The 258,684-nt window shown below is 40.4% G+C and overlaps 1 protein-coding gene, 1 long non-coding RNA gene and 3 other non-coding genes across 15 annotated transcripts; 1 reads left to right on the top strand and 4 right to left on the bottom strand.

Annotated features, from left to right (window-relative positions):
• Window positions 1–3,807: 3,807 nt before the first annotated feature.
• Window positions 3,808–3,880, bottom strand: TRNAA-AGC. Its single transcript has one exon. It is a non-coding gene; the product is annotated as a tRNA-Ala (tRNA).
• A 103-nt stretch (window positions 3,881–3,983) lies between these two features.
• Window positions 3,984–4,072, bottom strand: TRNAY-GUA. Its single transcript is given in 2 exon segments — window positions 3,984–4,019; window positions 4,036–4,072. It is a non-coding gene; the product is annotated as a tRNA-Tyr (tRNA).
• A 502-nt stretch (window positions 4,073–4,574) lies between these two features.
• Window positions 4,575–4,667, bottom strand: TRNAY-GUA. The gene is made up of 2 exons: window positions 4,631–4,667; window positions 4,575–4,610 (listed from the first exon to the last, which is right to left on the bottom strand). It is a non-coding gene; the product is annotated as a tRNA-Tyr (tRNA).
• A 12,890-nt stretch (window positions 4,668–17,557) lies between these two features.
• DNAJC5B (DnaJ heat shock protein family (Hsp40) member C5 beta) lies at window positions 17,558–137,094 on the bottom strand. 3 transcript variants are annotated; one of them, XM_030938004.1, is made up of 9 exons: window positions 137,035–137,094; window positions 126,092–126,266; window positions 117,501–117,702; window positions 115,628–115,733; window positions 78,054–78,177; window positions 69,900–70,035; window positions 41,510–41,723; window positions 37,526–37,697; window positions 17,558–18,135 (listed from the first exon to the last, which is right to left on the bottom strand). In XM_030938004.1, the coding sequence occupies exons 6-9, from the start codon at window positions 70,016–70,018 to the stop codon at window positions 18,035–18,037; spliced, it is 606 nt and encodes a 201-aa protein (XP_030793864.1). In that variant the 5' UTR covers window positions 70,019–70,035; window positions 78,054–78,177; window positions 115,628–115,733; window positions 117,501–117,702; window positions 126,092–126,266; window positions 137,035–137,094; the 3' UTR covers window positions 17,558–18,034. The 3 variants fall into 3 exon arrangements, with proteins under 3 accessions (XP_030793864.1, XP_030793866.1, XP_030793865.1); XM_030938006.1 differs by lacking the exons at window positions 115,628–115,733; window positions 117,501–117,702; XM_030938005.1 differs by lacking the exons at window positions 115,628–115,733; window positions 117,501–117,702; window positions 126,092–126,266; window positions 137,035–137,094 and adding an exon at window positions 122,036–122,131.
• On the top strand, window positions 98,225–130,574 carry LOC115899692. Of its 9 annotated transcripts, XR_004059324.1 has the most exons (7): window positions 98,282–98,316; window positions 102,953–103,037; window positions 105,780–105,875; window positions 107,725–107,800; window positions 107,989–108,018; window positions 122,049–122,185; window positions 130,456–130,574. It is a non-coding gene; the product is annotated as an uncharacterized LOC115899692 (long non-coding RNA). The 9 variants fall into 9 exon arrangements; XR_004059323.1 differs by lacking the exon at window positions 105,780–105,875 and having other exon boundaries at window positions 98,246–98,316; window positions 102,977–103,037; XR_004059320.1 differs by lacking the exon at window positions 107,989–108,018 and having other exon boundaries at window positions 98,246–98,316; window positions 102,977–103,037.
• Window positions 137,095–258,684: the final 121,590 nt, after the last annotated feature.

The following is a 258,684-nucleotide window of genomic DNA, read 5'->3' as shown; positions in this document are numbered from 1 at the left end:
TTCTTGGAAATAAGAAACACTCATTATATATGTGCCAGAAATAAGCAGCGACAGTCCCAACAAGTAGTGAATACTTTAGCCCAAGGTCTTCCCAATGGCCCATGTCTGAACTCTACATGTTGGCGCCACCCTCCCCACCCATATCCACCCCCACTTCTCCTCCACCTCAGCCTCCTAACTATTTCTCTGAATTCACTCTTGCCTTCTGCAATCCACTTCTCACAAGTCACCCCTTATTTAAACCCTATTAATGATCACATCACCTCTAGGATAAAGGTATTAATCCTCACTGTGGTCTCAACACCTGATGTGATCTGGCCCTTGCCTATCTCTCTGACTTGCACTGTCCAAAGAAATAAGATGTATGTGACAAATATGTGCCATATACATGATTTTAAATTTTGTAATAGCCACATTTAAAAAACCTAAAAATAAATAAAAATAATATTAGTTTACTTAACCCCAGAACATCTAAAATATCATTTCAACATGTAACCAATACTGTTTAAAAGTGAGATGTGCACAAATAGACAGTTTTTCCTCTTCCTTTCCTATATGGAGATCTTTTACTTCATTTCCTTTGCTTTATTGCCCTGGTGAGAGCTGAAAACACCCTTGCCTTGGTCATGGTCTTAGGAGGAAAGCACTGTTCTTTAATATTAAGCATAATGTAAGCTGCATGTGTTTCACTTATGTCCTTTATCAGGTTGAATAAGTTCCCTTCCCCTCTAAATTTGCTGACAGTTTTTAAAAGCAGGAATGGATGTTGAATTTGGTCAAATGCTTTTTCTGCATCTGCTCAGATGATCACATAATTTTTTTTCTTTAATCTGTTTAATGTTATGAATTTGAATGTTGAGCCAGTCTTGTATTCCTGGGATAAATCTCACTTAGTCATAATGTATTTTCCTTTTTATATGTTGTTGGATTTACTTGGCTAAAATTTTGTTGAGAATTTTTGCATCTATATTCATAAGCTATATTGGTCTGTAGTTTTCTTTTTCTGTAATGTCTTTGCCTAATTTTAGTATCAGAGACTTCATAGAATGAGTTGGAAAGTACTCCTTTTTCATCAATTTTTTTGGAAAAATTTGTATGTAATTGGTATTTTTTTTCTTCCTTAACTCTTTGGTAGAATTCAGTACTGAAGCCATTTGGGCCTGGTGTTCTCTTTATGAGAGAAATAAGTTACAACATGTAAAGTACCTAGAGCTGTGCTCGGCTTGTAGGAAGTGTTGGGTTGATGTTAGCTGTTAATTTTTTTAAAGTCATCCCTATTTCCAATTTAAAAGTATTGTTTATTTCAGAAAACTTAGAAAATAGTTTAAAATTTTAAGGAAAATATATCACAGTAATCATACTACCAAAGATCATTATTGTTGTTAACATTTTAATGCATGTCTCCAGTCTTTCTTTTTTTCTTTTTCTTCTTCCTTTTTTTTTTTTTTTTTTTTTTGAGACAGGGTATCCCTCTGTCGCCCAAGCTGGAGTGCAGTGGTGCAATCACTGCTTACTGCAGCCTCAACCTCTCAGGTTCAAGAGATCTTCCTACCTTACCCTCCCGAGCAGCTGGGATCACAGGTACATGCCACTGCATACAGCTAATTTTTGTATTTTTTTTTAGAGACAGGGTTTCACCATGTTGCCCAGGCTGGTCTCGAACTACTGAGTTCAAGGGATCTGTCTGCCTGGGCCTCTCAAAGTGTTGGGATTATAGGCATGAGCCACCATGCCGGCCTGTTTCTAGTCTTTTCTATAAATAACTTATGCTTGTTTATATTGCTTATTGTTTATATTGTGCTATACTTACTTTATTTCTAAGCATGATTATTAACATTTCCCATGTCAATGTAAGTTCTTAATAAATACAATTTTGAGGGCTATATATATTTCATTACAAAGCCACACCATAATATATTTAACCATCATATTGTATTTTTAGCATTGTTCTTCCTACTTTCCCTACACAGTAGATCCAAGCACCTCTTTCCAAGCACTTCCATATATATTTATAAAAACACATATACAAACCCTTAGACTAATTCCCCCAGGCCTTCACTGTATGATGCTATGCTTGCCAGGCCTCTAGGTGCTGAAATGTGTCAAATCTCTGCAGTTTGCCAGGGAAATGACACTTTATGTTTCTGTTTCTTCCTTCCTTGCACACTGATAACAGCTAATGTTTATTTTGTGTTTACTATGTGCCAGGCACTGTACTAAGGCTTTTACATGTTATATCTTAATTAAAAGTGGGTATCATTATTATATCCCCATTTGAGAAACAAAGACACTGAAGCACCGAAATGTCAAGCAACCTGCCTGTGGTCATGCAGTTAGAAGTAGCAAAGCCAAGAAAGGCCATCAGGTTTCACAGTCTGCCTGACTAACCACTATGCATTACTGCTTCCTGATTTATACCTTTGAGCTTTGTACGTGAATTCCATTCCCAGTTTGGGTTGCTGACTCTGAGATATCCTTTGAGTTCTGGCCCAGGTCACCTCCCCCAAACGTGTGTCCTCCACTGGGTTTTGGGTGCATTACTTGCTATTCCTTTGACTTATTACTTACTTCTTGCTCTTTCGGTCACTTAAAGTTTCACTGCCAGTTCCTCCCCTCAGCCAGCCAGAACGCTCATAATCCCAAACTAGAAACTGGGACATGTCATCTGATAAAAAAATTCTTTTTCTTACTTAGTGAATTTGTTTTTATGAACATCATGATGTTATATTTCAAGTAATTTACAATACATTCAATTAAAAGACTATTGAAAATAATAAAACAAGGTAAAAATGGAGAACACCCTAGAAAATGAAAGATAGCAATAAACCATAGCATGTTGTATACACTGGTAACAAAAGTATACAGGTTGCCTAGGACCCTAAAGAAATATCATTTATTTGCTGCACTCCTCACAAAGGATAATACTGTATTTCTGCTTTTGTGTGGAAGATTTGTGTTTTGTCTTGTAAGAACTGCAGGGTGGCTTCAACAGCTTTTTTTCTAGAAAATTAGGATAGGGAGATTTTATTACCAGAAAAGTCTTTGTGTTCTGTTTAATCTCTGAATCTTTCAGTGAGTGTGTGGATGTGTGTTTGAGTTTTACTCGTTTTGTTTTTGTCTTGTCTTTGCTTAACAAAATTACGCTCAAGGACTGCCCTAGATAAAATTTTTATCCAATTAATTCTCTCTCATCGCTGGTCTCTAGTTAATTCTCCACAGTTACTTCCACTGGAGGACAATGACATAAGAACCTCCTCCAACGGCAGCCCCTGTGTCCAGGGACTTTATGCACTCACCTCCCCAGGGCTACCTTTTGCCTTATCTATCCACCTCGGATCTGTCCTCTGTCCGGAGCCAGGCAGCCCGCCCGGGGCCGAACAGTTCCTGCTTCCTCGGCTGAGCAAATGTTCAAAGTAATCAGTGTCCGTTTCCAAGTTCTCTGTTTCTTGTTTTGTTTTCCCTGAGGGTCTCCCCGAACGATGGGCAGCTTAGCCTCAGATGAGTCCCTGGAAATGCAGACATCTTATCACAAATCATAAAGGATTTTGAGGGATAATATATGTGACGGCAATCTGTCTCTATTTTGAAGCAGAAATAATTGTATTTCGTGAATTTCCCCCAATTAAATGGGTCTAAAAATCTAAAGCTATAAGGATAAACTGCTAGCACCCATCACTCCTTGTCTGTGAAGTTTTAGAGTGGTAACCTGGAGCTCGCCCTACTCTTCACTTGCCTTCGTCTGACTTTTCAGCTCTAGTTTGGGCTGAGAGAATCGAAAGAAAAACCGTACGGAACAGGAACGAAAACTGGAGGATGCGGGCATCGATCCCGCTACCTCTCGCATGCTAAGCGAGCGCTCTACCATTTGAGCTAATCCCCCACGGCTGGGCACGGCTCGTTATCTGTTCCTCTAGAGAAGGGTCAGAACACTCAGCACTGCAGACAGATTTCTTTGGGCCAAAGCAGCAAAACAAAGGAGTTGCTCCTTCGAGCCGGAATCGAACCAGCGACCTAAGGATGGCCATGGACACGCGCCTACAGTCCTCCGCTCTACCAGCTGAGCTATCGAAGGGAGCGGGCAATAACGCCTGGGTGCTGCCTTGTCTCTGTAACATTTGGTATTGTGTTCTCTCTCTTTCTGATTCCCAGGTTCCGGGAGCACCAGATCCCTCTTACCGCGGACCTCCCACCTCCTCACGGCAGCCGTTGCGAGCCCTCGGGTCGCAGAAGCTGCCCGGGGCTCTGAGGAGAGGGCCCCGCCCGGCCCCCTGGAGCCCGAGCTGCCTCCGGTGTGACTCGGGGGCCCGGCAATGCCAAAGACGGGTTAGAAAGATGCAGAAGCCGTGACCCGGCAGTCGCTGGGCCGAGCGGAGACACACAGCTGCGCTGGGAACCTGCCCGGGCACGTCCCCGCTGGGGGATAGCTAAAAAAATTACCGCGCAGGCTGGGAGGCCCAAAATGGGGAGAACGCGCTAGACTTTCCAACTACTTGTTGGAATGCAATGTGTCATTGAAGGCACCGAAGAAAAGGGACATTAAGTCATCGGGAGCTGGAAAAAAAACCGCACTTGTCTCCTTCGAGCCGGAATCGAACCAGCGACCTAAGGATGTCTCCTGCTGAGGAAGTAGCTACAGTCCTCCGCTCTACCAGCTGAGCTATCGAAGGGACGCGTACACATATTGGCATCCCCTGAGATTCAGCACAGAAGAATCGGAGCGTCAGTCCAGGCAGCCGGAGATTGCCCTGAGCGCAGCGCCCGAGAGCCGGCCTGTGTGCTCTACGCGTGCGCAGAAAGACAGCGCGCTCTGGCTCGCTAGCCTGACTGACCCGGTAAAGGCCCTTAACCCAGGTGTCTGGGGCCCGCGGTGCCAAGACCCTACGACTCTACCGCCCCCCCCTTATCGTACTTTTCCTTTACCAGCCTGCGTTGCCCTTTAAAGTGGTTGCCGAGTGTGTTCTCAACACGCAGTAATTCAACGGCCAGTGGAGGAGTTGCGTGGTAGACCAGTGGCGCAATGGATAACGTGTCTGACCACGCATCAGAAGATTGTAGGTCCAGCTCCCGCCTGGCTCGGCATTTTTGTCACCTGAGGTTAACAAACCAGAAATCATTGCTTCCTCTAGCGTCCCCAGACTGCGAATGCCAGCAGTTTGGATTTCTGCAGTGTCCGTTGCACTTTGAGCCCGGGAGGCCTTACCAGCGCCGCCCGTCCAACTCCCGCGGGGTGAAGGGAAGGCCCCGAGGCTCTCGGGACGCCCCCGGCCGGCAAGCCGGGTTAGGAAGACGCCACTGAAGCCCGAGGTTCTGTAGACAGAGCTGGTTCCACCGCATCTACTTTAAGACATCAGAGTCACTAAGTTCCTAGAGAAAGTCCCCTCACCAACCCCCGGCTAAGCAAAGAGAGGGAAGAAGATTAAGATTACATAAAATGTCTTTTTGATCTGGTTCCTATTTTATGTTTAATTTTAACAAAGTTACTCAATCTCAAATAAGCCTATAATCCTGCTTTGTCGGCCTATTTTTGTAAGGTCATAGTCAGCGTTTATAAATTGTTAAAGGTTTGCCGCCATATTCCCACTCAGTTTTTAGCGTAGCATAAAAACCATCCAACGACCTGGATTTTGCCCTTAGGAATCTTTTAACCAAGAAGGCATCGTGTTGGTTTGGGCAAACTAAGTTTCTGTGTTAATGTTATTATAGTAATATTTGTGGAAGGGAGATTGGAATTTCTTAAATCTCCCCTATAAGATAGTAGTTCCCAAAAGTAAAAGCTTTAATAATACGTAAAATTAGGAAAGAGAAAATACGAAGTTAGAGGAAAGGAAAGGGCTAGATTTTTAAGTGGGAAAGCGGCTTCCTTAAGGCTGCACAAACATAAGGAGATTATTTTTGTTTCCTGGTGAACATTTTTCCATTTTTGCATGTAACAAGCTGACGTATCTTTAAAGTTACACAGCGTTTCTGAGAGTTTGAGAAAATGACCTCTGAGAGGTGGGGGAGGTGAGTTGTACCCCTCTGGCTCAAGTTCATGGACAGAACCATGTAAATTAGGCTAAGAGAAAAGAGCCCCCTTTTAGTCCTACTTTCTCCTTATTTTACAAGAGTGGCAAGCAGGGTGTTTATTAAATTATTTTTATCATTATTTTTTAGAAACAGAGTCTTGCTTTGTTACCCAGATTGGGGTACAGTGGTGCAATCATAGCTCACTGCAGCCTCAAACTTCTGAGCTCAAGTGATTCTCCTGCCTCAGCCTCCTGGGATTACAGGCATGCACCACCTCACCTGGCTGTAGCTTTGTTGCCCAGGCTGGTCTTGAACTCTTGACTTCAAGTGATCTTTGACTTCAAGTAATCTTCCAGCCTCGGCCTCCCAAAGTGCTGGGATTAAGGCTCAAGCTACTATACCTAGCCAAGCCCTTTTCCCCAACAGCCAACCTTACTTGAGTAACAGGTTTCAGGGAGGCCAAACATACATGATTTTTGGCCTTCTTACTTGTAAGTGACAGAAATTCACAAGAGCTAGTATAAGCAAGACATTTATTATAATGATACAAGGGTGTCCCCAAGAAACCAAGTATGAAATGTCACTAGGCATCCTTAAAGGTTTCTCTGTCAGTGCTTCTCAGCTCCTCTCTAGTGCACACGTTGGAAACATGGCACTGTCCCCCACCCTAAAAGTTCTGGAGCTTTATTCTTCACGGTCTATCACATGGAGAGTCACTTGTCTTTCTCAGGCCTGACTGCAAAACTCTCCATTATTCTTGACCTCACTTAGGTGCTCACCCACTGTGTCCAGGGATCAGGATTACATGTATGAAGGTTGGGCTCATACGACTACACCCCTTCCTCCCCAGGAGTACATTGAAAAGATGATAAAAATATATAAAAGAAAAGAAAATCTATTGCAACATGGAAAACTACAGTAGGTATAATTAACAAATAGACATTTTAAATAACTTCTGGAAGGTGAAAATCAAATGAGATTATAATGGAGAAAAGCACAGCTCCAAATGCACATTCTGAAAGCTAGCAGAGACAAAACCATTCTCCCCATGGAGCTCATGAGAGACTCCAGGCACAGAGAGAGCAGCACAGAGGTCAGCTGCCCACAACATTGTGCAGCTGCTGCTGAATTTTTTGCCAGGGAGATCCCACTGGAGAATGGCTTAAGCAGAGTAGATTTGCCAGTCTAGAGTCTGTAGAGTGGTATAGGGCTAGGGAGTAGGGCAGAGTAGAGCCTAACAGAGATGGAGGGAACAGGAAGGCCACCCCACCCAACTCTTAGAGGGAGTTCTTCCTTGACTTGTCAGGTTGGGGGATCGTAGGCCAGCATGGCTGTTCCCCACCCATGCACCATAAATGCAAAGCCTGATTGTCCTCAGGACACAGCCATTTTTACAGATATCAGTGTATTCATTCATATTGTGTTTACCAGACATTTGGGAGGAAATAACAACTTAAAAAAGAAAGTCCAAGATGAACAAGTTAAATAAACGACTGAGGGGAAAACAGAGATAATGCAAGGAATAGAACAGAACTATTTAACAAAAAAGTAGTTAGGGATATCCTCAGGGACATCCAAGAGAGTGTTAACAGCAATGAAAACCAGAATACAGTGATATTAACAGGAGCAATTAGGGAATAAGAGAGTTCCTGAATATAAAAGTATGATTGCTAAGGTGAAAAGTAACATATTGGTCATGGCTAAAGATCAGCTATGAAGATATAGAAGACAGAATGGAAAATATGTGGAAAGCAAAAAATAAAAACGTGACACTGGGTATGGTGGCTCACCTCTGTAATTCCAGTATTTTGGGAACCCGGAGCGGGAGAATTGCTTGAAGCCAAGAGTTTAAGCAAGCCTGGGCAACAACGCAAGACCCCCATCTCTACAAAAGATACGAAAATTAGCTGGACATAGTGGTGTGCACCTGTAGTCCCAGCTACTTGGGAGGCTGAGGCAGGAGGATCTCTTGAGCCCAGGAGTTCAAAGCTGCGGTGAGCTATGATTGATTGCACCATTGCACTCCCGCTCCTGGGACAGCGTGAGATCCTGTTTCATACATACACGCGTGCACACACACACACACACCCCAAAAAAAAGAAAAGAAAAAAAGGAAAAGAAAAGATAGATCCTGAAGACATAAAGAGTATCTAATATGAGCTCCAGAAAGAGAAAACAAAGACAATGCAGGGGAAAGAATAAAAGAAAGACATTGGTCCTCAGATGGAAAGGATCATGCAAGTTAGGATGAATGAAAAACAACTATGCCTGGACACAGCCTAGTGACATTCAAAAGCATTGAGGATAAAGATGAAACCCTATAACTTTCAAAGATGGAGGAAAACAAAACAAAACAAAATCTGAACAAGAACTAGGCTAGCTACAAAGGAATAAGAATTGGATTATGATCAGACTTCTCATCATCATTACTGGATGTTAGAAGAGAGTGGAGCATGGCCTTCAAAGTTCTGCAGAGAAATAATTTTAAGCCTAGAATTGTATACCGATCAAAGTAGTCATCACATATGAGGACAAATAGTTCATACTTGCAAGGTCTCAAAGTTTAAATATATGATTCCTTTCTGAAACAAATAAAAAGTAAGTAAACATTATTTGAGGATGTTATACTGGATGGGTTCTCCAGGAAGCTGAAGCTCAAACAGAATTAGAGCACATTTTACAGGGGAATAACATCTGTGAATGGAAAAGGGGAGGACACAGGATTGGGTAGAGGTAGTCATTAGACAGTGATGCAGACCTGACAAAGTTTCTGCCAACCCTCTTGGTGGCTCCAGAGCAAAGATTTCCTTTTAGAGGAGTCTCAAGTTGGGCAGAAATGGTGGGGCCTTAGCATCACCACCTTGCTCAGTCATTGGCCAGAAGCTTAGAACCTCGGCTAGAGGAGTTAACACCTGGTGGCTACTAGTTAACCATCCTCCTTGCAGCTGGGCAGTGAGTTCTTTCTTGAAAGGAAAGAACAGCATGTCTAGCAGCATGTCTCTGTATATGCCACGGATGTACTTCAGCAAAGCAAAGCAAGAATCCAAGAAGGAGGAGTACACAGGATTTAAGAATAAAGGAAACCAACCCAGGAGCCCAATGAAAATAAAATCTCAGGTTGACAGTGATGCAGCTGGCAAAGAAAGCAATCAGGACAAATTAAGGGGAGGGAAAAAAGAGGACTCTGGGAAGATTATTTTTCAAAAAGAAGCAGATTCTTTACAATAGTAGTGTGATTAAGGACCTGGGAGACCTTAGAGATGTGATAAAGGCACATGTCACTTTTCCCAAAAAGACAGAACAAAGATACTCAGGGATTTCTGAAAAAAAAAAAAAAAAAAAAGAAAAAAAAGTCTTTATAAAAAATATGTGGTTCAAATATAAAGCAAACTGAAATATGGCACAATTTTGAGAAATTGATGGCATGGGTGTTTTTGGGCTGACTTCCCTCCCCACCCCAATTTATTTGTTGAAGACCTAACACCTAGTACTTCAGAGTGTGACTGTATTTGGAGATAAGGCCTTTAAAGAGGTAATTAAGCAAAAACAAGGTCATTAGGGTAAGTCCTGATCCAATACAACTGGTGTCCTTACAAGACGAGGAGAACAGAACCCAGAGACAGCAGGCACTTGCACACACAGAGAGATGGCCACAATAAGATGCAGGGAGAAGATGGCCATCTACAAGCCATGGAGTCTGGGAAGAAACCAAACCTGCCAATACCTTGAGCTTAGACTTCTAGCCTCTAGAACTGTGAGAAAATAAATTTCTGTTTTTAAAAGCCACCCAGTCTGTGATATTTTGTTATGAGAGCCCTAACAAACTATATGGGGATGGTGAAGAAATTTGCTTTTGTACATTTTTGTTTAACCATATGTAAGTTATTTTTACATAACATGTATGGGTCAGAGTGTCCCATAATTGTCATCTAATTAAAGATATTCTCTAATAAAAATTGCTTAAGAATGAAGAAACTGAGGCCCAAAGATGTGAAATGACTTATCCAAGGTAACAGAGGGGAGAAGTGGCATGTGAGATCTCAGGCCTCCTGAGTCACAGCCAGGGCTCCTTTCTGTGGCACTGCTTGGTCTCTCTGTCCTCAGACGGACACTTGGGTTAGGGAGATTGGGCTGCTGGCTGCTACTCTGGGAGGAAGGAGGTTGAAAGGCAGGTTCTGATGCCAGTACAGTCAGAAAATGGACATTCTGGGAATAGCAAAGTGTTCCATCTGTTAAAGGGTATTCTCTTCTCACCTCTAAATCCAAAGTTCAAATCCCTTAAATTTGTTAACAGCAATGCTCCAAGAAGGTGTGTCAAGACTCCTTAAAAAAAAAAAAAAAAAGCCATTGTTTACTAGAAAAATTATTCCTTAGACATATGTGCACTAAAGAGCTTTCAAGTTTTTCCTTTCAGTCAAGGAAACCATTCTACAGATAAGGAAGCTCTACCCGGAAAGATTAAACAATGTCTTTAGAATGACCATCCAGATTAGGGGTGCAGGACTAGACTTAGGCTTATTGACTTATCCATGGTTTTCTCTAAATATGCACCATCTCCAAGAAGGATATTTGTGAGAAACCACAGAGATGATGTTTCTAGGTCAGAAAGGGAACTATTCTGGGGAATTCCAGGGAAGATACATTTGATTCTCATTATTCATGTAATTACATTGTGTAAAGTCATTTTGAACCCTGATTTAGTGAATGCTGAAACCATTGCTCCCAGGGGATATAAAGGGAACCTCTGGCCACAATGTTTTTGTCAACTGATCAATAGATAATCTTGTTTTATGTGTGTTTCTGTTGAAGGACACCTTATTTAATACAGTTGATCCTTGAAAAGCAAGAATTTAAACTGGATGGTCCATTCATATATAGATTTTTTTCAATCAATATATGGGAAAATTTTTGGGAGATCTGCAACAATTTGAAGAAACTTGAAATGAGCCAAATAGCCTAGAAATATCAAAAAATTAAGACAAAGGTATATCATAAATGCATAAAATATATGTAGATAGTACTCTATTTTGTCAGGTATTACCATAAAATTTTAAGAAGTTAAAATTTCTCAAAACTTACACAAACCCAAATTGTACATGGCGCCATGCACAGTTAAATGTGAACAGACATGAAGATGCAATATTAAATCATAGCTGCATAAAATTAACCATAGTACATACTACACTACTGTAATAATTTCATAGCCACCTCCCATTGCTACTCTGGTGACCTCAAGTGTTTCTAATATCTGCTTAAAATGCCATGTACGTGACTTTAATAATCTCCATATGAGCAGTTTGTCTCTCCAGCAAATTGCCTGTGGCAGTAAAAAGTGATCTCTTATGGTTCTCGAGGATTTTTTAACTGTATGTGGTGCAATACCACAAACGTTGAATAACACCACAGGACCCCATACGAAGTGCCACTCATGATGCTGGATATGCTCCCAAGAAGCAAAGTATTGATCCAAAAAGAAAAAGTTGATTTGCTTAATATGGACCACAGATTGAGGTCTACAGCTGTGGTTGCCAGATATTTCAAGGTAAATGAATCCAGTGTAAGCACCTTTGTGAAGCAGTCACTGCAGCTAGGCTAGCAGGCAAGAAACCCTTGCAATTTTTGCCAAAAACCTCTTTATCTTGTATTGAAAATGCAGCTTTTACGTAGGTGCAGAATTGCTATAAGAAAGACATAGCTATAGACTCTAATATAATTCCAGAAAAAAACAAAGTCATTATATGACAACTTAAAGCAAAAGGAAGGGGAAGGGTCTACAGCTGGAGAATTTAATGCCAGCAAAGAAAGTTTTGATAATTTTAGAAAGCAGTTTTGGCTTTAAAAATGTCAAGATAACAAGAGCAGCTTCCTGACCAGAGGCAGCAGGCGAGTTTCCAGATGTCACTAAGAAAATCATTGAGGAAAAAAGAGATCTGCCTGAATAGGTATTTAATGCAGATGACAAAGCCCTATTCTGGAAAATAAAAATGCCAAAAAGGACATGTATTAGTAGGGATGAGAAGTGAGCCCCAAGATTTAAGGCAGGAAGGGATAGGCTACCTCTACTATTTTGTGCAAATGCCATTGGGTTTATGAGCCAGACTGCCCTTATCTGTGAAGCTGCTAACAACCAAGCCTTGAAGGAAAAAGATAAAACACCAGCAGCCCGTCTTTTGGTTGCACAACAAGAAGGCCTGGACAATGAGAAACCTTTTTCTGGATTGCTTCCATCCATGCTTTATCCTTGAAGTCAGGAAGTACCTTGCCAGTAAGGTATTACCTTTTAAAAAGTTCTTTGATACTGAACAATGCTCCTGGCTACTCACAACCCCACAGTTTACTATACCCAGACCAAGCCCCTTTGTCTTGTCACATCCCTAATATTTATCACTCTTTGTTTAAAAAGGTACTTAAGCCTTTGTATCTAATGTCTTCTTTGGGGCTTCATTTTTCTTATAAAGACGTCCATGGATGTACAAATATTAAATAAGATGTGTATGCTTTTCTCCTGTTAATATGTTTTATGCTATTATAGTTTAATTCTTAGGCCCAGCCACAGAACCTAAGATGACGGAAGTATTTCATCCCCTACAGTTCGTGTAAAGAAAGTTTGTCCTCTTCTAGGTAGGTAACTCCGCAAATATGGAATGAAGATTGACTGCATTATTCATCTAAATGCAGTCCTGAATTATATGCCAAATCACTACATCAAAGGATATTTAATGACACCAAGCCCCAGCCTACCTCCCCTTTGAAGGGGGTTAACATTTGTACTAGAGGGAAATGGCAAGGCCAACCCATCCCATTCCCTGGGCTCCATAAGCCCTGCAAGCTCACTTGCAGTCTTCCACACTCAGGGAAGTGGGAGCATCATCTTGCTCATATGGCATCTTTCCCAAGGGTATGATTGGTGGTGGGCGGGGGTGTGGCCAGGAGGTTTTCTTTAGAGACGTACATTTATTCTTTTACCAAATATTTATTTAGTCCGTACTACATGCTAGGCATTGTTCTGGAGCCGAGGATAAAGATACAGCAGTATGCAAAGCAGACAGAAATCTCTATCTTGGTGGAGCACACATTCTGGAAGGACAAACAGACAATAAGAAGACAATAAATAATATATACAGCAGGCTCTACAGTAATGAATGCAAAGGGGAAAATAAAGCACAGTAGAGTAGAAGTGTGGCAGGTGTTGTGCTTCTCATAATGGCAAAATGACACAGATGACTGGAAGCTAAATAAATTGCTTATGGTATATAGACATGTATGTGTACATATACACACATGTATTCATACACATACACACAAATGTATTCATACACATGAACATACACACATGCTCTTTATTTTAAATGGCAACAAAGTTCTTTTTAAAAATTTGCAAATTGTATTTCCTTTGTATAATACTATGAAAAATAATACTATATGTATTAAAATGTATAATATATGTATAATATGTATAATACTATAAAATATGTATAATACTATAAAAATAAGGATTGCTAATTTAATAGTCTGGCAGAATCAATGGTATGTTTTTACTTCATGATTTGTATCATATTTTGTACAATGGAGAAATTGGGTAGAATTTCACTTTCATTATGAATAGCTAACATGAAAATATTTTACATCTAATTGTATAAGTGATATTAAGATGCCTTATTTTTATATATAGTAACAAATGTTTCCACCCCAATCTTATGGATTCAGAATAATAGAGCAAATTGTATTAACTTGGATTTATAAGCTTCTGACATTCACTTTTGGTGAGAGAGACAAATTAGAATGTACTCAATGTATACCCTATTTTGACATTAAATAAGCAGTTGTAAATCCAACTTTACAGAATTCAAATATGTCTTAGGGCACCAAGGTGGCATAGTAATTAAGCAGACAGACGCTACAACCAGACTACCTGAGTTCAAATGCTGTCTATCCCATTATTAACAGCCTGAGTTAATTAATGGCTCTCTGTTGCCCAATATTCCCATCTGTGAAATGGGCAATAGTAATCGTTACCCACCTCATAGAGTTGCTGTGTGGGTTACATGAGTTAACCTACACTAAGCAGCTAGAATGGTGTCTGGCACATAGTAAGCACAACATATGTTTGCTATTTTATCTTTAAAAGTTTTCTCAGCACTATCTAAACATCCTAGAAAATTATGGCAGGAAGTTTATGTATCAGAATTTTTAAAATCACAATTATTAGTACCAGCTACTCTAGAATCACTTTTAAATTTTTTAAAAAATCCAACTTTTCACTTGATTAGTGTTGCAGCTAAAGGTTAGTCAGATAAGAGAAGGGGGCAAAGACATAGCTGCCGAGACCACAGAGATCTCCCAAATAAGGAAGTGCTGGTGTGGCGGGGAGCGGGGAGAGGAAGAAAAAGGGGAAGGAGAAGGAGTGGGAGGGAAGTAAGAGATATAGGAAGACTTCAAATTTGCTCTTGAGGAAGTCACAGGGAATTAACAAGGAAGATTTTTTAGAGGAATCTCCTTGAGCTGCAAAGCGCAGTTGAAGAGAAAGGTAGATAATAAAGGGAGTGACAGAGTGAGTATATTCTCTTGAAAGTAAGAGAACTCTGGGAAAGAGTTGGATGGGGAGTGGGGAGGAGACTAGGATTCGTTTTCAAGAACAAATGTAGTTGGAAACACAAGGTCATCCTGGAGAGGCTATATAGTGCAGCTGTTAATATCGTGTCCTCAGGACCAGCCTGGTCTACTCCATAGGTAGGTGATCTTAGCCAAGTTACTTATCTTTTCCGTGTTCTAGTCACATAGTCTAAAAAACCACAGACGATGATGGTGACAGAACTTCTCTCATAGGTTGTTGTATTAAATGAATCAATATAAAGCTCTTAGGGCAGTGTCAGATACTAAGCACTACGACTCTTGGTTATTATTCTCTTAGAAATTTTATTTTTAATTTATGAAAGAATAAATCAGCTTTCTCAAATACAAGTAAATGCACCTGTGAGACTAAGGCCAACACTTTCAAATCCTCTATTTTGGGGGATGGGATGAGAAAGGAAGAGGTAAAAGAGAGAGCTAACAAATGCAGAATATGAATAGGAAAGTGACTCATTTTATTTTGTTAAAACTTTACCCTTTGACTCAGAATAACAGGTATCTTTCAAGTTTTGGTAGCTAAATATTTAATTTTCTAGTATGTTACACATTGATTAAAAAAAAAATTTCCATGCCAAATACAATAAAAATGTTTTCAAAATGAAGGCATTTTATATAAAACTATTATGCTAATAAATTAATCAATGTAGCTGGGCATGGTGGCTCACACCTGTAATCCCAACACTTTGGGAGACCAAGGCGGACAGATCACCTGAGGTCAGGAGTTCGAGATCAGCCTGGCCAACATGGTGAAACCCCGTCTCTACTAAAAATACAACGTAACCGGGCGTGGTGGTATGCGACTGTAGTCCCAGCTACTCGGGAGACTGAGGCACAAGAATTGCTTGAGCCCAGGAGGCAGAGATTGCAGTGAGACTCTGCCTCGAAAAAAAAAAAATTAATGTATAGACAGGTTTTTCATTCTAGATATAGAATGTCACTTATTCTAAAAGAATTGATATATATATGTGTGTGTGTGTGTTTGGGTAAAGAAAAATGCACATGTAAGTTTTTTATTATGTTCTAATGTAAGACAGCAAAAAAATAAATGGATGACTCATGGAACTTTTTAAGAAGTCTCCCATTCTAGTAGCCCAGTGCCCAGGATAGGTGGTGAGCTGTTGACACGGACCGTTCAATGAACTCTGTGTGTCCACCGATGAGGCTCACGCTCAGCATTTCTCTTCTTGCCTTGAAGCTTCCCTGCTAAGATGCTTGTGGGTTCAGAATGACTGCCATTGCTTCTGGATAGCCCTTCTGTTGACCCCCAAATATACTTCAGCAGCTCCTCCTCTAATGAAGAGTGGATTCTTGTATCTCTGTAGCTGAAGGAGCATTCTGCAGAATTCATTCCCTCATTCATAGGCATACAAGTGCTTGCATTTGTCACATATCATTGTAACCAGAAACTAGCCCTTTGTGAGGAACATTGGCCAGAGCCCCTCTAGCAATTTGATTCTACCATCTGATTCTGATTCTGATCCATGTCCTGTTCTCATCTTAACCGCTGTTGGACCAGCTTCCTGGGAGAACTAGGAGTGGAAGCAAAATATTCCATGTGAGAAAGGAAAATGAGGTTTGAGCAAGAAAGAGAAGGTGAGCTTTGTAATTTATAAGTTGCTTTTCAAAATAGACCTGACCGTTTTGCTTAAAAAGACCGCAGGAAGGAAATGGAATGGCTCAAATTATCCGCAGATTGGGCTATTTATCCTATTGTTTTCTCCAAATGGAAAATAGCATTTGTTTGTTGAGTACAGCTTTCCAAGCACTTGCTGGTTACTGGAGCTGTTAATACTGGGTGTCTCTATGGGTCTTGTTGGGTGAGAGAGTTTATATGCATCGAGTCACAGTACATTTGTCTGTGTGTGTCAACATATACAAATTCATTTAAAACCACCTTACATTTGCTGAACATTTGACTTTTCAGATTTCTTTCACTTTAGCCATTTTATCTGGTCATCCAGCAACTTGGAAGGTGGTCAGGGCAGATATGAAAACAGAGCCATAGAGAGATTAGCCATGTTATTTTCATCTCACTTGGTCACAAGGCTAGTTAATGAAAGCTTAGATTAGAACCAGGTTTCTTAACTTTCAAACCAAGGCTCTGTCTACTTGATTACATAGAAAAAAAAATTCAGTAACTAAAGAGTTAGAGCAGAAGTTTAATGATGTCAGAACTGTCAGAGCTATAACACTAATTCTCACTTACAATATATATTTAGCAGCAATTGACTATAATTTTGTGGGGAGGGGGATAAGAAACAAGAAAAAAGATGAAGGCATTTTATACAGTAATTATATAAAAACATAACATGATCTTGAAAATGCAATATTATATAAAGAAGTAAGAAAGACCTAGAAAAACAAACATTTTTTCTGCCATAGTATTTTAGAAATAGCACATGGTTTCTACCACATAATAAATATAAGAATCAAACAAGCAAATGCAGAGATGACCTCTGGGCTTAAATTGTGTAACATGCACAGAGCTGAGCAATTTCTGTCAAGGCAAATAATTTTAACAAAAATGAGGTGATATGCGTTTTGGTGTAAATTTAGGCTCTAGAGTTTAGAGTTCTACTCCTTCATGTGTTTTTTTTGTTTGTTTGTTTTCTTTCTTTTTGTTTTGTTTTGTTTCCCTTAGTTTGGCTAATCTGAGCCAGTTATACAAAAATTATTTTACTAGAAAATGATCAACGTGCTGAGGGGGCTGGTTCAGGCTCAGAATGATTTTCTGGTTCACTTGCAACATTTAACCAGGTTGAAGTTTTGTTTTGTTTTGTTTTTAAGCCAATCTAAAAGTATACACAAAACCTGTTTCTTCCTGGTTTTACTTACCAGTTTTCAGTAAATGCCAATTATTGATGTTCCAAAAATATACCTTAAAAATGTGATTTTTAAGAAATCTAATCATCCTTTCCTGGCTCTTGAAACATTTCTATAACTTTATTGAATATTGACATGGAAGAGGCTCCACACACAAAAACTCTTTATAGGTTCTCATATATTTTGATGATGATGTTTGTGGTAGATGAATATTGTGCTACATGGAAGGAAAGTGGCTTCTGTTCTGGAATATTACTTTGGTCAGTTAGGAATCAGATATGCCTCACATAAAGGGTTCATAAAGGCTGTACAATTCCACTGTCCTACATCAGGCAAGGAGCATAAAATAACTCTTCAGGCCTTTATTCACCCAAATTGAATGTGTTTCATAAGAAATTCTACTCAGAGAGAAAGTCTGCAAACTGAGAAAATTATATAGCAATCATGTTTTCCTAACCCAAAAATAAAATACCAAGATGGAAAAGTTCACAGCACTTTATGCCCTACACACTCCCCTACGACCATCTGGAAACAAGACTGAACTGAGAGGAGGGACTGTGGACTCTCAGAGGGCTCAATATGAAGAGTCTGTGCAATAACTTCGAGATCCTTCTTTGATTAGCTGTGTTTTCTCATTTGCATTTGTAGGCTGGAGAAAAACTGGAAAGTCCACATCTAAAAATAAACAAAGCAAAGCAATAAACACTTTCATCATGTTACAGTTCTTTTAATGAAGCAAGTGATAGGTATTTTTGTTGAAATCATGACTGGCAAATCAACTCAATTCATAAGATATCAATATATCCACCATTTTAAGGACTTCAAAAGGGAGGAGGCACTGTCTTTACTCTTTATTCAAGTTTTGTCAGTTATGGAATTATAAAACCAAAGCACCAAACCCAGCTGTCACCTGGAGGGTACTTGCTGAACCTGGTGAACTTGAACTTTAGTTTTCACCATCTTGTGGGGATACAGATAGAACCATCACATATAGTTGTGCAGATTGGAAACTGAACATTACCAAAGGGCACCTTTCATATAGACTACAATGTATATCTACAGGGAAGGTATAGTTTATATGAAAGATGCAACCTGGCATCAAGTAGTGTACAATTGGATGACTGGCCCTTCTTGGGACAGCAGTCAAAACTGGGAGTTTGCTTAGAGGGAGAGTCTAATAGAAATCTCCTCAGATAAAGCTAGTGCCCAAAATGGTTATGCTGTCTCTAAAATCACTAAATATACTCCTAAATCTACAGAGAGATTTGTTAGCCTTTAATTTGGGTGCTAAGTTGAGAAATCTGCCCTAAAAATGTTTAATGGCAAGCCAATGAATACACAAGTTGGCCGACCAAGTTTTCACAACCTCTGTGTTCTAAGAAACCTCAAGATGATAATTTAGTTTAAAGAGGTCCAGTGCAAGATGTGCTCTCAGGCACTTAGTAAAAGTGAATGACCTCACCTTCAACCTAGGCCTCAAAATATCATCAGAAAATTGCAAGAAACATGAGCTCATAGTAAAAACAATTAGAGGTAGAGAAATAGATGTGTGGGTGTGTCAAAGAGAGAGAGAGAATGAGAGAGAGACAGAGAGAGACAGAGAGAGAGCGATTACATATAGAAACAATGCATACTAAGATCCAATATAAACAGCAGAAGGCTGTTTATCAGACCCAGAAAGACTTCAAGAACTGCATTTATCAGACACAGAATACAAAATAATTAAATTAAATAAAATTTAAAAAGTAATTAATTTAATTACTTTAAAAAGTAATTAAATAAAATAAAATAATAGACCTTAAAATTTTAAAGAGAATTTCTGGAGATTAAAACATGGAAAAAACCTTCATGAATTGGCTTAACAGCTAAAGAAAGAATTAGTGAAGTAGAAAACAGGTTGCAAGAGATCATCCAAAATTTAACAGAGACAAAGAGAAAAATATAAAAGAGGTTAAAGGACATGATGGAAAGAATTGTAAGGTCTAACATATCTAACATAACTTTCAGAAAGAAATAAAAAAAAGGAGACACAATATTTGAAGATTTGATGGCAGAGACTATTCTAGAATTGATAAAATACACCAATCCATAGAACCAGCCAGGATAAATTAAAGAGCACAGTGATTCCCTGTTGTAATTCCAGCACTTTTGGAGGTTGAAGCAGATGGATCACGAGGTCAGAAGATGACCATCCTGGCTAACATGGTGAAACTCCGTCTGTACTAAAAATCCAAAAATTAGCTGAGTGTGATGGCGCACACCTGTAGTCCCAGCTACTCGGGAGGCTGAGGCACGGAGAATCACTTGAACTTGGGAGGTGGAGGTTGCAGTGAGCTGACATCGTGCCACTGCACTCCAGCCTGGTGACAGAGTGATACTCTGTCTAAAAAAAAAAAAAAAAAGAGAGAGAGAAACCCATCTTTAAAACATCTTAGTCACATTGAAGAACAAAAGACAAGGATTTTGGGCCAGGTGCGGTGGCTCACGCCTGCAATCCCAGCACTTGGGGAGGCCAAGGCAGGCAGATTACCTAAGGTCAGGACTTTGAAACCAGCCTGGACAATGTAGTGAAACCCCATCTCTACAAAAAATACAAAAAAACAAATTAGCCAGGCATGGCAGCAGGCGCCTGTAATCCCAGCTACTCGGGAGGCTGATGCAGGAGAATCACTTTAACCTGGGAGGCAGAAGTTGCAGTGAGTCAAGATTGTGCCACTACACTCTAGCCTGGGCAACAAGAGCAAAACTCCGTCTGAAAAAAAAAAAAAAAGACAAGGATTTTAAAAGCAATCTTACTTGTCAATAGCAAATATGGAAGCTAAAACTGTGGAACTAAAAAACTATGAAACTATGTCTCCAATATACTGAAAGAAGACATCAATCTATATTTATTGACAAACTCTCTTAATAAGTTACATTTCTTTTTTAAAAGAGCATGATAAAGATGTTTTCAGACAGTAAAAACAAATTTTTCTAACGGCAGACTCAATTTAAAAGATATAATTCAGGCAGAAACAGTTATCAGATGAAATAACTGAGGTGTAAAAAAAAATTTTTTTAAACAGTAAATATGTCAGTAAAACCAAATAATTATTGAATATAAAACAGTAATAAAAATGTGTGAGGCTTAAAATTGAGAAAAATCTAAAATATGAAAGTAATGTATAAGTCAGAAAGAGGTTGATCAGGGTTAAAGTGTTATAAAATTCTTGTATTGTTCAAGAGGAGAGTAAAGATAATAATTGGCTTTAAATTTTGACAAATTAAGTATGTTTGATAAATTTTCAGGGTAATTCCAAAAGAACAGAAAAGAGAATATAATTTCCAAATCAGAGGACAGAAGGAAATTAAATAAGAAAAGACACTCTGACAATTTAAAAGAAAATAAAAGAGAAATAGAAAAAAACATGTCAACTTAAAGTGATAAATAAAATGATAAAAAATTACCAAAAGTTAGGTATATGTATATATCTTATTATGTATCCAGCAGTGTTCTTAGCACTTTATGTATATTAACTCACTCAAAGTTATAATGATGCTATGAGGTAAGGTTGTTATTATAACCATTTTACAAATGAGAAAACGGGGGCACAGACTGTGTAACTAGGCCAGCGTTACATGGGTAGGAAGTAATAGAGCTGATATTCAAACCAAGGCAGTGTTTCTCAGATGTCTGTTCTCTTCAAGACTATTTCTATATTGCCTCTCACAAAAAGTAGGTTAATAGAAAAAGATAAAAATACATTATATTGATGGTAATAAATACCAATGGATATAATACTCTATTTAAAAGAAAAATATTGTCAGACCGAATTTTAAAAACCCAAGCTGCATTAAAAAATAAGGATAAAAGTAGAGAGTAAAATGATGAAAACATATTTACCACACAAACACTGGTGGGAAGAAAGCTAATGTAAGTATATTTTAACAGACAAAATAAAATATAAGGCAAAAGCATTTCTGGAGCTAGAAGTAACTCCATAATAATAAAATGTTTAGTTCACCAAGTAGCTGTAAATATTCTAAAGTTATATACACTAATAACATAACCTCAAAATCAAAATCATAAATCAAAAATCAAGAGAACTCTATAGAGGAACAGAAGACTTCATCATCACAATGGAAAATTTGACTGCTTTCAGCACCTAACTCATGAAATCAAGCAAGGAAATCTTATGTAGAATTTGAAAAGGACTACGTCGTGGACTGAATTGTGTCTCCCCCAAAATTCGTATGTTGAAGTCCTAATTCCTAGTACCTTACAGTATGATCATATTTGGAGATAGGGTCTTTAAAGAGGTAATTAAATTAGACGGAGGTCACCAGAGTGGGCCCTAATCCAATAGGACTGGTGTCCTTACAAGAAGAGATTTGGACACCGAGGAAACACCATGTGAAATCACAGGGAGATGAACAGCTACCAAACAAGAAGAGGGGTCTCAGAAGAAACCAACCCTGCTACCTTGATCTCTGACTTCTGACCTCCAGAACTGTGAGAGAATAAATTTCTGTTGTTTAAAGCCCCAGTCTGTAGTAGTTTGTTATGGCTGCCTTAGCAAACTAATATATACAATAAATTAGCTTTATGCAATAGACATATATGGAACAATGAACCTAACAAATGCAGAATGTGTTGTTTTGAAGCAATGTGGAACATTTATAAAAATTGGCTAAGTTCCAGGCTGTACAGCAAGTTCTAAGACATTTCAAAGCACTGGTATCATAGTGTTGACATTTTCTAATCACAGAGCAGTCAAGTTAGATACAAACAACAACTAACCTCGAAATCCCAAGATTGAAAATTAAGATATACACAGGCCTAGCTTATAGATTAAAGAAAAAAATCATAATAGAAATCAGAAAATATTTAGAACTCAGATGATGAGAACAATATAAGAACGTCTGTGTGTGTGTGTGTATGTGTATGTGTGTGTGTGTGAAGCTGAAGTATAACTTATAGGAAAATTTAAAATTTATAGTCGTAAATTTTTAATGTAAGAACAGAGGAAGGACTGAAAATTAAGAAGCATAAAAGGAAGTTTGAAAATGAACAAAATAAACTGAGAAGAAAGAAAGAAATTAAGTAGAACCAATCAACAAAACCAAAAGTTGTTTATTTGAGAAGACTGATAAGATTGTAAGACATCTGGTGAGAATGGCTAAAAAAAAAAACAGAGAGAAAGCAGAAATGACCAATGTAAAGAATAAAAAATAGAACAATCATGCAGATACTATAGATGTGTAAAAGGTAAGAGGAAATCTTGAAGAAATCATTTTTTCTTTTTGTAAATAAAAAAGAAGGGAAATCCAACTGGTCTATAAACATTAAATAAATTAAATCAATAGTTTAAAATTTGCACAGTTACACGCTAGCCCAGAAAGTTCTTCAAAATCCTGTAGAAAGAATCCTAGTATTACACAAACTCTCCAAGAGAAGTAAAAAACAAAGGAATACTTTGCAATTTATTTCATGAGGCATAATCTCGATACAAAATACAGTAGGGAAAGTTTGAGGAAGGGAAATTATAGACCACTCTCACTCATTAACATTGTCACAAACATCTCAAACAAAATATTAACAGCTCATTTCATCAAATAATAAAATAGTTAACACATGAAGACTACACTGAGTTTAATTATCTAAGGAGTAGAAGGTTGCTTTAATATTGGAAAACTAATTCATATAATTCATCACATTAACAGATCAAAGGAGAAAAATCAGGACCATCTCAACTGATGAAGAAAAAATATTTGATAAAATTTTAATCCACAATCAAATATGAAGTTCTAACAAAATATGAATAGAAGACAATTTTCTTAACCCGATCAAAAACCTATAGCAAACTTACTAATTATGATGCAATCCTGAAAGTACCTTCTTTTCAACATTTTACTAGTAGTCTTGGCAAACACAGAAAGGCAAGAGAAAAAACTGGGTTCACATACTTGGTGTGGTTTAAAAAATAAAGAAAAAATGATAAGAGATGGAAAGGAAGAATCAAAACTGTCAGTACTCACAGATGAGACAAACAGTTATGTAGAAACCCTAAAGAATCTACAGGTAAATAATTAAAATTAGCAAGAGAGTTTAGCTAGTTTCTTGGATTCAAAAATCAATGTTTTTAAAAGTACATTTCTATATGCCAAAAAGCAAGTAGAAAAATACATATATAATTGATTGATAGTAAGAAAAATGGTAAAGTATTCAAAAATAAATATAACTAAAGATACAGAAAATACATCCTTAGTGAAAGCCAATAAATGGTGAAGTATACCATGTCACATATTAAAAGACTCAAATTCTTAAAGGTGTCAATTGTACCTGTGGATCTGTAGATTCACTGCAATTCTAACCAAGATCCTAAAAAGTTTTGCTTAGGGAATTCTTGTTAAAGAACTTGACAAAAACCTGATTTTGAGATTTATATAAGAAAGCAAAATACTACGGATATATGACTCTCCTGAAGTACAAGGGAGGAGGACTTGCTTAAACAGATATTAGGGATTATTATAAATGGGCTTGGTATTGCATAAAATAAACAAAATCACCAATGGACTAGAACAGAAAGCCCAGAAACTGCTCCATATATCTATTGAAACTTAATGCTTATCAAAACCAAAATTAGAAATCAGTGTGCTGAAACAATTTGTTTTCTATCTGGAAAAAAAATGAAATTGGAGTCCCACATCATACCACATGTAAAAAATCAATTCCAGGTGATTAAACTCTTATATGTGTAAAGGCAAAACTATAAAACTTTGAAAATCTATATCGGAGAATATCTTTATATGTTTGAGTTAGTACAGGAATTCTTAATCAAAACACAAAAATCACTAAACATAAAGGCAAAGACTGAAAGCCTGTCAACATTAAAATCAAGAACTTTGATTCATCAAAAGATGCCATAAAGAGTAAAACACCAAGTCACAAACTGGGAGAATATGTTTTAAATAAACATAATCAATGAAGAATCAATATCCAGCATATATTAAAAATCAGTAAGGAAAAGGCAGATGATACAATCTTAAAACCTGCAAAAGATCTGAATGGGCATTTCATAGAAGGGGAAACCCCAATGAACCATGAACATATGAAAAGATGTTCAACTTTAATCAAGGAGATAAAAACTAGAACCGCAATGGCACACCGTTTACCACCTACAAGATTGTCACACATTTACCATCTGGGGATGTCAAATGTAGACAAGGGTGTGGGGCAACAGGGACTCTCGTTAACTGTTAGTGGGAATGTAAATTAGTGCAATGATTTTGCAGAACTGCTCAGTGTTACCTAATGAGTTATATAAGTGTGTATCCTTTGACTAAATAATTACATCCTCTGTATACATATACCTAGAAAAACTCTAGCATTCATGCACTAGAAAATACATGCAAGAACATTCATAGCAGCACCGTTTGTAATGGCAAATGTGGACGGTACTCAAATGTCCATTAGCAGTAGAATGGATAAGTAAATTATGGGATGGCCTCCCAAAATATTATACAACAGTGAAAATACATGAATGACAGCCACAATGTGAATGAATCTCAGAAGGACAACGCTGAATGGAGCACACATAGACATAAAATGGGAATAACAGACACTGTGGGCTGCTAGAGTGGGGAGGGGAGAAGGGGGCATGGGTTAAAAAACTAACTATTGGGTACTATGCTCACTACCTGGGTAACAGGATCTGTACCCCACACTTCAGCATCTCACAATATACCATGTAGCAACCCTGCACATGTACAGGGTTTAAAATAAAAGTTGAAACTATTTTTTAAAAAAAGAAATATTACACAGTAAAAATAAAGCAAGCTGAAGAAAGATAATTATTGCATATAAATCTATTCATTTGGAGTTCAAAAATAGGGAAAACCAAGCAGTATGCCATTAGGATTATAAATAAAGTTGTAATACTAAAAAGAATAGCAAGAACTGGTCACACATGATTTAAGATCATTACATCTGAGGAGGGAAGAGCAAACAAGGAGCTCTAAAGGTGATGGTAACATTCTTTTTCTGAGGTAGAAACCCAGGTCATATTTATTTGTATCTATTTAATATTTGAGAAAAACAACAGATAAAGGAGTTAGGTAAATTATCCCCAGAACCTCAACCAGTAACTTAGAGAGCTGAGGCCTGAGCCAGGATTGTCTGACTCCGCAGCCCTCTGTCCTAGTCCCTGGGGTAGACTGCCCTCAAGTTAGCTGGTGTAAAAGGCTGAGTCACCTTTTTGCTGTCCCTTTTCGGGAATTTTAATACCTTCCTTAGGCCTGTGATATCCTCCACTCGCTATGCTGCATGAATTTGCAGAGAACAAAGGACTCTCCTTTTCTGAAGGAAGGGTGTTCAGTTTCTTTCTCTAGTCAAATCTTGGCCTACCTTCTCCCCTACTATATATTTTTAAGATTGAAATGAGATTCACATAACTTAAAACCAACCACTTTAAAATGAACACTTCAGTGGCATTGAATACAAATACAGCTAATGTATGACTCACACTTTGTCTAATTGCAAAACATTTTTATCTCCCCAAAAGGAAACCCAGTCCCCATTAAACAGTTGCTCCCTATTTTTCCTGTGCCACAGGCCCTGGCAACCAGCAATCTACTTTCTGCCTCTTTGGATTTACCTATTCTGAATATTTAATATAAATCAAATCGTACAATGTCTGTCCTTCTGTGTTTGACTTCTTCCATCTAGCATGATCTTCCCAGGTTCATCCACATTGTAGCATCCACATGTATCACTACCTCATTGCTTTTTACGGCTGAATAATATTTCACCTCCCCTCTATATTTTTGCATTGTTCTCCATGGAGTCTCTCAAGTCCTTTTCCCCCTTTCCTAGGTAATCCTACCACTCTTGCACTTCTCTAGCAAACTGTTGGGGATTCCAGCTACTTCCACTTATCATGTTTCATTTTGATGGTTTGAACCTTTGTCTAAGCATATCTCAGTTTGGGTTTCTTTGCAAAAATAGTCATTGCACAACTTCTGCTTCATTCGATTACCTGATAAAACTATTCAATAGAACAGTGCAATATGACTCTACCTGCCTTGCCTGGCATGCAAAGCGCCATTCACCATCTTATCCACAAGAATATGGGGAGAGGCTGTGATAGTTCTTTGCTTGTACTAAGATTGGTCCCTTCTAGAGTGCACCATCCCCAGAGTCCCCTACCCCTCAACTCCTCCTCCTTCTTAAAGTCTTCTTTAAATGTCACTTCCTGGGAAAGTGTCCTCAACCTGCATGCAGGTGAGGCCCCAAGTGCTCACTTTCACAGCCCCTGTACTTCTCCTTTGGCAGGCTTATGTACCTGTAAATTAACTAGTTCTCTGTGTGATTATTTATTTAATATTTTTGTCCCCATCTCCCTTGCTAGTTTGTAAGGTCCAAAGTACCAGGAACTATGTCTTTACTTTCTCTAGCCCCTGGTATAGCATCAGGCAAATACTAAGTGATCAGTAAATGTTTGCTGTCCGAAGACTATCTCAATAAACCTGACCAGTCAGTTTGCTCACTGAAACTTGATGGCCAAAAATCAAAGAAATCTTGGGTTCACTTTGAGCTGCTTTTTTGGGGGAGCATTCAGAGCTGACAAACCTGTCCAACTGCTCTGCCCTAAGACCTTGATGGGACTTTCTTGCTGTTTCCGTATAAAGAAGAAGCACAGCATTCTTGACTAGTTGCAAGCATTGTTTTCCATACATTATTTCTAGAAATTGATTCCTTTTGATTGGGGGAAAGGGGTAGGAAGAAGCATGAAATGTGGGGAGTGGCAAAAAGGAGAAAGATGAATTTAATCTCTTCCTTGGTGCCTTTTTCCTGGGCAGTAAGATGTGATAAATACTAAATAGCAATGTAATAAATGTCGCAATATCTTGGCCAAGAGCGAGAGTCTAATTACAAGCCATATGGCCTCTTCATCTCAGTGGTTTTGTGGTTGTGAATGTATTTGGGTTTTATCCAGGTGAGTGGCAAGAACAGTTAAGCAGTCAACAGATTTTTCTATGAACTGAATCTCACATTTTTAGATCCAAGGTCAATAGTATAAAACTCTTTTTCTTTTATTCTCCCTCCTTTAAAAAAATTTGGGCAATCATGACTCAGTTTTTTGTTTTGTTTTGTTTAGGGTTTTTGTTTTGTTTTGTTTTGTTTTTTAGGGTTTAGCTGGAAATTTTGGTTGGAGGTCATTTTACTGCCTTCAGCTTGGAAAAATCAAACTGAATTTAGCTCTTACATTGTGGGTTTGTTTGCCAAGGTGTTCAGAGGTAACTGATTCCAATTTGGGCTCTTGCTCCATACCTTCTTTCTCTCTCTCTCTCTCTCTCTCTCTGTCACACACACACACACACACACACACACACACGCATGCATGCACGCACACATACTACATACACACACATTGTCCCACGAAATAAAGCTCTCTCTCAAGATGGTCTGTAAGGCCCTCATAGTAGAATTCTATTTCATTGTGGTCTTCAGCTGCTAGAGGAGTATAGGGTCTAGGTGAGCTTTTTTTAAACATACCACCCAAAATTTCACAAAGTAGAACTCCTAATTTGTGAGCATATGAAAGTAAGGGAAATAAGTTGGTACCTATTACCTTTTACCTTTAAGGTTTCAAATTTTCAAAGACAACAAAACTGGGGAAGTGTTCCCCCAAGACACTATCTATCTTCCATTTGATCTTGATTGATTCATAAGAACAATAGAATGCCTCTGTGTTCTTGGGATCCCATTGGGAGTATATTTCTATTTTAAGAAAGACATAGGAATCCACTTTTAAGTTCTGTAGTTGCCAGTGAATACTGAAGATGCCACTGTTTGAACTTTCCCCCATTTATTTCTTAAAGGTAGAAGCTGGATTATATTTTCTGATATGGTTTAAAGGGACATAAAAACCCAAACAAATCTATCCCCTTTGCTGCCAAATCCCACACTGTACCACCACTATTGAACAGAGTTTGGTACAATTTTATATCGTCAAAAGGTATCTTAGACTTCAACTAGAGTCAAGGACTAGGCATGTTTGAATATGCACACAATAACAAATACACAAGACAAAGTCTTAGATATATAATTAGAATTGTTAAAACTCTCTTAAAGCAGGTGAGAAATATTTCTAATAGTTTTTATAAGTCAACAATTAAGAAGGATTTTATATTTCAAATTTGGATTTTCATAAATTAAGAAATAGTTATAATGTCCTATAACATGTACTTAAAAGTGAAATTTGTGGTGTTTGGTCAAATCTCATTTTGAGTAGGAATCCCTATGTGTCGAGAGAGGTGACTGGATCATGGAGACGGTTTCCCCCAAGCTGTTCTCATGATAGTGAGTTCTTACAAGATCTGATTGGGTTAAAAGTGTGACACTTCCCTTTCACTCACTCCTCTCTCTCCTGTCACCTTGTGAAGAAGGTGTTTGCTTCTCCTTCACCTTCCTCCATGATTGTAAATTTCGTGAGGCCTCCCCAGCCATGCAGAACTGCGAGGTCCATTAAACCTCTTTTGTTTATAAATTACTCAGTCTCAGGTGGTATTTTTATAACAGAGTGGCATTTTCATAACAGACTAATACAGAAAATTGGTACAGGCAGAGTGGGGTACTGCTATAAAGACAACCTGAAAATATGGAAGTGACTTTGGGATTGGGTAACAGGCAGAGGTTGGAACAGTTTGGAGGGCTCAGAAGAAGACAGGAAGATGTGGGAAAGTTTGGAACTTTCTAGATACTTGTTGAATGGCTTTGACCAAAATGCTGATAGTGATATGGACAATGAAGTCCAGGCTGAGGTCATCTCAGACAGAGATGAGGAACTTGTTGGGAACTGAAGCAAAGGTCACTCATGCTATGCTTTAGCAAAGAGACTGACAGCATTTTGCCCCTGTCCTAGAGATCTGTGGAACTTTGAACTTGAGAGAGATGATTTAGGGTATCTGGTGGAAGAAATGTCTAAGCAGCAAAGCATTCAAGAGGTGATCTGGCTGATTCTGAAAGCCAGTTATACGTGTTCACAAAGAGATGGTTTGAAATTGGAATTTATGTTTAAAAGACAAGCAGAGCATAAGGTTTGGAAAATTTGTAGCCTGACTATATGATAGAAAAGAAAAATCCATTTTCTGGGGAGGAATTCAAGCCTGCTGCAGAAATTTACGTAAGTAACGAGAAACTGAATGTTAATAGCCAAGATCATGGGGAAACTGTCTCCAGGGCATGTACAGACCTTCACAGAAGGCCCTCCAATCACAAGCCTGGGGACCTAGGAGAAAAAAAATGGCTCCTTGGGCCAGGTCTAGGGCCCCACTGCTCTGTGCAGCTTCAAGACTTGGTGCCCTGCACCCAGCCACTCCAGCTCCAGATGAGGCTGAAAGGGGCCAAGGTACTCTTCAGAGAGTGCCTCAAACCTGGTGGCTTCTACATGGTATTGGGCCTGCTGGTGTGCAGAACACAGGAGTTGAACTTTGAGATCCTCTGCCTAGATTTCAGAGGATGTATGGAAATGCCTGGATGTCAAGGCAGAAGTCTGTTGCAGGGGTAAAACCCTCATGGAGAGCCTCTGCTAGGGCAATGCAGAAGGGAAATATGGGTTTGGAGCCCCCACACACAGTCCCCACTGGGGCACTGCTTAGTGGAGCTGTGAGAAGAAGGCCACCATCCTCCAGACCCCAGAAAGGTAGATCCATCAATAGCTTGCACCAAGAGCCTGGAAGAGTCACAGGCACTCAATGCCAGCTAGGAAAAGCAGCTGCAAGGGCTGTACCCTGCAGAACCCTGCAAAGCCACAGGGACAGAGCTGCCCAAGGCTGTGGGAGCCCACCTCTTGCATCACCCTGCCCTGGATATGAGACATAAAATCAAAGGAGATTTTGGAGCTTTAAGATTTAATGACTGCCCAGCCAGGTTTCAGACTTGTCTGGGGCCTGTGGTCCCTTTGTTTTGACCAGTTTCTCCCATTTGGATTGGGAACATTTACCCAATGCCTGTACCTCCATTGTATTTTGGAAGTAACTAACTTGCTTTTGCTTTTACAGGCTCATAGGTAGAAGAGACTTGTCTTGTCTCAGATGAGACTTTGGACTTGGACTTTTGAGTTAATGCTGGAATGAGTTAAGACTTTGGGGGACTGTTGGGAAGGCATGATTTGTTTTGAAATGTGAAAAGGACATGAGATTTGGGAGGGGGCAGGGGCAGAATGATATGTTTTGGCTCTGCGTCCCTATCAAATTTTATCTCAAATTTTAACTTTCATGTGTCAACGGAGGGACCTGGTGAGAGGTGACTGGATTATGGGGCTGGTGTCCCTTAACCTGTTCTCACGATAGTGAGTTCTCATGAGATCTGAAGGTTTAAAAGTATGGCACTTCCCCTTTGCTCACTCTCTTTCTCTCACCTGCTGCCCTGAAGAAGGTGCTTGCTTCTCCTTCACTTTCTGCCATGATTGTAAGTTTCCTGAGGCGGCCTCAGCCATGTAGAACTGTGAGTCAATTAAACTTCTTTTGCTTATAAATTACCCATTCTCTGGTTGTATCTTTATAACAGTGTGAAAACAGACTACTACAGTAACTGAATTCAAATCATACATGTATTTCCCTAGTTAACCCCTGTTCCTTTCTCTTATTTGTTCATACAGTAAGATATAAGAAGACAAAGTGTTAAGTAGCTATTACTTTTATTCTGGAGTAAAGATTGCCCCATAGTAGTTTTACTATACTTTGCATCTTGACATTTCTGGATAAAAGATGGGGAGAATAATAGAAGAAAGAACTGCTAACCATATTTCCTTAAAATCAGTGCTCATGTATGAAAAATTAATTTCCTGTGGTAATCTTCATATGCTGGTCAAATCTCCAAGTACAGTATAATAATCTGTAACATTGCATTTAGATGGGTAATTAATATAAAGCCCTGGTTCCACTTAGTCTTCCCCATCCCACCTTGTCTCATCTTAATTTGTTTTCTCCTTCCCTAAAACCAGAGTACTATGCTCTGGAGGCATTTTGTCTTTTTCCTTGCCAGTGAGGATTGGCTGCTCTGTTCTTTAAACATCCTTATATAATGTAGATTTTAAAATGTAAATGTAAAGTTAGCTAATAGTTCCTTCGAAGAAAAATTCTGTTGGCAAAAGTCATCAAACTTGAAATCCCGATTTATAGTCCACATGAGGAAATATCCTCAGTAGTGGCTATATAACTTGCCAAACCCAGTTCAAAATGAAAATGTGAGGTACCTTATTCAAAAATTAAGAATTTTAAGACAGTAACAGCACAGCAGCAAACAAAGTGCTAGAAATCTTAGTGCAACAAGGCAAGAAAAAGAAACAAATGGAATACGGATGTGAATGGAAGAAATAAAACTGTTTCTATTTGTAGATGATATAATTGTCTGCATAGAAAATCCCAAGGAATTTACACACTCACAAAAATCCAAACTGTTAAATGAGTTTAGCAAAGACATGGGATACAAAGGCAACACAGAAAGAAATTGTAAATACTTGCAATGAACAACTGCAAACAAAATTAAAACCAATGCCACTTACAATAGCTCTCTCCAAAATGAAATACTTAGGTACCCATTTAACAAGACATACCAGCTTTGTATGCTGAAAGCTACAAAATGTTCATGAAAGAAATCAAATGAGACCTGGGTAAGTAGAGATACATACTGTGTGATGGATTGGAATATTCAACATAGTAAAGATGTCAATTCTTTCCAAGCGGATCTACAAATTTAATGCAATTTCAATAAAAATCCCAGCAGGATTCTTCTGTAGATATAGACAACTTGATTCTAAAATTTATATGCAAAGCAAAGATACTAGAAGAGCCAAAATAATTTTGAAAAAAAAAATAAAGTTGGAAGAATCACACTATCTGATTTTAAGGCTTACTTTAAAGCTGCAAGACAGCAAGACAGTGTGGAATTGATGAGATCACATTTCTCTGTCTGATGAATGGCAACAGAGGAACTGTAGACATTTTGGGGATTTGATTAAGGGGATAAAGAGTTAGGGATAGGTTTCAGTTGAATTTAGTGGGATATGTTTTTGTGGTTTGCGGCAACTCTGTGTGTAGTTAATTATTGTTAGCCCTACAAGTGTAGAAATGACTTTAGGTAGATTCCTACACATCGATCAATGGGACGGACTAGAGAATACAGGAATAGGTCCATAGAAATATGACCAATTTTTTTTTTTTCTTTTTTGAGACAGAGTCTTGCTCTGTCGCCCAGGCTAGAGTGCAGTGGCACAATCTCTGCTCACTGCAACCTCTGCTTCCCAGGTTCAAGCAATTCTTGTGCCTCAGCCTCCTGATTAGCTGGGATTACAGGCACCTGCCACCATGCTCGGCTAATCATTGTATTTTTAGTAGAGACAGGGTTTCACTGTGTTGGTCAGACTGGTCTTGAACTCCTGGCCTCAAGCGATCCACCAGCCTCAGCCTCCCAAAGCTGGAATTACAGATGTGAGCCACCCTGCCTGACCCTGGCCAACTAATTTTTGGCAAAGAGGGAAAGACAATTCAATGAACAAAGGATACATAGTAGAAGCCGTGTAGAGGATACATAGACCATTTTCAGCAAATGGTCTTAGAACAATTAGATTCCATATTCAAGAAAAAAAAAGAGTCTGGACCTAAACCTCACACTTTATATGAAAATTAACTCAAAATGGGTCATAGATCTAAATGTTAAATATAAAACTCAAAAACTTTTAGAAAACATTGGAGAAAGTCTTTATGACATAAAGGTAGTCTGAGTTCTCAACATAACACCAAAATAAAGCACAATCAATTTAAAAAGAACTGATAAATATGATTTTATCAAAATTTTCCTCTGCAAAGAAGCAGGAAAAGGGCGTAATAATATGTGGATACCACACTTTTGTAAAACAAAAAAAAAAAATGTACACAAAAATTGTGTAAATGTAATTGTGTTTTGGTATCCTTGAGTGGTGCCTGAGGGTGGACTGTAGAGTTAATGTGGACTCTACGCCCTCCTTTGGTGGTTGAATTTTTATGGGCATCTCTTACTTATAAACAAAGTCCTAAACCTCCCCACCACAGGCAGCTTTCAAATGAGCAGCTGGCTGGAAAAGCCATGCAGAGGTGAGGGTTGATTCCTCAGATTCCTCCCAAGTCTAAAATCCTAAGATTTTATGATTAAATCCTACCTAAGAATGAAGGATTCCCCAAGTAAGAAAAAGTTTGCCATTTTTTAATTAAGTTTTAGAATCACTAAAATAAGATTCTTAAAGCCCTAATGTCATACTAGTGCCTTCTAATGGATTCAAACCTTGATGAATGCTGTTTATTCTTTGTCTTGCGTCACTTGATTTTTAAGTGGCTAGTAGACTCTTTCAAGTGTATTTTCTTAAAGAACCTTAAGTGGGTTCCCTTCTTTTGCAGAGCGGATGCAAGTGCAGTCCATTTAATGGACCACAGTCCAGAAAGCTTAGTCTTCAGATGAAGTCTGATTTTCATTCTTAACCATCCTGAACTCTGGGTTAGTGGAGTACAAACGTGAATCTAGCTAATACAACTAACTGCAAATAAGGCACAGTTCCTTAAAAGGAAAGGGTAGATCCAAGAACAGTGCTGGATTTACTGCACAGTTAATGAAACTTAAGCTCAAGGATCCTCACCTGTGCACAGCCTTCCAAGGGCCTATTGGGGCCCTAAAGATGTATTCATGTTTTTTGTAATTTGCAAAAGAAAGATATTTTGGCCACAATCAACAAAAACATCTCTTTCCACTTTGACTTCCCTTCCGTCACATTTCTCTGTCTGATGAATGGCAACAGAGGAACTGTAGACATTTTGGGGATTTGATTAAGGGGATAAAGAGTTAGGGTTAGGTTTCAGTTGAATTTAGTGGGATATGTTTTTGTGGTTTGCAGGAACTCTGTGTAGTTAATTATTGTTAGTCCTACGAGTGCAGAAATGTCTTTAGGTAGACTCCCACAGCTCACTGTGCCAATTCACTTGCTGAGGGGACATGAAAATCTAAACCAGAGGTGATGTTACACAATGTGAATGTGTCCATTGGGCTCTGATGCTGGGATTATTAGATGGAGTAAGGACAACAAGGTTTGAAATGTACAAAATCAAAGGTGTTCTGTGGAAATTTCCTCCAAATCTTACATCTTCTATATGAAATAAATTATATAGGTGTTTTCCTGAATTTGACAACAATCCCTAAAAATGTAGACAACATTATCAATAATGAGTCATAAAGCTAAAATAAACTTTTCTAATTTACCAGTAATAAAACTTTTTGATCAAACATGCTAGAGGAAAGGCAGATTTTTCTATTTTTTTCATAGAAAATATTACAAAATGGCCAGGTGTGGTGACTCACGCCTGTAATCCCAACACTTTGGGAGGCCAAGGCAGGAGGATCACGAGGTCAGGAGATCAAGACCACTCTGGCTAATACGGTGAAATCCCATCGCTACCAAAAACACAAAAAATTAGCCAGGTGTGATGGCACATGCCTGTAGTCCCATCTACTCAGGAGGCTGAGGCAGGAGAAATGCTTGAACCTGGGAGGCAGAGGTTACAGTGAGCCGAGATCTTCCACTGCACTCCAGCCTAGGCAACACAGAGACTTCATCTCAATAAAAAGAAAATAAAAAGAAAATACTAAAAAATTATTGCTATATTAATATGAAGAAGCAATCAATGGATATGTAGCCACAAAACCTCAGGGGAAGCGTATTGCAGAGGTGTACCAGAGAGTTAATTAAACAATTGCTATTTTTCTAGATTTTGTGACATTTATGGTATTCTTAAGTATTGAAGCCTTGCAATTTGTTGTGATTTCTTTTTCTCATTCTAAATATATATTCACTTTCAGATTTAATTTTGTGTTCTTTTTCTTAAAGAGGTTTGCCCAAATTGTGTAAATTTCAAGTCCCACAAAATCTGGATCCCTGCATATGAGCTGTTAAATATTTAGAAATAAGATAAAGCTTTTCCTTTTGGTTAAGTATTCTTAATAACATAGTCAAACAGGATCATGGTTTACTTCGTCCAAGATCTGACCTCTGTGATGGAATTGGTAGCTCTGGGGTGTCAGAGCTGAGCACAGTGAGAGACATGTAGATTCATCACCAATCACCCAGCAGGGAGGAAATCTGGGTAGAATCTGGCACCTAGTATGGATTTCTGTTCCAAAAAAGAAATCTTCCACAAAGAAGGTCTACTGAAATGACCTGGTGGAGTTTTTATCTAATTTTAAACAGGAAAGACTGTGGGGTTGTTCAGAGAAGTGTGAAACACTGGATTGGGGATATCTAAGTTCAATTCACCTAGGTTTGGTTTTCCCACTGCAAAGGAAAAGTTCAGTTAGGTTGACCCAGTGGAGGATGTTGAAGATACTCCCCTATCTTGCTGTCTCTTCTGGTCCTCTGTCAGTGACTGAGAACTGGGCTAGGTTGATGGATGTTATGGGAGATCCTGTGGTCTATGGGGCCAGCAATCCCTGACATAATCTTATAACAGTTTCTTTCCTTTACAAGAGCAGATGGGATTCAGACCCTAGGATTGTCATTCTTAGGCAAGCTGTGTCAACGTCATGGACATTTTCCTGAAGAAACAGATATTCCATGCATACATTACTCCTTAACCCATTTACTTGTAATCCTGCTTGCTTGGTCTTCTTGGTGTATACGCCCCCATTAAAAGATTAATTTGTCCTTTTATATCTCAAATAAAGGAAAGGAAAGTTATAATTCTGCTTCACCATGGGCCCACAATTTGGCTTCAAGGTCAGCAATAAAAAATGGTCAGAACACCACCTCTGTTTGCTGGACTGGCCACCTATAGGTCCCCACAGCAAGGGGTCCCAGGTTTCAAGAAAACCCCTTCTGTCCTCTCTGAGCTCCCAATCCTGAAAGAGTCTGGGAGTCTGCACAATTCACATGATTGAAGACCCCTTCCTCTGAGCTAGAGTCAGGGTGGGTAATACCTGGATATTACTTAGCACTGCATTTCATAGGGAATAAAACGTGTGTGGAAGCCTTTAACTGGTCTCTGATGTTTGATGACCTGGAATTTCCATTTCAGTGTGATCGAAAGAATCAGAGTACAACATAGTCCAGAAAAGTAAACTATTCCTAATCTTAGCAGTTCTGATAAAAATGGGCCACTGTCTGAATTATCAAGTAATTCTTTTATTTGGCTGTCTCGGTTTTTTTGAGGATTCAGTGATGAAGTCTGTACTCCAGGATAACTATGAGAGAGAACAATGGGAGAGAATGACAGGAGGATCTTGGCTGTAAGGTGGAGCAGGACAATGGCAGGTCTGACCCCAGCTTCTTTAAACAAAGGCATTGCCCAGAGGCCATGAAGTATTCCTGGTGCTGCGAATCCTGTGAGCTCTCATCTTTCTTTAAACTTTTAAATATTTTTCATTTCTGGATAGAATGAACTTGAATCAAGTACTACATCACAGTCATGCATACACATGGACATATGGAGGTGGGTTAGCAAAGCAAATAGTCCCATCCTTGATGCTGGTTTGGGGCTACTCCTGAAAGAAGCTACATTTCAGATAAAGAAGGACTTCTCTCTCCTAGTTCACCCAAATTCATAATGAAGTCATTAAAAAGAAGCAAAGTCAAGGGTTGGTGACTTTTTTTGATGCCCACTTCCTTCTATTTCAAAGAGGATCCTAAAGGAACTGGCTGAAATGCTTTTTCTGCAAAAAATTTCTACCTTGGTTCTCCTGCCCTGAGCATTTTCATCCAATCCTCCCTGAATCCAGTGCTCACTCTCTTGTAATGAGACCTGAATTGTATTTTCTTTGTTTCATCATCAGCATATTTCGTGATTTTCTTTCTAAAGGCATCAGGAACTGCTTTTCTCTATGCCTGGTAAAGGTATCTGTATTTTCATTCTCCCCAGAAGCTGTACCAAAGCTGACAGTCTGTGAGGTTCCAACCATTTGGTTGTGGGAGTTCTCCTACTACAGTGATAGCTGTCTCTGTGGGACCTGGTGCTTGCTCAGGCCTATGAATGGACACCCACTACCTCTGCTCTCATCGTACCCCACCTTTTTCCATGTCAGATTTGATCTGTGCCTCCAGATCCTCTGGGGACACATAGAAGTCCTCTTCTGGCACTGATGACTTGGGCCGGCAATGCCCACAGCAGCAGTTGCAGCAGCAGCACAGGCAGCAGCAAAAATAGCAGCCTGTCAAGAGGCCAACGATGACAAACAGGGCCTAGGGAAACAGAGGCAAAGCAAAATGAGGATGAGGGGTGACACGGTGAGGGGAGAACCCATGAAATCAAGTCTGCACCCAGTTACCCCCAGAGACCTGAAGACTTCACAGTTCACCCCACAGGCCACATCTTCACCCTCATCCTTACTCCACATAAGAACGATTTCACTTCCTTGAAAATCAATTTCCTGGTAAAGTTTCGCCTAATAAATTAGACCCAGAGGAAATGACTTGTAGCCAAAGTAATAAAGTGTGGAGTTTCTTTTTTTATTCTTAAGCTATATGGTAATCATTATTAAGAGCAGAGCAAAGCAAGACAAAAACCAAAAAACCAACCAACAAAATCTCTGCAGGTTAAACGAGTTAGCAAGCCCCCTGCCCAGAGGAACTGTATCATCCTCACCAGAATGATAAAGAATGAACTGTCCAATACCTCCCCCTCCTACACTCACATTCCTGCTGGTCACCAAGTCCTGGAGAGCTTCTCTCCTCAAGTCTCTTGTATCCTCCCTCATGCTTTTATCCTGGCCAGCAGGGCTTCAGAACAGACCTTCAGTATGTCTAGTCTGGACACTTCAGCAGCCTCCCAACTGGCCTCCCTGCCTCCCCTCTGGCCTCCCTCAAATCCCTGCTGCGCATTGCTGATAGAGTGAACTTTCTGAAACACATGTTATTTTGAACCCAGGCAATGGCGCTCCTGCCTCTGAGATACAGCCAAGTTCCTTATGATGGTGATCTGGCTCTGCCAATGCCTCCCTGCACCAGCACAGCCCTGTTCTTGCCTTTCCTTGCCTTATAGCTCTGCTCTCCCTGTGGATTCATCTGTTTGGACGTCCACCTCCCAGTTCCCCAGTCACCTAACAAAATATCCACCTGGTGTGTAAGACTCATCTTAAAGATCCCTTCTATGACATTTTTCGTGATCCTGCCCCAAACAATGACTCCCTCCTTTGTCCCCAATTGCATTTCATGCAGACTTCTACTTTGGTGCCTTTTTTAAGTGATATTTTTAGAACATTGATCAGTTTATAGGTCTGTCTCATTGGACTAGACCATGAGCTTCCTGCAAGCTGGCACTGTCAGCTAGTCATCTTTCAGTTCCTCCTACTGAAGGACTTAGTACCTCGTATGTGTTAGATGCTTATAAAATACCAGCTGAATTAATGATTGTATCAAGTAATAAACAGATAAATTATTTGTTCTGCCTGGTGAATGGCAGCAGGATTTCCCCCAAAACATAAAAGGTTTGCTCGCTGTTTGTTATAGCTAAAAATTAAAAGAAACTCTCAACTCCTCCAATGTGAAGTTATAAAAAGTCAGTTTTTGTGAATTGAGCAAAATCAATTTATGATTGTATCAAAAATATGCAATTTGAAATAGAAAGAAAGGGGTTTATACACCTTTAATTAAAGCACAGATTTTGGCCGGGCGCAGTGGCTCAAGCCTGTAATCCCAGCACTTTGGGAGGCCGAGACGGGCGGATCACAAGGTCAGGGGATCGAGACCATCCTGGTTAACCCAGTGAAACCCCGTCTCTACAAAAAAGAAAAAAAACTAGCCGGGCGAGGTGGCGGGTTCCTGTAGTCCCAGCTACTCGGGAGCCTGAGGCAGGAGAATGGCGTGAACCCAGGAGGCGGAGCTTGCAGTGAGCTGAGATCCGGCCACTGCACTCCAGCCTGGGCGACAGAGTGAGACTCCGTCTCAAAAACAACAAAACAAAACACAGATTTTATCTAATTAAGGGAGCAAGAGGGATAAAGAGGACTTGTGTGCCTGAGTACTTCTTCAACAACTTCAGGTAGAAATCTTTAATGCTGACAGCCCTCACCTGCCCCACTCCTGCTTCGTAGACCTGGGCTTCATCTCTGACTCTGGCCCCAGGTGTGAGGTGGAGCCTCTGGTGCCTTGGAGTAGGGGAGCTTCAGTCACATCCTCATATATATAATCTCTTCGCTATGGAGAATTTACATTTTCGTGGTCTTAGGTAAATCACTCTGAAAACAACTACAACACCCGCCACCTCACTGTCTCCACACCCTCCTGTGCAGTGTTCTTGGGCCATTGCCCCATGAAACTCCTCCCTTTTTAAAGTTATTTTTGTCTTTTTTGTTTCTACTATGCAATTCCCATATTGTTCTCTTCTCTGAACTTTTCTTTTCATTCATACACTGTTTTGTTCTTTATTCCAAATTGATTGTTTGCCTTCTGTGGAAATAACCTCGCTTTATCCCTTACAGTGCTTAGTACAGTACTAGGCACAAGTAGATGTCTAATATTTTTACAAATACGTATCTTTGTGGTACACTGATTCATTCATGTCATGCATATTTAACACATGATTGCTACATGCAGGGCCACTCTGATGGGTGCCGTGAAACAAGGAGAAGGTAAAGATGTTTTTTTGTGGTCTTATGTTTAAAGAACCACACCAGGAATTATGTTGTGTATCTCTCACACTACTGGGCAGATTCTGCTTGTTCGTATTAATTTTGATCAATTTTGTCAGCTTCCAGAGTAAGGAAACTTATTCTCATTTTTATGCAGGCAGGACCTGATGTGCCATCAGATGGATATGTGTAATTATCTGGACCTGCCTCTGCAGTATCTTCCCAAGGAGCAATGTCACGCCCAGAGGTTGGGTTCCCAAGCAAACCCACAAAAGCTTGTACGGTCCTATGAACATTCAATCTATTGTCATAAATGACATTGTCAGTGTGTACACTCTCATTCCAAATTCCAAATCTTCTCAACAGGAACTTGTCTCTCCCCTAAGTCTTCAACAATAGAGAAAGGGGTTTCAAATGGGAATCCCAGGTATCCCCGAGAAACAGAACTCTGAAGACTATAGTAACCAAATTAGGCTAGGTTGCAAGAATCCTTTTGCATGCTGATGTACAAAAACATATTCTCTCTCTTCCTGCATACATAAAACTCAATTTAGCAAGATTTAGTGGAAGAAAATAGCAATCAGATACTACTATTAAAACTGCCTTTTTAGATATTTAGTAACTATTATTATGTATTGGAACTTATATGAATGAGAACTGTCCACAAAATATGTTGATGGACTACATGTATGACCCATGTGTAAATATACTTTATCAGAAGATAAGGATATTAATATTCACAAACAAGTAAAAACCATCACCAAACATATATATGCTAGAGATTCCTAGGAAACCAAACAAAATTTACCTCACAAAAGTCAATTCTGATTGAACTAAGCCCTTAAAAATGTCGCCTTTTTCTTGAATAGGTATCCATTTTGCTTTCTGTCCCCCTGTCTCTGCCTCTCCAATTCCCTGTCCTCCACTAGTAAATTCTCACATTTTCCCCCTCATTTCTTTCTCCTCTACCTCACAGCAGGCTCCAAGTGAGTCTCTGACATAATTACCACTCATTCTCCCCAGTATTGTGTTTGCTGATGTAGCCTATGCTATAGATAGTAAAGGACATGGCTAAATTTGCCCTATAGTAATTTATTAAGCAGTTGTCACACTAATAAATTATTTTTGGTTTTGAGCAATGAGTCAGTCCTTAATTAGTCATTATAAAGAGTTAATCTGGAGCTCCAAATTCAAATACAATTAATGTCTAGAAGTATTTTAAATCATGTTGTATCTTACAATTATTTGTTGAGCTAAACCAGAAATGATCCTAAATAATAGCACTCAGTGGAAGCAGTATCTCCTTTCATTTACCAGAGTTTAATAGCAGGAAGGTCAGACTTCCTTTGAGATGGAATCTAAAAGAGTGATTAATATCATGGTGTTACAGGAGATTGTTTGTGAAGAAAGGAAATTCAGATTCACCTTTGCCCACCAGCTGGACAGCATGAAGTAGGTGTTAACATGTTCGTCTCCAAACTGCTCGGCTACGTAGAGTCCCAGCGATCCGTACTTGTCGTATATGCTTCTCTTTGAGATGTCGGTAAGTATTGCGTGGGCGTTGTTGATTTCTTTAAACTTCTCAGTAGCAGCTGGATCATCTGGATTCTTGTCTGGATGGTGTTTCAGGGCCAATTTTCTTTTAAAATAAAAGAAATTTGACAAGAATGAACGATGATGGCATTTTAGAAGGGCACTATTCATTTGTATATTCTTTATTAGTGCAAATACTGTGAAATAGTAAGTTTCAGACTAGCGGTGATTGACAAGTACATTTTCACTAAATGGTGTTCCTTGTTTCGAGTGCACAGGCAAAATAGTACTAATTCTCCCCTCACATTTCCAGAGGAATTCTGAGTATCTGCATGACTGTTGAGCCTGAGAGACATTTGTTGTTGGCAAATATGCGAAATTTCTTTTTACCAAGAAGCTATCAGTAGCCCACCCCTACAGACCTTTAAGAGTTTCAGCAACAGGATCAGTTTACACCAAATTTCCATTTAGAACCAGAAGAATTTTCCACAATTAACAGAATGTCACAACATATATTCTAAAAGTTCAACTCAGCTATCAAAAAAGTCTCTCTTGAACAAAATTAAGACCCCTTCATTAATCTTCCACAAGCCCTGACTATCTCTTGGTTTTCTGAACAAATACTGTGACTTCCTTTGCATTCAAATGCATATTTGGCCTCTTTCTAAATAGGTCTTTCCACTTAATAATCTATATAAATTTTCTTGTGGGCATAAGGCCTTCTCCTTTGTGGATCAGAAAGCAATTCCTGAGGGACTCTGCTGGAAATTCCACCTGACTCCTCTCCCTACTGTGCCTATCATACGTCTATGTAGGAACACACCTTAAGTTTTTGTTTATTGTATTAGTTTAGATCAAATTGTTTCATTTTAAAACAGTAATGTAAGTCCAGAAGTAAAGCAGAAAAGTAAAGTACACTTTATAAATCAATCTACATGATAAAGGGAACAAATCATATCTATTTTAAGAACTAAAGTATTATTGATTAGGAAGTAGATGAATATTTAAGGAGCTCAGCATCAGGATGCTTTAAATTACCAAAATATTTAAAAGCATAAATCATGATGGATAATCCATTCTAATCTTAAACTCAGAATAAATTTTTAAAAATCAAACAATGATGGCTCATCTTAAATTTATTTAACCAAAACTTTTTTTATCCTGTTTGAAAGATATCTGGGGTATTTATAAATTCTTATAGATAGGACCATTGGAGACATGTTTTCTTACATACAGAATTTATAATGAAATATTTGCTAATAGCATAAAATGCCTTTTGTCATTTTTTACTTTTATGTTTATTTCAGCACTATTGTAAGTATGTTAGAAGTATTAATTTATGAATCCTCACAACAACCCTATGATATGGATATTGTAATTATTTTACAGATGAGGAAATGTAGGCACTGAGAGGTTAAGTTAGTTGCCCAATAGCCACACAGCTATTGATGATAATTAATAGAAGGCTTTGAACACAGGCAAGTGGACCTTGACCACATGCTCTTAACTGCCACTATGCTGCTTCCTATATTTATATTTTTAAATTTAAAAAGCAAGACACATAGAATGTTGAGTAGACCGTTGTGAGGATGTTGGGTTTAGTCTGGGTCATGTGGCAAGTCATTGGAGTGTGTTGGGAAGAAGAGTGATATGAACAGACTTTAGCTTCAGAAGGATCACTCAGTCTTGGAGAGGACAAAGGCAAAAGTGGGGAGACTCTTTCAGGAGGTTCTTGTAGTGATCCAGGCAAAAGTTCATGGTGGTGTGGACTAGTGCAGAAGTGGAGGATACAGTGAGAAGTGGTTGGATTCTGGAAGTATTTTAAGGGCTAGCTAATGGATTGTATATATGGTGGCAGGGAAAAAGAAGAATCAGAATGGTACCAAAATTTTGACCTGAGCAATTTGAAGTTTGGAGTTACCATTTAATGAGATGCCAAGAGATTTCTTTGTCTTTCTTTCTTTTCTTTTCTTTCTTTCTTTCTCTTTCTTCTTCTTTCTTTCTTTCTTTCTTTCTTTCTTCTTTTCTTTCTTTCTTTCTTTCTTTCTTTCTTTCTTTCTTTCTTTTCTTTCTTTCTTTTCTTTCTTTCTTTCTTTTCTTTCTTTCTTTCTTTCTCTTTTCTCTTTCTTTTTCTTTCTTTCTTTCTTTTTTCTTTTCTCTTTTTTCTTTTTCTTCTTTCTTTTTCTTTTTCTTTCTTTCTCTTCTTTCTTTCTTTCTTTCTCTTTTTTTTTCTTTCTTTCTTTTCTTTTTTCTTCTTTCTTTCTCTCTCTTTCCTTTTTCTTTCTCTCTTTCTCTCTCTCTTTCTTTCTTCCTTTCTTTCTTTCTTTCTTTCTTTCTTTCTTTCTTTCTTTCTTTCTTTCTTTCTTTCTTTCTTTCTTTCTTTTTCTTTCTTTCTTTTTTGTAGTTGGGGAGTGGTTTGCTATGATTTGGAAGTTCTATTCTGGACACCTTTGAGATGCCTATTAGACTTTCAAGTGGCGGTAGAGAGAAATAAGTCTGAAGCTCAGGCAAGATGTACATGTGGGAGTTCTCAGCAGGTAGATGACGATATTTAGAACCAGGGAACCAAAAGAGATTCCCAAGACAGTGAGTCCAAGAAGTAGAATAACTGAGCTTTGGGAAAGGAAAATCAGCAAAGGACACTTAAAAACAAAGGTCAATGATACAGAAGGAAAAGCCCAGAGAGTGGGGGTTCTTGGGAACTAAGTGAAAAATATAGTTCAAGGAGGAGGGTGATCATAATGTGTCAAATGCTGCTCACAGGTCATGGCAGATGAAGACTAAGAATTGACCACTGGGCTGGGCATGGTGGTTCACACCTGTAATCCCAACACTTTGGGAGGCTGAGGCGGGTGGAACACCTGACATCAGGGATTGAAGACCAACATGGTGAAACCCCATCTCTACTAAAAATACAAAAATTAGCTGGGCGTGGTGATGGGTGCCTATAATCCCAGCTACTTAGGAGGCTGAGGCAGGTGAATCACTTGAACCTGGGACACAGAGGTTGCAGTGGGCCGAGATTGCATCATTGCACTCCAGCCTAGGCAACAAGAGCAAAACTGTCTCAAAAAAAAAAAAAAAAAAAGATTGACCACTGAATTTAGTAATGAAAATTATTTTTGGTGGCCTTCACACACAAACACACACACACACACCCATGCATGTGCACACACATGCACACAATTACATGTATGTCTTTATATAGGAAAAAAAAAAACAGAAAAGTAAGCAGAAAATGGAAGGTTATAACCAAAATTAGCAATGTATATAGTTGCACATTGGGAGTACAGATTCAGTTTTAGTTATTTTTGTTAAACTAAGACTTAGTTTTCGTTAGCTAAGTTTAAACTAAAACTGAAGCTGGATGTGGTAGTTTACACCTGTAATCCCAACACTTTGGAAGGGCAAGGTGGGAGGATCATTTGAGGCCAGGAGTTCAAGACCAGCCTGGGCAACATAGTGAAATCCTACCTCTACAAAAAATTTAAAAATTAACTGGATGTAATGACACATACCTGTAATTTCAGCTACTTGGGAGGCTGAGGTGGGAGGATTACTTGAACACAGGAGTTTAAGGCTGCAGTGAGCTATGACTTGTACCATTACACCCAGCCTGGGCGACAGAGCAGGCCCCATTTGTAAAAATAAATAAACTAAAAACAGGTTTTTGTGAAACTTTTCATTTTGTTTGTTATAAAAACTCTGCATATTACTTGTGTAACTTTTCCCCTGAACATTTTAAAGCTTTAGTCACAGATTTTGTTCTCTTTGAACAGTTGGAAGTTCAGAATTTGTTTCCTTGAATGACTCATTACCAAGGAAGGAAAATCTACAAAGGAAGATTTTTTTTAAAAAAGGAAGAAAGGAAGAAAAGTCCTCAAACTGCAACAATACTATGTTGGTCATCAAAAAGCCTTAAGTGGATATTTTAAGCATGTTAATTCTAATGGCTTAATATTCCTGGAATTCTCACTCTGGGCCCTGAAATACAAATTGCAGCATTTCCCCTCCATGGTTCCAAAGATATCATGTCTCGGCCAATCAAATGAAAGGGCTGTCACTTCTGCCTTGAAAGAAAGAAATCTCCAGGCGGGTAGATCACTTGAGGTCAGGAATTTGAGACCAGCCTCGTCAACATGCCCGTCTCTACTAATTAGCCAGGTGTGGTGGCACATGCCTGTAATCCCATCTACTTGGGAGGCTGAGGCAGGAGAATCGCTTGAACCTGGGAGGTGGAGGTTGCAGTGAGCCAAGACTGCATCACTGCACTCCAGCCTGGGCGACAGTGAGACTCCAAATCAAACAAACAAACAAACAGGAAGGAAGAAATCTCTGGAAAATGCCTCTTTACATACATTTTCTTGTTTCTAGGGTGGCTTCCTGTCATTTTTTAAGCCGCTTGGATCTTTGTCAGCCCACAAGGGCAGATGCACCCAATCCATTTATCACACTCCTAACAGTGGAGTTGGCAAATTAGGAGAGCTGGAACACCTCCACTTGTAACACGTCCAATTCCTGGTCATCAGCAACATTTTGATTCCTCTTGGCAGATACTCTTGGCTCTGAGGAATCCTCGGGAAATATGGTGAGCAGAGACAGCTGCCAAAATTCCACAACCGTCAAGGAGGTGGTCGTACGATGCCTCGCCCTCTTGCGTGTTATCCATAGAACAAGGAAACAACTATGGAATGTAGGGTTTAAGGAAGTGCTTGGAGTATTTTTAAATAGAATAGGCACCTATCCATTGTTAAAGGTATTTGTTGTCATTTCTACATCGATACTTAAAGTGACATAATATTCAACCAGAATGTGAGCCTTTAATTTTAAATGTCTCTACACTCTTGGTCACCTGTCAATGTGGCATGGCTGTAGCTAATATTAGAAACAGCATTCAATGCCTCTAATTTCCACTTCAGAATCTAATGACAGCTTTCAACTAAAATGCATAGTGAATTTAATTAGTGGCAGATAAGATAAACATGCGGTTTATAGTTGTAGTTATCTAAAGCCCTCAAGATCTTCCTATTTTGAGGCAGTGGCATAATTCTAAGAGTTACAATGTTTTGCTCCATTCTCTTCCTTGCCCCATCTAACACTTTAAGATGCAATCAAACTACTACCACCTACCACTCTCTACCAGTCTCTGAGTCACCTGAGGCCTGATTCTAACCATGATGTCCCAGCTCTTAAAATATTTTAATGTTTGTCAATCTCGTGGTTTATATACCATTTGGATATTCTCTAAGTGTATTTTAGTCCTTTACAAATTTTTACTTTGGTTTTTAAAATTAATTTGTGGTATTTTAAAAATGTGTATTCTAGATATGAATTCTTTGTCAGTTTTATGTATTGCATATATCTTCTCCCATTCTGGGGCTTTCTTGTTGTTTTACTTTACGGTATCTCTTGGTAATCAGAAATTCTTTATTTTAATTTACTGAATTAACCAATCTGTTCCTCAATTTAGGAAGATATTGTTCTATAAACTCTCTATAACTCTACAATCTTTATAGCTTTTCCTTTCATATGGAAGTCTATGGCCCATTTATACCTGACATTTTAATGTGCTGGAGGGTAGAATTCTAATCTCACTTATTTTATATAGATATTCCACTCTTGTAGCACTATTTATTAGAAAAGGAAATCCTTTCCATGGATTTCTGGGATCTCTATTCTGTTCCATTGGTCAATTTGGTTATTTCTGGGCCAGTAACAATCTTACATGTGATGCTTTAAAATATGTCTTCATATCTTAAAGAGCAAATTCTGCCATCCTGTTGTTCTTCAAGAGTTCTGTGGTTATTCTGGGTCCTGTACATTTCCACATGAATTTTAGAATTAGTTTGTCAATTTACACACACACACATACATATATACACACACATATGAACACAGGTACACACATTCACACAACCTATTGAGATTTTTATTGCAATTGCATTGACTCTATAGATTAATTTGGAGTTGACTTTTGTATAATATGTCCACCTATTTTGATCTTTTTAAAGAATTTTAAAGTTTTATCATTTTTACCTTTATGTCCTATGTATATTTTCTTGAATTTAGTCCTGGGAGCTTAATTTTTTTGTGGTTTTGACATTTAAAAATGTTCCTACTTATTCATTGTGGATAAAAATAATTTTTTTCTATTTTTATGCTTAGGTTTGAAATAATTGTTGTATGTTGATTTTTTTATCCTTCTAACTTCCCAAGCTCATGTCCAAATTTTATTAAATTATAAATTATTTTAAATTTTCTACATAGACAATTATATAAGCTTAAGTGATAATTGGAAAGGGAAAAAACTCTTCAAATCCTTATATCATTTACATTTTTTCCTTATCGTACTGCTCTGGCTAAGACCCCCCCAGTACGATGTCAAAAGTGGCTGTAATAGCTGTCCTTCTTCTGAATTCACTAAGAATGAATGGATGTTGAATTTTATCAAATGTTATTTCTGCACCTATGTAGAAGATATGTTGTTTCTCTTTTGGTCTGTTAATGTGATTGACTGAGTTTTTAAATGTTAGATGAAGCTTATGTGTCTGGGATGAATTCAATTTGGTCATTATGTATTTTTAAAATTTATTGCTGGGCTTGGTTTTCTAATACGTGCGTTAAACTCTATAAATTTTCCTGTAAGTGCTATTTTGACTGCATTTCACGTCTTAATACGTAGCATTGAATTATAGATATTTTATAATTTTAATTATGGTTTGTTATTTTTAGCCATAAGTTATTTTAAATTATACCTCCTAATTTTCGAACATATGGAAAATTTCCAGCTATTTAAAAATTTTGCTCTCTACCATAATTGCATTGTTGTCAGAGAACATATTTGATATGATTGAAATCTTTTAACATTTGAGACTTGCCTTATGTCTGATTATTTTTATAAATGTTCCATGTGTGTTTGAAAAGGATATGTATTCTATTCCTATTGGGTACTTTGTTTTTATAGTTTTTGATTTTGTTTGATAATTGTTTTGCTCAAATCTATATCCTTAGCCATTTTATTGATCAAGCCAGATGTGTTAAAACTTTCCACTATGACTGTAGGTTTGCAGATTTCTCCTTAAAGTTCTGTCAACTCTTTGTTTTGTATATTTTAGGCCATGTGTTTTAGAAGCCCATAAACTTATAACTATTATATATTCTTGGTGAATCATTTTTTTATTATACTTTAAGTTCTGGGGTACATGTGCAGAACATGCAGTTTTGTTACACAGGTACACACGTGCCATGATGGTTTGCTGCACCCATCAATCCATCACCTACATTAAGTATTTCTCCTAATGTTATCCCTCCCCTAGCCCCTCACTCCCCGACAGGCCCCAGTGTGTGACATTCCACTCCCTATGTCCATGTGCTCTCATTGTTCAACTCCCACTTATGAGTGAGAACATGTGGTGTTTGGTTTTCTGTTCTTGTGATAGTTTGCTGAGAATGATGGATTCCAGCTTCATCCATGTCCCTGCAAAGGACACAAACTCATTCTTTTTTATGGCTGCATAGTATTCCATGGTGTATATGTGCCACATTTTCTTTATCCAGTCTATTATTGATGAACATTTGGGTTGGTTCCAAGTCTTTTTATTGTGCATAGTGCTGCAATAAACATACGTGTGCATGTGTCTTTATAATAGAATGATTTATAATCCTTTGGGTATATACTCAGTAATGGGATGACTGGATCAAATGGTATTTCTAGTTCTAGATCCTGAGGAATCGCTGCACTATCTTTCACAAGATTGAATTAATTTACACTCCCACCAACAGTGTAAAAGCATCCCTATTTCTCCACATCCTCTCCAGCACCTGTCGTTTCCTGACTTTTTAATGATCACCATTCTAATTGGTGTGAGATGGTATCTCATTGTGGTTTTTACTTGCATTTCTCTAATGACCAGTGATGATGAGCATTTTTTCATGTGTCTGTTAGCTGCATAAATGTCTTCTTTTGAGAAGTGTCTGTTCACATCCTTTGCCCACTTTTTGATGGGGTTTTTTTTTCTTGTAAATTTGTTAAGTTCTTAGTAGAGTCTGGATATTAGCCCTTTGTCAGATGGATAGATTGCAAAAAGTTTCTCCCATTCTGTAGGTTGCCTGTTCACTCTGATGGTAGTTTCTTTTGCTGTGCAGAAGCTCTTTATTTAATTAGATCACATTTGTTAATTTTGGCTTTTGTTGCCACTGCTTTTGGTGTTTTAGACATGAAGTCTTTGCCCATGCTTATGCCCTGAATGGTATTGCCCAGGTTTTCTTCTAGGATTTTTATGGTCCTAGGTCTTACATGTAAGTCTGTGATCCATCTTAAGTTGATTTTTGTATAAGGTCTAAGGAAGGGGTCCAGTTTCAGTTTTCTGCATATGGTTAGTTAGTTTTCCCAACATGATTAATTAAATAGGGAATCTTTTCCCCATTGCTTGTTTGTGTCAGGTTTGTCAAAGATCAGATGATTGAAGGTGTGTGGTATTATTTCTGAGGCTTCTATTCTGTTCCATTGGTCTATATATCTGTTTTGGTAACAGTACCATGCTGTTTCAGTTACTGTAGCCTTGTAGTATAGTTTGAAGTCAGGTAGCATGATGCCTCCAGCTTTGTGCCTTTGGCTTAGCATTGTCTTGGCAATGCAGGCTCTTTTTTGGTTCCGTATGAAGTTTAAAATAATTTTTTCCAATTATGTGAAGAAAGTCAGTGGTAGCTTGATGGGAACAGCATTGAATCTATAAATTACTTCGGGCAGTATGGTCATTTTCACAATATTGATTCTTCCTATCCATGAGCATGGAATGTTTTTCCATTTGTTTGTGTCCTCTCTTATTTCCTTGAGCAGTGGTTTGTAATTTTCCTTGAAGAAGTCCTTCACATCCCTTGTAAGTTGTATTCCTAGGTATGTTATTCTCTTTTTAGCAATTGTGAATGGGAGTTCACTCATGATTTGGTGTATAGGAATGCTTGTGATTTTTGCAGATTGTATCCTGAGACTTTGCTGCAGTTGCTTATCAGCTTAAGGAGGTTTTGGGCTGAGACAATCGGGTTTTCTAAATATACAATCATGTCATCTGCAAACGGGGACAATTTGACTTCCTCTCTTCCTATTTGAATACCCTTTATTGCTTTCTCTTGCCTGATTGCCCTGGTCAGAACTTCCAATGCTATGTTGAATAGGAGTGGTGAGAGAGGGCATCCTTGTCTTGTGCTGGTTTTCAAAGGGAATGCTTCCAGTTTTTGCCCATTCAGTATGATACTGGCTGTAGGTCTGTCATAAATAGCTCTTATTATCTTGAGATACATTCCATCAATACCTCATTTATTGAGAGTTTTTAGCATGAAGGGCTGTTGATTTTTGTCAAAGACCTTTTCTGCATCTATTGAGATAATCATGTGGTTTCTGTCATTGGTTCGGTTTACATGACGGATTACGTTTATTGATTTGCATATGTTGAACCAGCCTTGCATCCCAGGGCTGACTTGATCTTGGTGGATAAGCTTTTTGATGTGCTGCTGGATTCGGTTTGCTAGTATTTTACTGAGGATTTTCGCATCCATGTTCATCAGGGATATTGGCCTGAAATTTTCTTTTTTTGTTGTGTCTCTGCCAGGTTTTGGTATCAGGATTACGCTGGTCTCATAAAATGAGTTAGGGAGGATTCCCTCTTTTTCTATTGTTTGGAATAGTTTCGGAAGGAATGGTACCAGCTGTCTTTGTACCTCTGCTAGAATTTGGCTGTGAATCCATCTGGTCCTGGACTTTCTTTGGTTAGTAGGCTATTAATTACTGCCTCAATTTCAGAGCTTGTTATTTGTTTATTCAGGGACTAGACTTCTTCCTGGTTTAGACTTTGGAGGGTGTCAAATTTTTATCATTACAAAGTATCCCTCTTTATCTGTAGTAACGCTTTCTGTCTTCATTTTAATTTTAATAAAGCTATACAGCTTTCTTTTGCTAAGCATCTGCATGGCATCTTTGCCCCTCCTTTTATTTTCAAATTTTCTGTATTCTTAAATATTAGATGTGTCTTTTGTAAAAACCATATGATGTTGGTTTTTTATTCAGAATGACTTTTTTTCTTTTAATTGAAGCATTTGGTCTATATTTTTAACATAATTACTGATATTTTTCAGGTTTAGTCACCATATTCTATTTGTTCCTTCTAAAATATACTCATATTTCTTTTCCCTTTCCTTTCTTGCCTTCTTGTTGGATTAATTTCTCATTACTCTACTTTTTTTCCCTGTTGGTTTGGAAATTATATATTCTTTTATCATTCTTTTCAGGGTCCTTTGAGATTTCAAAATCCCCGACTAATGTTAATGTACTTTTGTTTTCCTCCAAAATAATACAAAAATCTTAGAACATGGACACTGTTACTGTCTTCTTAACTTATGTGTTGTTGGTAGCATATACTTTAATTCTCTAAGTCTTTTAAGCACTGAATAATTACTCTTTCATGAAATTAGTATTTAAGGATATTTTATACAATTAGTATTTGTATGTATTCACTCATATATTTGCCATTGTTATTGCTATTAGTTCTTTCCTGCACCTCTGACCATTGATCTGAGATCATTTTCCTTCTGTCTATGAACATTCTTAGTACCTCCTTTAAGTGAAAAAATCTACTAGGGATTAATTCACAGTTTTCTTTTAAAAAAACTTAATATGTCTTTATTTCACCTCAATTTTGAAAATTTCCCTGGATGTATAATTGTAGGTTATCTGTTATCTTCTTTCATCGTATTCAAGTCTTTGGTCCACTGTCTTCTGGCTTTTGTTATCTTGGCTGAAAAATCAGCTGTAAGTCTAATTCTCGTGCTTTAAAAGTAATCTGTATTTTTTCCTCTGGTTGCTATAAAGCCTTTACATCTTGAGATTTTGGAAGGTTTCCTGTGATGTGCCTGGGTATAGGGTTCTTTGAATTTATTTTGCTTGCTTTTATTGAGTATATGTGGTTTAACATCTTTCATGAACCTGGAATATCGACATGTTGTTTTTTCAAATGGCTTTTCCCCATTCCCTTTCTGCTCTCCTTTTTAGACTCCACTTGCTTATATCTAACTTAGCACATCTTCTATGTTTTTTATCTTTTTCCATTTTTCATCCTTTTGTAATTCTTTCTTGTTAATGAAACTTCATTTTTATCTTGTTAATAAATCTTCTATTTTTAAGTCTTTTTTCGTTTTCCATCCTTTTGGTATTTTCTTCTGACCTATCTTCCAGTCAACTCCCTAACCTGGTAAAACCTACCTTTGGGTTTTTTACTTTGGTGATTGCATTTTCTGTTGTGGAGTTTCTGTTTCTTTTGCAAATCTGAAATATCCCTTTCCATAATTTTCAGGATTTTAAAAAAAAATCTCAACCTCATGTTTTATCTTCTTGGTCAGGATAATTATGTTAAGATCTGTATCTGATCATTCAAATGTCTAAAATTCTCATGGTTCTGTTTCTATTATTTCTGCCAAATCTTGTTCATATTGTCTTGATTTGTATGGGTATCTCTGTGGCAAACATTGCATTAAAACATATTTAAGAAATAATCTGAGGACTAAGAATATGTTTTCTTAAACCAGAAAGTGTTTTTATTTCCTATTTTCAGATTTCTGTGGTCTTCGCAAAACTAAGATCATCTTAATCCAACATTAAAGATCAAGGTTTCCTTGGCTGCACAGATGACTCAAAGTTCAGTTGCAGTCCATACAAGACTGGTGTTCCTATTATTTTTTTCTCTGTAACTAACTACAGTCAAGTTTAAAGTTTAGTAACTTAAAACAACAAGCATTTTATTTAATTGCTCAAATGTTGTCATTAGGCAGAACTTGGTGGGGACAATTTTCAGCTCTGCTTGGCATTGGCTGAGGAGTTGGAGCTGATGGATATGCTCCCAAGGTGGCTTCATATATATATATGCTGATAAGTTGGTGCTGGCTGTGGTTGGGAGCTCAGCTAGGGCTGCTGTCTGGGGGACTCTGTTCTCTTCCATGTGACTTTTCCTCATGGCTATGTGAGGCTTCCCACAACAAGATGGTCTGGGGATAGTTAAATTTCTTGAACGGTGGCTAGCTTAAAACAAAAGCAGAAACTGGTAGACCTCTTTAATATTTAGGCACAGCATCACTTCTGCCATATTCTATGGGTTAAATTGGGACAGAGAGCCATCCCAGATTCATGACTTACAACACAAGGACATGAAAACCAGTGGGCATGGTTGCTGGCGACCACCAAGGTAATTGTCAACCACAGATGATTTCCTTCTAGTTTACCCTTTCTCCTGGATTACAGCACTTCAGAATCTCAATAAAATTGCAGGACCTTCAACCTTGTTGGGCTAGTGTCCAAGTTTTCTCCTCTTTTCTAGCTGTAGGGCTGTTTTTTTAAAGTCCTGCTTAGTCTTTCAGCTTCTGTTCTCCGAGATCAGGGCCCAGTTAGCAGTAATTATTTACTCTCAAAGGCTTTTGAGATATGGGGGGTGGGGGGGGGTGGGGGGGGGGGTGGGGGACGGATGTGTTCTTTCAGTTTTTCTAGTTGCTGTCAGCAGGAGGAACAATTGGTACAAAGAACAATTGGTACAAATTACCTAGTCAGTGAGAACCAGGAAACTCCTGATGATCACTTACATCTTTGTTGTCTTCTTTCAACTATGTTAATCCCGCCAAAGGCCTTACATGCTATTACACAAATAAGCCAAAGACAGCCTCTGTGTATTGGCCCCTAGCTTTTTAAAAATTTCTTAACTGCAGGCTGAAACCCCGTAGCTCAAAAGCCTGCCAGCACCAAAGTCGGATTTTTATACATCTAATTGTTTATGTATTTATTCTGAAATATTTTTAAAATTTCAATAGCTTTTGGAGTACAGGTGGGTTTTGGTTACATGGATGAATTGTGTAGTGGTGAGGTCTCAGATTTTAGTGCATCCAACGCCTGAGTAGTACACATTGTATTTTTTTATCCCTCACCCCCTTCTACCCTCCCGCTTCTGAGTCTCCAAAGTCCCTTATATCACTCTGTATGCTTTTGTGTATCCATAGCTTAGCTTATAAGTGACAGCATACGGTGTTCTGTTTTCAATTCCTGAGTTACCTATTTAGAATAATGGCCTCCAGCTCCATCCAAGTTGCTGCAAAAAAACATTATTTTTCTCTTTTTTATGGCTGAGTAGTATTCCATGATATATATGTATCACATTTTCTTTAGCCACTCATTTGTTGATGGGCACTTAGTTGGTTCTGTATCTTTGCAATTGTGAATTGTGCTGCAATAAGTACATGCATGCACATGTCTTTTTGATATATTGATACATTGTGTTCAGTAGTGAGACTGCTGGATCAAATGGGTAGGTCTATTTTTAGATCTTTAAGAAATCTCAAAACTGTCTTCCATAGTGGTTGTGCTAATTTACATTCCCACCAGCAATGTATAAGCATTCCTTTTTCACCACACCTGTGCCAACATCTTTTGTTTTTTGACTTTTTAATAATTACCATTCTTGCAGGAGTAAGGTGGTATCTCATCGTGGTTTTAGTTTGCATTTCCCTTATGATTAGTGATGGTGAGCATTTTTTAATATGTTTGTTGGTCATTTGTATATCTGCTTTTGAGAAATGTCTATTTAACACATCCAGTTATCTAAAAAATAGCCCAACTATCAGATTTCTGGCCATGTAGAGCCAGTCTGCTTTACCTACCCTGCAAAACCTCATTCCACTTCTGCTGGCTATTGATAAGATAGAGCTTTTTGGTTATAGGATCTCAAGCTTTTATAGCTCTTTGGAGCTGTCTGACTCAGAGACCTGCCATGCCATTGCATGACATAACTAGACCCATAAGCCCCCGTTTTGACCCCCTCTTCCTTAGAAGTTCCCTCACCCTCATCTCCTGGATGGTGGCCCTTCACTGAAAACCCCTGGGCAGTCTTATGCTATGAGGGCCCTTCTCACGCAGCCATATCCAAGCACGCAAGCACCAACAAAGCTTATTATGTGTTACTGCCTCTTGTAGTCATATCTTTTCCCTTGATCAGCCCCCAAATCCTTTAAACTCCCTACAAACACTTCATGCACTTATACCTAGTACAACTGCCCTCCCACAAGAAGCTTGAGTACAGTATGTGGCTGAAAATGCTAGCGGGGCTTAGGGACTCAGGAGCCGTTGGGCCAGGATTAGTCTCTGTCCTTCATAAGGGACAGAATAGAAAGCTCAGGGCACCATTTGGTTTCAAATTGCAGATTGTGATGCCAGTGCTACCCCTGCTGTGTAATTATTTCTGAAACACCTGCTACCATAGTACATGATTCAAGTACTTTGACCAGCAAGGCCCCAATGAGGACACACTGAAGGCCACATTACACAATCCTATGATTTTCTCACATTTGCAGATGGAATATCTGAGCAACTCACCCCAGCCATTGTTTGAGTGTTCTCTCATTTTCTGGGATGCAGTCACCTTTGTGATTCAAGACAGATGGCATGAGATAACAACAGGAACCATAGATGATGATCTATTTCAGAGAATTGGTCTTTTCCCGCATACAGAACCATATGGAGAGTCAAGTGCTGACCTCTAGTGGTAGTGGAGATGGTGAAACCACTGTATCTCAATAATTGCTTGACAAGTATTGTCCCAAATTTTTACTAGAATGTGTATTAACTTGACTTTATGAGGCATTATACTTGATTTTTTAAATGTAAGGGTTAAAAACACAACAATACTTAATCTTTCTTTTAGGTAGCTTTCTGGTCATTACAATTTTTTCCTATGGCTGATTAAGAGTCAGGTCATTATCCTCCCTAATAAGGTAGAAAGAACTGGAATATTTGTGCAAACACAATAGATAAAATACATGTCCAACACCAATCATAAAGCACTCCTTTAGGGGATGAGGACCTGAACTTCTGACACCAGTGGGTCACTGACAGCTTTTAGCAAGCCACTAAGATTTCTGTGTACTGTATAATATAATCCTTTTCCCACAACCTACCAGCCCCACAGCTCACTCAGAATCCGTAGGCTGCATACAGCTCAAAACATCTGTATCTGGCTGAAGCTCCCAATAAAAGTTTCTGGGCACCTAACTTTACTATGTTTCCTGGGGGAAAATTTACATTTGTGGTTTTTCTTCAAGCCAGCAATCTCTACTGAACTAGAAGGTCAAGGGAGGATAAGACTGGAGTGTAGGAGAAGTGGCTGTATAGACTTCCTCCATCTGATATCTTGTCTCCTATTTTCAATAACAGCTCATACCACCGGTTCTAGTCAAAGCTCTCAGTAAGCACTTGCTCTCTGTAGGCCTTCCTCCTGCCAGCTCCTGGCTTAAGCTCCAGTGACAAAGCTCCAAACAGGTCCTGGTAGTTTTCAGAAGCAGTTCCTGCCAATAGCTCTTTTCAGGCTCTCAGTGTCTCCAGTCTTTTAGTTTTCTCAGTGCAAAAACAAACAGCATTATTCTCTGATCTTTATGTCAAGCTCTCACTTTCTTCTTCTTCCTAAACCCATTTTTCCCCAAACTCACTTTTTAAACCTAATAAGACCTATTTTTCTAGACTGGCAGTCTCACTGACAATTTCCTTAACCATACAGGCTGAATCTTGTGTTCATGCAGTTGAATGCTACTCAAACTATCTTACTCAATTCCTTAATCATTCTGATTTACTGTTTCAGTCCCAAGAAGATGACATTAGCCACTCACTAATTCCACTCCTGTTTCTGTGCTGACCAGCATTGCTGGAGAAGATTGCACAACCATGTAAACTGGAGCCAGTAAATTTAGAGTTTACTACATAGAGTAAAATTTAATAAGGTTGAAAAGGTATGTCTCAAAGACAAGCAAAACAAGGGAGAGTATAGTGAGTGGGATAGATGAACTTGAGCATAGGGTTCATATTAATGAATACAATGAATATATATATGTATATTCATCTCTCATAGTATAATATAAAGAATTATCCAACACTAAATAGATATTGAGTGAATGAGTAAAAAGATATGGATCGTAATGATTCCAGCACCCAGGAATGACTGAGGTTGGCACTGTTTGAAGAACTAAGAGGCCCGATCAAGTGAAAGACTTGACGAGGGAGAAGGGAGGTTATGCAGGCCACCGGAAGACAACTGTTCCAAGTGGGCTGTGAGTATGGCCTCACATACTCTTCTTTTCAGTGGAAGATTTTAGAACTCAGGAAACAAATTAGTGCTTGATAGAGATTAATGTCAATTAATCTTGTGAGCTTGAATCATCAATCTGCCTTGTAAATATTTACAATTCTTCTATTAACTATGCATTCCCCTGACATTTACACTTAATTCATAAGCAGCCTCTGTTTTCACCTGTAATTGCTAATAAAGATGGGCAAAAGCACCACAGATTGGGGTTGCCACAGATCATTATGGAAATAACACTCTTTTCCGCTTCTTTTGAAAACAGAATTTGCCTCACTTTGGACTACACTGAGGCAACTCATTTCTGCAGAATTGGAAGATAATTTCTAGAAAGTTCCATGTAAAGTCAAATGAAAAAGAAGAGTCAGCCGAGTCTTCTGCTGTCATGTGAATCAGAATACTTGGTACCTTGTCAACAAGGAGAAATTAAGCTTACCCATGAGGCACAGAGACCCAAGTGCTAATGTGCAAAGTAGTTCACTTTGATTTTTTTTTTTTTTTTTTTTTTTTTTTTTGTTAAGAGTCTGGGTCTCACTCTGCCGCATAGGCTGGAGTGCAGTGGTGCAATCATGGCTCACTGCAGCCTCAAACTCCTGGGCTCAAGAGATCCTCCCACCTCAGCCTCCCAAATAGCTAGGACCACAGGCACATGCCACCATGCCTGTCTATAAGTTGATCTCTAATTGGGGTTTTGTTTTGTTTAGAGAGAAGTCTTGCTCTGTCACCCAAGCTGGAGTGCAGTGGCATGATCATAGCTCACTACAGCCTCAAATTCCTGGGCTCAATTGATCTTCCCACTTCAGCCTGCTAAATTACCGGGATTACAGGCAAGAGCCACCACACCCAGCCTCACTCCAATTTTGTGGCTCTCTAAAAAGCCAGGGAAGAGCTAGATCTTCGTGTGTTTTCTTACGCAGCATTTTGTTAGCTCTTGCACCCAGCATGCCAGAGAAACCAGTCAGCCTCATTTTGGGGCATCTTAATCTTGTTTCTAGTCCACTTCAAAAATGTACGTATTGGTGTAAATAAAAACCAATGTTTATGTTACAAATGAGATTTTAAACACTGAAGGTACATTATCTAAATTGCAAACCTGGCTGTTTTTTACAGTTTTCCTTTTCTCATCCCCTAACTACTTTTCACTTGAAGGTCCCGGAATCATACAAAACTTCTCTGGCTCCCAAATGGAAACTAGTATCTTTCCTTGCTGATCCGCCCCTCCTCTGTTTACTGGGTCAGTAAATAACTCCCTGTTCAGCAAAGTGACCAAACTAATTATTTGAGAAATGGTCCTGAAGAAGCTGAGATTACCATCAGGGAGAAAACAGGCATTCTATATTGTCTAATTCCTTTTTGCATTCAGCAAATGCTAGCATGGTGCTAGGGCTGGAAGTACAATGAGAGACCAGGCACAGTGTCTGCCCTCAAGGAACTGATGGAGTGGGAGAGGCAGAAAAGCAGCAAGGGAATTACTGTCTGTGAGGCTGCAGTGCTCTGCTGGGACAGCACACGGGGCCAGGGAGCAAATGAAAGGCCCCAGGAAGGTGCTTGGCTGTGGCCCCGCAGGCCGCCACTCCCCGAAGCCACCTGAATGCCTCCTTGTCATCACTCTGGGTGGGATGTTTGGGTTTCTTTTGTCCTCCCCACCCACAGTTAAATTCTTTTTGCTTACACACCTCTTAAACTAATAATGAGAAATTGTGTCCCTTCAACATTTTTAACTTGGTATCTAAAATTCTTTATAAGATTAAACAGATGGAAAGAATGTAATTTTCAGCATATTATAAACATCAGCATGTTAAAATAAAACAGTTGTAACATTCTTTTAAATGTATTCAATGCAATCTAAATGTCACATAATCTAAATATCCTCTACATACACACACACACACACATTCTGTATCCATTCCTCTCATTCACATACTCACACTTCTTGGCACACCACCCTGCACCCATGCCCTAGCTGAGTTTGGAAACTGCCATTCTGTAGGGTTGGTTCTCAGACTCTTGTGTATCCTTTGTAGCACCCAGTACCCATGCGCCAGACTTTGGCTAAACATTTTGCATGCATCATCTCATGTAATCCTCCACAATCCTCTGAGATCGGATCATTATCTGCACTTTACTTATGAAGAGAATGAGGCTGAGAAAAGTGAGTTGAATTCAGGTCTTTCCGAATATCTTGCACTCTTTTTTAGATATGGGATCTTGCTGTGTTGCCCAGGCTGGAGTGCAGTTGCTATTCACAGGCTCAGTCATAGCATACTACAGCCTCAAACTCCTGGGCTCAAGAGACCCTCCCACCTCAGCCTCCTGAGTAGCTAGGACTATAGGCAAGTACCACCATACTCAGAAATATCCTGTGCTCTTAACTGCTACATTATATTTAGGATACATTTCAGTTGAGTGATTTTAGTGTTTATGTGAACATCTCAAAGAGAATGTGGAACTTCCAGCACACTCCTAACACTCCCTACCCTCTTCTGCTTTTCTTCACAGCATTTAGCAACATCTGATATGCTGTGTGTCTTACTTATTTGTTCATTATTAAGCCTCCCCCTTCCCCTGGCCCTATTTAGAACAGGTTTAAGGAAGCAGGAATTTGGTCTGTTTTGTTCACTGCTATTTTCTCAGTACCTAGGACAGTGGCCAACACCGAGGCAGTGCTCAATACATATTCGTTGAATAATGAACAAGACTTGCTGGTATAAAGCCATTGATAGTGTCAGAGACTGTAGATATACTGGTAGTTGCTACGTGCTCTGATCAGCCTTCTTGGCTTCTGCTATCGTTAGGTAGCAGTGTGGATTAACAATCTAACGACTTTGGAGTGAAGGTCCTTTATGTGCCAACAAGAAAACAGGAAATCTAATCATACACACACAGTACTTGCTAAGCAACAAACAGTAAGATGACACATTTTATTTACCTGTTTCAACACAGAATCAGGTGGCCTTGCTGCAGGAATATGGTAGGGCTGCTCTTTGAGTCATTATCGCCCATTGTTCACTGCTCGGGGTTAGGGCACATCAGGATGTGTTTGGAAAACTGGTAGCAGTGGCCTCCCAGAAGTTCCACAGAGCTGAAGAGGCTTCCAGAAAGGAATCCAAGCCATGACTGTGGCAGCCCCAGCTGGGTACATCTAAAGAACCAGTGGGACAGACTGACACAAACCTCTCTTAGGTTGAGGAGGGAACTGTAGAATCTCCTGGAAAAGAATGCCTCTTAGGAAAGAAAGAGCCAGGTGTGAAGACCTTGACACAGGAGCAGGGGGCACTGTTGGATAAGATTGAGAGTCTAAGCAGAACGATACTACTGCTAGTGTCTGGCTCACCCCCTGAGCATGTGTCTGGGTCTTAGAGAAAAAGAGAGCTACAAGGAAAACTGGAAGGAGCTTTTCTACCATGCTTTGAACTCACACGGGGCTCTAACAGATCATATCACAAAGAGGAGGGAGGGAGCCATCCCCTATGCCCAGCCTCATCCCTGCCAGAGGTACAGCCCAGCAGGCTTTGGTGCTCCCTCGGCTCTCAAGGTAAACAGCAGAAAAGGCTTCTGGGCCTGAAGGAGCGGTCAGAGGATTTGGGGACTGAGTAGCTGGCAAGGAGCACCAGCTGCGCCTACCATGCCTGGCAGGGAGGTGCAGCTAAGTGGCAGGGGAGCTGTAGCAGCAGAGTCTAGCACCCAGGGCTGTGTCTAGCAGTGACCGTGGGCATGCCAGCACAGCAAATGGCAAAGCAGCATCAGCTATAGGGTGGCAACATGGCTTGGTGGACAATGCCACTACATGGAGATGAACTGGCTCCCAGGCCCTGGAAGACTTCCTCAGAGGAGACTCCTAGAAGAAGGATGGCAGAGACTCTGCAGTGAACCCAAGTTCTCAAGTCACTTGAAAGGGTCTTGAGCCTGAGTATTGAGGTTATATAGAGAGCAGTCTTTGAGTTCCTTATTTCAGCAGTCTCCCATCTCCCCAATTGTTCAATCATCCCACCGTCCACTAGTGACTCCCCCTTCTCCTCACTTCCTTCACTAGCTTTCTAACTCAAAATTCCTGTTGGCTCTTGGAGCAATATCTAAATTAGGTGGAAAGGCAAAACATGTCAGTTTAAAGTTCAGGCAAATGTATGAATGATGGATAACCTCCATCATTCTAGGTCTATCTGAATTTTAAAAGATTAACTCAAATAAGTATCCTTCAGACAGCATGATAAGGGGGAGACTTAAGACTTTTAGGCAGTGGGAGAAGAGGGTAAAATATTTGCTTATCTCATGCAAATGCTGGTCAGATTAAGTGACATGATCTAGCAATGATAAAATTGGATTAAATGAGCCTTAGACTTCAATCCCTTTGGGATGATTATGATCTGCAATACTAAAGGCAGATTTATTCCATAATGAAGGCCCTGGATGACACCATACCATGAGTTTCACCCTGTGATATGTCACTTTTGACTTGGATCACAAATTCATCTCATGCTAGATAAATGGTTTTGGAACAGCAGCACCAAAGGGCAGGATAATTTTAGACTTGGATATTTATTCATTCACAATAGTACCTGGTATTTTCACTGTGCTTTGCCACAAAGAGCTTGGCATCCCTTGAAAAAAAAATGATCTCATTTCTCTTCACAAAATGTCAATAAGGCAAGAACTTCAATACCTGATGGATTGGCACAGTAAAAGCCTTCTTCTTGTCACCTTTCCCAGCTGTCCTTTGAGGTAGCCGGGGACTCCATTTTATCAGCTGACTAATGACATATGGTTGAGTTTCAGATGACATAGGAAAAAGTGCTTTATTCACAGGAAGACTCTATGATAAAGATCTACAAATAGACATGGAAGGGACTGAGACAGGTCTTTGAGGCTGCTGTTTATAGTTAATTCTGTAAAAGAATGAAGAACTGGAGATACTGATAATTTCTTTCCCAACTTTGTCCCCTTTATTTTAGAGAACACTGTCCCTTTCCCTTCCGGCAAAAGTTGGATCGCACTTCCTTGCTAAGTGATAGTGGGAAGTTGTGATTCCCTGAATCAGAGCTAGTTAGACATGAATGTGCATCTGATCTGGCTGGATCCATGAGATTCTTGCTCCAGGAATCTGGGATCAGGACATGCAAATACTGAAAAGGGATCAGGAACCAAGATTGTTTCCCTTTCCCCACTTCTATCTACCTTTCTGGACTATGGGGTTTCCCTCTCCTAGAAGTGAAAATTTGGTTTTAAAAAGACAGCCTTGATGGGAAACAACCTAAATATCTATCAATAGGAAACTAATTAAGCCATGGGACATCCATGTCATGGAATACTACATGGTAATATGAAAAGAATGAGAAATCCTTTCATGAACTGATCATTCCTTGGAATTATCTTTAAGATATATTGTTAAGAAAATACAAAGTACAAGCTAGGAGGGAGAACACACCACCATGTGTAGAAGAAAGGAAAATATAACATATATGCTTAGGCTGTTTACACAATATAATTATTATGTGAGGGTTTAAGGCTACAAGTTTTAGATAATGGGACTTGGACAATTGGGGAGATGGTAGGCTGTTGAAATAGATTTTAAATTTTCTGTTTGTTTCATTGTTTCTCATTTTTCTTGTTCTTTTTTCTTGTCTTCCTGTGGGTTATTTGAACATTTTTAGGATTCCACGTTGATTTATTTGTGGTGTATTGGAATGTGTCATTTTGTGTGGGTTTCCCAGTGACTGGGTATTATATATGTGTATGCGTGTGTGACATCACAATCTATTGATATCAGTTTGAGTGAAGGTGCAAACCTTACTCCCACTTTGGCTCCTTTATCCTCCCATTTTTAAATATCATTGTTTTGAGTGTCACATGGTATTATAAATTTTGTCCCAATCATCATACATGAAAACTCACTAGAAAAAGGATAGTCTTTTGTATTTATCCATATTTCTGCTTTCTCCCTTGTTCTTTCCTTCTTCCTGATCATCTAAGATTCCTTCCTTTATCATTTCCTTTCTTTTGAAGAACTTCCTTTAGCTATTCTTTAAGAGGAGATCTACTAGTGACAAATTCTTTTAGATTCCCTTTATGTGAGAATGTATTTCCCCTTCACTCCTGAAATATAGTTTCACCAGATACAGAATTTTCTGCTGACAGTTCTTCTCTTTCATCACTTGAAAAATGTTTTGTCACTTTCTTCAGGCTTCTGTTGCTTTAGTCGAGAAATACGCTGCCATTCAAATGGGTGTTTGGCCATGCATTGTTTCTCCCTGACTGCTTTCACATTTTTTTCTTTGTCTTTAGCTTTCAGAAGTTTAATTATAATGTTCTTGTCATGGATTGCTTTGGGTTTATCCTGTTGGAGTTCTCTCAGCCTCTTGAGTCTGTAGGTTTCTATCTTTTGCCAAATGTGGGCAATTTCCAGCCATTACTTCTCTGAGTACTCTTTTAGTCCCATTGTTTCACTCCTCTCCTTCTAGGACGGCAATGCTATAAATGTTGGGTCTTTGTTATTGCCCCACAGGTTTCTGAGACTCTGTTTTCAGTTTATTGCTTATCAGTTGTTCAGATCGGGCATATTCTATTGATCTGTCCTCAATTTCTATTCTCTGTCATCTCCACTGTACTATTAATCTTATCCAGTTAGTTTTATTATTTATGTTTTGTTTTGTTTTTTTTTTTTTTTTTTTGGTTCTGTAGTTTCCATTTGGTTCTTTTTTGTAACTCCTATTTCTTCACTAGGAATTTCCATTTTTTTACTTGCTTCAAGAGAATTTGTCATTACTTGTTGAATTATTTTATGATGGTTACTTTAAAATGCTTTTCAGATAGTTCCAACATCTGGTTCATCTCAGCACAGGAGTTAGCTGATTTTCTTTTCTTATTCAATTTATGATTTTCTCGCTTCGTTGTAGGATGGGTGATTTTGTTTGTATCTGTATATTTTGGCTATCATGTTGGGAGATTCTGGTTTCTATTTAAATTGTTTTACTTTAGCAGGCAGTCCCCTTCTTTAGGTTTAGCATGCAGGTGCTAGCCTACTTTTGTGAGTGGTTCCAATAACAATCTACTTTTCAGAGTCTTTATGGTGCTTCTTCGGTTTGTTTGGTTTGTCTCCTGCTTCTGAGGCTCCCAACACTCCTTGTTGGTAGTAGCTGAGGAACCAGGTGCCTTTAGTTGAAGGAAGGGAGTCTCCAGCCTGTGGGGACAAAAGCATTCCTGGGCTGGGTGCTTGTGGTGGAATCCCCCTTACTAATGTCCTCTGCCAAGTGGGGTCTCTAGGTGAGAGAGAGGAGTCCTAGACTGGTGGTGGGAAAAGAGAGCACTTCCCCGGCAAGACGTTGATGGAGGGCTCTCAGTTGGTGCCGCTTGCTGTTTCTGTGGGGCTTGTCTAATGTTGTTGGCAGGACTTCTGTTCAATTTGGAAGAAGAATAAGGCTAACTGGATGCCTTCTCTTGCTAGATTGGGTATTGGGAAAAGCTGGGCCTGGGTTATCTTTTGTTGGGTTGGGGTGGAGGGGATTATAAAATGCCCTGCTGCTATGACCTGGGATTTCTGACCAATTAACCTTCCTCTTTCTACCTTTCAGAGTTCTCTTTTGGTTGTCTCTTGTGTTATTTCCAAGGTTTTTAGTTGTGCTTAGCAGGGAGAGAAAAGTTTACACCATCTTGCTTAGACTGGAAGTTCTGTATATATACTTATTTATTTATTCCGAGACACAGTCTCACTCTGTCGCGCTTAGCAGGGAGAGAAAAGTTTACACCATCTTGCTTAGACTGGAAGTTCTGTATATATGCTTATTTATTTATTCCGAGACACAGTCTCACTCTGTTGCCCAGGCTGAAGTACAGCAGCATGATCTCGGCTCTCGGCTCACTGCAACCTCTGCCTCCCAGGTTCAAGTGATTCTCTTGCCTCAGCCTCCTGAGTAGCTGGGATTACAGGCATGCATCACCATGCCCAGCTAATTTTTATATTTTTAGTAGAGATGGGGTTTTGCCATGTTGGCCAGGCTGGTCTCAAACTCCTGACCTCAAGTGATCCACCTGCCTTGGCCTCTCAAAGTTCTGGGATTGCAGGTGTGAGCCACCGTGCCCGGCCTATATATGCTTATTCAGACATAAGATCTCTCTAGAAGGGTACACAAAGAATTGATAATATTGCTTCCCCGGGGAAGTGATTTGGGGAATATAAGGTAAGAGAAAGACTTTTTTATATACCTGTTTTCATTTTAATAAAATGAAAGATTATCTTTTTAAAAATAAAATGCAAAAGAAGAAAGAAGTCTTCTAACTCAGCCTTGTTTTCAAGAGCACAGCCAAATATTGTAACAGTGGCCAAGTTGTGTATGGATTCAACAGTTGGTAATTTTATTAAATTTCACTGATTTTAATTTCACTATATTGTGACTGCTTTGATCCAGATCCCACAATATAAGAATCATATTCTCAGTGGATTTCCAGCTTGCTCATACATTTTGAATAACTTGCAGAATACAAATATGTAATTTAGGGAGAAGTAGATGCTTTTGGCAGCATACTAGTACCCTAATCACCTGAAAAAATAATATTTGTATGACATTAAAACAAAATTAATAGCAAGACACTAATTGCATGAATAGACTTTATGTTGTAATTGTTAAATTTGCAAACAACTCAGCATAATTAATGCCTTAATTAACATATGACCTGAAATTTTAGCTTACAAAATTAATAAAGACAATTAAGAGTCACATTTTTAAAGTAAAGTGGATTTTAAAAATTACAAGGAAGTTGGATGTCACTTTTTTCCCTCCCCGTTTTGGGGAGCAGTTTTGTAGTTATTACAAAAATCAGTTAACTGACAATGCAATTATGGCATTCCCTCCCACCTCCCCTCACCCAGCACAATGTCCCAGCCTGAAGCCTTCAGTCAAATTCAGTGATCTTCAGCCAAGGACGTCCACCAACAGGTGTGGGCAGCTCCCAGGCACACTCCTTTGGATAGGTCTAGGGCAAAATGGAAATGCAAAGACTTTTCTCTCCCTAGCACCTTAAGGGAAATATAAACTAGAAGGTTGATATTCACTTTGATCAGACTCTACCATTTTCATGTAACTATTTGGTTCCAAATTACAGTTCGCACCATTGTCATTTCTTCTTCAAAACATGCTTCTCAAAGGCATTTCAGTCCTACAGTTTGCCAATGGTGAAGGTTCCAATCCAAACCCAGAGAATTTCCCATTAATAGATAAATATAGAGACTCAATAAGTATTAGTGGGCTAAGGATTTGGAAAAAAATTAGATCTGGAATTTGACCTCATTCCTTTTTCATATTTTAGCATATGAAATATGCCAAAATAAACCTCAATTGGATCAATATTTAGTGTCAAAGCAAAATCATAAATGTGCTAGAAGAAGATAAGGTGAATATTTTTATAGTGCTGTAATTGCAAGAGGTCTTTTAACCATAATTGGTAAAACAAAAGTCATAAAGGAAATGACTAACAAATTTGTCTAATTTTAAACTTCTGTACAGTAGGAAAAAGCACATAGGTTAAAAAAACCTAATTCAAGACTAAATCAAGAAGTAACTGATTAAAATCTGAAAATTTACTTATACTTTGATTCTTTTTTTCCCGTAAAGGCATAGCTTTTTACCTCATAAGAAAATAAGTAATTGAAAATATGCATTATAATATATGTACATTAAGTATAAGGAATAAGTAAAAGAACTTACATGTTCAATAACAACTTGCAATGTGACTAAATAAATTACAGAATAACTGTAGGCTAACGCCATTAAAAATCAGACTATTTAGTAACATCAAGATATTTTCATGATAAGACCTTGTTTAAAAAAAAAAAAAAAAAAAAAGTAGTAGTCCAGGTGCAGTGGCTCACGCCTGTAATCCCAGCACTTTGGGAGGCCAAGGTGGGAGGATCACCTGAGGTCGGGAGTTCGAGACCAGCCTGACCAACATGGAGAAAACCCATCTCTACTAAAAATACAAAATCAGCCAGGCATGGTGACAGGCACCTGTATTCCCAGCTATTCAGGAGGCTGAGGCAGGAGAATCACTTGAACCGGGGAGGTGGACGTTGTGGTGAGTCGAGATCGTGCCATTACACTCCAGCCTGGGCAACAAGAGTGAAACTCCATCTCAGAAAAAAACAAACAAACAAACAAAAAAACAAATAAAAAAGAGGTAGTTGAAGAATATAGACTAATACAACCTGATTTGTAAATGTCTTTTCTAGATAGAAAAAAAAAGACTGGAAAGAAACAAAATATTAATGATAATTATTACTAGAGGTAGGATTATGGATAAATGTTATTGCCTTCTTTTTTGGTAATTTGCAAATTCTCTACAATAAGCAAATTAGTTTTGTACTCAACTTTTTTTTTGCAAGTTGGAAAACAGTTTAATCATCAGTCACCAAAACCCACAGGTGTATCTTAAATGTTTACAAGCACAGATTATTCCACTATTTCTGTTATCACCATGTCCTTCACGGTAGAGTATCACAAGTCAAAAGTTTCTGGTTGTTTCATCTACTTAAAACTATATGTAAGAAAGAACATGAGTCTTAGCAAATTTAGGCTTCAATGTGAAACTGTCAAGGCTCTTCTGGCACTTTGGGAGGCCAAAGTGGGAGGATTACTTGAAGCCAGGGGTTCAAGACCAGCCTGGACAACAAAGCAAGATCCCATTTTTTAAAAAACGATTTAATTTCAAAAAATTAGCCAGGCCTGGTGGTCTTGATAGCCTGAGTAGCTAGCCTGAAGTCCTAGCTACTCAGGAGGCTGAGGTGGGAGGATTGCTTGAGCCCAGGGGTTCGAGGCTGCAGGGAGCTGTGATCAGACCACTGCACTCCAGCCTGGGTGACAAAATTGATGCCCTATCTCTAAACAAACAAGCAAACAAACAAACACTCTCCTGGAAAGATTTTCTCTCTCTGAAAGCAGCTGCCTTGTCCAGAAGGTGGTTAAAGTCCACACATCTTTCTTCCTCCAACTAGCCAAAAGACAGTTAAATACCTCAAAATGCCCTATGAGGTCCCAAAACATTGTCAAGACAAGTATCGGACAGGCTACATGCCTTACAGGTGGGACAAATATCAGAATTTTGAGAAATTCATTAAACTCATCATGGAATTCTTGGAGGACTGACATACTACAGCACCAGTGCAGAATATCTCCTGGAGTAGGAAGCCCTGAACCAGTGTTTCTTCTGTCACTGATAGGCCTTTCTAGACTTTGGTGTAGAAGCAGATGATTTTTGTGTGTTTTGAGTTGGGGATTTGTCCCTTCGACTTTAATTTTACAGCTTCCCTCATATGTTTGGGTTGTAGTAGTGGCATTTCTCCCTCAATACTTTTTTATTCCTTGGATACTTAAAAAGACATTTCAAAGTTTTCCAAAAATAACGAGCTTGGAACTAGACTATAAAAGCTCAAAAGTAAGGGCTTGAGAAATGTGGCTTATGAATACAGCATTCCACCAAACTCCTTTTATTAAAAAAATTCCTCTACCTGACTCAGTGATGCCATATCAGATGGGTTAAATGACAGTGGTTGGCAGGGCGTGGTGGCTCATGCCGGTAATCCCAGCACTTTGGGAGGCCGAGGTGGGCAAATCACCTGAGGTCAGGAGTTCAAGACCAGCCTGGCCAACATGGTGAAACCCCGTCTCTATAAAAAAAAAAAAAAATTAGCTGGGCATCGTAGCACGTGTCTGTAATCCCAGCTACCTGGGATGCTGAGGCAGATAATTGCTTGAACCCGAGAGGCGGAGGTTGGAGTAAGCCAAGATTGAGCCACTGCACTCCAGCCTGGGCGACAGAGTGAGACTGTCAAAGAAATTAAAAAAAAAATGAACTGATAGTGGTCGGTTCACTCATTTCTCTCTCTCTCTCTCTCTCTCTCACTGCAGGTCTAAGACATAGGCTGCCCTTTCCTAAGGCCCAGCACCATCAGTGAGTTCTTTCATAAAATCAATGCCATGCCTGTCCATTCCTCACTCCTATGTTGTAGAACAGGGAACATTAGATCTAAAATTTGGATTACCCGGTCTTAGCAAGAAGCTTATGTCTTTAATGGAGGCACCTACCAGTCACAAAATAACTATCACTAGTAGCACAAGAAAAGTCACCATTGAACTCTGTACCTGTAGGTTTTCTTAATTTCTTCATTTGATGCTCCCTTATGCAGACCAAGAATTTCGTATAGAGCTTCTCCTGTTGTTGACAGAGTCCGCTGTCTTTGGTTAGGTACGTTACATGCCATTTTCTAAGGCTGCAAAACTAAAGGAGAGAAAATAGCCATGAAGGTTATGCACACTACTTCCCACTCTCTAAAGGGGAAGACAGCTCATTTTTGACCTTTTGTAAAATGACAATCTGAAGAATAGTTGTGTGCCAACTGCAAAAAGAGGGGAGAAAAGGGTTAGGAGAGCCAAAAGCAGAGCTCTGAATCAGGGTGTTAAAGAATACAGGCAACCATGCAAATGGAACAGGGCTTTGTCCACACGGTTAAATAGAAGCAAAATGTCATCTAAACACCCAGTGAATTCAGAATTGTTGAGAATCAATCCTCACAGGCCAGGCAAATGTAGAGTTTTTTGGTCTTTTGTTTTTTCTGGAATTTGTTTAACTTCTTTTTCATATATTTTCCAAATTTAGCCAGCAACGGAAGTGGTGGATATGGGGCAAGCAGTGGCTGGGGGATGTTGTCCAAATTATGCTAAATTTCAGTTAAAAAGGAGGAATAAGTTCAAGAAATCTGTTGCACAACTTGATGACAATAGTCAATAACAATATATTATATATGTATGTGAAAATAGCTAGGAGAGTTGATTTTAAGTGTTCTCACCACACAACAAAAAGAGAAATGAGCTAATGTGTTTGCTAATTAGCTTATCTTAACCATTCCATCATGTATGTACACATAAGGCAAAACATCACACTGTACACCATAAATACACACAATTTTTGTTTGTCAAATAAATAAACAAATCAACATAATAATTCAAATCCTAGGACTACAGAATACAGAGTTAGAGGCCATCTAGGCCATCTTAACAAATGCCTTTTGGGGTGTTCTGGCCAGAGATCATAGTAGTAGATAATTTTCCTATTTGCCATTTAATTTTTCTTTTCCTGGGGAGTGCATAGGTTCCCCACTGCAACTTGTGCTTTTCCTGACACCTGCCTCAGTCTTACCCAATCTCCATTAGTCCACCAGGTGGAAGTACCTAACCCAAGTCAGACCAATTAGAATCCTTCCCTAACATTTTAAAAACATAGAACAATCTCTCAGATGGTGAAACCTATACAATTGAACATTTGAATATTGGTGGCTGGCCTGAATTAAGAGACGGTGAAAGAGAGTGAGAGCCTCAGTGGGGTTCAGTTCCTGGCTCCGGTTGTTCTCGGGTCCACCTGCAACTCTTACCCTACAACAGTTTGTCTATCAACCCTTCCTTGAATTGGGCCAATAAAATTCCTCTCCATGTACAAATGTACACACATATTTTTTTCTTGTTTTTTTCTTGTTTTCAAGTTGTGTTTCAGCTAGGTTTTGGTCACTATCAACCAGGACTCCTAAGTGCTGTTACACTCTCTCAATTAAATACCAGTGGCAGCTCCCTGAGCATCGCCAAGCCAGACTAACTATTGTGGAAGTTTCTTAAATCACTGCACCTACTCTGCCTTTAAGTTGAATGTGGCTTCTGGGTACTTGGGAAAGAATACTTTGGGAAAATAATAGTGATAAACTAAGATATTCAAACCCAACAGATTCAAATGTGTTGTGTTGACATTTCTAGTACAGATAAGAAGAGTTATGTCTGCTTTATCGATTTTTCTCTATATGCAACATCCAAAAGAAACCATTTTGATAGTTTCAATTTGAGGGGAAAATGTATTTCCTCTTCATCATCTATGTCATAAAATAAGAGAGATGTCATGACTCCCATAAATCAACAGATAGTTGTAAAATCAATTTTAACAAGGCACAGAGAAGCATAATTTTCATGCTTGTGAGCACCGTGCTCTATGACTCACTCACTTTGATTGCTTCCTACTTGGATCTTGCTGTCACTAATCCAGGAAAGAGATATGCAGTTTACTGAAGATAATCTACTACACGGATTATGATAACACCCACAGCCGACAATTCAATTATAGTCATGCACCGCTTGACAATGAGGCTATGTTCCAAGAAATGCATCCTTAGGGGATTTTGTCATCGTGTGAACATCACAGAGTGTATTTACACAAACCTAGATAGGAGCACCTACTACACACCAAGGCTATATGGTATAGCCTATTGCTCCTAGACTACAAACCTGTACAGTGTGTTACTGTACTGAATATTGTAGTCAACTTTTTAACACCTAAACACAGAAAAGGTACAGTAAAAATGTAGTATAAAAGATAAAAATTGGTACATCTGTATAGGGCATTTGCCATAAATGGAGCTCAAAGGACTGGAAGTTGTTCTGGATGAGTCAGTGAGTGCGGGATGAGTGAATGTGAAGGCCTAGGTCATGACTGTACACTTTTATATAACGGGCAATGCAGTAGGTTTGTTTACACCAGTACTGCCACAGACACGAGTCATGTGTCACACTACATTATGACAGCTACAATGTCACTAGGCAATAGTAATTCTTCAACTCCATTACAATCTTCCGGGACCACCATTGTATATGTAGTCTGACGTTGACCAAAATGTTGTTATTCAGATGACTGTATTTATTCAGAAGCCTAAAGTGTGGGTTAGGTCTTCAGAGAGGTTGCAGACTAATATGGGATCCAAATGTATAAGCCAAAAATGAAACTAGTGTTCAGAGTCAGAGAAGTTCCAAGTATAGAGATCAAACAGAGGAGGGATCTCCTAGAGGACAGGATTCTGCTTGGGAACCATGCCATTAGAGGCCTCGCTTTGTGCTTGGCACATATTAGGTATCAGGCAAATGTCCGTGGGGTGATTCAAGAGCAAGTGCTTAACTTGAGTGAGAGTGGGAGGGATGGCCTCGCAGAAATAGTGAAGCCTGAACTGAAAGCAATACTACCACTTGCTTCTGTAGAACTTGGTTCATATTTTTCTATTTCAGCCCTTCTATCTAAGTCTAACCTCAGATCCGTATGGCCTTGGTGGCCAGTGACTCTCTTGGTAATCTATTTGCATAAATCAACATGAAGTAGGACTTCTGGGTTTGGGGGCTGAAAGAGGAGGGAGGAAATTTTGACTGGGATCTAGCTCAGAGAGAAGATGAGGGGAGTCTAGACTAGATGATGCCCACTGGTCCCCTGCCCTACCCAAGAATGTGTTTTTGAGCTCCTCTTGGGGATAACTTAGAGACTGAAGAGATGTTTGCATGAGCACTCTGTAAAGACTAAAGGGAACAACGATTTGCAACTCTGAAACCATTTCATAGGGAGAGGCAGCACCCAGGCCAGGCTGGGCCAGCATTTTTCTACAAAGAAAGTAGCAACAGAGAACGTGGCAGAAAGTCAGGGGACACTGCTGCCTGCCCCTTCCCCCGCCCCTTCCTTCCTGCCCCTGCCCCTTCCTTCCCTCCTATCAGGCCTGATAGGAGAAGGGCTGGTCACAGAAGGCCAAGAGTCATTTCAGAAAGCATTTGCAATACCCGCTAGGGATACTCAGAAATATTTGGGGTGTTTGGAAGCTCCAGAATCACAATGTAGGAAAGACTCAGTACCAGCAAGGGGCAGGAAGAGTGAGGGTGGGCAGCTGGGTGGTGGGGTGTGGGGGGCCTTCCGGTTGCTTTGTATATACTTTAGCTGGGGTTAAGAAAGCATCATTGATTCAAATTTTAAAATGGGCATGGTGTGGACTAATGCTAAAGGAGAAAATGGGGATGAAGGGTGGACACTAATCTCCCTGAGCACTGGCACATCTTTGGGAGGATTTTGCAGGAGATGGGGCCCTGTATTTGTACAGGTGAGGTCTAGCAGCACAGCAAAATGAATAAATGAATACCAGGAAGGCCACATTTATTCCCACAGCCAATGGGCCTGGCAACAACAGGGTTTTTACGCTCAACAAAACATTATTCACTTAAATATCTCTGCACCACCATACTCTGAGCTCCTCAGGGGCTGGAATCCGATTTTCTATTAATCTTTGAAATGCAAGTGACATAGCACAGGGCTATGTTCCATAAAAGTCTTAAGAGCTGTCATATTGCATGAAAGGGAAGGAAAACAGGGAATTAGTCTTTACTGAGCCCCTCCTATGCACCAGAAAAACAACTTTCATATGTTGTATCATTTAATCCTGTTATCAGTACTTGGGGGCATCAGAGAGGCACCCCCAAAAGCTTAGGAATAAGATAAATAAAACTGTTTTCTAGAGTTAAAATGGGAGATCAGTGCATGCTGGATCAGGAAAAAAGCTGTCTTATAAAATCATCTTAAAGAGATAAATGGCTCATGGGCCTGCAAGACCTGATAGAACCTGATTAACTGCATAACTGTAACTGACAGTGTCAGGTTCTTCTTGTGTTGGTTATTCAGAAGGATGAGCAGACACGGACAGGCAGAGAAAAACAAATGTGGAGGCCAATGCTGGCTGGGCCATCCAAGCGCTATTGCAAGGAAGGCGGGAAGGGACTCAGGCCCCATTGGCCAGGCAGTTGCTCTTGAGAAAAGCCCATCCAGCAATTTCAGCCCTCGTTGTTAAACACTGGACTCATCTAACTCCATGCTGACAAGTCTCCTGGCTACTATCTGGCATCCTACACAAATCTTCCTCAAGGAAGAGAATGCACCGGTCACATGGATTCAGTTCTTCTCACTGGTCTCAGGGACACTTCTGTCTCCTGGTAAATGAATAAATTGGCATGTGATGATGATTTGTCTTGCCCTGAGATCCACCCACAAGGAGGACATGAATTGGTCACATTGACACAAGTGATCTTCTTCCAAGGATAACTGTTTCCCTTCATAAAATAATAGACATCCAGAGTTTGTGCGCCATCCGGAGAACATGGCTGCAGGGAGTGCGGTCTTCAGCAAGGGCCTGCTCTCTGGCTGCTGCCAACTCAGCTGGTTGAGCTTCAAAGGCTGAGAACCGGACAGCCTTTCGCTGTTTTGACCACGGTAAGATCATGATGTGGTGATGAATGCTGTCATATAAAGTCTCTTAGAAGACCAGCAGCCTGTAAGCCCCCGAGGGGCAGCAGGCATATACCTCTCTGCTTTGCAATCTCATTTTATGGATGAGGGAAGTGAGTCTCCCAGAAGTAAAGCAACTTGCCCAGGTTCACAGAGGTGAGTTTTGAATTTAGCTATCTGGTTCTAAAGCCCATGTTCTTACTAGAGTGTCATATTGAATAACACTTGACATGTCTAAGATGCTTTACAATTTACAATTTCCCCCAACTAGTATCTCATCTAATCCTCACAAGAACTCTGAATAGCAGTGACACTGAACCGAAGCAGCCTTGCACTGTGTCCAGCTACAGGTTGTGAGGGGCCCTGCAGCTCTGTCCAGGGTGAGGGGCCACATGGAGGCGCAGTGGGATGTAAGCGCTACTGCAGCAAGTGTTTTCCCTCTGCACAGCCACTGAGCCTGCACGTGGACTAAGAGGGAGATCCTAACGGAGCTAGTTAGGAAAGTAGAGTTAGCTGGAAGTAGAGGAATGTGTGGGTTATGCAAGAATTTCAGAACTTCTGCAGGGAGCCCAGTTTGTAAGCCACACAGGAAAGAAGATTCCTGGCCTCTGGGTCAAAACCTCCTGAGGATCTCCAGGAAGCCCTGTGGCTCAGGGCTACAGGAAACACATGAGCCACAGCCCTGAGTGTTTCTAGTCTTGTTAAACTTACTCCTACCACCTATGAAAAACCACTCTCTCCTCTCCATTCCCAAACTCCTGGTTCTTATTTTCCCTGCTGACTGGGTGGTGACAGGAGGGGGGCACGTTAGGTTTGGCATTGGGCAGCACTTTTACTGGGTACACCAATGTTTGTGAGCGAAGCAGCCTAACGTTAGCATTCATGCTTTTCACAGAGGAAGACTCCGAGGTTTCTGGAGTTGAGGGTGCCTGAATCCTGTCCAGTATCTTTTCCAGTGTAAGGAAAGCAGCCCTGGGGAGCCTGCAAAGCCCTCTGGTGCCCTTTGAGGATGGTTTTCTCCAAGGCTGCCTCCTTCAAAATTATCCCAGGTGTGGAAAAAGAGAGATGGGTTCAAGCGGGGGCTGCTCCCAGCCCCTTCCAAAGAACAGTCCTGGAAACAGCCTGGAGCCTGTCTTTCCCTGCCCCAGGCCTTTGCTTCTCTACCCTCCCTTTTCTAGTACGGGAAAAAAAAGGGCAGATTCCATTTCTCAAAGAGTTTCATACCTAGAAACTCATACCCGGGAAAACACAGTAGCTAGCTAATTCTTTGGTTTATGATATTTTTTCCAATCATCACTTCATTTAGAAATTGAATCACATTATAATCTATTCCCGCTAAATGAAATCCAGTAGTCAACTTGTTTTACAATATGGATTGATCAATATTCAGAATGGGTAGTATAGAGCGTATATTGTCTGTTTCGTCTTCTTTTGCCCTGTTCCCAAAGATTTCCTTTCAGACAGACATCTTTTAATGAAGAAACTTTTTTAGAAAGTCCATTTGTATTATGTTAAAATGCAAGCAAAAGATAGTTGTTCAATGTAGGAAGTAGTTGGCTGACCCCGCAGACTGAAACACAAAGGAACCAAAAGATCATAAGGCCGCTTTGTGCCTCAAGCAGCAGCAACACACTACCTTTTCTGCCTCCTTGTTAAGTTGGAAACCAGATTCTTCATATATTATTGATTTCTATGATATTTAGTTTCAGATTCAATAGAGCAATACATTGAAACCTTTAATGGGTGTAAAGATGTTATGTCCTGAGAACGTAATAACATGAAAACTCTTCCTTAAGTAACCTTAAATAGTGGGCCCAAAACCTTTTTAAATTCCTTACATAAAATACAACTTTTAAAACCCCTTTTTCTGTAACCTTTTGAATTATAATATTCTTATGCAAATTTCAAGTCTTTATTATTTATTCATAGTCCCTCATCTATCAGGCATCCAATGGGGAGAAAAATCTTGTCAAGCAAAGTCATTAAGTGATTTAATTTTGAACATCCAACACATGATACTTAATCTTCTGAACTTAAAATTACTTTCTAACTGCATGACAAAGCCATTAATATTACAAAAAGCATTGACCTCTTTAGAGTGACTACCAAACCAGGTACTGCTCACGTGCCTCTTGATAATGGATGTAATCGAAAGAAAGTACAGCCCCCCAATGACAATAGGCAATGACTCAAAATGAACAAAAATTTTAAAGATTTTAATTCCAGGGGTCCTAAGAGTGCGGTTCTAAATTTTTCGTGTTGAAATGAAATCTTCATTTCGAAGCAAAAGAAGTTTCACTTATATCTATTATGTGAATTTGAAAAAATAGAAAAAGTCAAACTATGCCTTTCTTGGCAGGGTCCCTTCACAACGGAGAAAATGAATGTGGGCAGAGGAGATTAGATCATTAAACACAGCAAACACTCTCTCCATGGCATTCCCTGGGGAAATCAACACGCTTTGCCATTTTGTCATTACTTCTATGATTCCTTTGTAGAAATTCGTTTAGTGGAGCAAAATTCCCATAAGATACATTTAAGACAATGTATCTTAAAGCTAACTGCACATCCAAAATGCAAACCTTATGTTTAAAAGTAATAATTCTCCCTAGAATGATTACTTATTTGCTATTTGAAAACAATGGTCTCAGCCAGGCATGGTGGCGCACACCTGTAATCCTACTTCTTTGGGAGGCCAAGGCGGGTGGATCACCTGAGGTCAGGCGTTCCAGACCAGCCTGGCCAACATGGTGAAACCCTGTCTCTACTAAAAATACAAAAATTAGCCATGGTAGTGGGTGCCTGTAATCCCAGTTACTCAGGGGGCTGAGGCAGGAGAATCACTTGAACCTGGGAGGTGGAGGTTGCAGTGATCCAAAGTGGTGCCACTGTACTCCAGCCTGGATGACAGAGAACCTGTCTCAAAACAAAAAAAAAAAAACAAAAAAACAAAACAAACAAAAAAAAAGGTCTTTTCTTTGCCCTAGTCCTTACATAAATGGCAACCTGAAGATGTGGCAAGTCAGAATGTTACTAGTAAACCACAGTACCTGTTCCTGGAATCCGGAACCCCAATTCTGTATCCACAAACAGGAACGACTTGCTGTTTTCAACTGGTCTGGAAATAATGTGCAAGGAAATAAAAGAAGGCAACAACAAAAGCTGCTGTTCCATACCTGTTCCACTGTTTCAAAGCAAACAGCTGCTCATTTCCATCCTTCCCCCCTGTGCAGGGTTAAGCGGGTCAATAGAGTCAGGTTACTTTTCATTTGTTACTTTGCCAGCCAATTGGTTATCTCTCTGGAAAACACAACAAAGAGAGAATGAAACATGCATGACCTAAAGCTTGCAATTACAAGGCATCCACTGATACCAAAATATATGCCACATCCCACTTTTGATCCTTTGTCAACTGGTGCTTGGTTCAACCAAACACCACTGAAGAACTGCCTCCAGTGTCTCCAGCAGGACTCTCCATTAAGGAAATAAGCTCATCTCCTGACATGTGAAGTGGGTTCCTTCAAACTTCATTTTCTTTTTGGTCTATGGCTAGTACTGATCAGTTGATTTAAAATTACTGGAAAGACCATGCAACATTAATAAGCAGGAAACTTTAATTGCTCACTATTTATTAACCCAATATTTTCAAATATGCATATTTAACCCTTGTCTAGTTAACAGGCATTGAGTCACAGTACTGACTGCGGTGGTTTTAAGAATTAAGGCATCTCGTGCTAATGCCCATACTCTCACAGACATTAAAAATTCTCGTGAGCCGGGCGCGGTGGCTCAAGCCTGTAATCCCAACACTTTGGGAGGCCGAGACGGGCGGATCACGAGGTCAGGAGATCGAGACCATCCTGGCTAACACGGTGAAACCCCATCTCTACTAAAAATACAAAAAAAAACTAGCCGGGCAAGGTGGTGGGCGCCTGTAGTCCCAGCTGCTCGGGAGGCTGAGGCAGGAGAATGGCGTAAACCCGAGAGGCGGAGCTTGCAGTGAGCTGAGATCTGGCCACTGCACTCCAGCCCGGGCGACAGAGCGAGACTCCGCCTCAAAAAAAAAAAATAAAATAAAATAAATAAATAAAAAAAATAAAAATTCTCGTGAGACAACAATTCTTATGATTTCGAGTAAGATCCTACAGACTAAAAATGTGTTACGTGAGACGGGTTTTATTCCTGAATTTGGCACAGTGGGGTCCTGAAGCCTGAAGGAGTAGTTTAAGTGTGCTGCTTACCAAGACAAGTAGCCCAGCTTCAGGCAATTTTGTGTGAATGATTTAGAGCACTCTCGCCTCTAGAGGGCATTGGTATTTTAGATACCTTCGGATTTCCAGCCAGAGTTTATGAAGCTGCCCATCATCACATAAGAAGAAGAAGGAGGAGGAGGAGGGAGGAGGAGGGAAGAGGAGGGAGGAAGTAGGAAGGAGGAAGGAGAAGAGAGGAGAAGAACAAGAAGAAGAAAAAGAAGGAAGAAGAAGAAGAAACTCAAATTTAGAACTTAATACCCAACTTCCAGCATCACCTCAATTTAAGGACAGTGTCCTTTGATGAAATAAAAATAGTTGCTATATATATATGGTAAGCTTTGCATGTTTATTGCAGCACTATTCACAATAGCAGAGACTTGGAATCAACCCAAATGTCCATCAGTGACAGACTGGATTAAGAAAATGTGGCACATATACACCATGGAATACTATGCAGCCATAAAAAAGGATGAGTTCGTGTCCTTTGCAGAGACATGGAGGCAGCTGGAAACCATCATTCTCAGCAAACTATCGCAAGAACAGAAAACCAAACACTGCATGTTCTCACTCATAGGTGGGAATTGAACAATGAGATCACTTGGACACAGGAAGGGGAACATCACCAGGGCCTATTGTGGGGAGGGGGGATGGGGGAGCGATAGCATTAGGAGATATACCTAAAGTAAATGACGAGTTAATGGGTGCAGCACACCAACATGGCATATGTATACATATGTAACAAACCTGCACATTGTGCACATGTACCATAGAACTTAAAATATAATAATAAATAAATAAATATGGTGAGCTTATGGGTAGCTTTTCAAAAATGTATGTTTTAGTTTATGTTTCAGATTTAGTCTAATAAGAAATACTTTTAGTAAGAGTCATTCTTTTTGCACAATTAATCACTCTCCTTAACCATTAATCTTTATTTTAAAGTATTACATAGAACATTAGTTTCAAAAAGTTAACTAACGCAGAACTCTTCAGCGAAGTGGAACTGTAGCTGAGTTTCAAAGAGAAAGTGCAGTATTCATTCAACAATTAGTCACCTATTGAATTCAAACACTGGACTAACTGCTAGAAATATACTGATAAACAAAAGTCAACACAGACCCTGGGTGTGTGAGTCAAAGAGTTACAGCCTTCTGAGAGAGGCAGTGAGCAATGAAATGGTCACCCAAAAAAGTGGAAAAGTGAGACTTTGGAGAGATACTACAAGAACATAATATCAGTGAACAGAGGAAGATTAGAGAAAGCTTCCCTGAACAAAAACATCTGGGCAGAGATCTGAAAAGAACCAGATAAAGGAGTTGCTGGTAGTAGCAAATATATTCCAAGCAGGTGGAAGAGCATGTTCAAAGGTCCTATGTGCTTAAGTCGGAGAAATTAAAAGGACATACTGATGCGTACTGTCATACATAAGACGTCATTACATGCCTGTAAGCATATGGCTTCCGATATCAAAAGATACGTCCAGAGATCAATGGGATCATATTCCACGTAACCAGGTGAGGCTTTCTAGAAGTGGTGAGTTTCAAATGATGTTTGCAAAAGGAAATAACTCATGGTAAGCACATTAAACAATTCTTTGATTCAAAATGCACTAATGTATTGTAAAAGCATTGCCAAGTGGATCATTTATATTTTGAAAAAGAGAACTTAGTAGATCTTCCAAGATTGAACCAAAGAGTCCTGTCTCTGAGGTGGGAAACTGAAGATAGAACCATGATGGGGAGGAGGGTTTTACATGCTAATCTTCCTTGTTTTCTCTATTTGTGGGGTCTTCACCATTCCTTTAGGGGCTTCTAGGGAACTTTTATACACCTCTTTCAATTGCCACGTATGGTTAGGGTTATTTTAAGAAATGACTGGTGCACCACCACAGAATCTGCAGCAGGTACCAGCTGAATTATTTGAATATTCCACCCGAACTATCTAACACATAAGCATTAGGGTTACATAGTCTTTCTTTTAAATTTCATATCTCAGCAAGCTCAAACACCACTTGTTTTGAACATGTGATGTGCAAGGACATGATGAACAAACATTATTATTACTAATATTGTTATTATTTTTACTACCTCTCTACATCATTTGTGTTATTAGTATTACAATATATGAAACTCAAGCCATCACTTTGTAAATTTCAAAGAGATAAATCATCTGGTCAAGATTCATTGCATTAACTTACTTGGGAAAGGGAAAAAAACAGGTGGTTGCTTTGATTGCATAAAATGAAAAAGCTGTCACTACTACTTCCGTGTCTAAGACGTCGCTACTGAACAATTCTGGCAATTCTTCTGTAAAATCAAGTGCCTATATGTTTCTTCAGAAGAACAAACTGGTTAATTCCTATTATGTTTTATCATTTTACAAAGTTAAAAAAGTCCCTTTTAAAGAGAAGTTACAAAAGGGAGAGAATTTTAATGTGCTGAAATCTATAAACATGTATAAAACATAGAATTACAGAAGGTGAAGCAGAGAGACCTAGATTATAACTCTCTCTAGAAGCACTTGGAAAGATTTTAAGAATTCTGACGCCTGGGGCCCACCCAGACTATCCCAAAGCAAAAATCTGGCTCAGTGGTGCTGGGCTTGTGTACTTTTTAAGGCTCATGGGGGTGGTTCTAGAGAGCTGCCTGGGTTGAGAGCCCCTGTTTACCCCCGTGTCAGAGAGATCTGACTGCCGACAGCTCTCCAGTCAAGCAATGTGGAAAACACCTGCTGACCAGCAGCTCTCCGGAGGAATTTCCCACTGCCTGGGTTTCCCAAGAAAACATTTACTGAAGATAATGGTATCCTTGTGAAAAAACACAAAATAAAATTCAGTTTGACTCAAGAAGGAGTATCCAAAAACATTCTTATTTCTTAAACATTGGGCAAGTCGCTTTTTTTTTTTTTTTTTTTTTTTTTTTGAAACGGAGTCTCGCTCTCTCGCCCAGGCTGGAGTGCAGTGGCCGGACCTCAGCTCACTGCAAGCTCCGCCTCCCGGGTTTACGCCATTCTCCTGCCTCAGCCACTTGAACAGCTGGGACTACAGGCGCCCGCCACCTCGCCCGGCTAGTTTTTTGTATTTTTTAGTAGAGACGGGGTTTCACTGTGTTAGCCAGGATGGTCTCGATCTCCTGACCTCGTGATCCACCCGTCTCGGCCTCCCAAAGTGCTGGGATTACAGGCTTGAGCCACCGCGCCCGGCCTCTTTTTTTTTTTTTTTTTTTTTTTGAGTCTCACTCTGTTGCCAGGCTGGAGTGCAGTGGCACCATCTTGGCTCACTGCAACCTCTACCTCCCGGGTTCAAGCGATTCTCCTGCCTCAGCCTCCCAAGTAGCTGGGACTATAGGCACATGCCCCTACTCTCGGCTAATTTTTTGTATTTTAGTAGAGACCGGGTTTCACCATGTTTGCCAGGATGGTCTCGATCTCCTGACCTAATGATCCGCCTGCCTCAGCCTCCCAAACACAGGTATGAGCCACCGTGTGTGGCCGCAAGTCACTTTCTTGAAGCCTATGTCACCCCTGAAAATCATCATAAAATATAAACCCATTTTACTTTTTGTCTCCTAGAATTTTTATTAAATGTCTACTATGATGTGCCAAGAATTATACTAAGAACACTTATATACATAGATTATTTTCTACGGTTGAAGTTTGGGAAAGTTTTAAGAAGGTACTCTCTCCCTGCCTCCCAAAATGGGAACACAGTACATTGGAAGAGCTTTAAGAATTTGAATGTGTAATCCTGATAGATTTCATTCCAAATTTAAAATGCATCAGTGGATGGAATGAGTTATACAACAAATGGAAATTGCTCCCCCTGTGTCACAGTGCAAGACACTATACTGGGTATTTTGGGAGACTAAGAGGCGGTGATGATGATGATGATGATGATGATAATGATGATGTTAGTGATAATAGCTAACACTAACTAGATTATCTCACTGAAGCCCTAAAAAGTATAAAGTGGACTGGGCGCAGTGGGTCACGCCTGTAATCCCAGCATTTTGGGAGGCCAAAGCTGGTGGATCACCTGAGGTCGGGAGTTTGAGACCAGCCTGGCCAACATGATGAAACCCCATCTCTACTAAAAATACAAAAACTTAGCCAGGCATGGTGGTGGGCACCTATAATCCCACCTACTCAGGAGACTGAGGCAGAAGAATCGCTTGAACCCAGGAGGCTGAGGTTGCAGTGAGCCAAGATCACACCACTGCACTCCAGCCTGGGCAACAAGAGTGAAATTCCATCTCAAAAAAAAAAAAAAAAAAAAGTATGAAGTGGGTGTTTTTATGCACTCATTTTCTAGAGGAGGAATTTAAGATTGAGGAGGTTGAGTGAATTGCCCAAGGTGACCAGCCAGTAAACAGTGGACTCTGGCTTTGAAATCAGGCTGGTTGATTCCATAGCTCAAGCTGTCACCCATTACAGAGCTTTGCTTCAGGAGCTTGTAATTCCAGGGGACTGCTGCCTACTATATTCCCTTGCTTATCAGTCTATGACTGTGCCAAGTGGTGCATGTTTTAAAGCTCAAGAAAAACATTGGGGTAATGGACTTAAACAAGGAACCACCAAGCGTGTTCACTAATAAAATCCAACTCACAGTTCTAGTGTCAAGGTTAAGAACTTACTTCCTTTGGTTAAGTACACTTTTGGTTAAGTAAAGCTCAGAACCTGAGAACTGTGCTACAAAAAAAAATATTGACTGAGTCTTGGTCCCTGCTAGGCAACATAATATGTATTCCACATGTGTGAAATTTAAACACCTTGTTGCTTACTTACAGTAAGCAATTGCTGTAATAAACCAAGGAGGCTTCAGGTCAAACAGATGCATTTGTTTGACAAAACGTAAATAGAACTTTGATCCCTGATTTTGCCAGTAGTTATTTTCTGTTCCCATTAGCCTAAGATGTCTCTAGTGTTAGCTTAAATAAAGGTAGAAAACAAAAACAAGGACGGTATTCCCTGCTCAGGACAAATGTCCTTTTTAGTGGGGTTTCTAATATGGAAGTTGCTCTGCAAATTGTTGTCTGAATGTGGCTAAGCAACCTACAAAGTCATGAGTACCCAGAACCCAAAATACTTTCTAATTCTATTTGTTTGGTGATGGTAACAGCATGGGCCTGAAGATATATCTTTATCTTAACTCTAAATAAACCTCTTTCACTCAGCCCAAGTAACAGACACATATTTGAAAGAGAAGGAAATGCTAAAGACTCCCTCCTGAGATTAATGACACCACTTACGTCACACTGGATCAATTCCTAAGTGCTTTCACAGGTCATATCGTATCCATTATTTGGTACTATTAACAGGTGCCCATTTTAAGAAAGGTAACCTGTTAGGTGTGATTGTGTGACTTCTGCCAAGCATGAGCATCAGTCATGAGGGTCACAAATCTGGAACTGGAATCCAAGTGGTCTGCTATCAAATTATGTCCTTCTTGATCCCAGTTAAATAAAAAGACTGAATGGAGCAAGCAAATTGTAAATGACAAAGGGAACCCCCTCATGGCCAGGTAGCCCCCGCAGTGGTCACTGGTCTTGGAAGCAGGGCAGTCCCTCTGCCTGCCTTCTGGGCCCACTGCACCAAGCAGATCATGGCCTTGCACGAGTTCCCATTATCCACAGTGGATCTTCTCGGTGGAATGTTTCAACTTGCTCGTGGAGGTCACAGCCATGCCCTCATACTCTCTTTTACAGATACACATTCTCCCCTCATTTTGCTGAAGTTTTCTCTTTCATACAAAAAGCCAAGGCTCACTAAATTGCCATCAAGTCATTAGTAGGGCTTCTGGTCTGCAAAGCCATCTGCTTTCCTGCAGAGCAAGTGCTCCTTTGCTATTTACAACATGCTGTTGCTAAGAACAGTCTTGCTCTCTGCTGAGTGTCATCAGAAGGTGCCCATAACCGTATGGCTAACATTGAGTGGCCTGTCCCAGAGGTGAGAATGGATAAAGCCCCTGTCTGAATGAGCTGTGTCATCTGCTACAGATTCTTCCACAAGTACACACTCCCCCTTGGGGCCCAGACACTCACGATTAGACAGGCGATGGTGCTGGTAGTATCTCCCTCTGCTGCCCACCTCTGGCAAGGCACCTCTCCCAGGTGGTCTCTCCTCCCAGGCCTCAGGTCACCCTGGAGATCAGCCCAGCCACCCCTTCACAGGGCCCCCAGCACCCACGAAGCCTCCCATGCCCTCAGTAGCTCTGCTCCTGCTCCTTCCAGAGCCTTTTAGGAGCCTTTAGAAAATTTTCTATATTTCTCCAGAACCATAAATGCTCTGCTGTCAGTGGGAAGCTACCAGAGGGCAGCTGTCAGTGGGAAGCTATCAGCAGGAAACTGTTCAAGACCCCAGACATACACACCGGTGAACTGGTCCCTGTTGCCGAAGCCCCACTGCTGTTGAGGCAACAACAGTGCAACCTCAGCAATCCCTCGACCTTCCCTGGGGAATCCTCCATTCTCCCAGGGCCAGGTCTCACCTCCAGATGCGAAGTGGAACAACTCACGGAACCAGTTTAAAAGGATGAGCCCAGGAAGTAATGAGCTGGGTCCCTGCAAGAAGTAGCTCTGACCTGGGACACAGTCCTAGCCCTGCTGTAGAACAGACCAGAGCTGGACAATCTCACGCCTGGGTGGGAGAGCAGGCAAGGAGTGCTGCCCCACAGGTCCTCCTGCCCCAGGCCCTGGGCGTGAACATCCAGCAAGTGGCCCCAAAAGCCTCCTCTGCAACTTTCTTAGAAGTCTGAGCAAAATATTCAAATGAATACATGTTCAATTCAGCACTTCTTAGTTCTTAAACTTAAAAAGAAAAAAAAAAAAGTTGGGTGCCAGGTTTGCAGTCCTAAAGCAGGACCGACCCACCATTCAGTATGACTGTGGTGCCCTCTGGTGTTCATAAAGAAAGAAACTGTAAACAGGAGTTACAACTTCAAAATGTTTCTCACCCCAAATCACCCTTGATTTTCCATGTGCCTGATGCCTGTCTCCCAGCCACCTAAGATGATGAGAACTGCCTAGAAAAACACTCCTGGAAACATCCGGGTGGGGCAGGTCATGTCTGGAGAGGACACTGCCCTCTTGGTGCATTCTTCTGAAACTAGAGTTTTGCAATAGCATCCCACAGCTCATCTGTTGGGGGATTTATAAACTACAAAAATCTGGGGTTTTTTTTGTAAGGCTTCTGTCTGAAGGGAGAAACATTGGAGCGACCGTGGAAATTCTGAGATCTCCACTCCATCCACTCTTCAGCTATGTCAAGACGAAAGACCCCTGAGAGATCCAGGTAGCAAATGACAACAAAAACCCGAGACAATCAGCCAGTTCACCAGCAGTGAATAAGTGCTGCTGGGGGCTGCTGGGGGAATGCCAAGGCTAAGAGATGTCCTTCACCTCTCAGAACAACAATACCTGGCACTTAGTGGGAAGGACCAGATCATGGTAAAGAAAACACGTGCTGGAAGAGGGAAGGTCCCCTAGGAACAGAGACAGGGAAAGGCAAAAGCCGACCTTCCCTTTGCTGTTCATGTGGAAGAACTTCCATGCCCTCCTGCCCAAACGTGAGGCTGTGACCGGGTTGTCAGCTTCCCCGCGCTGCCGTAAATGGCACAAACCGCGTAGCTTAAAACAACAGGAATGTCTTCTCCTACAGGTGTGGAGGCCAGAAGTCTGAAGTCAAGGTGTCTGCAGGGTTGGTTGTTTCTGGAGCTCCAAGGGGAGTCAGTTCCATGTCTTTCTCTTGGCCTCTTGTGCCGCCAGCAATCGTGGGTGTGTGTCACCGTGGTGTGCCTCCAATGTCACATGCTGTTCTGCCCTGGGTCTGCGTCTTCACATGGTTTTCCCCACTCTGTATCTATCTGTATCTCTTCTTCTTTTCTAAGGAGGACTCCAGTCACATGGGATTAAGGGCCCACCCTACTCCAGTAAGGCCTCATCTTAACTTAGATCTTAATTATATCTTCAAAGACCCTGCTTTGAAATAAGACCACATCCACAGGTACCAGAGATTAGGACATGTCTCTTTTAGAGGCACAACACATTCAATCCACAACAGGATTGTAAAATTGCACAGATTTGGAGATTTTATTTAGGCCTAGGCAGTGGTGCTGGGAAATATTTGATAAAGTAGATTTCCAGGGATGGGGGGGGCATTAGTGGAGGGAAGCCCTGGTTTGTAATGTTTGCTGATTTCGCTTCCAGGCCTATTTCAAGCTATCAGCATAACAACTGGCTTGCAAAACTCCTGAAAATTCAACAATGTGTGGCTCTCTTTCATTGGTAGTAACCATGCCCTTGGGCCTATTTTATGAAAAATGTCAATAGCTAAAAGGAGTTATTTATTACAGTTTTTAAATGCATATTTTGTATTATTGAGGACAAGATGTCCCAACAACTTTTGATTATCTATATGTAAAATGACCAATTTGTATGTAATTCATATCCAATTTCAAATCTGAGCGTGCGTCCAGGTAGATCTGTTTTCTGGGTCTCCATTATCCTAAAACAGCATCAGCCTTCTCCTCCCAGCCCCTCCAGACACCTGCCCCCACCTCTGATGTCCTCATCACTCACAGATTTCCCATCTCCCTAGGTGTGACAACTCCACCATATTCTTTGAGGTGACCCTGGCACTCAGCTTCTACTCTTTCTATCCCAACCTTGTCATTGGCCTGGGGACCTTCAGCACCACCGTGGCCCTCCCAGCCAGCAACCCCTCCCTTGTCAGATCTTGGATGCCCTCCACCTCTCAAATCTGAAACTCCAGCCTCGCCTCTCTGCCCACCACTGCCACCTTGCCAACAACTCCCTTATGTACATGATGCTTACATCTCGCTGATACCTCCGAGCTCCCCAAACCTATCTGCTGGGTCCCTTTCTTCAGCCCCTTCCCTGTTCAATGAAATCTCTGGGATCACCATTGTAACTGCTGCCTTGTCAATACACCTAACTCTATCCACCACCCCAGCCAACACTGGACCGCATGTCCATCTGCTGGTGGGGTGAATGCTGGAGCTGCAAACCCAGGGTCTCCAGTGCTAGGGTCCTGCAACCCTACCCAGCACCCTCTGTGTGTCCCAGTAAGACCTTTTACCATTCTCCACCACTCCTCAGCATTCGCATCTCACTTCCAGCAAAAGACATTCCCACCTACATCACACACACACACACACACACACACACACACACAAATAGAATCCTCCCTTGTTAACAAAGTGTGTTCATATAGGGTCATTTGACCCACACACCTGGGACAGGCAGGCACAGCAAGTGTTATTCCCACTTTGTAAATCAAACTGAGGCTCAGAGGGGTTTCATGTACACATCAGACAGTTATTAACAGAGCGAGGGTAGGAACATGGATCTCCCAATTCTGAGCATCCCAGGTCAAGCGGTGCGGTGATTTTACCAGTGGGACCTTGGTATCCAGAACGAGCTCCCACATCTCTGGACACCATCCAAATTCTCTGTCCACCTCTAGGGTGTGCTACCTTCTCAACTATGATTCAATTGCTCTCAAGGCACCTAAAGTTTATTTACCCTTCATGCTACCAAAAAGAAAAAAAAAAAAAAGCAGAATGATCTTGAAAGCAAGAAGCAGTTTTTTTTTTCCTTTCCTCTGAGAGTTGTTACCACCAATTGTGTTTCCTTGTGGAAGTGTTTGGCTGGTAGAGGATTCTCAGAGTCCTCGGCTGAAACAAGACAGTTCACCCTCTGCTCCTGTGGTCTGGTTCAGAGCTCGGGAGCTGACCAAGGGTCTGATCAGGAAACATCTTCCCATGGAAGCCAAATGCGCGTCTGGAGACCCATCAAGGTATCATGGATAAGAATCCGCTGGGTGGATCCAATGCTGTGGGCTTACATGGATGAGATGATTTTCTGTAAACACATAATACGAGCCAAATCCACTTCCTCTGGGAATGGGAGTCCTAAGTGAGTCATATTCTAGTCAATTAGGAATCTCAGCTCTTTCCCAGGCCTTCCAGCAAAGCATGCACACCGAGGGAATCTGTTTCTGTTAATATAAAAAGTACTTCCCTATCCCAGTTCCTCTTCCAGTACCTTTGTTTGTGTTGCACCCACATGGCTGTACATGGAGGCAAATATGCAAAACAGGTGCCGACCTCCCATGTGGCCCTGGGCCAGCCTGCGTGCCTTCCCGCAAGGCCACCCCCAGGATGTCCTGTTCTTTGATCTGCCTGCACTGGGTCAGTCCAGGGGGCTGACCCCATCCTACCCCATAAGAACTGATGTCTGTGGGATACACCAGAAGCACTGGACTGGGACACGGATGGCTTGGCTTCTAACTGTGTGAACTTGGGGAAGGCCCATGCCCTCCTGAGTCTCCGATTCCTCCTCTGCAAAATGAGAGTTTTGCTATGGGCGAATCTAACTGGGCAATGCCATGAGGACTGCTTATGTTTTCACGATGAAGGGGACTCCGTAGAGCAGAGAGTGCTGCAGGGAGTTGAGGACAAAGGAGTTGCTTTTATACAAGATTTATTTAGGGGCTCATAGTTATGTTTAGAATTGAACAATGTTTTTGCCAAGCTCTAGTGGAAATGGAAAACAAGGAACAGCAATGTATCAGGCAATGAGGAGCAAATAAAAAGAAGGGAAAGCCCAGGCCTGCTCGTGGGTGAATCAGCAGGCAGCACACACCTGCAGAGCCATTGATTCATGCACATTTTAAGTAGTTTTTATGGACAGATTTTGAGGAGAGATGGAACAGGATTGGACTGGGCCTTTGGGCCATTTAAGGCAATCTAGGGTGCTCTTGGTGGCTCTGAGGACAGCAGTTTAAAAGGATGCCTCCTAGTCCTTGCCCATGGCTGCCTCATGGGGAAGCTGTCACTGTCTCTCTCCCAAACAGGGTGGGGTGGTGGGAAGAACACAGAAATGTTGTGAACATTAAACAATAATATCCACACAAAATACAAGCACGTAGCTTTCAACAAATGCTAGCAACTCTTCGTGCTTCTGTGGGTCATCTCAAAGGCCAAGGAAAGAGGAGCCTTCTCCAGGCTCGCAGCTGCACTCAGGTCCCACATGTTCAGGCATGCCTGCCCCGCTGCTGCCCTGGGTTTTGGCCAGTGGCCAATGCCTTCACCTCTCCTCCATCCTAAGAAGGGAGTCCCAGGGCTTGTGGGGAGCACAGCACCAGTGCTGGGAGGCAGTGGTCATACTGGTTCAGAGCACCCAGCTGAGTCTTAAGACTTGTGTTGAAATCTTGGTCCTGCCATTTACTAGCTGTGCTGCCTTAGACAAGTGTTACTTCAATTCTCTGAGGCTCAGTTCTTCATCTCTAAAATGTGCAATCATTTGTTAAATAAACAGCTGTGGAGTAAATGGGAATAAGGCCACTTTCCACATGGGAGGTCTTTGTAGCAATTAAATGAGGTAATTACTAGGCCAACTGATGACATAGTAAGTGCAATGATTAATTTTATGTGTCAACTTGACTAGGCTGTAGGGTGCCCAGATATTTGGTCAAACATGATTCTGGGTGTGTCTGCCTGGGTGTTTTCGGTGAGATGAACATTTGAATCATTTGAATCAGTTGACTGAGTAAAGCAGGTTGCTGCTGCCCACCCCACCCCGACTGTGAGTGGCCCTCATCCAATCAGTTGAAGGCCTGAATGGAACAAAAAGACTGACCCTCCTGCCTCACTGCTTTGAGCTGGGACATTGGTTTTTTTTTCTACCTCCAAACTCAAACTGAAACATTGGCTCTTCCTGGGTCTCAGGCATGCTGAATGCAGATCCTGGGACTTGTCAGCCTCCATAACCATATGGGCCAACTCCTTATTTTATATATGTATATATATGAAATACATACATTACATACATATGTCCATCTCTCCTATTGGTGCTGTTTCTCTGAAGAACCATGACTAGTACAATAGGTGCTTAAGAAAAAATAATAGGTTGCTTTTAATTATTTCTATTTCTGTTATCTCAAAACTAAGCAAGAAATGACGTCTAAATTGTAAAGCTGACTGAAATTATGTTAAGGGATAGGAGGAAATGCCAATAATGACTTAAATAGCACTTATTATTTGTATGCTATTCAGATGGTATCTTTTATCTTCTAAAATGAGCGTTTATAATAACATGTGTATATCAATTGTGGCAATATCATTACCTTAAATTCTGGGAAATGCATTTTTAAATATATATTGATAACTACCTCCTTCTAGTTGTATAGTTCTTTAAAATTAAAGAATTATATTAATTGGACTATGATTTTACCATTCCCTAGTTATGATGAAATCACTGATATGCAAACCTGACGGTCTGCTAACGAGGGTGAAGAAAGTGCTCACTGATTGCTTCTGCAACTTATAGAGGTGGTGAGGGGCTCTCACGAACATGCGCCCAGGAGAAAGCCATCACTACGAGATTCCAGACACAAGGGAGGACTGTGAGCAGCCTCAAGATGTGAATAAGGAAAGACTCATGCCTGTAATTTCAGCATTTTGGGAGGATGAGGCAGGCAGATCACTTGAGGTCAGGAGTTCAAGACCAGCCTGGCCAACATGGTGAAACCCCTGTCTCTACGAAAAATACAAAAATTAGCAGGGAATGGTGGTGGGCACCTGTAATCTCAGCTACTGGGGAGGCTGAGGCACAAGAAACACTTGAACCTGGGAGGCGGAGGTTGCAGAGAGCTGAGATCATGCCACTGCAATCCAGCCTGGGTGACAGAACAAGACTCTGTCTCAAAAAATAAATAAATAAATAAATAAATAAAAAAGAAAAAAAAAAAAGAACATGCCACAACAGCACAGACTACAGGTGGAGGAGGAAAAGAAGACCTCACCACTCTGTCAAGTGGACTTACCAATAGAGGAAGGGGGCAGTGGTGGCAGGGGAGGAACAGAGCAAGTCGATCGTGACCCATGATTCTGGAGATGAACTACTTTCTGACAATATGACAATAAGAAAAGATGCAGTCAGAAGACATGGTATGTTTAGTTTCTTTAAGGTTCTAGGTAGGAATAAAGGATGTAAGGGGATTTTAATCTTTTGTTGTATAGGCCATGACTTTGAAGAGAAAGGAAGATGTAGGAAGGGGACTGTTGGCCCGGGATGGTGTCAAAAGACACAGTTGACTTTCTGGTGATGACTCTGAGCTACCAGATATTAAATAGCCATCAAGAAGCACCGTGAAGACCATGAAGGCTATCAAATAACCCAGCTGGCAGAAGACTTGCCTCCTAATGAAGACTTTCAACTGAAATCTGAGTTGGAGAGGAAGACAGGCTCCATTATATTTACACTATGAAGGGCAATAAAAGATAAAATGCCCAATATTTTTTAGAAAACATAGCAGGAAGACTACCAGGAACAGTATTTATAGGCACAGTTGTTTATTCACCAAGGTTTATTGAATAACTAGTTGCCCTGGAGACTGTAACAAATGAATGAGATCCAGGCCCCATATCAACTGGAAGTGTCTTCTCCGAAGCAAATGTCTGAGGAGCCGTCGACCACCCCCACTCTCACTGTCAAAAGTTTCATCTCTGAGAAGGGAGAGAGAAATCCAGTCTCTTTAGAGGGCATCAGCAGGAAGTGATGCTGTGCCATGGACAGTATCATTTCTAGGCCATGCCAGAAACCCAGGTGTCTCCCTTCTCTCACCCTCTCCATTTAAACCATGCTGATCAATTAACCAGGCCTAATCACGCCTCCTTTCTAAAGCTCTCTGAAGTCCACTCTCTTCCTGTTTCTTGAATAGAGGTAGTGAACTTGGTCACTACCCTTGACCAAGCTTATTATCTCCTGCCAGACTTCTAACTGACAGTCCTTTCTCCAGTCTTTCTCTGGTCCCCATATACTAATTCCTTTAAAATGCAAATATTATCCCATCACTGCCCTGCTGATAACTCTTCAAACTTGCCCGTTGATCTTTAGCTAAAAGTCCAGCTTCTTAGCAGGGCTAGTCCCTGGGACTTGCCCCTGCCTCCAGTGCCACTTCTTCCCAATGCCATCCTGTCCACTCAAACCCAGTTTCTACTAACTACTATGCACGTTTGGCTCCATGAACACACCATTCTGTCTGTCCTCTGAGTCTTTACACATGCTCTTCCCTGTCTCAAAACATTCTTCTGCTCCCTTCGCCCTGGTCTCCCAATCTCACCTGGCTCACTTCTTCACCACAAAGGGTTAAAATTTTTTAAATGTCAGGAAAGTGTCACAAATGATGGAGGTAGGAAGCAGTGGCCCCTGGGAAGTGGGAATCCCGGAGGAGGCTGCATTAGGAGTTCAACTATCAGAAAAGCTGAAGAAATTGCATGAGCAAGACCATGGAGGCAAGAAAAGTACTGGGCAAGCTGGAAAATTGAAGGCAGACAGATCTGCCTGGTGCATAAGAGGTGGGGAGGAATGGGTAAATGGGTGGCCAAGGGGAGAGGCTTGGTCCAGTGAAGCTAGAGAAGGTGAGAGGCCTTGAAAACCAAGCAAAGGAGTTTAGTCCTTGTTTTACAAACAATGGGAAAAGCTTGAAACTGGGGAGTGCTGATTTCTATTTTAGAAAGGTGTGGCCAACGAGTGCAGAGGAATGGGGCTGGAGAGATGAGTGACCTTAGAGGAAGATGAGGAGATGAGGGCCCAGACCAGGGTGGCAGCAGGAAGAACTGGCTGAGGCAATGGGTTCGGAAAAGATGTGGAGATCCAATCCCCTAAACTCAATGCTCAGTGACCGAATGCAGCAGTAGAGAGTGACTCATGAATCAGAGGGGACTTGAGATCCTTGCCAGAGAAACTGGGAATATGGTGAGGCCCATTGGCTGAGGTGGGAATCACAAAGGGGGAGCAGGTTTGGGGAAGATAATGAGTTAGTTTTGGAACATGTTGACTTCAGGGTGTAGGCTCTAGAAGCCCACGAGCATAATTAAAGTCAGACACAGCCCTGGTTTCAGCATGCAGGGCTGTTCACGGAAACCACCTGTTAGAGTTCATTTTGTCCTTCCTGGTGTCCTTCTGTTTCCATGACTCCTCTTTTTCATATCCCAATGAAGCAATGTGAATTGTTTGCTTTGCACGCCAAGAACGAGTCTTCAAAGCTCAGGGAGAGTGGACATGAGCGCCAGTGAGTGGGAGAAGAGTGGTTGTGCCAGGGCCAAAATTTTCACTAGGAAATTGTTTTCCTCCCTAAGTTTGTGTCAATCAGTCATACTCTGTTTCTCTTTCTTTCAAGATTCCTCCCAAGTCTCAGTGCTGACCTGCCCTCATGAGCAACCTGAACACTCCAGACAACACTGCTTCTTCGCTCTGAGCCCCTGGGGCACTTTGAAGTTCTCAGTGCGCACATTTTTCACATAGTTTTGTAGTTTCCTCTTTGCTTTTGAACTCTTTGCAGGTGTACATCTTGTCTCCTTAACTAAATTCTTAACTCTTAAAGAGCCCAACTTATGTCAAACATTTTATTTTGCTGTTGTCACAATGCCTAGTACAGTCCCAGGTGCATATCAAGTTTTTAAAAGTACAAACTGGATTGAAACTGACATTGAATTCATTTGGCATAGAAAGGAGACTGGAAAACAACCTCCTTGAAAGGACATGGTATGAGAGGAGATAAGATCGATGTAGGGAGGGAGATAGCGCCAGTTCCTACCATGCAGAGGAACATATCCTAACTTAAAAAAAAGCTTTCCCTCTCTTGTAGTAATAATGATTTTGCATTCTAAATATACTTGAAAGGACGAGAATACTGGTCCTCTAGATGCCAAGGAAGTTGTCTTCTCAACTGGCTAAAACGTCCATTTTCCTGAGACCACCTTTTGTGATCAACAATATTGGTAATATAAAAATGTGGAACTTGTCATTTATAGTGAATTACACACCGTAGTACTTGGCGCCACTCAAATGGCAAGACTGAGAGTGAATCTTTCACTTCCTATTGGTTACAGCTCCATTTGTGTGGCCATCATAACGGCCCATCATGTGTGTACCCATCATGTGTGGGTAACTTAAAAGGAGAGTATTCATGACTCAGCTCATGACATTTTCCCCAGGCAGAAGAGACGGAACAACCCCAAGTATTATGGTGGCCAGATTGTGTACTTGTCATATTGGAGGACGATGTCTATGGGAGAGGTGAGGAGAGGAGGCAGGAAGCTGGTTTTGTAAATCAATGAATCTCAAAGATTTCTGGGGCTGTCCTGCTACCAGTGCCTGGCACTCTACCATCCACATCACATATAATATGGATCCCTGCTCCCTGGACAGCAGGATGCCCTTTATCCTTACAGGACATTGGAATAATAGGACCACAACTTGTAGCTTTCAGTAGGAGACACAATTAAGAGGAGGAGGAAGTGTGGCTTGAAAGGAGGATGAGTAGGTCAGGCGGTGGGTATTCTAAAAGCCCAAACTTGACCACCACACAATCTATGCATTTTTAAAAATTGCACTTGTACCCCGTATATTTATACAAATACAATAAAAATTAAAGCACATCGGGTTCTACTCTCTGGAATAGCATGAAGCATGCCTCCGGAGGTCAGCAAAGATGATGGGAAAAGGCACTCACTAGAGTGCTTGCTTCACAGCTGTGCCAAGGACTTGACTCCCCATGCATTTTAGAGCATACCTTCCCCCTTCTGAGGTTCCCACGGGATAGCAGGGTAAACAGCAGGAGAGCTCCTTCTCAGCCCTGGTGGCACCAACGCCCCTTGGCTCTGGGTCACATTCCTCCACAGACTTCACGGGCCTCAGGTTACAAAGGCCCTATTGCACAATTCTTGGGAGAGTGGGCATGGGGGCTGGGCTGGGATGACAGGCAGTGTCCTGCGCGTGTCAGAGATCCAGCGTGGCCACTTGCCAAGGTGCCTCAGGGGATGGCAGCAAGAGGAGACTCTGCTGTCTCAGGATCTTCAGAGAGGTAGCTTCCTTTGCTTTTTTTCCTTCCAAGTCTCTTAAATAAAACTTGTCAAGGCTGCATCTTCTCCAGTAATTCAAGAGAAAACATTTCAAAAGTTTACTTGGCATACCTGTGTTTCATTTTACTGGAGAGATTTGATACTTCAAAACCACAATGAAGAATTCTGAAACTTAAACTTCTTTTATCCCTCTGTTTTTCACAACTAGTTTTCTCCTGTAGTTACATGGCATGGTGTGTGTAAAATTACTCAATGTATTACACAACTTTTAAAATTAATATGGAAGCTGAAAGCCATTACAACAACCGTTTAAAGCCTATGCCATGATGGAATGGTATTTCTTATGCTCCTTCTTGTTGGTAATTGCTTCTTAATTATCTTTTATTAAAGGCAATCTGCATATAAAACCAGAAACATATGGAAAATCCTTACAGGAAGTTCACATTTTAGTTGGCTAAAAAACAATCTAATGGCCTAGAAAATACTTCTCAGACTTCTCTAAGGCTAATGATGGCACTGATGACTATAAAAATTAGGTCTCTATTTATATTAAAACATTCTTCAGTTCATTTCATTTTCTTTCAGAATTTGGATCTTTGGACTGATATTAATATATTTGCAATGAATTTAATTGGAAAAACGCTGAGTACCTGCACCCAGGGACTGCCCCGGCTCAAACTTGCAGATTAATTATGGACGCAAGACATATATAGCATCATGTATGCCAAACCCTGGACAAGTCTAAGGAGGTTCCTCCTATACTATCATGTTAATTCCAAATAGAATATTAATTCATTGGATAAGTCAGATAAGTCTCATATAGAAGATATATTAGGTAAGTAAGGGTAGGTCAGTTACCACGGATGGATGTAATAGCCAGCCCCACACCTGCCAGATAAAGTGTTTACTCATCTGTACATTCAAGGGTGTACACACACATGCTCATAAACAAAGTATTGTCTACCTAAACTAGAAAAGACAAGGCCACAGGAAGACTATATATTTATTATAAAGTAAAAATCTGGTAAATTGTATAATTTTTTTGTAAGAAAAAAAAGATTACTTCTAATCAGCCCTCAATTTACAGTAGCTAGTCAGTTTCCCTGGATTTATTTTCACTGTTATCTCAGTCTTTTGAATGGGGTCTTTGGTGCTTTTTCTTGTCATTAACCAAAGCTTATTTTGTATGGAGCTGCAGAGGCTAGGAGAATACCTGCTTTTACCGATAACCACACCAAAGTGATCAACGAGATTTCCTCTTTTTAGAATATTCTAACTTAGAAAATCAAAGAGTTAGTTCAAATATGAACCAATACGTTCATTCATTGTGGGGCAGAGTGTATTGGAGAGGCCACCAGGCTGAGAGTGAGGGGGCTTAAACTTGAGTCCCCAGCACTAACTAGCTTGATACCCTTAGCCGAGACACTTCTCTGTCTGGTTTCTCCTTCTGGAAATGAAGCTGTGGAATGGATGATCTTCTAGTTCCCCTCCGACTCTAAAATTCTGCAGTATGTGACAGGCTGCAGCAGCATGTGACTAACACAAGGGTCAGGGAACGTTACAGTCCATAAATGCAAATGGAGATGAGTTAGGACTTTCTGTGTTTTGTGGGTATTATCTGAGGTTCAGCTTAAACGTAGTTTTCAATGGCTATCAAGGAAGGAAGCCTAAAAACTGGACCAATGAGATTTTAATGTCCAAGGTCTTAAGTGGTTATGATTAGATCATAACCCAATTGTGAAAATCACAGTGACTTCTGTACAGCAGTTGAATGTGTGCTATAAAGTTAATGTGCAAGTGTATTTTGTTTTTATCTGGATCTCTCAATTTTACATGCTGTGGGCACTATTACTACTTTCATAGAATGTGAGAGTATTGGCCTTACTGCTGTGACATATGTATTCGTGATGTGTTGGAGGTCAAGGAGAGTTAGAATTGTGTCCTGTGGATAGAGATTCCATCTCCTCCTCCTCTTGTTGATGGTTGTTGGGTCCCCTGTGGGTAACTGACCTACCTGTCAGAACATGGACTCCTGCTCCCACTGAGGGAGCATCGCCATCAACTCTGACCTTGCAGGCAGAGCTCAGCATGCCTGCCTGAGCTGTCCTGTGCTCCAACTCTGGGGTTGCAGTGTGCTAAGACCCAAGGGAGTCCACATGGGGATGAGTCACGGCCTGGCGCTGGCCCCGTGCTCCGCCCCACTGGTAAACAGAGCAGTTCTTTGCTGTCACTGAGAGGCTCTCGGGGCCCCAAGACTCCAGGAAGAAGCAAGTATTGTAGAAGCCAAAACCCCAAGGCAAGGTAAAGAAAACAGAACTGTCCGCATCCCCAGCAATGATTTCACTGGCGGGAGTTGCTGGGAGCTGGGTGGGGGGTCCTGTATATGGTTCCAGCAGAACTGTTTTACTTACTTCTCAACCAAAAGCCCCTTCTCTTTTACTGCTTATTGGGGTGGCCTTTTGCCTTGCAAGGTTTGAACTTTCAAAACTCGACCTTAGAGTCAGTCTTGCTTGCTAACCCATAATATAACTTTTCACCTTTATTACTTTTGTTTGTTTTTGTACTGGCTTCTATTAAAATACTTCCTTCAGTGAACTTATTTTTGTTTACTCTTCCCTGTCATTCTGGGGAGAAGCTACTGAAAGAAAAACACCTCTATATAGAAATATATCACCAGCAGCACAAGTGGACTACAGCCTCAGAAATGTCCTCACCATCCAGCTTCATGACAAGCAGACTGGCTGTTGGCAAGATGCACCCAGCTCTGCTTCTGCTCCTATGGAAACTTACATTACCCTAACACAGCTGGGGCACACGCTATCTGTGTTTATACTGTTCTTCCTAAGCTTGGAGACACACTTGCCTTGAGATCTCTCCTCTTTTTCCTTTAGACATTGGCAAGTCCTCTTCCGAGCTTAGCAATGTCACGTACCTGAACTGGAGGCATGGCTGGCTGATCCCTTCTAGCTCCCTCCAGCAGCGTCCCACCTTGGTTATATCAGTAACTGCACCTCCTGTTATTTCTCCTTCCCGGTTGTCAAGGTCAAACCTGGGCTGGATATTGTGATGTCACAGAGTGGAATCCTCATTCCCCCAGATGGTCCAGCTAAGGCCCTCCTGGACAGCACTTCCTTTCCTGCCCACGGCGGGAGGTTGGGAAGGACATTCCCCCATTTCCACTTGCTTTACCATTCAAAACCTTGTGAGGGCCCTAAGGGAAGGATCCCCTTGCAGGTTATAAACTGACCTGCAGAATTATGGGATCTTAACTGTGGGGAGAGACCTAGAAGACCAGCTCATGACCAGATTCTCATCTAACTCCTTTTTTTTTTTTTACTGATAAGGAACTGAGGCCCCACGTGGTGAAGTGACAGAGCTGATTCTAGAGCCCAGGTGCTCTCAGTGTCAGCCTCTGCCATTCTGACCACGGTGCACTCAGATCTTGCTCTACTCTCTGGAGTTTGTCTACATCACAGTTTTCTGGTATGCAGCTCATCAGACAATTTTACCTGAATCCACCCATGACAAGAGACCATTTGGGTAATGTACATTATGGGAAGAGAACAGAGTCTCAGCGAAGATCATTAGTTTCCCCAGCAACGTAGATGCCAGGAGTGGCTGGCTCTGGTCCTAGCCCAGACTCAGAAATCCTAAGCCACCAGACCAATTCTAGATTAACAAGTAAGGTGACTTCTGAGTAACTAATATTTTCATTGAGATTTGATGATAAGCAGCAAAACTCAAACAAAAGTCCAGAGTTAGTGTTGGCAGGGCGAGGTGGCTCATGCCTGTAATCCCAGCACTTTGGGAGGCTGAGGTGGGAGGATCACTTGAGCCCAGGAGTTTGAGACCAGCTGGGCAATATAGTGAGATCCCATCTCTACAAAAAATACAAAAATTAGCCGGGCGTAGTGGTGCATGCCTGTAGTTCTAACTACTCAGGAGGCTGACGGGGGAGGATCGCTTGAGCCCAAGAGGTCTAAGTTGCAATGAGTTGAGATTGCACCACTGCACTCCAGCCTGGACGGCGGAATGAGACCTTGTCTAAAACATACACACACCCGCGCACACACACACACAGTATTGACTACAGCGCTATACCAGGTTCTAGTGTTGTGTAGGGGACAGGGAGGAGCAATCTGTAAAGAAATAGCATCTCACTGGAACTTCGTTCTTCATTCTTTCATATCCTTCATTTTTTTCTAGACACTAACCCCATATGGTACTAAAAAATTATCTGAATTGCATAAGATGACGTATCTGTGAAGTCAGAGAATTATGCTTTAAGAATCTCTCAAGAGGAGAACATATATTGGGCTTTTATAATACTGATAACATTTTACATCATGCTTCATTTACAAGCTATTTTCACATATATCACTCTATTTAATCTTCACAACTTGGTGAGATAAACAGTATTATTTTTAGTATAATTTTATGGATGAGAAAATTACAGCTTAGAGAAGTTGTGTCTTGCACGATATCACAAAGCTAATTAAGTGGAAAGGTTACTTAACATTAACTACAAACCAGATCTTCCACCAAGCCTTTTCCCCACCACACGCCTTGGCTGGTTGGGGAGAAATTGCCATTTGGTCCCAGAACACACTTGAAGGCCACTGCCTTAAGCAACACTTTGAGTAACAAGGAAGAAAGTATTCCCATAGGTCATAAATGCTGCTTTACTGACTTCCTAAATGTCTTCATAAAAACTTAGGGAAATGGTTAATGGACACCAATTTTAAACTTTAAAATAATATAATTATTGCCCTTCCATTCAACTATTCCACATCTGTGAATTCTCCTAAGAGAACCATTATGGATATGAGAAATATTTAGCTACAAGAGGTTTTTCTGAAGCACTGTTTACAACAGAAAACAAATATAAAGCTCAACACTGGAAAAGTGTTAAAATGGATTGTGCTGAACTCATGAAAATAATGTGCATTTCCCACACTTTGATTATTCATGTGGCATCTTCAAAATATTGCCATCTGCACTAATATTTACTTAACATTTTTCCTTTAAATTAATTCACACATTTTACTGGAATAAAATTATTTAAAGTTTTTTTTATTATTAACATAAGTAGAAATACAGTATTAATTGTCTTAAATGTCAGATGACAATAAAAACAAATACAATGAAAACAAAGTAATGTTATGAATGCATTAATTTGGTCCCAATACCTTGAAGAAAACACATGACTGATTTAATAAAATCACAATTAATACCCTTTTTTGCCATCACAAACTTCACCTTTCTACATTAAAAAAAATCTCTTTTTTCGCCTCTGATCTATAAAAGGTTCAATGGAAAGAAGAAATGCAGTGTGTGTCTGATCCCAAATCACAGTTAGATATATTTATGCATACCTTACATTCTAAATCAGTAATTCTCAAAACTTGCTTGAAAGGTCACCTTGCTTAGAAGAGGGTATTTCCCTGGCAGGATATGCAGGGATCAAGGCCTCTTTGCTCTAACAGTCTTCCCCCAACTATCATCTCAGGGCAAATAAAGATGACATCTTTCCTTGTGTTTTGTCTTAGCCGAGCATACTCAATGCTGTACATTCTGTGGAGGTGTGGATTATGCTGCATCCCTTGAGCATACGTCCCTGTGATGAAACAGGTGCACACCTGTAGCAGAGTCAGGCAAAGCCTCACATCTGGAGCACACAGAGGCTCCAGGCCCCCACGGCAATGATGAGGGAAGCCTGCACACCTCTTCAGAAGCAGGCATTCTGCAGGCTGAGTGAAAGTTATAGATATTTGTAAGTCAGAGTTCAAAGGTTTTTGCTCAGTTATGGAGAAGGATTTTGTGGGGGGAAATGCTAATTTTGTCAACATTTAAATTCCACTTCAAGGCAGAATTTCTCAAATTGTGTTCTACAGAATATATATATATATATATATATATATATGCAGATTCCTACACAGCTTCCTGCATTTACTGCCTCCAAATCTCAGGGACTGAGTGAGAGACTCGTGTTAAGTCAAGCTCCTCCAGGAGCTTGTGGTGTAGGTGTACACAAATACTTGAGAACAATGCTCTAGGCCAGAAGTTCCCAAACTTTAGAGCAAACCAACGGAGTGCCTGGAGGACTTGTTTTGGGGTTTTTTTGTTGTTGTTTGTTTGTTTTGTTTTCTGAGATGGAGTCTCACTCTGTCGCCTATGCTGGAGTGCAGTGGCACAATGTCAGCTCACTGCCACCTCCATCTCCCGGGTTCAAGCAATTTTCTGCCTCAGCCTCCCTAGTAGCTGGGATTACAGGCACCTACCCCCTCCATTGCCACCATGCCCAGCTAATTTTTTGTAATTTTAGTAGAGACAGAGTTTCACCATTTTGGCCAGGCTGGTCTTGAACTCCTGACCTCGTGATCCACCTGCCTCAGCCTCCCAAAGTGCTGGGATTACAAGAGTGAGCCACCATGCCCAGCTGAGGACTTGTTAAAACACAAATTGCAGGCCTCACCCATCAAGTTTCTGGTTTTGGATATCTAGAGTGAGTCTCAAGCCTTGACATTTTTAGCAGGTTCTTAGGCCTGATGGTAGACACTAGACTTTGAGAGCTACTGCACTTGGACAAAGAAATTGAATGTACAGTATAGAGTGCTCTTGATAGTAGTACAGAATGTACAGTATTGAGTACACTCTAAAGGCATTTCCAAAGGCCTAGGAAATGGAGTTTGGACCTTGAGTCTTTACATATTCAGAAAAGAATTGGTATAGAAAGGAATTTTGTTCTTACTTTGCTTTTGGTTTTTGTTTTTTAGGATGTTTTCTACAAATAATTTTTATTTTTCCACTACAATGCTCGTAGTCTATGTCTATCCATTCAGGATTCTTCAAGGTTAAATAGAATCACTTTTCCTTATTTTGTACCTTTTAAAATAAGGAAAATGAAAATGAACACAATTGATGTCTGACTTTTCAGATGCCTGCATTAATTTGATTTCAGTGACCCACTGGAAACCAGTGTCAGCGTAACAACAGTTACCAGAGCTAAATCTACAAAGTAGGTAAGGAATATAAACAGACTAAGCACTAGAGATTTTAATTAAGCCTAGTGACTCTGAAGTTGGACTCTCTCTTAAAAGATGTTGAGAATTCAATGTAATCCTGAAAAAGTACATCTAAATTCAGGAATTTTTACCAACCAAATACTTATGCTTAATAGAAATGAAAGTGTGCCTATAGAATCAGAAAGATCTTTCTGTTGAATCAGAAACATACTGCTAATGTTTGTAGCTACGGGACCCAGCTCATGTACACACAAAATCATAACATTTTCTTAAAACAAAGGTAGTACTATATACCCCAACAGAATTCATTTTTAAGGAGTGTTAATGACATTATTAAAAGAAAATGTCAGCCAAACTGCAATAAAACATTTCCAGGCCAATAAAAGTAGTTTGAGTTGAATGCTCTAAAAGTATTGGCTTTGAAAGGTTAAAATAATAAGTGATCATAGATCCAAGAAATACAATGCTCAAGTAATTAGCAGAGGCATTTTATGCTGTATTGTAAGTAAAGTGTAAGGGATGTATTGGTTTAGATCCTATAAGGTGATCCCTTTAAGACCAGTGCCTGCCCTTTCTATGTGGCTCTTCTCTGAAGAACAGAAAGTTATATATAGGACCAAGAACCCACACATTTTAGAAACTAAAAAAAAAAAAAAAAAGTTATATTTGACTTTGTGATACATTTGTGTGATTCCATTCAGACATAACTGTCTGATATTTTGGAAGTGCTTTAAACCAAACATGAGACACACTGTGAAGACCTACATTCCCAAAGATTGCAGCTAATATTGGTTTAGCTTTCCCAGTGAGTCCCTGTCCAGAAAACTTTTCTACTTTCTCCACCTATGGTAGAAATCTGTCTCTTCTCCTTTTTCTTTACCCCCAAATAGTCACAATCGCAGAAACACATAATGCCATAAAGACCACGCCTAGTACAAGTGGTCTCTGCTGTGGTCTGAAAGTTCTACAAAATTCATATGTTGAAACTTAATCTTCATTGTGGTGGTATTGAGAGGTGGGTCCTTTTGCAGAGTGACTAAATCACTCATTGTATTAGTTCCTCCTCACGCTGCTCTGAAGAAATACCCGAGACTGGGTAATTTATAAAGAAAGAGGTTTAATTGATTCACGGTTCCGCATTGCTGGGGAGGCCTCAGGAAACTTACAGTTGCGGCAGAAGGCAAAGGAGAAGCAGGCACCTTCTTCCCAGTGTGGCAGAGTGGAGCGAGTGCAAGCAAGGGAAATGGAAATGCTGGACGCTTACAAAACCATCAGATCTCGTGAGACTCACTCATTATCACAAGAACAGCATGAGGGAAACCACCTCCATAATCCCATCACTTCCCACTGGATTCCTCCCACAACATGTGGGGATTATTAGGATTACAATTCAAGATGAAATTTGAGTGGGGACACAGCCAAACCGTATCACTCATGAATGGATTAGTGCCTTATAAAAGGGCTGGAGGAAACTAGCTGAGGCACTTTTACTCTTTTGCTTTTCTGTCATGTGAGGACACAGCATTTGACTCTTCCAGAGGATGTGGCTATAAGGCACTACCTTGGAAGCAGAAAGCAGTGTTCACCAAGGCCGGTGCCTTGGTCTTAGACTTCCCAGCCTCCAGCACTGTGAGAAACACAATCCTGTTATATATAAATGACCCAGCCTGTGGTCCTTTTCTATAGTAGCATAAATGGACCAAGACAGTCTCCAACCTCAATTATGCCCTCAGCACAGGGCAGTTCTCTCACTGTCCACTGCACAGTCATTGCAAACTCTCACCAATCTCTGGAAGCCTTTCATTTGTGTGCTTCTCATTCTTAGCAGTGAGCCTCATTTCCTCTGCGAAAAACTCGGAAACCATTAACTATTCCCATTTTCAATTCCAAACCTACCCTACTCTAAATACATCTACATCTATGCCCACTCTTAACACCTTCCTGCAGCTCAGTGGAAAGGAATTCTCTTTCAGACCAAGGCTAATACTTCTCTATGTGACCTGAGCCCCCATTTAATACTGCTACTTTTGAGAATTTGCTCCTTCAATTATTCCCTTTAACTAATTTCTACCACAGTGTCTCTCTCTCTCTCTCTCTCTCTCTCTCTCTCTCTCTCTTTTCTGGCTCTCCCTTCTCAGCATAAAAACATTCTCAAGTCTTTTCTATTCATAAAAACAAGAAACCTCCCTGAACCCCAAGCCCCTCTCCCCAACACAGCTACTTAAAGTTCTCTCTTCTCTTCCAAGCTAAGCTAATGGAAAAAATAATAATAATCTACTGCATTTCCTCTCAAGCCATAAGACTGATGTCTGAAACAAGACAAGGAGGAGATAAAAGAACACAGACTTGTTAATCATTTTATACTTAATCATTTCCCTTCACGGCGTCACTACCAAATTCTCCCAGGATTTCCTCAAGCTACAGCTAGAAGACAGACTACCCATGTCCTTGCCTCAAAGACTGTTTGCAGCATTTTAATGTGATCTCTCTCACTATAATGCTGTTGCCAGGATATCGGGGAATGGAGTATGTGTAGTTCAGGGTCAGATGGACTCAGAATCCCTCCAGTTACCCTCCAGCTGTGTTTCTGGCTTACCTTGATGTTGGAATCACAGGAAAGCAAGTGTTTGGAAGTGTCCTCTCCTCATGAGATCTTGGTGTCATCTGTATGTTCCCTTGAAACCACTGACTTTTCATTTTTACTAAGTCACCTCTGATCACCTTCCCTTTTATTTTCAGATGGATTATCCTCTGAATTCCCCCTGTGCTTAATACTCTTATAGCATTAAGAAACCTAAAGAAATCTACCTTGATCTTTTCTCTGAGCAGTTTAGGGTGAGTTCTACCCAGTTTATTTCCATAACTACTCCTTGATTCTAAGATTAAATTGGTTAGGAGATAACTAAGAGCTAATAACAGCTTTTTAGGAAAAGAAAATAAGAAGAGACTACCATGTAAATCAAGGCATCAATTGAACACATGTTCCAATTTAAGAGACGCTTAAATGTAGAAAAAGAGACTGCTGTTTGGACTATATGGAATACAGTATTGGCCAGACACCAGAGCCAGGCCTGTAATCCCAGCAGCTGTGGGTGGCCAAGGCCTGGAATTGGAGATCAGCCCAGACAACAGAGAGAGACTGCATCTTTACAAAAATTTTTAAAAATTACCTGAGCGTGGTGGCATGCACCTGTAGTCCTAGCTAGTCGGGAGACTGAGGTAAGGGGGATCACTTGAGCCCAGGAGTTTGAGGTTACAATGAGCTATGATTGCCCCACTGCACTCCAGCCTGAGCAACAGAGCCAAACACTGTCTCAAAATAAAAAAAAAAAAAGAAAAAGGAAAAGAAAGAAATACAGTATTTATTTTTGTTGACTACTTAGTATGCAAAACTCTCCCATGGGATAGAAAGGGTCACAGTAGTACCTGCTGGAAGAACTACCCCCCAGAGCAGGGAGACAAAAGTCACACACAACTCAGCTGCAAATCAAGTGTGAAAACAGCGTTGTTAAGACTACTATTTTTGCAGTTACAGCCTGAATTCCAATCCTTGCCCAATTTTTTCATCTATAAAGAGGAAAGAACGATACCTTCCTTGCAGGAGTGCTGCAAAGAAGAAAGGAGACACCGACTGTAGACTTTAGCATGGTTGAAGCATAGTGGAAGCTCTCAATGACAAAGCAGTGTCATTTTTTACTATTATTAGCTTTATTATAGAGAAAAAATAGATGCTCTGTGGATTTAAAGAAGGAAGAGGTCATCTTTTCTTGGTAAACACAAGTAAGACTTCATTTAGCATGTGGTCTTTGAGAAGAGCCTCGAAGGATTAGTGATACTTCTTTTTTTTTTTTTTTTTTTTTTTTTTTTTGAGACGGAGTCTCGCTCTGTCACCCAGGCTGAAGTGCTGTGGCCGGATCTCAGCTCACTGCAAGCTCCGCCTCCCGGGTTCACGCCATTCTCCTGCCTCAGCCTCCCAGGTAGCTGGGACTACAGGCGCTGCCACCTCGCCCGGCTAGTTTTTTGTAGTTTTTAGTAGAGACGGGGTTTCACGGTGTTAGCCAGGATGGTCTCGATCTCCTGACCTCGTGATCCGCCCGTCTCGGCCTCCCAAAGTGCTGGGATTACAGGCTTGAGCCACCGCGCCCGGCCTAGTGATAGTTCTTTAGGGCAAGGTGGAGAACCGCTTCTCCCAGCTCTCTGCAATCCTGACAAACACAATGAGCCTGCCAGCATGACCACCTTGAGAGTCATGGGCAGAGATGACACTTTGTACATGTTAAAATTTATAATACTTATTTATAATTGTACCTAGTGAACTTTTTAATTCAATAAATTCCTATTTATATCATTGCTTTGAAACAGGCAATACTTGTTGAGGGGCTATAATGTTCATAAAATAGTCAGAAAAGCAAATAAAGGATATTTTGAATAAGCGTTACTGTGAAATCATTTCAAAAGCATGTACTTGTTATTAATGACAGGCAGTGCGTTATGTGCCTCTGGCTTGGCATCCTGTCTCTGGAGTACATGTTGTAAAGGAAGAAAAGTGGGTAATTATATTTTACATGAACATCAAATTGAGTGTTCCTTCCTTGTAGTTTTGTAAAGTAAAATTGTGGCAAGATTGTCCCCAGTTAATGCCAGGAAAAAAAAAATAAATGTTATTTAAAAACATGTCTCTTAGAAACACAAGTGAAACTTGCTCACGTGGTTTGCAGTCACTGAACGTAGATCAGCTCCTGTGAAAACAAACTCCATGGGTAAGTCTGAATTATTTTGTTATGTTGGTATTTTGTTGCATCATATGTTGCTTAACGTGAAATTAAATATATAGTTTGTATCGGAGTGAAATAAATATCAATGTTATTATTGGTTAATCCATTATTGGCAGACTCTAATAACTCTGTTATGATAAGGATTTTAATTCTATCTATATTCATCTTAACAGGTGCAAACTTCTGGCTCAAAAAATGAACAAGTAACTTTTCAATCTTGCTCTATAAATATAAAAGTTAATTTTTGTCTCAGATGTCTGTTTTAACAATTATCTTCAAGGTATTTATAATAAAAACACAGTTGAAAATGTGCCCTTAATACTTGTGTATTCTGCATAAAAATGATCTTAGGTCATTCTAGAACATAAGATTCTAACATTTATTAGGATTCTATATCTCTAGCTGATTCCCAAGCTATTTCTTGCTTTTTTGTGTGTGTGGTTGTTGTTGTTGTTTTTTGTTTTGTTTTGTTTTGAGATGAAGTCTTGCACTGTCCCCCCAGGCTGGAGTGCAATGGTGTAATCTTGGCTCACTGAAACCTCTGCCTCCCAGGTTCAAGCTATTCTTCTGTCTCAACCTCCTGAGTAGCTAGGAATACAGGCACACACCACCACGCCGGGCTAATTTTTTGTATTTTTAGTAGAGATGGGGGTCTCACTATGTTGGCCAGGTTGGTCTTGAACTCCTGACCTTGTGATCCACCCGCCTGGGCCTCCCAAAGTGCTGGGATTACAGACATGAGCCGCCATGACTGGCCCAGTATTTATTTATTATAGAATCTTGTCTGGGACTATATTATTGCCTGGGTTTTTTTTCCTTCAACTTTTAAGTTCAGGGGTACACGTGCAAGATGTCCAGGTTTGCTACATAGGTAAACATGTGCTGTGGTGGTTTGCTGCACAGATCATCCCATCACCCAGGTATTAAGCCCAACATCCATTAGCTATTCTGCCTGATGCTTTCCCTCCCCCTCACCCCCCATCAACAGGCCCCAGTGTGTGTTGTTCCCTGCCATGTGTCCATGTGTTTTCATCATTCAGCTCCCACTTATAAATGAGAACATGCAGTGTTTAATTTTCTGTTCCTGTGTTACTTTGCTGAGGATAATGGCTTCCAACTCCATCCATGTGCCTGCAAAGGACATGATCTTGTTTCTTTTTATGGCTGCATAGTATTCCATGGTATATATGTACCACATTTTCTTTATCCAGACTATCACTGATGGGCATCTAGGTTGATTCCATGTCTTTGCTATTGTGAATAGTGCCACAATGAACATATGTATGCATATCTTTATAAAAGAATAACTTATGTTCCTTTGGGAAGATACCCAGTAATGGGATTGCTGGGTCAAATGGTATTTCTGCCTCTAGGTCTTTGAGGAATCACCACACTGTCATCCACAATGGTTGAACTATAATTTACATCCCCACCAACACTGTAAAAACATTCCTTTTTCTCTGTAACCATGCCAGCATCTATTGTTTCTTGAATTTTTAATAATCTCCATTGTGACTGTCATGAGATGGTATCTCATTGTGGGTTTGATCTGCATTTAATGATCAGAGATGTTGAGCTTTTTTTTCACATTTTTTTTTGGGCCATATGTATGTCTTCTTTTGAGAAGTGACTGTTCATGTCCTTTGCCCACTTTTTAATGGGGTTGTTTTTTCTTGTAAATTTGTTTAAGTTTCTTGTAGATCCTGGATATTAGATCTTTGTCAGATGGAAAGATTGCAAAAATTTTCTCCCACTCTGTGGGTTGTCTGTTCACTCTGATAGTTTCTTTTGCTGTGCAGAAGCTCTTTGGTTTAATCAGATCCGATTTGTCCATTTTTTCACCTTTGATGTAATTGCTTTTGGCATTTTCATCATAAAATCTTTGCCTGTGTCTATGTCCTGAATGGTATTGCCTAGATTTTCTTCTGTGTGTGTGTGTGTGTTTTTTTTTTTTTTTGTAGTTTTTAAGTTTTTAATCCATCTTGAGTTAATTTTTTATATAGTGTAAGGAAGGGGTCCAGATTCCATTTTCTGCATATCATTGCCTGAGTTTTAGTAGTATCACTAATTATTAAAGTTTGATACAAAATACTGCATAAAGAATACTTTATTGAACTCTAGTCATTTGGAAACATTTGTAGCATCTCTCAGGGGTGTGGTGTTTGGAATACTCTAATCTGATTTTGAATATAGAGTGCCTCCTTATCCAAAAAAGTCCTTCAACTTTCTTTCCTACCTACTTCCTCACTTTTAAATCCCAAATAGAACTATTCCTCCCTTCCTTGGGAAACTTTACCAGCAGAATTAATCAGCTTTTGTTGTGATAATGTTGTGTAACACAATTTCTGGGTTTAGCTGGGCGTGGGTGGCACATGCTTGTAGTCCCAGCTACTTGGAAGACTGAGGTGGGAGGATCGTTTGATCCCAGGTGGTCAAGGCTGCAGTGAGCTCTGATAGCACCATTGCAATACAGCCTGGGCAGCGCAGAGTGAGACCTCGTCTCAAAAAAAAAAAAAAAAAAAAAAAAAAAAAAAACTCAGTGGTTTGCAGTACCAAAACATTTACTTCTTGCCCACAGGTTGGCTGGTCAGCTACAGCAGCCCTGCTCTGTGCTTTGGGTGAGGCTCAGGTCTGTCCCATGAGTCTCTCATTTTGAGACCTACATTGGAGAAACAGCGGCTAACTGGGGCAAGCTCTTCTTACTGGTAGAGTAGGAAGGAACACAAAATACTGAGAAGTCAAGGCAAAGGGTGCAGACACATTCAAAGCCTCTGCTCACATTCATTGCCCAGAACAACTCCATGACCAGCCCCAACATCAATGGAGAGATTATGATACTCCTAATATAGGTGAGGAAAGGAGACAGAGTGAATATTTGCTGAACAGCACCCCCACTAAACATATAAGGGTGGAACAGAGATAGGTTAACAAAAATCAACATCCTGTGCCAAAAGGGGAAGCAGTTACTGTTCTGTGGTACTTGTGAAATCCCACTGAACAAACATTCTGCTGGATGGGTCACTGGGCAGCAGAGCAGGCCTGAAAGCCTAAATACCCTACAAGCTCATGTTCCAGCCCAGGCCAACACCATGTACTACCCACAACCTCCCCAAAAAGGGAAATGACCAAACACAGAAATGAATTAAACCGTCGTATCTGTGCCACAGATCATGAAACTGAAATCCTGCACCCACTTAAATCCTGTACCAAGAGACGCCTCTGTCTTCTGAAGTGTCAGGAAGTGAGTAAAGAAAAAAGAAAGTAAAGAAAGCAAAGTCAATGGAGCAGTAAAAAGAATCAATTAATCAATTGATCAATTCAGGAAACTTGAAATAATTTTCCTTTTCGGGATCGAGGAACTAGAAGACAAGAATTCCTGCCTGAGAAAGGAGTGGAAGACCTCATGAGATACCTTCTTCAGACTCGCTGGCAGCCTTCCTGGGATGTGGGAAACACTGACTGTTCATTATTCCTTCCATTTCATTTAGATGAAGAATTGACTACTTGCACAGTCATACAGTTGATGGCATTGTCAGGAATAATCTGTAAATAATCTGTAACACTCATGTTTACTCATAAACAGATCCCTCTTTCCTGGACCAAATTGCGGTTTCCTTTGGAAACTATTTTAATCAAGGCTTTTTTGTTTCAAAGTAACATCAACTCACATCAAACTAACTCAAGCCAGCCAAGTGGCTGGGGTAAGGATTCTGGGGAATCTCATAAAACTCGAGGTCAAGAGAGTGGCCTTGTGAGTGACTGGTATGAGCAATTGGCTGCACAGTAAAAACTAAGGCCAAATCTGAGCAGGATGTGTTGGAATTGATGTTTTCATGTAATTAGTAATGCCACTAGCTCAGGGAACCCAATGTTGGACTTGTCAAATGCCAGCTGTCTGTCATCCCTTTCACACTGAAGCTGAGCACCCCCATCATGTTCTACACACCGAACCATCATGGAACTGTCCCCAACACATGGCAGCCACTGGTGGAACCAGATGTGGGCATAGTGCCCAAAGGCAGCTTATGCACTGCTGGCCAGAAACCCATGAGATGGGCCTGTGCAAAGGTCTCGCCCAATGATAATTACAGTAGTTAACCAAGTCAGCTAGTTTTGGTTACTTTGGACTGGGAAATATGGAAGATGGGCCAGTGAGTAGCCAAGGCAAGTGGGTCCAATGTAGAGAGAGAGATATCAGCCACAATTAGGAGCCCATGCTGGCTCAGAGAGCTGGAGGCAGCAGCTGGCCTCTACAAGTGTCTCCCCCAGTTCTAGTCCATAGGTGGCTGGATGAATCTGCCTGGGCTGCGCCCCTGCCTCAAAAAAAAAAAAAAAAAGAAAGGTACTACAGACCAGGTGGCTTAAACAATAGAAGTTCACTTTTTCACAGTTCTGGAGGCTGGAAGTCTCAGATCAAGGGATCAGCAGGATTGATTTCTTCTAATGTCTCTGTCCTGGCTCACAGACAACCGCCTTCTTCCTGTTTTCACATGGTCTTCCCTCTGAACATGTCTGTGTCCAAATCAACTCTCCTTGTAAGGACACCAGTTATATTGAATTAGGACTCACCATAAGGCCTCATTTTAACTTACCCCTTTAAAGATCCTGTCTCCTAATACAGTCATATTCTAGTGTATTTGGGGTTAGGACTTCCACATATGAATTTTGGGGAGTACCCAATTCAGTCCATAACAATGCCCTCTCGCTTTAAAAAAATGTCTTGTATGAGTCTATGTGATTTCGATAGTCTAACAGACTCTATTAGGACTCTCCTGTAAGCAACAGAAAAACCAAACAGCTTAAGGAAAAGGGGCATTCACTGACTCGAGTAACTGAAAAGAGTCCAAGAGTGTCACTATCTTTAGGCATGTCTAGATCCAGAACACAAATGCTGGTGTTGTATCTGTTGGGGTTCTGGCAGGAAATAGATGGCTCTGTCCAATTGGGTTTTAAAAAGAAGACTGCTTACAAAGATGAGGGCAGGGCTTAGGAAATTCAAGGGATATTGAAGGACCAGATTAAGTAATAGTGGGACACTGTTGTAGCTAACCCTGAAGGAGCAAAGCAAGAGTGGCTGCTGGAACCTGAAGACCAAGAGCTGTGTGGAGACAGTCCCCTGACACAGCTGAAGCCTTCAGTAGTGAGACACAGCCAGCCCCAGGGGACCCCACAGAGAGGGAAATAAATAACCCAATTTTTCTGTCAGCACGCCCATTTGGAAGTCAAAGAAGAAGAGTTTATGTAGTCAGCCGAGAGAGAGGAGGAGAGGGTAGACCTGGGGCAAGTGGAAGATATGCAGCACCATCACAAAGTCATACTTGCTCTCCACCCTCTTCCTAACCAGGGTCTTACTAAACAGCCTCACAGTTTGCAAGATACAGGAGGAGAGCTTCTCTTGTCAAAGGTTTTTTGAGCAACATCTCCTGCCATTGAATTTAATCTTATTGACCTGGCTTATATAACCAAATCCATCTCTATTTCAATCTGTATTTTTGCCCATCTCTAAATCAATCACTGAGGCCAAAATATGACTGAGCAGGTCATGATGACCTAAAGACCCCTGGAGCTAGGAGGGTGAGTCGTATTGAGCACAGCATGTGGAATAAAGTAGAGTGGCTGCCCAAAGGAAAATTCAGGCATTGTTAACAGAAGAAGGGGGAATTCATAGAGGCTGATCAGGCAAAAACAGCATGTGTACATTACATTATCCATACTACTCATAGTACAATCCTTGGTAAATAAGTAATGACTGGTTGCATGGATTGAATGCAGTGTTTTGAGAACTATCCATTGCACGTAGCTGGTGCTCAATACATGTTTTCAGAAATTTGTTGGAATATAAATATTAATAATCATCAAATTAGAATTCTACGGACAGAATTATTTTGCAATTGGCTAGGAGACTTCTGAATCCAGAGGATATTTTTTCCACTTCCAGTCTTTAGAGTGATCCTTATGAATGTTGACTTATGATTATTAGCTGCTTGTTTGTAGAAATCTATATTTACATCCCAAACACTGTCTCTTTCAGTGTTCTGAATTATTTTGTAAACTCTATTTATTTGCTTTCATTAGACCACAGTCTTGAGAATTTCTGGCTTGTTTACACACATCACCAAGTTTTTTTTTTAAGACTCATTTAGCAAAATATCATCATGAAAGAGGCAACAAACTGAAGTAAGATTAGTGAACAATTTAAAGTTAATAAGCCTTCTTTGGTTTTGTCCATGAAGGATGACTATCAATGTTGCTAAGAGTTGTTTATTAAACTGATAAAAATAAATATTGTCTTTAAAAAGTCAGGCTGCTTTCATCTGATCACAAAGGTGAGCTTGTAAAATTAATCCTTCTGGTGTTTGCTTGTCATTCAAGCATAACTTTTCTTCTACCTACACCCACTGTTTTTCTGTTGTTGTTGTTGTTCAGCTCCAGCAAGTTTTTGGCTGTGGTTCTATCAATGGCTCTTTGAATAAGAAGTCCTGATGGTAGGATGTAAGCAATATTTTTTTTTAAGTGGGAGGAGGGAGTTAGATTGGGCTGACATTAAAAATCAAAGAATCTTCAAAGTGTAAGACTCACCATTATTAGGGTTTTAATGTCATTGAAAGTTTCAGTTAGGGAAACTTTCCCTTTGTGTCTCCCATAGTCTGGAGAGTGATTATACTTTCATTTATTTATTCCTTAAATATTTATTGAAGGCCTGCTTTGTGGAAGGCAAGATATATGCAGTAGACAAGAGAAACGTGAATTAGGACCCACCCACTTTAATGAAACTTATTCTACTACGGGGGTCCCCAAATGCACAAATGATGGGACTGTCAGGGCATCTGTAGATACATGTGTATAAATGTGTGTGATGTAGTGAAGTTACTGTGCATGCTCATCTTTGCACAGAGCAATGGTGGTTAATGAGGATGTCAGGGAGAATAGGAGAGAAAGCCTGAAATCTTGTTGCATTTGCTTCTTGATTCTTTGCCAGCAAAGGCAAGCAGTAATGTAAAGAGCTCCCAAAATCATACCCATTGGATTTTGAGATGTGTGATGCACAGGAAAAGTGGAAGATTTAACTTCCTTCTTACCTCTTCCATACACATTTCACCTATCTAAATTCCTGTCTCTTCTGCTAAGCTTTTCTGATTATTTCAGCCCAGAATGATCTCACTGCCTCCTTACTCTCAACTCTTATAGTGCTTAGACTTGATTACCTACTCCCTCACAGTAGGATCTGATTTTTGGAGGTCTCCCTGTGCTCCTTAAGGGTAGGGACCAGATTTAATGCTTTTTTAAATATATTGTATGGCCCATCATCTGGGGCAGAGTGGGAGCTCTAGAACCACTGACTAAATTGACATGAATGCTTTGCCCAAGTTAATATTAAACTCAGTTTGCATTTTCTTGGGCCATAAACCACCCAGTAGTTAGAGGGCCATTTATGAAGGAGGAGCTCTGAATGTACCAGTAATGGAACAAATCTTGTCTGGTGGCTGGAGGAAGTAGACATGGCCTAATAAAAATCTGATCAATTAGGTCAAAACTGACCCAGACAACATCAGAGCTGGAAGTTTATACAAAAATCATTTGGTACACAATCCCCTCACTTTACAGGAAGGAAGCCAGGGCCCATCGAGTTTGTAGCCCGCTCAAGATCACACTGAGTTTGTGGTAGGTCCCATTGAATTGGTGATAGAACTGGTAACTACAGCTATTGACCAAGTCTGTGCTGGGTAAAGCGTCAGGCTTGAGAGCCGACTAGATGTAGGCTTAACGCGGTGTTTGCCAAGTCCTCACAGTAATAACAACCATGTTTCAAACCTGTTTGAATGTTCCTGGCACCATGTCAAATGCTTCCCATCTGGTAATACCATGACTTCAATTAATCTTCACCACACATGAGGGAGGCACTGTATCAGAGTTCCACCTGAGAAACCAAACCAGCAAGAGATATTCAGAATTTTTATGTGTAGGTTTATGTGATTGTCCGGTTGGTTGGGGAAGTCCAAAATCCATAGGGCAGGCCATTGAGAAAGGCAGGCTGGAATTTGAGGCACTCAGGGAAGCTGGTCCACAGATGAACTTTCTTCTTCAGGGAAGCCTTAACTCTGCTTTCAAATCCTTTCAACTGATTGAATCAGGCCCACCCAGATTATCTAGAATAACCTTCCTTACTTAAGGGCAATTGATTATGGACTTTAACGACATCTACAAAACACGTTCTCTGATTGAGGACAGTGACGCCTGGAATAGCATCTGTGATTGAATAAACCGACCATCCTGGATACTACTTTTCACTGGTTTCCCAAGTCACAGGGCTGGTTAGTGGCAGAGCCAGATCCCAGGCCTGCTCTGCCTGTCTCCATGGTCCATGTCTGAGATGCACAGGATGGTCTGTGCATGTAAACTTGGGCAAGTTCTTACACTACTCTGAGCCCCAGATTCTTTCCCCTATGAAATGTAGGAAGTCATATTTATGGCACAATGTAATGTTAATCAAATGGGGAAAAGTGATTTGTTAGCACTTAGTAGGGGCTCAACAAATGTTAGCTATTTCCTTCCCCTTTGCACTACATCAGTGGCCCCCAACTTTTTGGTATCAGTGGCCAGTTTCATGGAAGACAATTTTTCCATGGACCAGGAGTGGGGGGTGGTTTTGGGACGATTCAAGCACATTGCATTTATTGTGCACTTTATGTCTATTATTATTACATTGTAATATATGATTAGGTAATTATACAACTCCCAATAATGTAGAATCAGTGGGAGCCCTGACTTGTTTTCTTCCAGCTAGACGGTTCTATCTGGGAGTGATGGGGGGCAGTGACACCTGAAGTGTTACTGAAGATTACTTCATAATCTCATTTTGGTTGCTGTCACTGCAGAAAGCCCTGCTTCATAAAGACAGGATGTTGGAAATGGCAGCAAGCTTTTTGATGCACTTGTAGCAATCTCAGGATATTCTGCCTTGACTTTAATCCAGAAGGTATGGTGATTTGAAGTTGTCTCAAACATACTTTTAAGGTCACTGTCATTTGTGATCTCAACCAGTTGACCCACCTGGCTTATTCAGAAATGGTTCACAGACCCATTCCTTCCCAGTTTGGGGGTCTTTTGGGTTGGAAGTAATGCTTAAACTCTTTTGAAAGCTAAGATAGGTGATCATGCAGCAGGCCCTGGCTTGGTCTCTTTCAAAATATTTGCTAATGCTTGAAACATGTCAGAAATTCCAATGTTCACTCGTCACTCACATAATTCCATTTTGGCTTTGAAGCAGCCACTTTATTTGCCTACTTGAGCACAGTTGTCATTCTCCCCTGAAGTGCCAGATTGAGTCTGTTGAGCAGGTTGAATATGTTGCACAAGTAAGCAAATTTTGTGACCCATTCTGTGTCACTGAAATGTGCTGCCAGAGGTGACTGTTTTTCTAAAAGAAATTCCTGGTGCAGCTCTAGTAACTCTAAAACTCTGGCCAGTGATCTACCTTTAGAAAGCTATCTCACTTCTGTGTATAAGAGAAGACATGTGTGTTCTGTGTCCATCTCCTCACAGAGCTGAGCAAACAGATGTGAGTTAAGGGCATATACTTTAATGTGGTTGATAATTTTAATCACATTCTGCAAAACGTTAAGTTCAGATAACATTTTTTGGCTAACCAGCATTTGTCTATAGATGATACACTCCACAGACTTACATTCAGAAGCTACCTCTTTGATCCAAGCAGTGAAACCCGAAAGCCATCCAGTCATGGTAGCAACTCTGTCCATGCACATATTGACACAAAATGACCAATTCAGTTTTTCTGATATGTGATCATTCAAAGGCTTGAATAGTTCTGTAGCTGTGGTGTTGGTTGTCAACAAAAGTGCACATAACACATTCTCATGCCCATCCTCCTGAAAAATACATCGCACAAAACAAGCATTGTTGCCTTATTGTCAGCATTGGTAGACTCGTCAACCTGGATTGTGAACCACAGTTACTCATTAATCCTCTCTAACAATTGTGCTTCAATATCCTCTGTTATTTCATCAATTTGCCTAGTTATGGTGCTAGCCAAAAGAGGAATATGTGCCACCTTTTGAACCGCAGCCTCTCCTAAAAGTTCACAACAAATGTCCTTAACTCCTTAGCAGCAGGCAGGATCAACTCTTCACCAATAGTAATGGGATTCTTAGGTTTAGAAATGTGGTTAGCCACTAAGAATGATGCTGTCAGTGCAGACACATTTGATGAAGTGTTGGCCTTCAATAATTGCTTCTATTCTTCGTGTTCACATTGTTTTTCTTTTGAAAAATCCAAAGGCAGGGTGCAGGTCTACACATGGCAAAGCAGTTTTGAAGGCTTCATGGCTTCATTGGATATCTGGTCACCACATACTATATAAGCGGGCTTGGAGAATGTGAATCACCTGTTGCAATGAACTCATAATTTAAGTAGGACTCAGTATTTTCTTTTAAATGAAGCTTTCTTTTTGTTGCAGTCTTAGAGTCTCCTTCTTTCTCATCATTGAGTCTTTCCCCCTTTCGAAGAGGCTCTCCAGTGGCATTTGGTTTTTTTTCTGATTTTGGCTAGCTTGTGGACTTACCAAAACTGTGACTGAGACAAGTGCTCAGTGCAGGAAAGAGGCACAGATGGAAGTGGCAAATAAAATAATAGACCACATGCAAACTAAAATAAGTGTCAGATTCGTACTTAAAGCCTGCCACCAGATGCAGTTTGTCACTTACCACCTACTGATAGGGTTTTGATATGAGTCTGCAAGCAATTGATTTATTATGGTCTCTGTTCAGTCAAACCTCTCTACTGATGTTAGTCTGAATAAGCAGCCACTCCCCAGTGCTAGCATCACTGCTTCAGCTCCACCTCTGATCATCAGGCATTAGCTTCTCATAAGGAGCACCCAACCAAGATCTGATGGCATCGCATGCACGGTTCACAATAGGGTTTGCGCTCCTGTGAGAATCTAATGCCACTGCTAATCTGACCGAAGGTGGAGCTCAGGTAGTAATGCAAGTGATGGTGAATGGCTGTAAATACAGATGAAACTTTGCTTGCTCACCTCCTGCTGTGCAGCCCAGTTCCTAACAGGCCTGCACTACATCACCCACTCACACTCACGTGGGAGCTGTGCTACCAGTTCAACTCAAAATCAATCCCACAAGAGAAACTCTTGCTCAGATGTGGGTTTCTGATATCTTACACAAACATCAATTTCAAGGAGTAGCATATCCACGACCATCTCCACATATCCTTGGACATTAGTTCCAATATTCCCCATATCCTTTTCCTGCTTTGACGCCTACCTGCAAGAGGATTGATTTACTTTCTCTACCAGGCAAAGAGGACAAACTGATTCATTCAGGCTCTTGTTCTCTTATTCTTGCTCTGCCTTATCTGAATTCAGATCTCTTTTCTAAGAAAAAGGTATTTCTGCTTTCACGCAATTGTTGTAATAAATGATCTCATGTGCTAGACACTTCTTGAGCATGTTCCCAAAATTTACTGTCCTATTACTTCCTTTGAAGGTTGTCCACAAAACCAAGATTGGATATGTTGGAAATTCTTTCGTCTCCCTTGACTTGGGTAGAGCAGGGAGGAAGTTAATTACTTCTGTTGTGTTCTCAGGATAAGGGCAGTCACAATCCCAGGTCCAATAACCAAGTAGCACCATCTGATATTTTGCTGTTTACCTTCCCAAACTTGAAATCAACAATTATATATTTTATTTTTATTTATTTATTTAGAGATGGGGGTCTTACTCTGTCATCCAGGTTGGAATGCAGTGGCACAATCATGGTTCGCTGTAACCACAAACTCCTGGGCTCAAGTGAGCCTCCCACCTGAGTAGTTACGACTACAGGCACATGCCATTACACCCAGCTAATTTTTTTATTTTTATTTTTCATAGAGATAGGGTCTCACTGTGTTGCCCAGGTTGGTTTTGAACTCCTGCGCTCAAGCAGTACTCCTGCCTTGGTCTCCTAAAGTGCTGGAATTACAGGCATGAGTCACTGTACTCAGCTTGAAATCAACAATTTTAGAAGACCTTCATATCCTTGATATTAATTTCATCAAATGGAAATATTTCTTCTCACTAGAAAGTCACAGTTGCATATTTTTGTACCACCAAGCTGCACTGCCTAGTGGGGAAGCAGATACTTACTGAACACCTCATCTACCTCCACCTGCCATCCCTGAGCACATCTCACATGAATATCACTGCACCTCATTCAGGTGCAGCAGGGGAAAAATGTATTATGAGTTTTAAACATACTTGGTGTCACAAACATGTGGTCCCACACATATGAGCCCTCTGTGCCATTTATTTTGTCCCCCTCTCCCACTCTCTACTGCCATTATTCCAAACCCCTATGTTCCCTGAGCCTGTCCTTGCCTCCTAATTTTGCTCTCAGAAGATGATCTTGCTAGCTTCCTTGCAGAGAACTTGGAGGTTGGAGGCTAACAGACAGACTCCCTCAACTTGCTGACTGATCACCTCCTGCTTTCTCACAAAACCTTCCTATGTACACCTTTCCCTTAGTCCCTTCCCTCCATCCTCAGAAGAACAGATATTCCTTTCCTCCTTCTCTCATTCAAGGTCAATGCCTCCATCTGTGCCATTTCCATTCTGGACTTTCAGACTCTTCATCACAAGATCCTACTTAACAGCCTTTAAAAAATGTGTATGTCACCGGGCGCGGTGGCTCACACCTGTAATCCCAACACTTTGGGAAGCCAAGGCAGGAGAATCACTTGAGGTCAGGGGTTTCAGACCAGCCTGGCCAACATGGCAAAATCCCATTTCTACTAAAAATTAGTACATTGCCTGGTCAACATGGCAAAACTTCATTTCTACAAGAAATTAGCCGGGTGTGGTGGCACGTGTCTGTAATCCCAGCTACTAGGGAGGCTGAGGCAGGAGAATTGCTTGAATCCGGGAGGTGGAGGTTGCAGTGAGTGGAGATCATGCCACTGCACTCCAGGCTGGGCAACAGAGCAAGACTCCATCTCATAAAAAAAAAAGTGTATGTCTTGCCAATTATGAATGGAGAGAGAAGGAAGAAAGGAAGAGAAAGAAGGAAGGAGACACAGAAAGAGGGAGGGAGGGAGGAAGGGAGGGGATAAACTCCACTAGCTATTGTCCTGTGCCACTCCTCAGACAGGCTGCTCAGGAGACTTGTCCTCATGTCTGGAGTCTGTCATCTTTCACTCTCAATGAGCAATCTACCTTTGCTCCCACCATTCCACTAAAGATGCTTTTGTTAAGGCTACCAGTAACTTCTCAATTGCCAAACCCAATGGATACTTTGCATTCCTTATCAAACTTGACCATTATGAAACATTCGATACTGTCTCTTTAAAAAATGCTTCCTAATTTCCAGGGCACCACACACTCATGGTCCTCGTCCACATCCCTGACAGTTTCTCATCAGAATCTTTCATTGACTCTTTTTTTCCACTTGCTCCCTAAGCGTGTGTCCTGACTCTTGTTTTCTTCTCACTCTATACCTTCTTCCAATGATGTCCAGGCCTCATTAGCACTTTAGCGGCTCCTTTCCTCTGTGCTAGAGACCACTAGAACTTGTACAAGCTGCTTCGGCTATTCTCTGCAGCTCAGCGAATGTCTCTGGGCAATACCTTTCACCCACTGATCAGAACCTTCTTTCGTTTGGCTGCCATCCACTTCCAGGTACAAGGGTCTTTGCTCTCTGCTAAACCTCTTTGCATGCATGACTTTAGAAGATCACCCCGGTTTTTTAGTCCACTGTGACAGGAACAAAAACATTAATGCGAGAACCCTTCCAACCTTTCCCCAACTCCTGGCCTCTAGAAGAATCCTGACTTTGCTGGCTTCATTTCTTCTCCTTTCTCACTCTTCAGAAAGCCTCTTCTTGCCTCACCAGACTGGAAATCTTCTTTTCAAACATTTCCAAAGATTTCTTCTTTGAAATCTTTGCAGATTGCAAGATATAGAATAAGGAGAAAGTGAGAAGGAGGTAGAGACAGGAGATGTAGGGGCTAGGACTAGAAGAAGGCTTTGCAAAACGTGTAGGAGTGTTGGAGGAGCAGTTTGTGATGAGAGAGAAGTAAACAGGAAAGAGATGGGGTTTTAAGGGTTTCTATGGTCTATATATTCATTCAAAATGTTAAAGAAACCCAAGCAAATATAAATAAATAAATAAATAAATAAATAAATAAATAAATAACTATTTTAACAGCACTTACTGGGTTTGGGCAGGTTTTCTTTGATGGCAGTTCTGCTCTAAAGATGGATAAGGAAGGAGGTTCCAAGATGGCCGAATAAGAACACCTCCAGTCTACAGTTCCCAGTGTGAGCGACGCAGAAGATGGGGGATTTCTGCATTTCCAACTGAGGTACTGGGTTCATCTCACTGGGGCTTGTCGGACAGTGGGTACAGGACAGTGGGTGCGGCCTATGGACCATGAGTCAAAGCAGGGCGAGATATCAAATCACCCGGGAAGCGCAAGGGGTCAGGGAATTCCTTTTCCTAGCCAAGGGAAGCCATGACAGATAGCAACCTGGAAAATCAGGTCACTCCCACCCTAATACTGTGCTTTTCCAATGGTCTTAACAAATGGCACACCAGGAGATTATATCCCACGCCTGGCTCGGAGGGTCCCACGCCCATGGAGCCTTGTTCACTGCTAGCATGGCAGTCTGAGATCGAACTGCAAGGTGGCAGTGAGACTGGGAGAGGGGCATCCGCCATTGCTGAGGCCTGAGTAGGTAAACAAAGTGGCCTGGAAGCCTCCTTTATCATTTTTTATTGCGTTTATTTGATTCTTCTCTCTTTTTTTCTTTATTAGTCTTGCTAGTGGTCTAGTCAATTTTGTTGATCTTTTCAAAACACCAGCTCCTGGATTCATTGATTTTTTTGGAGGATTTTTTGTGTCTCTATCTCCTTCAGTTCTGCTCTGATCTTAGCTATTTCTTGCCTTCTGCTACCTTTTGAATGTGTTTACTCTTGCTTCTCTAGTTCTTTTAATTGTGATGTTAGGGTGTCAATTTTAGATCGTTCCTGTTTTCTCTTGTGGGTATTTAGTGCTATAAATTTCCCTCTACACACTGCTTTAAATGTGTCCCAGCGATTCTGGTATGTTGTATCTTTGTTCTCATTGGTTTCAAAGAACATCTTTATTTCTGCCTTCATCTCGTTATGTACCCAGTAGTCATTCAGGAGTAGGTTGTTCAGTTTCCATGTAGTTGAGCGGTTTTTAGTGAGTTTCTTAATCCTGAGTTCTAGTTTGATTGCACTGTGGTCTGAGAGACAGTTTGTTATAATTTCTGTTCGTTTACATTTGCTGAGGAGTGCTTTACTTTCAATTATGTGGTCAATTTTGGAATAAGTACGATGTAGTGCTGAAAACAATGTATATTCTGTTGATTTGGGGTGGAGAGTTCTGTAGATGTCTATTAGGTCTGCTTGGTGCAGAGCTGAGTTCAATTCCTGGATATTCTTGTTAACTTTCTGTCTCATGGATCTGTCTAATGTTGACAGTGGGGTGTTAAAGTCTCCCATTGTTATTGTGTGGGAGTCTAAGTCTCTTTGTAGGTCTCTAAGGACTTGCTTTATGAATCTGTGTGCTCCTGTATTGGGTGCATATATATTTAGGATAGTTAGTTCTTCTTGTTGAATTGATCCCTTTACCATTATGTAATGGCCTTCTTTGTCTCTTCTGATGATCTTTGTTGGTTTAAAGTCTGTTTTATCAAAGAGACTAGGATTGCAACCCCTGCTTTTCTTTGTTTTCCATTTGTTTGGCAGATCTTCCTCTATCCCTTTATTTTGAGCCTATGTGTGTCTCTGCATGTGAGATGGGTCTCCTGAATACAGCACACTGACAGGTGTTGACTCTTTATCCAATTTGCCAGTGTCTTTTAATTGGAGCATTGAGCCCATTTACATTTAAGGTTAATATTGTTATGTGTGAATATGATCCTGTCATTATGATGTTAGCTGGTTATTTTGCTCATTCGTTGATGCAGTCTCTTCCTAGCATCGATAAAAAATGATAAAGGGGATATCACCACTGACCCCACAGAAATACAAACTACCATCAGAGAATACTATAAATACCTCTATACAAATAAACTAGAAAATCTAGAAGAAATGGATAAATTCCTGGACACATACACTCTCCCAAGACTAAACCAGGAAGAAGTTGAATCCCTGAATAGACCAATAACAGGCTTTGAAATTGAGGCAATAATTAAGAGCCTACCAACCAAAAAAAGTCCAGGACCAGAGAGATTCACAGCCGAATTCTACCAGAGGTACCAAGAGGAGCTGGTATCACTCCTTCTGAAACTATTCCAATCAATAGAAAAAGACGAAATCCTCCCTAATTCATTTTATGATGCCAGCATCATCTTGATACCAAAGCCTGGCAGAGACACAACAGAAGAAGAATTTTAGACCAATATCCCTGAAGAATATCAATGCAAAACAGAATCAAAGACAAAAACCACACGATTATCTCAATAGATGCAGAAAAGGCCTTTGACAAACTTCAACAGCCCTTCATGCTAAAACCTCTCAATGAATTAGGTATTGATGGGACATATCTCAAAATAATAAGTTATTTATGACAAACCCACAGCCAATATCATACTGAATGGGCAAAAACTGGAAGCATTCCCGTTGAAATCTGGCACAAGACAGGGATGCCCTCTCTCACCACGCCTATTCAACATAGTGTTGGAAGTTCTGGCCAGGGCAATCAGTCAGGAGAAAGAAATAAAGGGTATGCAATTAGGAAAAGAGGAAGTCAAATTGTCCCTGTTTGCAGATGATATGACTATATATTTAGAAAACCCCATCGTCTCAGCCCAAAATCTCCTTAAGCTGATAAGCAACTTCAGCAAAGTCTCAGGATACAAAATCGGTGTGCAAAAGTCACAAGCATTACTATACACCAGTAACAGACAAACAGAGAGCCAAATCATGAGTGAACTCCCATTCACAGTTGCTTCAAAGAGAATAAAATACCTAGGAATCCAACTTACAAGGGATGTGAAGGACCTCTTCAAGGAGAATTATGAACCACTGCTCAACAAAATAAAAGAGGACACAAACAAATGGAAGAACATTTCATGCTCATGGATAGGAAGAATCAATATCGTGAAAATAGCCATACTGCCCAAGGTAATTTATAGATTCAATGCCATCCCCATTAAGCTACCAATGACTTTCTTCACAGAATTGGAAAAAACTACTTTAAAGTTCATATGGAACCAAAAAAGACCCTGCATTGCCAAGATAATTCTAAGCCAAAAGAACAAAGCTGGAGGCATTGCACTACCTGACTTCAAACTATACTACAAGGCTACAGTAGCCAAAACAGTATGGCACTGGTACCAAAACAGAGATGTAGACGAATGGAACAGAACAGAACCCTCATAAATAATACCACACATCTCCAACCATCTGATCTTTGACAAACCTGACAAAAACAAGAAAAGGGGAAAGGATTCCCTATTTAATAAATGGTGCTGGGAAAACTGGCTAGCCATATGTAGAAAGCTAAAACTGGATCCCTTCCTTACACCTTACACAAAAATTAATTCAAGATGGATTAAAGACTTAAATGTCAGACCTAAAACCATAAAAACCCTAGAAGAAAACCTAGGCAATACCATCCAGGACATAGACATGGGCAAGGACTTCATGTCTAAAACACCAAAAGCAACAGCAACAAAAGCCAAAATTGAGAAGTGGGATCTAATTAAACTAAAGAGCTTCTGCACAGCAAAAGAAACTACCATCAGAGTGAACAGGCAACCTATAGAATGGAAGAAAATTTTTACAATCTACCCATCTGACAAAGGGCTAATATCCAGAATCTACAAAGAACTTAAATTTACAAGAAAAAAATCAAACAACCCCATCAAAAAGTGGGCAAATATATGAACAGACACTTCTCAAAAGAAGACATTTATGCAGCCAACAGACACATGAAAAAATGCTCATCATCACTGGCCATCAGAGAAATGCAAATCAAAACCATAATGAGATACCATCTTATACCAGTTAGAATGGTGATCATTAAAAAGTCAGGAAACAACAGGTGCTGGAGAGGATGTGGAGAAATAGGAACATAGGAGTTGGTCCTCCCCTGTTAGAGGACAGAGAGTAAGTGAATCAAATTCATCTTACTTGTTTTGCTTGGTCAGAATAACCTTTAAAAATTATTTCATCTGACAGAATACAAGGTAATATAAGGTTATTTTTAGTCATTTAAAAAAGTTGTACCACTTACCTAAGTAGTGAAGGATACTTGTATTATCCACAAGCAGAGTATGAGGACAGATGTGGCAATCACCACAGATCAAAATCATTAATGTCTTTTAAATTATGCATGGCCCCTTTCCTTCAAGGAGCTGAGTCTCCTTACAAAATCTTCATTGCCAAATAGACATGAATCTTTCCAAAACCTAAGGAGAAATGTGAAAGTATATATGCTTTTTCTTTTTTCATTTTTTTTTTTCTTTTTCTTTTTCTTTTTTGAGACAGAGTCTCACTCTTGTCGTCCAGGCTGGAGTGCAATGGTGCAATCTCGGCTCACTGCAACCTCCACCTCCCAGGGTTCAAGCTATTCTCCTGCCCCAGCCACCTAAGTAGCTGGGGTAACAGGAGCTCACAACGATGCCTGGCTACTTTTTTGTGTTTTTGGTAGAGACAGGGTTTCACCATGTTGGTCAAGTTGCTCTGGAACTCCTGACCTCAAGTGATCCACCTGCCTTAGCCTCCCAAAGTGCTGGAATTACAGGTGTGAGCCACCACACCCAGCCAAGTGTGTGCTTTTTAAACACAACTTAATTATTTGGGGGAAGTCATCACAGCTCACTTTCAGATGGAGGATGTAGGGAGGATGGAGATTCTTACTAATTTACTGCACCAACACTTACTAAGCACTTTCTATGCATCAGACACGGTGCTGTGTGTTAGGGACACAGAGATGAGAGAAATGAATACCATCTCTACTCTCAACAGACTTCCAGGAGAGTGAGAGGTCCTAGCAATTACACACTGACTGATGAGGGCCACAAGGCCACAGTACCAAGACCATGCACACCACAGGGGCACCTTGTGGAAGGGATGGGGATGAAGGGAGACTACACAGAGGTGGGTCTTGAGAACAAATAGAAGATAGGCCAAAAAGAATATTAAAGGCAGAAGCAGCAGCTCTGCCTACCATAAATAAAGAAGATGGCCAGGTGCAGTGGCTCAAGCCTGTAATCCCAGCATTTTGGGAGGCCAAGGAGGGCAGATCGCTTGGGCTCAGGAGTTAGAGACCAGCCTGGGCAACATGGCAAAACCACATCTCTACAAAAAATACAAAAACTTAGCCAGGCATGGAGGTGCGCACCTGTAATTCCAACTACTCAGGAGGCTGAGATGGGAAGATTGCTTGAGCCCGGGAGGTGGAGGTTGTAGTGAGATCATGCCATGCACTCCAGCCTGGATGACAGAGCAAGATCTTGTCTCTAAATAAATAAATAAATAAATAATAAATAAATAAATAAAGCCTTTTAGGAAACTGGAAGGATTTCAGCATGACTGAAGTAGAGACACGTGGAGGCAAGAAGTGGTAGTCCTGTGAAGGGTATGGCCAGGGGCAGAGAGCAGATAAGGTAAGACAAAGGCATGAGCAGGGAAAAGAGCAGAGAGAGGGCTCATGAAGCAGCCTCCCCAGCTCCCTGTCCAGCTATAATGGATCCAAACGCCTCTGGGGGACAGTCATTTGCCAGGTATGCCCTCTTCTTAGCAACAGCCCTGAGAGAGTTGCCTCTTCAGAGTTCACAAAGCCTGTTTTCCAGTGTCTCAGGGACTCTAAGAAGCAGGAAAACTAGTCTCTTCCCACGTCCCCTCTCTAGAAAAAATTTACCCAGGAACCTGTGGCTTCCAAATGGGAGCTGGCCTTCCGACTACTGTAGGCCTTTACTTTTTATCAAGGCCAGCCACCTTCAGCCACCCAAAAGCGATGTTGCCCCCCACTATGGAAATAACACCCTGCATTGCATCACTGTGGGAGTGTGCACCCATCGGGGGGACCAAACACACAGTCTCTGACCTGTATCTCCTAGCCCATTGCTTCTGAGAGTTGTTTAGTAAATCCTCACATACATTTTGACTCTCCTGAACTATTATTTAATGATAATGGATTGATGTTCAATAAATACTTACAAACAATCATTATCATTACAATCAGGCTCTACAGTGAGAGAAAAACAAAGGAAAGAGAAACGAAGCAGAGGGGAGTAAGGAAACAGGAAGAATGTGGAAGAAATAAAGATTAATATGAGCTTCTTGAGTACTTACTAAATCACAAATCCCAAGCTTATCACTTTATGTACTTTATCTTGTTTAATATTTTTGAGGGCTTCATTTGGTTTTGTTTTTTGGTTTCATTTTGAGACAGAGTGTCACTCTGTCACCCAGGCTGGAGTGCAGTGGCTCACTGCAGCCTTGACCTCCTGGGCTCAAGCAATCCTCCTGCTTCAGCCTCCTGAATAGCTGGAACCACAGACACACATCACCACGCCTGATTAATTTTTCATTTTTATTAGAGGTGTGATCTCTCTATGTTGCCCAGGCTGGTCTTGAACTCCTGAGCTCAAGCAATTCTCCCACCTCAGCCTCTCAAGTGTTGGGCTTACAGGCATGAGCCACCGCAGCAGGTTTCATTTAATATTTATGGCAACCTATGATATTTATTATTATTCTATTTAGCAAGTAAGGAAACCAAGGCTCAGAGAAGTTGAGTAACTCTCTTCCAGCCAAGGCAGTGGTTTTCTGACCACAGACCAGGGTTCTTATTTGTTACATTTAGCTTCTGGTAAGAGAGGGAGAGGTCTTAGGCTTCTCTGTAGAGCTTTAGTAACAGTTCTTCCTTGAGAAGAAACAGCAGGAGATTCTGCCTTATGTTTTCACAACTAAAGATAAAAGTTTTAATCTTGCTTGGGACACTAAAAATACTCTGTGGACCCAGCCCCTGTTCAGTGACCCATGCCATTTTCCCTGGGCATTCTAGATCATCATCACTTCCCAGACCTGACCCCTCACTACCCTTGCTCTGATTATCCTGATCTTTGTTTATAAACCTTTTATATCCATGGTGAACAGCGACCTCCCAGGAATGACAAGTGTGTTTATACTTTTCAGGGTTCTTTGGCTTAGCAGGGAAGTCAAAGACTAGAATCTGTTGTCTAACATATGATACCACGATAAATCCCCAAATTCGGTGTATGCTTTCCCATGGTGTAGGCTTGAAACTTCCCATTAGATTTGAAAAAAACAAGTTTCAATAGAACTCTCCATGAATGAGTAGTGAGCTGCTTTAAAAGCATTAACTCATAAATGCACTTTGGCTATTTGAGTGTCAAAAGCCCCACTAGGAGATGCATTTAAAGATTAAGCATGAGTGTGTATGAAGACCCCTGCTTTTGCTGCACATAACCTAAGTATGTAGTTTTATGATTCATTCTCTGTACCTAGGAGGCAGATGTTCTATCTTATTTAGCCCACAGATAAAATATTGTGGAGTAAGTAAGCAGTAACATATTTTAGAATAGGTTAATGAGGATCAAAAGGGTATATTAAAATGAGGAATATGTACCCCCATGTCACAATGTTTATAAACAGAAGGTCAGTTTGTATTTAAGTCCAATAAAATTAAATATACCAGGCTATTTTCTTTCAAAATTAAAAAAATATATATTTTTAGGAGATCAAGACCATCCTGGCTAACATGGTGAAACCCCGTCTCTACTAAAAAAAAATACAAAAAAATTAGCTGGCCATGGTGGCGGGCACCTGTAGTCCCAGCTACTCGGGAGACTGAGGCAGGAGAATGGCCTGAAGCTGCGAGGCAGAGCTTGTAGTGAGCTGAGATCCCACCACTGCACTCCAACCTGGGCGACAGAGCAAGACTGTGTCCCAAAAGAAAAAAAAAACAAAAACAAACAAATAAACGTTATTTTTATAGATTTGGGGATACAAGTGCAGTTTTGTGACATGGATATGCTGTGGAGTGGTGAAGTCTGGCCTTTTGGTGTAACCATCACCCAAATAGTGTACCTTGTACCCATTAAGTAATTTCTCATCCATCATCCTGCTTTCACCTTCCCACATTTCTGAGTCTCCAAAGTCTATTATTCCAGTCTCTGGGTCTATGTGCACACATTATTTACCTCCCACTTATAAGTGAGAACATGCAGTATTTTGACTTTCTGTTTCTGAGTTACTTAAGATAATGACCTCCAGTTCCATACATGTTGATGCAAAAGACATGATTTCACTCTTTTTGTGGCTGAATAGTATTCCATGGAATTTATATGTATATTCCACATTTTCTTTATCCAATCGTCTACTGGTGGACACTTAGGTTGATTTTATATCTTTTCTATGGTGAATAGTGCTGCAATAAACATATGAGTGTGGGTATCTCTTTTATATGCTGATTTCTTTTGAGTAGATACCCAGTAGTGGGATTGCTGGATAAAATGGTAGTTTTATTTTTAGTTCTTTGAGAAATCTCCACACTGTTTTCTTTTCCATAGTGGTGATATTAATTTACCTTCCCACCAACAGTGTATATGTGTTCTCTTTTCTTCGTTGCAGAATACAGGAGCTATGTGGAGAATTGATGGAAGGACATTCCAGACAGAGAGAACAGCAAACACAAAGGCCTCGAAGTGTGAGCCTGCTTGGCATATTTGAGGGAACTTGAGGATGAAATACTTGGGATTTAAATCTCAATCAACCATAAGTGTGGTTTTTCATTCTTTTTATTTTTCATAGTTTTTCATTCTTTTAATTTTCTCATTAAGCAGAAAAATGTTTTTGTTTCAATCTATGTTAAAAACCCAAGTTTCGGCCGGGCGCGGTGGCTCAAGCCTGTAATCCCAGCACTTTGGGAGGCCGAGACGGGTGGATCACGAGGTCAGGAGATCGAGACCATCCTGGCTAACCTGGTGAAACCCCGTCTCTACTAAAAAATGCAAAAAAAACTAGCCGGGCCAGGTGGCGGGTGCCTGTAGTCCCAGCTACTGGGGAGGCTGAGGCAGGAGAATGGCGTAAACCCGGGAGGCAGAGCTTGCAGTGAGCCACTGCACTCCAGCCTGGGTGACAGAGCGAGACTCCGTCTCAAAAACAAAACAAAACAAAACAAAAAAAACCCAAGTTTCCATCCAGGCACAGTGGCTTACATCTGTAATCCCTCCACTTTGGGAGGCTGAGGCAGGTGGATTGCTTGAGCTCAGGAGTTCAAGACCAGCCTGGGCAACATGGTGAAATCCAGTCTCTACAAAAAAAATACAAAAATTAGCTGGGCATGGTGAGCATGCCTCTGGTCCCAGCTACCCAGGAGGCTGAGGTGGGAGAATCACTTGAGCCTAGAAGGTCAAGGCTGCAGTGAGCTGTGATTGAGCCACTGCACTCCAGCCTGGGTGATAGGGTGAGACCTAGTCTCAAAAAAAAAAAAAAAAAAAAAAAAAAAATCCAAATTTCCTACTCTCTATAAATACTACATAACCAACTCACTTTAATTTTTCATTCTTTTGTTAGTGTTTCCTCCATGCCAGGCACATGTAGACACTGTTAGGGACTAGGCACATGTGGCGAACATTACAGACAGACACATTCCCACCTCCAAGGAATGTAGAGTGTTGAAGAATTTGCGATACCTCACAATCTTCATTTTCATAATTCAGCATGGGTAGATTTAGGAGTCAGGATTGAGAATTCAGTCAGAAAGAGAGATGGGAGAGCACTAGTGGAGGAGCAGGAGAGCCTCGTGGGCAGGTGGGCTCCAGCCTCAGAGGAGGGAGAGGAGGAGGCAGGGGAGCAGACAAGCAGACCAAGGGGTCCACAAACCACCAGGTTTGTGCCCTCGGAGGTGGGAATTCTAGCCAAGTACCTCAGGCATCTGCAAGGGGCCTATGTGAAAGGCAGCAGACAGCCATGACAAGAAAGGAGCTGAAACAGCCTGTGTCTTGGCCACTGCACTCAAGGTTTGGTGTGGAGAGTTTTCAAGCATTATTGTCAGGGCCAAAGGACAGCATCTCCATTTTTCTGTTGTGCTCAGGCCACAAGTTGAAAAGGCAAAGGCAGGACTGAACCGCATTGCTCACCACAGAATTTGGGTGATGCCTACTCGTTGAGTTGGATCGCCTGGTTCCTGACTCATTACCTGAATTGGACCCCATCTGCCTTCCAGCACTGTGCCCTCCTCACCTCCCAGGGGTCTCCTGGCACCATCGTTCTTGTCCGCACTGCCAGTTGCCGCTTTCATCTGCACCCTCTTTCCTCAGCCTTCTGCTGAGTACTGACAAGTACCCTCATTGTAGAAAGTGCCAGAGCACAAAGCAATGACATTTTCAGTAAATCTTTCAGATCAGGCGGACTTCGAATGTGTTTTTTTCTTGCAGGAGAGTGTCTAGAAAAATCCAAAACATTTGGTCTTCATTTTAATTCAAATGTGAATAATCAAGATTTTTCATGATTGTTGTTTGTTTTGGAGGATCTTTTTCCTTGAGTAGCTCTTTATCTATTGATGTTTTTAAAAGAGGCACACTTATACTTTCTTCCCTGTACATGGATACATAGGTCATACACCTTTTGTATGAGCAGTGAATCGTGTAACTCCATACATGAACATACCTAGTATACATTCGTAACCATCCTTGTCTGTGAAAGGACAGCAGTATTCAAAACGTAAGCCAAAGTAGAATGTGAATGCTGGGCTCGGGGCCTTATATATATTTTATAAAAGATAAAAGAAATCTGGTAGCTGGGCCAGGCACCGTGGCTCACATCTGTAATCCCAGCACTTTGAGAGGCTGAGGCGGGTGGATTACCTGAGGTCAGGAGTTTGAGACCAGCCTGGCCAACATGGTGAAACCCCGTCTCTACTAAAAATACAAGAAATTGGCTGGGTGTGGTGGCATGTGCCTGTAATCCCAGCTACTTGGGAGGCTGAGGCAGGAGAATCTCTTGAACCTGGGAGGTGGAAGTTGCAGTGAACCAGGATCACGCCACTGCACTCTGGTCTGGGCAACAGAGCCAGACCCCAAAAAAAAAAAAAAAAAGAAAGGAAGGGAGGGAGGGAGGGAGGGAGGAGAAGGAAAGGACGGCAAGGAAGGAAGAAGGAAGGGAAAGGAAAAAGGAAGGAAGGAAGGAAGAAAGAAGGAAGGAAGGAAGGAAGGAAGGAGAAGGAAGGAAGGAAGGAAGGAAGAAGGAATGAAGGAAGGATGGAAGGAAGGAAGAAGAAGGAAGGAAAAGGAAAAGGAGTAAGCAACTAGGAACCTTAATGACCCTTCCTCCTTCCTCCTTCCTTCTTCCAAGTTCCTTAGGGGTCCGAAGTCTTCCTCGTCCTTCTCCCTTTCCTTCTTCCTTTCTTCCGTTTCTTCCTCCCTTCCTCCTCCCTTCTTCCTTGCTTCCTGTCTTCCTCCCGTCCCTCTCAGCCTCCCGTCCCTCCCGCCCTCCCTCCCTCCCCGCCCCTCCTCCCCCCGCCCGTCCGTCCCTCCGCCCACCTCCCGCCGCCCAGAAACAAGAAAGAAAGACAGAAAAGAAGAGGAAGAAAGAAAGAGAGAGAGAAAGAAATCTGGTAGCTGGCATTCATATAATTAGTTCCAGTATTTGAAGCCTATTGCTTGTTTCTCAGCTGTCTGGGCAACCTGGTGTACAGATAAACTCTCTCTGAGGAGATGAAACCCTTGGAAAGAAGGCCAGATGCTCACACTGACTTAATAAAACTATACTATTACAAGGAGGATTGCATTCACCTTGTTCTATCCTCCTAACATTTTTTTTAGATTTAAGCATATTTTTATTTTGTGGGCTCAGAAAGTTTTTCTTGTTAATAACTTTTTTCAGTAATTGTGTGTTTTTGAATAAACGCATTATACTCCATGCAGAAAATGTGAGAAACATAGATATTCCCTTTACTTCTGAAAACCTTACCTTCTCAACCTCCAGCTGAATGATGACATGCATGGGATCAACCCTAGTGCAACACAAGCTTCACATAATTTATAGATAGGTTCCTTAACTTAGGGATGTGGCAAAGGATTTGTTGGGAATGACAGCTACATCTAGTTTATTAAACAAGTAACTTGGATGTAAATATGTAGGTGATTCTGGATATGCTGCTTCTTTCTCACTCAGAAGTTGGTGGCAACACCTGGCCAGGCGTGGTGGCTCACGCCTGTAATCCCAGCACTTTGGGAGGCCGAGGCAGGTGGATCATGAGGTCACAAGATCAAGACCATCCTGGCTAACACGGTGAAACCCTGTCTCTATTAAACATACAAAAAATTAACCAGGTGTGGTGGTGGGCGCCTATAGTCTCAGCTACTTGAGAGGCTGAGGCAGGAGAATGGCGTGAATCTGGGAGGCAGAGCTTGCAGTGAGCCGAGATGATGCCACTGTACTCCAGCCTGGGTGACAGAGCGAGACTCTGTCTCAAAAAAAGAGACAGTCGGTGGCAACACGTAGTGTGGTTGTGGGAATTGTATCAGCATTATCCAGCTTATATTCCCTTCTTCCTGGCTTGGGGGTATACTTCTGGGTGTTTTTATCCTTCCTGGCATGGAGTGTTAATTTCTTATTTTGGGGCACTAATATGCTTTGGATGTTTGTTACCTCCAAATCTCAATACAATCCCCAGTGATGGAGGTGGGGCCTGGTGGGAGGTGATGGATCATGGGGGTGGATTCTTCATGAATGGCTTAGTGCCATCCCCATGGTGATGAGTGAGTTCTCACTTGGTTAATTCATTCGAGATCTGGTTGTTTAAAAGAGTCTGGGACCTCCCCCTTCTCTCTCTTATTCCCACTCTGACCTCATGATACACCTGATACTGCTTCATCTTCTGCCATGATTGGAAGCTTCCTGAGGTCCCAACCAGAAGCAGATGCTGGCACCATGCTTCATGCACAACCTGCAGAACCATGAGCCAATTAAACCTCTTTTCTTTATAAATTTCTCAGCCTCAGGTACTTCTTCGTAGTGATGCAAAAAAATGACTAATACAGGGCCATTATTACCAATCCCCCAAAATTTTCAGGCCTCACTTTTGACAAGTACAGACCATAAATATATAATCATTTGGCTCTCTGAAACACTCTATACACCCTATTTTAAGAAAGACCATTGTACTTCCTATGCAAAACGTATCTTAGGGAGCAGCACCAGAAGCAGCATTATACTTTATGTCCAATATCTTGTAGGTTCCATTTTATCTGTTCCCGTAGGCCTCCACTGAACATACTGCTATCTCTACCTCAAACCCAACATCTAAACTTGAACTAAGCAACTGCTTCATAAAACTAGCTCCCCTGTTGATTTCCTACTTCGGTTACACATTCTCCAAATCATTAGGCTTAAACTTGCAAAACCATCTTCAATGCTCCTTCTTGGTCCTCTGTCAGGCAACATGTCCCAACCACTTTGAATGTCATCACATCTGTTGTACTGCTGCTCTATTTTGCTTCTAGAAAAATTATCACAATTAGTGTCAAAATGTGGATTCAATAATATGTCATTATGGGGGCTGAGTGCTAAAAGAGGAATAGTTTAGAGTTTCTGGTTTGCTCAACTGTATTAAAGATTCTTGTCTGGGAAACATTACACTTATTCTTGAAAAGTTGTTAAAATTTCCCTTGTTTGATTGTAGAAAATATTCAGGTTTTTTCCTTCCTTCTTTTCTTTCTCCTTCTTAGTTTGATAGAGAAAAGAAGAGGGAGGGGGAATTGCTTTTTAGATGTCCTGGAAGTGACAGAAAGGTTAACATTCTCTCTTTTACCTAGTTGGACAAACGAAGATGGTGGCTTTAATAATTAGAAGCTGCATTTTGGTTGATTACTAGGGCCTGGAACAGATGTACTATTAACTGGTCGTCATAAAACTCAGGGCTTGTTGTTTACCTGAATTTCAGCAGCTCTCTTCACAGAGATGTTATGTCTTTTACTTTGTTCCACAGTGTGCTTAGGGGGTTACCAAGTCAAATTGGCCAGCTCACAAACTGTTGAACTTTAGTCCACAAAGTAGTAGCTATAGAAACTGAAAGGGTCATTTAGAAAGGCCATGTTCAGTTAAAGACATCTGTGGTTAACACCAAAAAAGAAAGAAGGAAAGCCCGTTGACCCTCAATCCACTCTATGAACAGTTTTACTTCTGTTTCTGAACAGTGAAGTGGAAACCATTTTCAAAGCAAAATGTCTCCGAACAAAAGAAGTTATAATGCAACCACAGCTGCCAAGGTCAGGCTGAGCTCTCCCTTTGGATAGGCAAATGATGTTTGATCCTATATACCTTTGACTAATGTGGCTTAATAATCAACACTTTTCTAAAAGTTCTTACAAAAATGTCATTCCCTAAAAGATTTCAGTTCTGACATTTATGAGGAACATCAGTTTCTAAAAGGAAATACAGTCACATTTGCTTTACAACACTTGTCACATGTTTAACCAGGGTAGATTTACAAGCTCAATGTCTTAGGCACATGCTTTTAAAAGTCAAAGTTCAATCTTAAATCTATCCCAATGTGGATAAGAAAAGTGATCATATTTATAACCAACCACTGAAAAGCCAAGAGCAGACAGGAGGCATGGGAAGAAGGAGAAAGCTAGTGAGGGTATGTGAAGTGGGGGGAGGACACAAAATGAGAGTCAAGTCCTCATTCCTTCCCACAGCTCCCAAGATTCCTTCCATCAAAAACACACAAGCCCAGTGCCAAGCACAAGTGTGGGTGTGCATGTGGGCATGTAGGTTATGGCAGTGTGTCCAGGATATAGGAGACTTTCCCTTTAGGATCTTGCAGTTTCATGAGGGAGACTGATGTAGATCACTAGTTGTGATGAAAAGCTGGCCTTGACAGATGTGTAAACAGCTTTCTGATAAGTAGCAGAAGAGCAGGGGCAGAAAGTTTTCTTTCCCCTGGATGGAGCAGGGATGTTCTGATGGAGATGGTGAGACTTGAGCAGGGTCTCTAGTGATTAGTAGGATCAGGAAAGGTAGGAGATGAAAGAAAAGGAGTCAGCCAGACATGGTGACATATGCTGTTCCCAGAGAACAGCAAATGAATTGCACTCTTAGGACACAATTTGCATAGGGAGTGTATTAGTCCATTTTCACACTGCTGAAAAAGATACCTGAGACTGGGCAATTTACAAAGGAAAGAGGTTTAATTGGACTTACAGTTCCACATGGCTGGAGAAGCCTCACAATCATGATGGAAAGCAAAGAGGAGCAAGTCACATCATACGTGGATGGCAGCAGGCAAAGAGAGAATGAGGAAGTTGCAAAAGCAGAAACCCCTGATAAAACCATGAGATCTCGTGAGACTTATTCACTACCATGAGAACAGTATGGGGAAAACCGCCTCCATGATTCAATTATCTCCCACCAGGACCCTCCCACAACATGTGGGAATTATGGGAGTACAATTCAAGATGAGATTTGGGTGGGGACACAGAGCTAAACCATATCATTCCACCCTGGTTCCTGCCAAATCTCATGTCCTCACATTTCAAAACCAATCATGCCTTCCCAACAGTCCCCCAAAGTCTTAACTCATTTTGGCACTAACTCAAAAGTCCACAGTCCAAAGTCTCATCTGAGAAAGGCAAGTCCCTTCCGCCCATGAGCCTGTAAAATCAAAAGGAAGCTAGTTATTTCCTAGATACAAAGGGGATACAGACATTGGGTAAATAGAGCCATTCCAAATGGGAGAAATTGGCCAAAACAAAAGGGCTATAGGCCCCATGCAAATCTGAAATCCAGAGAGGCAGTCAAACCTTAGAGCTCCAAAGTTAACTCCTTTGACTCCATGTCACACATCCAGGTCACACTGATGAAAAGGTAGGTTCCCGTAGTCTTGGGCAGCTCTACCCCTGTGGCTTTGCAGGGTGCAGCCTCCCTCCCACTCACTCTCATGGACTGGTGTTGAAAGTCTGCGGCTTTTCCAAGTGCATGGTGCAAGCTGCCAGTGGATCTACCATTCACAGTCTGGGGGATGGGGGCCCTTTTCTCACAGCTCCACTAGGCAGTGCCCCAGTAGGGACTCTGTGTGGAGGCTCTGACCCCACATTTCCCTTCTGCACTGCCCTAGCAGAGGTTCTCCATGAGAGCCCCACCCCTGCAGCAAACTTCTGCCTGGGTATCCAGGCATTTCCATACATCTTCTGAAATCTAGGCAGAGGTTCCAAAACCTCAATTCTTGACTTCTGTGTACCCACAGGCTCAACACCACATGGAAGCTGCCAAGGCTTGGGGCTTGCACCATCTGAAGCCATGGCCTGAGCTCTATGTTGGCCCCTTTCAGCCATGGTTGGAGCAGCTGGAACGCAGGGCATCAAGTCCCTTGGCTGCACACAGCTCGGGGATGCCGGACCTCACCCATGAAACCACTTTTTCTTCCTATGCCTCCAGACCTGTGATGGGAGGAGCTGCCATGAAGACCTCTGACATGCCCTAGAAATATTTTCCCCATTGTCTTAGGGATTAACATTCTGTGCCTCCTGACTTATGTAAATTTCTGCCTCATTGTCAGGCTGCAAATTTTCTAAACTTTTATGCTCTGTTTCCCTTTTAATACTGAATGTTTTTAACAGCACCCAAGTCACATCTTGCATGCTTTGCTATTTAGAAATTTCTTCTGCCAGATATCCTAAATCATCTCTCTCAAGTTCAAAGTTCTACAAATCTCTAGGGCAGGGGCAAAATGCCACCAGTCTCTTTGCTAAAACATATCAAGAGTCACATTTGCTCTAGTTCCCAGTAAGTTCCTCATCTCCATCTGAGACCAACTCAGCCTGGATTTCATTGTCCATATCATTATCAGCATTTTCGTCAAAGCCATTCAACAAGTCTCTAGGGAGTTCCAAACTTTCCCACATTTTCTTGTCTTCTTCTGAGCCCTCCAAACTGTTCCAACCTCTGCCCCTTACCCAGTTCCAAAGTCGCTTCCAGATTTTGGGGTGTCTCTTCAGCAACAACCCACTTCACTGGTACAAATTTACTGTATTAGTCCATTTTCATGCTGCTGATAAAGACATACCTGAGACTGGGCAATTTACAAAAGAAGGGGTTTAACTGGACTTACAGTTCCACGTGGCTCAGGAAGCCTCACAATCATGGTGGAAGGCAAAGAGGAGCAAGTCAAATCTTATGTGGATAACAGCAGGCAAAGAGAGAATGAGGAAGATGCAAAAGCAGAAACCCTGATAAAACCATCAGATCTCATGAGACTTATTCACTATGATGAGAACAGTATGGGGGAAACCATCTCCATGATTTAATTATCTCCCACCAGGTCCCTCCCACAACATGTGGGAATTATGGGAGTACAATTCAAGATAAGATTTGGGGTGGGGATACAGCCAAACCATATCAGAGAGTGTTTGTCTCAGCCTGCGATATAATTTGTATATTTGCCCCCACCCAAATCTCATGTTGAATTGTAAACCCTAATGTTGGAGGTGGGTCCTGGTGGGAGGTGATTGAATCACAGGGGTAGATTTCTCATGAATGGATTAGCACCATCCCCTTGGTGCTATTCTTGTGATAGTGAGTGAGTTGTCACGAGATCTTGTCATTTAGAACTATGTGGGACCACCCTGCCAACTCTCTCTCTTGTTCCTGCTTTCACCATGTGAAATACATGCTCCTACTTTACTTACTGCCATGACTGTAAGCTTCCTAAGGCCTCAGCACAAGCTGAACAGACATCAGCACCATGCTTCTCATGAGGCCTGTAGAACTGTGAGGCAATTAAATCTCTTTTCTTTATAAATTACCCAGTCTCAGGTATTTCTTTATAGCAATGCAAGAATGGCCTAATATAGTATATTTATGCTGCTATAACAAAATGCCCGAGATGGGGTAATTTATAAAGAACATAAATTTATTTTCTCACAATTCTGGAGACTAGGAAGTCCAAAATCAAGGTGCTACTGGTTCAGTTGTCTGGTGAGGGCTGCTCTCTGCTTCCAGGATGGTGCATTGTTGTTGCATCCCCAGAAGGGAGAAACACTGTGTCCTCACATGGCAGAAGGTAGAAGGGCAAGAGAAGCAAACACTGTGTGAAACCTCTTTTTTTAAATTAATTAATTAATAATTATTATTATTTTTGAGATGGAGTCTCACTCTGTCTCCCAGGCTGGAGTACAGTGGTGCGATCTCAGCTCACTGCAACCTCCACCTCCTGGGTTCAAGCGAGATTCTCTGGCCTTAGCCTCCTGAGTAGCTGGGACAACAGGCATGTGCCACCACACCTGGCTAATTTTTGTACTTTTAGTAGAGACAGAGTTTTGCCATGTTAGCCAGGTGGTCTCAAACTCCTGACCTCAAGTGATCCACCTGCCTCAGCTTCCCAAAGTGCTGGGATTATAGGCGTGAGCCACCATGCCTGGCCAGAAGCCTCTTCCATAAGGGCCTTAGTCCCATTCATGAGAGGAAGCGCTCTCATGACCCTATCAGCTCTTAAAGGCCCTACCTCTTGACACTATCACATTGCCCTTAAGTTTCAACTCCTGAATTTTGGAAGAGACATATTCAAACCACAGCATTCCACTCTGGCTCCCCTAAATTCATGTCCCTCTCACGTGCAAAATACATTCATTCCATTCCTCAAAGTCTTAACTCATTCCAGCATCAACTCAAAAGTTTAAAGTCTAGAGTCTCATCTAAATCAGATATAGATAATACTCAAGGCACAATTCACCCTGAGACAAAGTTCCTTCCAGCTGTGAGCCTGCAAAACCAAACAGGTTATGTGCTTCCAAAATACAATTTGGACATTTCTATTCCAAAAAGGAGAAATTGGAAAGAATAAGGGGTAACAGATTCCAAGTAAGACCAAAACCCAACAAGGCAAACAACATTAAATCTTGAGGCTACAGAATAATCTTCTTAGACACCATTTCCTGGATTCTGGACACACTGGGACAGGGGTTAAACCTCCAAGTCTCTTGGCAGCCTTGTCTCCATGGCTTTGCTGGACACTACACACACTAAAGCGCTCACAGGTTAGAGTCAGGTGCCTGTGGCTCTCTTAGGCGGGTGTTGCACACTGGTGGCTCCACAGGTCTGGAGTCTTGGGGGCAGCCCTGTTCCCATGGCTCCACTGAGCCCTGCCCTAGAGGTAGCTTTCTACAGTGGCCCTCCCCTCTTAACTCCAATAAGCATCTCTCTAGTGGGGGCTCTCTTTGGCACCCCTGCTCCTGTGACAGTTCTCTGTCTAGGCTCCACAGGTCTCTGAGGCATCCTTTGAAATCTAACTGGAGGCAGCCATACCTTTATAGCACTTGCATTCTGCTAGCCTGCAGAATTAACACCACATGGATGCCACTAAGGTTTATGACCTGTACCTTACAGAGAGGTATTCCAACCCACATGTGCCTGGTTAAACCACAACTGGGGCAGGTGAGAAGGACTGCACAAGAATGCTGGGAGCAGAGACTTTTAAGATGGCCTAAGTGAACTCCTGTATTCCATGGGAATCCTGGGTTCTTTCCTGGAAACCATTCTGCCCTCAAGGCCCTGTCACTCTGGCTTGTAATGGGCTTGGTAGCCTCAAAGATCTCCAGAATGCCTTCAGGGTCATTCTCCCATTCATATTCTTGATGAATAGCACCTGGCTTCCTCCTGTCTATACTAATCTCCTCATCAAATGGTTGCTTGGCCACACCCTTGGTGTTCTCTCCTGAACACACTTACTTTCATTCTTTACATGGCAGGCTGAACATTTTTCAAATCTTTAACTTCTACTTCCCTTTTAATGATAAATTCTGTCTTTAAATCATTTCTCTCTTCTCACATTTTCTCATCTTCTCACATTTTTATAAGCAGTTAAAAGAAGCCGTGCACCGCCCTGAATATTTTGCTGCCTAGAAATTTCTTCTGCCGCATATCCTAGTTTATCACTCTTAAATTCTGACTTCCACAAAGGGTAGGACATGGATGTAATTCAGTTCTTGGCCATGTGGTAACAAGGATGGCCATTCCCCCAGTTCCAATACCTTGTTTTAATTTCTAAGAACTCATCAAAATAGCCTTTTCTGTCCATATTTCCACCAGCATTCTGATCAGAACCACTTAAATAATCACTAAGAAGATCAAGGATCTTTTTTCTTCTGAGTGTTCACCGGAATCACCCTTAGTGCTCTGTTCATGGCAATACAGCCTTTTTTTTTTTTTAGTATTTACTTTAAGACTGTTCCAGTCTCTACCCATAACCCAGTTTCAAAGCCACTTCCATATTTCCAGGTATTTATTATAGCACTCACCCCACTTCTCACTACCAATTTCTGCCTCAGTCTGTGCTGCGATAACCTAATATCTAAGACTGGGCAATTTATAAAGAACAGAAATTTATTTTTCATAGGTCTAGAGGCTGAGGAGGCCAAGATTGGAGCACCAGAAGATTCATGTCTCGTGAGGCCTTGCTCTCAGCTGCAATGTGATGACTTCTTGCTGCACCCTCACATGGTGGTAGGGCAATGGAGCTCCCTTCAACCTCTTATATAAGGTCACTGATTCCATCCATGAGAGCTCTGCCCTCATAACTGAATCACCTCCTAAAGACCCACCACTTAATGCTGTTGCACTGGAGATTAAGTTTCAGCATGAATTTTGGAGGAGGCACAAACATTCAAATCACAGCCTTTCACCCCTTGCTCACTAAAATTCAAGTCCTTCTCCCATATGAAATGCATTCATTCCATCCCAATAGCCCCCAAGTCTTAACTTGTTCCAGTATCAACTTAAAAGTCTAAAGAGTCTCCTCTAAATCAGATATGGGTGACACTCGAGGTATGATTCATCCTGAGTCAAATTCCCCCTCCTGCTGTGAGTCTGTGAAGTCAAAAAAATTTGCTTGCAAAACACAATGCTTAGACAGGCATAGAACAGACATTCCCATTCCAAAGGGAGAAATAGAAAACAAGAAAAAGTAACAGATGCCAACCAAACCCAAAATCCATCAGGACAAACATTAAATCTTAAGTGTCCAGAATAATCTTTAACTACACGCCCCACCTTCTGGACACACTGGGGGTACAGTTGGACCCCCAAAGTTCTGGTAAGCCCTACCCTTATGGCTTTGTTTGGTGCCACCCCTGCGGTAGCTCTCACACACTGGAGTCAGGTACCTGTGGCTTTTCCAGGCTGACCTGCATGATGGTAACACTAGAGTTCTGGGGTCTCAGGGGTGCCCCACTCCTACAACTCCGCTAGAGATTGCTGGTGGGAGCTCTCTGCAGTGGCTCCACACTTGCAGCAATTCTCTGCCTAGGCCCCAAGTATCTCCAGAACATCCTTTGAAATCTAGATGGAGGTAGCCATACCCCCAAGCTCTTGCACTCTTTGTGCCTGTAAGAGTTAGCACCACGTGGATGCTGCCAGGGTTTACCACTTGTGCCCTCTAGAGGTGTGGCCATAGCTGACCACCCTGCACATGGGCCTACTGGAGCCGCATGTGGGGCACCAGAGGAGCTCTACACTGGAACGTGCGGGACAGGAACTTAAGGTGGCCCTAGGCAGGAGTCTCGAGGTTACATGGGCACTTCCATCTGGGTTCTTCCACTGGAATCCATTCTGCCCTCAAGGCTCTGGCACTCTGGGCCTGTGATGGGAGTGGCAGCCCCAAAGATCTCCAAAATGCCTTCAGCATCATTCTTCCATTGTCTTGATGAATAGCACATGGCTTCCTTCATTCATGCTAATCTCCTCATCAAATGATCTTTTGGCCACACCCTTGGTTTTCTCTGCCAGGCATACTTTCTTATTCTTTACTACCTGGCCAGGATGAGAGTTTTCCAAATCGTTATGTTCTGTCTTCTTTGTGGTTAAAATTCTGTCTTTAATTTGCTTCTCTCTTCTCACATTTTACTATAAGCAGTTAAGAGAAGCCAAGCTGCATCCTCAACACTTTGCTTAGAGATTTCTTCCACCAAATATCCTAATTCATCACTCTTAAGTTCTGCTTACCACAAAACACTAGGACACAAATACAATTCAGCCAAGTCGTTTTTCGCTTTATAACAAGGATGGCTTTTACTCCATCTCCAGTATCATGTTTCTCATTTCCATCTAAGACTTCATCACAATGGCCCTTACTGTTCATATTTCTACCAACATTCTGTTAATTATTTCTTAATCACTAAGAAGATTGAAGAATTCTCTATTGCCCACCTCTTCTTCTGAGCCCTCACCAAAATCACCCTTAATATCCTGTTCATGACCATATAGTTTTTTTTCTAGTGTTCATTTCCAAACTTTTCCAGCCTCTACCTGTTACCCAGTTCCAAAGCTACATCCACATTTTCAGGTATTTATTGCAACATCCCATTTCTCACTACCAAATTCTGTTTTGGCCCTTTTGGGCTGCTATGACAAAATGCCTAAGACTGGGTAACTTATAAAGAACAGAAATTTATTTTTCACAGTTCTGGAGGCTGGGGAAGCCAAGATCAAGGTGCCAGCAGATTCAGTGACTGGTAAGGGCTAGTCCTCTGCTCCATAGATGGTGCCTTGTTGTTGTGTCCTCATATGGTGGAAGGGGCAGGGAGCTCCCTTTAACCTCTTCTATAAGGTCACTGAATCCATCCATGAGGACTCTGTCCTCATGACTTGATCACCTCCAAAGGGCCACACTATTTAACACTGCTGTATTGGAGGTTAGGCTTCAACGTGAATTTTGGAAGGACATAAACCTTCAAACCATAGCAACTTCCAATCAATTTCCTTTTTTATCTAAGTTAGTTTATGATAGGGTTCTGTCACTTGCAATTGGAAGGATCCTGGTTGCCTGTGCTGGTTATCTTCATTTACTTGGCTATTCCCTCCATCCACAGTCCTCATTTTGTTCTGCATCCCCGAAAGCTAACTGTGTGGATCACACCCATGGGTTCCCTTGCCCTCCTACTTCTAGCTGGGGTTCACCAGTGAGAGTCTTTAGCAGGAGATGGAGTAAGGGGAGAGTGAGGCTTAGGATTTATTGTCCTGACACTGCTCCATCCAGGCCCTGTGGATTTTGTGCAGGCCTCTCCTGAATGCACAGCTCCTGGCAGCAGCCTTGGAGACAGCAGCTGTCTCCCAGCCTTGATAACTTCTCCCTTCCTCTATCCCTTCCCACCAAGATGTGGAAATGGCTCCCTGCTGTGACTAGCCTAAAGTAGGGCGCAGCCTTTTGTTGTTCTTTTTAAATCCTGCCAACACATTTGCAAATAGTACTTTTACTAAAATCACCTTAATTACTCACCTTAATTACTCAGCTAGAGAGTGTCACCTCCTTTCTCCCAGGATCCTGACTGCTACAAGCCCTCAGCTGACTGGTGGGTTGGGGGTTGTAGGGATGAATCTTTCCTAGACTAGGACTCTTGGGATCTAAATTATAAACAAACTGCTAAACGTTCTGGATTATTCTGTTTTGAAACAATACCATCATCAACTGTTAGCCTATAGGTGACATGTTTAGCCCAGGATCTGCAAATCTGTAGCTGAGGTACCAGCATTTCCCATTCCCATGTATTTGTATGAATTCATTAATGAAATTACAAGTCTGTCTGCTGGGTCTTCAGCAGTTACCATCAGTTCACTGCTTGCCCTTCAAGTATTAACCCCAAAGTCCTGCACTTTTGTCCTGATATCTACCGTGCCCAAGACATGTCCTTGAAATACGGGGATGGCCAAGAATCCCAATGCTCCACTGGAGCCTCACTTCCAGCTGAGAATTCTAGAGCTAAGTCAGGGATCACTTGCCCTGGAAATGCCCAATCCTAACTTTTCTTGGGGCAATCTTTGGAGGCAGACTCCTTGCTCAGGCCCTTCATCACTGCCTGATTGCCTTGGTCACTCTGGCAATTTGTGCCATCTTAAACAGCCTTCCCAGGACTCAGATTACATGGGTAAGGCACTAGGACCCCAAAATTTCATAGCAACCACAGACTTCTGTACAGCTTTGAAGAAATCGTTATTTATTTATTTATTTTATTTTATTTTTGAGATGGAGTCTAGCTCTGTTGCCAAGGCTGGAGTGCAGTGGTATGATCTCAGCTCACTGCAACCTCCGCCTCCCAGGTTCAAGTGATTCTCCTGCCTCAGCCTCCTGAGTAGCTGGGATTACAGGCATGTGCCACTGTGCCCAGGTAATTTTTATATTTTTTAGTAGAGATGGGGTTTGGCCATGTTGGCCAGGCTGGTCTTGAACTCCTGACCTCAGGTGATCTGCCCACCTCAGCCTCCCAAAGTGCTGGGATTACAGGCATGAGCCACCGCACCTAGCCATATTCTCTTTAAAACCACACTTACCCAAACACAGTGCACTTCCATAGGTGTATTAGTTTCCTAGGACTGCCATAACCAGGTACCACAGACCAGGTGGCTTAAGAAAATAGAGTTGTATTGTCTCACAGTTCTGCAGGCTACAGGTTGAAATCAAGGCATCAGCAGAGCCATGCTCCCTCTGACACCTCTGAGGAGGATTATTCTTGCCTCTTTTCAGCTTCTGGTGGTCTCAGGCATTTCTTGGCTTGTGACAGTGCAACTCCAACCTCTGCTTCCATCTTCATATGGCTGTCTTCTTCTGTGTATTTCTGTCTTTTCACATGGCATTCTTTGTTATAATGACAAAAATTGTATTGGATTTAGGGCCCACACTACTCCAGCAGGACCTCAGCTTAACTCATCACGTCTACAATTACCCTATTTCCAAATAAGGTCACATTCTGAGGTACTGAGTGTGAGAACGTTGACATATCTTTTTTGAGCTATATAGTTCAACCCACAACAATAGGGGGATGCAAGCTTGGCCACAATTCTGCAAAATATTAACCAAAAGTCCAAAACTTTTTCTCTGATTCAAAAAGGCAATAGTGGCAAGCAAACAAAAGTTATGTTAGTATAAGAATAATCTTGAATCTGTTCTCATTTATTTCTAAAATATATCCTGGGTCTTACTAACTCGCAACTGACAAACACAATGGTTTGTGATAGAAAAAGGCACTACCCAGAAACTTGTTTTCAAGGCTGAATTTCCCCCTTACCAATAGTTGATATTTGAGGAAGATACTTGGTTCTTCAGTTTCTGTTTTCTCATATTTAAAAAGAAAGATTAATACCTAGTTCACTTATGTTACAGACCATTTGAGATGATAAATAAGATTAAAAAAATAAAAGCACTAGGTAAGCTGTAGCATAACACAGAGGCAAGTGGTTATCATCATTAACATTAACTGTGTATTGACTATAGTCAATTCATTAAAGATATTACTAAGTTAATACACAACAAATTCTGGTTTATAACTCTGGAAAGTATATGTGACCTAAATGGTATGCTCTAGGTTAGAAAGATAAATAGTATGATACAGATTTTTCTTTTTTATAAAAAAAGGCTAGGGTTAATTTATTGTCATCAAAGAACAAATGCTTGAATAGTAAAGTAATATATTAAGTTAAAACAATATTAAGTCTTTAAGTAACTTTTTTTCTTACCTTTGAGGAATTATTTCTCAGTGTAAACAATAAAGTTAACGAAAGAGACAAAAATCAGTCTCCAGGGGAAAAAAGCAAACAGGGTTTTAAAATATATTAATAATCATAAAAATTAAGCAAAGTCAGAATGGGATATTTGTTAATTATGATTTTTATTTTTTATTATTTATTTATTTATTTGATGGAGTGTTGCTGTGTTGCTAGACTGGAGTGCAGTGGCACAATCTCAGCTCACTGCAACCTCCGCCTCCCGAGTTCAAACTATTCCCCTGCCTCAGCCTCCCGAGTAGCTGGGACTATAGGCACACGCCTCCACACCCAGCTAATTTTTTTGTTTTGTTATGTATTTTAGTAGAGAGGAGGTTTCACCCTGTTGGCTAGGGTGGTCTCAATCTCCTGACCTTGTATCGGCCCACCTCAGCCTCCCCAAGTGCTGGGATTACAGGTGTGAGCCACCAAACCTGGGCTGTTAATTCTGATTTTTTAAATACTATCCAGTCATGGTATACTTATTTCCATACTTGTATCAAGGTTCTGAATTCAGTAAATACCACTTGAAACATTGGCTTTTTCTTTCAAAATTGATTTATGCTTTAGAAAGAACACACCAAGGGAAAGCTACAAACAGGCCATGCAGCTACTTACAATTTAACGAACTGGAGATTTTGGTAACTTGCCTAGATATTTAAATTGCTTTTAAATTTTAAAAATACTTTTTATAGGCCAGGCATGGTGGCTCACACCTGTAATCCCAGCACTTTGAAAGGCTGAGGTGGGCAGATCACCTGAGGTCAGGAGTTTGAGACCAGCCTGGCCGACATGGCAAAACCCCATTTCTACTAAAAACACAAAAATTAGCTGGGCGTGGTGGCGATCACCTGTAATCCCAGCTACTCTGGATGCTGAGGCAGGAGAATCGCTTGAACCTGGGAGGCAAAAGTTGCAGTAGCTGAGATCACGCCATTGCACTCCAGTCTTGGCAACAGAGCGAGACTCCATCTGAAAGAAAAAAAAAATTTATATATGTGTATATATATATATATACACACACACGTGTACATATATATACACACACACATATTGTATAAGGATTTTTAAAGTAAAGATTAATTTTTCTTCTTTTACATAAAGATATAGATTTAGTAAAGAAAATATAATTAACAATCTTTACTAAACAAAAATTAGTATTGTACTTAAAAGACAGCATGAAGGATTTAGATTTTTCAATTACGAATCCAAAGCTTATAAAAAGTATGAGTCGCTTGAATGTATTCTGATGGTCAGTCCTGTGGGTCAATGGGCTGAGCAACCAGTCAGGGCCTGAAAGGGGTCTTGTCCAAAAAGCCTGCACAAAACTACCTAGATTTACTCTTCTTCCGGATTAAGTTACCATGTGTCAGATGGTCCCTGTTAATACACAATAGACACCAGGAGAGTCACACCTTGTCTTTAATTCTGTAAGGTAGTATTCATTCTTGACACTTCTAGCAAATCTCCATGTCCTGTGGATTCTAACTTCTAGATAAATTCAGAACATACCCATTTGTTCCCATCTCCACTGTCTCTAACACTGTGGCCTCTCACTGGACCACTGTATTATCCTAGCAGGTCATGTCTCCACTCTTACCCTGGCCATGCATTCTCCATCATGAGCCAGAATGTCTAAGGTGTATGTCATTCTCCCTAAGATACATTTTTTCCAGTGAATGTCAAGCTTATAATTCAATCCAAACTCAGAAGCAAGGCCTTTCATAATCTGGTCCCGGCTGCCTCTCCAGCTCTCTCTTGGTATTTGGCCTCCCTCCTCCTCACCTACCTATTACCTTAGCCATACAAGAAATAACAAACCATCACTAATAATAATGGCCTCTAGAGAGGCAGTAAAATCGCTGTCTTGACCATTACTAGCTTGGGATTCTACGCCAGTCTGTCTGACTCTCATCCACCTCTTGACCATGTTACTGTATAGTCTCTCTGCTAGCTTCCATTATTATTCATTGTTATTAATAATAATGTTTATTATTTTTATTTTAAAAATACTCCCTTGTACAGAATTAAACTCATAGGTGATTAATAAAGTCTTTCTCAAGAATTTTGCCCTAAAACTTACATTAAGAGGAAAGAAGTTTTTCACTTACATCTCCAATAAAAAGAATAGGAAAAGCTATTCTATTTTTCTTCCCATAGGACTAGCCTTTTGAGTGCTTCAGCGAGAGATTTTATGCAGAATGGCAGCCAAGACAAAAAGACAATCTGAGAGCAGGCACATACATTTTAGAGGACAAAAGAATGAAATTTCTTTTTTAATCCCATCATTATATTTTTTTCATTTTTACTTGATTGTTTTGTTTTATGGTTTTTTGTTTTTTGATTTTTGTGGGTTTTTTTTTTTTTTTTTTTTTTTTGAGACAGTGTCTCTCTCTGCCATCCAGGCTGGAGTGTAGTGGCACGATCTCCACTCACTGCAACTTCTGCCTCGTTGGTTCAAGAGTTTCTTGTGCCTCAGCCTCTTGAGTAACTGGGGCCACAGGTGCGCACCACCATGCCTTGCTAATGTTTGTATTTTTTGTAGAGATGGTTTTGTCATGTTGGCCAGGCTGGTCTTGAACTCCTGGACTCAAGTAATCTGCCCACCTCAGCCTCCCAAAGTGCTAGGATTACAGGCCCATCATTATTTATTAGGGACTTAAAAAATCATAGGAAATAAAATACTCTGAGAGTTTTAAAAATCTTTTGGAGAAGCAAGAGCTTTAGAAAGACCCATATCTGCTTTTCTTTTGTGAGTCATTCTTTGAGGCCAAAATCTCACACCTGTCATAAAGAACCATTTTCCTGCTAAGAATGGGTGGCAACCCCATTAGCAGCATGCAGCCTGGCATGAGGTCTGCCTTCCCCTTTATAGGCAGTGCCTGGCTAATTGCTACTACAGTGAAAAAAAGGAAAAAAAAAGAAATTACTCCTGTAATCAGAGCACAGTGGTTCTTGATGTGATTTAATCCACACCTGGAAAGTGTGAATTAAATTAGAAGATTTTAAGTGTATCGAATAGCTTCCAATTTGGGCCAGCCTGACTCTCCCTTCAGTCCTTCCCAATGGATAAATTCTTACCACTGGGCCAGGTGAGGTGGCTCATGCTGGTAATCCTAGCACTTTGGGAGGCTGAGGTAGGCGGATCACATGAGGTCAGGAGTTCGAGACCAGACTGGCCAAAATGGTGAAACCCCATCTCTACCAAAAATACAAAAATTAGCTGGGTGTGCTGGTGCATACCTGTAATCCCAGCTACTCAGGAACCTGAAGCAGGAGAATCCCTTGAACCCAGGGGGCGGAGATTGCAGTGAACCGAGATCGCACCACTGCCCTCCAGCCTGGGTGACAGAGTGAGACTCTGTCTCAAAAAAACAAAGCAACTTCTTACCAATGGAACATTGTGCCATTCTGTGCTTTCCTTTGATATGATCTCTAGTGGCCATGGGGGTGATGTTGATGGCTTGTTTGCACTTGCCTTAGGGGCTAGGTGGAGGAAATTGGACACAATAATTAATTCATATTCAATGCCCAAGGGTGCATCAAGAAACCTGAACTTGAATCTCAGGTTGCAAAAATGCAATTCAAAGAGAACATGATATTCCTTCTCCCCTGGCATTTTGCTGATAGAATTATCAAGCTCAATGGAAGATTACCCCCTACTATATTACATTCACTTTAAACATCCTCCAATATAAGGAGCAACAAAACTACAAGTAAAATGATATTACCAATGTACTTCCTTGATTTAAAATACTACCAGCACAAATGCAACTTGAACATTTAAAATGATATTTGGGGAAAAAATGGATCCTACGTCTGTTGGTTACTCCTATAATAAAAACACTTTCTATGGTGCAACTGTGGGTGTTTTTTTTTTCTTACATGAGCAATTATATAATGGAAAAACACTGTGACCTTATGAAAAGTTGAAAAACACAGACACACTTTATGTTGAACATAAACAAAAAGATCTAACTACCAGGCTTATTTCCTGGCCAGTAAGCATTTGATGTGTTTATGAAGCCTTGTAAAGTATTTCAGCAGCTGTGACTGCATGGTAAGGCTCCTTGGGCAGGTTGGTGCATGACCTCCATCTTAGGTAGTGTTGTCATCAGCTCTTAGAGGGATACTGACTTTTTACAGTGGCCTGTAACATCATCCCTCCTCTCTTCTTTCTTTATATATATATTTAAGTTATAAAGATAATATATGTTCTCTTTTAATTTGGAAAAATAGAAACAATATTTTTAAAGTTTTTTTTTATTGATTCATTACTTCTCACATCCATTGTTAATATCCTGGTGTATAATCTCACTACTTATTTGTATGCATTGGTTAAGGTTGTGTAATCAGACAGGGCATAAAATTTTGGCTTCTACTTTTTTTTCGACATAGTATCATCACTTCTGTTTCATTTTATTTTTTATGACATTGTCTCACTCTGTTGCCTAGGCTGGAGTGCAGTGGCCCAGTCTCAGCTCAGTGCAGCCTCTGCCTCCAGGGTTCAAGTGATTCTCCTGCCCCAGCTTCCTGAGTAGCTGGGACTACAGGCATGCACCACCATGCCTGGGTAATTTTTTGTATTTTTAGTAGAGACAGGGTTTCACCATGTTGGCCAGGCTGGCCTTGAACTCCTGACTTTAGGTGATCCACCACCAGTGGCCTCCCAAAATTCTGGGATTACAGGCGTGAGCCACTGCACCCGGCCAATTTTTATTTTTTTATTTTTTCGTTTTTTAATTGAGAGAGGATCTTACTCTGTCACTCAAATTGGAGTCTAGTGGTGCAATCATGACTCACTGCAGCCTCGACCTCCTGGACTCAAGCAATCTTCCCATCTCAGCCCCCCAAGTAACTAGGTCTACAGACGCATGCTACCATGCTCAGCTACTTTTAAAATTTTTTGTAGAGATGAGGTCTCACTGTATTGCCCAGACTAGTCTCGAACTCCTGGGCTCAAATGATCCTATTGCTCCAGCCTTCCAAAATGTTGGGATTACAGGTATGTAATCCCTGTAATTGTAAGTGTAAGCCACTGTGCCCAGACACTTCTGTTCATTTTTAAGGCTCTTTTAATGACTGCATACCATTACATGAAGTGTTGGTAGCATAGCTTGCTTAACTACCAGCTATTTAGTTTCTGCCCCCTCTCTAACACAGACACTTTCTTCTGCCACTGTAAACAATATATTGTAAAGATCACTTTTGTGCAAGAATAATAGCAACTTCCAAAACTATAACAGGTCAAAATGTGTTAATATTTATGGCTCTTTGGTCAGCATACCAAATTACTTTCCCAAAGGGCTCTGTTACTTTGTTTGTACACTAGTTATGTGCAGAGTACCCAACTACTTTGCCACACCCTTCATTGCCACTGGATAGTGTGATATTTTTAATGATGTCTTTAATTTAATAGATTGCTATGATAGCTCAGGGTTATGATTTTTATCTGACTACAAGCAAAGTCATTTTTCCCATAATTTCATATTTCTTCTCTTATAAATGGTCTTGGTGTGCCCTTTCCTACTTTGTCTTAATTTTGTTTTAATCGATTTGTGTGACTTTTTAAAAATTTTTTTTGAGATGAAGTCTGGCTCTGTCACCCAAGCTGGAGTACAGTGGCACGATCTTGGCTCACCGCAAACTCACCGTCCTGTGTTCAAGTGATTCTCATGCCTCAGCCTCCTGAATAGCTGGGATTACAGGCACACACCACCACACCCAGCTAAAGTTTGTATTTTGAGTAGGGATGGGGTTTCACCATGTTGCTCACCCTGGTCTCAAACTCCTGACCTCAAGTGATCCACCCACCTTGGCCTCCCAAAGTGCTGGGATTATAAGCATGAGTCACTGCGAGGGGCTAATTTGTGTGAGTTCTTAATATTTGACGCTTTGGTCTCCTATTTGCTGTAAATGTTTATTTTCCTTTTAAACTCATACACACAGAATTTTAAAATTTTACTGTAATCAAATCCGTGTGTTTTCTTTTATTGACTTCTGTTGCTTCTATCCTTAAGAAACTCTTCCAATGCATAAAATGAATAAATTCAGTTCCACTTTCTTCTAGATTTTCTGTTTTAAAGTGTTTAACTTTGTAAATTCTCTGAAAATGATTTTCATAATGTTGTGTAGGTCTAAACTGTTTTTCCAATTGCTAGCCAATAATCTCATTCACTTGCCAAATATTTATAGTGTTATAGTGTTATATAGTATAGATGTAATTCTTTCATTTGAGGGTAAATCTGTTCTGTTTTATTGAGATATCTATTTAAGACTTATAGCTGAACTGATTGTGGCTTTTTAATATACAGGCACAGCCCCTACGTCTTTGTAGATAATTTTTTTTTTTTACTAGAATACTTCCTGGATTGTACTTGCCAACTTCATCAAACATACTTATTTTAGCACACTTTTTAAATCACTGCTTATATAGGAAAATTGTATAATTTTCCCTAAAATTCAATACCTTATTTTAAACAAAACTATGGATAAAATAAATCTTAATAAAGAATAAAAAGAATAAAGAATAGTCTTGAGTCAAACAAAATTAGTAGAATATCATACTCATATCATGTCATCATGTGTAGATCATTTTGAAAAGCACATCAAGTGACAGCAAGTGGGATTGTGGCTAAGATATTGCACACAAAGCAATAGTTTGTTAATAACCATATTAAGTATTTGGTGATCAGAGAGTTTTTTTTTTTTTTTTTTTTTTTTTTTTTTTTGAGACGGAGTCTCGCTCTGTGGCTCAGGCTGGAGTGCAGTGGCCGGATCTCAGCTCACTGCAAGCTCCGCCTCCCGGGTTTGCCATTCTCCTGCCTCAGCCTCCCGAGTAGCTGGGACTACAGGCGCCCGCCACCTCGCCCGGCTAGTTTTTTGTATTTTTTAGTAGAGATGGGGTTTCACCGGGTTAGCCAGGATGGTCTCTATCTCCTGACCTCGTGATCCGCCCGTCTCGGCCTCCCAAAGTGCTGGGATTACAGGCTTGAGCCACCGCGCCCGGCCGAGAGTGATGTTTTAAATGTTTTACATACTAGCTTGATGTTTTGATATATGGGCATTTGACTGTGTTTTGGTTCCAGGTTACAGACATTAATTAGGTGCTCTAGTTTGGTATGCCAAGCATATAATTGTTTTCATTTAAAATAATGGAGGGAGGCTGGGCACGGTAGCTCACGCCTGTAATCTCAGCACTCTGGGAAGCCAAGGCGGGTGGATCACCTGAGGTCAGGAGTTTGAGACCAGCTTGGACAATATGGTGAAATCTCATCTCCACTAAAAATATAAAAATTAGCTGGGCCTGGTGGCATGTGCCTGTAATCCTAGCTACTTGGGAGGCTGAGGCAAAAGAATCACTTGAACCTGGGAGGTGGAGGTTGCAGTGAGCCGAGATCGTGCCACTGCACTCCAGCCTGGGAGACAGAGTAAGACTCTGTCTCCAGTAAATAAATAAGTAAATAAATAAATAGGGAAAAATAATAAGAAATAGGCTCTCAAGGAGTATTTTTGGGGGGCAGTAAGTCTGATGATCAAACACAAATTACTGACTTAAGTGGGAGAAACCTGTTCTTTATTATCTTGTGGGATTAGAACTGCCATAATATTAATATTCTTTTCTGTCACTTGAACCCAGGAGATGGAGGTTGCAGTGAGCCTAGAAAGCGCCACTGCACTCCAACCTGGGTGACAGACTGAGACTCTGTCTCAAAACAAAACAATTCTTTTCTATAATATTCTTTTTCTTTTTAAACTTGTAAACTTAAACTAAACTATTGAAAATAAGTTATTTACATGAAGCTCCAAAACCTCTGAATACTTTCATGTATCAGTTTCTATAAACGAAGCCATTTCTACATAACCACAATACAACCACCAAAGTGGGTAAGTTAATGCTAGTGTACTCCTCTAAACAAACCATAAATGCCCACATTTTGCTCAGCGTTCTAATAATGCTCTTTCTAGTCGAAGGATCCAGACAGAATCACATGTTGAATTTTTGTCGTCACATCTCTTTAGTCTCCTTCAAACTGGAAGAATTTCTTAGTGTGTCCTTGTCCTTTGTGACCTTGACACTTTTGAAGAATGTCCCTCGGTTTGAGTTTATCTGATGTTTTCTTATAATTAGGTTCAGGTTTTCATTTTTGGCAGAAACACCACAGAAGTGTTGCTGTGTTCCTCATCATATTCTGTTACACAGAAATCCTAAAAGTTAATTGGTTTCATCCTCCAATGTGTAAAGAAATGAAAGTAAACAAATTCCCTAAAACTGGACAGCACAATCAATATTTCTCCACTTTGTTCTTGGTTGGCAGTAAATCAAATACAAGGCTGTTGTATCACTATTAAAGTTAGCTATCACTATTCAAGAAACCGCGTTAAAACTTACAGCTTAACAATAACCATTTTTCAGTTCATGGTTCTGTGGGTTGGCAATTTAGGCCGGGTCCAATGGGGCGGGTTCTTCTAGGCTGCTGAGCTCAGCTGACCTCAGCTGGGCTTGCTCATAAATTTGTGGTCAGCCAGGGAGGCAGCTGGGATAACTCATGTCTTCAGGCTCCAAAGCTTCCAAGAGAAAGAGCAGAAGGACACGAGCCTCCTGAGGCCCAGGCTCAAAATGGAGACATCACTTCTGCTGCATTCTATTGGCCAGAAGTCATGAGGTCAGACAAACTCCAATTTTGTATAACCAACAATTTTCGTGACAGGAAGAGCAAGTGCTTTTGATTAAATAGTGAATTCCAAGAAGTTGTTCTGGTCATCTGTGGCTGTATAATCAGCTACCCTAAACGTACTGGCTCAAAACTGCCTGTTTATTTTGCTCAGGGGTTTTATACATCGTGCATTCTGAGTTTCTTGCTAATCCATGAGGCATCAGCTAGGACTGGAGAATCCACTTCCAAGATGACTCATGCATGATACATGGATTCTCTATGGTTCTCTCTCTGCACGATGCCTCCTCCTCCGCGTGGCCGGGCATCTCATGGCATGGTAGTGTCAGTACAGTTATGCTTCTCAAGAGGTAGCTGGATCCCAAAACTGAGAGTTCGAAGGAACAGGAAGTAAAAGTTGCCAACTGCCTAAAACCTGGTTCAAGAAACTGGCACGACTTCACTTTGGCCATATTCAATTGATCAAAACAGCCACAGAATCTAACCAGATTTAAGCAGGGGAACATGAGCTTCCCACTTATCAATGGAAGAAATGTCAAAGAATTTGTGGCTATCTTTGATGTGCCACACTCTGCCCTGTAGTCACAAACAATACTCTCCCCACATGAAAATGTGCTAATCATCTTCTGCAGTCCCCAAAAGTCTCATCCCCTTATGTTATTAAGCTTAGGCTCAAGGTTCCAGATCTCAGGTCCAGGTACAAATAAATCTTGGGTTTTGTTCCTCAAGTGCATGTCCTCTCAATCTGAAATCCTAGAAATAGAGAAATAAATTATCTTGCCCCAACTCTCTCTCTCTCTCTCTCTCTCTCTCTCTCTCTCTCTCTCTCTCTGTCTCTCACTCACACACACACACGATACACACACACTCCAACATGCCATGATGGGTGGAAATGTGTAAACACGCCCTTTCTAAAAGGAGGAAAGCAAGAGGCTCAGGGTCGTCACTGCTCCAGAACAACACTGACATCCAGATAGTGGATGTTGCCAGCTCCTGGATGCGGCCCTGGTCCTGCACCTTTGGTATGATTCTCTGCCTCCTTTGGTTCTGACCTTTGGGGTCTTGGTTTGGTTCTATAAGTCAGTCCTCTTTTTCCTTAAGAAATAGCCTTTGTTTTATGCGGAATAAAGTTCTCATTCTGAATCCTGGCTGTATTAGTTCGGTATGGAGTCCAAGGGCTTTTTTTTTTATTTGATATTGATTCTGACTTTTTCAAGTCCAAGGTGATATAATTTCTTTTAAAACATCATGGGCTTCTTGTGTATCAAATTATAATCTGTTGTGTTATATAAAAGTCATGGCCACAAATCTTTTTGAGGTAGATTCTTCTCTGCCCTGGGCCCTCTGCAAAGCTGCTTAAAAATGGGACAATATCCTTAAGATTATTAGAATCTGTTGTTTAATACAGGGATCCCCAACCCCAAGGTCGCAGACCGGCACCATTCATGGCCTGTTAGGAACCAGGCCGCACAGCAGGAGGTGAGCAGCGGGTGAGCGCGCATTACCACCTGAGCTTCACCTCCTGTCAGATTAGTGGTGGCATTAGAATCTCATAGAAACACAAACCCTATTGTGAACTGTACATGCAAGGGATCTAGGTTATATGCTCCTTATGAGACTCTAACTAATGCTTGATGATCTGAAGTGAAACAGTTTCATCCAGAAAACATCCCCCCACCTCTAACCCCCTCCCGGCCCCAACCTCATCCTTGAAAATACTGTCTTCCATGAAACTGATCTCTGGTGCCAAAGAGGCTGGGAACTGCTAGTTTAACAGATAGGCCCGTAAGGCACACTCTTAAAATCCTAGAAAATCTTTTGTCTGGCCAGACGCAGTGACTCACACCTGTAATTCCAGCACTTTGGGAGGCCGAGGCAGGTGGATCACCTGAGTTTAGGAGTTAGAGACCAGCCTGGCCAACGTGGTGAAATCGTCTCTACTAAAAATGCAAAAATTACCTGGCTGTGGTGGCGGGCACCTGTAATCCCAGCTACTCAGGAGGCTGAGGTAGGAGAATTGCTTGAACTCAGGAGATGGAGGTTGCAGTGAGCCAAGATCGCACCACTGCACTCCAGTCTGGGTGACAAGAGCGAGACTCCATCTCAAAAACACAAAAAGAAAAAGAAAATCTTTTATCTAGCTGAAAGGGCCAACAAAGCATCAACTTAAATTTTTCGGAAGTCTTATCAAAGGGATTTACAGCTGCAGCTTCGATTTAACTTTTACCCTGCGTCTTTGTCTTATTGCCCTGGTTTTGATCTCTACCTGGAGGCTATTTCTGGCTTTAAAAATGTTTTCTTAGGCTGGGTGCAGTGGCTCACACCTGTAGTCCCATGTAATCCTAGCACTTTGGGATGTCAAACTCTGGGATTGGCCAGGAGTTTGAGGCTAGCCTCAGCAACACAGCGAGACACCATCAGGAAAACATGAGAAATAGTCCTATTTGAAGCCAACAAGTCCTGGCTGCTATATATTTTCTCTAAATTCTGCCAAAAAATTTGAATAACTATTTCTTATCTTATTTCCCCCATCCTTACTTTATCATGTACAGATAAAAGAACCAGGTGACACTTTTAACATTCTATGTGGAAATCTACTTAGCAAAACTCATCAGTTTATTAGGCCTACATTTTATTTTCTAGAATCTCTCAGATGACAGTTTTGCTAAACCTGCTGCCACTACACAATAAGTGTCATGTTCCTGCCGACCCACAGTAATGACCTTCTGTCCTCCAGGCTTCATTAACACTTTCCTTGAGGCTTTTTCAGTCTCTGCCCACTGTCCATTCCCAAAACCAATACTATATATTGGCCGGGCGTGGTGGCTCACACCTGTAATCCCAGGACTTTGGGAGGCCAAGGCAGGTGGATCACCTGAGGTCAGGAATTCAAGACAAGCCTGGCCAACATGGTGAAACCCCGTCTCTACAAAAAAATATAAAAACTACCCAGGCATGGTGGTGGGTGCCTGTAATCCCACCTACTTGGGAGGCTGAGGCAGGAGAATTACTTGAACCCAGGAGATGGAGGTAGCAGTGAGCCGACATGGTGTCACTGCACTCCAGACTTAGCAACAGAGTGAGACTCCATCTCAAAAAACAAACAAAAGAACAAAAAAAACCATACTATACATTTTACATTTTTGTGATGGCAGCACCCCTTTTCTAGTTGTCTATCTGTTCCTGTTATCTATTGCTGCAGTAACACACTATCCATCATTTAGTGTCCCCAAGCAACTATATTATTTACCTAAAATTTTGGATTGGGAATTCATGATGACTGCAGCTGGGCAGCTTGTTTCTGATTCACGTGTTGTCAGCCCGAGTCACTGGGGCTGGGTATGGACTTCTAAGAGGGCTCCTATGTCTCACTCCTCTGTCCAGCATCTCCGTCCTCTTTGGTCTCTCTCTTGCTCCACATGGTGTCTCCTCCTCCACGGACTCTTCACATGGCCTTGGCTTCTCACAACATGGTACTCTCAGGGTAGTCATCCTACTCACATAGAAGCTGCCTTTCAAGAGTTAGTGTTCCAGGTGATAGGAAGCAGAAGCTGTCAGTTTCTTTCTTTTTTTTTTTTTTTGGAGTCTTGCTCTGTCACCCGGGCTGGAGTGCAGTGGCCGGATCTCAGCTCACTGCAACCTCCGCCTCCCGGGTTTACGCCATTCTCCTGCCTCAGCCTTCGGAGTAGCTGGGACTACAGGTGCCCGCCACCTCGCCCGGCTAGTTTTTTTTTTTTGTATTTTTAGTAGAGACGGGGTTTCACCGTGTTAGCCAGGATGGTCTCGATCTCCTGACCTCGTGATCCGCCCGTCTCGGCCTCCCAAAGTGCTGGGATTACAGGCTTGAGCCACTGCGCCCGGCCGAAGCTGTCAGTTTCTTAAGGCCAGACACGCCCAGTGTCATTTCCACCAGATTCTATCCATCAGAGCAGTCGCAGAGCCCACCTGAGTTCAAATGGAGGAGACGTAGACTCCATTTCACAATAGGAAAAGTGTCAAAGATTTTGTGACCATCTTTACTCCATCATAGAGGTGAATCTATGGTTCTCTTTAACAGATCAGGAGATTTGGACTCAGAACTCTGCAGATGTAATTTGAAGCTCAAATCTAGCCTCTTTCACTGGGATATTTATTATCTTGGTGCCACTTTCCTTCTCTTATTCTGTCTTTCTGTCTGTAAATATAATGGGTCATATTTCATAATCTAAGATTTATGGCTACATTTATAGTAGAATCATCCTGTAGGTCAATGTCATAAAATAAACCTGTCATTTAGCCAAGGTATCCATTTAAATTATGTTTATTGTGAGGCTACTGTGCCTAGTTAACTTACCACCATCTATGTACAATTCATTTCTTTTCTTTTTGCAGGTTGGTTGCATTCTTTCTCATAGACACCTGAATTTTTCAAATAAGTCTCCCAAGTCTCACATCTCATAACTTCCAAACTTTCTCTTACCAAGCACAACAATCCTGGATTTTGTTAGTCAATCTTGGGTCAGATGATAATCTTTGTACCAGTCAGGTATGATTTGGAGCTGTCGAGTTTTATGATTGGTCCAAGTGGGTCCCTGTTTCCACTCATAAACCAATCCATTATGGGCAAAGTGTCATGTAAAGGAATAATAGGGCCCCAAAGTAGTCACAAGGAAGAGAGAATGCAAGTTTCAAGGGGAGAAGAAGGTATGATATGGTTTCCTGGGCAGATAGTTTCTCAAATTCCCAATAACCTTGGCATTTGATAAAAACTTCACAAATGTCTGCTTTTCACATCATGGTCCCAAAATACACTCTAAACATTATAGCTATGTCAAAGGCTGTTAAGGCCTTGGCCATGGTTGCCCAGTCATATAAGACATTATTGCAATTACTGCATAACTAACTCCCTCCACCACGAAAACTCTTGTGGCTTCTTACCTCTCTATCTTCAGTCAGGGAATGTCGGCAAGCTATGGTGAAAGATCAGGCATTTGAGATCCTTCTCTAATAAGCTGGCAAGGAAAAGCTGACTAGCTTATACCATCGGAGTTTTGGTGGCCTATCAGCAAAAAATGAGAGCTTCTAGAAATTATGATCCATTATTGGTACAGAAATACACTCACCATGCTGGGAAAAACTGTAAATTATAGTCAGATTCTACTATTTCAATAACAAACTTCTCACTTGCCACTTAGGAAACATTTATGAAACCTCTACTAACCTGATTCTCTCTCTCTTTTTTTTTTTTTTTTTTTGAGATGGAGTCTCGCTCTGTCGCCCGGGCTGGAGTGCAGTGGCCGGATCTCAGCTCACTGCAACCTCCGCCTCCCGGGTTTACGCCATTCTCATGCCTCAGCCTCCCCAGTAGCTGGGACTACAGGCACTGCCACCTCGCCCGGCTAGTTTTTTGTAGTTTTTAGTAGAGAAGGGGTTTCACCGTGTTAGCCACGATGGTCTCGATCTCCTGACCTCATGATCCGCCCAGTCTCGGCCTCCCAAAGTGCTGGGATTACAGGCTTGAGCCACCGCGCCCGGCCACTAACCTTACTCTCTAGGAAAAGTTTCCTCATCCATTCTTACCTGTGATCACTGGCTCTGTCTTCCAGAAACATTTCTTCAAGAAATGTTTATATAGAAATGTAAATATATATTCACACACACACAGATGTAAATATATGTATATACACAAATGTAAATATATATATATATATATATATATATATATATATATATTTTTTTTTTTTTTTTTTGATACAGGGTCTCGCTCTGTCACCCAAGCTGGAGTGTGGTGGTGCCATCTTGACTCACTGCAACCTCCTCCTGCTGAGCTCAAGCAATCCTCCCGCCTCAGCTCTCCAAGTAGCTGGGACTACAGGCTCGAGCCACCATCCTCAGCTAACTTTTGTATTTCTTGTAGAGATGGGGTTTCACTATGTTGGCCAGGCTGGTCTCGAACTCCTGAGCTTAAGCGATCCACCTGCCCTGGCCTCCCAAAGTGCTAGGATTACAGGCCTAAGCCACTGTGCCTGGCCCATAAATACATAATTTTAATGCAAAGTGATAACCTTAATGATAGATGTGTAAGGTCTTAGGGTGGGTCAAACAAGAACATCTAATAATTCTGACAGCCTGCACAGACTTCTTTGAGATGAGACTTGAATTAAGTTTTTAAACAATTAGTAGGAATTAGCCAGGCAAAAAAGAGGAAGAAGGGTATTCCAGGAAAGTTTGAATCAAGAGAAGTATCATGCATTGAGCAAAAAACTTAAAATATTCTGGTGTTCCTGAAGCATATGACAAAGGACATGAGCAGCAAGAAATGAGGCTGCAGAAGAAAACAGGAGCCACAGCATGAAGAGCCCTGTCTAGTGGGTTAAAGAGACTTAATTCCTATCATACATAGAATGGGGAGCCCTTGATGGATTTCAATGGAGAGCAGCACAGCCTGATTTACATCTGTGAAGATCAGCCTGGTTGATACACAGAGGAGAGATACGGTAGGTACTAATCATGACCAGTGCCAGGTTTCATTTATTTTACTGTAACTCACATAGTGCGGAGGCCCCAATGAGAGCAGTATCCATAAGAAGTTATGGTCTGAGAAAAAGCCCAGGGGCCAGTGTAGCTGAATGTAATTCCAACCTTTATTCTTTAAATAGTTTTAAAGGGAATCTAACTGCCTATCATAACTTCTCATTCCCTTTGTTCTCAGTATCTCTCCCATCCCTCAGTTTCCCCAGTGTTTTCTCCTCATGCCACAATATCATCTCCCAACTAAAAATTGGGAAAGCATGGTAGATACACAGCAGTCATTTACAATTCTAAAATCCCACTGAGCAAATGTCATAAGGCCTCCTACTTAGGGGTAGACATGTAACTTGATAACCTATTCCATTATCCTCCTTGATCACCTGAAGAGTTGGAGAATATTCCTTGGGGACTAGCTCGTTTCTTGGGAACCAGTCTCCTGCTCATCAAAAGTAGGGACCTGTGGTTCTTTTTAAGTATTGAAAGTCATGGATTTTTTTTTCTTTTTTTCTTCTTCTTTTTTTGGTGGTGGGTAGGGGAACTTAAATAACAGAAATTTATTTTCTCGTAGTTCTGGAGGCTATACATCTAAGGTCAAGGTATTAGCAGGTCTGGTTTCTCCTAAGACCTCTCTCCTTGACTTGCGCATGGCCACCTTCTTGCTGTGTCCTCATATGATCTTTCTCCTGTATGCACTTCCATGACGTCCGAACTTCCTCTTCTTATAAGGACACCAGTCAGATTGAACTAGGGTTCACCCATAAGACCTCACTTAATATTAATTACCTTTTACATGTTTCTATCTCGAAATACAGCCACATACTGAGATACAGCAGGTTAGGGCTTTAACATATGAATTTGGCAGGGCATTCAGCCCATGATACTCTGCCATTGGGCCCCCAAAATTCAAGTCTTCCTCACAAGCAAAATGCATTTACCCCCATCCCAGCAGCTCAAAATTCTTAATCCATTCCAGTATAAACTCTAAGTCTCAAATTTCATATAATTCAGATATGGGCAAGACTGCAGGTATGATTCATCCTAAGGCAAAACTCCATTCCAGCTGTGAACCTGTGAAACCAGACAAGTTATCTACTTCCAAATTACACTGGTGAGACAGGCAGAGGATAGACAGAGGCTAAGGATAAATTGGAAAGAAGAAAAGGGTCATGGATCCCAAGCAAGTCCAAAACCTAGCAGGAAATCTCATTAAAATTTAAGGCTCAAGAATAATCCTCTTTGGCTGAATGCTCTGTCCTTTGGGCCCACCAGGACACACCCCCATCCTGGCAGCCCTGGGCAATGAGGGCCTGCCCCATGGAAACTGAAGAGGAGATGATGTCTCCCCTAGATCGGTACCCTAGGACCTGGAGTGGGAGTGGCAGTCCTGATGATCTCTGAGTCACCTCAGTGTCATGCTTCCCTTTTCTTTAAGGATAATGGGTAATGCATTTTCCAAGCCAGATAGTTCCATTGTCCAGTCCTGCAGAATCCCAGAAGTACAACAGCCTTCCTTGACTTTGTCCCATTTCTGTCCCATTTAGTCCAAGCTGACAGTATTTCTGCTGGTGTGACCCCATATCTTTTCCTGGCTTCTGCTAAAATTGCTGATTGGATCCATGAATCATACCCCAAGTCTATGGAGCAATTGTTCAACCATACCTTTAGTGTTCTCTCCAAAATACACTTTTTCAAATCTTCGAGTTCTTCCTTATTACTTAAGAACTTTTTCTTCAAATTATTTCCTTCTTCTTGTGTATTACTATAAGTACGAAGGGTAAACAAGACTGCTCTTTCAACATTTTGCTTAGAAATCTTGTCAGCTAAATACTGAAGGTCATCATTTACAATTTCGAGTCTCCACAAAACACTAGAACACAAACCAAGATCTTTGCTACTTTATAACAAGGATCACTTTTCCTCCAGTTTCTAATAACATGTCTCTTATTCCCTCTGATGCCTTATCAGAACCACCTTTAGCATCAATATTTGTACCAACAAACTCTTCAAGGCAATGTAGGCTTTTTCTGGCATACACCTCAAACCTCTTCCAGTTTCCGTCCATTGTGCAACCCCAAAGCCCCTGCTACACTCTTAGGTATTTGATACAGCAGTACCCAACTTCTCAGTACCAAATCCATATTAGTTTGCTAGGGCTGCCATAATAAAATAACGCAGGCTGGGTGGTTTAAACAGCATAAATTTATTTTCCCATAGTTCTGAAGGCTGGAAGTCCAAGATCGAGGTGTCAGCAGGTCTGGTTTATTCTGAGGCCTCTCTCCTTGACTTGCAAATGGCTGTCTTCTTGCTGTGTCCTCATGAGACAGAAAGGCTGGGCTCCAGGCTAACCCCCTTAAGCCTGGAACTGCAGCCCTAAGTGAAAACAACCGACCCTATTTTTCTGCCCAAATGTTGCCTTTTTGGCCTGCCACATCCCTATGCTGTGCCCATGAAAAGACCAGCTGGCAGAACAACACAAGCAGTTGAGCGTTGGGGATACAAGCAGCTGAGTATCAGGGATACAAATGAGTGGCTGAATTTCAGAGACTACGGTTAGATGTGGCTAACTTCAGACAATGTGGTTTCAGAGAACGATCACCTTCTTCCCGCACCATCCCCTTTCCAACTCCCCATTCCACTGAGAACCACATCCATCACCCAATACAATCCTCAGCATACACTACTCTTCCATCCATTCATGTGACCTGACTCTTTCTGGAGAATGGACAAGAGCCCAGGTGCTGAGAGTGCGGGAGCTTGGACTCTGCTGCAAGGCCCACACAGAGACTGCTCCCGCCAGAGAGAAGTGACTGGCTGGTTCCAGCGTTCATTCGCTCCAGTTCCCACACTCACTTGCTCACGCACTCCTTCTTGTGAGGAGTGGCCAGAGGCAGGCTGAGTGAGACAAGCCACTCCAGTTCCCCTGCACAAAGGGGGTCAAGGTTAAGGGAAAAATCCCTTGTCACTCATATGGTCTTTCCTCTGTGCACACATTTGCCCAATATCTTTATGTTGCAAATTTTACTATCCAAAAAATAGTCAAATTTTGGGTAATAAAATTTATGTTCCAAATTTTTTCTTATAAGGACACCAGTCAGATTATGTTAGGACTCACTTATATGACTTTATTAATCTTAATTACTTCTTTAAAGGCCCTATCTCTGAATACAGTCATATTCTGAGATACTGGGGGTTAGGACATCAACATATGAATTTAGGAAGGATACAATTCAGTCCATAACATCATATAACCTCAGTTTGATAAGAACCGGGAAAAGGCTATAAATGAAGGAGACACTTTAAAAAATGGGATCCATGGGTTGGAGGCCATCTCCTTGTCAAGGAGTGTTTGGGTTCTAGAGGAAGCGTACTATTCCCTGGTGCTCAGAGTTTGAAATACTTGGAAATGAGATTATGGAGTGTTTACAGTTCTTGATAATGACATAGTCTAAGATATTTCTGGGGAAATGAGACAGAGAGAAAAACCATAACAGTGGGGGAAAGAGGTCAAAGGGACTGAGTGGCTAGAGTCACTAGAAAGACCACAGAGGTATATTTAAGAAGGAATCATGTAGAATATGGTGTGTGAGCAGTAAATAAAATCATTGAGAAATCAGGACTAACATCTTAGGGATATACATGTGACAGAAACAATGAAATGTATTCAGTGATCCAATTGGATGACATGAGATTCAAAACTGAAAGATTTTAGGGATAAAGAAGAAAGAATTGTATGAAAGAAGCAATGAGAATTAAGAAAGATACTTGCATACCTATGGACTTATGGAGGCCTGAGAGTTGTGAGAGAAATACACAGTTACTTCTGCAGAGAAATCAGTCCTCAAGGAAGAATTAGATTCTGTTTAGAACAAGAAGGTGTAGGGAATACTTGGGGAAGTGTATAATGATGTGCAACTTTAATACGCAGAGTTTAGGAGTTGGGGAGGGCGAAATGATAAGGCACAGTAGAGTTCTACTTGAAGTGTTTCAGAAACTGAAGAGGAGTTAAAGAGTTTCAGGGCTTGGGGATGGGTGGCTCAATGGGGGTGTAAATGCCATGGACTTCTGTGTGCAAAAGATGAGATTACTTGGTGTCTTAATCCATTCGGGCTGCTATTATAAAATACCATATACTGGGTAGCTTATAAACAACACAAACATATTTTGCACAGTGCTGGATGCTAGGAAGCCCACAATCAAGGTGCCAGCAGATTATGTCCGGTGAGGGCTGCTTCCTCATAGACAGCTGTCTTCTCACTCTAACCTCACAGGAAGAAGAGACAAGGGGTCTCTCTAGATCTTTTTCAGAAGGGAACTAATCTCATTCATGAGGGCTCCATTCCTATGATCTAATCACCTCCCAAAGGTCCTACCTCCTAATATCATCATCTTGAGGGTTAGAATTTCAACATATTAATTTGAGGGGAATATGAACAAACCATAGTACTTGAGTTTCTGGACTTTCCTATGATAACCAACACAAGCACATTAAAGAAACCCTTTAAATTAGCCTTAGTAGATTCAAGGTGGATTGTGGTGGCAAGGCTGGTGGTGTTGCAGGTTGAAGGGATGATTTCCATCACCCTTCCTAAACATTTGTTGATAGAGACAGAAATGTCTGAGAGAGGAAAGTCATAGATTTTTAAAGTCCTGGTTCATGGTTTTTCAGATAGTAAAATTTAAAATTTAGTAGGATATGTAGGTAAGGATATAATACAAACATAAAATTATGAATTCCTTGGGTCTAAGAAGGAGGGTTTTAGTATCTTTTCCTTAAGCTCTTTTATCCAATTTAAAGAGTTATTTAATCCATTCAGAGGTTTCCATGGTCAGGCCTTGATTTGATAATTTGTAGTAAGTAAACACAAATTTGATAATTTGTGTTTGAATCTGCTTTTAAGTAAATTTCCTAATTTTATTTTTTGCCATTTGTGGTTAATAAGCAATAAGTCTCTGCCACACAAATTGTACAATTTGGGGACAATCTCTATTATTTCCTTTCATTCTTACTTTCAAATCCAACAATTCTCTTTTCAGCTGATTTCTTTTCTTGTAATTCCTCCATAAATGCAGCCAATGGCAACTAACACATGCTACTAAATGTTGTCATCCAACCTCTTTCCCTAAAACTGCAAGTGCATTACATACAACCTTCTAAGTTTTCAAAAGTGATTTACCCAATGTTTTACCACTACTTAAAGGGAATTTCTATTCTTTTAGTTGATAAGAATTTCCTTGCTACCCATTGCTTGCTCCTGTAGCTAATAGCACCGCATATTTCAGCACATTGTTACATCAGTATCTAATACCCTATATCAACATCTCTATTAGTTACCTTATGTTGCAGCAACAGAGAACCCTAAAGTCTGAGTGACTGAAAACAACAGAGGCTTACTTCTCATTCCTGCCTGTGCATCCGCTGAAGATCAGCTGTGCCTATACCACTCTCCTTAGGGAGCCAGGTGAAGAGAAAGAAGCTCTATCTGTGCTTCCATGCTGACTGGGGCCTGTGCTGTCCAGCTGTCATTCACTAGGCATCTCTGGCTGTTGAATCCTTGAAAAGTGGCTATTCTGAACTGAGAGGTAATTGTAAAATACACACTAGATTTCAAAGACTTAATATGAATATAAAAGTGTAAAATGTCTCACAAATAATTTTTAATATCAATTGCCTGTTGAAATGATATTTTGGATATATTGAGTTAAATAAAATATATTATTAAAATTAATTTTACTTTTTTCTCTTAACCTTTTTAATGAGACTATTAAAACATTTAAGGTGACATATTTGCACTGTATTTCTGTCAGAGGATGCTGGCCTTGGCAGAGAAAAGGAAGTATGCCAAAGTCCATAATTGTTCTTAAAGTTTCCACTCCAAGGTAACACATATCACTTCTGCTAAAATTTATGTGTCTCAAACAACTCACACAGCCCTTCCTAACCTTTTCAGAGAGAAGAAGTATAATTGAACCATATGCACTCAGGGGACCCAGAATAATTTCATCTACAGTACTAGTGACAACCACACGTCCTTTCCTTAAAGAGTTTCACTAATCACACCCATGAAATAGATTTAATATTAAATGTCAGTAAAGGCTGGACCACCATCAGTTTGTCATTCCCCATCCTTGCCTTATTCTTTGCTGGCTGAACACAGGTCTCCCAAGCAGCTCTGAATGATGAATTAACATGAAGTAGGTATTTCTAGGTCAGGAAAAAGAAACACTTTTACTAATCAATAGTAACCATGCGGCTGGGCACAATGGCTCACACCTGTAGTCCCAGCACTTTGGGAGGCCAAGGCATGCGGATCACCTGAAATCAGGAGTTCGAGACCAGCCTGGCCAACATGGTGAAACCCTGTCTGCACTAAAAATACAAAAATTAGCTGGGTGTGGTGGCACATGCCTGTAATCCCACCTACTCGGGAGGCTGACGCAGGAGAATCACTTGAACCCCGGAGGTGGAGATTTCAGTGAGCCAAGATCATGCCATTGCACTCCAGCCTGGGCAACATGATAGTGAAACTCCATCTCAGAAAAAAAAAAAAATAGTTAACCCTGCTTAGGGGCAGTGATACACACAAATGCTGACCCCTAGGAAAAAGCTGCAGAAGGCAGACCCTTTCAGTAGGGAGCAGAGATGGAGTAGATTTGGGTGAGTCAAAATGTCATGAAATACATAAATAAGGAGGGGACAGAGACGCAACCACAGGATCACAGGATCCAGGTATTTTAAGCAGTCATGAAGCAAAAAGCAGTTTTTGCATGTGCACACTGTATGTCAGCAGAGGAACTGTGGGGGTGGTGGCTTAGTACAAAGATAGGCCACAAGCTGGAGCTAGGGGAACAAAGCACATGCGGAAGTTATGGGTCTGGGTTGCACAGCAGGTTTGCAAACCTGATGAGGAGCCGGGAGCCCAGATGCATGAACAAATTGAGCTTCAGGGCAAAGTTGTGAATCACACAACTTGTATGAGCAGCACACACAATGATTGGTCAAGGAAAATAGTGGGAAGATGAGAAATATGTGGCCTTAAGAACTACAGAGAAAGGCCAGAAAAGTGGCCTGATGCTGCACCGGAAGGAAAGGGGCAGGGCAAAATGAACTGAAGCAGAGGTGCAAAACACCAAAAGGAAACCTCAATGCTGTGGGTTATCTACAGCCTTAAAGAAGGCACTTCCTGTTTGCTTCTTTCTGGTACAGGAATTAGCTCCTGACATAGTTTGGGAGTGGTGGGAGGGAGCAGGTAAGAGGGGCAATCTGCCAGGAATGGGGAATATTCATACAGAGATAAGAGAAAATCCTGACCCTTTAACATAAAAGGAGTGGAGTAGCGGGCGCGGTGGCTCAAGCCTGTAATTCCAGCACTTTGGGAGGCCGAGACGGGCGGATCACTAGGTCAGGAATTTGAGACCATCCTGGCTAACATGGTGAAACCCCGTCTCTACTAAAAAATACAAAAAACTAGCCGGGCGAGGTGGCGGGCGCCTGTAGTCCCAGCTACTTGGGAGGCTGAGGCAGGAGAATGGCGTAAACCTGGGAGGTGGAGCTTGCAGTGAGCTGAGATCACGCCTCTGCACTTCAGCCTGGGCGACAGAGCCAGACTCCGTCTCAAAAAAAAAAAAAAAAAAAAAAAAGGAGTGGAGAATTACACAATGGGGTCTTTGAAACTCACACACCACACTGAAAAACATGTGGTGTCGTTACAGGTGCATATTGGCTTCGGGACTCATTTTCCCTTTGGGATTCATTGTCAGTGGAGCATATGCTTCATCAAAGAGTGATGCTGGTAAAATTCTCTTATTCCAGCCTTCCATGTGATCCAGGCTATATACACTGACAAACTAACTGCTAAGTCAAAAGAGAGCAGTCTGGAAACGTGATTCACCCCAAAGGCAAATCGTAGGACAGCAAATTATCTTCCAAGACTTGACCAGGAGGGTAATCTCTCTGAAAGCTCATGCTGTAGTTTTGCTTGTTGGTTTAGTTGCTTGGCTGGGTGATGATGGCAGTATTATTTAGGGTTTCTTCCTTCCTTCCTTTTGCAATGAAGATCATTTGGTGATCTTGAGGGTGGGTGGGGAGGGGGAAGGAATCTTATCTGAAAAGTGTAGAAGATAAAGGCATGGGGGCTGGGCTTTCTGAGAGTGTGACCACAGTTGGCCAACTTGCTGAGGGACCACCAGACTCCAAGTGAGAGGGCAGAAGTGAACTGTATCTTCTGCACATGAAGTCTAAAGAAGGAAGGACTAGGCCATATGGTAAGACTTGAGCGGAGGAACTGGGGTGTAGGGCCTTCTGCCCTCTGTTTTTTTTTTTTTTACCACATCCTCCTAGGGATCCTTATCCACGCCTGCAGCTCTAAAGGCCATCTGTATGCTGATGGTTCTCAAATCCCTGCTTCTAGGTTAGACCTATCTGCCCAGGTTTCAGGTGTGTATTCCAACTCCCCATTGGATGGCTCCATTTGGCTGTCTCACAAATATCTAAAACTCAGCTCCAAAATGAAATGGATTCCCACTCACCCCTACAAATATACTCACCTCTCAGATTTTCCCGGATTACTAACTGACGCCATCATGGATCAGTCTCTTAAGCCAGAAACCTAAGAGTCATGCTGATTCTTCTTTTTCTTACCCATCTTGTTGAACTCAACAGGAAGTCCTACTGATCAACCTCCAAAAGGATGGAGAAATCCTTCATTCCTCCCCGCAGCCGCCACACCCAGGGGCAGCCTCCTGACTAGCTCCCCTGCTTCCCCTTCTGCCATCTACAACCCATTCCCCATACATTTTACAGTAAGGGTGACCTTGGAATTTCAATTATTCCACATTATTCTCTCACCTCAATGCCTTCACTTCTCACATGGATTTATATATGAGCTCCCTAGGGTCCTACATTCTGCTGCTGACCATGACTCAATTCTTTTTTTTTTTTTAAGATGGGTTTTTTTTTTTTGTTCTGTTTTGTTTTGTTTTAACTAATCTTTTGTATTTCGGGTAGAGACAGGGTCTCACCATGCTGCCCAGGGTGGTATTGAACTCCTGAGCTCAAGTGATCTGCCTGCCTCAGCTTCTCAAAGTGCTGGGATTACAGGCATGAGCCACCATGCCTAGCCTATACCTCAATTCTTATCTTGTACCATTTCTCCCCCTGGCTCACTATGCTTCAGCTCCACTGATTTTCTTTCCATTCTTGTAAAATACCTACCTCAGGGAGTTTGTACAGACTGTTTTTTCTAGCTGTAGCACCCTTCCTTCAACTGTTTGCATTTATCTCATTCTTTTTGTTCTACTTTCTCATTTCTTTTGCTCTTACTTTTTGCTGTACCTCATGTCACCTCTTCAGAAAGGCCTTCCCTGAATAGACACTTTCCCCAATTATTCTGTCTCTGCCTCTTGCTTATTCAAAGTTCAAATATTCAAAGCATACTTCACAATTTATAATAATGTTTTCATTTAATGTTTCCTTGTTTAAACCACTAGCCCCTAGCCAGAGCATTGGGTATGAAAGATGTTTTACAATTATTGTGTGGTCCATGCATGTTACACCTGAATTCCACCATCAATATTGCCTGAAACTCAACTGGTTGTCCAGAGTATGTCTGTTCAGTAGACTGAGGGTATGGCTGCTGTGCAGGCCACCAAGTAAACTCCAGAAATTGTGCTGGACTAAAGGGGCTAAAGCGTCAGAGAAAATTGCCGCATTGCATGAGTGGGAATATTTTTCAGTCTGTGCTTTAAGACTTCACCATCAGCCACTCACTCATCTGCAAGCAGGATAGCCCCAAATGTGCTTCAGACTTTGCTCAATACACGTCTGATCACTGCATAAGGACACTTCTCTGAAAACACAGCAGGATAGACATAAATTCTAGAGGTCTGCTGGACACCTGGCAAGGTAGAGGATGAGTTTTTAAGTTGTCGTTGGTTCTAGCCTGGGACACAAGGGACACCATGATCTTGAGTCAGAAGAAACAGTAATTAGACTTTGCCAGTGGCCAGGTCCCGTTCATCAGGTTGGCATAGAACTGATAAGACCTGCCTTCCTAAAGGGGCAACTTAAAGGAAGGAGGAGAGTCTGAAGGGTCAAGGATGGGTGAGGAAACATTACCCAAGGCAGTTTGAGAGTGTGGGGAGCCCAGAAACAGATGTAAAACTGCATTATGAGGAGAGTTAGGAAAGACAGGAACATGAGTCAAGTAGTAGAAATGTTAAGCAGAAGCCAACCGTGGAAGGCATGGGGTGGTCTGACTGGAAAGTCTCTCTGAGAGCTGCCACCACCTCCTACAGCAAAAGACCTGCTCTTGAATCTCCCTGTTTGGTAGGGTGCCAGAAATTCCACCTGCTCTGTGCTGCTGAAGAACTGTATGCCTAAATGGCCATAAAATCTCCCTGCAGTATGAAGAATTTGAGAAGTTGCATCAGACTGTTGGCAAGGCACTCAGACAGAAACACATGTCAGGAGGGAAAGGGCAGAGTCAAGCCGAGACAGGCCAGGCGGCGCTGTGGAAGGAACAGCCACTTGTGCACCAGGTGGAGTGTGTGCCCTAAGGGCCGGTGTCCCAAGCCTTGACTCTGTGAAATGACTCACCGAAGCCCATCCCACAACCCTGCAGTGGAAAGATACGCAGATCACAAGGTGATAGCGAGCACTTCCACTGTATTACATTAGGTACTCCAGGCTTTTATATTAATGCTCAGGATTTATATAGAGAGAGAACCAATTAGTTTGTTCACCTTCTGTTGTAGATACAGAAAGCCAAATTGAGGATAGGAAATTTCAGGCATGAATTAATTCAGTGGCTGAAAACTCCCCGTCAAAGGCCAACCCCTTGCCCCACCTTGGGTCCGACTCTGTTCTCAGGTTCTCTCCACGTTCAGGCTCTCCTCCTTTGTCTTTCTAATAAGAGAAAGAACTTCTAAACCTCAGTAGTTCTGGCAAAGATCTCAAGAGAGGCTCCGTTTGGACTGATTTAGTCATGCCCCTGTCTCCAAACCAATCACTATGACTGGGTCTTGGAAATACACGGATTGGCCAGGACCTGGGTGGTGGGGGAGAAGGCTCAGTCCCACCTGAACCACATGGACCAAGGGGAAGAGAGTAGCAAATTCCCCAAGGAAACAGAAAAATATCATTAGCTGTAAGAAGGAGGAATGGAGGGTGGAAAAGCAAAAGCAAAGGAGACTGGGATAATCAAGGTGGGTGTGAGTATGTGGAATCAACATTGAGACATAATCAAGAAAGTTATGATACTGAGCCAAGTGGAATTGGAATGTGTGATGAATGAGAGGGGCAAGGAGTGGACCCAGAGTGCAATAAGCAGAAGGGTAACTGGGATTACTAAGGGCATGGATCTATGAGCAAGGCTTAGCCCGGGTGGCCCAGAAATCAGGGCCTGTGGCAAAACTTTAATTGCCGATGTTTTGTGGGGGAGTTGCAATCCCAGGGCAGCAAAAGTGAGGGAGAAAGGAAGTAAGGTTGGAAGGAATGGAGGCAAACACAAGTTGGGTCACTCCTTCGTAAAGAGACACTTTACAAAGTGTGTAAATAGCCTCATCTATAAAGGAACCATCTCCAGATGCACTCCCTGAGCACTATACCCCAGAACGGTCCATTGTTGGGAGGGATGGAGAAGAGATTGATGTGCCATCTTCATTCATCAGTTTGTCCCACAGAGTTAACTCCCGCAAACTTCCATGACGTCATCTGGCCCCTTCAGTATGTGAAGACAGATGTGTTTAACTTGTGCCATAGTGTTTCATCCAAGACTCTGGACATTGGCCTCAGGCTGTATAGTATGAGACTGGCAGGGAGCAGACTTCAGGCGAGACACAAGCAGTAAGGGCCCAGGAGGTGGCAAGGCCAAGTGGATCTGAGATGGCACATAGAATGTGTTCAACACAAGGTTCATGTTTTCAATTAGGACTTTTCAAAAACAAATATTAGGCTGGGCATGGTGGCTCACACCTGTAATCCCAACACTTTGGAAGGTCGAGGCAGAAGGATCACTTGAGGTCAGGAGTTTAAGACCAGCCTGGCCAACATGGTGAAACCCCATCTCCACTAAAAATACAAAAATTAGCCAAGTATGGTAGCATGTGCCTATAATCCCAGCTACTTGGGAAGCTGAGGCAGGAGAATCGCTTGAGCCCAGGAGGCAGATGCTGCAGTGAGCCAAGATTGTTCCACCACACTCCAGCCTGGGAAACAGAGCAAGACCTTGTCTCAAAAAATAAAAAATAAAAATAAAAACAACTATTAATACTAGCCCAGCACTTGGCACAGTGTAGGCCCTTGATGCACATTGGTTTGTGAATAAATGAATATGTGCAAGGCATCGTGCTAGGAACTTTGGATACAATAACAAGAAAAGCATAGATTTCAGACACATAGTCACTCAAAAGCTCTGGGGTCAGTTAGTTCATTTTGAGGGGAACTCAGCTATGCTGAGGGCAGACTGGACTTTGGAAACTTGCAGTCCTAATTTGGGTTCCATGGTATAATCACTTAAACATGTCCAGATAGTGGAATTTTGGGGGGTGCCTGAGGAGCAGAAAATTATTTGCAAGGCATTACATAATGAATATATGATATCTATATCTGTGGAGATACATATACGATATTGCAGATGGCATATCATTCACACCTTTTTGAGATTTTATTATTAAAATGTTAAACCACAACCACTCACTCTTACAACCACTGTAGTTACACAGCACTTATATGTCCCAAGCCCTGTTCTGAGTATTTTGCCCATGTTAACTCTTCATTTAATTGTCACAACACTTTTGAGATAGTGCATCACCCAACAGGTGGTCTTCTTAGACTCTACCAGATGTTCAGACTTACAAAGTGACCACAGACCACCAGCCTGGTGAGAAGGATGTAAGATAGGAAACACAGCTCACCCCAGGGCAACTCCAGACAGTTCCCTTCAATGGCAGTTTTGAAACCGTCCAACAGCTCAGGTTCAGCGAAAAAAGATCCACAGGGGGTAAGTGCAGGATTTACTCTGGCCTAGAAGCCTCATTCTCCACCAGACCAGAGCAGTTTCAGGTTTCAGAAAAAGTGAGTGGAAAGTACAGAAATTTCCCATATACCCCCAGCACACAGATTCCCCTGTTTTTATGTTAACGTCTTCCATTAGTGTGATATATTGCTTTACTTGATGAAACAATGTTAATAGATTATTATTAACTAAAAGTTCATGATTTACAATAGGATTCTGCGTGTTGTACATTCTACAGACTTTTGACAGATGTAACCAGTATTATAGTATACAGAAGAGTGTCACTGCCCTAAAAATTCCTTGTGCCACACCTATACATCCTTCTGATCCCCCTCCCTCAGCAACCACCGATCTTTTTGCTGTCTCTACAGTTTTGCATTTTCCAAAGTGTCATCTAGTTAGAATCATACAGCCTTTTCAGAATGGCTTCTCTCAGTTAGTGATATTCATTTAATACCACTGCATGTCTTTTCATGATGTGATAGCTCACTTCTTTTTAGTGCTGAATAATATTTTATTGTCGGGATGTACCATGGTTTATTTATCCACTCACCTATTACAGGACTCACCTATTATAGGACAGCTGCTGCCAAGTTTTGGCAACTATGAATAAAGCTGCTGTAAACATCTGTGTCCAGGTTTTTGTGTGGAGGTTTTGTGGAGTTTTCAACTCATTTGGGTAAATACAAGGGAGTATGATTGCTCGATTATACGTTAATCTCTCCTATAGAAATTGTTTCCTTTTCCTATTTCTATATTTAAAAAGTTTTAAAAGTATGAAATGAGACATATGAGACATATATATATATATATATATATATATATATATATATATATATATGAAAAACTTGTATAGGTACAGGTACAAGGATCCTGCAAAGCACAGGCCCAGTTACCAGGGTCACCATACTCATGGCAGCCCAAAGCAGGGTATCCCCATCACATACTTACAGTTCACTTCTAATTCCCCAAGTTCAGATGCAATTTACTGATTAGGGCTCATTCTTATAATAAACAGTGATGCTAGTGATATAGTTAACACTTCTACTTTTTCCAGGCTACCGAGACAGAACTGCATAGTCAACCAAAGTTCAAGTCTCCAGAGGAATAACAGGTTTTGTTAAACCCTTTGTTTACAAATAGGTGCTTTCATTATCCTTATTTTACCAATGAAGAAACTGATGCACAGACTGTCAGGTAACTTACCAAGATCACATAGTTCAAGATCACAGAACCAGACTCAGGCATTTGGCTCCAGGATCTATGCTCATAAGTGCCACATTGTACTGCCTCAAGCTTTATTTTCTTTTCTTACAACGGAGGTAGTGTTTATATAAATAGGTCCTGGATTAATACCCCTGGAATATTAAATGATAAACCTGTGGCCACTAAATTTGCTATAATGCTGATTTTATCTAAGGTCTTCTCTATTTCTGTGCCCTGGGGGAAATTTTTCAAAGCCCCTAATTTCCATGGGGTGGGGAAGTCCCCAGGATTTCTGGGAACTTATCCCCTCTCACCCAGTGCCCTGCACTAGAACTTACTGTCTCCACTTTCTTACAAAAATTCTGATGCAGAATTTGGCTGGTTTTTCATGAGATTTGATTTTCACGAGAAATGCAATCACCTCAAACTTTTTGTCAAATTTTTTGAATGTTCATGGGGTCATGGAGAGGAGTTACTCTGTGCAGTTATAATATTCCACTGAACATGGCATTTCTTCATGTCCCTTGTTCTCTCTTTCCTCTCTCTCCCTTCTCCCTCAGCCCCACTCTAGTTGCAAACACATTTCTCCGTGTCTTCCTTCCTTCCTCAGAAGACCTACAGAGATTTATTTCTCTTCATAGGCTTTTCAAGGCTTTACCCATAAGAAAGGTGAGCTCCCCCACCCCCACCCCAAGAAGAATCTACATACCATTTGCCATATAGCATTTTTCTTTCTCATTATACTGTGATAGAGTTAGCTGCTCAATAGTTAGCTCTAATAAGGCTCTTGTGGACTCTATCCGATACCAGCGATGTCATCGTCAGAAATGTGTTACTAAATACCTTTGTTTAGTGTCTATTACATTCTTATTTTCTACTTTTAATTTTCCTTTCAGTGCGGCCAACTAAATGGTAGAGAGAGCAGTAGCAATTTTGTAATTGTTATTTAGCTGGTATCACACTTTTCTTGTAAACCTCAAACTCTGCAGCCCAAGAATCATTTTATCCAGTTGCTCTACTCTGTGTCATCGAATGCTCATTAAGTCTGGACATAAAGGAGCTTCATTTACAATACCTGTCTTTGTTAGTATTTGGCTAAAGCTGCAGTTGGCAAATGAACAGACTGAAACATTCCTTCTCTCATTCTTTTACTAATATTTTCAAATTTCCCATGTTAGGTACTTTAGGTCAGAACTAAAATTTCCTGTAAGACCTTGTATTCACTAGGTTTTGGTTCAATTCAACTCTGCAAGCATTCTGAATGCCTTCTTTGCAAGGCACCACGCTAGGTAATGGGAGAAGTGCCAAGATGACTGTTGGTTTGTCATTGACCTGAAGAAAGCCTAGTAGGACAGGAAACATGAACCCAAATAACTATGACATAAGGTAGAGTGTAACCACTCTAAGAGAAAGGCGCAGATCTTGTGTTATGGGATTTTAACAGGAAAGAGTGATCACATCCAGTTGGAAAGATCAGGAGATAGCATTAGGTTTGTCTTTAACTACCAAGTAGAATCTTGGGAGACTGCAGTGATGAGGAGCATATTCAACAAAAGCAAGTGCCTAGAAGTGAGAAAATAAGGGATGCAGTGAGAGATCAGCAGGATGGGCTTGGTGTGATAAGTGGGAAAGATAGGGCATATTTGAAGGATGCTGTCTGTAACCACGTGCAGTGTGGAAAATCTGCCTTAAAATAGTGAAAATAGTTGAGGCTGGAAAACCTTCCAGCCTTAAAGTTACAAGCAGTCTCACCCTCTGGGGTGAAGGCTAGAATTTACCATTGGGACCAAACTGCTAAGTCAGTTTTTTACAAACATCGTTTCAATGGGCCTTTTAATTATGTAGGTGTAAGGGCAAGTACTCACTATTTTTCTTAAAGAAAGCTGAAATGCAGTGCAGTAACCCAAATGCAAATGCTCCGGACAGTCTATTTGGTAGTGTAAATTGGGAATGTCTTAAGCTCAATTATGTTCCTGCAGAGGTATAAATTTTTTCCCTCAATCTAGATTTAGAATTTATGTCTGAAAAATGCTGGTTGTTCTTGGGAGATGTGTTTATAGGTTCTTGTCCAGCATTTGTTTATAGGACATCAGGAATGAAAACAGGGCTACATTAGGGTTCATGTGAAAGACCATTCTGCACTTCACCGCATGCTGGAGAAAAGGCTGTAAAGGAATTGCATCTGGCTCGGGGCCGTGCTTCCAGGCTGCTTCTGGTTGTCCCACATTGCTGTTACGTAAGACCGTACAGTCTAACTTTAGTCAGTGTGGTCTGGGAGGACTAGACTTGCTGAGTCACAGAAGCCTAATTCTTCAGAGGTGGGTAATCAGGTAGAGGGAGAAGAGTCTTTAGAGTTAGTCTTCCCGGGAAGAAAATCCTTCCAAATCAGGAAACAAAGTGGTCACTGGCTGGGGTAGAGAATGATGTTTTCCCCTCTCCAGGCCTGGGGATCTGTTGGATCCGAATTGTCTAGCATGGACGTCGCGGGAGCACATGTGCTAGAGTGAGTCCACCCCTCTACATGGAGGCAGGCCAGTGTTAAGGCAGAAAACCCTCTATTTAAAGACTCTCAGATGGTGATTTAGGATGTGGGCTTGAAGAGTAGCAATGTTTAGCAGCAGTGTGACAGTATTCTTTGTATTACACTTGTGTTAACCTCAAGCCCTGAGGTTTTATGTAAAAGCCACAGCCTGGCCTGAGGTGTGCTGCGGGGAATGAAGAAGCATCCATCTAATGGTCATGGGGCTGCAGTGCACTTTCTCTGAGGCATGAGAGGATTGAGCAGAGATAGTTGGACTTTCTTTTGCAATGGAGGAGCACAGTGGCCACCACGTGGAAAGCAGGGACAGCGCCAGAGAGAAGAACCAGAGAGACCTGCTCCAGATAGCACATGAGGCAGTGTCCAGGAACTCCACGAAAAACTTGGCAAAATACCCAGCCAAACCCAGCTGAAGGACATTCTACAGACATGCTGGTACCCCTCAGGAATATCCATTTCATCAAAGGAACAGAGAGGGTGAGGACTATTCCAAGGACAAGGACATGAGAGGCATGACAACAAAATTGAAGAGTGTGATCCTGGACTGGTTCTTGGATCAAAAAAATAAACGCCCTAGAGGACATTTAATTATTGGGATAATTGGTGAAATTGTCGAATGAGGTGTATGTTGGGTAATAGAAATGTGTATTGCTGTTAAATTTCCTGAATTTGATTACTGAATTATGGTTATGTAAGAGAAAGTTATTGTCCTTAGGAGACATTTAGAAGTATGATCAGGTATTTAGGAGTGAAAGGTCGGGGTCATATTGTGTGAAAGTTATTTTCAAATGGTTTAGCCAGAAAGTTAATAATGGTTGTGTGTGTGCATGTGTGTGTGTGCATGTGTATGTGTGTGTGTGCATAGAAAGAGAGAGAGAGGCAAATGTGGCACTAAAGAACAATAATTTCATGAGTAATGACTCAATGCATGATAGTTTATTATCAAAAGTGTGACTTTAGTATAGAAAGTAGACTTTATTTACATGCATCAGATGGTACATCTTGGTAAGGCCTGCACCATACACATCATGTTTATAATCCTTAACATTCAGAGGCACTTTGATAATCAGGCATAGCATGTAATAATGCATCTCTTTTTCTCCATCTTGTAATGGTGATTTAGATGTAGAACTTTCTAATTGCTTGTTCTTATGTTATGATGGAAAATGGATGGTTTGTTTGGCATAATTGCTTCACTTGCTACCCTGAAAATAAATTGACTTCAATCATTTTTGGTATCCCTAACACCTAGCAATGTCTTCCCAATGGTGGTTAACAAACAAATATACTGCATGGATTGAATAGCTGTATAAATAGCATGTAAAGGGGGCAATGAAGTACCATCACGTTAAGAGATACACAGCATGGGCATCTCCTGATGAGGTCAGTGGACAGATGCCATCTAGAAACACCTTTCCATTTGTGTGCGGTAGTATCCTCTTTAATCCAGATTCACAGCTGACTTTAGACCTGGTTTCTCTATGACTTGGAGACACTCTAGTCTTATTCCTTCCTAGTAAGGGATCTCAGCAAATGACTCTCCTTCTGAGCACTCCTTTTTTTTGGCATTTGCTAAATCCATTAGTTCAGTTACAACCCTGGAGTAGGTGGAAATTTTGACCTTCACCATCCAGTTTATTCCCTAAATCAGACTATCAAGTTAGAGACCACATTGAGTCATATGTCAAGCCTATTACAAATTATTGACCAAAACACAGAATTCTTGGCTGGAAAGAGAAAACTATCAAACCTTCCTGGTTGGGAATGGACATGCTGTAGGCAGAATAGGCAGAGTAAGTATGGGTACATGTTAGCCAAAGCCAATAAAGAGTATCTGTCCATTTTAGGGACTATAGACATTTTTTTTGCTTTTCTTCCTTTTGAGGTTGCCACAAATATGCACATAATTCAAAATTCCTTAAGTATCAGGGAGTATTTTTTAACTTACTCTCCTCCCAGTATTCTTACATTATTAAAATTACATCTTAAATACGATTTAGGTTTTTTTTTAATTTTTAATTTTTTTAAATTTTTACAGTCACATAGTAGGTACATTTTTATGGGGTACATGAGATACTTTGATATAGGCATACAATGTGCAATAATCACATCAGAGCAAATGGGGTATCTATCTAACTATTTATTATTTCTTTGTGTTATAAGCATTCCAGTTACACTCTTTTAGTTATTTTAAAATGTACAATAAGTTATTGTTGACTGTAGTTATCTTGTTGAATGAAGATCAAACACTAGATCTTTATTCATCCTGTCTAACTATATTTTTTGTACCCATTAATTATTCCCATTTCCCTCTCCCTCCCAAAATGTGATTTGATTAATGAATAAACAAATGAGACTCTAGACCAAGAAGTGCTCAGTTCTAAGTGTGTTACTCCAATGTATTATTGATTTAAATATGACCATCCATTTCTGTAAAGGAAAACATTAAGGGCAATAAGCGTAGTAATTCATATTCAGAGATGAATAATATGGCAGGCATAAATTCATACCTGGCAGTTGGTAAAAAGTTAATGGCTAAAAAGAAAAAACAGTCATTTTCTATTTCACCTTGTGTTTTCTCCCTAGGTAGTGATTATCAGATTGTAAAAGCTAAAACAAAGGCTTTTGTTAAGCCTTGGATGAGAGAGAATTTTATGAGAACCCCTGGCTGCCAGAAACACTGACATTATTGAGCCACTATCTGAAATTGTTGTGAACAAGAAGATAAGTGTTGGCTGAGGGTGGGCAAATCGGAGATAGTGAGTAATAGGAAGACATTGTTAATACATTTATTCAACAAAAGCTTATTGAGATCTTTCCTATAAAGAGAAATTAGACACGGTTCCCAGAGAAGGGAGACACTCAACAGATAATATAGTAAAAATTTGGAAGGTGCAATGATACTGATTTGTATAGGACATTACCAGGCAACCAGAGCTGTTGTTATCAGCATGGGTTTACAAGTCAGACAGGTTAGAGGATGGTGCTGGCTCTGCCACTTACAAGCTATGTGGAGCTGGAAAAATAATTAAACTACTGTGGCCTTCATCCTCCATCTGGGAGTAAAATCAACTCCATAGGCTTGTGGTAGAAATTCAATGAGATAATATAAGTAAAGCACTTAACACAATGCCTAGCATAGAGGACACACTCAATAAAATAGTAAACTGGGAGTTATTATTATATCTATATAGTATGTATTGGTGATGTTAATCCTGGACAAAATTCAAAAACTGATTGTCAAATAGTGCTTTTGTTCAGCATCTAAAAAGAAAACATGTGACCACTGACAGCTATAATGGGTTCATTAATAAATCAGCTACAATTAACCTCATTTCTTTTTCAACATGGTTATCTCCACACCTACTTATTAGCAAGTCATATAAAAAGAGGTAAGTAAACAAAGTGCTAGTAGGTTTAGTAGGGCACACAGCAAAGTCTCATCAACTACTCCATGAAGTGCGTGGGAAACCCAGGGGCCAGTGATGAACAGCCACATGGATCTGCATGTGGTTGATTGTTCTCACCAAAGGGGGATGTAAACCTGGAGAGCAATGGATAGGACCCCTGTGCTACCATTCTAGTTCAAAAATTTCATGGACAAATTGGAAAAGAGCACTGATTTTGTTTGGTTCTGTGTCCCCACCCAAATCTTTTGTCAAATTATAATTCCCAATGTTGAAGAAAAGACCTGGTAGGAGGTGATTAAATCATGGGAGCAGATTTCCGCCTTGCTGTTCTCATGATAGAGTTCTCACGAGATCTGGTTGTTCGAAAGTGTGTAGTGCCTGCCCCTTTGCTTGCTCTCTCCCACTGGTCATGTGAAAATGTGCTTACTTCCCCTTTGCCTTCAGCCATGATTGTAAGTTTCCCGAGATCTCCGCAGCAATTCGTCCTTAAAGCCTGAAGAACCATGAACTATTTAAACCTCTTTTCCTTGTAAGTTACCCAATCTCAGGTAGTTCTTTGTAGCAATGTGAGAATGGGCTAATATAAACATTGATGGCAGTCCAACAAAATATGATTTCTCATTAGATAAAATAAGTCATCTGTCTCATGATGGATTGAGGACCCAAAAGGACCTCTCTCTAGAGACCAGAAAAATGGGTCTAGGCATTTGAATTTTTTTCTAAATTTAATTTTCAATATAGATGTGGCTATCATAGACTACATGGTCTGAATTCACAGAGAATACAATAAAGTGTAAGTGTTCTGCTACATACTAAAAGCAAGGAAATGTTAGACTACCCATCTAACCATATATGTAAGGATGTTTTCCTTCTATAGAAAGGGAGGACTTGGCACAGTGGCTCATCACTGTAATCCCAACACTTTGGGAGGCCGAGGCATTAGGATCACTTAAGGCCAGGAGTTCAAGATCAGCCTGGGCAACACGGCAAGGCCCCATCTCTACAAAAGATAAAAATAAAAAATTATCCAGGTGTGGTGGTATTTATCAAAATATGATCAAAAATGATAAAACTGATACCACCAAAAACTATAGGTGGTATGCACCTATAGTCGTATCTACTAAGGAGGCTGACGCAGGAGGACTGCTTGAGCCCAGCCCAGGAGTTCAAGGCTTCAGTGAGCTATGATCATGCCACTGCACTCCAGCTGGGGTGACAGAGCAAGACCCTATCAGAAAAGAAAAAAAGAAAGAAAGAAAGAGAGAGAAAAAAAGAAAAAATGAGAGAGGAGGAAGGAAGGAAAGAAAGAGTGAGAAAGAGAGAAAAGAAAGGAAGGAGGGAAAGAGGGAGGGAAGGAAGGAAAAAGAAAAAGAAAGGAAAAAAGGGAGGAAGGGAGGAAAGAAAGGAGGGAGGGAGAGAGAAAGAAAAAAGAAAGAAGGAAAGAAAAAAGAAAAAAGCAAACAAGTAAGCAAAAAAGAAGAGAGATATAGCATTGTAAATCATACAGCTTGTGACTGTGTAACACTAAATACGCATATGACATAATAAGAATTAAACTCAATTGCTTGATGTCTCAGTTTTATCATTTTTGATAAATAGCTGAAACTGACCTGTGGTGACAAAATATAAGCTTTCTCTGATTTTTCTGAAAAGCTTATATATTATATTACAAGCCTATATATATATATATATATAATAAGCTTATCAGATAATATATATATATTATAATTGATATATATTATATATATATATTATAATATATATATATTATAAGCTGATCAGATTATAAACAGATTTCGACCTCAAAATTAAAAGTATTTTCCTTTCCTAAAACAATATTCAAACTTTTTTTTAGCATTTTATAAAATTGATGTATGTGTTTGCATAGCATTATGCCTTAATAATACATATTTGACTTCTGCCTCCATGGAGTTCTTATAGGTTATGTTGAGTCAAAAATACAGTGTGTTGTCTCAATGGAGAATATAACATGTACTTAAATGAGCAAGTGCTTGTTGTAATCTTTCTACTCCTTGGAACTTCAATCACAGCCTTTCCAGATCTGAAAAAGCCAAGTGAATCTATATGATAATCTATGTGCAAGCCACCCAAGGGGGCATACTTCTGGAATACATTAGTCCCTCCTTGCATGGTGTTGACTTTGTAAGGGAAAATAATTGATTAGGCAGCAACCTGATGCCTCATAATTCAGAACCAGCAGTGATCAACTTTGTTGTGCTCACATGAAACTTGTACTGGGTAGAAGAGTAGTGTCCTCCCATCCCCCAAATTCATTTCTTTTCCAGAACCTTGGAATGTGACCTTACTTGGAAAAAGGGTCTTGTATTAGTACATACTCATGCTGCTATAAGAACTGCCTGAGACTGAGTAATTTAAAAAGGCAAGAGGTTTAATTGATTCGGAGTACCACAGGGCTTGGAAAGTCTCAGGAAACTTACAGTCATGGCAGAAGGTGAAGCAAACATGTCCTTCTTCACATGGCAGCAGAAAGGAGAAGTGCAGAGTGAAGAGGAGAAGACACCCTTAGAAGAACATCAGCTCTCATGAGAACTCACTTACTATCACAAGAACAGCAGGGGGAACCTCCTCCATGATTTAATCACCTTCTACGAGGTCCCTCCCCCAATATATGGGGATTATAATTCAGATTACAATTCAAGATGAAACTTTGGGTGGGGACACAGCCAAACCATATCATTCCACCTTCTGGCCCCTCCCAAATCTCATATCCTCACTTTTCAAAACACAATCATGCCTTTCCAACAGTCTCCCAAAGTCTGAACTCATTCCAGCATTAACCCAAAGTCCAAGTCCAAAGTCTCATGTGAGACACAGCAAGTCCTTTCTACCTATGAGCCTATAAAATCAAAAGTGAGTTAGTTACTTCCAAGATACAATGAGGGTACAGGCATCAGGTAAATATACCTGTTCCAGATGGGACAAATTGGCCAAAATAAAGAGGCTATAGGCCCCATGCAAGTCTGAAATCCAACAGGGCAGTCATTAAACCTTAAAGTTCCAAAATGTTCTCCTTTGACTCCATGTCTCACATCCAGGTCACGCTGATGCAAGATGTGGGCTACCATGGCCTTAGGCAGCTCTGCCCTTGTGGCTTTACAGGGTACAGCCCCACTCTGGACTGCTTTCATGAGCTGATGGTGAGCGTCTGTGCATTTTCCAGGTGCATGGTGCAAGCTGTTGGTGAATCTACCATTCTGGGGTCTGGAGGATGGTGACCCTCTTCTCACAGCTCCACTGGGCAGTGCCCCAGTAGGGACTCTTTGTGGAGTCTCCAACCCCACATTTCCCTTCTGCACTGCCCTAGCAGAGGTTCTCCATGAGGGCTCCGCCCCTGCAGCAAACTTCTGCCTGGACATCCAGGCATTTCCATACACCCTTTGAAATCTAGGCAGAGGTTCCCAAACCTTAATTCCTGACTTCTGTGCATCTGCAGGCTCAACACCATGTGGAAGCCACTAAGGCTTGGGGCTCATATGCTCTGAAGCAATGACCCAAGCTGTACCTTGGCCTCTTTTAGCCATGTCAGAATACAGTTCACCAAGTCCCAAGACTGTAGGAAACAGCAAGGCCCTGGGCCTGGCCCACAAAACCATTTTTTCCTCCTAGGCCTCTGGGCCTGTGATGGGAGGGGCTGCCTCAAAGGCCTCTGACATGCCCTGGAGACATTTTCCCTATTGTCTTGGCAATTAACATTTGGCTCCTTGTTACTTATGCAAATTCTGCAGCTGACTTAAATTTCTCCTCAGAAAATGAGTTGGATTTTTTTATTGCATTGTCAGGCTGCAAATTTTTGAAAGTTTGTGCTCTGTTTCCTTTTTAAACGTAAGTTCCAATTCCAAACCATATCTTTGGGAATAGATAAAATGAAATGATTTTTATGAGCACCCAAGTCACCTCTTGAATGCTTTGCTGCTTAGAAATTTCTTCTGCCAGATATGCTAAACCATCTATCTCAAGTTCAAAGTTCCGCAGATGTCTAGGCCAGGGGAAAAGTGCCATCAGTATCTTTGCTAAAGCATGTCAAGAGTCGTCTTTATTTCAGTTCTCAACAAGTTTCTCATCTCCACCTGTGACCATCTCAGCCTGGACTTCCTTGTCCATATTGCTATCAGCATTTTGGTCAAAGCCATTCAACAAGTTTCCAGGAAGTTGCAAACTTTCCGACATCTTCCTATCTTCTAAGCCCTCCAACTCTCTAGAAAGTTCCAAGCTTTCCCATATTGTTCTGTCTTTTTCTGAACCTCCAAACTGTTCCAACCTCTGCCTGTTACCTGATTCTAAAGTCACTTCCACATTTTCAGGTATCCTTATATTAGCACCCCACTCCCTTGGGACCAATTTACTGTATTAGTCCATTCTCACACTGCTATAAGGACATACCCATGAGTGGGTAATTTATAAAAGAAAGAGATTTGATTGACCCAAGCTACAGCTTGGGTCATTGCTTGGGTCACATTTATGCAGGGCTGGGGAGGCCTCAGGAAACATACAATCATGGTGAATGGGGAAGCAAACATGTCCTTCTTCACATAGCAGCAGGAAGGAGAAGTGCAGAGCAAAGCAGGAAAAGGCCCCTTATAAAAAACCATCAGATCTTGTCAGAACTCACTCACTATCATGAGAACAGCATTAGGGAATTGCCCCCATTATCCAATCACCTCCCACAAGGTCCTTCCCCCAACACATGGGGATTTTAATTTGGATTACAGTTCAAGATGAGCTTTTGGGTAGGGACACAGCCAAACCATATCAGGTCTTTACAGATATAACTACTTAAGTCAAAGTGAATTCATACTGGAGTAGGATGACCCCTAAATCCAATCTAACTGGCGTCCTCATAAGAAGAGGAGAAGAGACACAGACACATACAGAGGGATGATGATGTGAAAACACAGAAACACACAAGGAGAACGCCATTCAATGACACAGGCAGACATTGGTGTGATGGATTTACAAACCAAGGAACACCAAGAATTGCCAACAATCTAGAAGCTAAGAAAATGGCATGGAACAGATTCTTCCCTAGAGCACTAGAGAGGGCATGGCTCTGCCAGCACCTTGAGCCCTGCCTCCCTTTGGCTGGCTAGTCTTCAGATAGAGTTGCTCTTCCTGCCCCCTACACTTTGCTCTCCTTTTGATAGTCAAAGTGACCTTTCTAAAAATGTAAATATTATTTTGTCATTCCTCTGGGTAAAACACATCAATTGCTTCCCCAATGCCTTCAGGATAAATCCCTAACTTCCCAGTGTGGGATTTTCTGGTCTGTCCCCAGCTCACCTCACCTCGGGCCAATCTTCCCCCCATAACTTCTTGTACAGTCATGCTACATTTCCAGGTACTCCGGCTCATTCTCCCATAGGCCTTTGTGCCTTTATTCCCTTTGTCTGGAGCATTTTTCCTCCTCTCCCTCTCTAGTGCATCCCAACATTCCTTCTCCTGGCTAATGCTCTTCAGTCTTGGTTTAGACAACTCTTCCCAGGAGGCCTTCCCTGCCCCTCCTAAGTGCTCTCTGTGAACTTGATGCTTCGTCCAACATTGTTCATCATGCTGTGTTGCAATTGCTTGTTTATTTGTATAGCAAGCAGGAATTTTACTCTTCATTACTCAGGTGCAAACAAAATGTCACATTCCATTATTCCTAAAATTAAAACTAAATGTGCTCCTAATTCTCAGCCTCTTGACTCATAAGAATTTAATCTGTGGGCTCCCTCCCCACCCCACACCCTCATGAGATCACCCAAGAATTCTGAATTTATGCAACATGAGAAAACTGTTTCTCCACAGAAAATTGACGCTGCAGTTGCATGCTGGACTGGTTTAGTGGTTCTCTGGCAAACTCAGGGACCACTCCACCCCTACTCCAGCAATCCTCTCCACCAGTTACAGAAAGACCACAGGACCCTCGAAGCTGCTCAAAGCCCCAGCATGTATTGGCCAGTCTGGACTGACTTTCCACTCAGGCAGAGATTCACCCCACCTTACACACTCCACTCCTCAACACTCAGCAACCCCTCAAACTCCTTACCTTCCTTCTGTCCAGGGAAACCTCTACTTCTTCCCTTCTCCATGCATGCACACACAGCTAGGCACTCTTGTCTTTCCAATTTAAGTCCCTTTTCCAGGTCCTGAGTCAAATCATAATATTCCTCCTCACCCAATTAGAAGCAGAAAAGCGTTTACCACCACCTTAGATAGGTTGGGTATAAGACGAGTGAGCGCTATAGACACTATGTAGGGCTCTCCATCTGCTGGGAAATTGAAAAACATCTTGACCCTCATTACTCCACAGCCCCCATCCATCTACCTCCTATCCAACCACCTTGTGAATTAAAGCAGCAAAACAAAAGCAAAACAAATAACAAGACACCAGTTACATTTGTAAAATTGCTCAAATGATTACATTGTTTTTCTTCCTCACTAAAAGTAAAGTTTCCCGAAGTGAGAGAATGCTCTGTTGTATTGGCTATATAGTCAGTGTTTTAACCATTACTCTGTACTGGTAGACAACAAACTATCTTTAGAAAATGGACAAACTTGCTAATAATTAAATAGCATAGAGTAGAGGTAAAACAGCATAGAATTAGAGTTGGGTTTGAACACATCTCCTGATATGTATAAACCTGTGACTTTAATATACCTAGAATGTTTGACAACTAGAGAGCATCATTTTTAAAAACATCTTCTCCTCTATACAACAAAATTATTTTCTGTGCATTCAGGTCACAATTAGTAAATGATCATTATGTTCTTGACTAATGTTTATGTTTAAAATAATTAAGTATTTTATTTATTTATTTATTTAGAGACCAGCTCTTACTCTGTCACCCAGGCTAGAGTGCATGGCATAATCATAGTTCACTGCAGCCTCAAACTCCTGGGCTCAAGTGGTTTCCCTGCCTTGGCTTCCCAAAGTGCTGGGATTACAAGTATGAGCCACCATGCCCAGCCCAGTTAACCATTTTAAAAAGTAAATTTTAACTCTAAAGATATTGAAATTTAGTCTGACATTTCAGGAATTAATTAAAATTTGTGCATACTTAACAAAAAAATTGCACATCACAGTTGATAGCTGTCACTGCTTTGAATCTTAAAGAACAAAGCCTCCAAATTGTTCCCACAGAGTGATAAAATTAGAGTGACTCAAGTTCTGTTCTTTGTCTTTATAATCACACACTATCATTGTTTATTTTGAATCTAATGTTTAAACACAGGAATATGTAGTACCACAGGGGTTCAAGACATGAATTGCACCCAAAGTAAGCTCAGAAACTTTTAAACCATAATAAACTTATTCTCTAAATGAATAGTGGCTGACTCTGACTCCGTAACTGGGAGTTCTAGGCATTAACTTCCATGTAGAATCAAAAATTTATTAAAGGAAAAGTATATCTTAAAGTTTACTGTTTTTGAGGCATACAGTACATACTAAAATTCGACAGTACTCCCAATTGCTTAAAAATTAGCAACTTAGGCAAAAAAATTTTTTTGAGGGGGAGGAGTATTTTATCAATGACATTTAGAATGGCTAACACATTATGATTTAAACACACGCAACACACACTCATAGCACACTACTCGCCACAGTCAAAGGGAGGAAGCAACCCATGAATCCACTGGTGGATGAATGGATAAATAAAATGTGTTGTATACATATAAGAGAATATTATTCAGCCTTTAAAAAGGAAGAAAATTTCTGGTACATGCTTCAGCATGGATAAGCCTTAAGAACATTATGCTTATCCAGGAATTGAATTCAACTCTGCACAAAGCGGACCTAATAGACATCTACAGAGCTCTCGACCCCAAATCAACATAATATACATTCTTCTCAGCACCACATCGCACTTACTCCAAAATTGACCACATAGTTGGAAGTAAAGCACTCCTCAGCAAATGTAAAAGAACAGAAATTATAACAAACTGTCTCTCAGACCACAGTGTAATCAAACTAGAACTCAGGACTAAGAAACTCAATCAAAACCGCTCAACTACATGGAAACTGAACAACCTACTCCTGAATGACTACTGGGTACATAACAAAATGAAGGCAGAAATAAAGATGTTCTTTGAAACCAATGAGAACAAAGATACAATATACCAGAATCTCTGGGACACATTTAAAGCAGAGTGTAGAGGGAAATTTATAGCACTAAATGCCCACAAGCAACAGCAGAAAAGATCTAAAACTGACACCCTAATATCACAATTAAAAGAACTAGAGAAGCAAGAGCAAACACATTCAAAAGCTAGCAGAAGGCAAGAAATAACTAAGATCAGAGCAGAACTGAAGCAGATAGAGACACAAAAAATCCTCCAAAAAATCAATGAATCCAGGAGCTGGTTTTTTGAAAAGATCAACAAAATTGATAGACCAATAGCAAGACTAATAAAGAATAAAAGAGAGAAGAATCAAATAGATGCAATAAAAATTGATAAAGGGGATATCACCACCAACCCCAGAGAAATACAAACTACCATCAGAGAATACTATAAACATCTCTACACAAATAAACTAGACAACCTAGAAGAAATGGATAATTTCCTGGACACTTACACTCTCCCAAGACTAAACCAAGAAGAAGTTGAACCCCTGAATAGACCAATAACAGGCTCTGAAATTGAGGCAATAATTAATAGCCTACCAACCAAAAAAAGTCCAGGACCAGACAGATTCACAGCCGAATTCTACCAGAGGTACAAGAAGGAGTTGGTACCATTCCTTCTGAAACTATTCCAATCAATAGAAAAAGAGGGAATCCTCCCTAACTCATTTTATGAGGGCAACATCATCCTGATACCAAAGCCTGACAGAGATACAACAAAAAAAAGAGAATTTTAGACCAATATCCCTGATGAACATCGATGCAAAAATCCTCAATAAAATACTGGCAAACCAAATCCAGCAGCACATCAAAAAGCTTATCCACCATGATTAAGTGGGCTTCATCCCTGGGATGCAAGGCTGGTTCGACATACACAAATCAATAAACGTAATCCAGCATATAAACAGAACCAAAGACAAAAACCACATGATTATCTCAACAGATGCAGAAAAGGCCTTTGACAAAATTCAACAGCCCTTCATGCTAAAAACTCTCAATAAATTCGGTATTGATGGAATATATCTCAAAATAATAAGAGCTATTTATGACAAACCCACAGCCAATATCATACTGAATGGGCAAAAACTGGAAGCATTCCCTTTGAAAACTGGCACAAGACAGGGATGCCCTCTCTCACCACTCCTATTCAACATAGTGTTGGAAGTTCTGGCTAGGGCAATCAGGCAAGAGAAAGAAATCAAGGGTATTCAGTTAGGAAAAGAAGAAGTCAAATTGTCCTTGTTTGCAGATGACACGATTGTATATTTAGAAAACCCCATTGTCTCAGCCCAAAATCTCCTTAAGCTGATAAGCAACTTCAGCAAAGTCGCAGCAAAATCAGTGTGCAAAAATCACAAGCATTCTTATACACCAGTAACAGACAAACAGAGAGCCAAATCATAAATGAACTCCCATTCACAATAGCTTCAAACAGAATAAAATACCTAGGAATCCAACTTACAAGGGATGTAAAGGATCTCTTCAAGGAGAACTACAAACCACTGCTCAGTGAAATAAAAGAGGACACAAACAAATGGAAGAACATACCATGTTCATGGATAGGAAGAATCAATATTGTGAAAATGGCCATACTGCCCAAGGTAATTTATAGATTCAATGCCATCCCGATTAAGCTACCGATGACTTTCTTCACAGAACTGGAAAAAACTACTTTAAAGTTCATATGGAACCAAAAAAGACCCTGCATTGCCAAGACAATCTTAAGCCAAAAGAACAAAGCTGGAGGCATCACACTACCTGACTTCAAACTGTACTACAAGGCTACAGTAACCAAAACAGCATGGAACTGGTACCAAAACAGAGATATAGACCAATGGAACAGAACAGAGCCCTCAGAAATAATACCATACATCTATAGCCATCTGATCTTTTACAAACCTAACAAAAACAAGAAAAGGGGAAAGGATTCCCTATTTAATAAATGGTGCTGGGAAAATTGGCTAGCCATAAGTAGAAAGCTGAAACTATATCCTTTCCTTACTCCTTATATGAAAATTAATTCAAGATGGATTGGAGACTTAAATGTTAGACCTAAAACCATAAAAACCCTAGAAGAAAACCTAGGGAATACCATTCAGGACATAGGCATGGGCAAGGACTTCATGTCTAAAACACCAAAAGCAATGGCAACAAAAGCCAAAATTGAGAAATGGGATCTAATTAAACTAAAGAGCTTCTGCACAGCAAAAGAAACTACCATCAGACTGAACAGCCAACCTACAGAATGGGAGAAAATTTTTGCAATCTACTCATCTGACAAAGGGCTAATATCCAGAATCTACAAAGAACTCAAACAAATATACAAGAAAAAAACAAACAACCCCATCAAAAAGTGGGGAAAGGATATGAACAGACATTTCTCAAAAGAAGACATTCATACAGCCAACAGACACATGAAAAAATGCTCATCATCACTGGCCATCAGAGAAATGCAAATCAAAACTGCAATGAGATACCATCTCACACCAGTCAGAATGGCAATCATTAAAAAATCAGGAAACAGCAGGTGCTGGAGATGATGTGGAGAAATAGGAACACTTTTACACTGTTGGTGGGACTGTCAACTAGTTCAACCATTGTGGAAAACAGTGTGGAGATTCCTCAAGGATCTAGAACTAGAAATACCATTTGACCCATCCATCCCATTACTGGGGATATACCCAAAGGATTATAAGGATTATAAGTCATGCTGCTATAAAGACACATGCACATGTGTGTTTACTGTGGCACTATTCACAATAGCAAAGACTTGGAATCAACCCACATGTCCATCAGTGACAGACTGGATTAAGAAAATGTGGCACATATACACCATGGAATACTATGCAGCCATAAAAAAGGATGAGTTCGTGTCCTTTGTAAGGACATGGATGCAGCTGGAAACCATCATTCTCAGCAAACTATCGTAAGAACAGAAAACCAAATACCCCATGTTCTCACTCATAGGTGGGAATTGAACAATGAGATCACTTGAACACAGGAAGGGGAACATCACACACCGGGTGCCATTGTGGGGAGGTAGGGGGAGGGATAGCATTAGGAGATATACCTAATGTAAATGACAAGTTAATGGGTGCAGCACACCAACATGGCACATGTATACATATGTAACAAACCTGCACGTTGTGCACATGTACCCTATAACTTAAAGTATAATAATAATAATAAAAAAGAACATTATGCTAAGTGAAATACAAAAGGACAAATATGATACCAATTATATGAGACATCTATGGTGGTTTTCAGGTAATAGAGGAGGGAGAATGGGAAGTTACCGTGTAATGGGTACAGACTTTCAGTGTGGGATAATAAAAAGAACTCTGTACATGGATGGTGGTAATGGAAGCACAACAATAGGAATGCCCTTAATCCACTGACCTATACACTTAAAATGGTTAAGATGGAAAATTTTATGTCATACATTTTTGATCAAATTTTGTAAACGCTTTTTCAAAAAACAGTGTGATGTTTAGTTAGTTTTACTATTATTTTTAAATTTTCTACAGACATTGTACCTCCTTATTGCCTGAACTCAAGGCTGTCCACACCCATACCCACCTACTGGTGTTCGCCTAGATTTGGATCAAGTTACTTAACTTCTTGGAGTCTCAGTTTTCTTACTTGCAAAGTAGAGATAATTTCTTCAAGGAATTATTGAAAGAATTAAATTACTGCCCTTGGCATATAGTAAATGCTTTGCAATGTTTTGTTGTTGTAGTCATACTTCAATGATTTTTAGGTGCCTTAATATCAATTAAACCAAAGAAGTGATTTTTTAAAAATTGGTTGAACTAGAAACTGGCATCATGATAAATGAATGATATTTTAGGAGAGAATTCTGACAGTATGTAATCAAGTGCAGTGTGTCATTTAGACCCACTATCTATTTCACTTTGGTGCACATTAGTTTTATGAGGACCCAGGCCCATCCCAAGGCTTCTACTAATCACCCAACCTCAAGCAAGCATCCTGCCCATCCTTGACATCAATAGGAGTCAGCCCTGTTCTTTTAAGATGCTTTCTTAGACTAAATAGCACCTGAGTGTCAAGGAACCTGGAGGGTACTGAGCCATAAAACCAGCAACCTGAACAACATCTTCTTGATCTGCCTCTAATCTCTTGACAAACGTTGGAGGTTGAAAGTAAGAGTGGAGAGGTATCAACAGTGTTTAATCTTTAAGCCTTCATCTCTGTAAAGTTATAAAGATAATTTTTACCATAATTTTTTAATGGAATCTATTAATTCTCAGAGGTAGCTCCTGCTTCTGCATCATGAAGGAAGTTGCACTTGTTCCCGCAGAAACAGGATATCATTGACCACATCTGACAAGACAACACAGCAAGGAAGTGGAGCACCTTTGGTAAGTGCACTAGATCAGCTACTGCTACAAAAGTTGAAAAAGAATAACAAGAAAGAATTTAAAAGCTGATATATATGTACAGAGCACACAACAAACAAAATAATTACTGCGGTTTTCAGTTCCAAAATGACTAGAAACTTAATATCCTTTTGATTTTAATATTCCTTGTTTGTAGGGAATAATTTTTTCTCACCCCAGCATAATAGGCAAGCTATTTAAAACATTAAATTCCATTATAAATGATGACTACTGATGGGGATCCTGGGATCCAGTTGTGGTCATTATCACCAGAATTTTATAGGAAAATTATTTTTTTCTAAAGAGAAATTTTTTTTTTTAAATATTGAGACCTATTATTCAAAAGGAAGTAAAGACAAGTGATGTAAAGAGGATTAGATTCTTATTTGACACACTATAAATAAATAATCCACAGGGACTATGGGCAGAAGTTTTTGGACTGAAGGTCATTTTAGAAGGCTGCCATTTGAACGACAAAGTGGGGTTTTTCAGCCCATCTCCACCAAAAACACACATCATTTTTCCTAAATCCTGGTGGAGGTGTAGGGGGGAATTTTTGAAGTGTAACTCAAGTTCGAATAGACAGAAATCATGTGATCTTAATTAGGTACAGGAGTCTTACTAACAAGAAGAAAGCGAAGGAAGAAAGGCAGGAAAGAAGAGTGGGGAGAGAGAAGGAGAGAAAGAAAGAGAGGGAGAGACATTGAGAGAGACCTAAACTACATTTTTAATCTTTTCTATTCAAATGTTGGTCCAAGAACCGCAGCATAGCATCACCCAGTGCTCGACAGAAGCCCAGGCTCTCAGCTATCCCCATCCCCCACCCTCCAGCCAAGACCTGGGAGTCAGCGCCTGCATTTTCGCAAGCTCCCCAGGTGGTCTGTAGCAGACTGAAGTGCCAGTAGCACTGTCTTTCAGCACTATGCCAACGCCAGACAGTGGCAGGGACTCAACCACACTCTGCCCCACATAAGGAGGTTGACAGAACCCAGAGAGGGCCCAGGGATGGGCCCCTGGCCAGGCATTTGGGGAAACACAACAGGAGGCACAGCCCAGGGATCTGAGACTGTGCCCAGCGACCTGGCTGGAAAGCAATCCCAAATCTTTCCCACTCTGAGGACTCTGTGTGGTTAGAAATAATCTCTGGAAGCCGAAGGGCTAATTGACACATTCCCCGTGTGCCTGTCTGGCTATCAGGGACGCCTCTTTGTTGTGAATTCTGTCACTTCCTGTCACAAGAGGGCTTTGGAACTGAAGTTATTCTTGAGAGCATCAGGTAAAATTTTTGAATTAAAATAAAACCAGTTGGCCAGGCGCAGTGGCTCCCGCCTGTAATCCCAGTACTTTGGGAGGCCAAGGCGGGAGGATCACCTGAGGTCAGGAGTTTGAGACCACCGTGGCCAATATGGCGAAACCCCGTCTCTACTAAAAATACAAAAGTTAGCCGGCATGGCAGCTCGTGCCTGTAATCCCAGCTACTTGGGAGGCTGACACAGGAGAATCGCTTGAATCCAGCAGGCGGAGGTTGCAGTGAGCCGAGATGGCGCCACTGCACTCCAGCCTGGCGACAGAGTGAGACTCCGTCTCAAAAATAAATAAATAAAACTAGTTGACAAAGGAAGCTGTGATGAAGTAATAGAGATTTTATAACAGGAAGGAGCACATGAGAGGGCTCCTGACTTCTTGAGATGCGACTGTCACCAAAGAATAGGCGGGACTTTATCAGAGGCAGAGCCCCTGCTGGCTACTCCAAGAGGCAGGTCTACCTCAAATCCTGAACTCACAAACCTACTAGTGAGTGCTGAGTACCTCCTCCAGCAGCCTCATACAGGGAGATGCCAGGAAGAACCAACAAGCCCTGCCCATCCTAGTGGACACAGCTATTATTCCGCTGGTAATCCATTTAGACCCCAAAAAAGGTAGTAGAGGACCGTGAAAAGAATGATTCTTCAGCAGTTGTATTCCCAGTCCAACACTCTGTTACAGCCAAGATAAATAAACCGAAGTTCTGCTGGACAAGAAACGGTATCAGTACAACCTAAAATCATTTGCCAGAAAATATGAAAATATAGAATCCTCCCTTTTCTGGAGGGTGGTCTTGAAGTCTCTCACCAGAAGAACGTATGCCCAGAACGGGGACAATGGAGCCCACTGAGCAATGCAAGTTGGGCTTTATTGTCCGAGTAACCACACCTGCGGAATGGAACATGCTTTGTTTGCCCTAACCCAAGGCCAGATTTTTTTTTTAGTTAGAAAAAAAAATGGTTTTAAGTAAGAATGTTATGCAAGGGATAGAGTGGCGGGAATCGTAGAGGAAGATCACGTCCAACAACCACAGTACACCACAAGTTCTTGGAACCTGCTGCTGCCTTCATATTTGGCACTAACCAGCCTATTGTCCTGTCTAGACAAGTGCTACAGGCTGAGTAAACAGGGAATTGCTGCATAAAGGCTCTATTCATCCAGAATGAAAAATGTGTCAATGTGCAGCCTTTTAGAGTCCAAGGGGGCCTTTGTACAGAGAAAAAACTATTTACAATCACTTTGGTTTTCAATTAGTATTCACTTATTAATGTTACAAAATTTAAAACCCATCTGCCTTAAAGTGCAATTTACAAGGCATTTTATTTTATTTGAAATTCTAATAAAATATGAGTCACTTTCAGTTATTATTTTATTAATACCTGATTAACTTAAGCTGAACAGGCTAAATTCCTTTTAATAGCCATTACCATTTACAAAGTTAGTTAATTCCTCAAGTTCTTAGTCATTTTCATAAGTATTTTAACTATATTTGCAAATTTCATATATTTAAGTTTCTCTTCTAGGAGTTCAGATGCTTAAAGGGTAAACTAAACATTCCTTACAAACACTACAATTTTATAATCTAATAAATTAGACTATAGGTAGATAGATATTGATATAGATATATTAATGCACCACATAATGACCACATACACTAACGGTGGTCATCCCATAAGATTAAAATGGAGTTGAAAAATTCCTATTGCCTAGTATTATCCTAGCCATTGTAATGTCATAAGGCAACACATTACTCATGTATTCGTGGTGATGCTGGGGTAAACAAACCTACTGAGCTGCCAGTCCTATAAAAGTCTAACACATACAATTCTGTACAGTAGACAATACTTGATAATGATAATAAATAACTGTTAATGATTTACGTATTTACTATATTTTTACTGCTATTTTAGAGTGTGCTCCTTCTACTTAGAAAAATAAAAAACTTAACTGTAAAACAGCCTCGCGCAGGTCCTTCAGGAGGTATCCAGAAATTGTTGGTATCACAGGAGGTGACAGTTCTATGTGTTATTGCCCCCAAAGACCTTCTAGTGGGACAAGATGTGAAGGTAGATGACCATGATATTGATGACCCTGACCCTATGTAGGCCTAGGCTAATGTGTGTGTTTGTTTCTTAGTTTTTAACAAAAAAGTTTAAAAAGTAAAATAAAATAAGTTTTAATTTTAAAAGCCTAAAGAATAAGAATATAAAGAAAGAAAATATTTTCATACAGCTGTACAATGTGTTTGGGTTTTAAGCTGTGTTATTATAAAAGAATAAAAAGTTAAAAACATTTAAAGGTTTTTAAAGTAAAAAAGTTACTGAATGGGACATGCTTTGTTTGCCCTAATCCAAGGCCAGATTTTAGTAAGCTAAAATTAATTTTTTATTGAAGAAGGAAAATTTTTAAAAATAAATGTAGGGTAGCCCAAGTGTGTAGCATTTACAGAATCTACGGTAGTATACAGTAACATCCTATGCCTTCCCATTCACTCACAACTCACTCACTGACTCATCCAGAACAACTTCCAGTCCTGCAAGCTCCATTCATGGTAAGTGTCCTATACAAATGTACCATTGTTTATCTTTTATACCATATTTTAATTGTATCTTTTCTATGTTTAAACATGTTTAGATACACAAATACTTACCATTGTGTCATAATTGACTCCAGTATTCAGTACAGTAATGTGCTGTATAGGCTTGTAGCCTAGGAGCAACAGGCCATACCATCTAGCCTAGGTGTGTAGTAGGCTCTGCCATCTAGGTTTGTGTAAGTACACTCAATGATGTTCGCACAATGATGACATCACCTAACAATGCATTTCTCAGAAAATATCTCCCTTGTTAGTTCAACCATTGTGGAAGACAGTGTGGTGATTCCTCAAGAATCTAGAACCAGAAATACTATTTGACCCAGGAATCCCATTACTGGATATATAGCCAACGGATTATAAATCATTCTACTATAAAGACACATGCACACGTGTGTTTATTGCAGAACTATTTACAATAGCAAAGACTTGGAACCAATCCAAATACCCATCAATGATAGACTGGATAAAAAAAATGTGGCACATATACACCGTGGAATACTATGAAGTCATAAAAAAGAATGAGTTCATGTCCTTTGCAGGGACATGGATGAAGCTGGAAACCATCATTCTCAGCAAACTAACACAGGAACAGAAAACCAAACACTGTGTTCTCACTCATAAATGGGAGCTGAACAAGGAAAACACAGGGAGGGGAACATCACACACTGGGGTCTATCAGGGGTGGGAAGAAAAGGGAGGGAGAGCATTAGGACAAATACCTAATGCATATGTAGCTTAAAACCTAAATGAGGGGTTGACAGGTGCAGCAAACCACCATAGCACATGTGTATCTATGTAATAAACCTGCACGTTCTGCACTTGTATCTCAGAACTTAAAGTATAATAAAATAAACTTAAAAGAAAAAAGAAAATATCCCCATTATTAAAAGCTATTCATAATATTAGCCAAATTCTTATGCCTATCAACTTAGAATTATGTCTGAAATTAGTAATGTAGGTAAAACCAAAATCACAGAGGTAATCTGTCAGCTTCTCCTTAAGGATTATACTTTAAATAACAAGTATAGGAGATTACCCCCAATGCTTACCTATTCTTGAACTTTACACAAAAATATTATTTGTGGGTTGGTTATTTTATTATATTTAAATTTATCTAAAACTCCATATAGTTGAGAAGACACCATTCTGGACAGAGGTAGAGTTGTAACATCCCAGGCAATTAATGAGATTGTGCTGACCGTGACTATGACCACGAGATGGTTGATTATCAATTACATATTCAAGGCAGGATGCAAGCCCTAAGCATACATGCTTACAAAGGGAACAGCTGTGGCAAGAGACAATCTAAGACTGCATTTTTCAGATGGGCTCAGTTTTAAAATACTTATTCCCTGGGTTTGTTTCACCTTCACCTTATTTTTTTCGCAGTTATAGCTTGATTTTGGTGGATGGAATTCTACAAACCACCTTTTCCCTTCCTTCTTAACCCTGGTGGAATTAAACTAATCCCTTTATTGCATGATGAGTCTGCATTCTTTTTAGATGTTTCTCAGACCACAGCTCTCAAGCCCTCTGAATGTCATCCCTTGGATCGTGAATTCCTCTCAAATTCTCCACGGGGCTCTGTGACCCCAATTCTAAAAGCCATACTTATGACAACATGTTACACCAACCCATTAATACACTCTAAATAAAACCTCTGAATACCTGCAGGCAGATCACTAGAGAGGTTAAGAACACAAATCTGCACCATATACCAGCTCTGTGGCCTTGAGCTGTGTGGCGTAAGGAATGCCAACCCTAAATGTTTAAGCCTATGTTCCTCAGGTTTTCTGTTACTGGTTTCTAGACACAATTCTAGTTTAAACAGGCAAGTTACTTAGTCTATGCCTCAATTTCCTCATGTATGAAATAGATATAATAATGGTCTCTACCTCATTAGATTGCAAAGATTCATCTCAAATAATAAGAGAAGAATCTAGTACATTGTAAATACTCAGGGATGCCTACCATTGTCATGGTGATCACCAGCATCATGACAGGCACAAGACTGAGGATGACAAGTGTGGAAAGGATATGCAGTATAATTATGCTCACCTACTGCCAAAAGTAGACCAAATACAGGTCTCCACTATTTAATTCATACAAATATACCAGTTGTTATAACTAATGTAATTAAAATGTATTCGTTCTTCTACCAGAACGTTAGTGAATTGTGTAAACTTTGCTCAAATGTTGCTATTTTCCCAAAACTGCTGTAGTCTTCTGGGAGGGTGTGTCAGTACACAGATGCTGGAAGTTTGCACATACTAAAGGAGTGTATTTCATTTTCATTTTATTTTTCATTATATTAATACATATATGGTAAAGAAAATGTGTAAAAGAAGTAAGAGATTAATTGTTAAGACTTTGCTTATTTTCTTTCTGTTTTTTCTCTTTTAATACATAAAATGCATATATCAAAAACTCATACATATGTGATATACAAAATTGGGACACAATGAAATATTTTTCAATTGTACTTTTGTCAGTTGTTATATGACCATTCTCTCATGTCAGTTGTTGTTTTGACCATTCTCACATGAAAAGATACTCTATATCCTTAGCCATCAGGGAAATGCAAGTCACAGTCACAATATGATACCATTTCATAGTCACTAGGATGGCTATAACAAAAAAAATACAGGTAGCAAGTGTTGGCAAGGATGTGGAAAAATGGAAATATCTGTACACTGGTAGTGGGAATGTAAAATAGTGCAACCACTTTGGAAAACAGTCTGACAATTCCTTAATGTTTAAACAGAATTACCATATGCCCCAACTGTTCAGCTTCTACATATATACCCAAGAGAATTGAAAGCATGTCTGCATGAAACTCTGACATGAATGTTCATAGCAGCATTATTGATTGTAGCCCAAAAAGTGGAAACTATCCAAATGTCCATAAGCTGATAAATGGATAAACTAAAAGTGGTCTATCTATACAGCGAAATATGATTCAGTTTCTGCAATTTGGCATAAAAGTCACAGCTGCTTCCTTTTAAAGATATTTCCAATTCCTTCTTCTCACAAGAAGAACAAGAAACAGAAACTTACATTCCATCTCTGATGAATCTAGGAAACATCTGTAACCCCCAAACCACACTATATTGGGGGGAAATTGGATGGAGGAATGGTAAATGACTTAGCAGAACAGAGGTAGGTCAAATCTAAGTGCCTGCAGAGGTGATGGCAGCCAGAAGCAAGCCGATCAACCCATAGGATCCCAGAGTGGCTCAGAAAGTGGAGACATCAGCACTGTGCAAAGTAAGGGTAAGTAGATATCAATAACCAGGAGATTATCTCAAAATCTGTAAAAGGAAAAATTGAGTCTCATATCCTCATTCTCATTTCTCTTAGCCTGGTGACCACCCCTCTGGAAAAATTTGAACCAGAGAGGATATTAACAAAGGGAACAGAGACATGAAGTGCTAGAGTGAAAACAGGATTTTAGGTGAAAGCCTGAATACTAAAGCTCAAGAACCCTGCCAGCCCCCTTCCTCTGTCCAGCTCAAAACATGAGTGGCCAAGTTTATATTTTCCAGCAGGGGACTGAAAGATTTGAAACTGACCACACACACCAAAGTCTTTTAGCTATTGACATATGAGATCCACAGTGAGAAAGCAGGCTGGCCACCCCTCTACAGCAGAATTTCTCAGCCTGAGCACGGTTGATGTTTTCGACCAGATAATTCTTTGTTGTTGGGGGCTCTCCTGTGCCTTGTAGGATGTGTAGTGGCATCCTTGACCTCTGCCCATTAGATACCAGTAGTATTCTTTGCCCAGTAATGACAGTCAAAGATGCCTGGGGTGCGGACACCAGGCACAAAATTACCTTTAGTTGAGAACCACCATCCTACCATAAAGCTCATCAGTATGCCAGCCCTCCACAAGGAGTTTCTAATAGCTTTATAGCATATCATCAGTTCTTTGAGCATAGTCTGTGACACAAAAGACAGAGACCAAAACAAAAATAAACTGTAACTAATATCCTCAGACAAATTAAAAAATATTTTGCATATTCAAACAAAAACTGTATTCTATGCAATAGAAACAGAGAAAAAGAAAATATTTATTTATTTATTTATTTATTTATTTATTTATTTTTTCTGGAGATGGAGTCTTGCTCTGTCACCCAGGCTGGAGTGCAGTGGAGCCATCTCAGTTCGCTGCAACCTCCGCCTCCTGGGTTCAAGCGATTCTCCTGCCTCAGCCGCCTGGGTTGCTGGGGTTACAGACACCTGCCACCACACCCGGCGAGTTTTTGTATTTTTAGTAGAGACAGGGTTTCCCCTTGTTGACTAAGGTTGTCTCAAACTCATGACCTTGGATCTGCCTGCCTTGTCCTCCCAGAGTGCTGGAACTGCAGGGGAGCGCCACTGTGCCTGGCCCGAAAATACTCTTAAAAATAAAAGTATCAAAACAATTTTAAAAATTCAACAGAAGGGTGAGAAAAAAAATGAAACAAATCTCACCAAAAGTAAAACAAGACAAAGATTGAACATAAAACATGAAAGTATTAGAGTACCAGCCCTAAAAGATTGACATCTAACCAATAAGGTTTCTAGGAGGAAAAGGGGAAAATAAAGGGGAAAAGTTATCAAATACTTCAAAAACATTGTCCAAAACTGAAGAACATGCCTAGTAAAATAGATTTTTGAAAAAAATACACATATCAAGTTCATTTTATCAAAGTTTAGGAGAAAAAAGGATTCTAAAACCCTCCAGAGAGGAAAAGCAGAAATACACAAAAGACTGGGAATCAGAATGACATTAAGCTTTTCCATAGCAACATTAAAACCAAGGAGACAATGGATAAATGCATTCAAAACTCTTCAGGTAAATAATTTGTATCCAGCATTTCTATTTGTCAATCAAGATATTTAGGATAAGTACGGAATAGTAAAATCAACCACAGAGTGGCCATTGTTAAAAGGAAAACCTGGCTGGGCTTGGTGGGTCACACCTGTAATCCCAGAACTTTGGGAGGCTGAGGAGGGCAGATCACAAGGTCAGGAGTTTGAGACCAGCCTGACCAACATGGTGAAACCCTGTCTTTACTAAGAATACAAAAATTAGCTGGGCATGGTGGCCCGGGCCTATAATCCCAACTACTCAGGAGGCTGAGGAAGGAGAATCGCTTGAACCCTGGAGGTGGAGGTTGCAGTGAGCCGAGATAGTGCCACTGCACTCCAGCCTGGGTGACAGGGCAAGATTCCATCTCAAAAAAAAAAAAAGGAAAACCTTAGACAAGTTTTCTTTTTGTTTGTTTTTCTTTTTTGACAGAGTCTCACTCTGTCACCTAGGCTGGAGGGCAGTGGTGCAATCTCAGCTCACTGCAACCTCCACTTCCTTGGTTCAAGCGATTCTTGTGCCTCGGTCCCCAAGTAGCTAGGAATACAGGTGCGTGCCACCATGCCCAGCTAATTTTTATATTTTATATGGGTTTCCACCACGTTGGTCAGTCTGGCCTCAAACTCCTGGTCTCAAGTGATCTGCCCACCTCAGCCTCCCGAAGTGCTGGGATTACAGGCGTGAGCCACCAAGCCCGGCTGTACTTGGCCTTATTCAACCACCAGTGGTTGAAGCTCAGCTGCTGTAATTGACTGAGACAGTTGTCTGTCACAAGAGTATACTCCTAAGTTAGACTTTCAGTTAGTTTAAGTAATAAACGAGGTTGCAGTTCATTACATAAGGACTAGAGTATGGAGGCATCCTTGGGCCAAATTTAGCTTCGTTTAACACCATGTATTCAAAGAAAACTAAGAAAATTAAGAAAAGTTCTAACAACTGCAGGAAAAATGGGAAAGGAAAGGTAATCACAGTACATTTTTTGGTTCTACATTGAATAATATTTTCATAGTCAAAACAGGAAACACTGAATATAGAACAGGCAAAAATATGCTATATAATATCAAGAGGGTGAAGGGAGGAGAGAAAAAGAGTGTAAGAGAGATAAAAATCCTCATTTGTCATAAAAAATGACAGCAAAATTCCATTTCTGATAATATGGTGGCTGTATGCTGAAAACAGTGGACAGTCCTGGATAAAAGATAAAGCATCTTTGTAAGAGCATTAAATAACTGATAAGGAAGAAAAGAGTTATCAGGTGGGGTGCGGTGGCTCACACCTGTAATCCCAGCACTTTGGGAGGCTGAGGCATGTGGATCACCTGAGGTCGGAAGTTCAAGACTGGCCTGGCCAACATGGTGAAACCCTGTCTCTACTAAGTATAGAAAAATTAGCTGGTCATGGTGGCATGCACCTTAATCCCAGCTACTCAGGAGGCTGAGGCAGGAGAATTGCTTGAACCCAGGAGACAGAGGTTGCAGTGAGCCAAGATTGCACCACTGCACTCCAGCCTGGGCAACAGAGCAAGATTCCATCTCAAAAAAAAAAAAGTTCTCAGGCCAATGACACTGGAACTCAAGAGACAAGTGGAGCTGCTCACTTTTGCTGTGAGGGTCTTTGCTGAACTTGATGAGCTGGACCTTCAGTTTTCAAGGACTTAGGGTGTAGGGATGAAGAGCTAAAGCCCAGGTTCTAGCCAAGGTAAGTCCAATTGGCATTCCTTCTCCATAAATCTGGGACATCAAAAAGCTATACCCTCAGAATAACGGTAAAGTAGAAATAAACCTGCATTCTCTTTTTCCAGGGACTGCAAAGAGAATCATTTATTTTGAATCTCAACAATGAACAGAATGAGTGTATTCTTTAGATCCCAGCAGGAAACTGCACAACTCAACAAGGGAATTGAACAGAGTTTAATAAGAAGCCTATTTATAAAGGTATGGTCAGGGTTTAGGGAATCCAACAAAAGATGGGGCAGAATCATGGTGCTGGCTATGTGTAAACGCATCGTTGCCAGAATCCAGAGAAAGCAAACTACTTGAAGAGGGCTGCCTGAGAACACAGCCAATCTACAGCCACCATCAAGGAGAAAGCTGGGGGCTCCACTTTCTTCCTACACTCTCATGTCCTGTAGGTACCTCTGTGTTCCACATTGTGCACTTTTGAAAGCAGGATCAGACTTCCGGTGAAGCTGGGTAAAGACCAACTACTGTGAACCCGGACAGGAGCCAATTCTCACGCACAGCCAAGAAGCCCCCACACAGAAGGCTTCATTGAAGGCTGCTGCCTCCTGGGTCCAGAATCAGATTCAGTACACACTTGACTTCAGATTTTGTGATTTCCTTTAGGAAGTTCCTACCTGAGACATGCTTCTAACATGCAGCTGTTTTGTAAAGAAGAGATCATTGACATCTTGAAACTAAAAATTGATCCACTCTGGTTTTCAGTTTTGTCCTCTTACCTAGAATTTCTTTACTCATGTGCTACTAGGCAGTTATCTCATTAAAAATAGTCATTAGTTATAATCATTATACCTTTATAACATACAATATATAAAGTCATCTGAAGATATTTTGAACGATTGGTATTTTTTCCACTAAGGGAAAAGGAGGATAATTTCCTCCATTCTTTACCTGTATTTTACCTCTCTCATCTGTTTTCCTAACCTGGACTCTCTCTGTAGTCCTGATAGCCAACTGAATTTATAAACATAAACAAGTCCCTGTAACAAGTGTTCCACTAATAATCAAATACATAAGGCAATTTGATATTTGCATTTATGAAAATGAAGTTAGGTTTGTACACCCTACACAAAAGAATTCCAGATAAATTAAATGAACACAGAATAACTTCATAGTCCTAAAATGGGAGAGGCATTCCTGAATAAGATGGGTGGGGGTGGGGCGAACCCAGAATCCATGGTTTTTTTTCCATGTGCCATGTAAATTGTATCCACCAGGCATTATTGGCAGAGTGCCTGGGGTTGGGACATTTCTCTTTTTTTTTTTTTTTTTTTTTTGAGACAAAGTCTCGCTGTAACACCCAGGCTAGAGTGCAATGGCACGATCACAGCTCACTGCAACCTCCGCCTCCCAGGTTCAAGCAATTATCCTGCCCCAGCCTCCCAAGTAGCTGGGACTACAGGCATCCACCACTATGCCCAGCTAATTTTTGTATTTTTAGTAGAGACGGGGTTCCACTGTATTGGCCAGGCTGGTCTCGAAGGGGTTGGGACATTTCTAAGGGCCTATGAGCTGTTTCACACATAAAAATAAAAATAATACTGCCTCCAATTTTTTAAAAATTTTTAAATTTTTGTGGGTACATAATAGACATATATATTTATAGGGTACATGAGATGCTTTTGATACAAGCATGCAATATGTAATAATTACATCATGGTTAAAAATGGGATATCCATCCCCTCAAACATTTATCCTTTCTGTTACAAACATCCAATTATATTATTTTAGTTATTTTTAAATGTACGACTAAATTATTATTGACTATAGTTACCCTGTTATACTATCAAATACTAGGTCCTGACTGGGCACAGTGGCTCACACCTGCAATCCCAGCACTTTGGGAGGCCGAGGTAAGTGGATCACCTGAGGTCAGGAGTCTGAGACCAGCCTGGTCAACATGGAGAAACCCCATCTCTACTAAAAATACAAAAATTAGCTGAGTGTGGTGGCAGGTGCCTGTAATTCTGCTACTTGGGAGGCTGAGTCAGGAGAATCACTTGAACTCGGGAGGTGGATGTTGCAGTAAGCTGAGATCGTGCCACTGCACTCCAGCCTGGGCAACAGAGTGAGACTCTATCTCAAAGGAAAAAAACATTCGGTCCTACTCATTCTTTCTATTTTTCTGTACCCATTAACCATCCCCACTTCCTCCCCACCTCACCTCCAATACCTTTCCTAGCCTCTGGTAACCATTCTTCTACTCTCTAGCTCCAGGGATTCAATTGTTTTCATTTTTAGCTCCCCAAAATAGGTGAGAACATGCAATGTCTGTCTGTCTGTGCCTGGCTGATTTCACTTAACATAATGACCTCCAGTTCAATCCATGTTGTTGCAAATGACAGGATTGCATTCTTTTTAATGGCTGAATAGTACTTCATTGTGTATATGTACCAATTTTCTTTTCCATTCATCTCTTCATGGACGTTTAGGTTGCTTCCAAATCTTGGCTATTGTGAAAAGTGCTGAAACAAACGTGGGAGCCCAGGTATCTCTTTGACATACTGATTTCCTTCATTTTGAGTACAGACCCAGCAGTGAGATTCTGGGTTGTATGGTAGCTCTATTTTTAATTTCTTGAGGAACCTCCAAACTGTTCTTTGAAGTGATTGTACTAATTTACTCTCCCACCAACAGTGTATGAGGATTCTCTGTTCTCCACATTCTGGCCACCATTTGTTATTGCCTGTCTTGGATATAAGCCATTTTAACTGGGGTGAGATGATATCTCATTGTAGTTTTGATTTGCATTTCTCTGATAATCAATGATTTTGAACACCTTTTCATATGCCTGTTTGCCATTTGTATGCCTCCTTTTGAGAAATGTCTATTCAGATCTTCTGCCAATTTTTATTTTTATTTTTATTTTATTTTATTTTATTTTTTGAGGGAGAGTCTTGCTCTGTCACTCAGACTGGAGTGCAGGGGTATGATTTCGGCTCACTGCAACCTCCCCCTCCTAGGTTCAGGCAATTCTAATGTATCAGCCTCCCGAGTAGCTGAGATTACAGGTGTGCACCACCATGACTGGCAATGTTTGTATTTTTAGTAGAGATGGGGTTTCGTTATGTTGGCCAGGCCGGTCTTGACCTCCTGGCCTCAAGTGATCTGCCCACCTCAGCCTCCCAAAGTGCTGAGATTACAGGCATGAGCCACCACACCCAGCCTCTATTTTTAATTGGATTATTAGATATTTTTCCCATTGAGTTGTTTGAGTTCCTTATATATTCTGGTTATTAATCTCTTATCAGATTAGTAGTTTCTTTTCATTTTTCTTTTAATTTAACATTTTTTTTTTTTTTGAGATGGAGTCTCACTCTGTCGCCCAGGCTGGAGTGCAGTGGCAAGATCTTGGCTCACTGCAAGCTCCACCTCCTGAGTTCACGCCATTCTCCTACCTCAGTCTCCCAAGTAGCTGGGACTACAGGTGCCTGCCACCACACCTGGCTAATTTTTTTGTGTGTATTTTTTAGTAGAGACTCGGTTTCACTGTGTTAGCCAGGATGGTCTCAATCTCCCGACCTCGTGATCCACCCGCCTCGGCCTCCCAAAGGGCTGGGATTACAGGCGTGAGTCACCATGCTTGGCCCAGATGGGTAGTTTCAAATATATTCTCCCATTCTGTGGGTTGTCTCTTCACTTTGTTGATTGTTTCCTTTGTGTGTGAAGCTTTTTAACTTGATGTGATCTTATTTGTCCATTTTTGGTTTGGTTGCCTGTGCTTGTGGGGTATTACTCAAGAAACCTTTGCCTAGACCAGTGTCTCAGAGAGTTCACCCTGTGTTTTCTTGTAGTAGTTTCATGGTTGAGGTCTTCAATTTAAAGCCTTAATCCATTTTGATTTTATTTTTGTATGTGATGAGAAATAGGGGTCTAGATTCATTCTTCTGCATATGGATATTCAGTTTTCCCAGCAAAATTTAATGAAGAGACTGATTTTCTCCCAATATGTGTTCTTGGCACTTTTATTAAAAATGAGTTCACTGTAGATATATGTATTTGTTTCTGGGTTCTCTATTCTATTCCATTGATCTATGTGTCTGTTTTTATGTCAATATCGTACTGTTTTGGTTACTATAGATAGCTCTGTAGTATAATTTGAAGTCAGGCAATGTGATTTCTCTTTATATTCTTTTTGGTCAAAATAGCTTTGGCTATTCTGCATCTTTTGTTCCTCTATATAAATTTTAGGATTATTTTTTCTATCTCTGTGAAGAATGTCATTAGTATTTTGATAGGGGTTGCATTGAATCTGTAGATTGCTTTGGGTCACGTGGACATTTTAAAAATGTTGATTCTTCCAATCCACAAAGATGACATTGCTTTCCATTTTTTGGTGTTCTCTTCAATTCCTTTCTTTAGTGTTTTATAGCTTTCACTATAGAGTTTTTTCTCTTACTTGTTTAATTCCTAGTTATTTAATTTTACTTGTGGATATTGTAAATGGGACTACATTTTTTTTTCCAGATAGTTCACTGTTGGCATATAGAAACACTGCTGGATTTTGTAGGTTGATTTTTGTATTCTGCAACTTTACTGAATTTGTTTTTCAGTTCTAATAGTTTTTTGGTGGAGTCTTTAGGTTTTTCCAATATAAGATTGTATCATCTGCAAACAAAAATAATTTAACTTCTTCTCTTCAAATTTGGATGCTCTTTATTTCTTTCTCTTTGTTGATTGCTCCAGCCAGGACCTCTAGTACTATGTTGAATAACAGTGGTGAAAGTGGGCATCCTTCTCATGTTCCAGATCTTAGAGGAAAGGTTTTCAGGTTTTCTCCGTTCAGTATGATACTAGCTGTGTCTGTTACATATAGCTATGATTATGTTGAGGTATGTTCCTTCTAAACCCAGATTTTTAAGAGTTTTTATCGAGAAGTGATGTTGAATTTTATCAAATGTCTTTTCAGTATCAATTAAAATGATTATATGATTTTTTGTCCTTCATTCTGTTGATATGATGTATCACATTTATTGATTTGTGTATATTGAACCATCCTTGCATCTCTGGGATAAATCTCACTTGATTATGATGAATCATCTTTCTAATGCATTGTTGAATTCAGTTTGCTAGTATTTTGTTGAGGATTTTTGCATCGATATTCATCAGAGATACTGGACTATAATTTTCTTTTTTAGATTTGTCTTTGTCTGGTATTGGTATCAGCATCATACTGGCCTCACATAATGAGTTTAGAAGTATTCCCTCATCCTCTATTTTTTAAAATAATTTGAGTAGAATTGGTATTATTTAAATGTTTGGTAGAATTCAGAAGTGATGCTATTGAGTCTCAAGCTTTCCTTTACTAGAAGATTTTTATTATGGCTTCAATCTCATTACTCGTTACTGATCTGATCAGATTTTGGTTTTCTTCATGGTTCAATTTTGATAGGTCATATATGTCTAGAAATGTATTCATTTCCTCTGGATTTTCCAAGTTATTGGCACATAGTTGCTCGTAATAGCTACTAATGATCCTTTGAATTTTTGTGGTATCCATTGTAATGTTTCATTTTTCATCTCTGATATTATCTGAGTTTTCTCTCTTTTTTATTTAGTCTGGTTAACATTTTGTCAATTTTGTTTATTTATTCAAATAACCAATTTTTTGTTTCCTTGATCTTTTGCATTGCCTTCTTCATTTCAATTTTATTTATTTGTGCTCTGATCTTTATTATTTCTTTTCTTCTACTAATTTTGGGTTTGGGTTGTTCTTGCTTTTCTAGTTCTTTAAGATGCAACATCAAGTTGCTTATTTGAAATTTTTCTTCTTTTTTGATATAGGCACTTTTAGATACAAACTGCCCTCTTAGTACTGCCTTTGCTGTGTCACATAGATTTGGTATGTTGTGTTTTCATTATCTTTTGTTTCAAGACATTTTTCAATTTCTTTCTTAATTTCTTCATTGACCCACTGGTCATTCAGGAGCATATTGTTTAATTTCCATGTGTTTGTATAGTTTCCTAAATTATTTTTGTTATTGATTTCTAGTTTTATTCAGTTGTGGTTAGAGAAGATGCTTGATACTATTTCAGGGTTTTTTGTTTGTTTGTTTGTTTTTTTAATGTTTTAAGGCTTGTTTTGTGACCTAACTTATATGGTCTATCCTTGAGAATGATCCATGTGCTGAGGAGAAGAATGTGTATTCTGCAGCCATTGGGTAAAATGTTCTGTAAGTATCTATTAGGTCCATTTGTTCTATGGTATAGATTAAATCTAATGTTTCTTTGTTGATTTTCTGTCTGGATAATCTGCCCAATGCTGAGAGTGGGGTGTTGAAGTCTCCAGTTACTATTATATTGGGACCTATTTCTCTCTTTAGTTCTATGTATATCTGGCAGCTCCAGTGTTGTGTGCATATATTTATAATTGTTATATCCTCTTACAGAATTAACTCCTTTATCGTTATATAATGACCTTCTTTGTTTCTTCTTACAGTTTTTGACTTGAAATCTGTTTTGTTTGATATAAGTATCCTGCTGTTTTTTGGTTTCCATTAGCAAAGAATATCTTTTTCCATCCCTTTATTTTCAACCTGTATGTATCTTTGTAGATAAAGTGTGTTTCTTATATACATCAGATCACTGGGTCTCTTTTTTTTTTTTTTAATTAATTCAGCCACTTTATATCTTTTGATTGTAGAGTTTAGCCCATTTACATTTAATGTAATTATTGGTAAGTAAGGACTTACTTGTGCCATTTTGATATTTGTTTTTTGGTTATTTTGTAGTCATCTTTCTTGTCTTCCTCTTAGCAAAAGTGATTTTCTTTGGCAATGTGATTTAATTTCTTGCTTTTATTTTTTGTGTATCCATTGTATGTTTTTAAATTTGAGTTTACCATGAGGCTTGCAAATAATACCTTATAACCCATTATTTTTAACTGATGAAAACTTAACACTGATTGCATAAACAAACAAGCAAAGGGAAAACTAATAAAAACTCTACACTTTGTTCCCCTGCTTTTTAACTTTTTTTGTTTGTCTTTATATCTTATTATATTGTTTATGTCTTGAAAAGTTGCTGTAATTATTATTTGTGATTGGTTTATTGTTTAGTCCTTCTACTTAAGATTAGAGTAGTTTTTGAGCGGCTGAGGCAGGAAACTTGTTTGAACCTGGGAGGCAGAGGTTGCCGTGAGCCAAGATCACACCACTGCACTCCAGCCTGGGTGACAGAGTGAGACTTCATCTCAAAAAAAAAAAAAAAAAAAAATATATATATATATATATATGTATTTATATATATATATGTATTTATATATATATATATATGAGTAGTTTGCACACCACAATTACTGTGTTATAATATTCCTTGTTTTTCTGTGTGCTTACTATTTCCAGTGAGTTTTGAGCCTTCAGATGATTTTTTATTGCTCATTAATGTTCCTTTCTTTCAGATAGAGGAACTCCCTTTAGCATTTCCTGTAGGACAGGTCTGGCATTGATGAAATTCCTCAGCCTTTGTCTGGGAAAGTCTTTATCTGTCTTTTTCATGTTTGAAGGATAATTTCACTAGATATACTATTTTAGGGTGGAAGTTTTCTTCCTTCAACACTTTAAATATGTCATGCCACTCTCTCTTGGCCTGTAGGGTTTTCCCTGAAGTCTGCTGTCAGAATTATTAGAGCTCCATTATGTATCATTTGTTTCTTTTCTCCTGCTGCTTTTAGGATCCTTTCTTTATTTCTTTTTTTTTTTTTTTTCCAGAAAGTCTTGCTCTGTTGCCCAGGCTGAAGTGCAATGGCATGATATTGGCTCACTGCAGCCTCCACCTCCCGAGCTCAAGCAATTCTCATGCCTCAGCCCCCCAAGTAGCTGGGATTACAGGCACATGCCATGATGCCTGACAAGTTTTTTGTATTTTTAGTAGAGACAGGGTTTTGCTATGTTGGCGAGACTGGTCTCAAACTCCTAGCCTCAAGTGACCCACCTGCCTTAGCCTCCCAAAGTTCTGGGATTATAGGCATGGGCCACCACACCCAGCCCCTTTTGTTGTCCTTGACTTTGGGGAGTTTGATTATTAAATGCCTGATGTAGTCTTCTTTGGATTAAATCTGCTTGGTGTTCTATAACCTTCTTGTAGTAGAATATTGATATCTTTCTCTAGGTTTGGGAAGTTCTCTAATATTACCCTTTTGAATAAACTTTCTACCCCTATCTCTTTCCCTATCTCCTCTTTAAGATCAATACTTCTTAGATTTGCCCTCTTGAGGCTATTTTCTAGATGTTGTAGGCATGCTTCATTCTTTATTCTTTTTGCTTTCATCTCCTCTGAGTGTATTTTCAAATAGTCTGTTTTCAAGCTCACTAATTCTTTCTTCAGCTTTGTCAGTTCTGTTATTAAGAGACTCATGCATTATTCAGCATGTAAACTGCATTTTTCAACTCTTAGAGTTTCTGCTTGATTCCTTTTGATTATTTCAATCTCTGTTAAATGTATCTGATATAATTTTTTTTTTTTTTTTTTTTTTTTTTGAGACAGAGTCTCATTCTATCACCCAGGCTAGAGTGCAGTGGCATAATCTCAGCTCACTGCAACCTCTGCCTCCTGGGTTCAAGTGATTCTTGTGCCTCAGGCTCCTAAGTGGCTGAGACTACAGGTGTGCACTACCACGCCTGGCTAATTTTTGTATTTTTAGTAGAGATGGGGTTTCACCATGTTGCCCAGGCTGGTCTTGAACTCCTGACCTCAAGTGATCCTCCCACCTTGGCCTCTCAAAGTGCTGAAATCACAGGAATCTGATAGAATCCTGAATTTTTTCTCTGTGTTATCTTGAATTTCTTTCAGTTTCCTCGAAACAGCTGTTTTGAATTCTCTCTTTGAAAGATCACAGATCTCTGTTCTTCCAGAATTCATCCCTGGTACTTTGTTTAGTTCATTTGGTGAGATCATGTTTTTCTGGATGGTTTTGATGCTTGTGGATGTTTGTCAGTGTCTGGGCATTGAAGAGTTAGATATTATTGCAATCTGGGCTTGTTTGTGCCCATCCTTCTTGGGAAGGCTTTCCAGGTATTAGAAGGGACTTGGGCCCCAAGCCCAGTAATGCTATGATTCTTGCACACTCATAAAGGTACTACCTTGGTGGTCCCGAATAAGATCCAGAAGAATTCTCTGGATTATCAGGTGGAGACTCTTGCTCTCTTCACTTACTTTCTCCCAACAAATAGATTATCTCTCTGTGTACTGAGCCACTTGGAGCTGGGGATGGTGTGACACAAGCACCCCTGTGGCCACCACTGGGACTGTCCTGGGTCAGACTTGAAGCCAGCACAGCACTGGGTCTCACCCAAGGCCCACTGTAACCACTACCTGGTTACCACTTATGTTCACTCAAGGCACTATGGAATCAGCATGTAACAAAGCTAGCCAGGTTTATGTCCTTTTCAGGGTGGCAAGTTCCCCCAGACCCCAGGTGGATCCAGAGATATTGTCTGGAAGCCAGGGATTGGAGCTAAAAACCTTAAAGTTTTACCTGGTATTTTATTCTACTATGGCTAATGTGGCACTCAAGCCACAAGACAAAATCATTCCCACTCTTCCCTCCCTTTTCCATAGGTAGAGGATCCTCTCCCCATGGCACCACCACCACCAGTCCATGATGGAGAGTTCTGCCAGGCCACTGCCAATGTTCAATTAAGGCCCAAAGGCTCTTCAGTCAACTTTTGGTGAATGATGCCACGTCTGGAACTTATCCTACAAGGCAGTGGGCTCCCTTCTTGTTCCTCACAGGCCCAGAAATGCTAAGAGCCTAGGGCTGGACTCAGGGGCTCTAAGAACCCACTTGGTGCTCTCCCACCATGTGGCCAAGCTGTTACCTATAACCAGCATGTCTCAGGGTCTCACCCAGGGTTCACAGTGTACTACCTGGGTGTCGCTGTTAGTTATTCAAGGCCTAAGGTTTCTTTAGTCAGTAGCTGATGGATCCTGCCAGGACAGGTTCCTTCCCTTCAAGGCAGTGATTCCCTTCTTTCCCAGGGTGTGTCTAGAAATGTCATCCAGGAGCTAGGGCCTGGGATGGGGGCCTCAAGACTCGGCCTGGTGCCCTATTCTACTGTGGCTGAGCTGGTATCCAAGATGCAAGACCAAATTCCTTTTTACTTTTCTCTCTCCTCTCTTCAAGCAAAAGAAAGGTGTCACTTTCATTGTTGCAAGCTGCATTGCCTGGTATTCGGGGAGGGGTAGCACAAGCACTCCCTAACCAAACTGTCTGATATCTCACTAGGTCATGTGCCACCCCAGTCCATTGGCTCTAAGCCCAGCCTAGCACTTGGTTGCCTAAAGACTTGAAGTCCTTGTGTCCTAGACTGCCTTTCCAAGTTCACTTAGAACCCCAGAGCCCTTTAGCTCATGGTGGCAAGGCTTGCCCAGAAACACAAGTTCTGACTGCTGGGATGGGCACTTTTCCTCTGGTTAGTTCTGGTCAAAATGCTCCCTCCATGGGTGAGTGCCGACTGAGTTCAGCACAGTTTTGCTTTCCTCTGCCACAGGCAGCACTGAGTTCAGCGCAAAGTCCCCCATTGTGCTCTCCCTCCCTCAAGCACACAGATTTTCTCTCTGTGCTATGCCACTGCTGCTGGGGCATGGGGGAGGGAGTGCATCCGCAATTCAAGACCATCTTTCCTACCCTCTTCAGTGCATCTTTTAGCAATATGAAGTTAAAACCAGGTACTGTGATTGCTTATCTGATGTTTGGTTCTTATGAAGGTGCTTTACTGAGTGCAGATAGTTGTTAAAATTTGTTGTTCCCATGGTGGGAATGATTGATGGAGGCTTCTATTCAGCCATCTTGCTTGGCCACCTCCATGTCAATGAGATCTAACTTGGCTCAATACTTATTTAATTATATATTAATACAATTTATATAATGAGAATAAAAATAATTTATATCTAATAAAATTGAAAAATTAGAAAAGTTATTTTAATTTCTTAAGGCAAAAAAGAGTATATTTTGTATAGGACATGGGTGCAGTTTAATGAAGTTAATTGAATGCTGGGGAGGAGATAGATCTTGGTTTGGCTCTAAGCAACTCTGGTTACTTGTAAATGCTATTGTTGTCTATTGCCAAGAGTGAGCTCCATTTGGTCCTCATCCATGTTTTCCTCTGAAGATGTTATATCTCAGTGGCATAGATATGAGAAATGCAATGCAACTTTTTAAAATGTACAGATTTTTTTGGCTTTGGACTTACGTTGTTCTTCTTAGAATTGCACTCTTTTCCCCTTCAAAGTAAACCTTCTAGAAATTGACTCATGACATGCAATTTTATGCATAATGCATGCTCAGTAAAAGACAGTAAAGCTCAAAAACATCAGCTTCATTTTCTCTATTCTAATGCTATTTTTCCCTAATAATTTCCTAGGGAAGCATTATCTGATTTTATAACATTCCTTTGTCAGTTATCTTAGTGATTCTACATATCAGCAATTCATCAGAATCTGTAACTGGCAGTACCAATTATTCATAATTGTAACTTTTTATAACCACATTTACATTTACATCATCTCTCTATCCATTTTGCAGTAAGAAAAAAAGAGGGCAAATTATAAAGAAGTAGCTTCTCTTTTGATTTTCTCCTGTGAGTACAAGAACAACAGATAAAAGATATTTTAAAATCCTGAAAGAACAAGTTGTGTATCTTTTGCACTTAGGTTCTATATATGTTAGCAGTTATTTGAGTATTTGAGGTATGTGATATCAAAATGAAGATCCTTCTACCCAGGCTTCTATTATAGCTTCTCTCACATTGAATTGCAATTAACTTTTTCCACAACCATCTCTCTCATTGTAAATTCCTTAAAAAGTTCTTATTTACCTTTATGCCCTTAGAAATAGCACACCCTTAGCTCCCAGTAGATGCTTAATATATGTTACTTGAATAATTAATTTATATAATCCCATTAAATTTATGTAGAAATGATTAAAATATGTCATAATTTGGCTTCAAATAATATATTACCATTTACAGTGCATTTCAAGGCTACTGAAATCCATCTCCAGTAATTCTCCATGTACTACATCATAGTTTCTATTTCATTGGGATTATTTCCATCAGCATACGGACACACTCTAATTTCTTCTTATCTCAAAAGAAAAACTATCTTGACCGCTTTTCTCTCTCCAATCATTCCCCTAGTCCCTGTTCCTTTTTATAGAAAATCGCTCTACATGTTTTCTATATTTGCTGTCTTCAGCCCCAGTAGGGGAATAGGTAGTGGTAAATGGCCTGGTAGGTTACTCAGGGCCTAGAAACAGTGGAAATGGAAAATCAGAGACAAGAAGGTCTGGGGAAGATACGTGTGGATGGACTTTAGAGAGTGGGCACAAGGAGTGGAGATCTTTGTGTTTCACTGTAATACCCACCAGAAAACACCAACTGTAGAGGAGAGATTCAACAACAAGGCAGACTGAGTAACTCTTCTTAGCTGTTCCAGTGCTAGGAAATAGCATGCTACATACAGGGTAGCCATGGTGATGGGGTTAGAGGTTGTGCATGGGCTCAGTATCACAGGTTCTCTTTCACCATGGCTGACCCAGTTATTTCTATTGCTGAATACCAAACTGGGAAGCACTGGGGACCAAATGTGTTGTCAATACAGTAACCCTTAAGGAGGCCAGTTAGCATCTTGGATAAATGGAATATCTTGCATCTTTTCAATCCTGAAAGGGTATAATTCATCTTTGATGCTAACTTTGGATAAGGGTGTGACTTCTCTGCCTACAGTACCTTTGATGGCACCAGTCTCCATGGGATTATAATGTACTTTTTAGCAACATAGAATCCTGTGTAACACTGCCACAGGCCAAAAGAGTCATTTTACAGCAAAACAAGATGGGATAGTGGGCACAGGTCCATGGGACCTAGGTCTTATCACATACTATGTTTCCCAGTGCACTAGCCTGATAGAACTTTGGAAAGGTTCTGTTAAGATGGCCATTTGTAGACAACATCCTGCAGTGGTGCTGCACAGTCCTTCAGGATGTTATATATGCATTCAACAATTGCACAATATTTGGTCCTATTCCTGGCAAGTTCACTGCACAGGGTCAGGAACCAAGGGGTAGAAACAAGACTGGCTCCACACTGCATGACTCCCATGATCCAACTTGCAGAGTTTTTATTTTCCATCTCTGCAACTCTGTGGCCTATTGGATTCAAGGTTCTGGTTCTCAGGAAGGAGATAATACTTTCACTAGGGATATGATGTTTCACTAAACTCAAAACTACAACTAATGTCTGGTCACTCCTCATGTTAATGAACCAACAGGCGGTGAAAAGGGTTACTCAATCAGCAGGGCCAACTGGCACTGATTATAAGGAAGAAATCAGGTTGCCACTACTTTGTGGGTCAGGGAAGAGCCTGCAAATCAAAGAACTCATTGGAACATCCCTTAGTGCTACTATTCCAAGTACATAAAAACAAACAGGCAAATGCAGTAAAAATCGCCTGATGAGGGGAAGGCAATGAAAGCCTCAGTCTAGAGGTGACAGTGTAGGTCATTCCATCAAGCAAGGAATCCAGAGAGACTGAAATGCTAGCCAAGGATGGAGAAAATAGAAAATGGGTTATGGAGAGGAAGAAAAGGAAGTATATCAGTTATGGCCTTTGGAACAGCTGTAGGAACGGGGACTGTGGCTTTTTCTACTGACCATCCCATTATAAAACTTTTTCTTTCTAGAGATTATAGCTAGGCCCCATCTTTATTCATTCTTCAGTTGATGGATATTTGAGTATTTCCACTTTGAGGCTTTCACGCATAGTGCAGTTATGAACATTCATGTACAAGTTTTTGTAAAGACATATGTTTTTAATTCTCTTCAGTAGATACCTAGAAATTGAATTCCTGGTTTGTCTGGTAACTCTAAATACTTTTAAAAGTGGCTGAATTATTTTACATTCCACAGCAGCGAACAAGGGTTCCAACTTTTGTGTATCCTTAACAACGCTGATTTTATCTGACTTTTTAATTATAGCCATCCTAGTAGATATAAAGTGGTATCTCATGTGGCTTTGATTTGTACTTTTCTAATGACTAATAATGTTGGGCATCTTTCCCTGTGCATGTTGGCCATTTGTATATCTTTTTGGGAGAAATGTTAATTTTTGTATGTGGTGTGAGGTAAGGGTTCCAGCTTCATTCTTTTGCATACAGATATCCAGTGGTCCCAACACCATTTGTTGAGAAGACTATTTTTCCCCCATTGAAATGTCTTGGCATCCTTGTTAAAATTCAGTTGACCATAATTGTCAAGGTTTATTTCTGAACTCTCAATTCTATTCCATCAATCTATATGTTATCCTTATGCTTCATGCACTTCTTAAATAATATTTTATAGTCGATGAAAAAAGTGTAGCATGATCTGATGTGGGACACAATAAATTGTGGCACTCAGGACAACAATATTTAAAGGTAACTATAGGCTGGACGCGGTGGCTCAAGCCTGTAATCCCAGCACTTTGGGAGGCCGAGATGGGCGGATCACAAGGTCAGGAGATCGAGACCATCCTGGCTAATACGGTGAAACCCCGTCTCTACTAAAGAACACAAAAAACTAGCCGGGCGTGGTGGTGGGCGGGCGCCTGTAGTCCCAGCTACACGGGAGGCTGAGCCAGGAGAATGGCGTGAACCTGGGAGGCGGAGCTTGCAGTGAGCTGAGATTCGGCCACTGCACTCCAGCCTGAGTGACAGAGTGAGACTCCGTCTCAAAAAAAAAAAAATACAAAAAACTAGCCGGGCAAGGTGGTGGGTGCCTGTAGTCCCAGCTACTTGGGAGGCAGAGGCAGGAGAATGGCGTAAACCTGGGAGGCGGAGCTTGCAGTGAGCTGAGATCCGGCCACCACACTCCAGCCTGGGTGACAGAGCCAGACTCCGTCTCAAAAAAAAAAAAAAAAGGTAACTATATTTAAATGGTGAGTAAATGTGTCTAAAAGGAAGTACATTTTCTATACTTCATTCAAAATGGTAAAAAGTTGATATCAATAGATTATGATAAATTACATGTGTGTATTGTAATAATACCTAGAGCAACAACTGAGAAAACTATACAAAGCAATATACTACAAAAGACTATATGTAAATCAAAATAAGAAGCTAAAAATATTGAAATAGCATACAGAAAGGTAAGAAAAAGGAAACAAAGAAATGATAAATAAGAAAACAAAAACTAAAAATAATAAAATGGTAGATTTCAGCCCTAACATATCAATAATTACCTCAAATGTAAATAGTTTAATTACATCAGTTAATAGACAGAAATTGGCAGAGTGGATGAAAAAACATGATCCAACCATATGCTTTCTTAAAGAAAGTCACTTCAAATACAATGATATAGGTACGTTGAAGGAAAAAGGATGAAAAAAGATATATCATGCAAGAATTCATTTTAAAAAGCAGTAGCGACTATACTAATATCAGATAAATTAGTCTTCAGCAAAAAGAAAATTACTAGCAACAAAGAGGACTATTTTACAACAGTAAAAGGATCAATCACAGGGTAGACATAATGATCCTAAATGTAATGGCACCAAACGACGGCATCAAAATACCTGAAACGAAGCTACCCCAGTTGTCCTAGCTTCACCCCAGATATGGGACTGACTGGAAGGGACTGGTTCTCAGCTAGGGGTGATTTACTGAAATGTGCACTGTGTACAGATATTTTTTTTTTTTTTTTTTTTTTTTTTTTTTTTTTTTTTTTTTTTTTTTTGAGACGGAGTCTTGCTCTGTCGCCCGGGCTGGAGTGCAGTGGCCGGATCTCAGCTCACTGCAAGCTCCGCCTCCCGGGTTTACGCCATTCTCCTGCCTCAGCCTCCCGAGTAGCTGGGACTACAGGCGCCCGCCACCTCGCCCGGCTAGTTTTTTGTATTTTTTTAGTAGAGACGGGGTTTCACCATGTTAGCCAGGTCTCGATCTCCTGACCTCGTGATCCGCCCGTCTCGGCCTCCCAAAGTGCTGGGATTACAGGCTTGAGCCACCGTGCCCGGCCTATTTTTGTTTTTTTAATGGCTGGGAGAAAGTGCTACCAGTATCAGTGTGTAGAACAACTTGTGTGGATACAATGGTTTCATGATAAGACTTACCTGCTCAATCACAGCTGCTTTGCAAGGAGCCAGAAGATGAAAACAAAAAACAAAAAACAAACAAAAAAAAAAAAACAAAAAGAAAAGAAAAGAAAAAAAACATTCAGGAGAGAGCTCCAAGGACCAGACCCAAATTTGCGTGTCTAGAGCAATGGCCACAAGAAGGCAGGCCAAAGAGGAGAATGGAGTCAACGACACAGAGAGCTGAGAACATAGAGTACAGAATTTTGAGGTGAAACATGCTAGCAGGAGCATGAATGCCAAGGCACAGTGAGGGATTTCTTGTTACACTTGAACAAGTGGCATTTCTAGATAGCATACTGCATAAAACCCATTAATCTACTTAAAAGCCTTAGAACACCATTAAAACTTGTAGATTACTGCCTTATGACCCAGTCTTTTTGCTAAGATAATTTTCAAAATCACTAAAATTTATTAAGCAGTTACTATTTCCAGATGACAATAAATTATGTGCATTATCTCAAAATTTTCACAGTAGCCCTATTGTGTTAGTTTTATATTGCTGCTATAACAAGTTACCACAACCTTGGTGGCTTAAAACACATTTATTGTCTTACAGTTATGTAAGTCAGAAGTTTGACATGAGTATCACTGAGCTAAAATCAAGGGGTCAACAAGACTGTGTTCTTTCCTTGGTAGGATCTGTTTCCTTCTCTTTTCCAGCTTCTAGAGGCTGTCCACAGTCTGTGACTCATGGACCACTTCATCCATCTTTAAACTCTGAAAAAATAATTCAAGTCCTTTTCACATCACATCAGTCCAACTTCCTCTGCTTCACTCTTTCACTTTTAAGGACCCTAGTGATTACATTGGATCTACCCAAATAATCTAGAATAATCTTTGAATTTAGGGTCACCAATGCAACCTTAATTTCCCTTTACCATGTAAGGTAACATACTCACAGGTCCCGGGGATTAGGATGTGAACATCTTCAGAGGGTAGTATTCTGCCTACTACCTGTGAAATGGGTTCTGTTATCCATAATTTGACACCTAAAGGAGTGGTTCTCACTAGGGGTGATTTATCCTAGTACAGTGTGAAATGGGTAGAGACATTTTTGGTTTTTAATGACTGGGAGAAAGTGCTACTAGTATCTAGTGGGTAGAGATGCTAAACATTCTACAATACACAAGGCAGCATCCTGCAACAAAAAATTATCTGGCCTAAAATGTCAATAGTGCTGCTATTGAGAAAACCCTCTATAAAAAACCCTGGGACTTGAAGAAGATAAGTGTATTAGTCCATTTTCACACTGCTATAAAGAACTTTCCTGAGACTGGGTAATTGGGTAATTTGTAAAGGAAAGAGGTTTAATTGATTCACAGTTCCACATGGCTGGGCAGACCTCAGGAAACTTACAATCATGGTACAAGATGAAGGGGAGGTGGGCATGTCTTACGTGGTGGCAGGAGACAGAGAGCGACTGTGAAGGAGGAACTGTCAAACACTAATAAAACCATCAGATCTCGTGACAGCTCACTATCACAAGAACATCATGGGGGAACCACCCCCATGATCCAATCACTTCCCACCATGTCCCTCCCTTAACATGTGGGAATTGTAGCAAATTACAATTTGAGATGAGACTTGGTTGGGGGCACAGAGCCAAACCATATCGTTCTGCCCCTGCCCCCTGCTGAATCTCATGTCCTTTTTACATTTCAAAACGAAGCATGCCTTCCCAACAGTCCCCCAAAATTTTAACTAATTCCAGCATTAACCCAAAAGTCCAAGTCCAAAGTCTCATCTGAGACAAGGGAAGTCCCTTCTGCCTGTGAGCCTGTGAAATAAAAAACAAGTTAGTTACTTCCAAGATACTATGTGGTACAGGCATTAGATAAATGCTCCCATTCCAAATGGGAGAAATTGGCCAAAAAAAGGGGCTACAGGCCCCATGCAAGTCTGAAATCCAGTGAAGCAATCATTAAATATTAAAACTCCAAAATAATCTCTTCTGACTCCATGTCTTACATCCAGGGCACGCTGATGCAAGAGGTGGCCTCCGACAGCCTTGGGCAGTTCTATCCCTGTGGCTTTGCAGGGTTCAGCCCCCATGGCTGCTCTCATGGGCTGGCATTGGGTGACTGTGGCTTTTCCAGGCACACAGTGCAAGCTCTTGGTGGATCTACCTTTCTGGAGTTTGGAGGATGGTGGCCTTCTTCTCACAGTTCCACTAGGCAGTGCCCCAGTGGAGACTCTGTGTGGGGGCTCCAACCCCACATTTTCCTTCCACACTGCCCTAGAGGAGATTCTCCATGAGGGCTCTGCCCCTGCAGCAGACTTCTGTCTGGACATCCAGGTGTTTCCATACATTCGCTAAAATCTAGGCAGAAGCTGCCAAAGCTCAACTCTTGAATTCTGTGCACCCACAGGCCCAACACCATGTGGAAGCTGCTGAGACTTGGAGCTTGCACCCTCTGAAGCAATGGTCCAAGCTGTACGTTGACCCCTTTCAGCCACAGCTGGAGCTAGAGTGGCTGGGACGCAGGGGGACATGTCCTGAGGCTGCACAAGGCAGTGGAGCCCTGGACCTGGCCCAGGAAATCATTTTTCACTCCTAGGCCTCTGGGTCTGTGATGGGAGGATGTATTTGTCTATTTTTTTTTTTTTTTTTTTTTTTTTTTCTGCTATAAAGAACTGCCCAAGACTGGGTAATTTACACAGAAAAGAGATTTAATTGACTCACAGTTCCAGATGGCTGGGGAGGCCTCAGGAAACTTACAATCATGGTGGCAGGGAAAGCAAACATGTCCTTCACATGGTGGCAGGAGAGAGAAGTGCAGAGTGAAGGGTGGAAAAGCCTCTTATGAAACCATCAGATCTCATGAGAATTCACTCACTATCACGAGAACAGCATGGGGGAACCACCCCCATGATTTAATCATCTCCCAGGAGGTCCCTCCCCCAACATGTGGCAATTATAATTCAGATTACAGTTCAAGATGAGGTTTTGGGTGGAGACACAGCCAAACCATATCAGACAGGCTGCCATGAAGGACTCTGACATGCCCTGCAGACATTTTCCCATTGTCTTGGTGAATAACATTCAATTCCTCATTCCTTATGCAAATTTCTGCAACTGGCTTGAATTTCTTCCCAGAAAATGGGTTTTTCTTTTCTACTACATGGTCAGGCTGTAAATTTTTCAAACTTTTATGTTCTGTCACCTCTTGAATGCTTTGCTGCTTAGAAATTTCTTCCACCAGATACCCTAAATCATCTCTCTCAAGTTCAAAGTTCCAAAGATTTCTAGGGCTGGAGCAAAATGCCGCCAGTCTCTCTATTAAAGCATAGCAAGTGTGACCTTTACCCCATTTGCCAATAAGTTCTTCATCTCCATCTGAGACTACCTCAGCCTAGACTTCATTCTCCACATCACTATCAAGATTTTGGTGAAAACCACTCAACAAGTCACTAGGAAGTTCCAAACTTTCCCACATCTTCCTGTCTTCTTCTGAGCCCTCCAAACTGTTCCAACCTCTGCCCATGACCCAGTTCCAAAGTCGCTTCCAAATTTCCAAAGTCACTTCCACATTTTCAAGTATCTTTATAGCAGCGCCCCCAAACTCCTGGTACCAATTTCCTGTATTAGTCCATTTTCACACTGCTATAAAGAACTTTCTGAGACTGGGTAATTTATAAAGGAAAGAGGTTTAATTGACTCACAAATTCTGCATGGCTGAGGAGGCCATGGGAAACTTACAGTCATGGTGGAAGATGAAAGGAAAGCAGGCACATCTTACATGGCAGCAGGCAAGAGAGAGCGAGTGTTAAGGAGGAAATGTCAGACACTTACAAAACCATCAGATCTCATGAGAACTCACTCACTATCATAAGAACAGCCTGGGGGAAGCTGTCCCCATGACCTAGTCACCTCCCACCAAGTCCCTCCCTTGACACTGCAGATTATGGCAATTACAATTTTAGATGAGATTCGAGTGGGGACACAGAGCCAAACAATATCAATAAGTATCTTGACCATAATCACAGCTAATAGTTACCGAGCTATGATTTGAACCCAGGTCCACCTGACTTTGGATTCCGGACACTTTCTAACTCTGCCAAACTGTGTGCTTTTCCCATGACAAGCAAAATCTAATGTCCTTTTCCATGAGTCTATTAATGCAGAACTAAATGAGGACTTCTTTGGCCTCTTTATTCTGAAGATGCAATGCCCAATTCCCAGAGAACTGTGCCTTGGTGATTTGGACAAAGCCATCTTGTTCAGTAGTTTTAGCAGCTATAGTTTTTTCATGGAAGATTTCATTGTATAGAGTTCACTCAGGCCTTAGAAAAAAAAAAACCCCACAAACCCAAGTGTGTGGAGTTACGTGCTCTCTCAGTGCTATAGGTAGTTAAGAAACTGGGTGAAAGATGAGATGTTCATGTCAGTCTTTCCCTTCTGTTTACCCGTCTCTCTACTTTCTGTTGCTCCACTTACCAGTGTGCCAGTTGCTGAGAATATTCAGAAGTATTATCTATGAAGATGGATAAAGACCAGAGTGTGTACATTCTAAGTGCCCACTAAGCATGAACCTTTGAAAGTCATATCTCACCAGACTTACGTATGAATTAGGTATCAAAGCAGTACATGATATTTATCATCCAACATGTGAAAAAATAGTGCTTTAGTATAATGCAACAAAAAATACAATTTCCCCATCACAGAAGATTCTTTTTATAACATAGTTTACTGTTTTAAACACTCACATCATTAACAATCAGTTGTACCTGAACATTAGCATTGCATAAATCATCATGTCATTAAATAAACACAAAATAATTATAGCAACATTATTATTTTCTATAGCCATATGTTCTCTGAAGCACCAATAATTCATTTGAACATAATTATGGCATCTCGAACAGTACAAATATCGGCATGAATTTAAAAGACTTTAGGGAACATCTTTAACTTTCATTGGGTAAACAGTTACATTTCAACATCAATAACAGCAATTCATATAATTGCATGTTTATGTACAGGGCTTATTTACACTAAATTATTTAACAGTTAAAATCAATTTTACTGCCTTGTAGAGTTTCAAATTTCAGACTAATACAATATCACCAAAAAGAAAACAGTGTTAGCTAAATGGAATACAACGTGGATGTGAAGGAAGTTGCACATCTTTTAGAAGCGGTCACTAATGATTTGAGGTCCCTTAAAAATTAATTGCGCTGCTCCCTCCCTGAGTTCCACAGCTTAGAAAACTAGTGTTTTCCAAGAAGCTCCAGGAAGCTAGTGACTCTCTGAGGGTCACCAAGCTCCTCAAACAGGAACCAAAATTAACTTGGGTCTCTCCCGATTCTGAACTACTTGAGAGATAAGAGTTCATGTCTTCCTCATTTCTGTTCTCTACCCTGAGAGTCTTACATGGTGTCTGGCACAGAGTAAATTATCTGCTGAATTGAATTCTCAGCTTAATATTTATTTACCAAGTTCTTGCAAACATCTTGTTTTATGTTTAAACCTGATATTCAGCCTACAGGCTAATTTCTCAGACTCTCTAATCCCCCCAAACACTGGGACCTGCCTGGAATTCAGGAACTTAAGATAATTTATTGGTCGCCTGGACCCTGCTACAGAGCTGTGATTGTGGTCCTTTTCCATTGGTGGATATTCTTTTCATATCTGCTGTTAAGCCTTTGAACATCCCTCTGGTTTATAGCTAAAAAAAAAACCTTCAGACTCGACTTCCCATAAGTTACCTAACCCCTCTTCTCATCTTAAAATGAGAGTCAAAATAATAATGGTTCCTACTCATAGGGTTGTGAGAATTGTATGAGATAATCTGCATAAGGTTTATTAACACAGTACCTAGGACATAATAAGCTCTCAATGAATGTTTATCTATTACTACTAATATCATCACTATTTTGCTAGAATGTAAGTTCCTGAGGGACAGGGTCTGTTTTGTGCATCCCTGTACCAAACATCCCAAAAGCCTAGGATAGTGGCTTGAACATAATATATGCTCAATGAGTACTCATTGGATAAGTGAACAACCACAGTCTCCATCCAAGCTAATGACAGACTCTGGCTTTGTCTGGGTAATGCAGCGGCCCTACAGCAGTTGATCAAACACAAACACAGCAGTTCAGCAGTTGAACCCTAACCCAAACCCTAATCCTAACCCTATTTGCCTAAACTCATAATGTGGATTTAGAATATACGCACCTATTTAAGACACTCAATATGCCCAGATTCAAGATTCAGTACACTTAATAGCTAAAATGATTTGTATGAAATTAGAGTAAGAAAACTTATGACCCTCTGAAACTATGTACATCTATTATGCATCAATTTAAAAAAAATACCTATAACCACAGTAATTACTCTTGGAGAGATCTTTATTAAGTACCTTAACATGTTTACTAAGTGCTTTCCCTCACATTATTGAATGTATACCATGAACTTTTAAAAAGTGGCTAGTCGTTAGAGATTCTGTAGTTAAGATAGCCTCATTTTAGTCAAAAAGTGAGTTATATATGATTTCAATTTGAGAAACACTAAAGAAAGCTTAATGTACAGTATATTTCTCTAACCCAAATGCCATAGTGTATGAAATCCATTACTGCAGTGAGGATAATAGCTTTGTTTATGCCAGATCCTCCTTTTAAATGTGATTATTTCTTGAATTGCTGATAGCTCAGGCAAAAGGCATGTAATATTTTTTTAAAATGTAAATCATGCCTACTGCCCAAAAGGATTAGAGTCTGCTTAATATGCTGTAAAACAGGAGATTACGAATAAAAACAACATAAATCTCTTAAAAAGCAGAAGAGTAGCAGATACTAGGGTTCAAGGCATTTATAAAGCTATTTTATAAATTTCGACACTAAATTTATTTTCATGTTTTGGCAACTCTGGCAGAAATTGAAAGCACCTTGCGTAACTTGGTCTGTTTCCTGACCAAAAATAAAGCAAACACATTTGTCTGCAAACACAAACTTTCTCCTGGGAACAAGTAGAACCAGAAAGATTGCCAAAACTCTTCTGGTTTGACTGTGAATCTCTTAGGATTAACTCATCCACCTTATGGGAAAAAGGTCAGGTAAAAAATTCAGAGACTTCTCACCCAGCTCAGATTCCTGTCAGGATCCAGTTGATCAAATGAAAATCATCCTGCCTGTGCCCAGTTAACTAGGCCCTTCCCAAACATGTCATATAAAGCTACAACGCAGGCCAAAGTTAGGCTCAGCTATTACAATAAAAAGTTATTACAATTCGTTTAACACATACAAATTCATCACTTATCATCAACATAGTTAACATACAAAATAAACTTCAAGTAATCAGAGTACAAATAATGGTAATGGCAATGTCATTTGTATAAAACTTTCTAGTTCACAAAAATATTTTACAAACATTAAATGCATTGGTTTATTCAACAAATATATATAATTGTATATATATGTACATATGCATATATACATCATATATACATATATGTATATATAAGATGTATATTATATGCATATTTTATATGTATAAATAGTATGTGTATATATATGGGTTTAATATATGTGTGTATTATCTATGTGTATATATTATATACATATATGTACACATATACATATATTTATATATACATATATTTTAAAGACAGGGCCTCACTCTATCACCCAGACTAGAGTACAGTGGTGCAGTCACAGTTCACTGTAACCTCTAACACCTGGGCTCAAGTGATTCTCCCACCTTAGTCTCCCAAATAGCTGGGACAACAAGCATGTGCCACCACACTTGGCTAATTTTTTCATTTTTTTGTAAAGAAGGGTTCTCACTATGTTGCTCAGGCTGCTCTGGAACTTTTGCCATAAAGCAATCCTCCTGCCTTGGCCTCCCATGAGTGTTGGGATCACAGGCATGAGCCACTGCACCTGGCCTTATTCAACAGATATTTAGTAGACATTGATTATGTGCCAGATATGTTTGCTAGGAGACAGTAACATAAAATAAAATATGATTCTTGCCTTCTTAGAACTTACAGTTTAGTGGGGGAAGCTATACCTTAAAGAAATTATTAAAGAAATAATTAATAAATTCTACTTGTGATAGGTGCCATAATAGAGAAATACAGGGGATTATGAGAGTGGCCAACAGGGGAGTCTGAACTAAACAAGAGGGTTAGGGAAAGCTTCCCTGAGGAAGTGAGATGCAGGTTGAGACCTGAGAATGAATGAATAAGCTTTAGACAACAAAGAGGAGAATGAGCCTTAGAGCCCAAGGAAACAGCCTGTGCAAAGCAGCTGAGTGGGAAAGGGGCACAGCCTACTCTAGGAAATGATGACAGCACGACAGGATGACTGGGCACCCAGAGCCATGAGACAAGTCACATAAAAGGCAAGAGAATGGGCCAGGAGACTCAGGGCCACGTCACTTTCAGTCTCGCAGACCACAGCCTTCTAAGGATTTGACCACAGAACCTCACACATTCATAAGCATTGGAGGGCCAGGCACAGTGGTTCACACCTGTAATCTCGGCTCTTTGGCAGGCCTACACTGGAGGATCGCTTGAGGCCACTGGTTTTAGACCAGTCTGGGCAACATCGTGAGACTCCATCTATGCAAAAAACAAACAAACAAACAGCCAGGCATGGTGGCACTACCTGCCACCTATAGTACTAGCTACGTAGGAGGGTGAGGCAGGAGGATCACTTGAGCCCAGGAGTTGAAGGCTACAGTGAGCTGTGTTTGCACCACTGCACCAGCCTGGGCAACAGAGTGAAACACTGTCTCTAAAATAATAATAACAAAAATAAGTATTGGTCAATAATGTCAGGCAAAGCCAGACGTAATACAATGGGTAGGGTCCACATGTTTTCATTTAGACACATTAAGGAAAGGAGAATGCCGCAAATATTAATCCAGCTGGCTCCAAACTACAACGGCTAACATCTGCAAAAGAGTTACCTTGGCTTTCTAAGTGTCTAAATGGCTTCAGAGAGTAGACTGTCCATGTATTGGTGGTTAACAGTTAAGCCTTTTCCCCTTAATTCCAGTTCTGACTCACTGCTTTATGACTGTGGGCGAACCTTTAGCCACTCTGAGCTTCAGGGTATTTTATTTGCAGAATGAAGATAACTTTTTCCTCACCTGGTTATTGTGCAGATTAACAAAGAAAAGCACATTGCAAGATAAAATAAATGCTCAGTGTTGATAGCTTTATAGTTCTGAGTCATACCATGTTTTTCTTAGTGAAATTCTTAAGTAATTTTTTATTCCAAATGATTTTAGAATGTCTTCTTTCATATGCTTAAAAGGTATCTTGGTGTAACGGAAAAAAAGTTCGAATTTAAAAACACCCAGAGTCAAATGCCAGTCCTGGCACTTCCTAGCTGGGTGACAATGGAATGATTAAGTCTCAGTTTCTTCATCTGTTAAATGGAATCAATAATCTATACCTCTATTGTTATTTTAAGAATTAAATGAGATAACATTGGTTTATATGTCAGTATCTCTTGTACAACAGATCTTCAGCAAATGTTTGTTCTCTACTTTTAACTCTTTCTTCAAAGAGAAAGAAACTTCTAGCTGGACATGATAGCTCATGCCTGTAGTCCCGGCACTTTGGGAGGCGAAGGTGGGAGGATGGCTTGAGCCCAGGAGGTTGAGGCTGCAGTGAGCCATGATGGTGCTATTGAACTCTAGCCTGGGTGACAGAGTGAGACCCCATCTCAAAAACAAACAAACAAACAAAAAGAAAAAAAGGTAAAAAAAAAATTAAAAAAAAAAAGAAAGAAAGAAAGCCAGGTGCTGTTGCTCACGCTGTAATGCCAGCACTTTGAGAGGCCAAGGCGGGCAGATCACGAAGTCAAGAGATCGAGACCATTCTGGCTAACACAGTGAAACCCTGTCTCTACTGAAAATACAAAAAATTAGTAGGACGTGGTGGCACATGCCTGTAGTCCCAGCTACTCAGGAGGCTGAGGCAGGAGAATCGCTTGAACCTGCGAGGCGAAGATTGCAGTGAGCCGAGATCGCCAGCAACTGCACTCCAGCCTCGGCAACAGAACAAGACTCCATCTCACAAAAAAGAAAACAAAATCGTGTTGCATTTAAAAGTAGTGTAGATCAGTACTTCAGTGTGCATAGGAAACTTCAGTGTGCATCACAAACTTCAATGTGCATAGGAAACACCTGGGGTTTTGGTAAAATGCAGATTCCAATTCAGTAGGTCTCAGATTGTGCCTAAGATTACGCATTTCTAATAAGCTGATCCAGGAGTGCTGTCACCATTGGTCCATAGACCACACTTCAAGTGATAATCTGGCTGGTTTATTAATGTTGTCAACCTGCTATTCATGTCAGAATGAGAGTTAGCTAATATTAGGATGTATCTCCATGCTTCCTAGAAAGATGTAAAGTCTAGCACTTGTTAATGTTTGATTTTCCTTTTTTTTTGAGATGGAATCTCACTGTGTCGCCCAGGCTGGAGTGCAGTGGCATAATCTCAGCTCACTGCAGCCTCCGCCTTCCGGGTTCATACGATTCTCCTGCCTCAGCCTCCCAAGTAACTGGGATTACAGGTATGCACCACCGTGCTCAGCTAATTTTGTATTTTTAGTAGAGATGGGGTTTCACCATATTGGTCAGGCTGGTCTTGAACTCCTGACCTTGGGTGATCTACCTGCCTCGGCCGCCGAAAGTGCTGAGATTACAGGCAACAGCCACCACACCTAGCCTACATTTCTTGACCCCAAAATAAGGGGCATATTTCTGCCACAGAAAAATCTAGTAAGAATCATTCTTAATATAGAGGTTTTGATAATCATGCATTCAAGGATCTCTCAGGAATGGTAAGAAAAACAAAAATGAATGAGAACAAAAACATGCCTATCACAAGGAAAAACAAAATTTCTTTTGCTTTTCAACTAGAACGGTGATTATAGTAGCCAAGAAGTTGCTTTAAATGTGCACAAAAGGCAGTGAGGACAAAATGACCTCTCTCTCTTTTTTCATTTTGGTCAAATATACATAACTTAAAATTTATCATTTTAACCATTTTAAGTGTGCAATTTGATGTCATTAATTATATTCACATTGTTGTGCAACCAGACTGCAATTCATCTTCAAAACTCTTACATTCGTTAATTACCTCAAACTGAAACTTTGTACCCACTAAACACTAACTCCCCATTCCCCATTCCCATCAACCCCTGCTAATCAATATTCTACTTTTACATTTGTGAATTTGCTTATTCTAGTTTCCTCATATAAGTGGAATCAAACAATATTTGTTCCTTTGTGTTTGGCTTATTTAATTTAGTATAATGTTTTCAAGGTTCATCCATGTGGTAGCATATATCAGAACCTTGTTTTTTTGTAAAGCTGAATAATACCATTGTATGTCTATTCTAATTTAGCTTAGCCATTCATCTGTTGATGGACATTTGGGATGTTTCCATCTTTTGGCTATTGTGAATAAGGCTACTATGAACATGAGTGTACAAGTATCTGTTCGAGTCCCTGCTTTCAATTATTTGGGGGTAAACATCCAAAGCAGAATTGCTAGATTATATTGTAATTATATGTTTTTTGTTTTTGTTGTTGTTTTTGTTTTACTGAGGAACTGCCATACTGTTTTGCACATGGGCTGCACCATTCTTTTTTAGTTTTTTTATTTATGAGATTCTGATGTACCCATCACTCAAGCAGTGTACACCGTACCCAACATGTAGTCTTTTATCCCTCACCACCCTCCCACCATTTCCCCTGAAGTCCCCAAAGTCCAATGTATCGTTCTTATGCCTTTGAGCCCTCATAGCTTAGTTCCCACTTATGAGTGAGAACATATGATTTTTGTTTTCCATTCCTGAGTTACTTCACTTAGAATAATAGTTTCCAGTTCCATCTAGGTTGTTGCAGATGCCATTATTTCATTCTTTTTTATGGCTGAGTAGCATTCCATGGTGTGTGTGTGTGTGTATATATTACATTTTCTTTATCCACTAGTTGACTGATGGGCATTTGGGCTGGTTTCATATTTTTGCAATTGCGAATTGTGCTGCTATAAACATGCATGTGATGCATGAGCAATTATCTTTTTCTTATAATGCTTATTTTCTTCTGAGTAGATACCTAGTATTGGTATTGCTGGATCAAATTGTAGATCTACTTTTAGTTATTTAAGGAATCTCCACACTGTTTTCCATAGTGATTGTATTAGTTTACATTACCACCAACAGTGTAAAAGTGTTCTCTTTTTACCACATCTATGCCAAAATCTATTTTTTTTTTTTCATGTTTTGATTATGGCCATTCTTGCAGGAGTAAGGTGGTATCACATTGTGGTTTTGATTTGCATTTCCCTGATAATTAGTGATGTTGAGCATTTTTCCATATGCTTGTTGGCCATTTGTATATCATCTTTTGAGAATTGTCAATCCATGTCCTTGGCCCACTTTTTGATGGGATTGTTTGTTTTTTTCTTGCTGATTTGTTTGAGTTCTTTGTAGATACTGGATATTAGTCCCTTTTCAGATGTATAGACTATGAAGATTTTCTCCCATTCTGTGGGTTGTCTGTTTCTCTGCTTATTATTATTATTATTATTATTATTATTACTATTTGCTGCACAGAATCTTGTTAGTTTAATTAAGTCTCATCTAGTTATTTTTTGTTGTTGCTGCATTTGCTTTTGGGTTTCTGCTCATGAAGTCTTTGCCTAAACCAATGTCTAGAAGGGTTTTTCCAATGTATCTTCTAGAATATTTATGGTTTCAGGTCTTAGATTTAAGTCCTTGATCCATCTTGAATTGATTTTTGCATAAGTTGAGAGATGAGGATCCAGTTTCATTCTTCTACTGTGGCTTGCCAATTTTTCCAGCACCGTTTGTTGAATAGGGTGTCCTTTTCCCACTTGATGTTTTTGTTTGCTTTGTCAAAGATCAATTGGCTTTAAGCATTTGGTTTTTTTTCTGTGTTCTCTATTCTAATCCATTGGTCTATGTGCCTATTTTTATGCTAGTACCATGCTGTTTTGGTGACTACAGACTTCTAGTATAGTTTGAAGTTGGGTAATGTGATGCCTCCATATTTGTTGTTTTTGCTTAGTCTAGCTTTGGCTATGAGGGCTCTTTTTAGGTTCCATATGAATTTTAAGATTTTTTTTCTAGTTCTGTGAAGAATGATGGTTGTATTTTGATGGGAATTACTTTGAATTTGTAGACTGCTTTTGGCAGTATAGTCATTTTCACAATATTGATTCTACCTATCCATAAGCATGGGATGTGTTTCCATTTTTTTGTGTGTTGTCTGATTTCTTTCAGCAGTGTGTTGTAGTTTTACTTGTAGAGGTCTTTCACCTCCTTGATTAGGTGTATTCCTAAGTATTTTCTTTTTTGCAGCTATCATAAAAGGGATTGAGTTCTTGATTTGATTCTCAGCTTGGTCACTGTTGGTGTATAGCAGAGCTACTGATTTGTGTACATTAATTTTATATCCTGAAACTTTGCTGAATTCATTTGCCAATTCCAGGAGCTTTTTGGATGAGTCTTTAGGGTTTTCTAGGTATACAATCGTATCATCAACAAAGAGCGACAGTTTGACTTCCTCTTTACTGATTTGGATGCCCTTTCTTTCTTTCTCTTGTCTGATTGCTCTGGCTAGGAATTCCAGTACTATGTTGAATAGAAGTGGTGAGAATGGGCATCCTTGTCTTATTCTAGTTCATAGGGGAAATGCTTTCAACTCTTACCCATTCAGTATAATGTTGGCCATGGGTTTGTCATAGATAGCTTTTATTACCTTAAGGTATGTCCCTTCTATGCTGATTTTGCTGAGAGTTTTAATAACAAAGGGATGCTGGATTTTATCAAATGCTTTTTCTGCATCTATTAAGATGATCAGGTGATTTTTGTTTTTAATTCTGTTTATGTGGCACATCACATTTATTGACTTACGTATGTTAAACCATCCCTGCATCCCTGGTATGAAACCCACTTGATCACAGTGGATTATTTTTTTTGATATGCTGTTGGATTCAGTTCACTAGCATTTTTTTGAGGATTTTTGTATCTGTGTTCATCAGGGATATTGGTCTGTAGTTTTCTTTTTTTGTAATGTCCTTCCCTGGTTTTGGAATTAGGGTAATAGTGGCTTCATAGAATGATTTAGAGAGCATTCCTTCTTTCTCTGTCTTTTGGAATAGTGTCAGTAGGATTGGTCCCAATTCTTCTTTGAATGTCTGATAGAATTCAGCTGTGAATCTCTGTGGTCCTGGACTTTTTTTGGTTGACAATTTTTTTTTTTTTTTTTTTTTTTTTTTTTTTTTTTTTTTTTTTTTTTTTTACCATTTCAATCTCATTGCTTGTTATCCGTCTGTTCAGAGTTTCTATATCTTCCTGGTTTAATCTAGGAGAGTTATATATTTCCAGGAATCTATCCATGTCCTCTAAGTTTTCTAGTTTATCAGCATAAAGGTGTTCATAGTAGCCTTGAATAATCTTTTGTATTTCTGTGGTATCAGTTGTATTACCTCCCGTTTCATTTCTAATTGAGCTTATTTGGATCTTCTCTCTTCTTGGTTAATCTCACTAATGGTCTATCAATTTTATTTGTCTTTTCAAGGAACCAGCTTTTCATTTCATTTATCTTTTGTATTTTTTTGTGTGTTTGTTTCAGTTTCATTTAGTTCTGCTCTGATCTTCGTTATTTCTTTCCTTCTGCTGCATTTGGATTTGGTTTGTTCTTGTTTCTCCAGTTCTGTGAGGTGTGAACTTAGACTGTTTATGGTGCTCTTTCAGACTTTTTGATGTAGGCATTTAATGCTATGAACTTTCCTCTTAGCACCAATTTTGCTGTATCCCATAGGTTTTGATAGGTTTTGTCACTATTATCATTCAGTTCAAATAATTTTTTAATTTCCATCTTGATTTCATTGTTGACCCAATGATGATTCAGGAGCAGGTTATTTAATTTCTGTGAATTTACATGGTTCTGAGGGTTCCTTTTGGAGTTGATTTCCAATTTTATTCCACTGTGGTCTGAGAGAGTATTTGATATAATTTCAATTTTCTTAAATTTACTGAGACTTGTTTTGTGGCCAATCATGTGGTCTATCTTGGAGAAGTTCCATGTGCTGATGAATAGAATTAATATTCTGCAGTTGTTAGGTAGAATGTTCTGTAAATATCTGTCAAGTCCCTTGTTCTAGTCTTTGTTGACTTTCTGTCTTGATGACCTGTCTAGTGCTATCAATGTTATATTAAAATCCTCCACTATTATTGTGTTGCCATCTATCCCATTTCTTAGGTCTAGAAGTGATTGTTTCAAAATTCAGGAGCTCCAGTGTTAGGTGCATATATGTTTAGGATTGTGATATTTTCCTGTAAGACTAGTCCTTTTATTATCACATAATATCCCTTTGTCTTTTTTTAACTGCTGTTGCTTTAAAGTTTGTTTTGTCTGATATAAGAAGCTATACTCTTGCTCACTTTTGGTGTCCATTTGCATGGAATATCTTTTTCCACCCCTTTACCTTAAGTTTATGTGAATCCTATGTGTCAGGTGAGTCTCTTAAAGACAGCAGGTACTTGGTTTGTGAATTTGTATCCATTCTGCCATTCTGCATCTTTTAAGTGGGGCATTCAGGCCATTTACATTCAACATTAGTATTGAGATGTGAGGTACTATTTTATTCATCATGCTATTTGTTGCCTGAATACCTTGGGTTTTTTTATTGTGTTATTGTTTTACAGGTCTTGTGAGATTTACACTTTAAGGCAGTTCTATTTTGGTGTATTTCAAGAATTTGTTTCAAGATTTAGAGCTCCTTTTAGCAGTTCTTGTAGCGATGGCTTGGTAGTGGTGAATTTTCTCAGCATTTGTTTGTGTGGGAAAGGTTGTATCTTTCCTTCGTTTATGAAGCTTAGTTTCACTGGGTACAAAATTCTTAGCTGACAGTTGTTTTGTTTAAGGAGGCTAAAATAGGACCCCAATCCCTTCTAGGTTGTAGGGTTTCTGCTGAGAAATCTGCTGTTTATCTGATAAGTTTTTTTTTTTAATAGGTTACCTGATGCTTTTGCCTCACGACTCTTAAGATTCTCTCCTTCATCTTTACTTTAGATAACCTGATCACTATGTGCCTAGGTGATGATCTTTTTGCCATGAATTTCCCAGGTGTTCTTTGAGCTTCTTGTATTTGGATGTCTAGATCTCTAGCAAGGCTGAGGAAGTTTTCCTCAATTATTCCTTCAAATATGTTTTCCAAACTTTTAGATTTCTATTCTTCCTTGGGAACACCAATTAATCTTAGGTTTGGATGTTCAAAACAGTCCCAAACTTCTTGGAGACTTTGCTTAATTTTAAAAATTCTTTTTTCTTTGTCTTTGACAGATTGGGCTAATTCAAAAGCCTTGTCTTCAAGCCCTGAAGTTCTTTCTTCTGCTATTAAATTGCTGAGACTTTCCAGAGAATATTGCATTTCTCTAAGTGTGTCCTTCATTTCCAGAAATTGTGATTGTTTTTTATTTATGCTATCAATTTCACTGATATTTCATATCCTGCACCATGTTTTTTATTCCTTTAAGCTGGACTTCACCTTTCTCTGGTGCTCCTTGAATAGCTTGATAATTAAGCTTCTTAATTCTTTTTCTGGCAATTCAGAGATTTCATCTTGGTTTGGATCCATTACTGGTGAGCTGTTGTGATCTTTTAGGGGTGTTAAAGAATCTTGTTTTGTCATATTACCAGAATTGTTTTTCTGGTTCCTTCTCATTTTGGTAGACTACGTCAGAGGGAAGATCTGGGACTCAAGCGCTGCTGCTCAGATTCTTTTGTCCCACAGGGTGCTCCCTTGATGTGGTGTCCTCCTCCTTTCCCTAGGGATGGGGCTTCCTGAAAGCCAAAAGACCGTGATTATTTTTGCTCTTCTGGGTCTAGCCTCCTAGTGGAGCTACTGGGCTCCAGGCTGTTATGAGGGAGTGTCTGCCACAAGTCCTGTGATATAATCCATCTTCAGGTCTTTCAGCAGTGGATATCAGCACAGTTTTTCAGTGTCTCAGGGAGCCTACAGTGGTGATCCATTTCCTTCAAAGGGTCTGTGGATTCTCTCGGCTTTCCTGATATGTTCCTGCAGTAGTTCTTGGAGCAAAAGTTCATGATGCGAGTCTCCACACACTGCTCTGTCCATCTGAGCAGGAGCTACAAGCTAGTCCTGCTTCCTATCTGCCATCTTAATCCTCTATCTGGCTGCACCATTTTACATGCCCATCAGTAATACCCTTCTCTTCCTAAAAGAAGAAAACTTATGTTTTGCAATAAGGAATTATTTTTAAAAGATGCTATGGAGGCCGGGTGTAGTGGTTCATGCCAGTAATCCCAGCATTTTGGGAGGCTGAGACAAGGGAATTGCTTGAGCCCAGGAGTTCAAGACTGGTCTGGGCAACATGGTGAGACCCCATCTCTACAAAAAGAAAAAATTAGCCAGGCGTGGTGGCATGTGCCTGTGGTCCCAGCTACTCGGGAGGTGGATGTGGAAAGATAGCTTAAGCCTGGGAGGTCGAGGCTGCAGTGAACCATGATTATGTCACTGCTACTCCAGTCTGGGTGACACAGTGAGATCCTGTCTCAGTCAGTCAGTAAATAAATAAATAAATAAATAAATAAATAAATGCTATGGGACTACAGCTCTCTTCTTAAATAGACTACCCTTTGGGACCTCTATCTTAGAAGTCCCATTTTCTTTACCAATTTATCTGACTGATCAGATAAATGAGTTGGTCTTACAGAGCTGTTGAATACCACATGTTCCCCCCAAATCTTTCTTTTTGTTGTTCGTAGTCTCTTCAAATACTTTCCTGTAAAAAGGAAGATGTGATTGTGCTGTGCAGAAGAGGAAGGCCTTTGAAGTGGTGTATCAGAAAGAAGATGGGATTGGGGGCCATAAGATCCTGGTGCTGGTCCTGACTCTGTCTCAAACTAGTTGTGTGACTTTGAATAAGTCACTAAATTCTCAGTCAGTTTCTTCAAGAATCAACTAGAAACGATAGAAACACCTTCATCACTGATGTGGAGCAAATGGGATCATGTAGGCCATTGGTTGTCATAAAAGAAACAGAGAACTCCTAGAGAAGCACCTCCCAACTGCTGACACATACACATGTGCGTGCGTATACGTGTACAAACACACGTATGCACATGCACACACATGCACATGCACACACATAGCGACCTTCAGTAGAGTGACTCCACTTGTATTAGTTTTATATATTAGGCTTCCCAGCAAGATTGGTTTGAAGAAACAGCTCTATGGCTAACACAAGTTGAAAACTGCTGAAATATGTGGACCTTGCTACCTCTCTCGTTTTTTTTCTTTTTAAGCTTTTGCTCTCTTCTGGCCATCTTCATACATGAAGGTCTCCTCTCTAAAGGAGGGGAAGATGAAACAAGGCAACTTTGCTTTTTATAGAAAAGAAATTTTAATTGACACATAATAATTTTACATATTTACAGTGTAATATTTAGAGTATGAAATGTTGATACATGTATACAACGCATAATGATCAAATCTGGGTAACTTGCATCTCACTTACAGCCTTTATCATTTCTTTGTGTTGGTAATATTCAACATTTTATCTCCTCCTGAACCTCCCAGATAACTTACAATTTTTGCGACTTCCTTTCATTGCTAAATTATCTTTTTGTTTGTTTTTTAAAGACAGGATCTCATTCTGTCACCCAGTCTGGAGTGCAGTGGTGCTATCACAGCTCACTACAGCCTCAAACTCCTGGGCTCAAGAAATCCTCCCACCTCAGCCTCCTGAGTCACTGTGACTACAGACACATGCCACCACACCTGGCTGATTTTTTTCATTGCTAAATTCTCAAAGAATGATTCCACATTCTGCTGCTATTTTCTCTCTATGGCTCTCCTTTTAGTCCCTTATTATCTGAATTCTGGCTTCAGGACTTCATTGTAACGATGTACTTTAAGTCGTCTTTTCACTAAATTCCATTCCTATTTTCTCAGTAGCTTTTGAAACAGTTTACTCTCCTCTTTCTTCCCTGAAGCCCTTGTGTCCCTAGTTTTCAAGAAAAAAAAATGATGAGATTCAAGTATATCTCCTCCTCCGGCTGTTGCTTCCTTGACTCTTCCTGTTCCAGAATAGTGGTGGGTGTCCAAGTTCCCAGACATTTTCCCCTTCCCCTCTTCATCCCTCCCTCTGAAATCTTGTTTTGTTTCAGAGCACCTGCTGTCACACTTTGAAGACTCACAGTATAACTATAACCTGTCTTTGGCTCCAGTACCCTAGCTTCAATTGCCTGCTGGACACTTCATTTCAGATGTCTGGCAATCATTGATATCGAGAAATGAAATCATTAATCTAGTCCCCAAACTCCTTCTCCCCTCAGACTTCCTGTTTATGTTATGGCATCAACAAGCCAGCAGCACTAAGATTGAACATTGCCCTTATACTTGCCTGATCCTTTGTCCTCATTTCACTACTCCCATATCAGATCAGCCACAAATTGGTATTGATTTTTTTTCACCTAATGCCTCTGAAATCTTTTCCTCCTTCTTCACTTCTTCCTCTAACATACTAGTCAAAGTCCTTTAATATGACAATTGCTGAAGTCTTCTGGCATTACTTTTCCAGACTTATTTTCCAAGTCTCCCTTACTTTAAATCATTACTTAACTTTAGTCTAATGTGTAACCTCATAGGTAACTGATTCCATCTCTTGTCTCAGTTCTAAGAAGTAGGAACTCCAAGAAGAGAGAGTCTCATTTTGAATCAAAGGCCTAGCCCTGGTTTAGTTGGACACAACCTGGGAGTCGTGGTTATGCCAAGGTTTGCCTTTTCTGAGTATAAATAGGGCAATTTTTCTATGTAGGAAGTACAGGCAAGGAGAAAATTATTTCTGGTACTAAGAAAATGCTGTCGATGCCGGCACCAGGAAAAGGGTGGTAGAGAGTATTTGGCCATGCTTCAGACCTGCAATAACTAACCTCCATCTTTCTTAATGTACATAGAACATAAATGACACCTGGGATTTTCTCAAATTTAAGCAAACATAGTCTCCTCCCACTTCTAGGCAGGCTGCAGCCTGTAAGCTCCCTGCCTTCTGAGATATCCTGGAGTGGCCTGAAGGTCTGTACAGGAATGGTACATTTGCTAAATATTTGCCATGGCCAAAATTATAACCAATTTAGGTTTCTTTCTTGGCATATTTCACTTTGAGGATATAACATATGGTAATCATATTAAAATGTTAGAAACCAAAGCCTAATATTTTCCTTTCTTGATTGTTTTAGCAATGGCTAGGATAAATATAAAGCCAGAAAGACACTAGTTATGACAACTGGAAATTCACATTTTTTTCTCTTTACTAAGAAGTTTAGGATTCTATACTGTCATAACTAAAAGTTGACATTCATATCATAAAATAAATATTAAAATTACAATGAACCATTTTAAAAGAATGGGGAATTTAATAGGATTTAAGGTTAAGAACTTGAAATAAATTGTCAACGAAGGTAAGAAAATGGAGTGTCTCCACATTTCTAAGATCTAAAGAAAATTTGGAGAACATGTAAGTTAAGCATGCTTATTTTTATTTTTGTAGCTTTATTGAGATACATTTCACATACCCTAAAATTCAATCCTTTAAAGTGCTCATTTCAGTAATTTTGAGTATATTCAGAGTAGTACAACCGTAACCAGAATCTAATTATAGAACATTTTTCTCACCCCAAAAATAAAATCATTAGCAGTCATTCCCCAGCCGCAGGCAACTACTAATCTGCTTTCTGACTCTATGGATTTGCCTATTTACCTATTTACCATGCATTTCACATATTTACCTATCTACTATGCATTTCACATGTATCATATGACTCCATATGATATATGGTCTTTTGTGACTGGGCTCTCTCATTTAGCATGTTTTCAAGGTTCATCCATATTGTAACATGTATCCATTCTTCATTCCTTTTTATGGCTGAGTAATACTTCATTGTGTGGATATACCATATTTTGTTTATCTGTTAATCAACTGATGGACATTTGTGTTGTATCTATTTTTTGGCAATCATGAATAATGCTGCTATGAACACTCATTTCACCATGGAAATATGTTTTCATTTTTCTTGCATGCATACCTAGAAATAGAACTGCTGGTTCATATGGTAACTCTATGTTGAATATTTTGATGAACTGCCAAACCATCTCCAAAGTAGCTGCACCATTTTACATTTCCACCAGCAATATACAAGAGTTTCAATTTCTGCACATCCTTGACAACACTTGCTATTGTCTTTTTTATTTTAGCCACCCTAGTAAGTGTAAAGATATTTAACTATGATTTGGGGCCACCTTTATTTTTGGTACGAGCAAACTGAAGACTTGAGTCTTATGCTCTGTGTCCCAGCTAGTCAGAGGCAAAATCTGATCTGCAGAGATGTATTGTTTTAGAGAAAGATATGGAAGGATATCTAACTAATTGTTACTCTTGGTTACTGAAAGTAAAGAGTAAGGAAGAAAAAGGAAAGACACTATTAACTTTATATTCAGCTATTGTTAAAAGGAGCAGTGTATGAATATGTATTACATTAATAAAGGAAAACGTCAAAAACAAAATGAGAAACTCTGTGTCTTCTCATATTTTTTTTAAAGGCAAGGTATTGCTGTGTTGCCCAGGCTGCAGCACAATAGCTATTCACAGGTGCTATCATGGTATACTGCAGCCTCAAACTCCTGGACTCAAGCTATCCTGCCTCAGTCTGTGGAGTAGTTGGGTTTACATACATACACCACCATGCCTGGCTAGCTGTTTCCTGATTTCCAGGCATTGTTTGTTGTTGTTAATTCTTTTGAGAGTTTGGGTTAAAGTCTTTCTGTGCATAAAGATTATATAAATATGCAAACTCACAGATATATATATATATATAATGTTGATATTAGATAACACATTTATAATATTATATATATATATAAATACTTAAAAACTAGCAGGGCCAAATCTGGCTAAATGAAGTCTGAGTATTCTGTGGAAAGTGCTATACTATGGCTAATGATTGGCTGAAATGTTTGAATAAAGGTGTTACACTACCAGTGTTTTCAGGCTATGGACCATTTGGCTGGAAGAAGTTTGGTGTGTGTGTGTGTGTTACCAAAATGCATTAGAGATATGGTGGGTCATACTCTCCTTGCAATCCTTGAACATAGTTTAATAAACGAAAAAGGCTTAGGACTCGATCAGCTCAAGTAAGCACAGGTTGTGCCACTTGGCAGATTTGTTGCCATGCTTCTGGGAGCTGAATTTTCTGATCTGGTGTAACAATCTATAAAGAATCACTCACACTTGTTTAACAGTTCACAAACCTTTATTGAGTTATTCTTCCAGTACAAGGAGCACAATAGATTTAAATAATTCCAAATGCTTAATAGCAATACAAGCATGTAGATTAAATACAGGTCTTAAAGGGGATAAAATTCATGAAATTGTTGAAAACTAAAACTCAATGCTTCTTTTATACATTCTCTCAAAACTTCAATCTGTTACATAATTTGATTTGTTAAGGACCATGTTGTTCCTTACTGTGTGAGCAAACTTTCCTGTGGTTTTATAGCAGAGCACAAGTAAGAGACAGAAAGAGAGAGAAGCAACAGAGCAGGATCTTAAAGTTCTCTCAATCCAGTTATTACCACTAATTAACTATATACTGCCTGTAAGATTTATACTGGAGAATACAAATCTAATAAATACTACAGAAAAAGGATCTCACTAAGAATGACAAAAATTCATTGAGTAAGGGGCAGGCACAGTGGCTCACACCTACAATCCCAGCACTTTAGAAGGCCGAGGTGGGAGGATTGTTTGAGCCCAAGAATTCAAGACCAGCCTGGGAAAAATAGGGAGACCCCATTTCTAAAAAAATAAAATAAAATTAGCTGGGCATGAAGGTGCATGCCTGTGGTCCCAGCTAATCAGGAGGCTGAAGCAGGAGGCTCACTTGAGCCCAGGAGGTCGAGGCTGAGGTGAGTTGTGTTTGCCTTACTGTACTCCAGTCTGGGCAACACAGCAAGACTCTGTCTCAACAAAACAAAACAAAATTCAAGCAGCAGTGGAAGTAGAAGAGTGTCTCCATGCTTTTTCTGCAATAACCTTCATTATGAAAGTCAGTCAGTAGGAAACCAACAAGAGCGAATAGCACTTTATGAGGACTTTGGGTATGTGTTTGGGATAGAAAGGATCAGAGACATCCCATCTTGAAGAGTTAACAAGGAATGCAAATTCCAGAGACAAGAATCTACCACCAGCAATGTGCCTTTGCTTGCCGCAGAATTTCAGACATTTGGAATGAAGACTAAAATTAACTAATCATCGTAACAAGAATTTATACAGCCAGCACCAAAAACAAACTGGTTCTAGGACAATGTAATAATCTGTAGCTTGACATGGTCTGACACTAGTTATACTTTCTAAGGAGCGAAATTTATGAATATACTTGAGATGAAAAGTATGCTCCCCTGGACAAAGCCCTGGATAAGTAGATAGGAAAGGCAATTCAATTCAGTTATTTATTGAGTATCTTACCATACATGTTTTGGGATTGTGTGGACTGGAGAAAATTCCTCTAATATAAATGGAAGAGTCTATTTTTAAAATCTAGCTGGTAAAAAAAGAAAACGAAACAAAATAATAACCCGAGTTCACAGCTAGGCTTTAAAAAATGCTTAGCATTAATATTCTTCCATTGCTAAGCAACTAATAGGATATTTCAGAATGAGAGAAGGAAGTGGAGCCAAATAAACATAGTAAAAATTAAAATATACAACCAATCCACATACTTTCCCTTAAATAATCCCATCTACACCTATGCACATCATATCCACCATCAGAAAATATGTTGTTATTTTTAAAAATACACGATCTCCTTGTCTAACTTATAGTACTTTGACTATTTTTTCCTTTTCTTACTAAATTCATTTCTTATTTGATTAATTCATTATGTCAGATGCCAGGTATCAGCTTGACTTAGCTCATCTCATCTCATTCAAAGGCAGATCCAAGTTTTGTAAGGTCAAAAGCTTATACAATTTGGGGGCTCTCTTTACAGAAAATAATACAAAATTACAAAATACAAGAATATGGAAAATTAGAATGATAATAGAAATCACAATAAATTTTAAAAAATTAAATGCTGACAAATACTATAAATATTACAACTCTAGGAAATTGACATAATTTCATTAACTAGCTGCCTAATATACCTTTATAATTGTTTTCTGTTTCATTTCTTGGTTTAATGCTCTTTGGTAGCTTCTTTATACAATAGCTATTTTGTAGTATCATCTTCTGTAATGCAACTAGAAAAACACTTCAGTCTTTTTTGTAGTATAGTTGATCAAAATTTGTTTTCCATATTGAGGTTTGGGATATATAAGTCATTCAACCTCGTACACAGACATACTCATCATTTTTAGTACAGCTACAGGTGTTTGCCCTAAAAATCAAAATATTCTGATTGATTCTATTTCACACAATTCCCATCCCAAAAGAAAAATAAGTATATTCGTGTGCTGATCATTGGAGATGTTGCATTATCTTATGCACTCCAACTAGAATGCTACAGTTATGCACAGGCTTCAATGCAAACCAAATCCTCTGCTTACAATTTTCTACATCTGAGAATAGGAGGAATTTTTCATAGACTAACTTATGACATTTTAAACACGCTTCTCTACCCCTTACCTACACACTCCTGGTAAGAGGTGTAATAGGACAGCGGTTCCCAACCTTTTTGGCACCAGGAACTGGTTTCGTGAAAAAGAATTTTTCCGTGGGCAGAAGGGACAGATGGAATGGTTTCATCTTCATATCATCAGGCATTATTTAGAATCTCCTAGGAGCACACAACCTAGATCCCTCGCATGTGCAGTTCACAATAGGGTTCGTCTAATGCTGCCGTTGATCTGACAGGAGGCAGAGCTCAGGCAGTAATGCTTGCCCTCCACTCACCTCCTGCGGCACGACTCGGTTCCTAACAGGTCATGTGCTGGTGCGAATCAGAAGCCCGGGGGTTGGGGGCCCCTGCAATGGGACACATTCATGACGTACAAACATTGGCTTGGCACCTTTATATCATGGCGCTAGGTGGCTCAGCATAGTGGGTGGTAGAAGTATTCCTGAAAACTATTCATTTGCTAGGATACCTAGCTATAACTACTAATCACAGAAATGATCACAAACCACATAAATATAACCCATGAAATGTAAATTAAGTATATCACCAACTTAATTTTCTCTTATCAGTACCCTAAAATATACAACATTCCCTCTCCAACACCACTAAACACAAGGGCAAGTCAGAGAGGTAAGAGAGCACTGTTGACTGAGGGTGGCTAAAATATCTTTTTCTGTGCGCAAATTTATAAAAGCATATGACACGTGAATACATTGCTAAGGTCTGTCCCAAAGCCTTAGGAGGAGCTGTTTTTAAAAGGGAACCTGATAATTCAGCCTCAGCAGCTCAGTCCATCTGCTCCTGACCTCATCTTGCCCCACTTAGGGAGCGCCTACTGTGTGAGCAGCACACAGAGAGACACCTACAACTCCACATGGAAAGAAATCACAGGATCTGAAAGGAGTTAGGGCGGCTTTACCAGAAGAAAACAAAAAGTTCACTTTCTATTATGGTGAACAAACTTTACTTTACAATTAAAGCTGTATTCCTGTGAGTCTTCAGGAATCCTCAATAAAGTGGCCTTGGGACAATAAAGGGAAATTACCTATTGAAGAGAAAAAGGAATAAATGCCATGGAAATGAAATCCAGGCCCAATGAATCAGGACAATGATCTGAGTGGCCACCCAGCACTGTTGGCTCAGAGCTGCTATCATGGGTGTGTGGCAGGCAGGGCAGCACCTGGGGACTAGAGGAAAAGAGACCTCAAAAGGGGAAATGGAAAATGCCAAACATCCACTGTGCTATCTTGACAGTTTATGCCTGCGACAGATCTTACCGGGTGGCTCATGCCTGTAATCCCAGCACTTTGGGAGGCCAAGGCAGGTGGATCAGTTGAGTCCAGGAGTTTGAGACCAGCCTGAGCAATATGGCGAAACCCTGTCTCTACAAAAAGTACAAAAAAAAAATTAGCCAGGCATGGTGGCAGGTGCCTGTAGTCTCAGCCACTTGGGAGGCTGAGGTGGAAGGATTGCTTGAGCCCAGGAGAAGGAGGCTGCAGTAAGCTGAGAGATTGTGCCACTGCACTCCAGCCTGGAGTCCAGATCTGTCAAAAAAAAAAAAAAAAAAAAGAGAGAGAGAGCAAGAGAGAGACAGATAGACAGACAGACAGAGAGAAAGGTGTTTTAACTTCCTAGAAGAAAGTTGTCCTTCCATTAGATCAAGACTTATTTGTGCCTGAAGGCAGATAATATGGTTTGGCACTGTGTCTCCATCCAAATCTCACCTTGAATTGTAATAACCCCCATGTGTCGTGGGAGGAACCCAGTGGGAGATAATTGAATCATGGGGCTGGGTCTTTCCTGTTCTGTTCTCTGATAGTGAATCTCAGCAGATATGATGGTTTTATAAAGGAGAGTTCTCCTGCACATACTGTCTTGCCTGCCACCATGTAGGATGTGCCTTTTCTTCTCCTTTGCCTTCCACCATGATTGTGAGGCCTCCCCAGGCATTGGAACAGTGAGTCCATTAAACTTCTTTCTTTTAGAAATTACCTGGTCTTGGATGTGTCTTTATTAGCAGTGTGAGAACACTAATACAGCAGAGGAGTGATTGGATGACTTCTTAAGTCATTATTCATTGATCTATGATATAATAGGAAAGAAGGATGAAAATATGTTTTCAAAGAAAATATATCTACAATATTTGTGATTCCACAAATAAAAAATATCTTTTCTTATTTGTAAAATAAAAATGCTCTTTATGAATCACATAAGCTGAGCCTTTCAATATTTAAAATGTTATCATTTTCCCACTCAAACAGAAAAAAAGCTATAAGAATTTTAAATGTGCCTTGAAAAAAAAACATAGAAAAATCACCAAAATATTATTCCCTGATATTTCCTAATAGATTCTTTTGAAGTCTTTTTTTTCATTTTCATGTGAATAGGAATAAAACAGAATTTTGCAAATATGCTTAAGTAATTTGTAAAATCTGAATTCGTAACAGGCAATTAAGCTAGGAAAACCAAAATTTCTTTTGCAATAAGTCTCTTGATAAAAATTACAGCTTTAATGATCCTTAGAACACTAAAAGAGAAAAGTCATGGAATTTCAACGGTACCTACTACTTTCTTTTGTTGGGTTATTCAATCTGTTGGCAAATGAAAGCTTTTCTTTCTTTTTCATTTTTCTCTGTGAATATCATTCTCCAGACAAGGTTCTCACAATCATTGTCCTGGTGACGTCACATCTTCCATGGCAACATTTTGCCAGTTTATTGTTAATAAGCTAAAGTAATTCTTGGTAGCTTTAAAAAAAAAAAAAAAAAGATTACATATCCACTTAAAATGTTAGATATCTATTTATTTTCATACGACATTGAATGAAATACTGCAGAAGGGGATACTTTAATGCGTAAGCACAGATTGAAATTTAGGTCAATCTGAGAAGGCCAGATAACATGCTAGAGATTTTAGAAATCAGTGCCAAGATTATGTAGTGATAACGCTCTCTCTTCTGGTCCTTTGTACTTGGGGTGCGTGAACACAGGCTTCATGAAAAGTCACCTACAGAGGTAAACAGCAACTGTGGCTTTTGAAAGCAACAGATTCTAAATAACATTATTTTAAGAAAGAGGATATGAAATTACAACTACGTAAAATAGATTTACCTACCAACAAGACTGGAAAGTTATGTGCAAAAACAAAAAAGAGTTGGAGTGCTTTGGGGTGAGAGAGTGATTTTTTTTTCAAAAAAGTTTTTAATTTTGTTCTCTTGGCATCTCAATAACAGTTATTTGAAAATGAGTACATCATCGCGTTAGAAGGAGAGGCAGGTAGTCTGTTTGCTGGCAGGGTGTGCCCTTGGCTGCAACCTTTGGGCCCTGTGTCTTGGAAAACCTACAGGACAGTGACTTCACTCTCAAAGGAAGAATTAAATCTGATAATTTATTTCAATAGCTCACTAGGAGGGAAACAGTCACAGCAATAATTTTATAAGCTTAACGCCTCTCCCAAACTGCCTCAGAGGTTCCTTTTTGCCTGGTAGCAGGAAGACTGAGCCTCCTCCCAGCCACAACCACCTATAACAGATGCCATAGGGGCCTTAATGCCAAGGTCTAGAGAACCACCTACAAACTTGCGGACTTTGTGAGATTTTGTTAAAACAATAAATGATCAATTACATTTATTAAAGGTTAGAAAAGAGAAAACAGCACTGAAGAAGTAAAAATAGCATAATGTCACTTGACTAAAGCATTTGTATAATTTTGAATTTAAGAAATAATATAGTGTTATTTCATTTAAATGCATAATTGTATTAATCAAGAGTAAAGACTTGGAACGAGGAAACTATAAAGGAGTTTAAAACATACTTCATGAATTAGTAGAAATTTGACATCACAAAAGATTCAAAGTTGTGTTTGCAGTTTGCCTTTCAAGTCTTGTCTGTTTCTGGAATACTTCTGATGATTTTATCTCTTGTTAAGATGATAGACTTACGGGAGGCTGAGGCAGGAGAATGGCGTGAACCCGGGGGGCGGAGCTTGCAGTGAGCAGAGATCGCGCCACTGCACTCCAGCCTGGGTGACAGAGCGAGACTCCGTCTCAAAAAAAAAAAAAAAAAAAAAAGATGATAGACTTAAAGCATTCTTTCTGTTTTGTCTTTCTCTTTCTGTTCTCCTGTTTTCCTTCCTTTCTTCTTATCTATCTATACATAATTTCCTCCAAGTTATCTCTTCTCTGAGGTAGCATAGCATTAGGTTACCACTATGTGTATGTTAGTGGTTAAGATCCGTGACAGGGAGAAACTGTAATTAAAGCTGAGACCTTTCAGAAGTGACTTTACCCTACCCTGTACAGACTTTGTCAGAGACCATATCTCTTAAGCCAGGATGCTAGGCCAGGATTTCTTTACAAAACCACACATAAGGGAAAATACATAAAAGAGTTTTGAGTCTCATATGAGAAAAGTACTACACAAATAAAAGATTAGAATTTCTTTTAGCAGCCTTTGGGTTTTTTATATTAAACAATCTGTATTTGAAAAACAGTACTTAACAATCCTAATGCAATCTATCAAACTCCAATAAGAGCAATTTCAGCATCAACTAATGAATCGTAGCTAAACAAGAGATCAATCACAAATGCTGTAAAGGTAGCAGCACCGGCTGATGTTCTGCAGAATCTCCGGGCATTCAGGGCCTAGCTACAGGGAAAACAGAATCAACCCAGCAGGTGCTCTGGAACCAAGACCTCACATTGTGACTCACATCCCTCCTGGGGGCTCTGGGGGTCTACAGTCCCCCTGGTACTTCCAGGCCCCTGTGGGCTCCGGGCAGAGCCCCAGGAGCCAAAGGACCTCTCAGGAAAGACTGGAAGTTAGACTTGCAGTCAGCCAGCTTCTGCCTGTTGCTATCATTTTCTTTCTGGAGCACCTGGAACACTCTCTCAGTGGTTGTGGTGGCCATCCAGCCCTTCCGGGCCATTTATCATGGAAGAACATCTCCCTTTGAAAACTGGAAGTGTCTTTCTTCAATTCATGGGTCAGATCTTGAGACATCTTCTTGTGGCAGTCGTGGGTCTGACAGACATTGGTTCAAGTTTCCCTGCACCTAGAAAAGTTTCTGGTCAAGGACCAGGAAGTAGGCATCCTCCTCCCCCATGGACTCTCACTGAGGCTCCATGAACCTGAAGTTTTTATTGTCTTCCCAGGAATATGGGTTTGACAAGCCAAACACTGGTCATAAACAATTTTAGCAACTTAGAAGTCACCACACCAATATATATTTAATTTGGATCATTTTATCTTTTCCATGATAAGTCATGGAATGCAGAACTTTTAAAAACAAAAGATTTAAGGACTCATGGGGATTAAGGTGCCCATCCTGGTTCTCCATGAGTCCATGTTTAACATTAGACTTTTGTCCTCTTGAATACCAGTTGTGTCTCCAATTAGGTACATAGCACTGATAACTGATGGGTTATCATAGGTAATTTAAATTAGACCAGGGAGTTCATTCAAATTGTGTATCTAAACAGTTTCAGTATTGGCTTATTTAGCATGAAAATTTGGCAAAATATTTTCTTCATATTAAATTAATTTTTGTTCTACTTGGGTTAGTAGTTTTATAAACCAGTGAGTCTTTTCATTAAAGTTCCAGAAATTTTTATCCAGTTCAAATGATATGATTCTAAAGTTATCAGAAACCTGTATTTAAGAGTGCTTTTCAGAGTCCTTTCCATCCTTTCATGTACCTCCTTAAAGATACCATATTCTAGAATTTTCTGTGCTTGTAAAGTTTTCAGAAACTGCATCAGAATTAAGCAATTAGGTATGGGAATGACTTTATTTATTTATTTATTTTTTATTGAGATGGAGTCTCGCTCTGTCACCCAGGTTGGAATGCAGTGGTGTGATGTTGGCTCACTGCAACCTCCGCTGCCTGGATTCAAGCGATTCTTTGCTTCAGCCTCCTGTGTAGCTGGGATTACAGGTGCACACCACCACACCCAGCTAATTTTTGTATTTTTAGTAGAGACAGGGTTTCACTATGTTGGTCAGGCTGGTCTTGAACTCCTGATCTTGTGATCTGCCCTCCTTGGCCTCCCAAAGTGCTGGGATTACAGGTGTGAGCCACCACGCCCAGCTGCGAATGACTTTAAATAGTCATAAAGATACAATTGACAAGGAAATTTTATTATTTCTGTGGTCTACAATAACTTAACCTAATAACCATGATTATTATTGATAGCATACATTCAGACACATTAGAATTTTAGAAATCTCATACAATTTTGAAACATGTTAATCATATTCATTAAAATATAAGCTGAAGAAAGTGAAACATTATTTTTGATTTGTCAGTGCTTCCCATGTAAACTTAACATGCCAGATAATCCTCTTTACCTCTCTTTTGGATGCTTCACGGACCCTCTGCACCACCCTAAAGTTAGAGGTCAGAAAAGAATTTTGAAGCTAAGATTTGATTTTGGGAAACCTGTCAAATATGTCAAAGGTTTAAAATACTTGACCAAAACAGGATCACAGGCCACCAAAAAACAAGTCATTTATTTAACCAAAGTGATTTTTAAAAACCAAAGATTTTTGAAAACAAAAACTTGTACTCTTTGATAAAGGAAACTCAGTTTCCCAAACAATCAAAAGACCCAAGACAGAATCTGTCTCTTCTTCTTTTCTCTCTCTTTATTTTTTCCTTTTTGCAGTTTACTTAAAAGGTGAATGAAAATATTTTACTGTGTCATATTAACATTACACAGAATTTTTATTGAATAGAGAAAACCAAGTTTTACTTTTTTATTAGTGTATTATCACTATTAACACTAGTTTTAATAAAACATAAATAAATTGATCAAGTCTGTCATCTTTTAACCACAAGATTTCCATAAAACTTTTGTTTTATATTTTTCCCTTTCTATATTTATCTTGTTTTATCTATTCTTTTACTTCTTCAATTGGAAACCTTTAAGTAACTTTAAACCAGACAAGAGTTTTAACACACATTTTTATGCCTTTATAACTTTCCTTACCAAATGCATATTTTGCTTTTGCTTATACATTATGTATACAGAATTGTTTCTCTCATATCTAGTAGTTTTTAACTCTTAGTAACCCTAATTTCTAGTGAAAACCCTAGAAAGTAATTTTGAATGGTCTTTTCAGTATTTGTAGATAAAAACCATTTTATAATTTTTTAGAAAAATAATATGGGAAGGGGGCAGGGAAGTGCTGGGTAGAGAAAGGTGGGCTCCCTGGTGAGGGCCCCAAGCTCAGGCCTGTGCTCACGGACCTAAATAGAGACAGGCACTCCAGTTTCCATGCACAAATGTTGCATTTTCCAAGACCACTCTGGCCCACTATGTCCCCCACCCTGTGCCTGTAAATACCCTGAGACCCTAGCAGGCACACACACAAGCAGTTGGACGTCAAGAGGAGCGGAGAAGTGAAAGAGCACACTGACAGCACCAGCAGATGCCAGCAGGCCATAGACAGCAGAACAATGTGGAATTCAGCTGATGGCAGTCAGGGGAGAGCCCGGCTGCTGAGCAGTACGACTCCAGGGGAAAATGACCTTCCCACTCCATCCTGCTTCTGGATCCCCATCCATCTGCTGAGAGCTACTTCCACCCTTCAATAAATACATATGTAACAAACCTGCATGTTGTGCACATGTACCCTAGAACTTAAAGTATAATAGTAAAAAAAAAAAATTTAAAAACCTCTCACTCATTCTCCAAGCCCACGTGTGATCTGATTTTTCTGGCACACAAGGGCAAGAACCCCAGGATACAGAAAGCCCTCTGTCCTTGTGATAAGGCAGAGGGTCTAACTGAGCTGATTAACACAAGCCACATGCAGACAGCAAAACTGAAAGAGCACCCTGTAACTCACACACACTGGGGCTTCGGGAGCTGTAAACAATCAACCCTAGACGCTGCCATGGGGTTGGAGCCCAAAAACACTCCTCACAACCTGCCCATCTGCACGCTCTTCCTAGAGGTTTGAGCTGTGGGGCACTGAAGAAGCGAGCCACTCCCCTTGCCACATGCCCTGCAAGGGGATAAGGAAACTCCTCCTGTTTCAATAGTTCTTCAAAGTATTATTTACTAAGAGATCTAAATATATTTAGCTTTTCTAAACTATATAAAAATAATGTGTAAAGGTATATAGACTTAAACTCGTGTTTAATAATTCATATTTCAGTATCTTCACTTACAAATGATTCAGATAGGATATGATTATGTTTACTTAATTTAACATATCATGACTCTACAATTTTAAATTACTGAAAAGAATTTTGAAATTATGACACAGTTAGCTTCCCTAATGTCTTCCCCCAGTAATTCTAGGTCCCAAGTAGCCCTGTGGCACCCAAGAGGATTATGAAGGTCAGGGCCTGTCTGAGTCCATCAGGACAGAAGACAGAGCTGTGAAGACTATACCTGCATTACAGAAAAGGGCCCCAATCCAGACCCCAAGAGAGGGTTCTTGGATCTTGCAATTCCACAAAGCAAAGCAAAAGCAAGTTTATTAAGAAAGTAAAGGAATAAAATAATGGCTATTCCATAGACAGAGCAGCACCCAGGGCTGCTGGTTGCCCATTTACATGGTTATTTCTTGATGATATGCTAACAAAGGGTGGATTATTCATGCTTCCCCTTTTTAGACCATAGAGGGTAATTCCTTGACATTGCCCTGACATTTGTAAACTGTCATGGCACTGGTGGGAGTGTAGCGGTAGGATGATCAGAGGTCACTCTTCTCACCATCTTGATTTTGGTGAGTTTTGGCCGCTTCTTTACTGCAGCCTGTTGTATCAACAAGGTGTTTATGACCTGTATCTTGTGCTGACCTCCTATCCCATCCTATGACTTAGAATGCTTTAACTGTCTGGGAATGCAGCCCAGTAGGTCTCAGTCTCATTTTACCCAGCCCCTATTTAAGATGGAGTTGCTATGGTTCACAGGCCTTTGACATCTGGAGGATCCAACTCCTCCCAAAATAGCCAGAAGGCAAAACAGGGAAAGCAGAGGAAGAAGGACTCATGTTGGGCTTAATTCTGGCTTGTAGCTGCTGGTCTAGGCAGTAAGAACGTATCTTCAGACCTCACCATGGTCACTATGTAGACCCCTGAATCCAGAGACTCTTAAACCAAAGATGTAAGCTCTCGGTCAAATCAAGCAAGTATCTAATTATATTCAATTAATAATTTTGAAACCACTTTTATTTTACCAACAATTTAAAAACTAGGTTTATTTACCAAATATCACATACCCATTACACATATGGACATACAAACACATAGAAGCAGATATTATAGCTGTCATAAAGGATTTTCATTTGCCGAAAGGCAATTTGTTTTTAAATAATTTTTCTTTTCCCCATTCGTTCTATCAGTCTTACAATGATCAATTTCATTGCCCTAAGCAATTGTTAATTAGGCAACAAATTTGCATTTCTAAAAGGACAACTCTTAGGTGGAACAAAAAAAATTATATTTTATAAGCATAGAGTTAAGATTTTAGTCCTAAATATTGCATCATTATTTGCTCAAACCAAGGGGAAAAAAAACACTCAAAAGTTCACTTAAGACAAGATGGCCAGAAAAGCACCTTAAAGAAAGGTATGACTTCTTATGTAAATTTAAAAGAATGTGGTAAGAGTTTCAAATGTACATAGGCAGACATCCTTAAAAATGGAGATTTCCTTAATAGATGTAAATTTCTTTTAGAAAAGAGATTCAAGGTAGCCAATTAAATTCCAGAAAGGTGTATTTTGCTTTAATAGGGTGTTCTTCTTAACTTAGCTACTGTTTTTTAGCTAAAATTATACAGTTCAGACTAATAGGTGGAGCCCATTAAGAAACAGGGCCAATAAAGCATTGGATGCCTGGATTCAGCATGGATAGATCTGAAAAAGAAACAAGCCTATTTTACTTGAAGTCTACCTTTTATAAACACCTTATCTAGGATAGCTTTCTTTCCACCTTTGAGGCAGGATAGTAACCAAGCCAAAAGGTTAGCAGACTTAAATTTTTAAATCATTTAGCCACTTAAGCTTTTTATTTGCCCTTTATAAATTTTTTAAATAAAAATGTTGAAATCTTTTTAGAAGCTTCTGCGTATCAATAGGCATCCCAATTTGGGAGCCTTCGTTTTCAAATGCAATTCCGTGCAGTATTGTTCATTTGGAACATTTCACTGTAACTTTAGTAAGATGTTGCCATTCCTGTAAGACTTTGCAGCTTCTGGGGCCTAATACTTATGCATGTATAAGCTGGAAGAAACTCAGTTCTTCAGAAATTAAGGATCCCATTTTTACCTCAAATATTGGCTTTGGCTCTCAGGTTCCCTGGATCAACTTAGCCAATGATTTTTTTCCAACCTAAGCATGCAAGAAAAATGAAACAAAGAGGTAGAACACAAAAATTCCTGTGAATTTCCAAAAGCCAAATGTTACATCCCCTGCAATATTGCCATTTACTACGTTTCTTTCTGACTCAGCCAGAAAGTAAGAGGACTTTAAAGGATCCAAGCCGGTTCATTACGGAATCAAATCCAATCCTGGCCTCAGTCCAGTTTCTGGGACTTCCAAACCCCATTTGGATCAGAAATTTACTCAAAGAAACTCGGAGAGCTTAAAAAAGAAATTTGTGGAGTTTCGGAATCTGAGAGAAAACTTACCATGATCCCCAGCCACCCCGAGAGAGCAATGGACACAATGGGTCCAGCAGGTACCTTGCTTGGTCACTCAGTGCCTCAGGGGATCGTTTGAAGCTCTATTTCAGATCCCACTTCTAATGCCATCTGTTAAAAACTTTAGCTGAATTAAATTTAAGAGAGTTTAATTAAGCATAAAACAATTTGTAAGTTGGGCAGTCTCCCAAGCCAGAATAGGGATGCCAGTGCAGAGACTCCAGTGCAACCACATGGGAGAAGATTTATGGACAGAAAAAGGAAAGTGATGTACAGAAAACGAAAGTGAGGGACAGAAACAGGCAGATTGGTTACTGCTCACCGTTTCCCTTATTTGAACACAATTTGAACAGTTGGCCACCTTTGAGTGTCCAAACTTGGTGATTGGCAGAATAGTAAACTAAGTCTGTATACAACTCCATTTAGGTTATAGTTCGCAATGTACAGAGAAACCTTTGGGGCAAATTTAAAATATGTAAGGAGACAGCTTTAGGCTAAACTTGATTTAACAACCCCGTAGGAAAGTCCTCGAAAATAAGTCATTTGTGGCTTATTTTAGAAACAAAACCGGAATGTCTATACACATTATTGCCAACAGATTATCTTTCCCAGAATTATCTTATTGTAACATGAAGTATCCTAAACTTTGATGAGTAAAAATTTACTTTTCCTTGGGATAACTACTTCTATAAGGCTTGTTAATAAAAGGGACAATTTCAATAGCTTTTAATTTTCTACTTAAAACAAATTTTATGGCATTGAACATCATTTCAAAAGCAAGGCCAGGCACAGTGGCTCACGCCTGTAAACCTAGCACTTTGGGAGACCAAGGCAGGAGGATCACTTGAGCCCAGGAGTTCGAGACCAGCTCGGACAACATGGCAAAACTCTGTCTCTACAAAGAATACAAAAAAAAAAAAAAAACCCCAGCTATGGTGGTGCACACCTGTGATCCCAGCTACATGGGAGGCTGAGGCTGGAGGATCACTTGAGCACAAAAGGTCAAGGCTGTAGTGAGCCGTGATCATGCCACTGAGCTCCAGCCTGGGTGACAGAGTGAGACCCTGTCTCAAACAAACAAACGAAAAAAAGAAAGAAGCCCAAGTTATTTAAAATTCTACTTCTAATAGGTAATTTTTTAAATGAAATATCAGCCAGAAATATCTTAACGGAACAAAATGTCAATGAAATCAGAAAGGTAAAGCTCATAAAATAAAAAACAAAATGCATTTTAGAAGCAGAGAACAGGAACAATAACTTTCTTTTTTCCTACCAAAACCAAACCAAAACAAAATCCACTTTGAGGGAAACTTTCTGTTGACGGTGCAAGGCTCTTTTGTCGGTTCAAACTCCGAGAGCGCGCCAACAGACACCACCATTGGTGTGGAGCAACACGCTGTTTTAATAAGCACCTGGGTGCAGAGGGCCTGAGGCCTAAAATGGCGTCAGCCCCAAATGAGGATGGGGCAGGGGTTTTATAGT

Source organism: Rhinopithecus roxellana, chromosome 9 (genome assembly GCF_007565055.1).
Source record: "Rhinopithecus roxellana isolate Shanxi Qingling chromosome 9, ASM756505v1, whole genome shotgun sequence".
NCBI lineage: Eukaryota > Metazoa > Chordata > Mammalia > Primates > Cercopithecidae > Rhinopithecus > Rhinopithecus roxellana.
The sequence above is the reverse complement of the archived record's forward strand: the minus strand, read 5'-3'. Positions and strand labels throughout refer to the sequence as shown.

Coding starts and splice junctions, on each gene's coding strand:
- DNAJC5B (XM_030938004.1), bottom strand. CDS start 70,018: ATGGCATGTAACGTACCTAACCAAAGACAGCGGACTCTGTCAACAACA. Junction 41,724..69,899: donor GAAATTAAGAAAACCTACAG/GTACAGAGTTCA, acceptor TTATTTTAAAAG/AAAATTGGCCCTGAAACACC. Junction 37,698..41,509: donor TGTCCAGCTGGTGGGCAAAG/GTGAATCTGAAT, acceptor CTGTTTCCCTAG/GCCCTGTTTGTCATCGTTGG.